Source organism: Aythya ferina (assembly GCF_964211825.1).
Source record: "Aythya ferina genome assembly, chromosome: 23".
NCBI classification, from domain to species: domain Eukaryota; kingdom Metazoa; phylum Chordata; class Aves; order Anseriformes; family Anatidae; genus Aythya; species Aythya ferina.
Genome location: NC_140321.1, coordinates 4847873 through 5118217, shown reverse-complemented (window position 1 = coordinate 5118217; position 270345 = coordinate 4847873). Strand labels below are relative to the sequence as shown.

General features: G+C 57.9%; 17 protein-coding genes and 1 long non-coding RNA gene across 39 annotated transcripts in view; 5 read left to right on the top strand and 13 right to left on the bottom strand.

Moving 5' to 3' along the window:
- The window catches only part of DNAJC7 (DnaJ heat shock protein family (Hsp40) member C7), a 19149-nt gene extending 4399 nt beyond the window's left edge, over nt 1-14750 (bottom strand). The window contains exons 1-8 of the mRNA XM_084496329.1: nt 14540-14750; nt 4675-4763; nt 4069-4193; nt 3862-3975; nt 3235-3309; nt 2098-2216; nt 1621-1774; nt 675-839 (exon numbers count right to left, since the gene is read on the bottom strand). Coding sequence (XP_084352455.1) covers nt 675-839; nt 1621-1774; nt 2098-2216; nt 3235-3309; nt 3862-3975; nt 4069-4193; nt 4675-4763; nt 14540-14622 — 924 coding nt within the window. The 5' untranslated portion in view covers nt 14623-14750. The remainder of the gene's footprint in view (nt 1-674; nt 840-1620; nt 1775-2097; nt 2217-3234; nt 3310-3861; nt 3976-4068; nt 4194-4674; nt 4764-14539) is intronic.
- Nucleotides 13677-17649, top strand: NKIRAS2 (NFKB inhibitor interacting Ras like 2). 5 transcript variants are annotated; one of them, XM_084496333.1, is made up of 4 exons: nt 13677-13984; nt 15305-15421; nt 15631-15872; nt 16432-17649. In XM_084496333.1, exons 1-4 carry the CDS (start codon nt 13765-13767, stop codon nt 16669-16671), a joined length of 819 nt encoding a protein of 272 aa, XP_084352459.1. In that variant the 5' UTR covers nt 13677-13764; the 3' UTR covers nt 16672-17649. The 5 variants fall into 5 exon arrangements, with proteins under 5 accessions (XP_084352459.1, XP_084352462.1, XP_084352461.1 ...); XM_084496336.1 differs by having other exon boundaries at nt 13841-13984; nt 15305-15425; XM_084496335.1 differs by lacking the exon at nt 13677-13984 and adding an exon at nt 14987-15085 and having other exon boundaries at nt 15305-15425.
- On the bottom strand, nt 16610-92137 carry ZNF385C (zinc finger protein 385C). Of its 3 annotated transcripts, none has more exons than XM_084496328.1 (9): nt 92086-92137; nt 67384-67623; nt 32298-32440; nt 27564-27674; nt 24797-24959; nt 23285-23599; nt 21680-21867; nt 21062-21175; nt 16610-20568 (listed from the first exon to the last, which is right to left on the bottom strand). In XM_084496328.1, the coding sequence occupies exons 1-9, from the start codon at nt 92120-92122 to the stop codon at nt 20347-20349; spliced, it is 1533 nt and encodes a 510-aa protein (XP_084352454.1). In that variant the 5' UTR covers nt 92123-92137; the 3' UTR covers nt 16610-20346. The 3 variants fall into 3 exon arrangements, with proteins under 3 accessions (XP_084352454.1, XP_084352453.1, XP_084352452.1); XM_084496327.1 differs by lacking the exon at nt 92086-92137 and adding an exon at nt 77440-77521; XM_084496326.1 differs by lacking the exon at nt 92086-92137 and adding an exon at nt 73766-74351.
- Nucleotides 37456-54115, bottom strand: LOC311422850 (uncharacterized protein C17orf113). 4 transcript variants are annotated; one of them, XM_084496319.1, is made up of 4 exons: nt 53682-54115; nt 42458-42470; nt 41841-42369; nt 37456-39744 (listed from the first exon to the last, which is right to left on the bottom strand). In XM_084496319.1, the coding sequence occupies exons 1-4, from the start codon at nt 53689-53691 to the stop codon at nt 38212-38214; spliced, it is 2085 nt and encodes a 694-aa protein (XP_084352445.1). In that variant the 5' UTR covers nt 53692-54115; the 3' UTR covers nt 37456-38211. The 4 variants fall into 4 exon arrangements, with proteins under 4 accessions (XP_084352445.1, XP_084352448.1, XP_084352447.1 ...); XM_084496322.1 differs by lacking the exon at nt 42458-42470 and having other exon boundaries at nt 53682-54114; XM_084496321.1 differs by lacking the exon at nt 53682-54115 and adding an exon at nt 45001-45295 and having other exon boundaries at nt 41841-42470.
- Nucleotides 55453-59631, top strand: LOC311422858. The gene is made up of 3 exons (XR_014685510.1): nt 55453-55784; nt 56592-56789; nt 58363-59631. It is a non-coding gene; the product is annotated as an uncharacterized lncRNA (long non-coding RNA).
- A 13289-nt stretch (nt 92138-105426) lies between the features above and the next one.
- On the bottom strand, nt 105427-110074 carry DHX58 (DExH-box helicase 58). The gene is made up of 12 exons (XM_084496670.1): nt 109766-110074; nt 109460-109661; nt 109115-109305; nt 108850-108966; nt 108462-108588; nt 108192-108374; nt 107841-108097; nt 107511-107660; nt 107107-107268; nt 106616-106806; nt 106298-106394; nt 105427-106037 (listed from the first exon to the last, which is right to left on the bottom strand). Exons 1-12 carry the CDS (start codon nt 109931-109933, stop codon nt 105855-105857), a joined length of 2028 nt encoding a protein of 675 aa, XP_084352796.1. The 5' UTR covers nt 109934-110074; the 3' UTR covers nt 105427-105854.
- Nucleotides 110075-110474: 400 nt separating this feature from the next.
- On the bottom strand, nt 110475-118625 carry KAT2A (lysine acetyltransferase 2A). The gene is made up of 18 exons (XM_084496259.1): nt 118033-118625; nt 116430-116553; nt 116180-116325; nt 115878-115967; nt 115251-115432; nt 114874-115065; nt 114664-114770; nt 114418-114525; nt 114167-114303; nt 113806-114014; nt 113577-113703; nt 113258-113368; nt 113020-113163; nt 112537-112651; nt 112386-112422; nt 112198-112261; nt 111916-112000; nt 110475-111674 (listed from the first exon to the last, which is right to left on the bottom strand). The coding sequence occupies exons 1-18, from the start codon at nt 118303-118305 to the stop codon at nt 111481-111483; spliced, it is 2445 nt and encodes an 814-aa protein (XP_084352385.1). The 5' UTR covers nt 118306-118625; the 3' UTR covers nt 110475-111480.
- Nucleotides 118626-119256: 631 nt separating this feature from the next.
- On the bottom strand, nt 119257-120188 carry LOC311422839 (heat shock protein 30C-like). The gene is given in 2 exon segments (XM_084496307.1): nt 119257-120147; nt 120150-120188. Coding segments are annotated over 2 exon segments (762 nt in total). The 5' UTR covers nt 120174-120188; the 3' UTR covers nt 119257-119409.
- Nucleotides 120189-120782: 594 nt separating this feature from the next.
- Nucleotides 120783-121828, top strand: HSPB9 (heat shock protein family B (small) member 9). Its single transcript, XM_084496312.1, has one exon. It carries the CDS (start codon nt 121098-121100, stop codon nt 121674-121676), a length of 579 nt encoding a protein of 192 aa, XP_084352438.1. The 5' UTR covers nt 120783-121097; the 3' UTR covers nt 121677-121828.
- Nucleotides 121829-124244: 2416 nt separating this feature from the next.
- Nucleotides 124245-135772, bottom strand: RAB5C (RAB5C, member RAS oncogene family). The gene is made up of 6 exons (XM_084496310.1): nt 135683-135772; nt 127762-128008; nt 126577-126728; nt 126144-126266; nt 125371-125464; nt 124245-124963 (listed from the first exon to the last, which is right to left on the bottom strand). Exons 2-6 carry the CDS (start codon nt 127925-127927, stop codon nt 124848-124850), a joined length of 651 nt encoding a protein of 216 aa, XP_084352436.1. The 5' UTR covers nt 127928-128008; nt 135683-135772; the 3' UTR covers nt 124245-124847.
- On the bottom strand, nt 133166-145778 carry KCNH4 (potassium voltage-gated channel subfamily H member 4; the record flags this gene model as incomplete). The annotated part of the gene is made up of 15 exons (XM_084496102.1): nt 145665-145778; nt 143296-143529; nt 143057-143188; nt 142746-142873; nt 141812-142055; nt 141511-141668; nt 140594-140801; nt 140249-140443; nt 139904-140103; nt 139316-139565; nt 139003-139217; nt 138101-138363; nt 137916-138016; nt 137759-137835; nt 133166-133324 (listed from the first exon to the last, which is right to left on the bottom strand). Exons 1-15 carry the CDS (start codon nt 145738-145740, stop codon nt 133166-133168), a joined length of 2640 nt encoding a protein of 879 aa, XP_084352228.1. The 5' UTR covers nt 145741-145778.
- An 855-nt stretch (nt 145779-146633) lies between these two features.
- On the bottom strand, nt 146634-165024 carry LOC311422840 (inactive phospholipase C-like protein 2; the record flags this gene model as incomplete). 2 transcript variants are annotated; one of them, XM_084496309.1, is made up of 12 exons in its annotated part: nt 164689-165024; nt 164426-164556; nt 163758-164334; nt 163339-163528; nt 163187-163258; nt 162943-163076; nt 162744-162832; nt 152086-154575; nt 151772-151975; nt 151171-151246; nt 149263-149372; nt 146634-147026 (listed from the first exon to the last, which is right to left on the bottom strand). In XM_084496309.1, exons 1-12 carry the CDS (start codon nt 164951-164953, stop codon nt 146634-146636), a joined length of 4731 nt encoding a protein of 1576 aa, XP_084352435.1. In that variant the 5' UTR covers nt 164954-165024. The 2 variants fall into 2 exon arrangements, with proteins under 2 accessions (XP_084352435.1, XP_084352434.1); XM_084496308.1 differs by lacking the exons at nt 149263-149372; nt 151171-151246; nt 151772-151975; ... (6 more) ...; nt 164426-164556; nt 164689-165024 and adding an exon at nt 147567-148849.
- A 626-nt stretch (nt 165025-165650) lies between these two features.
- LOC311422822 (signal transducer and activator of transcription 5B) lies at nt 165651-182177 on the bottom strand. 4 transcript variants are annotated; one of them, XM_084496273.1, is made up of 20 exons: nt 182059-182075; nt 173738-173835; nt 171896-172033; nt 171566-171722; nt 171372-171461; nt 170771-170945; nt 170561-170691; nt 170333-170484; nt 170094-170249; nt 169808-169987; nt 169616-169703; nt 169251-169373; nt 169023-169115; nt 168661-168867; nt 168127-168221; nt 167917-168047; nt 167457-167627; nt 167206-167257; nt 166774-166881; nt 165651-166670 (listed from the first exon to the last, which is right to left on the bottom strand). In XM_084496273.1, exons 3-20 carry the CDS (start codon nt 172021-172023, stop codon nt 166544-166546), a joined length of 2364 nt encoding a protein of 787 aa, XP_084352399.1. In that variant the 5' UTR covers nt 172024-172033; nt 173738-173835; nt 182059-182075; the 3' UTR covers nt 165651-166543. The 4 variants fall into 4 exon arrangements, with proteins under 4 accessions (XP_084352399.1, XP_084352398.1, XP_084352401.1 ...); XM_084496272.1 differs by lacking the exon at nt 173738-173835 and having other exon boundaries at nt 182059-182177; XM_084496275.1 differs by lacking the exon at nt 173738-173835 and having other exon boundaries at nt 167472-167627; nt 182059-182177.
- Nucleotides 182178-185065: 2888 nt separating this feature from the next.
- Nucleotides 185066-191216, bottom strand: LOC311422832 (uncharacterized protein). Its single transcript, XM_084496297.1, has 2 exons — nt 187791-191216; nt 185066-185332 (listed from the first exon to the last, which is right to left on the bottom strand). The coding sequence occupies exon 1, from the start codon at nt 190169-190171 to the stop codon at nt 188843-188845; it is 1329 nt and encodes a 442-aa protein (XP_084352423.1). The 5' UTR covers nt 190172-191216; the 3' UTR covers nt 185066-185332; nt 187791-188842.
- Nucleotides 191217-191446: 230 nt separating this feature from the next.
- Nucleotides 191447-206228, bottom strand: STAT3 (signal transducer and activator of transcription 3). Of its 2 annotated transcripts, none has more exons than XM_084496276.1 (24): nt 206093-206228; nt 201016-201162; nt 200359-200503; nt 200117-200215; nt 199786-199881; nt 199621-199702; nt 199102-199196; nt 198756-198907; nt 198089-198247; nt 197869-197961; nt 197202-197261; nt 196904-196933; nt 196672-196765; nt 196539-196586; nt 196173-196256; nt 195836-195934; nt 195511-195646; nt 195210-195262; nt 195023-195117; nt 194607-194746; nt 194095-194310; nt 193735-193777; nt 193323-193435; nt 191447-193206 (listed from the first exon to the last, which is right to left on the bottom strand). In XM_084496276.1, exons 2-24 carry the CDS (start codon nt 201141-201143, stop codon nt 193151-193153), a joined length of 2316 nt encoding a protein of 771 aa, XP_084352402.1. In that variant the 5' UTR covers nt 201144-201162; nt 206093-206228; the 3' UTR covers nt 191447-193150. The 2 variants fall into 2 exon arrangements, with proteins under 2 accessions (XP_084352402.1, XP_084352403.1); XM_084496277.1 differs by having other exon boundaries at nt 194098-194310.
- Nucleotides 206229-206763: 535 nt separating this feature from the next.
- Nucleotides 206764-224562, bottom strand: CAVIN1 (caveolae associated protein 1). The gene is made up of 2 exons (XM_084496302.1): nt 223956-224562; nt 206764-209570 (listed from the first exon to the last, which is right to left on the bottom strand). The coding sequence occupies exons 1-2, from the start codon at nt 224373-224375 to the stop codon at nt 208905-208907; spliced, it is 1086 nt and encodes a 361-aa protein (XP_084352428.1). The 5' UTR covers nt 224376-224562; the 3' UTR covers nt 206764-208904.
- Nucleotides 224563-228178: 3616 nt separating this feature from the next.
- On the top strand, nt 228179-258807 carry ATP6V0A1 (ATPase H+ transporting V0 subunit a1). Of its 7 annotated transcripts, none has more exons than XM_084496234.1 (23): nt 228179-228291; nt 228485-228617; nt 228814-228892; nt 229216-229313; nt 229800-229928; nt 234620-234702; nt 235513-235639; nt 236961-237043; nt 237688-237781; nt 239111-239323; nt 239972-240122; nt 240328-240467; nt 241236-241393; nt 241848-241938; nt 242767-242885; nt 243198-243414; nt 244038-244145; nt 244873-244947; nt 247390-247497; nt 248122-248139; nt 249996-250113; nt 250566-250737; nt 256921-258807. In XM_084496234.1, the coding sequence occupies exons 2-23, from the start codon at nt 228501-228503 to the stop codon at nt 257012-257014; spliced, it is 2592 nt and encodes an 863-aa protein (XP_084352360.1). In that variant the 5' UTR covers nt 228179-228291; nt 228485-228500; the 3' UTR covers nt 257015-258807. The 7 variants fall into 7 exon arrangements, with proteins under 7 accessions (XP_084352360.1, XP_084352358.1, XP_084352363.1 ...); XM_084496232.1 differs by having other exon boundaries at nt 234599-234702; XM_084496237.1 differs by lacking the exon at nt 244873-244947.
- Nucleotides 258808-264022: 5215 nt separating this feature from the next.
- The window catches only part of PDK2 (pyruvate dehydrogenase kinase 2), a 7020-nt gene continuing 697 nt past the window's right edge, over nt 264023-270345 (top strand). The window contains exons 1-10 of one of the 2 annotated variants that reach the window (XM_084496301.1): nt 264023-264178; nt 265416-265557; nt 266941-267012; nt 267228-267412; nt 268288-268377; nt 268697-268774; nt 268879-268955; nt 269039-269137; nt 269234-269341; nt 270204-270317. In XM_084496301.1, coding sequence (XP_084352427.1) covers nt 264061-264178; nt 265416-265557; nt 266941-267012; nt 267228-267412; nt 268288-268377; nt 268697-268774; nt 268879-268955; nt 269039-269137; nt 269234-269341; nt 270204-270317 — 1083 coding nt within the window. In that variant the 5' untranslated portion in view covers nt 264023-264060. Of the gene's footprint in view, nt 264179-265415; nt 265558-266940; nt 267013-267227; nt 267413-268287; nt 268378-268696; nt 268775-268878; nt 268956-269038; nt 269138-269233; nt 269357-270203; nt 270318-270345 lie in introns of both variants that reach the window. The other variant, XM_084496300.1, reaches the window with a different exon arrangement.

Sequence of the window (270345 nt, the reverse complement as noted above, 5' to 3'; positions counted from 1 at the left end):
ATTGTTTTCAGACACAGCCACATAAAGCATCCATTAAAGCAGCCTCTGATTTATCCCACTTCCTAGGTTTGAAAACAGCCCATCTCTTGACCAAGTATGGGTGTTGAAAAGCCCCACTGATCAAAGAGGGGCATCAACACAGAGACAGCTGAGGAGGAAACATGCCTAGAGGAAAAGCATGATGGAAATCTGAAGCACTGTCAAGCAAATGCTTCGCTGGAGAGTGCATTACCAAAATACAACAGCAACTCCAACAAAGGTGTAAAATTTTAAGTTACGTCAGATTGTTTTAGATCAAAAAATGAAGCAAGACACGATCTACAAAAAGAACCAACAACCCTCATTACCAGGGAGGAAACAAATAAGGATGCCTTTACGCTGATTAAGATAAGGCCACACTACATTCCTCTACTCCCTCCCACTCTGTGGGAGTATTTGCCCAAGTATTTGAGTTTTGTTTCTTCAGGAGTCAACTTCTTTGGCTGTTTGGAACAGATCCAATTGTTGTGCAAGCACAAAAACCTGAAATATTGCCTATAGCACTAAAGGATCCAGCTGCCCCTGGAGCCAGAGAAGCATATGCTTTCCAAAAGAAGTGATGTGGTATTTATAAACTACGTGGTGAGGAATACAACCCGAGATCAAATGCTACCTGCCAGGTGATGATTTCTTACCTTTGAATTAACTGTCCCCCGGTTGCAGTAGAGTTTGGCATTTGTTTTTATGTTATTTGGATCTATTCCTAGTGCTTCTGTATACAGTTCATATGCTAGTTTGTAGTTTCCTTCTTTAAATGCTTTATTCCCGTCTTCTTTCTTTGCTTTAAGTGCTTTGGCATTCTGAAAGAAAATACATCCCGGATAAGGACGGTAGGTCAATGGTTCATGGAATATGAAACACCTTATTTTGCTGGGTAAGGGTCTTCAAACATAATTGTTCTAATTTGGTTTCAGACAACATAGCAGGATACAGAAGTCACAGACTTGCTACAGCAGCTGAAATGAGATGTAAGCATTTTGCTTTTCCCAAAAGAGAAGCATTGAGGAAGAGCCAGTGCCAGTTACAGGCATTCTCTACATGAACAAAGTTTGCCTAATGTTTAAGATGAGAACATGCCAGTGAAATAATTTATGTATTTAAAAACAATAGGAGCAGGACCTCACCTTTTGACAGCTTATACAACTAAATAAATCTTTCAAAACTTGATTAAAGAACTACAACAGTATAGAAAGGAGGGAAGGAACTTCCTGAAAGAAACAGTGTTTAAATACAGTCAGCCTGTAGGCACTAAATTAAATCTGTCTCAGAAGTTGTTGGAACTGATAGACCTAGCTTTATTGCCCCTTGATCAGATACAGAAGCAAAAAAGAATGAAAGGAAAGCAGTCTTCAGAGAATCACAGTATCACAGCCTTCTGAGAAAGAGCTTCCAGCAGCTCACAGTTATACCTAAAGCAGCCCTTTCAGGAAGGACTTGACTCACTATTTGCTACTGGAGATCTGGGGAATGATTATTTTGAGGTACGAAGAAGGGATTGCTTCAGCAGAAGCAAGTGTTTGGTTTAAAGAAAAAAAAAAACGCAGTAATTTTGCAGTCCCGACCTCAATGCTCACAACTTACACGGCAGGCAAGACACGCTTTCTCATGATCAGGAGCCATTCTGAGTGCCTGGACAAAGAACTGCACTGCCTTCTCGATACAGTCCTCATAATAAAGGCAGAGACCACGGACATACAGAGCATCTGCATTTGTAGAGTCCATTCGTAAGATGTCACTGTAAAAAACAAACATGGTAAAAAAGTCACCCTATTGCAGTTTTCTTCTGATCTCCAAAGCATTGCTCCTCTGCTGAGATATTTAATTATTTTATCAAGTCTGTGGCAGGGTTCTTAGCTGAGCCTAAGCACAGTTTCCCAGTACAATTAACTGAACTCAGGCAAATTTCCCCATCACCATTTGCATTAAGGGATTTTATTATTATTATTATTTTTTTTTTTTTTTTAATATATATCCCCCATCCATTTCAGGTGGTGAAATATTAGTAGACAGGACATACCACCAGCTGTTACACAAGTTGTAGGCTTTAAAGATGCTCACCTTGCTACAGACTGTGCTTCTGGATAGCGACCCAGTAGTGCTAAACATTCGGCCTTGAGGATTTTGAATCGGTGACAAGCAGGAGCAAACTCCAACGCACGATCCATGCAAAATACAACCTGATGTGAGAAAAACATGAATGTGAACAAAGCAAAGATCCAAAGGCTTAGTTTGAAGGATTGCCCCATTGCCACACTTGAGATTCCATATTTGTCTTGGAACAGGAAAATAAGTGTGCAGACAACTCTTCTGCTGGATATATGTACTTCATTAAAAGTCTTCCTTATGAGCATTTTTGGTTTTGTAAGGGCTTTGTGTTTAAAGGTCTGTGGCCCCTGCTGTGTTACTACACCATAGCACTATACAGAGGATTCGAGGAACACCTGTGCAAGTTCCATCCATTTAACCCTTCTGAAACTGTGGGCCCCAAAGAAGCAGCCAAGGAAGACAATTCTGCCCCTGTTTTCTGCATCAGAAAGACATGTGGGAGGGACAGAAATTCAATAGATTGAGACAGTTTGGACTGGACAGAACACAAAAAAGTACAGTGCAAGGCCTGATCTTACACTGGTCTGACTGCAATGGGCAGGGTGATCTAATAGGTCTTTTCCATCTCTGCCTCTCTGGTGGGGACATCTGCATGAGAACAGGGTCATTGTTCCACCAAGGTTCATCTGCCTTCCCGGCCCGTGACATCACGAGGGCCCGCTGTGGGAAGCACTGTGCTCCAGACTGAGAAGCCAAAGGCTTCTGGGTGAGGAAGAGCAAGAGCAGCTCCAGAAACAAAGATCACATTTCATGTAAGCCTTCCCAGTGAAGCGAGACAGCAGAATTAAATTATTAAATGCAGTTACTGACAAAACCTGTATCAAATACTTCATGGTTCCACTCACCCTACAAAGCCTGAACCAGTCACCCTTTTTGCTTTTCGTTTGTTCAGGGCTATGAGACCATGAGCTCTGCCATTTTCACAGATACTACAGTTCATGGCCCTCCTTCAGTAGCTGAAGTATGTTGTACAGCACCTCCCATCAGGACGCAGCTAGTACTGAGCAGGGGGATTAGACGTACATCTGGCCGAACTGGCCAGGTATGATATTTTCTTAATGCTACAGGAAACAATCAAGTCAATCTTACCTTTCTGAAATCCCGTTTCTCAAAATCCACTTCAGCTATTTTTTCATATTCTAGCACGGTACTGGCATTCTTCAGCTGAAAGACAGCAGAACACAGTAAGCCTTGCAGGACAGTCACTGCCCTGTAACGCCACCAAGCACACAAGTGACCAATCCCTAAAGTGTTGTCGGAGCAAAAACTACCATGAAACAAGAATGCAGATCACAAGAATACTTTTGCCAGCATTAAAATCAGTACAAAATCATGGGACCCAACTGGTAGCCCAAGAAAACGTACACTTGTGAATGAGACACAAAAGAGGCGGCAGCCTTCTACAAGCTGCTTCATCCATTTCCATGCTCTCTTCTCACCATTCTTCCCTTAGTATGCTGGGGAAAGACTGGTTTTCTCTTTTCTTAGCAGAAAAGCATGGAGGCTATCATCCACAGAAGTAAACTATGCAACCTGTCGGTTTACTGGGAAACAGAGACTTCGATACCACCTCATTTTTTCATTACATCACCCAATCGTTACTAACCATGCCCGTGATTCCACCCTGCAAATCAGAAGCAAAAGACCTGCCAGTTCAATCCATTTCCTTTGACAGCCCCATCCCCCAGGAGTATTTCAGCTTTCAGAACCTCTTACCTCTTGCTGTGCCTGAGTATTCTTATGATCCAGTTCTAAAACTCGTTGAAAGCAGCGGCTGGCAGCCATGGCATTCCCTAAGGAAAGATGGCACTTCCCTTCCCGTAGATGGCCCTGAGAAGACAATTAAAAGGGAGTTGCAAGAGCTGTAATAGGAGGAAACAAGGGCATTCAGACGTGTACCAAATATGAATTTTTCCCACGTACCCGTACAAAGCTATCATCCAATCTGACAGACTGCTGAGCATCTCCCAGTGCTTCTCGGAATCTCCCCAACATCATGAGGGTGGCAGCTCTGTTACCGTAATAACTGGCATTGTTGGGACAGGTATCTGGAGAAAATGTAAGAGCACTGAGTGTAATGTAAGCAGCAAACTCAAAAGTCATTGTTGGATTCAAAATCCTTCCCACTTCATGACACCTGAGTGGCCTACGATGGTGCATGAGGGCTTAGAATTGCAAATCAAACTATTGCTCCTCAACTAGACACAGGATTTAACTCATACAGAGCAAAAGTTTGTGGCGTTTGGCCTGGCAGCACTGATAACCCTGCACTGGGACAGAAAGCTGGATTGTTTCTTGCTAAAAATATCTAGGGTAAAGGACAAGCAAAAAAAATCTGCAAATGACCCACATGAGCACTAACTTGCATTATCAATCTGGTGAAGTTTTGCAAGGCAATTAAAGCCAGCAAAAAGCTTCCATCCAGCATGTGCTGTTAGAAACCCTGCTGGTGTATTTGGAAATCAATAACCAGCTTTGACTTTTAGACACTATTCAGCAAAGATCATCATCATCACCAACTGCTCTCACCTATGGCTTTTGTGTAGTAGTTGTACGCTTCGTTGTAATCTTTCTTGGCGTAGTATGCGTTTCCTTGTTCCTTGAATGATTCTGCTTCTCTGAAAGGAAGTAAAACACAAGGGACAGAGCATCAGAACACATTCTGACCAAAACAAAATGATCCCCAAGCAATCTTGTTACAGCTCTTCAGCATTCCAAACACTTGTAGCTGGTTGCTGTGAGATTTACTCTGTATGCACTGCTCATGAGAAAAGAGCAAACCACATCCTTCTGGCTCTCAGATAGTTCAGCACTTGACTAGGGCCGTGAACAGGGACACGACCAACTCAGCCGAGCATTACAGATGTGCAATAGCAGTCCAACCACACCTTTGGACAACCTTCCTTCAGTCGCCTCTAGAGCTGAGCAAAAATTCAGGTGGATGTGGTTAACCAAGTAGCCTACTTGCCTAAGCGATGCATAACCTTAGTAGTCATCAAAGTCAAAAAACTGAGCGTTACCTTTCAGAAGTAGCCCCATATTGAGAAGCAGGGCCAAGAACAATTTCTACATTCAAAAGACAGCTAAATAGAGGAGAAATACGGGCACAAGTCTCAAGGAGAAGCTTGGCACTGCCTTGGCAACAGGTCCAGAAATAGTCCTCACACTCAAGAGCAAGCATTTGCAGAGATAGGACATTTAGAAACACACAACATATGGTTTAAAGCCGCATCCCTTAAACTCTTGAAAGCACAGTTTCCCCTAATGGAAATTAAACCCTTCCCTATCTTCTACCTTCATTTTAGATCAGCAGTCTGAGAGAGAACTCGTACCATGGTGTTGTGACGTTTAATTCAGTTTTCACTGAATCAAATTCAGTGATTTAATTCACTCGCTTCCCTCCTAGACTAATGTGTCAACACGACGAGACCGGCTCAAAAGCGGCATCGCCATCTCCAAGACGCAGCAGTCGCTGCTCGTGCCGTGCCTTTGAGCCTCCACTGCTGTAGCCAGAGCAACAGGCACTGTTTGTCCGCTGCCTGGAGCACTTGTACAAACAGAACTCTGTCCCCAAACATCAGGGCTAGGACTAGCTCAGGCTCCCTGCTCAGTGCCCTACCAGGGACGCAGCCGGCACATCTACGAGCCCCAGCAACCAGCGGCGAGCAGCCCAGCCAAAGTCATCCGCACGGGGCAATGCACAGATCACGAGAAGTACAGTTGAAGCTGACCATCGCAGGTCATCCTACTCCTCTTTGACGGACTGCCAGCTGATCTGAATATAGCCTTTGCTGAAGTGATGAAGCAGAGGCCAAGGAAACTAAAATAGCCGGGTGCACGGAGCGGAGTTGCGCTTGCGGGCTCAACCACGGGCGGCTTCCAGGCTGTGCCGAAATGCTTCAGCGTTTTCTTGAGGGAAGGATCCAGAAGAGAAGGTGTCTCTTTGCACCACTTATTGCGGCAAAGCTATTTACAGGGAAATCCAGGGTAAACAAATCCAAGCCAAACCAGAGAACACGGGGACAGAGCGAGGAGTCGCAGGGCTTTTTATACACAACTACTTTCATCCGATTCCAGAGCAAGCGCTGGCGCATCAACTGCTTGAGAGCAATTCTGATGCCTGAGGAGCTTTATTTTGGTATCTGGCACTACAACTCTAACAGCCAAAGGCCCAAATCAGAGCAAGTCTCCAGCCTATCAGGTGCTATAAACACGGAGATAATCTTTCCCTTTAAAATTCTAGGATTATCTGTCACACATGGTATAATGTAAGCGATGCAGGTCTTCGTTTCTGTGCCACCTTTACAAAATTCAAAATGAGATGCAGCTTCAGGCAAGTTTCAGGACAGGGCTTTGCCCAGGGGAAGCAAAGACTCATTGTTGATAAATCTTATCCTTAGGAAACCTAACAGGACAGAAGCCGACTGTCTTCACAGAAGGCTGTAGCTGCAAAGCATTCGGTGGAAAAGCAGCGGGGGGCTTACTGTGCACTGATGCCATCCCATTTCTCTGCGCTATCGTGAGCAGCCTCTATCAGTGCAAAAAATAAAGATGGAAAGGAAGGCTGCATTTTAACAAGCTGCCAAAATCAAAGACCTGAGGGTGCTGAGCAGGTCTGATAAGAGTCCACCACCGCTTTGCATTTCTATTTTGGAAGCACCTAGAGATCGGAGCGTCACGTGGGAGCTGCAGTTATCTGCTGGGAGCTGCGCTCCCTGCGAAGCTGCCAACCCAGTCTCCTCTCCAAAAGGGGGAAACGCTGCCACGGCCCCGCAGCGACCGCAGGGCACGGCTCGGAGAGGCAGCGCGGCACCAGCAACGCTCAGCGAGCCTACTAGGGAGAGAACAAAGGGAATTGTGTTGCAACAAGTTCACATGTTTTTAACCTCATTGAGGCTTGCCATTGGCCATTCCCACACAACCGCCTCATGCAAAGGGTTGTTTTCACAGAAACAGCACAGTTTTGCCAGCTGGCAGAACAATAGACACAGGGAGCTGCCACTCCGAGGGCCTGGGGGGCCAAAGCTCTGGTACGTGATGTCGGCTTTCGTTTTTAAGTTTCACTCTCAATTACACTCCCGGCACGGGCCAGACGCACCCCTCCGGTAACTCTGTTGATGTCAAACAACGGAAACGCAACGTAATCACGCTGGCATGTTTCAGTGCAGTAGGATGAGGAAGGAAGAGGGTGCCAAAGAAACGGGTCGGCACAGGGTTCGGCGGATCCTCTTGCCACGGCTCCTGAGGTCAGCAGCACGGCGCTGCACGAAGGCTGGTAGGTGATGTGCTCCTTCGTCCGGATGGAGAAGTGGCATCCCTCCTGCTCCCCTGCGGGCTGCTCTCAAGGTCTAGAAGCCATTATGGGCTTGCTGCATGGATGTGTTTCCTAATCGGTGAGGCTCATGCTTTGTATGATCAAAAATGGGTCCAAAAAAACCTTTTTTATTGACTGTTACACATCAAGCACTTCAAAATGCAGTGGAAGAAAATAATCAGCAATTCTGCTCTACCCTGGCAGTGAGAAGTTTAACCAAAAGTCTTTGTTTCTGTACTTATAAACGGGAAAGGAAATCACAGATCCCGTTTACATACCTTCACTCAGAAGCTCCTCGTTGTATGGTCTGAAGAGAAGGATGAAGGGTATTAATGGCAGAGCTCATCTCTCTGAGCCTCTGCGGTAACCTGCTTAGCCGACCAGCCCCTGATTCATAAGTCTTTCAGCAATTTTACCTGTCATGTCAGAAGGAAGCACTGCCTAAGAGCTGGAGGGCTGGCTGCCAGAACACCCCGTCTGCCAACAAACTGCTGGGAAGAGTTGGGAAAATGGGAGAAAGAAAACAGATGCACAGCAAAACCAACTCTCACAAAGCACCAGCATTATGAAATGCTGGAGAAAACATGAGAATACAATACTCACTTCTACTCTTTTTTTTTGGTCTGTTTCCCTTTTATGCCTTTATTTTAGCACAGATTGATAGACCAACAAGTCACAACACCTCAGCTACCTGTGGCAGAAAGGAAACATGCAAATATTTCTATTGCTCACATAGCTTAAAGCTTAATGATGAAAAAAGATGATGAGAGGAGAAAAAAAAATTCCTCCGCAGCACAAAGGCAAAGCCAGTTGCTAGAAATGCAGAGCTTGTGGTCTGAGATCCTAGACACAGAAGAGAAGCATCTCGCCCCAGTTGTGCTCCACTGACATAGAAAGCACACAGAAAACAGTTCTTGTTTACCACTTGCCATAACAAGAAAAAATGCAGATCTCCTGATATCACTGGTAATTGTTCCAATCCAAACAGATGCTGCAGCCTGAATGAGATCATTCTGCATCTCGCACTGATGTAGGCTGCATTCCCCACTTGCTACTTTTGAAACTGAAGAAGAATCGTGCTTTGCTAAAAATACGCCCCAGGCTGAATGGGTTGCTTTGTTCGGGGTGGGTCGTGTCTTCTCAGGGCCTCTCCACATCGAACGCCAAAGACAGGGAAGAGCCACCCCGAGGACCTCGGGAAGAAGCTGGTCTTTCATTGCTTGCGTGCACCAAGGGCTCACAGGGAGAGAACTGTGTGTTGTAACTCTCCCCCCGTGAAACAGTCAATTTTTTTTTTTTTTCCCCTTTTGTAACATTTGTCCGATTCTTCCCCCGTCACCCTGGAAGACCTGCCGTCGAGGCAGGCAGCAGCCACCCATCCCTCACGCTCCTCTGGTGCACCCAGAGGGCAGAGGGTGCCACCACCACCCTCCTGCCCCTCGCCACGCCGGCGCTCGCTGCCTGCCTGGTGGGAGAAGGAGCCGTCACAAGGCTCCCTCTATATTCCCCCTGCCCTCTGCTGAAAGCTCAGCCCCTGCTCGTTCGCAGAACAGCCGAGCTATGAGAAGCAGCCAGCCCGCGCAGCAGCGACACAATCCCACGTTTGCCTAACAACTTCTGCCTCCTCCTCAGAGCTCGCACACGCGGCCCCCACGCGAATGCCGATTGCGGCTTCCACCCCTCCTACTCCAGCTCAGAGGGAAGAACACGCAGACCTACCTTGCAAGGCACCTCGTTTTCCTAAACCACCGGGATCTGAAGAGGAAGCACCTCCCAGGTGTTAGCATAGACCCCGCTCCTACACTAATATAGGGGTACACTCACTCAAAGCCACGCCATCCAGCTAAAAATTCCCCATTTCAGCAGGCAGCACGCTCGGTACCTCTCAGCTCTCACAACCATTACTTCATCTCCTGCCTCCATTACAGAAGAGACACCAAAAAAAAAAAACACAAAGTAGGATTTAAGGAACACTATGAAATCCTATTAGAAAACTCAAGTATCTCAGGGTCACCGGGGCATTGTCCAAAACCAAGAAACCCAAAGAAATCCCAATTTTAACCGGGCCAGCTTCTGCCCCATGGACAGCCATGAGGTGCCTTGAGCCTGGCAAATCTGTCAGGCCTCAATTTCCATGGGGATGCCCCAAACCAAAAGGAACACACCTGCCTTTGCCAAGCCATCCTTGCAGAGACTTCTTCCTTAATAGCACACGGTGCCTCTATCCCGCAGTTTCCTTGTTGAAATCCAGACGAGATTCTCAGCTGTCAGATATTACTCAGCTGCTTGGGTAAAATAAGTTTGGTGATCTCAATACAGTTCACAGCAGGCAGATGTCTAGAGCTTAAAATTAGCTGTCGTATTTGCCACTGGACATATTATACTCTCCCCTCCCTTCTCTCAGGGCTCCAAAGGGAAGCTAAACACTAAGTGAGCCATGGAGATGTTCAGACAATAAATACCTCTCCGTGGGCTTTTCCAGGTTAGGTTTTCACTTTGCAGCTGGGGATTTTGAGTGAAGGGAATGTCTAATCTCATTAGTAGTGTTGGTGTTTTCTCTCTGGTGCGTGAAGGAAGATTGCAGGGGCAAAAACAGGCCCCCGAATGCAAAACAAAAAAATCACCTATAACATATCCTGTGATCATCTCCCGGGGCTGGACAAGTCTCACGCTGACCCTATTGCAGCAGAGACCAGAAGGGATATAGAGCAGAACAGCAAACCAGGCAGCGCATTTCCCTGCACATCAGCACCCCCCATTGAGCAAGGAGTGGGTTTACTACCAGCTGCGACGGATCAATGGGAATGAAGACGTTGACTCACGGCGTGTCCCAAACCAGGGAAATCTCGAGTCTGCGTGTGCTAATACCTGGGGAGAACTTGAGTCTGCGTGTAATAACCCTGTATGGATCCTGTAAAGGCTCACCAACTGAAACACAAAATAGAAAGAGCTGCCTTGGGGCCTTATATCTTCCCACAAGAGTGGCCATGAGCAAAATCATTAATAATCAATCCAAAGAGAGTACAAAAAAAGCCATGCTGTCCTCTACGCACGCCCCAGAACGTTCCCAATACCCGAGGACAAACTCGGATGAGGAAGACCGAAAGCCACAAGCACTAAAATATGCCACAAGCAGAGAGCAGGAGCGAAGAAATGAGCCAGTCCTCGCCCCGCAGCTGCGAGTGAAAACAGCCAGATGAGTCCTGAACTTTAATTACGCGGTTATGTAATGCACCTTGCGAGCAGAGCTCGGTATTAACCTACTTCATACTAATGGCTCAATCATTTCTGGCAGGGTCACACCAAAGCCTTCCTGGAAACCCACAGAAGGGTCTAGAACCAGCTAGAGATCGCTCTCTTCCACAAAGGCCTGAGTGAAGGAAGCCAGCCAGCTGTAAGAATTACACGGGAAGACGACCGCATCTACAGCATCATTCACCCAAAAAAAGGCTGTCTTGAGATAAAGAAAGGCTTGAATTGCTAGCACTGAGCATCTTCTTCAGGCTGTACGCAGCATCTACCTAATTCAAATACTCTGCAAATGTATGGGAGCCTAAGCATCGATGCAAGGAGCCTCTGCTGTTCCTCATATTATCCTAAGATCATAATTAGGCATTAGTAAAATAGGCTGGATTTACAGCCTGGGAAAGTCGAGTGCCCATTTGCAAGCAGAACAGGAATACTGGAACAGACTATTCCATCGCTGAGGCTGATCCACAAACAGAGCCCCTCCAGCCAATTCATCCCCCAAAAGTCCTGGCAGCACTCCCTGTAAAAGCACTCAAGTAAAGGCATTATTCACCAGGAGCCCGAGCAGGACGCAACCCATTTCACGTAAAATAGCAGCGGAAAGATTCGTGCTTATCATCTACACCTGACAACCTCCGGGCAACATCTGTTGGACTCACCAGTGACCCACATTTAGCCGAGGTCTGAAACCTTTTTTGACTTCTGCACCATTTACTTTGTGTGGCAAATTTCACGTTCATTGTTGTATTAAGGTTAACTATGCTTTCCTGCTGAGGCATCAACATATCTGAAGACTGCAGCAAAAGCACTGTAAAAGCAGCGGTCTGCACAGATCATTTCACAATATTTTCCAAATGGTTTGAGATACCTCTTTTTAAGAGGCTTCTGCATCCTCCAACGCTGAAGAAAGAGGAGAAAGATCCAGTCTTAAACACGGGCATCGGACAGAACCTCGAGCTGCCAGGAAGATGACAAGGAAATTCTCCCTGGCAAAACCCCAGCAACCCCCAGCTCTCAGATCCCAAGCTCTCAGATCAGCTGGGCCAAGGGAAAAGCAGCTCCCAGGGGTTAGAAACCTTTACAATTTAGAAAGAAAAGCGACTTTGGGGGGATGGACCAGCCCCTGACTGCACAACTCGGGCCCTGCCCACCAGCTGCTGCCCTGCAGAGGCAGTAAGAGCACCACTATCTAGCAGATAAAATTAATACGGTTACATCAACCCTCTTGTATAAGGACCCTCATAACTTGTGCGGCCGCAAACAATAATTATCCTGTGACCACACTCTATTCCTGTCCCTTAAACAACTTGTGAGTGAGCCATTCAGCGTGTTTACAGCTGTTTCAGTGCATTACAATCATTCTGAAATACTCCCTGCTTTTGCCAATTTCATTATCTTAATTAAGCCACAGAGAACAGAATCACGCATTCAGACAAGGGTTAGTCCTTTAAGCAAAGTATCCGTACCGTGTCACACTGTAATTCCTAAAGAGAAGTACAGAACACAGAAACCCTGGATGCTAACTTACAGCAAGTAGGGGTTTTCATTTATTTTTGCCGTTTTCTGATAGAATCTAGCACAGTCACATCATAAAGGCTGTATTATACCAGGTTCAAGAGTATGTTTGCGTGTGCCCGTGCAGCCCTTACAGAGCTCAAAGTGCTTTACAAACGTTAGGCACCTAATTAAGCCTCCAATTACTCTCCCTAATACAGCAACTATCACCCTAATTTACATTAGATCAATCGAAACAGAAGTTAAGCAACTTATGTAAGCCTGGAAGGGTCGCACAGTCAAGAGACTAACGCACAGGAGATTCCTGACCTCAAGAAAATCTGCTCTGACTGTTTAAAGCCTAAACTTTCCAACCAAATAAAAAGAGAGTAACTGCCTATAGAACGTCATCTACTCACACCTGGTTTTATGTCATTAAAAGAGAAATGATATCCCAGAACGACAAGAGAGGAAACACTGTGATAGCACCTCCAGAAGCACAGAGGGACTGCATGGTAATAACCACGGAGGGTGGTACTGGCCTTACCATGCCAAGACAACCCAAGATGACCTAGCCTGGCCCTGTTCTTCACTGCTGAAACTTCCCTTCAAGGCAGGACGAGGACCAAACGCTCATCTCCACGACCACACTTCTGCAATGAAAGTCAGGGAGGAGGAAGGAAGGGTGGTGTTAGAGGTCACCGTAAGCTGACAGTGCCTTCAGCATGACTGTTCCATTTGGATGTTTTTACCATTTCAAACATCACGTTTAATTAGCCTGGAGGAACAAATCTCACACAATCAGGGCTTTCCCAACTTTACGGGCCGTGCAATTTGTCGGTATCCTATGCACAACGCACGGGTGCCTCTTCAGCAAGATTTAATTGAACTCCTCAGAATGACATCACCAGGAAGCTCGCTCCCTCCCCGTGCTGCTCCCCAAGCCTTCAATTTCTGACAGTAAATAAGCAGCGCAAAACACCTCGGGCCATCAATACTATTTTTGAAGATTGTATTCCTCAGAGGCCACTTTCAGTTTTGTTTCTCCTTCTGATTTTATCAGCTGCATAATTTTCTGGAACAATTGCCTCACCTTCCACAGAAGGAGCTCTCTCCTTCCCAGCTCCCCGGGAGATAACAGACTGCCAGCTTTAAATGCTGCAGAACCAGCAGAGTTTCCTAGACATTGGACTTTTCCCATTTCATTGCCTGCAGTGCCTGCAACACAGCTGCTGGCAGGAACGAGATTGCTCGCTCTTGAGATGAAAATGTGCAGCCAGAAGACAGGCCGCGATTCCTATACCTGCCCCAGCCGACACCACTCCCCTGGGCACGCTGAACCAGACCGCTTCAGAAATAAACCAGCTACTGGAACTTTTAATAGTCACTTGGAGGGCCTCTTTAATCACGTTAACGTTTTCAGAGCATGACGCTGGCCTACAACTGACTTTTTCCCCCCCCCTTTCCATTATGTCCAGCAAAACAGGACAGCGTAAGAACTGCTTTAACTACCACGTAAAGATTTCAAATGTTTACAGGCCAAGGAAGTCAGGTACAACACAATGCTAAGACAACAAACACAGAAGAAGCAAAGAATGCTCAAACCTAAGGGTTTGAGGCCGCCCCTTCCACGGTTGAATCATTTCTTCCTCATCCTAGCGAAAGCTTTCTTTAGGAAATTAACCGGCGTGGCCTCAAGACAGAAAGGATGTTATCGGTATCGCAAGACACTCGAGCTGCAGTTGACTGAAGACAGGAGGACTGAAGGCTTCGCTCCAGGAGGTGCGGAGAGAGAAAAAGGCTGGTGGGGACGGGAATCCTGGTGGGGACGGGAATCCTGGTGGGGACGGAGGCCCTAGGAACTCGCACAGGACACGCAGCCGAGAGCTGCCGAGCTAACCCAGCACCTAGCAGCCAGCACAGCCCCTTGCTGCAGGTGCCACAGCTCCGGGCCCAGCGGCCACCACCTCAGAGCCCCGGCTCCGAGCCCCTGCCCCCGGCTGTGCCCTGTGTGGGACCGGGCAGGGGGGCGGGTGAAGGCAGCACCCCACTGCCCTGCTCAGCACCCGGGCTGCCCCCCGAGCACCTTGCTCAGCACCAGCCCGGGGGCCAGCCAGGAGAAGCCCTACACAGAGCCTGCACCCCCCCCTTCCTCATCTTCCTCTTCCTCATCTTCCTCCTCCTCCTCCTCTTCCTCTCGCCCCACACCCACGGAGCCCCGCACACCCCCCCCCCCCTCCCCCGTTTCCCAGAGGAAGACCCGCGGCCTTCCTCGCCATCCTGAGGAGGATGGAGGAGGAGGAGGAGGAGGATGGGGCCGGAGGGCAGCGGCCGTACCTCCTCGCCTCCTCCTCCTCGCTCTCGGGCTCGCCGGCTCCCTCGGGCGCCGCCATGATCACGTCGCACTCCGCCGCCGCCATCTTACCGCCAGGCCGGGCTGAGGAGGAGGAGGAGGAGGAGGAGGAGGAGGAGGGGAGAGAGAGAGGAGGGGGGGAGGACGGGGATGGGGACGGGAGGGGAAGGGGAGGACGGAGCCGGGCGCCGAGCCGGAACGGGCGGAGCTGGAGGCAGCCGGGGGGGGCAACGGCGGCGCCGCCGCCGCGAGGCTGAACGGGGCTGGGCTGGGAGAGAAGGGGGAATGGGGAGTGGGGGGGAACCCGGGGTGGGATGGAACCGGGGGTCTGGTGGTCGTGGAGGGAGGAGGGGGGCTCAGGATCGCTGGTCCGTGCCCCGCCGCCGCTGTTTGCTCGCTGCGGGGCTCCGCAGGGCGCGGGCTGGCCGCGGAGGGCGCTGTGGGCTGGGCTGGGCTGGGCTGGGCTGAGCTGAACCGAGCCGGGCTTGGCTCGGGGTGGCCGCGCCTCTTCCGCCGCTGCCGCCGCGCAGGTGAAGCCCCGGAGGGGCCCCGGCTGTGGGCTCGCAGGGCTGGCACCGTCCCGGTTGTGCTCCCTCAACACCACCCTCACCCCCGGGGCTGCCACTTTGGGGGGTAAAAGGGGTTGGAAATTAGCGCTGAGGCCGGGTCTCGGCCGGGGAGAGTGTCCCCCCCCCCCCCCCTTCCTCCCCTCCTGAGGCGTCGCCCGCGGTTGTTTTGTGGTTTTTCAGGGGGCTCCGGAGCGGAGCTGAGGCGGCATGGGGAAGAGCTGCAAGGTGGTGGTGTGCGGCCAGGCCTCCGTGGGGAAAACGGCCATCCTGGAGCAGCTGCTGTACGGCAACCATGTGGTGGGTGAGTGGCAGCAAGGGGCTGAAGGGGGGAAGGCCCTGACTGGGTTTGGGGTGTGGGGCAGCCCGCTGCTGCTGCCACGACCCCCAAAAACCCAGCACCAGGGCGGAAAAAAGGAGCAGCGTCCACCCCAGATCACCCATCAGGACAATTCTGTAGGCTGTGTCGTGTCCAGGGTCCCCAGGTCACCCTGGCCACCTCTTGGCAGGTTCTGAGATGATCGAGACCCAGGAGGACATTTATGTGGGCTCCATCGAGACGGACCGCGGGGTGCGCGAGCAGGTGCGCTTCTACGACACGCGGGGCCTGCGGGACGGCATGGAGCTGCCCAAGCATTGCTTCTCCTGCACAGACGGCTACGTGCTGGTCTACAGCACCGACAGCAAGGAGTCCTTCAAGCGCGTGGAGCTCCTCAAGAAGGAGATTGACAAATCCAAAGATAAGAAGGAGGTGAGCACCCGCGATCTCCCCAGGGGAAAGGGGTTGCGGAGTGGGGTCTGCTCCCTTGTTCTGTGGTTCTTGCCCAGAAAAGACTCCTTTCCCCTGGCTTGTCACAAGGTGGTGATAGGGAGTCCTGTTCTGTAAGACCCGCGGTCGTAACTGGCTGCTGTGCTGGGATGCTTTCAGGGGAGAGCTTTTGCTCTGTCACTGTGATTGTTCCAAAGCCAACGGGCAGGAGGGCTCTGTGCCGGAGCAAGTTTGTGGATCTCTTGCTGATGGCTGGGGACAGGGGTCAGCTGCTTTGTTTATTTCACAAGGAGAATCAGTCTCAAGGGCGTTTACAGAGATCTCTCTTGGCCTTCTAGACTGGGCACTTCTGCTAGCTGCTGCAGCGCTATGCCTACAATCGCTCAGTGGGGCTGGTTTGACACATAGACCCTAACAGAAGGGACATTAGCTGAAGGACATGGCCTGGCACTAAGGGTGCTGCCAAGCAGAGCCAGGCAGCACTATTCAACTCCGCATTTGTTACCTACAGGGATTCTTCTCACCCTTTTTTGTTGAACAGGTCACCATCGTGGTTTTGGGCAATAAGTGTGACCTGCAGGAGCAGCGCCGGGTAGACCATGACGCAGCCCAGCACTGGGCCAAGGGTGAGAAGGTGAAGCTGTGGGAGGTGTCTGTGGCTGACCGGCGTACGCTGATCGAGCCGTTCATCTACCTGGCCAGTAAGATGACACAGCCACAGAGCAAGTCTGCTTTTCCCCTGAGTCGCAAGAACAAGGGCGGCGGGTCTGTGGATGGCTGAGACTCGTCTTTCCCTTCCCTTCTCTCAGCACCTCCTCTCCCTCACCTCTCTCCTTCCCTTGCACGTACCTCCTGCTCAACCTGTGTGGTGTCGTGGAGCCTGCAGGAAGCCTCGTGGCACGAGGAACAGGCATCCCAGGGCTGGGGATGGTCTTTGAGGAGGAGAGAGGTGACCCATCTCCCTGCACTGAGACAAGTGCTCCTTTCACTGCCCAGGCCCTGCCAGTGTTTGAGGTGCTACAGGAAAGCCAGGATTCACTAAGTGACACTCCTCTGCTCCCAGGGCACAGGCTGGCACCTGTGGGCTGCGTGCTGCCCGAGGGGAGATGCAGCACAAGGCTGGCCAGCAGGTTGAGATCAGCTCTGCACCTGAATGCAGGCAGGCCAGAGGAAATGATTGCCCCTTTCAAGAGCAGCTCTGTCTTGTATTTACTGATACTACATAAGAAGAGCCCCTTTGTCCTCTCCCAGCTAGCTTTGTGGTGCTACAGCTTTGTCTCAGATCACCCCTTAACCTGGCCGGGCCCTCTGCTCCTCGATGTGTGGTGTAGTTAGTCCTTGGTCAAGAGGAGCCTCCTGTCCCAGCGAATGCAGTGCAGAGCAGGATGCTGTTCCTGAGGCAGGGTCAGACCTTGGCCCCGTGTCTTTTGGTGCTCACATTTTAAAACTGCAGCCCTCTTACTGAGCGTGGACTCAGTCCTGACCTGCGAGGTGCTGGGACTGCGCTTAACCTGCACACCCAGATGCTTTAGGGCTGTGGCAGCTCTCACTGCCCGTCAGTCACAGCGTTGCCTCTCCTCTCAGAACCACCACAAGACAAAGGGAAGGTGGCCCAGTCCTGCCCAGCAACATGTTTCCCTTGGCTAGTCTGGATTTAGATTAAAAAAAAAAATAATGATGAGAAAGCCCTGGCTTGTTTATACTTGTTCCTTTTATTTACTGAGTAACACAATAAAGCAATGAGATTCAATTATCAAAATATTTTCCTTTTTTTTTTTTTTCCCCAACAGTTATAGTACATCAAAAAATATACAGTGAACATTACAGGAGGGGTACTGGCCAAGTCCCTAGAGTCTGTTTATTCAATTATTATTTTTTTTTTTGAATCAAACTGTTCACATCACTCCAAGGTTATGTACAGAGGGGCACGCGTTATCGAGCGCTATGGACTATGCCCTACTACCTAGTACAGCATATGCTAAGTCAAAGGCAGTAAATGCTTTGGATAGCACAGGAGCAGGGAGGGATCTGTGGAGGTTGGAGGGGATGCGACAGAGGGAGCATGTTCTTATGCAGCTTGTTGCAGTATTATTGTTATTTAGAAGGAATGGCTTTCAAGGGTTAAAGTGCCAAGTGTAGGAGTGTATCAGGACTCCACTGGTGGAGGGGGGTGACAGGAGCAGCCGCTGCTGGCTCCAGCACAGGCTTTTTTAGAACAAAATGCAGGGGAACAACCCCACGGGGTGCCCAGCAGCTCCTGCAGGCTGGAGCGTGGCCGCAGCTGCCTGCTCCCCGTGCTCCCGAGGCTGGTGTGCGTGCAGGAAGGGAGGCGCTGCCCTTGGCTGCAGAGGAGGCCTGGAGGAGAGCACAGTGAGATGGGTAGGGGCTGGCTGGAGCTGGGGTGGCCACAGGCTTCGTGGCACCGAGATGCTGTTGGAACCACGTCCCTCCTGCCCCAGCTCCTGTCCTGGGGGACGTGGGGTCAGCTGTTGGTCCAGGACACGCGTGGGCTGTGGGACAGTGTCCCTGTCCCTGTCAGATCCACTGCTGGGAGCTTTCTGCCCTCAGCTTCTCTCCCAGCCAGGTCTCCCCCCACACCCAAGAACTCACGTCTGCCCCTGTCTTCCCATACACAATCTCCCTTCCCCTCTCCAGGTGTCCTCTTTTCCCTGGGGTGGAAGGAGATGCCCTGAGCAGATAAATCCATTCCCAGAGGCTCCTTTGCACTTCTGGCCTCTGTGGCAGGAGCACAGCAGTGGTGCTGCGGGGCAGTGCTGCTCGTGGTGGGAGCAGACGTGTCCTCCAGACGCAGGAGCGTGGCTCTGTGCCACCGGGACCCGGCGGCTGCTCCCTCCTTGCAGCAGTTCCCAAAGCTCCTGTCTGTGGAAGCAGAAGTGTTTCAGCCCCAGGAGTTTCCTGGCAGCAGGTTCCTGTTCAACCTCATCCAAGGCCTCGTCCTGAGCATTGGTGGAGCACACCGGGCAAAAATACTCCCGAAATCCACGTTGCTTATGGCCAAGGTGTCAGATAGGTGTGCTTGTGCGTGTGGATTCCCAGGTGTGCCAACCACCAGCCTCTTCCCCAAGGCTGGGCGAGCACACGGGCCTCATCCCGGGACGCAGCAGAGGTCTCTGAAGCAGCACCCAGGCTCGGGGCCGGGAAGAGATGCCGGAGGAGCCGTCTGCACAGAGCTAAGTGTTGCTTTGTTTTCTTCCTGCTCCAAACAACACTCCCGGCTGTACAGACAGCGTGAGCACCAAAGTAAAAACGCAGACAGCAAAGCACAACGAGCGAGCTGCTCCCACGGGATTGCATAGATCGGGGTGGGTTGTCACTCCAGCGTAAGGTTCGTTTGGGTTGCAACTTTTCCTGCAAGTTTTCTATTTACAGCAGCGCGCCGGGAAGCCGGGGCGCTGCGGGTACAGTTTTCGGAGCAGGTCCTCGCTGGGCCTTCTGAGCACAGTGAAAAGAGAGCATCCGAGGGAGAGCCCCACGCGCAAGCTGGCGGTGCCTGCTCCTTCATCCCTGATTGTCTGGGCTGCCGGGGACGCCTTCATTTTGGGGAGTCGTCAGAAACTCCTTGGAAGCTCCTAATGGGGACGGGGCTGGACGGCGAACGACGGTGTTACCTTTCACCGGAGAACCAAAAAAAGTGCTTTGGGGACATTCACGCAGCCTCACAGCATCTCCCCTGAGGTAGGGGCAGGGTTGTCCCCCCCGGGGGTGGGACGGAGGCAAACAGCTGGTGCTGAGCAGGCTGGACGGGGCTCGGGGCCGTTCTCCAAGCTCGGGGTCACCTCCTTCCCACCTCGGGGAGCGCAAAGCGGCTGGCTCAGCTCTCTGCTCCTCACGGGGCTGGAGCAGAGCCCGTGTCCGACCGTGTGCCCAAATTCTGTGCTTCTTGGGTTGCCTGGGCGAAAGGCGATGTGCTTTCAGAGGGAGGGGGAGCAAGCCCTGGGCTTCGCCTATTGCTCTCTGAGTAAAGTTGCGATCGCTGTGGCCAGCGCCCACCACGGCGGGGGCTCTTTGGTGTGGGACTGACGGGGCTGGCAGGGACTGACAGGACAGAGGGGTGCTCCGTACCCCCTCCCGGACCAGCCAGCTCCTCTCCTCCCAGTCTGCTAACTGGGAGGTGAAACAAGAAACCCAGCAGGGTCCTGGTGGCTCTGGCACCGTCCTTTCACCTGCATCACCCAGCCCTTGGGGTGAGGGGGGACCCTGCTGAGCACGGGGCTGGCGTGGGCAGGGGGAGCAGCGGGGCCCCGGGGGGCTGGCCGGACTCTGCCGGGGCATCTCGCTCTACCAGGAGCCAACTCGAAGCAAAAAGGAGGAGAAGCCTGGGTCGACGTCTACTACTACGGTTTCCCATCAGCCAGAAGAAGAGCGGCCTGGCCGGGCACGCTGCCCCGCGCAGCCCCCGTGGCGCAGCCGACGGACCCTGGGCGGCCGAGGGGCTCTAGTAGGGAGCGAAGACGATGGGGCCCGGCGTGGTGCGGACGTGGGCCGGCGGCGTTCGGAACAGGGCTGGTCCGAGGAGAGGGGCTTGGAAGAGGGTGGTGGCAGCGGCTGGTCTCAAGGCGAGGGGGCCAGGCACGGCGCACACGGCCGTGGTGAGCGGGCTGGGGAGGAAGCGGGTCGCCAGCGTTTTGGTGAGGTGCTTCTGCAGAGCCAGCTTGGACTGCAGGGAGGGAGAAGGAGAGAGGGTGAGGCCGCGTGCAGGATGGGACAAGCACCCCTGCATCAGTAAATGCAGCCCCCAGCCCGCTGGTTTTTGGGCTGCCAACTCCCCACCGAGCTCGACCGCGAGGCTCAAGTCTCTGCAAATGAACCTTCGGGCTCGGTTTAGCTGAACCACGCCACCCCTGCCCACCCCAAGCATCCAAACCCCACAACTGTCCCCTCCAGAAATTGTGAGACAGGTGGAAGAACCCCCAAATGCTGCAGCAGTTTCAAAAGCCGCTGCCAGGGAGCCGACAAGTTCTCCCCATGCTTTCCTTCACGTGAACAAAGCCTTGAAACTCCTCTTACCCCTACCCCTCTCCCTCCCTGAAGGAATTCAAGGAGACGAGGCTTTAAAAAATAAAAACAGATGTGCCTTATTGCAAGAGATGGCTACCACAGCAGAGGATGTTCCCGATAACCGGATGGGTAATTTGCTGGGAGACAGGTACCTTGAGAATACTCACTGCGAGGGCAGCGTTCTTCTGCAGCTTGTTGTAGGGGCTGTACTTGGGCTTGGGTGGCTTCCCGGCCAGCCTGTCTTTGTGCCTCCGGCTGCTCATGTGCTGGAAGAGGAAAAGAGCCCGAGTGATGGGCACCGACCCGGGGACCGTGTCTGGGAAGCCGCAGTCTCACCGCGGATGGGGACAAGGAGCTGCACGAGAGCCTGCCCCCCACCCAGGTGCCACCTCTGGGCTGCCCATTTATCCCACAGCTTTTGGATAGGGATGCACCCGCTGCTCCAGAGGGACCCTCTCCACTCTCAGAGCTGGGATCAGATCTCCTCCCTCTCTCCCCCCAAAACCCAAAGCCGGTTTTCTCCCCACAGCTGGGGAAAAAAAATCAGCGTGGCCAGGCCAAACACACACAGATCCCCCTTGGCTTAAGGCAGGGGAAGGATTTAAATGGGATGCATCCTATAAATCCAGGCCTTCTGAGACTCTCCCCTCCCGAGGGCATCGGGTGTTGAGAGGGGATGTGCTCCCAAGCCCCAGGTTCTTTTGCACGCCCATGCCCTGAGCCCCTGCACCTCCCAGAGGAAAAAAGCGCACGAGGCTCGGCGTTCTCACCTGTTTGAGCTGGGTCTCTGAGTTGACGTAGATCTCACACACTTGGCAGTGAAACGCCTTGTTCTGGATGTTGATGCTGCCCTTGTTGCCGATCCTCTTGGATTTGTGCCCTGCCCGGGACAGGAGCTTGCCTCGGCCTCGCCGCATCTGGGTGCTGTGACCCTCCAGCATCGACTTGTGCTTGGCGCCTGGATGGCACAGGGATGGGGACACTCAGCAAGCATCACCTTTCCAAATCACCCCAAATCACCCACAGCAGCACCCGGCATCCCCCCCAGGACCCCAGGCTCCCATAGGGATGCAGCAGCCCCTTCCCAAACCCTTCCAAGCCCTCGCGGCCAGCTGCGCTCCGCAGGCAGACCAGAATCGCTCTGCTTTCCCAGTGACATCCACCCCCCCTCCTTCCTTCCACGTGTCAGACCTTCGGAGAAATTGCTATTTTAAGCCTGATCTGGAGCTCGTCGCCCTGTCCTGGGCATTAGCACAGTCTGCAGAGCCGGGCACGCGTCGCCCTCCGTGCCGCAGCATCTGAGCTATGCCCAAGGTCAGAGCGGAGCCGGCTGCCGAGCCAGGAATAGCTCAGCGGGGTTATAAGAGGCAGGGAAGGAGGAACCCCAAATCCCACACACCTGGGAACAGGGTGCTCTGTCCTGCCCCTTGCCGGCAAGGGGCTGGGGAGGACGGGGGTGGGCAAGTAATTTAAGCCCCCGCTAATTCATTCTATTTTTTAAGGCGTTAAGCAAGGAGCCTGCGCTTAGCGCCTGCGCGACAGCCGCGGAGGAGCGCCAGGCTGCGAACGTGCCCTTTGTTTGTTTGTTCTTTTTCCCCAAATCAGCTCCTGGGCTTGTAACCAGAACCGACAGAAGCAAAAGGAGATGCTTGCAGCTAAGCCGTGTCCCGAGCCCACCCCCTTGGGGCTGGGGGTGCTGCTTCCCAGCTCCCGCTGTGCCGCGGTGGTGGCTTTCTTTAAAAACCAGGGTGCCGGGCTGGTTGATTTTAGCATCATGTACGGGGGCAGCCAGATGGAAGCTGGCACTGCAGAGACCGTGGGCACCGCTGGGAGTCACCCAGCCCACAGCTGCCACCCGGCTCCAGCCCCCCCAGGTCCCCCCAGCCAGACGGGGAGCACTGGGAGGGAAGAACTGGGGTGAGCCATCGCTGCGGGGCTCCGGCCCGTGGAGCTCACCCAATTTCCCCCAGGTGCTTCTCAAAAAGAGCAGGAGCCCCAGCACCAGGCTGCTTTGGGGGGGGATTTTCCTGGGCCTGCAAGAGGCAGCTCCAGGTTGGTATCAGCTGAGAGCCCCGAGCTGCAACAGAATACAGAGCAGCCTCCAATCACTTGATTAAATACATCTGAAAACATCTCTTAATTAGAGACACGAACAATAAGAGAGCATTTGACCTTGCTAGAACTCACCCCGTAAGCCGCAGCGTAAGTAAAACACAACTGCTCATCATCGCAAGCCACCTTAATTAACCCTTTTTAATTAAAGCACCCTTCATTAACTCACACGGCTTCCCTGCAAGCCTACGGGGCTCTGTTTCACGGCAGAAACACAGAGGGAAAGGCTCCGAGCCCATCCCTGGCACGGGCGATGCCCTTACCGGTGTTGTGAGCCTCCAGCTGGGACAGGGAGTTGACGGTCACCTTGCAGGTGGGGCAGTAGAGGTGCTGCTTGCTCTTCTTCCCCTCCTTCTCGCTCTCGGGGGCCGAGCTGATGCTGCCACCTGACTCGGCCGCCTGTGTGGCCGGGGAGGTGACACCGGTGGCATCCGAGGCACCCTCGGAGAGCTCGGAGGCCGGCGGGGAGCCCAGCGGCGCGGCGCTGCCCGACAGCTCCGCCGGAGCCTCCTCCGAGCTGGGCGGCAGCTCCAGGCTGCTGCCCTCACCATCCGGCTCCTTCAGGCCATTGCTTTGGGCTGGCGGGAGAGAAAAAGGGAGAAAAGAAAAAAAAAAAAAAAAAAAAAAAAAGGAAAAAAGGGTCAGAAGGGGGAGGTTGTCTTTTCTCAAATGGGTTTTCTGGATTTCAGAGAGCAACCCCGATGCTCAAGGCCACCTCAGGCACTGCCTGCTCCTTTTATTCCTGCTGTGGGTGGCTCTACCCAGGGCTCTCTCCCACTACAGCTTTTATCCACAGCTCAGTGTGCTCAGAGCAGAAGCCCCAAGGAGCCCGTGGCTCCGTGGGGTGCTCACTCCCACCAGGGATGTGTGAACCCATATCAGACAGCGCGCTCCAGCAAGGGCAGGGAATGCTTTTTTCCTACAGCCCTTATCTCTATTTCTAAACATCGCCCAGAGGCAACAAATCACAGGGAAAATCACCGCTCCTTTCCCTCTGGGCAGCCACAGGCTGGGGCACTACAACCCAGGGCCGGGTGCTGTATGGACACAGCAAAGCCCACTCCTGCCCCATGGGATTTTTGGGGTACTTCCCCAGGGGGGCGTTTTGGGGTGCTCCCCACCACACCAGATGCTGCAGACACATATAATTGGGAGCAGCCTCTGCTTTAATTGTCCCCATCTCAACACCAAGCCATGCTTAAGCACAGAAAACCTCAAGGAAATTCCAGCCCCGTGCTTCAGCTGCACACCACTGAGCAGGGCTCGGACACACCAGCTTTGTCCCCCTCTTCCCACAGCCAGGATGCGATCCCAAGGCTGAAGCAGAGTTGAAGCAGACATAAACCTCCTTCCACTCCTCACCACTACAGCTGGGCCACCAAATAGGCTCAAATACTCAGAAAATGGGACTTGGGCTTCCTTTGCACCTCTTCAGTGCAAAAAGCCACGAGCGATGCTGCTCCCAGCTTGTCACACCAGAGATGCTGGTGTAACACAACGGCTCGTTTACTAATTCTCATGGTGCCATTGGTGACTTGCAGCTTTACACCACCCTAATCCCACCCCAGCAGCAGCTGACCCCCGAGGGATGCTCGGGCACAAGGCTGTGCCCACAGCAGGCGGTGATTCGGGTTTTAACCGGGATCCTCACCGTGCTGCAGCCACACCAGCATGGTTCACCCAAACCCTGCCACATCACCCAGACCCACCCAGATCGTGGCAGCAGCCCCAGGGGTCACTGCTGCAGGACCCCTCCTGGAGCCCCCACCCCGTACCCGTGCTGCTGGGGTCTCCGGAGCCCTCTGGGCTGGGGACGAAGTCGGCTGCGCTGTCCCGGCTGCTGGCCCCCGCCGCTGCCTTCTGCTTGCTCTTCATGGCCTCGATGGCTTTCAGCCTCCGGGCGTGCTTGTGGCCTTTGTAGTGAGCTTCTGCCTGGTTCTGCAGGGGGGAGAAAAGGGGACAATGTCGGTGCCGAGGATGGACGGATGGATCACTCGGAGGTGATATTTTTGGCTGGGCGCAGCACAAAGCCACTTTGCTCCTCGCACGCCAATGCATTCAGGGCGAGGTATCACTTCGCTGAGACACCGCAGCATTGCAAGGCGGAGATAAGGACCCTGCTCTGATTAAATGCATCAAGGCACTTCTAAAAGGAGCCTTCAGCAAGCAAAAAAAAAAAAAAAATCACGGCTTCAGAAACACGCAGTGAATCGCCGGCTGTAAAAATAAAATTAAAAAATACCTTGGTGAGGAGGACACGTCTCCCATTGTAACCTAATGGGTGTCTAACATGCAATTTACATTCTCAGGCTCCTTTCTCCCAGAGAACGTCGAATAATGAAGTGCACATTGATGGGTTCATGCCTGCACCGAACTGATAAAAACATCCACAAAAGAAAATATCCCGAACATTTGTGTACTTAGCGGTCGGGGACAATGCAGCATTGTCACCAAAAACAACCCCAGTTTAGCAATTTGTGGAGGCTGAACCCATTGTGAATTAAGACACCGTACTGCTGAGCAGCACAGATTAATTTGCACGGCATTTTCAGGGGCCAGATGAGGCTCCCAGTGATGGGGAAGCAGCAGCATCACTTTCGGCCTCCCCCCCTCGCCGCCTCCTAAGGGCTGGGAACAGCGCAGCGCCGGCCGGGTACGTGGGAAAGAAAAAGACCCATCGGAGCGCACGCGGCTGAGCAGAGCCTCATTAGCAAACACAATCAACTCCCATCAGATAACGGGGCTTGGCCGGGGCTGAGCAGAGCCTAAGTAGGTCACGGAGCATCGCTGCCGCTGCGCACAGGAGCGGTGTGCGATGATTTGCGCCCGGACAGGGGCTGCTGCAGACGTGACCTCAGGGGGACACGGGGCAGGGATGGGGGCGGCAGCAGCGCGTGGTGGGAAAGAGCAAAGCAACCTCAGGGGTCAAAGGCTGAGACCTGGATGCAGCCACAAGGGTGGGTTGGAAGGGCACCAACCCTCCCCGCACCACGCTTCCAGCCAGGGTACGGCTTGGAGAGCACCGCCTTTCCCTTCTGCTGCTTTTCCCAAAGCTGCTTGGTTGCTGAGTGAAATAATTAAGCCTGGAAAAGCTGACTTTGGCTGGAAGAGCTGGATCTCCAGCAGGACTCTGCTGATACAGCACGGCCAGGCTGGGACCGCATCTCTCCAGGCACAGCAGCGCTGCAGAGCCAGCCTGGTGCTCCCCAGCTGCAAAAGCAGCCTCAGGAGGCTTGGTTCTCAAGCTGATGAGCAAGGGGGGCTCAGCACCATGTCACTGCTCTGGGAAGGCACAGCCGAGCACAGGGTGATGCTCCCAGGCTGGCAGCTCTATAAATAACCCCGTGCTGCTGCCTCCCCCTCTGCCCTGCACGCCACGGCGCGGAGGAGCGCATCAGCGCACCGACACCGACCTTCCAGAAGCAGTTCCCTGCTGCATGCTGCACATCCATGCAAAACGTCCCCTTGCTCAAGCGGAGCCCCCCGGGGTCTCTTCCAAGGCCAGGGGGCAGAGCAGAGCCTGGTGCCACCCCCAGCTCCGCTGTCACCCTCTGTGCAAGTCCAGGCTCAGCCCAGACAACACCAACCTCCATGGCCAAAACCTCTCTTAGCACATAACAAAGCTCCTTTCCCGGAGCTGGATGGAGAGAAAAGAGGCTGGAAGGCAGCCCCCATCTTGGGGTTTCATTGTGATTTCCCCTCCCACCCTCCCCAGGAAGGGGGAACACAGCTGCAGGTGGTTAAGCTGTAATTCAAGCAGGAAAATGCTCCCTTGGCCAGGGCGACCACCGCAGCCCCGTGGGGTTAGGGGTGCAGCCCAGCGAGGGGCTCTGAGCTGCTGGGGGTGCAGGGAAAGGGCCCCCCCCATGCTGCACTCCTGGCCCAGCTGCCTGCAAACCTCTCCTGCTGGGTGGCATTTGAATGAGAATTCCCTTTCCAGCTGTTTAATCAGTTTTCCCCACAAAAGATCAGCTGCGTGCAATTCAGTACTGCAGGGATCAATGAACGTTTCCTTCCTCCCTGCTTCAAGGTGGTTGATTTACTTAGAATAAAAGGCTGGGGGGGGTGCGTGCGTGTGTGAAAAAAAAAAACACCTGCCACATCAGAGCTCTGGGAAGCCAACGCAGGGAAGATTATATTCAGTTCCCAAGGAGCAGATATCAACTGCACGGGCTGATAAAGCAGCTTAAGCACAACCACCGAGGCCAAGGCAGCGGGGAACAGACCTGAACAAAACGATGAGGAGCGGAAAGACAAAAGAGCTGGCGTGGTGAACAGAGGGCACAGCAGCCCTGGGAGCGTTCAGGCCCATGAGCAAGGAGGAAGCATCTTCCACCACCCTGCCATGGGAAGCATCAGCCAGGGCGAGCGGAGAGGAAGGGAAAGGAGCAGCGAGGAGCTGCGTTGCTTGGTGCCTTGTCTGGGGATGTGTGGGCGAGGGGCACCCCTACCAGCCCGCTCTGCATCCCAGTGGGGCTGTGGGATGAGGACCCCGCTCGCCCACCCAAACCCATGCTCGAGGCCAGCCCCGTGCCAGCTTACCGCTGAGTTGAAGCGCAGGTGGCAGATGTTGCAGGAGATGAACTGCTTCTTCTTGAGCGGGGTGGGCACGCCGAAGGTGTGGCTGATCACCGCCTTCTGCACGGGGTCCATCTGGAAGGGGAGGAAGGCACAGGGTGGCTGGGTGGCACCGGGACCCGCGGCACGCATCCCGCGGTGCTCAGTGTTTGCTCCCGGCTTCCAGGAACGAGCCTGGGGTCTCACAGACCTCTCCTTGACCTCTCCTTATGTACATTACTTCATATAAAACCTCTCCGTGGGGTGCTCTCCATCAATTCCTTTTTATTTTTTAAGCCAGCCTTCAAAAACCACCGAATTTCTGCTGTGGTCTGGCAGAGGGGAACAGCCCCCGTCCCCACCATCTCTCTCCTCTGGGCAGCAATGGGGATATGGAGAGGAGGGGGAATGGCACCAGCCCAAGCCCTTCTCTAGCAGTGTCCCCCTCCTTCATCCCCCCCTGCTCCACTGCAGCCCCCAGTGTCGTGGATGGCAAATTATCAGCTTCTGTTTGAGCTCCCAGCTGCTGTCCTCATTATCCCAATGACCTGGGAGGTTTCTGAGTGACTTAGCAGGAGCCGAAACCACCGTAAAAGAGGGTAAAAGGAGCAACAGCCCCAAATCCTCCACGTGCATTTTGCCAGGGAGCCAAAATGTTCCTGTGCAAAGCCAAAGGTGCGAGCAGTGCCCGGGGACACCACGGCACAGAGCTCCCACAGTGCCAACGCAGGGGACAAGGGGACAGGGGTCCCACTTCTCCCCCTGGCTCTTGCCTCACAGCCACCTTCACCTGGGCTCAGTGGGGTGCTGGGACACGGCCCGGCCCCGCACAGGCATCCAGGGCAAGGGGATGAGAGTTTCTGCAGCCCCAGGCACACCGCAGGGCACCGTGCCCGTGCAAATCCACCCTGGGCTCCCCGAGCACCCATTTCACCTGCTGTAACCAAATTCTGAGGCTGACGCCTTTCAGAAACAGCCCCTGGTGTTTCAAAGGGCATGTGCACAGGGGGAGCAGGATGATCTGCAGCGAGCTTTGTCTTTCCACCAGACCGTTCATCAGGGGCAGCGCGCGGGGGGCTGCCGGCGAGGCAGAAGCACGCAGGCTGCTGACAGCCCCTGGCGCTTCTGTCCCTCCCCGATGCTCAGCGTCATTCCTCTGCCGAGGCTGCAAACTTGTTGGAAAAGCCATAATTGTTTTAAACAAAATGCATTTATTAAGGGGTATGGGGGGGGGGGGGAATAAGAATCAGCTCTTTGTTTGAACGTGGCTATAATCTATAATGCAAGTATTGTTCCCCTAGCCCGTGGCACAGGAAGATTATCTTATCTGAGTCCTGCTGTCAGTAGAGCCTTGGGTTTTCAGGCGATCGTATTTCTCTGCAAAGCTATTTGGTTGCTGAGACAGGTGCATCAGTCTTCAAGGCACATGCCTGGACAACGGAGCCATTATCAGGACCCCAGATTCCATTCCAGGAGTGAGCAGAATGGTAAAGGCGGGTGATTAATGAAGCGCCTGCACGCTGCGAGCTTTTTGCTCACTCGTGGAATAGAAATGAAGAGGCGTTCGGGGTTCGGCGGAGAACCGGAGGAACCTACGGATGGTGAAGAGGCCGCTCCACCCCGACAGCGAAGATCGCAGCGTGCAGTCCCCGTGCTGCCAGCGCCCGGCTGGCCCTCACGTGGAAGAGCAACACCCACCTTTTCCAGGGAAAGGCAAGAAAAACGGCTCTCATCTCTGCAGCAGCCTCCACCGCGCTCGATGGGAGAATTCGGTGCCTGACAGCGAAGGCTCCTCGACGCTACTTGCTCGTCTGTTAATTAGCACTAAACTGTAGCCTCTCGGGAAACTCCGCTTTCCATTTTGGATGCTTTGGATGAAGGAACCCCGTTAGCATCAATACTGGAGGAGGTTTGCTCTCTCCGCTCAAGTTTTGTTCGGTTTCCTTTTGCTGTCACGGAGCCCGGCCAGCTTTGCATTCGCTCCACGTCTGCTGGGTGGCACAAGGGGCCTCTGGGCACCCTTTTGTGTCCCCTCTGGTGGGGAGGGACGGGTGGGCACAGCCACCATGCACCAGGTGGCTTTGGGAGCAGGGTGAGGCTGGCGACCTCTCTTTCTGTAGCAGGCATCTCAATGCTGGCCATTACCTGGGTGAAATTCCTCCCCACTGACTGCTTTGCTGTGCATGCAAGCTCCCTGTGACCCCAAAACCCAGCTCCATGCCCTGGACAGCCCCACGCACCCAGCCACAGCCACTTCAGCTGCCTTCGCAGCTCTCTGGCCATCCCTGCGATCCAAAAGCCATCACAAAAAAAAGTGGGGGAAAGTCCCACTGGGGCAGCCTGGGCACACGCCAGCACCTTGCCACCTGTGTGAGCAGCACGATGTGGGCACCAGAGCTTTTTTGCATGATGCCAAACGGGGCTGACGCTCGAATGCCCCCTGAGAGCCCTCGTTCTTCCCATCAAATGAAAATACAAGCACACCATCACCGTCTCTCTCCCATATGCAGCCTCTGCTATCTCCAATAGGAAAAAGAACCACTGCGGTCCCTGCTTGCTCTCCCTGGGGACCCTGGTGCTGCAGCTTTACGTACCATCTCCCACGGATGTGGCTTTTCTCCCTGGTCTCCAGCACCTTTCACCGAGAACCCCAGGGCCCAGCTGCTGCCAGCGCTGTGGGGCAGCTCATCCAAAAGCAGAGGTGGGTTTTCGGGCACGGCATGCTCGGAGCATGAAGGTCCCAGCTTTATCGCCAATTCTTATTGACTCACGTTACTTTATTTATCCCTGGATGTTCCTACCGATATAAATAGAGATCTCGGAGCCAAACTTCCTGCCAGCCGCTGAGGTCAGCAGCGGGACGGAGCATCAGTTCGCTTTGCATCCTCTGGTGTGGTTTTGCGAGGCGCTGCTAGGTCCTGGGGGTTTGCAGCATCGCAAGAGCTACAAAGTGCCCTCTGAGCACGTAACGCGCCTTCCGTATTGCTAGGACTCTTTTTTTTTTTTTTTTTCTTTTTTTTTTTTCCCTCCTGCTGTTGTTGCTTTAAGTGAGAGCTCAGTTTTTGGAAAGGTTTTTGCTCGCTCCAGAGTAAAACATCTGCTGGGTTCATGAGAGCCTTGTGACCTGCTCCAAGTGCACAGCGTTCAGCTGCGCAGTTGCAACCAGCTCGTGCTCCATGCTGCTGCAAGGGGCGAGTGTTACCCGGCCGCCTGGGGGCAAAACCACGCCAGGTCCTGCCCAGCATCACCAGCAAGCAAAGGCCAAACCTCTGCTGCCTTCTTAAAATTCATTTATGGCAGCTCACTCGGGGAGCACAACACGGTGACCCCCTCGCTCCTGCCCCCTCTCCCACCTTGCCCCCATCACCTCTCCGGCACGAGAGCATCCCTGCAGGGCTAGAAACATGGGACTGAGGCTGAGCTCAATGCAACCAGCTGAGGATTCAGGGAGCTGGCAGGGATCAGAGCACACACGGAGCCTGGCAGGGCAGCGGCCGAGCCTGTCCCTGCACAGCCGGGCAGCTCCCATGAGTGCAGGAGTCATTTTCCAATTTATTTCTTTTTTTTTGAAGCTCTAGAAAGCACGTGCCAAGGCAGGGGCAAGCGAGCGCCAAGCAGAACAAACAACAGTGTCTGGTTCGAGTTAGCTACTGACTCCAGAGACTAAAAAAAGGAACACAGACAAAGAGCAGCAACGTTAATGGCATCAAAAAAATCCTCCTCTCCTGTGTTCCTGCTTGTTAGCACAGGGGAGAGACAGGCTAAAGCTGGGATTTCAAAAGAGCTTAAAGGAGTTAGATGTCTGAATCCCATTCAACAGCAACAGGAATCCGGCACTTAATTTCTGGGGCCGACTTTGAAGATCTCGGTGATAATTTGCACCTTCAGAGCATGTTTCATCTCAAAGCCACTTACAAAAGGCTGGCCAGGATCAGGTCCCTGTTTCAGCAGGTGGGGAGGGAGTTCAGGAAAGTCCCATTTTTAGGCTCACGAGTAAAAAAAAAAAAAAAAAACCTGACATTTACCAAAGGCAGGAGCAACCAAACCGCCTGTCCCAGATGCAGGGACCCAGATGAGGGCAGCAAACCCCCCTCAGCCCTGAGCAGGATGGATACCCCTGCCTTGGGCATCCTGCTAACCGCCAGGACACGGCCTTGTGCTGTGATGTGTGATGGGGGAGCTCTGCAAAGCGAAGTTCAACCACCTAACCCCGGTGTTTGGTCCCACTTCAGCCCTACCTCGAAGCCCCCGCTGGTAGGAGACGTCCCGCAGTGACCAGGCTCACCCCGCGCCTGCCTCTCCACACCTCCTCTCTCCTCCTTTTTTCCTCTTTATTCACTTGAAAACTAATGAACTGCTCTCCAGAGCGACTTTACCGCTATCGATTCCAGGAGCAAAACCCCATTGATCTTGGTTGCAGCAAACCACCTTTTTAATTTTGCTTTCTGAGGGCGGCGGATGGGGCGAGAGGCAGCCTTCGAGGGTTCCTTCCCGCTGCTCCCTCGCCCCACGCTGGCACCACGTTTGCTCCGAGCTACGGGCAGAGCAGGCACCGTGCGGGGGTGAAAAATAGCCCCAAAATTAAGCCAGGACTTATCTGGCTGGGTTCAAGGAACAGAAGAATGGGGAAAAAAGAGTTTTTATTTTTTCTTTTTTTTTTCTGGGGGATAGAGGAGGAAGGGGTCCGGCAGCCACAGCCCCTTGCCCACGGGGACTCACCGTGTTGAAATTGGGGAAGAGGTTGAGCGGGGACGTCCCATTGAGCCTGAAGGTCAGGAAGTGCTTGATGTCCAAGGGGGGGTGAAGGGGCCGGCCGGGAATAGGCAGCGATGCTAGGAGGGGACTGCTGTGTCCGGAGGGACCTGGGGGGAGAGAGCAGTGTTAGCACGAGTGGACCCCACTCACACACGGGGACAAGGCCACCAGGATGGTCTGGTGCTGCTCCGACCCTTTGGTGACATGTCCTACATGGGGGGCTCGGGGCATCCCTCTGTTTTTTGGGTTCAGCCCCAGCACCCTCAGGCAAAGCCCGATGCAGCCGTTTCCACATCAGAGCATTGCATGTGATGGAGTTTGAACCATCTGAAAGGCAGCAAAAATCCCTCTCCTCCCCCAAAAAATCACCCCTCTCCTGCGGGATCTCCCATGGGGGGGGCCCAAAGCAGCTGATGGAGAGGCGCGGGGAGCATCCCAGCCACAGCTGCCCCCCCAAAGCAAAACACTGAACTGAGGGCAAGGGGCAGAGAGCTGAGCAGCCCCCAGCACACCACGGCCCCGGCTTCACACTGGTGTTGAAATTTGGGCCCCTCTAAGCCTCTCAGGCACCCCAGCTCTGCCCCCCTCCTGCTATTTTGGGTGGAAACCACCCGCAATCCCCAACCGCAGCTCCGGCAGCAGAGCCGCCCACTCCCCATCCCGGCTCTGCTGCCTGCCTTGCATCTTCCCCCGCAAACCAATTGTGAGCTCCAGCGTGCGGTGTAAAAATAGCCTGCGGTTATTAATAATATTCTGTTTCAAAAGAAAACACCCGTAGGGACGAGGGAACGGCGAACAGAAGGGATCTGGAACCCAGGCATCAGTGCAAAGGCAGCGGTTTTCAATGCGGCCTGATCCATCCCCCCCCAGACACCTCCCTCTGTCCTGCACGGGCCAGGCTGGGAGCCTGCGCCCTGGGATCAAGGAGTGGGGAAGAGTTAAAAAGCCAACAAATGAAGAAAATAAAATGATAAAGGTTTCAGTATGCTGTGAGCCAAAAAACCCCATTCGCATCTCGCACGACTCCATCCGTCCTCCTTCAGCCCCTTTCAGCAGCCTGGGCCATGGACAAGGCAAATATTACTATAATAATAATAATAATAATAATAATAATAATAATAATAACAACAATAATATCTTGGTCCTTTTCCACCTCATTTTCGGGGCTTTGCTCTGCTGGAAGATGCTTGGGGTCGCAGCGCTGCCCTCAGCCCACCCCTTCACCTTACAGCCTTAGGAAAAGCAGAAAACCCATCAGGAGAAAAAAAACACAGCAGCAGCAGGGGAGAGGAGCCATCACCCACCCCACAAGCCCCCCCAAAACCCCCTGAGCCCCCCCAAATCCCCCCACACCGGCTCCTCTTCCACGTGGGCTTGGCTGGATGAGGAGCTCGCTCCCGCAGCGCATCATTGCTGCTCCCCCGCTGCGCTTTGCTTTCTGCCCCAAACCTGACCCCCCCCGGCAAAAACCAGGCTGGCGCCCAGATAAAAATCTGAAATTCAAAGTTCGGGAGATTTTTCTGAATTTCCGAACGGGGAGCCGGCCGCGCTGGCCCTGCAGGCAAAAACGACCTCTTTCTGGGAGAGCGCACACGGCCGCTCCTTCATCTGCACCGCAGCGGTCCCTGAGTCAGTCCTGACTCCGGGGGAAAAATCACATTTTGCTTCATCAGGCGTGCATTGATCGAGTTAATTCCAGAGTCGCCCAGAAGGGAAATCTGTGAAACTGCTCCAAAAAAATTAAATAAATAAAGTGATAGCAACAGCAACGAGGGAGGCAGCAAGAGCAAGCAGAAATGGGTGAACGATGCAAATAATTAACCTTCTGAGGCATGAAGCAGTATTTCTGCCTCAAATCATCGGAGACGGCAGCACCCTGCACCCGGGGACCTGGCCCCCAGGGACCCCCCTCCCCGCAGCCTGCACACGCAGCCCTGAGTGTGCCGAGGAAAGCGGTTACACAAAGGCTTTCGGGGCTGGATTGCAAAGGTTTCCACTTGCCTTTTGTCCGTGCACTTTGCAGTGATTGTGCTGGCCCTAAAACCTAAGGTATGTTACCTTCAACATGGGGAGGAACAAGAGGGCAAGCGATGCCTGTGTCCCCATTGCAGGTGGCCGAATGAATGAGTTTGGAGCTCTGCGAGCACCACGGTGCCAGCGACACCCGGGTGCAGCTGCTCAGGAGGGTGCTGGGGCAGGAGCACCCATGGGTGCTGCCCACGGACCAACTACGGACATGACGTGCTAAGCCAACCCTTGGCATCTTTGGTCCCAGTTTTGTGGGTAAATCCTTATAGGGCTGGGAATGAGGGGTAAGAGACAAAGGCTATTTGGAGAGCACGCAGAAACCCCAACCGAGATGGGACCCTGTGGTAGGAGGCAGGAGAGCCACCTTTCCTCCCCGATTTAGGTCGACCAGACTTCACAACACCCCAGTGAACAGGAAAAAGCCTTAATCAGCATAGCACATCTTTCTGCAGAGCCCCAGCGAGGTGCAGGGGCCGTGCAAGGAGAGGCCACGAGCCCGTAGCAGGCACCGGGAGGAAAAGCAGCACTCAGCTGAAAGGGAACGCGCTGCGGCTGGCACTGCTCGTGCTCCCGTGGCTAAAGGGAAAAAAATATATAAAAAATAAAAAGGAAAATAATCACGAGGCATGGGGACAAAGTCACCGTCAGCTTCAGTTTGCCTAAACCTCAGATGATCACAAAAGCATGAGCACTGGATGCAGGGAGCGGGCAGCAAGCAGCGCAGCCACAGCACTAGTGTAAGCGGGGCTCCCGGTCACATCCTGAGCTCCCAGTCCTGTCCTGAGCTCCCAGTCCCATCCCGAGCTGTCATTGGGGTGCCTGGCCGGGGGGTGACGGCGTGGTGCCCAGCCGGGGTGCTGGGGGCACTTCCCCAAGGTCGCGGGGCCGCAGCGGTTCTCGCCTTACCTTTGCTGCAGGGCAGATTCCGGCAGCAGCTGCGGGCTGTATTTTTAGGTATTAATTAGACACTCAATTATAGGGATTAGCTTTGGTGAGAGTGGCAGGGCCCCTGGGTCTGTCTAGGGTGACACGACCTTACCCGAGGGGACGGGCATGGCCACAGGCAGGGAGCAGCACCCCCGGATGCCCAACTGGCAGCTCGGGAGCAGGATCAGCCCCCTTGCTGCGGGGCTGCTGCCCGGGCACGGGGTGGTTGTAGTTTTTCCTCTCCCCCCAGGTTTGGTGGAGGAGCCCCCACCTCCTGCTGTGCTGGCTCCTTCTCGATGATGCCAAAAAGGAACGAGCCCAAGGGCTCCAGGGAGCGCTGTCAAAGCGCTGATAGAAGGAAGGCAGTGAGGGAGCCCTGCGTTTCCAGCACAGACACCACAAAATGGCTTTGCCCCCCTCCCCAGTTAGGTTTTGGGGTTAGCGATGCCGAGGACAATCAAGCTGATCTCCAACCCTGTGTGCTGCTGTGCTGAAGCTGTTCTGGTGGATTCTGGATGCCCACGGAGGCACCCCTCCAGCCAACCCACTGCAGCGCTGGGCACCCCTTTGCCACCCCTGGCTCTGCAGCAAGGACACGCTGCCCTTCCTAAAAGAGCATCCCAGGTCTGACCACACACCACATGGAGCCACAGCTTCAGCACACACTTTCCCTCTCCAGGGCTCAGCCAGCAGCAACCGAAGCCACCCCAAAACCCCACAGATGCTCTGCGAGGCACCTTCCCAGCTGCTCCGAAGCTCAGTGCATCCCCTACCCCACAAGTCAGCCAGGTCTCAGAGCATCCCCCTGGATTTAAAGACACCTTTCAGACCTTTCTTTAACCAAGCCCTTGCAGGAACGGGGCCCACTGCTCCCCGCAGAATCCCCCTGCGACCTCACTCAGCCCCTGTTCACCGCGCGGGCGCAATTCTGCAGTCGATTCCCTCCTGACCCCCCGCCGGGCTGCTGAGAGCAACTGCGGCGCTCCAACGCTACGTCTGCACGAACCTCCGAGCTTTGCCTTTGCAAGCGGCAGCGACACCGCTGCGGGTTTTTTCCTACCATCACGAGGAGCTGCCAAGGACCCGTCTCGCAAACAAACGCGGGGCTGCCTTGAGAGAGCAGCTGGCGCAGAGTCTGCACAAGACAGATGGAGACGGGAGCTGTTTATTCACACGGAAAGCCTGGCTCCCTCTTGTTCGGTAGGTGTTCTCAGCAAATTTTGGTGGTGTCTCAAATTCCTCACCCAGGGCTTTAAAGCTTTTGTCTCTGGCCAAGCGTGGACTGAATTCGCTCCGGCTATTTCCAGGAGGCTGGCTGGGAAACGCACGTGTGCGCGCTCCGTGGTGCCAAGGGCTGCAGAGATGGGAGAAGGAGCAAGACCGGGGTCGTATCTCTGCACCACGGCCACAGGACCAATTTTGGCAGAGTGCAGCAACCTCCCTGCCCTGCTCAGCACCCACAGAGCCCCCCAGAAGTGTCCCCCTTTCTCCTGGGTGTAGCGTGCTCTGGCACCGATACCAGATGCCAGCCCCAGGCAAAGGCATGGGCTGAACTTGGACCACCAGCATCATGGGCATTTGGGTCAAATCCTGCCGGACTGCACATCCAGGGGATGGTGTGAACTTACCTCGGAGCGGAGCTGAGCTGAATCCAGCAGAAAGACGCAACGCTCCCCGCATGCTGGAGCATTAAGCTGATGTGGTGCTTTGGGCTGCTGCTTTGACTTTATTGCAAATTAATATCAGTAAGAAGGATCTTTTCATCCCACTGCTGCAGAACTAAAGAAGCCATCCCTCCAAGTTAAAAAATAACAAACATTATCCCACCTAACACCCAAGGGCACGCCATGCAGCACGCTCTCCATTCCGACTCAGGTGCAAGGCTCATGCACGGGCACTGAACCGGGTGACAGAGGCGCCCATCCCACCCGTGGGGCTTGCCAAGACTTTGCTCACTTCAAGGTGAGGGAAGGGTTAAAAGAAAGAAACCAGGCTAAACGGACTCAAGTCTGTCCTGAAATAGATGTTAAAAGACTCTTTCTTTGGTTGCAAGGTTGCAAAGCACTCAGACTGCAAAGGGAGCTTCGGGACGTGATGCCATTTTGAAAAAACAAGGAATTCACTATTATTTCTTGGACCCTTGTTTATAATTTATTCTGTCATTGCAAAAAAAAAAAAAAGTCCTTTTAGATATCTTTGTACTTTAAACACTAGGAAAGTTAAGGTAGATCTTTTTCATATATATATATTTATATATATATTTATATATATATACATACACATATATACACAATGATGCATTTAAAAGTTACTATTTCCCCAGTGATTACAATACCGTTCTTTAAATCACTTGCTTCTGAAATGATCATGACTCGATGCCACTGTTAAAAATACCTTGTGCCATGTGCAAGGAATACCAACAAGACACCACCAGGCATTTCTGGGTTTGCCACAGAGCTAGAGAGATACGCTGCCCTCGCTGCATTCATTCTCGAGGCTCCAAAATAACAAAAACCAGATATTTTTGCAGAGTATTAAGTAAAAGCTGCTGGGTATTGTGCAAAGGCAATGTTACATTTGAGCTCAGGAGAAGATTTGCTTTCATCTCCCCTAAAAAAAAAAAATTAAAAACAACACCCTGGAAAGACCTCATCGCAAGGTGGAATTTCATCTGTGGTGACACCCAAGGGGAACTCCCCCAGGAGCTGAAATTCTGGCCAATTCTGACGTCTGCTTTGGGGGATGAAGGGCAGCAGTGGGGCTGGCGTGGCTTTGTGGAGCATCCCATTCCCTTCTTCCCGGCGCGGAGCCAACCATCATCATCATGGTGACTGGTGATAGGGAAGGCAGCATGGAGGAGATGCTCGGGGCTGCCGTAGGACCTGGCTCCTGCCCGCAGGGCTCTGCCTTCACCAGCCACCCCTCACTTCACCTGCGCCACGATGAAGCCGGACTCCCGCATGCTCTCGTAGTACTCGATGGCCAACGCAAAGTCAAACTCGTTGACAGCCGGCCCGTCGATGGCAATCTTCATGAGGTCGGACAGCCCCTCGTCCTTCACGCAGCGCGACCGGCCGCGCTTCAGCAGCTCCCGGCCCCGGCTGATCTTCTCAGCCAGGACCGAGCCCAACGGCAAGGCCAAGGCGATGGCCGCGAGGACGGCGAAGTCCGGGAAGAGCTCGTGCATCTCAGAGTTGCTGTAAACCAGTTTGACGCAGAGGTCCTTGAAGGACAGTTGGCTGAGGCTGAAGACGATCCGCTTGAAGAGGGGGAAATCGCTCAGGGCCCTCTCGCTCACCACCACCCGGGAGTAGGCCTGCAGGAGGAAATTCAGCTCGCTGACCCCGTAGCTGCCGATGTCCTCCAAAGACTGGGGGTAGCACTTGGGGTTGAAGATGGCCGAGAAGGAGCTGACGGCCTCCAGGACGCTGCTGGGGAACCTGTCCAGCAGATTGCCCCGCACGCTCTCCAGGTAGGTCTCCTTCAGGTGCTCAAAGTGCTTCAGGTGCACCTTGGAGCAGTTGGCCAGCTCCACGCCCTTGTAGTAGAGACGTCTCTCGCCCTCCCGGTCGTCCCGCGGGTGCTCGTTCATCTCGTTGAGGAACTCCTGGAGGTTCTGGCCGCTGGCGCTCTTCTGGGCCTGCAGGGTGGTGGCCGTGGCGGAGACAATGGGCTTCAGGATGGAGAGGTCAAAGTCCTCGATCTGGAAAAAGCGGCTGAGTTTCTGGAAGATGGGGAGGACGTCCAGGAGGATCTTGGTGAAGGCCACGAACTGGAACTTCTTGAGCTCTTCGCAGAGGCCAAGGGCCACCGGTGACCGCTCTGCCTCGCTCTCCAGCAGCAGCACCAGCGTGGGCCACGAGGAATCGATGGCTTCCACAGCCGGGAAAATAGAAGTCCAGTGGATGGCCTTGGGGCTCCCGAGGTCTATCTCGCAGAGGTCCAGGACGCTCCGCAGCTCCTGCAGGCTGTTGCTTTCTCCCCTGAAGCTGGAGTAGAGCCTGTAGACGGCGTCCACGGTGGTCTCGTACTTCTGGAGGTATTCAATGCTGACGATGCTCTGGGTGGGCAGCAGGGAGCTCCCGTGGGACAGGCAGTGCATCTCGGTGAGCAGCGGGCAGAGGGAGCTCAGCGCCGTCCCCACCCCGCTCAGCCGCTCGGCCACCAGCGAGGCGCTGTCGGCGCTGAGCCAGGTGATCTTCATGGTGGGGATGCCGAAGGAGCGCATCACCTCGCCCACCTTGCCCGCCACCGTGGAGGCCTCCCCGGCGGGCAGCTCGAAGCTCCCCAGGAAGGTGGTGGAGGTCTGCCCGTTGCAGGGGGAGACGGTGGTGGTGAACATAGCGAGGTTGCGGTGCTCCAGGACGTCCACCGTCTCGTCCACCACCAGCCCGACAAACGGCGAGGCTTTTATCCTGTGCCTGTCCTCGTTGTGCAGGACCTTGGCGATCGCTGCCTGAGCCAGTTAAGGACGCGCAGGGCAGGCGGGGAGGGAAAGAGAAATACAAATGAACTTTAAAAGCACGCGGGAGATGTGCAGCACCCCTAGCAAGACAAGCTGCAAGGCACCCACGCTCAGATCTCCCCAAAAGCAGCGCGAGGTCCCGAATCTGAGAAGCCCTTAAGCACATGCTTGGCTCCCACTGGCCACCTGCCTTCAAAGCAGAGCATTGCCCAGAGGATTCAAAGCCACTTTTGCTCATGTTTTAAGCTGCTCGCTGATTTAGGTGTAACAGCTGGGGCTCTTAAATGCAAGTGCCTACGAATTGCTCTCAAACCTGGAGTTCAGATGTTGGCAAACCCTGCTTTTGGTCCCTCAGGTTTTTAGGAGCTAGAGAAAGTCAATGAGATATTGGCACATCTGAACTACAACTTCAGACACATGCTTGAAATTGGAATGTTTTAGCACCCATTCCTGGGTAAAAATATTTTCCTAAATTTTAGCTTAAAACATGGAGCACGTCCATCGGTCACGGCTATTTGGCATGGGAGTACCAAATCCAGCTTTCTCATGGAAAGAGCCATGGAAAGCATCTCTGCAAACCTTATTTAAAGCCATGCAATGCTGCCTTGTCCCACCACTCAGCTCACAACTTGCTGGCGCTCGCTTTTCGCTCTGTTCCATCCAAGTGCGCAGCAATACCACTTAAAGTAGCCACGAGCGCTGAATCACGCTGCAAGAGCAGGTTATGTTATGGTCGTGTCCGCAGACCTCAAAAGCAATTTTGGCCTTATAATGCTGTGTGAGTTGTATATACAAGTCAACTCCCTGCTGGAAATTGCTTTCTCTTTTCTAATATGCTGCCTCCTGCTTCCTCTGGCCGCATCCCAAGCAGCGAGTTAAGGTCGGCAGCCCTGTGGGCTGAAGGCAGCCAGCTCCCTGCATCCTCCTCCCTCCCCACTTCCTCAGGGCTCCCGGGACCCTGATGGTGCCAGGAGCTCATTAAGACACCTAACCTCTGCTTCTTCAGCTGTGACTCCATCATTTCAGTGCTTTTCAAGCAAAGCAGCAATAAAACTTTGGGGCATCTCTCCCTTCTTCGCTCCATTTTATCCATTTCATGGAAATGCCGCTGGTTCAAAGGGAAAACTTTCTCTGCAAGTGCAAACGCTGTAAGTATCACTCCAGGCTGAGAAATCTAATTAGTGGATTTAGCCTATCCGCAGTGAAATAGGGTTCTTTATGTATATAAAATGCCTGGCAAACCGCCAAGCGTCACTAAAAAATTAATTTGATTTTAACAGGCATGAAGCGTTTGTAAAATTCAAAAAATACATGTATCCTCTCTAAACTCTATGGCTACTCGATTTTTCTGATCACTCAGTTTAGGGCAAAAGAGGAAAAGCCCACTGTGCTGGCGCGCTAATTGAAGTCCCGAGCTTTCATCCTTCGAGCCTGCAGCATCGACCTGCAGCGATGGGCATTGCGCTCCGGCAGCAGGAGCAGCTGCTCCCAGTCCCTGTGTGCTCTGGAGGCACACCCATGGCTCAGAGCCCCCTGCTCCCTCGATGGAGCCCATTGCTTTCTCTAGCCCCTCTGTTCTCCTGAGTTGGCACATCAGGGAACGACACCAAGAAGGTGCTGTGTTTATTATTTTTTAACGTGGAAGCACTTGCCATCAGTCTCTACTGAAAATATGGGAAAGCTGGATAATCACCTGGCTCCAGCATCCATCCAGGTGGGATCAGAGCAGCCAAGGAGGTGGCTCTGATCTTGCCTTTCCTTGCTTCCCGCAGTCCCTGCTGCAAAAATGCCTTTTTTTTTTTTTTTTTTTTTTAGCCCTGGCGAGGCAAAGCACACGCTCACCCCCAGCCCTAGCCCGTGGGATGGGAGCATGTGCCCAAGGCTCCTGTTCACACATGCAGCAGCTGAAGAAACGCCGGCGATGCTCGACACAACACAAGCTCAGGGGTGCTGCAAAGCGCGGAGCTCCCGGCACGAGCACCAAAACCTCTTTGCTGCCTGCCACGGGAGCTTCACAACACGGTCCAGCCCCAAAACAGCCACCAAACACCACGGGCAGAGAGACCCCCAGCCCACACCGTACACACCTGCATCTCCCTGACGCTGCTGGGGTGGTAGTACTCGCTGTGCTCGGAGGCAAGCAGCGCCTGGCACAGGTTGAACTTCTGCAAGTCCAGCAGAGAGGAGCACTTCTCCTCCGGGATCTCCTCCTTGGCCATCCAGTAGACAGTGGTGAGGATGGCCACCTTCGCCGGGTTCACCTCCACTTTGAGGACCGAGCGCAGCTCCGGGTGGCCGTGGACGCGGGCCTCGAAAGCCAGCTGCTCCCGGTTCACCGCCAGCGCCTGGCGGTGGGCGCCGGAGGTGACGTGCCGCAGCAGGGCATGGCGCTGGAAGTTGTCCGTGCCCACGGTAAAGGCGTTCTCCGCTTTACCGTGCTTGTTCTTCACCAGCGCCTGCCGACACTCTATGCAAAACATGAGTTTCCGCTCATAGTCAAACTCCAGCCAGGTAAATTCTTCCTTCCAGTGCTCATTGAAATAGCGCTTACACTTTTTATTGGAATTGGAAGTTTCCCCAGCTGGCTTTTTCCCTGGAGGCACCATATTGCTGTGGCTGGGAAATCAAACACTACGGTTGAACTGAAACGTGCCTTGGAGGAGCAGCCTCTACATTTAATTTAGTAAGGAAGGTCTATTACCACTTTCCTGGTTCGACTGGAGATGAAAGAGACACAAGGGGAAAGGGATTAGGGCCCTTGCAATCCTCGGTCTTTGCTATTTATTTTTTTCTTGCCTGCTATCGAGGAGCTGCGGTGACACGGCGGTGGTGGGGGTGCTCGGAGGGCAGGACCCTGAGCGCCTCTTTTGGTGTCTCCAGCAGCTCTGGGTGCCCATGGTGGGACCGGCATGCACGGCGTGGTCCTTCACCTGACCACGGGGCCGTCTGAATGCACTCCCAACCAGACCAGACCTTCATGCTGCAGCCAACGTTCGGAGGATATGGAAACTTCAACGCTGGCTTTCAACAAAACATCACAAATCAGAGTGTTTGCCCCCCCAGAGGAGAAAACACTCCATTCCCCAAACCACCAGGAAGGACCAAAGCACCTTGTTCACCTCCTCAGGCAGGCAGCATCACCCAGGCTTGCAGGGAGCCTTGTCCTGGGTGGATTTTGAGCTGAACCCAGTTGCCTTCGAGGCCAAGGAGCAACTCAAACACTTGCCCAGGGCCTGCGTGTGCACATTTTCATCCTTTCCTTGCTTGCCTTTATTTCAGGAAGCCACCAAACCTGCACAGGCTTTGGGGTCAGGTACAGACAGTGCTCCTTGCACAGCCAGTGCCACCAGCCTGGCTTGTCCCCAAGGGTGGGGGGGGCTGGCAGCCAGGACCTGTGGCCGCCTGGAGCTGGGGACAGCCAGCGAGCAGCTCTTGGATTGTCCCCAACAGTGGAGGAAGAGCCAGGACTCCCCAGCACCTACAGAAGGCTACCAAGGACCTAAGCACGTCTTTAAACCAGTTAGCTCAAGTGTTTAAGCAGCCACTTAACTCCCTGCCTGTACTTAAGCCCCACTCAGTCCAATCCTTGTATTCCTCCAGGAACAGGACTGAAAAATCAAACTGAGCCTCGATAAAGGGAGGAGGAGGAACACAGTGCAGAGCAGGGAAGGGGAAAAAAACGAAGCACAGGGGGAAAAGGAAAGAAAATGCACCTTCAGCAGCAGGTCGCCAGTGCAAGCCAGGAAATACTCAGTGTAACTCACTGAGAAACCCATGAGGGATTAGGGGTTTTTCTAAAGAACAAAACCCCCAAGGACTGGAGCCATTCCCACAGCCATCATGGAAAGCCTCAGGATTTCATGCTGGAGCAATGCTTCGACCCCCAGCACCCCCCAAACCCCCTCCCACCCACCCAGCTCTTACCCCCCCCCCAGGGTATCCAGGGCTCACAGCCACCCCAAAGCATCTCTGGCACCGCACCACTGCCCTCAGACCCTTGCCCCCTGCACCCTGCCACCCCCTGGGGGCTGCAAAACGCCCTTCATGGAGAGGGTGAGGAAGGGGCGAGCTTCCTCCCGACATAGGGAATGCAAAGCTGTCTGGGCTTGCAACAGGCATGCAGGTTCCCTTTCCTCATTAAGCCTATTGAATATAACTGCTTGTTTTGCTCCCCAGACCCAAGCCTCCCTCCTCACCGCACGCCTCTGCGGTGCGGTGCAGCCGGGAGCGCTCGGGGGGCGATCCCCAGCACCGGGCGATCGCGTGCGAAGTTGCAGCCTCGTCCTCCTCAGGCCGGTGGAAAAGCCTCACCCGCAGCCACTAAGTGCATCTGCTCTGCAGTCCGTTAATTAGGAAACTGCAAGGGCTTTTGTGAGAGCCGGAGCCAAGACCCGTCTTGCTAAATGTTTCCTCTGCGGTTGCCAGCGCCTGTCGGACGCTCCCCGGGGAACGCAGGCTCTGTCTGGGTGGGGAGCGCCCTGGTGCCTCCCCCCCCTCCGCCGTGCCTTGTGCAGGCTCCAAAACTTGGCTCGTGGGCTCGGTGCCCACCTGCCCTGAGCCCCTGGGCTGGGTGGGCACCGAGCTGGGTGCCCTGGCTGCAGCAGGGACAGGTCACGGTCCCCAGACTGTCCCCTTGCCGTGACCAACCATGTCTACACACTGCACCCAGACACTCAACCCAGCAAAATACTCATCCCTTGGACAGAAAAAAAAATAAAAAAAAAATATATACACGCACATCAGTGATGGCTCTGAGGGTGCACAGGGCCCGTGCAGCCTTGCTTGGGCAGAGCAGGGGACAGTGCAGGGGCTGCTGGCAATGCAGCCGTGTCCTGTGCATCCCGGGGCAGCCACCGTGCAGCTGGGCTGGCTCCTCTGCCCTGCTGCTGCCTGCAGGGAGATTTTAGCACAGTGTGTCCTCAGGAGCAGGTAGCGTGCTGGAGGGGGCTGAATTCAGCTGGGAAGCAGGGGTGTTAAGATTGCACCCCAGCTCCTGCATGTGCTGCTCCCTCCAGGAGCATACAGGCTGGGCAGGAGCACTGTCTGTAAGGAAGTTTGGGCAGGATTTATTTGCAAGACAAGGAGCCCCTGCTGGGACACGCACGCCCCAGGTCCCTCAGCCCTGGCCATGTCACTGAAACCGCCCGCCCGGCTCCAGGCAGAGCTTTGCCAAGTGCGAGCAGAGCCGCATGCAACTCCCCCAGCTCCCCGGCCCCGCACGCCCACCCTCCCTCTACACATACGTACCATGGAACCGCTGCCATGAGCTTTGGGGCCAGGGGGCTCGCAAACTTCCCGAGATTTTGGTTTTTATATAGGAAAAAAAAAAAAATACTAATTTAAAAAAAAAAAAAAAAAAAAAGAAGAAGAAGAAAAACAATGCAAAGACAAAAAAAAAAAATATTAAAATAAAACAATCCCCCGGATGCAGGGCGAAGCACCACACACACACACATACACCGCCCCCCCCCCCTTGCCCTGGCGGGGCTCCCCGCTCAACGCATGGGGCAGGCGCCCCGCGGGCGCTGCAGCGGCCCCGGGAACAAAGCCCTGCGGCTGCCGCCCGCGCTCACGGCAGCATGGGAGCAGCCATCTTGCTGCGAGGACTGTCTGGCTCCACCGATGCTCCCGGCAGCCAACGGCGGCAGTGGCCACTAGCGGCAGCCGGCAACGGGGAAGGCCGCGTGGCGGTGGCCGCGCTTCGGCCACGGGGACGGTGGCCACGGTGGCCGACCGATGGGCTGGGGTCCCTGAGGTGGTGGGGGAGGACTGGGGACACGCTGGTGGTGATCCCCAGGGGGGTGCTTTCCTGCAGGGTGGATGGGGGGGATGGTGGTGGGTATAGGGGTATCGGGTTTGTGGCACCCCCTGGGATGCCCCCAGGCTGGGCGCACGCAGCTGGATGCCGACCCGGGTCTGGGCACCTCCAGGATATGAGCGCTGCTTCAGCAGGCAGCTGCTGGCAAAGCAGCCCTCCAGCCCTGCCACAAGCATTGAACAAAATTTTGGGATGAGTCCGTTTACTACCATCACACTGGGGTCACCCCGAGCTGCTGCTGAGACCCCGTTACCTGCTGGTGGCCTGGAGCTGTGGGATTCGGGTTGGCACCTCCACCCCAGTGACACCCAAGAAGCACGGGGCTCCATTTGCACCAAAAATCTTTTAGCATTAAATGTGGGTGCAATTTAGAGCCTCTCACCTTCCAAAACAAATAGGATTTTCTGCCACCCTTGCTGCCCTCCAAACAAGACTCCCCAGGCCACTAAAACCCCAAAGAGCACCCACGTCCTGCAGGAGCCACCAAGGGAACCCCCCTGCCCCTGGTCCACGGTGCTCGGTGCCCACAGAGGATGCTCTCAGCCCTGACTACCTGCTGCTGGTGCAGCTGGGCCCTGATAAGCACCGCGGCCCCACGGTATGTGCCTGGATTAGGACCTGCTTTGTACCTGGCTCCACACACCAGGGAGGGGATGGCGGGCAGCCCCGGAGTAAATTCCTCTCTCTTCAGGCTTCTCGACATGTCCTGGGGCAAGAGGCTCCTTTCTGCTCTCAGGACATTCCTGCCCGGCCACCTTGGCTCAGGGTTAATGCTTACAGGAGCTGGGTGAAACCAGAGACCGGGTTTCCGGGGCTGAAAATATGCACTATTTATCCTTGTGCTAATGCAACTGAGAAAAGAGGACTTAAGGTTTTTAATCAATTTTCAGGCTGCTGCGTCCTCTCCTTTGCAGCTTCTGGGGACAAAAGTGCCGAAGTCAGCTGGGCTGTCCCGGCCAGCAGCAGGCTGATTTTCCACCCTATTTCCAGAGGGAGCAACTGGGTCTGACCCCATAGGCTGCTCCTGCCCTTTGCACCTGCGGGGGAGCCACCAGAACCTGGACCAAAAGGACGAGGATGATGATGAGGAGGAGGAAGACCAGCACCAAGCCTGATGCCCGATCAGCACCAAAACCAACCCCGGCTGCTTCCGACTGTGGCGAGCTCAAGGCAGCCACGGGAAAATAAATAAATAAAGCGGCAGCAGGGAAACAAAACCGGCTCGAGACGAGAGGCAAGGTGGAACAGGCAGGGCAGCGAAACGCCGCGGGGCAGACAACCACACGGCAGCGCTCGGCCTCCTCGCAGCGGGGGCCCCCAGCCCAATTCTCAGCACAGCCAGGAAAACTGGCAGGTCTGGGGGGGGGGCAAACAGCCCCACAGAACATCCCCCGGGATTCATCCGTGCCTGGGATGCTTTTCTCCAGACACCCGCGATGTTTTTGCTGGATTTTGTCCCCCCCAAGCTGATGGTACAAGCATCTGGTACACAGCAGCATCTGTATGGGGGGGGGGGGGGCTGAGCAGCTCCTGTCCCTCCCCAGGTCTTCGGGACCCCACAACCTACGTGATAACCATCAGTTGGGACGATGGAAAGGACCAGAGCTGCCTGCCCAGGGCACGTACCACCCACAGAGGACAGTAATTATTTTGCCCTTTAGCTTTGCGAAGGGGTATTGGGGGGGTCAGGAGTCAATCACAACATCTCCATTTACCCCCGCGCAGCAGCAGAAGCCTTGATTTGATTTAATCATCGCTATTTTTCTCCGCCGTGACATGCCTGGAGAGCTCGGTGGGCAGGTGACCTGTGTGCACGAGCGCATTTATCATCAGCATGGCACGACGGGCGGCCGCTGCCTCGTGAGCCAGTTTCCACTCGTGCCCTGCGCCTTCAAAGGTGAAACCAAAACCGAGCTGCTGCCCAGGGAGTGGGGGGGGGGCAGGCTGGGGCCAGCCCCAATCCCCACATCCTGGGGCTGCTTTTTCCCCATAGATTGCTTTTCCCATTATCACTTTTTCATCTATAAGGAGCTGAGCAGAAGAGACGGGAAAGCCAACCATATTACCCCCAAAAGATATAAAACCCCCCGAGTCCAAACCTATTTGTGAGATTTTGTTTTTCTTCTCTGCATTAAGATTTTTAACCTCATCTCCCGGCAATGACTCATGCTTTTGGAGCAGGGAAGGAGCTGCTCGTGCTCCCAAAGCCTCTAACAAAGGCGAGCTCCATCCCCTTGGGGTTCCCAAGCCCATCCAGCCCTCTGGTGCCCAGCCCCATATCTCCGCTCCCAAATCCTGCACTCCCAGACCTGAGGGGCTTCAGGGAGGGAAGCAGCACGCTGCCCCACAGGTCCCTGATCCCAGATCCCCATCCCCAGCGGGATGGCACCGGGATGAAGCTGGAGGCTGGGAGCAGTGTGAGCACGCAGAGGACGCGACGAGCGCAGCACCGCATCCCTCGGCACCCGAAGGTGGTGACAGTTCAATTTAATCTCTGCTGTGCACGGAGGAGGAAGGAAAGCTGCTGAGAAGCCTCGGTCTCGTGTAGGAGAGAGCCATCCCTCTGCGAGGGAGACTGCACTCAACGCCGTGTCAGCTCAGACAGATGGGGAAGACGCCTGCAAGCCCCGGGTTTGCTGCCTGGCCAGGCAGGGCTGCCTCCTTCTGTAGGGTCCACGCTCTTGCAGCACCGCTGCAATGAGGCTGGGGGGTCACAGGAGGAGCAAGCACCCCAGCTTAGGGCACCCCAATATTCCTCCCTGCTGTGTCCCAGCTCCCTGTGTCACTCAGACACCCTGGGCTTTGCTCATCCTCTGCTGGGGCCCTTCCAGCACCTCTTTGGGCACCCGAGCTCTGGCCTGGACTCATTCAGGTCCTTGCAGATGGGTCTGGGTGGGCTGCGGGGCCACAGAGAGCACAGGGTGCCAGGAAGGAGCAAGAAGCGCCCGGAGCTGCCACCACAGGGACCCAGGTCCCCAGCCCTCGCAGCCACCACGCGGGACACGCCGCCTCTCGCCTCCGTCCCCTTGTCACATCCTTTTGCCTGCGTGACGCGATCTGGCAGGGAATCAGCCTCGAGATAAACTCTGATGACATCCCTGTGAATGCCCCGGCACAGACAGGGCTGTTTGTCTGGGCTGTCGGGGGGGGACAGTATTTATCTGTCCCCCGCTGGTGACCCCAGCCTGGGGCTGCAGCGATCCCACTGCCCCCATCAGAGGCAGGCAGGGGTTTTGCTCACCACGGTGTGGCTGCAGAGAAGGGAAATGTCCCTGTTGGTGAGGAAAAAGAGCAGGGACAACGTGATGTCCCACACCCAGCTGCCTCCCAGTCAACGCACCGGGTCCTCAAGCGTACCTCAGCCACAGGATCCACAGCAGGAACACTGCACAATGACGTGATAAAATAGCTATAAATGAGCAAAAAAAAATAAAAGCCCTCTCATCTGAGCCCGGCTCCCTGAAGTACTCCCCTCTTCATCATCGCCTTCCTCTTCTGGGGATGGTATCAGGGGCTCTGGGTATTTCCAAAATGGAGCTCGAGTGGAAACCTGGAGCCCCAGCTTAGCTCAGCCTTTATCCTGAGCATCATTTAAATCATAAAAATTACAGCCGAGCCCGATTCATTACAGCCGGGGAGCAGCTGACAGAAATGAAAAGGGAGAAAAGACTCAAAATTGATGCTTTCTCACCGTTTCAGCAAAATAACCAATTTGGAACAAATTACGGGGCTCCCTTCTCTACCGGCCTTTTGAATTGCCTCAGAGCGAAGGCACATTTTTCATCATGTGGCATTTCCTCCATGGCAGGGATCGTTAATGATTCCTTTGAACAAAGCACCTGGGGGCAGGTGAACCCAGCTTCATCCTCACACTTCATCCCTGGCACTCTGTGAGCGGGACCAGCCCTTCCCTTGGCACTAAAGGAGAGGGACAGCAGCGGGAAGGGGAAGGGACAAGGGACGTGCTCAGGGTCACCTGCAAGCAGGTGGCACAGCCCGGAGCCAGGACAGAAAAATAGCCCATTTATACCATCCCCCCCCTCAATTTTATAAAGGTCAGAGCCCTCTGCCTCCCCCCTGCTGCTTTCTGCTTATTTCGGGGTTTTAGAGCAGCCCCGAGAACAGAGCCTGTCACGTTTGCGCTGACAGCTGCAGAAGTACATAACTCTCCACTCAGTCTGCCCTGGGGCGAGCCTGGTCATATTCAATGTTTGGAAGCAGACGCACATCTGTCATTATTTTTTAATTAGATTTTTATTTCCTACTGCTAGTATTTCATTGTAATTTCCGCCACTCCTACCCGGACCGTGCTAATATAATCACTTCGGAGAAGAGTGGGAACAGCCAGCCTACTTGTTCGAACATCCCGCTCCGCAGAAGGAAAAAAAAATCTGTTAAATACGCAGCCCCTGCAGTAATTACAAGCTTAAGGACATCAGCGGGTGCTGGAATGGGTCATCAAAGTGCCGGTGCTGGCAAAGGGCTTGTCAGCAGGCTGCTGGGAGCATCATTTGCACAGAAACTTAAAAAAAAAAATGTTGGCATCTGCTCACAATACTTGTCAGCGATCCATTGCTCAAGCAAGGTGAAGTATAATTAAGAATGGTTTTAAATCAAAAGTGATTTCTGCCCTCAGCTTGGTGATATTTCTGGCCCGTATCAGACTGGAGGTCGGGATGAGATGACTGCTCGGTCTAAAAATATTGTGGAGGGGAGGCTGCAGGAGGAATTCCAGCTCAGGCTCCCCGGTGCCTCCCCGGGATGTCGGTAATGGCTGGGAGCTTGGAACAGATGTTTTCCCCGAGACGTTTCTGAGAGCAAGCCCCCGGGAACAAGAGCAACTGCTGCATTTACAGGAAAATTCACCCAAAACAACCTTCGGAAAAGCAAAGTTCCACCGTCTGCCGGAGAGGCCCTGGAGCAGCAGGGCAGGACAGAGCACAATGCGCTCCTTGTTGTGCCAGAAGCGCACCCCGATCCCTTCCTGAGCCTGGTGGTGATGGAGACCCCAACGTGCCCTAGCTGTGATAACCCAGGCACTGAACCGGAGCCGTTCGGGGTGCAAGGCAAGGGAGCAGCTGCTGTTGCTGTCCCCTGATGCCTGCCAGCACCGTGCCCACGCGCACACGGGTAGGAAGATGATTTCCAGAGGGAGCAGGAAGCAAAGAAGTCACCATTCACCCACCGCGACTCAAAGCAACACCACAGCCCCAGTTTTACCTTGCAGCACAGGAGTGAGTCCTGAAACCTGGGGGTACAGAGCAGGGACACCCCCTAGCCAGGGTTTTATCATCCACCCCTGCAGCATCCCCCCACGGGCACCCCCACTCCCCAGGGTCCCAGCATTTCCCAGCACCTCACCCGAGCCCTTCCCAGTGCTTCCCCTCTACCTCCAACCTGGGCAAATTCCCAGCAAGCTGCTCACAAAGCCTAATTTTCAAGGCAAGACAAAACCTCCTAGAGAGCCAAGAGCCCCCCAACTCCTTTGGACCACGCTGCTCCTTATCGTAAGGGGGCTTTGTCCCTGCAGTGGTCCTGAGCTCACCAAGGCTGGGCAGCAGCTCCCAGAGCTGGGAGAACCACAGGAATTTGACAAGTGCAAATAAAAACAGGGAGTGGGAAAAGCAGGAGCGCAAAATCCTGATTTAAAACTCTGTTTGTGCACTATAACAGAGCATAAAAAAATAACGTGGCATTTATAATTTCAAATGTTAGCAGTCACCTTAGGCAGAGAGGGCACTTACAGCCTGACTGGTTACAGCTTTACAAACGTGCTGTAGAGCTGCAACGTCTTAAGAAAATAACTTTTCTTCAGTCAAAACATTGAAATTCAGGGCATTGCGAGGCCTTCACCTTTTCTTTGAAGAGGTGTTTGAAACACGAGGGGGTGAGAAGCCCTCACCCTTGCCACACGCACGCACTTCACAAGGCACAGTCCTAACCCAAGCAGCACAATCCCAGCTCAGCACAGGGCAGTGAGGCTGGGCTGATCCCTTCTCCTTGCTCTGCCATTTGAGGGGACCTGGAAACTTATTCAGGGGCTAAGGAGGAAGAAAGCATTCTGAGGAAAAATAATGTTAAATAAAGTATTCTGCTACAGCAGTGGGCACGGTCTGCGCATATATCGGTGCATGCAGACACAAACACATCTGTGTGTCTGCTGCATTTCAAAGATTAAAATTAAAGCTTTAGGGGCTTTACAACATTTCCTACATATTTGAGACAGCAAGCTTCACTTTTTGTTGTTGTTAAACCTGCTTTGCCTGAGCAGTGTTCTAGATAGATATCCCACGAACTGTTGTTACGTGTTCCAGGAACACAGGGAAAGACAGTTCACGGAGGAAGGACCATGCTTCAAGCCATTAGAAAAATTAAAGTGATCCACGCAAGACAGCTGAAGAGCAAGGCTGTAGTTAAAAAAATGACAGCACCTCGGTCAAGCCCTGTCAGATGTGCCAGTTCAATAACATCCGTGATGGCCCCGGACTTGCTGCTCTCAGAAAACCCCAGCCAGCACCAAGCACGGTGCTGGGATAAAGTATTGCAGGCATGTGTGTGCATGGATGCGTGCACACGCACACGTATGTGCACACGCATGCACACGGGAACAGCAGCAGCCACCCTGCACGGCACAAAGCCTGTTGGCACGGGCAGCAGGGAGACGCACGGCTCTGCTGGAGGCTCCTGCAAAGCCCCGTCCTTGCTCCAGCAGCGGCGCAGAAAGTTCAGGCTGATGACAATAAAAGCCCCTGAAATTCCCAGCCGTGAAGCTGTGCGTGAAATGGGTGCGAGAGCAAGCGTTACACTTCGCTCGCTGCCTCAGCTCAACTCAATGAGCCTGAGCCTGCCAAAAAAAAAAAGAAAAAAAGAAAAAAAAAAAAAAAAAAACCAACGAAAGCCACAAACACCACAGAGCCTTGCGAGCTTTTTTAACTGCTTCTCCTTCAAAGGCACTGCCTGCCACCTTCTCCCCACCCAGCCTCGTTTCACATGAAAAGCATCAAACGCTCACGGTGCGGGTGCAGCAGGCAGAACGGAGCCAGAGGATGCCCAGGAGTCAGAGCTGACCCCCAGACGCAGAGCAAGGACAAAATAAAGCCGTGTCAGCCCGCAACCCGTTTCTTCCTCTTTTTTTTTTTTTTTTTTTTTTTTTTTTTGCAGCCCTGGGAAAAATCAATAAGATGCAGTGAATCAAACTCTGCTTGAATCCCATAAGTAATTAGGATTAGCAGGCTGGGAGCTGAAGAAACAAGGCTGCATGTGTGCTTGGGCAGGGGAGGGACTGGCTTGTGGGTGTACGATACAGGGCTGAGTCGATTCAAAGAAAAAGAACAGCTTTTAAATGGCTTTTCAGGCAGGATGGAAATCGGGAACAATAGGGATCTGATTTGCTTCAAAAAAAGGAAAATCTGATGAAGGCAATTGAGTACTGCAAAACCCCGAAGGGTGCAGGACAGGGCATGGAAAAGCCCCTACAGGTGAACCAATATTTGTGCTTGATGCTGAGCCTCTTACCAGCCACCCATTCCTGAGCCCAGGCTCCTTAAATTCCACATATTTCTGTAGCTCTTTCCCAGCAGCAAATAATCCACGTCAATTTTTCACTACTGAGAGTTAAGCCTACAGCCAAAACTGCAAAAGGGAAAAAGAGACGCCCCCCTCTCCATAACCTTGGCAGAGCTACCCAGAAATCAGGAAGATTTAAATAAAAAATAATAACAATAAAGGAACAATTCATGCATTGATTGATCTCAATTTGCTCAAGTAACTCAGCAAAAGCTGGCTGCTGGCACGAACACTTGAATCCCATCCGTGCAGCCGGGAACGTGCCCAGGACGAACCCCCCCGGACCTTGCCCTGCATCCACGGGATGGACACCCGGTGCCACAGCAAACCCGGCTAAAACCCAGCCCTTGCTGTGCCGAGGGCTCCGCAAAACACACGCAAAGAAGCTTCCCTCTAAACCCTGCCCTCCGTACCGAAACGAGCAGCGACCCCGCAGCCGGCTCTCCAGTATCTACCCAGTAAAGAGGAGCGCGAAGCGATATGGACCGACCGGGATGCCAGCGGCCGGGCGCACGCGAGGGAAGGAAAGTGGCGTTTCACCCACCTAGCAGCATTTTGGATCCGGCCACTTCTCCTCCACGCTGCTGGTATCTCCCTTCCCTTGGCGTTGACTTAACGGGGCTGCATGGCTCGCCCGCAGCCGAGCGCCGCCGCGCCTGGATGGAGCCGCTGGGACCCCAAATGGAAGCGCAGCGCTCCGCTGCTCCGCGCCCCGCAGAGGTGCGAGCCGCTCTCCCACGCGTCCTGCCCAGCCTCAGCCTCTCCCAGCTGAGGTCCCGGCCCAGGGACGGGGATTAGCATGAAAATCGGGTGGGAGGGAGGTCGGAGGAACCTCGCTGCGGTGCCCCTCTCCCCGCTCCTCCTCCTCCTCCCCTTCCCTGGAGCAAAGCACAAGTGCTCTTTTCTTTTCCGAGGCTGGCGCAGAGTAAACTCCAGGGCTGCCAAAGCAAGGAAACTTGGAGCAGAGAGGAAGGAGCCGGCAACCGGCTTCAGCTACACGCCCCCAGAACCTGCCCCCTCCAAGTGCTGAGGATTTCCCCCCAATTAGGGAGGGTAATTTGGGGAAGGGGCCAGGATGCGGCTGTGCCAGATCTGTGCCGCTGGGCTGGGACCTGCTGGGGTTGACTGGGAAGGGGATTGATGGCTGCGGCAGCCCCTGGTTAGGGAGCTCCAGGGGATACCTCCCCAAAATCCCCCCCGCGAGGGGCAAGCGTGGATGGTGGGATGAGCAGAGCTCCCTAAACCCCAGGATCTCATTCTCTTGGGAAGCCAACCTCATCCTGCACGCATCCCCCACAGCAAGTCCTTGGCTGATTTCGACACAGTTTTGCCCCAAAGCAGCCCCAAGGGGGTTCAGGACTCGGGAAGGAGGTGCAAGGGCTCACCCCACACCCCCAGCTCGTTCCTTTTTCTATTAAAACCAAGGCCCCCCTCCCAGTCCACCCACCCAGCTCCGCAGGATCCCCCCCTCCCCAGCACAGCATCCCTGGCGCGGCACTTGGAGCTGCCCCTGGCCGCCAAACTCCTCATTAAACACAATTCCCCCTTAAAAGGGAAATTAAAATCAACTCCGCGTGGGTGTCAAGGCATCAGGGATGACGGGAAGGGACAGGCACCCGGGGGACGCCGGCTCTGGCTGCTGGGAGAGGGGCAGGGGCTTCCCCAGCCTCCTGTGCCGGGGGGTTCTGCGCGACCCCCCGAGATTTGCCGTCCTCCCCCTCGTTTGCATTGCAATGCCGGGGGGGAACCGAGCATCCCCGGCATCTCCACGCTTTTTGCTTTTCAGGCTGAGCTCACAGCCTCCATAGGAGAGTTTCACGACCTGATTGCACAGCGCCTTTTAAAGGGAGAACTGATTAGGAACCTGCTCGTGAAATGAGGTGAAAAAAAAAAAAAAAAAAGAAAAAGAAAAAAAAAAAAACAATCTTGTCAACCCCCGTGCAGGCTGGGGATGAAAGGAAGGGAAGAACAGGGAGGATTTAAATACTTTCCTCAAGCAGACAATTCAAAGGAGAGGGCAGAAGACTGTCTCCTTCAGGTACGAGCAGAAAGAGAACCAAGACAAACAGCAAACCACCAAAACCCGGAGGAGCTGCAGCCAGACTGGGCACTTTTGGGGTAGATTCGCACATTTTGGTGCTCCGTGGCAGCGTGCGGCCGTGCTGGGCACAGGGTATTGCTTTCAGGGTCGTTAGCAGTAAGTTTAGCCGGGCACTCGCTAATCTGGAATTGACAGCTGGGTCCGGCCCACCTGTTGCCAGCTCCCAGCGGGCTATTTAAACCTGATATTAATTTGCTTAATGTCAGCAGCAGTTTGGCGTTACCGCGAGCGAGCATTAAGCAGAGGGGAACGCGGAGGTGTAAAGACCGCGAGGACGGGGCTGACACTCAACGACCCCAGGCAAATTTGGGGCATCTCCCCCTGCTCCTGCAGGGCCCGGCTCCTCCAGCGTCAGGCATTTTGCCCAGTTTCACCAATAAATGATTTTCCTGCCCTGGCTGGCGCCGAGTCCATCCCAGCGAGGCTGGCATTGCCACAGCCAAGCAGGCGTGAAATGAAGGGGCGGGAGAGAGAGCGCAGCGTGGGACGGGTGCGGCGTTTTCTGGCCGGGCCTTTGTGGCCAGCTGGAGAAGATGCTAATTGCAGGTACTGATTACAGACCACCGCTATTAACGCCTCCTGCCCTCCCCTGCCCAGCTGCAGCTGATGGCTGGAATTCCCCCGCACCGCAGCCGCGGGTCCAGCCCGGGGCATAGCTTGCTATATTTGCTCGTGGATGCTGCACGAGTCCTCCCACCAGGTCCCGGACCTGCTTCACCCAGTGCTAGCACCCAAGGGAGCAAAGCCTGGGGCCGCTTCTACCCAAAACATCCTCTTTGGGACGGGGCTGCCCGAGGGCCTGGAACAACAGGCTCCGCAATGAGTGCAGGATGCTAAATAAAAAGTCAACGCCGTTGGGCATCAACGCGCCAGGTGCTGCGCGCACCCCCGCGGGTACCATTTTCTGACACGGGTTGTTAACGAAATTCAGGGCCCTAATGGCAGAGCATTAGGAGAAGAAAGCGGAGACAGAAGCAGATGTTTCTTTGCAAAGCCACGGGGGCTGCAGCAACCCTCTGCAGAGCTTCCAGGAATGGGGAGAGACAAGGAGCTGGGGGGCAGAAGGGGGGGAAGCGAGGGGCTGCACGTCGCAGCCTGCCCCGGCACGGCTGCCACTCCCTCCCCAGCAGGGCTCATCCCAGGGGAGGCGAATCCCAAAGGAGGATCCCCAAACAACCCCCAGCAGCTCTGCAGTGCCTGGCTTGCTCCAGCAAGTCTGCTCAAGCTGCGCCCGAAGCCCAGGCGAGCAGCGACGCAGAGGGAGAAGGAGGGGGCTCAGGAAACAGAAAAAAATAAATAAAATAAAAAAAAAAGTGAAATTAAAGAGCTGCTCTTCCACTTCTCTCCTCCCAGCACCTCCACTGCAGCCACAGCCAGCACCACGCACACACCTGCACTCCTGCTGCTCACTACCACCAGTATGCATCCCACCCATTAACCAGTCTGGCCCAGTTTGGGCACAGGTGTCCCCATGTCACTGATTTCACTGGGCTCCTTGCGAGGATGGGCACCAAGAACCAGAAGGGAGAGATCACTCTGAAACCTACTGAGGTCAGTGTTAAAATCCTCCCCAGCCAAGACACAGCCGGGATGGCCTCTCACCAATTTTTAGCCTCCAAAAGCAGCCTGGCAAATAGCACCCAGATTTGGCAAAAAGCACGTAAATAAATGAGAAAGGAGAGAGAGGGATAAAAACCAGCAGGAAGCTTCCCCCCGGGACCGACGGGGCTTCCTTGAGCCTTTTTGGCTGGCTTTGTTCTCTGAGGATTTAGGGTATAATTTGGGGGTGAAAGACGCCAGATAGGATCAGGACTGATACACCTGGAGGAGGTGTATCGGTTTTCTTCCTGCTCTGAAATTTGAGCCCCGCCATAAGCAGAACGGCTCAGGCGTGGAACAAGCGCCTGGGGTTGATGCTGGCAAGGGCAGGAAGGCAGGCGCTGACCTTCCGTGCTCCTGGCCCCCCGCTCGGGATTAAGATAACAGATTTTAAGGGCTGCCTTCCCCCTGGGGGGGTTTCACACAAAGGGGATGGGGTTTGCTGCTGGCCAAAGGTGCATGGGTTTATTTATTTATTTTTGAAACCACTTCCCTTGATCCTTTAATGAACTCATTTCATTTTAATGAATTCTTCCTGGAGATTTCTGTGTTTACTTGGGTAAGAAGAGCAAGGTGGAGCAGGGAGCCAAGCGATGCCATTCACGTGCAAGGAGAAGACGAGGGGCAGCGCAGGGCACAGGAGGCTTTACCACAATGCCAAAGGTTAACCCCAATTTTCCTTGTGGAGGCAAGGTCTGGTCTCATCATGTTATCTGGGCTCCCAACAAACACCTAGGCTTTTCTTTCCTCTTGCTTTAATCTCGCTGTTTCGGGAGCGGAGAACAATATTGCCCTTTCATTAATTCCAGCTCCTGGGAGAAATCTCAGTGATGGAAACACTCAATTAAGGGCCTTTTTTTGTAGCAGAGCAAGGCATTAAAGCATTGTTTGCCCTTCGTTTTAGCACTGATCCACCTCCAGAAAAAAAAAAAAAAAAAGAAGCTTGAAGTTAAGTATTCTCAAAATTCTCATCCTGTAAGAGCCACAAGAGCTGCTGCCCAGGTGTCACCATGGGGAACAGTCACCACGGGAAGCAGAAGCAGCACGTCCCAGGTCTGGTGACATTAAATAGGGGCTCAGTCCATTGTCACCCTCACAGGGGACAGGGCTGGATGCCCGTACAGAGCCCCAGGGGACAAGCAATGACTTGAAAACAGGAGATGGCTTGCTCAGAGCTGCAGGATTTGGTCCCCATCACCATTAATCACCCCTTTCAAAGGGAGCTGCCTGATGACAAAGGCATCCAAAACAGGGCTGCAAATAGGTGGAGAAACGGATCTCCTAAAGCCATTTAATTACTAGGAGAAGAGATGGAAATTGCACCTTTTGAGCATTTCAGAGACTGTGTCATATTTTCCCTTCGATTTAGGAGGGTGGGAGGGAGCCCCCAACCCCACTGCAGGATGACCACTGGGACGGCTCCTGCAGAGAGCCCGGGGTTGGGAACAGAGGAGAAAAACCTCAGACTTTCCACAGCCATGAGTGGTGTTAAACAAGCACATCCTCCCTAAAACCCCTTTTTCAGGTCTTTAACCACATCCCAGGACCTCAAGATGCTGCTCCTGGTGACACGGCAGCAATGAAGGAAACAGAACTATTCTTTGTAGGTTTCCTTCCAAGGAAAGTCTTCCTAATTGCAGGTGCAAACAGCCAGCCCAATTAGGCAGAAGTCTTGCTCTAACACTAATTGCATCCGAGGCACTAGGATGAGGTCAGTGCAAGGCTCATAGGGCATGCACCGTGCAGTTCTCGTGTGCTGATGCTCAGAGCTGAGCACAGTCAATCCAACAGCCATCCTAGCCATGCACGGGCACCACAATTATCATGGGGGCTGTCAGCTTTAATTAAGACATCCTCGTGCTCCAAGCAATGGAGCTAACAGTGGTCACCATCACCACTGCACCGATCAACAATGATCAAGTTGAGAAAAGCTCCAAAACGATTGATCCTTAACCACTGACCATAAACCTTAAGGAAGGCGCTCTAAAATGATCAATCCTTAGCAAAATTTGGAGCATCCTCTGAGCAACCCCAGACTGCAGCACCAGTGCCCGACCTTGCTGCCCGTGCCAGCCGAAATGCAGTGACCGGGGCCAGGTCCCCACCACGAGGACACAGAAGCCCCTCGGGGGCTCAGCTGTCACGATTTCTTCACCAGAATCTGTTTTTTTTTTTCCCTGCATAAACACGCTGCGATACAGCCTGTTAGAGGAAGGAGAGATCACCCTGGGAAAGATGACATCCAGCGTGACGAGGGGAGATCATCTCTTCATAGAAAATTTTATATTGCTTACGACTTACTGTCTGGGAACATAAAACAGTTTAACCAGCCAGCCCTAAATCACCCTGACAGCTTTACACTACCCACAAATCTCCGCTCGCACTGATCCAGCTCCATCCTACCTATCTCCCCCTTCCCTATTTTTAGGTTTTATTAGTATTATTTTTGATGTGTGCTTTCTCCACTCTTTTCTCCTGGAGCCTGACACGCGTGTGCACACACATCGAGACGGGGCAGAGAGAAGCTCCGGATGGGAAGTGCCAAGCTCCCAGCTCTGTTCCCTGGGACCCCAGACAAGGCACCCCCGGGACTGCATCACCCCCCTGCTGCTGCCCTTTGGGACTTGCACATCCCTCAGGACCCTCGTGCTGGCTGCAACATGCTCGTGCTTTGCTGTGCAGTTACCATTTTCCCCACTTAAAATAAATCCCTGGCTTCCCTCTCCCAAATCTGCTGAGCTGATGCTGCACGGGGAGCTGAAATGCTCCGTGACTGCCTGCTCCCCACTGCTCTTAATCCACTTCTAATTAAGACCACGCGTGACACATCCCTGAGAGCTAAGTGGCCATAAATCGCCATTGTCGCAATTCAATAGCGAACCAAAAGGAAGAAAATTACAGCAAAATCCAAGATTAAGGACAACCGGCTCGCAAAATAGAGCTCTTAAAAATAATGCGAGGCAATTTCCTCCTGACTTTTTGGGAAAAAAAAAAAAATCACCAGTGGCATCCTCTATACCCAGCCCTGCTAAACCTCCTCTGCCGGCTCATCCCACTGGAGCCCCGTGGGGACAGGAGTGCTGCTGCCTCCCTCAGCATCCCAAAGACCCCGCTGTGCCCCCCGGTCACAAACCCACGCTGCACAGGAGGCTGCCAGCCCTCCCACACTGACCCAGCAGCCCCCAGCAAGGAGAGCTCGCCTAAATATTTACGTCAGGTAGGAATTCAGGCTGTGAGTCATGGAGAATGCATCTTAATGTAATCCTCGAGCCTTTATCTTAGTTTATCATCTTCGGGGTTGCGACTCATCCCCAAGTCACGCACGCATCCAGCCGCTTTGGTCTCTTTTTAAGGCAAAAGCCTCCCTCGGGGGCAGCTGGAGCAGCTGCCCCAGCCCTCCTCGTGCCCCCGCTGCTGGGGGGTCTCCAACCTCCTCCCCACTCCCGAGCACCACGCGACAGCCCGCTCGCGGCTGCGCTTGCATAAGCAGAGCCTGGTAGCTTTCTCTGCATCTTTTTTTTTTTTTTTTTGGCCGAGAGTTTAAATTTTAAGAAGCTTTTTCTTTAGAAAAAAAAAAATAAACGTGTCATTTGGGAAAAAAATAAATCCGCGCAGCCTCTGATCGGAAACGAGCGTGCAGAGCGAGGGGCATGCCCCAGTGTGGCGAGCGCTGCGGCTAGAAAATCCTTCCAGCAGAAGTTAACAGCTAATCAATTCATTTTGTATTTGAAGTTCGACTCAATAAAACCAGGGATTAATTAGGAGGCAGTTATTAATCCCCAATAAGCTGAATGGCAGGGCTTTTCAGAGCAGGGGAGAGCTAATGGGGTATTTTCCAAGGATTTAAGGGTACGGTTTTCCCTAGATAGCCAGCACGAGGCTAGCCACGCTAAAAGGAGGGCTTGGAGTTGTAGGGCCTCCTGCTGCAGCCCTGTTCCACCTTTCCTAGAGCAGACACACCCTCAGAGCACTTGTAGGACATCATTTGCTCCCTACCCCAATACAACGGGGGCTGCCCCCACGTGAAGTGGCTTTTTCTGATAACGAGACCGTGGAACGGGACAGAGCTCATCCTCCAAGCTCTGGCAGCACCCCTGTGCCCTCACCAGCTCCTTGCACAGCCCTGGACCCAAGCAGAGTTTGGTGTCACCAAGAATCCCAAGGAACAGCCCCAGCAGGAGGGCAGAAATTGGAAAGCAAGTAGACAAAAGGAAAACGCACAACTACAATACCTCGCATCTTCAAGTGACCTTTGATCCCAGCAAGCATCTCCAAGATGCAAAAAGAACATGAGATTTTCCCCTCCCAGAGATCCCAGGTTATTCCAATCTGATCTGAAAAGCTATTTTTAGTCATCTTTGCACGCAGCTGAAGGGAGCAGCCGAGGCCAGCTGAGCAGGGCTCCGTATGTTTGCCCTTCACTGAATTTACAGAAGCTTAAAACATGAACCCTGCTACTGTTTTGCCACGAAACCATCGATCGGGCACGCTGGCAGACATAGCAGCTGTCAGAGCTGAATATTAAAGACCCTTTAAGGCACAGGGTGGGCACCCAGGGCTGCTGCTGCAATGTTTGGGTGATGCTGATGCCCCGCGTGAATCCACGCTCAGCTCCCAGCACCCTGCACCTTCTGGGGACAGGGAACGGGTCCCGCTTCCCATGGGCACATTGCAAGTGTTTCCAGGAGTGAATACGGCTGTTAACATGGCTAACAGGGGTTGTTATTTAGGGAGAAGGAAGGAGAAGCCTGATTAAAGCCTGGGTTTGGAGGACAGGAGCACTGAAAGCAGCCTCCAGCCACGCTGCTGCGAGCAGAGCCCGCCTTGGGTGCCACCCGGCACCACCGCCAAAAATCCTCCAAAGCACCCAGAGTAAAAAAAGTTTGGAAGGAGATTAAATAAATATCAATACAAAGAGGCTTGGGGGTAAAAGCAGGAGAGCCCTCCCACCACCAGCACTGCAGAGGTGGTGCAGCGAGCCCGAGCTGGAGGAGGAACACCAACGGGGAGCGCTCGCCTTTCCCCGCCGCTCCCGACTGTTCCTTTCGCCCTGCTATCTGTAGCTAATCCCGTCAGCTGACGTTATAATCACAGGCCCACTCGGCCGTGCCAGGCGAGCGAGCGTGTCTCAGGGGCCAGCTGTACCCTTTGTTTTCCCTGCCAAATTTCTCTGAAAAGTCCCCAAAGCGGGGAAGCAGCAAAACGACCGCAGGAATTCAGGAGAAAGACGGAGAGGCTGCTTGTACCCTCTGCAGCATCGCTGGTGCAGCTGCCAACCACGGGTGGATTCTCCCAGCAAAAATGAAAACAACCTGGCCAGGGAAGCTGGGTACCTCCGCACAAAGCCTGTCCCCTGATGCTGCCCTCGTTGCACGATGTCCTTGCACGTGGTGCTGCTGGGGAACAGAGCAATGGTGCAGGCAGGGAGGTAAAAACTTCTTGCTGCCATCAGTCCTTATCCCTTTATACCCAAACCCATCTCCAAAGGGTTCCTGAGGAATGCCATGCCCTTGCCCGCACGGGTACATCACTTTGGGAGCTGGATCTTCATCCCACTTCACCCAGCACCGTGCCCAAGGTCTGGTCAGCTCATCTTATAGCTCTTAAAAACACACTCCGAGCAGCAAATGAAGCAAAGCTTCAAGGCTTCGTTCCCAATTAGGCTCTAATCCCGCACGTTTGTGCATTGTTTAAATCAATACGTTAAATAGTATTGCAGGCAAAGCAGCACAGAGTCGCCCCGTTTAATAAAGGCAATTAAGGGATTCGACGCATAACAAAATAAAAAAAGGCACGCTAGGTTGGCACCCATTTTCTTGGTAATTAACAGCTGAAGAGATCCGATAGCAGGGAGAAGGCGGGGAGGAAATGCTCCCTGCAGCTGACCTTTGGAGATTTTGGGTGCCAGAGCAGGATGGCAGCAACAGCAGCCTGCCTGCTCAAGGTCAGACCCCCGAGCTCCCCCCTAGTGCTGCTTGCCATGCCAGGGGACTGCTTCTCCAGATGGAGTTCGGGATGGTTTTCAGGGCCCGTCTACCGACAGGATTATCCCAGTCCTGCAAAAAAAGCAGGGCTATAAACACGTCCTATTCATTCAGTGCAAAAGCTGCGGGGACCCTTCATTTGCTGGCACAGCCCAGCTTGCTTCACACCAGCAAAAACTTAAGTGACAGGCAGCCACGCCACCATTCGCTCAAAGGCACAGCACCCCCTTGACCCTGTTTGTTTTTTTTTTTTTTCTTTTTTTTTTTTCCTGCAGTGTGACGTTGTGCCAGAATGGCTCTGGGCTGGATAAACCAGCCCTCGTGCACCGTGACCTGCAGCCCTGGGTCTCCACGGAGCCTTTTGCAGGAGCAGGCTTCTCGCCAGCACACAGAACCTGCCTGCACCTTCCAAAATCCAGGGATTCACCTACCACCATGTTGTGCAACACTGAATCTCCCCCCCAAGATGACCCTGACCCCTCCACAGGCTCCATGTCCCCCCCCATCCTGACAGCCTTCCCCTCTGCTGCAGAGCCAGGGCGATGCTGCAGCTGTCACAGCGATTTCCCTGCGCATCTCCAAGCTCCCTGCCCTGCAAACGCGCACGGACAGACGTGGCAGCAGCTAATTGGGGAAACCTGAATCCTTTTGCTTCATAAGGAAGTTCTCTTAGTGCTGCGCTGCTGAAGCTGGGGGAAAAAGGCACCCAAGGGAGCTCCAAAGCAAGCTCCAGGTGGGGAAGGCACTGGGCAGCCCCCACTTTGGGTACATGGGAAGAGCTCGTGGCACGGATTGGCACCAGGGCACAGCCAGCTCCCAGTGTTTTGGCCTAACCCTGCCCACCCAGCCTTGGTGCTGAGCTTGGGAGAACAGCCCAGCACTGCCACAAAGACACATCAGAAGCTGGTTGCAGCCATTTGGGTGGAAAAAAGCACGTTTTGCTTACACGACACCCAGATCGATGAGCTCTGGCTCCCATTTGGGGGAGCACAGGAACAGCATGAGCAAACCAAGCTAACTTGGACACCCTCGAAAATCCCAGGCAGTAATTAAATCACTCTTGACCCAGTTGGATTTGAACTGGCATCTGCAACGTGAAAACACCCTTCATCTGTGGGCACCCAGTATCTAATTGCTGCCTGCGCAGCCATTCAACACGAGACAACAGAACACGATTTGCTTTGCAAGAAAATGCCTAATGAACAATAATTTGTTTTTAAGCTGGGGGTCTTCCTAGCATAGAGCTAATAAATTGTAATGATACTGATTATTGCATCTGTTTGCCAGCTAAGCTCCTCCCCAGCTCTGCTCCCTGAGCTGCGAGCAATTACAGCCTTTGCAGAAATCACTGATCACAGAAGCCGGAGGGGGAGCGGGGAAGATCTCAGTGTCTGTAAGAGCTGCCTTTGATGTAGCTGTAGATGTCAGTGCGAGACGGAGATTCCAGCTCAGAGGAATATTCTGCCTTTGTCTAACTCAATTATATCATTTAATCCAAAGCCTTTAACAACCACCCCCTTCTCCTCCCAGTGCTGCTCCGGCTCTGACACCGGCAGCCTGCCCTCTCCCCGGGCAGCAGCTCAGTGCCAGGACAGGGCAACGTCTGCTGGCACCCAGAGGTGCTGCTGGAGGGCTCCAAGGAGGGCGATGGACCTGGGTAGGACCCCCCCCAACACAGGGGTTAACCCGAGAAAACCCCCAGCTGCAAACATACTCCGAGCCCTTGATACAGCCTGGTGAAGTGTATGTGTAGGGGGGGGGTTTCCAGCACTGGTCCTCGCTGGTGCAAGGCAGAAAAAGAGCTGGATTTTGGGGATGGGTCCCTTTCCCAGTGGGGATGACACGGGGCAGGGTGGCACCAAGCACCCACGGTGCTGGTGAGTGACAGAGGGGACGCAGGCATCGCATCAGCCAGGTCCCAGCCCCAATTTGTCATTCGCAGCCACGTGCCCTCGTGGGCTCATGCTTCAGGAGGCTGGGAAAGGTTGCTGGTGACAGAGCTGGAAGTGACATTTTGAAACAACAGCGCGGGGGAGAAGGTCAGCTCCGGATGAGCAGGCTGCTCCGTGGCAAAGCCCGGTGGGGACAGGGCGGCGTGAGGAGCAGATGCTGTCTGCACCTCCCTGCACGAGCAAAAAGCAGACTTCTCGAACGCCAAAGGGAAGCGCACGCGAGGCTGACAGCACAGCAAAGCCCCAGAGGGCTGCGACTGCTGCTGGAGCCAAGGCCAAGGCCATGCAGGAGGTCAGGGAGGATGCAGACCCACGAAGAGCACACGCTGAAATTCTTTGGCTCAGTGGGAACCGCATCAATGGGCAGCCACCCATCGAGGCCACAATCAGGTCCGGCGGGGAGAATCTGGAAGCTGCAGGCTGGAATTTATGAGCCCTGTTCCCATTAAAATAGCAGGCCATATTTCCATCTGTCAGTGAACCATGATAAACAGAGCAGCTCCTTTGCATATCCCGGGCCTTGCTCAAACAAAACTACCACTGGGGAGAGCAGGGCTTGGCATACAGATGACAGCTGCCACGCTAGGAATTTATGGCTCTGGCCTGCGTGGTCTTTAGCAAGAGCAGGAGCAAGTATTTCCACGGGCTGTTCCCTTGGGGTCTGCCAAGAACAGAGCCCCCCCCCACAGCCGGGACCCCTCAAACCTCCCATGGTTTTCTGGGGCCGAGCATCCTCCTTGCCCCAGCTGCCAGCAACAGCTTTTACCCTGAAACCTGCTGTCTGCAGGTTTGTTTGCAAAAGCATTGCATGTTTATTTGCCAACACCTTGAGTGTTATTAAACAACTGCTTCCTGGCAGGAAAATCGGGCTGGACTCCCAAGTGCTTACTGCTCTTCGGAGCAGCAGCTCCTTGAGGGATATTGAGGGATGACCCCACACGAGCAGCAGAACCACAGCAGAGGCGCAGGGCGCAAGGTTCAGCCACGGGACACGATTTTACAGGAGCCCTTTCCCCATTCTCTCAACCTCCTGCTGCACTCGCACACCCTCACTCCATGTAAAGGCACCAATTAGCTTCTGAAGAGACCCCAGCTCATTAATCCGACCTGTAATTAGTGTGTAAGGAAAGGAAGGCAGTCACCTGAGCAGCCTGGGCCACCTGCCCCCAAATGGTGATGGGGACCTCGGAATGCACGAGCCCTGCCCCAGGCTCTTGGCACCGCTGGACCAGCCCCAGCTTTGTCTGGCCTCAAGGACAACTTCCTCTGGCTTAATACATGCAACACCCCTCAGATTCCATCAATCCTTACTGCAGGGGGATATTTATTGGCACATTTTGCTGCTTTTATGCAGGGAAAAAAAACCTGCAACAATCAGCTGTAGGGAGACCAGGTCAGATAACACCAACAGATGGCACAGAGGGCAAATGAGCCCTCATCCTTGCACGAGCTCTCATCCTGCACTCGAGATGTGCTGAGCCCGGTGGCACAGCACCTGCCCATGTCCCTGTGCCACAACCATGCAGCCCCTCGGCTGCCCCAGCAGTGTCACCAGTCCCTTTTTGTGCATCCCTTTTTTACCCTAGGGAAATAAATTCAAACAGCTTTAAGAAAATGTCCATCACCAAAGTTTTTGGGGAAAAAAGCAGGCAGGAAAACAGAGGCTTAGCTAGTTGGGTTCAGTGTGATGGGGATCATTTTATTTTTCTTTAAGAGAAGGTTTGTCCAGCCACCAGAAGAGATGCTCCTTCCCCGGGGTGACAGCTCATAACATGCAGCTCTGCACCTCAAAGTTGCCAACACCGAGTGGGTGCTGGACCTGTCCTCAGGGAAGGTGTTGGACTTGGACTCCACTCCGGCAAGCCATTAGTTTATAATATCTAAGTGACAAACGGGAGCTCCACCACCCAAAGAGAAAAACTGGGGGGGACTCGTGCCAGTGAGCTCCCCTGTGCACACACGTGGGAGCCATCCCCACGCAGCTTTCCCTGGGGCTGCACCAGCGATCCCCCGCCCCAAACCAGAACAGAACCATTTGCTGTGGACATCAGAGCTGTTGAGAAATCCACTCTTAACCCTCAGCACCAAAATCTAAGCAGCTTTTTGAGCGAATGGCAGCCAAACCTGGCACAGTTACAGGAGAAGTGCACAGCAGGGGGCTGCAGGAACAAGGTGGCACCTTGAAGCCAGGTGCCCCAAAGGTGCCCATCACGTCACCAACCCACTGGGAAGCCACCAGGAATCCAGAAGGCACCAACCGCTCCAGCCTCACACACAAAATTCATCCTAGAAAACCCAAGAAGATGCTCCTGATGACACAAGGCATCAGCAAGCAGCACATGGACAGGACCCACGTCTATCTGTCCATCCAGCAATGCCAATGTGGGATCTCAGACCCAAATGCCACAAAACCACTCGAGGACCGGCGGTGACAGCAGAGCCAGGAAGCCCCCGGAGCTCAGGGACACCAGCAAGTGACAGTCAAAGGCCACAGCACCACATTCCCAAACATCCCACGGGAACATCCCACAGATCTGCCACTCCGAACCCACAGGAGCAGCTGTCCCAAAGCAAGGGCAGCCTTCGGGCAACGCCGATCCAAGCTCCTACCTTGGGCCGCCGGCATCTTCCCCTTGTTGAGCTGCTTGAGGCGCTTCTGGTGGGACTTGCCGTTGTAGTGGATCTGCGCCTGCGCAGCCGAGTTGAGCTGGATGTTGCAGACCTCGCAGAGCGTGAAGGACTGCTGCTTCTTCTCCCGCTTCAGGCGCTGCTCAGGCTGGCCGCTGGCCGGCTCCACCAGCCGCAAACCGTTCTCAGGGCTGTGGGATGGGCTCAGGGGTCGCTTCATGCCTGCGGGGGGAAGGACAGAGCTGCCGTCAGGACAGACGGACCACAAGAGGGGCCAGGTGAGGTGGGGAAACCCAGTGCAGGTCGCACTCCTGCGTGGTGCACAGGCTGCCCAGATCCTGAGCTGGAAGAAGTGTTTGCATCTCTATAAGGGATTGCATTGGGTAGGATGACAAGGAGCAGCATTCCTAGGAGGAACGTGTTGGGACAGGGACTTCTGCTGAATATCTAGCACCAGCAGAAGCTCCTCATGCCAGCTAAGACCTTTCTTGTTCGCTCCCAAACAGCACTGTAGTTTATCCTTAGGCAGAGCTGGGATGAAACCAACCCAACACAGGCAAGAAATCCAGCTGGAGGGAGCTGTGCGCTGGTGTCCCACAGCCCATCTCAGCCACAGGCACTGTCCCCTCGAGCATTTTCTCACCCACATGAAGCAGGTGCCTGTCCCCGGCACATGGGGTGGATTAGCATCAGCAGCTCAAGCCCCAGCTGCACACAGGGACAGCGCAGGGAAGAGCTACCCACGGCCCCAGGGGTCAGCTGGGGACAGTCCCCACGGCCCCCTGTTGCTCCAGGGGACTGACCCTGGAGCAGGAACCACTGGGACACCCAGCACGGAGCCTGGAGGAGGCGCGAAGGTCACCCGAGTCCTGCGATCCTGTTACCGCCTGGGAGCGGGCAGCTGCCCCTTACAAGCACAGGCGGGCACGCTGCGCCAGCACCGAGCCACCCCGGGGGGCCACAAGCAGGGACAGGGGTGCTCAGGGTCCATGAGACAGACCCCAGGGTCTCATCGTGCAGCAACGTGCCTGGCACCCATGGGAAGCAGCCAGCAGGTGACCTGTGCACCCCTCGGGGATTAAAGGTGAGGAGCAGAGGTTTTGATCCACGCGATGGGCAGCCTGAAATGCTGCTGCCACCACCATGGCTTGGTGTGGCACCAGCCCGGAAAGCTTCCTCCCAGTGGCTTAAAGCTTCCTAAATTTTGCTTTTTCTTCTCCAAGGGGTCCCATTGGGATTTCAGCGCTCCAAGGAGCATCCCTGCCTCAGTACCAAGCAGCTCCTTGGAGCTCAGCAGAGAGCCCAGGTGGCCCTGAAGTCCCCTCTCATGCAGAGCACGCAATTTTGGCACAGCCACATGGCACAGCCACCCAGCCGTGGAGGAAAGCGAATGCACCAAGCAGATTTCTCTGCATTATGACCAGACAAGAGCAATTCAAGCAACCAAACCCCGACACTGGGTAAAAAAACCCCGGGGTGCGGACCCGGAGCTGAGCCGGGCGGTCCGGGCAATGCAGCTCCTGCCAGCAGCCCCACGATGGCGCAGCCGCTCTGCCTTTTTTTCACCTCTGATATGGTCAAAAATGATATAAAAACGAGCAAAGGGAGAGAGGCAGCACGCGGAGGGGCTGGGAGCTGCCGTGATGGGAGGAGAGCAGCTCACCATGCCTCCCATTGATGTGTGGCTGCGCCCCCCATCCTGCCACCCATCTTCCATGTTCACAGCCTGGAACTGAGCCCCAAACCCCACAGCCCTGCTGCAGGAGCTTGGGTCACCTCGGGTGAGCTTCTCGGACAAGAGTTTGGGTGCAAAGCTGGACCAGGACCCTGGCAGCGTGCTCCAGCTCTGCTCAGGGCAGCAGCACAGAGCAGCCACCACCCAAAGTCCTGATCCACCTAAATTACACCACGATTGGCCAAAAACGTCACCAATAATTCCTTAAACTCCTGCTTCACCAGCTAAAAATATGCTAAGCAGAGCATAAAAGGAGCTTTACATTGAAAGCAAATAAATCTAGCTCTTGGCAGAAGAATCTGGGTGCCTGAAGTCCCTGTGCAGCTGCCTGGGACCTGTGAACTCTGGATTTTCTCCCAAGCCCTTGGGATTTTTCCTGAAGGTCCAACGTCACCTTGCAATGAAAAGGAAAGAAAATATACACCCCCTGCTTTTGAGATGAGTGGAAAAAACAAAAAACAAACAAAAAAAACCACACACAACACATGGTCCAGCCCTGAAAGGCTCAAGAAGACAGGAATAATATTAAAAACAACCTAATGTGTATTTAAAAAAAAAAAAAAACACAATGCTTTTAAATGAAGCCTCCAGGACTCGGGGCCAAGCTGAGTCTCCTTGGAGCAGAGCTGCCCCATCCAACCAAACCACCTCATTTATGGATGCTCCCCAAAACCCACAGCCGTCAATAGCACCTGGAGGGACAGGGAACCCCATGGGGACCCTGGGGATGGCCCTGACCAGAGAACTCCACCAGCAGAGCAGCCCCAGAGCAGGTCTGGGAGATGATCAGCACCAGGAACGTGAAACAGGGCCTTGGGGACACAGCGGGACACTCGGGGGCAGGGGCAGGTCCTCGGGTGCTCTTGGCGCGTTGCCCTCCCTGGGTATTTATAATGCAATCACACCCAGGGATTCACAGCTAAAATTGGAATGTTATACGGACAAAGTATCCCCCAAATACCCCCCGTCTTATAAAAAGGAGCTGCTGCTGCTCTGATTAGGCCGAGGCTCCCCGGGCCGGCTCCCGTTGCAGTATTTAAAAGCCCTGCCCTAATCGCCTGCGCGCCCTTCTCATTCACTTAATTTCTCCTGGGCCTTCGGGGCCTCTTCTGCTTCTCAGGTGTCAGGACCTGAAATTTGGCAGCTGGGGGCTTGCCAGCCCCATGTGCGTGCAGGGGAACCAGCCCCTGTGACTGACAGCTCCTTTGGGGAGGATTTCTCCTTGTCAGCACAGCACCACGGGTGCTCTGGAGGCACCCAGCACCCCCCTGCAGAGCCCTACCGTGGGGCTGGGGTGCTGATAACCCCCCCACAGCCACCCCAACCCTCACGGTGCCTCCATCCTGCCTGGGTTTTTGTTCCCATGGTGGCCCCTCATGAGAAGGGGGTCGCTTTCATAGGAAGGAAACTGAGGCACGGTGACGATTGAGCCACCATGCCTCAGTTTCCCTCCTAGGAAAGCGACCCCAGAAGGGCTCTGAGCCAAACCCAGGGTCCCCACACCCCAAATCCACCACCCCAACCCTACAGGGCTGCTGGGGCAGCACTTCCAGCCTCTCCCTGGAGGACCACAAGTGGCCTCATCTTTTTTGGGGCGGCCTCCTGATGGAGGCAGGGTTCCCCAGGGACCAAGCTGCCACTCGCCCACCTCTGCCCAGCTTTAAGCTGTCCGTGGGAAGCAGAATGATCCCACGGCCACCAGCATCACCTCTGGAGGCCGGGGTGCTTCCTCCTGCCTGCATTTTACTGCCCTGTGCTCGGAGCCTCCACTCAGGGAGAGGGGCTCCTGACGGGTGCGAAACGCTCCCTGACAGATGTCCAAATCTCCCTGAAATCAAAGAAGGTCAGACCGGCTTGGGTGTCACCGCAGCAGCGGGTGCTGCCTCAAAAGGCTTCTCCTCCCCTCTGTGGGACGTTTCCAGGCTGATTCTGCACTCCTGGGGGTCACTGCGAGCCCCCAGCCCCACCAAACCCTCGTTCCTCCAAACCCTGAGCATCCCACGCACACCCAGCCACCATCTGAGCTTGCAGCTCCCCATTCTCCCAGCTCTGTGAAGTTCCCCCACCCAAATAAAAAAATATGTATTTTTTAATTTTATTATTGTTTGTGATGCAAAAAAAATATATTGATTTGGGGACAACAGCCCCCTCACCTCCCGTGAGTCACAGCGATCCCACCTCGTCCCTCCAGCCCCAGCAGAAAACTCCTCGCAGCCGCTTTTTTTTTTTATCTTAAGGTCAGTTTTATGCTCCTGTATCATAGTCCATAACCCCAGGTCTCTTCCTCTTTTTTAATAACACCATAAACACGGGCTGCAGAAGGCTGTAAAGCGGTGACAAACGTTGGGTAGGATTTAAAATCCATGCACTAAATGCCCAAAATAAGTGCTGTTTTATGGGCAGCTCAGGACTCGCCTCCCTTCCGAAGGGCATCACTGCAGGTGGAAGGGAAGTGACAGAGCAAAGCTGTGCCTGGCTGGGACGTGCAATTCCACACACCCCAGACATTTTTCAGCTGCTGACCACCCAGTTCAGCCCCACGCAGCTCATGGTCCCACCAGCAATGATTTCAGTACCCAAAAGTGAGCCCAGAAGTGTTTGCATCAGGGCAGGGCGCAGCTGGTGCTGCTCCAGGGATGCTGCATCCCTGGCACCAGTTACACTGATGCCACAACCCAAAATCATTTCAGTCCCTTGGGGACCCACAGCTGAACACCTTGGGGCTGGCTTTGCCCTGTCCTTAGGATGCTCACATAACCCAGCTACCAAGGAGCAGAAGGTTTTTAAGCATCCCCAGGCTCACCTAGGGCTCTAAGCAGAAAACATCGATGAGTGCCCCCAGTGACTGGGGCAGCTTGGAGGGCTCACCTCCCCCTCACCCAGCAAAAATAACCCAGGGTTAAAGACGTGCAGGGCACTTCTCTCACCCCAATCTCAGCTCTGGGCATTCACCTACCACCAAGCCTAATTTACAAATCAGTTCCCAACACCTTGATCTTCCTGCACGTGACAGCCAGGGGTTAAATCACCCTGCTCCGTGACCCTGCTCCCAGCAAGCTGCCACCACACCTCAGAGCGAGCCAACCCCAGATGTAGCCAACCCCTGATGTACTGATTTGGGATTTAATGATGGGTGAAATGTATGGAAATGAACGGCTGGAGCAGGCAGCGTTACATCGCTCATCCTCTGCGCCCCGTTGTGTTGGCTGCTGCCATTGACTCCCCCAGGAAAATCTCCCGTCCTTGCACCCTCAGCTGGGGGTTGCAACCTCTGTTGTCCCTCTTTGGGGGACACAGCCTGAGGACCTGCACAGCCAGTGCCAGGTTTTGAAGCAGCCCCACGCTGGGACGTGCTCCCAAACAGGAACCAAACTCATCCAAAACCAGCAATTCCCACCCAAAATCTGTAAAGCAGGGTCCGTGCTAACACATGGCGGTTAAAGAGCAGCCCCCGTCCCCCAGCAGGCAGGAGCAGGGGAATCCAAGGCAGTGCCAGGAGGCACCCGCAGCGTGCTGACACATTTACGCACCCCCAGCCTGTGGGTGAGGAGCTGGAGCCCAACTGCACCACCCACCCCTTGTGCTGGGGCCCCCTAAAACCTCCAAAATAGCTGGGTTTTAGCACACAGAACGGGCCTTGCACGCAGAAAAGCAACTACATGGGTCGAGGTAAGGTACTGAATATTTAGGCCAGGCTGAAATACTGACAAGAGCAGGGAGTCAACGGGCATTTGGCCCTTTGCCCCTGCTCTGATACTCTGAGTGGTCGAGGACTGGTCTCACCAAGCTGTCCCCAGCAGAAAGCACAGACTGGGCAGAAATTTGTGTTAATGAAACCCAATCACCTGCCCAGGTTTATCCCCAGGGGCCCCATCCAGCACCCAAGCACCCCCCACCCTGGCAGGCAGCTCCGGGCTCCTTCCTGCACTTACCGCATCCCTAAACACAACCGACCCCACACACGGCCAGAACCTCAACCCCAGTGAAATGGCATCTGCCACGGATCTGGGGCACAGCTACATCGCTGCTCTCAATACCTGTCCCATCTAGCAGTGCCAAACCAGGGCAAAATCAACCTGAAGTTTGAGTGAATTTGCTAAGAGTAAGAAACTTTGAAAAAACAACACAGTAATCTTGTTTGAGCTCACGTGATTTCATAACATTGAATCTGCTTTCTTTATCTGTTCATGAGGGCATGGAATATTGAATAAAAGCAACGGAAATAGAACAATTAGCATGAAAGTCACCACCAGCAGCTGCCACAGAACCCAGCTAACCCGCCACCCCAAGCAACTGCCTTACTGCAATGGCCCTGCTCGTATTAGCCAAGAACTGCAGAATAGCCAGAAAAACACCCTAACCCCAGCAGGGCTGAAATCACTCCATCTCATTTCTGCTTTTCTACTTAAAATCATCCCTTACAGCTCGGAGCACGCCCCCATTAAAATAGGTTTGAGTGCATGAGATCTCCAGCAGTGGGATCAGGCTTGGAGCCCCGCTGTCTCCTGCGACCTCTCCGCTCCCGGTGCAGCTTTTGCCAGCAGCACCAAGGGACTCCCAGCTGCTCCTTCAAAGCCCAGGGCAAGGCAGCGATCCCTGCTGTCCTGCCCCAGTGACACGAGCTCTTACCTGGACGAAGCTGGAGCTCGGCCGCCCGCAGTCCAGCCTCTGCCGTGTGCCTGGGCAGCGCAGCCGCCCCTACGCCGCCAGCAGAGCCTCCGACTCCTGGCTCAGGTTTCAAGGAGCACTTCGAGCGCGGTTCGATGGCCACTAAATCAGCCCTCATCAGCAGCCTCCGCACCAGGGCCCGGGTGAATATTGGGCGCTCGGTGCTTGCTTCTCAGCGAGTTTTTGCTGAAGCCCCGGGCGTCACGCGGGGGAGCCTCCTGCCAGTTGGCGCCTGCTGTGACTGTAGGAGTTACCTTGAGCCAAGAGCAGGGCGAGGGCACCTGACATCAGCTCTGCTCGTGAATGAGGAGATGGGGAAGCTTCCTCGAAGGTCAGACCTAGAAAATGCCCTGGGTGGCTTCAACAGAGAGCCTCCAGGCTTGGGAGGATGGATACGAGGGCAGCCAGCCCTAGGGACACGGGGCCCTGCCTGCTGGGAGGATGGAGATGTCCCAGCAGGGCTGCAGGGACAGCAGGAGATGCTCTGGTGTCCTGGGCTAAGATTGAGCAGCTGAGGGCAGACCACGGATTTCAGAGAGCCCTCTCCATGCCCTCTTCATGCTCAGCATTTCATAACACCAGTAAAGCCAACCCCCCCCCCCCGCCCTCCCCACAGCCCCAGCATATGTTCTGCTAATGCTGGGGCGAGGCACGTTTTGGGATAAGCACATAAACCATCGCTCCTCAAAGCGAGGATTACTTTGAGCCCAGGGCTGGCTGCTGGCACAGGGAGCGGAGCAGGTGGGGGCTCCCCCACTGACCACCCTCAAACTGCAGTCTGAGCCCCCCCTGGGGTACCCAGGCTGCCTCCCACCCCCAGACAGCTTCTGCCCCATTCCCACACGCTGAAGGGCAGCGGGACCTCCCACAGCACCACCAGCACGCAGAGGACAGCACGGTGCCCGTCCTCTCGTTTGCACATCAGCATCATTAACTCGGCGCGTTCCCTGAGTCAGCGCATCTCAAACGAGGACAGTCACAGCCCCAACCGAGGGGACACCAGGCAGGACACAGCACGGTTGGACTGCAGCAGCATCGCAGAAGCACCCACCAGCCCCAGGAAACAAAGCACTAAGAATACATCTGATCTCCTACCCAAGGGTCCTGCAATCCTGAAGCTTTGTGCTCTGCATCTGCAGCAAGCTGGATAATCAGCATCACCAGGGACAAAAAGGGACGATCAGCGGGGTAACGAGGTACCAGATGCAGCAGCAGGAGGGCAGGGAAAGCACGAGTGGATGATTCTTTTTAAAACAAATGACTTGCTCTCCATGTCCAGTGAGCACATGGCTCTTGTGAATGAGCACCTTGACTGGTTACGGGCAGGGGACCGCGGGGTTTGCCCATGCTTGCTGCAGATCACGGAGGTGACCCACCCTGTGCTTCCATCAGCAGAGAAAAAAACAGAAGCAAATGCACACTGAGAGCCTGACATTTTGCCCCCAGGGGTTTAGCTGTAACTGTTAGCACAGTGTAAGAGAGCAGCAGGAGAGGAAAGATTGTGGAGGGAGCGATTCATCATTCCGCCCGGCTGCTGCTCTCCTGGCCGAGGAATTCCTGGCACGGGACTTTCAAGATCACAAAATCCTTCAGGTTTCTTGTGACCGGCACAAAGATTGGGGTAGAGCCACGGGAACTGAGAGTCCTGCTCCCAGAGGGGCCCGCACACCACCAAGGCCACGCACACTGCGGTGGTTTTGGCACCCCAATGCCACCAGGGACATCTACACCGTAAATCATTTTCATCCTGTTCCGTTCAAGTATGTGCTTAAATCTCAGGGGCTCGATGTGTGCATGAACCCTGCTGTGCTGGGGCTGCTGTCAAAGGTCCTTCTCCAGCCCTTGCTGCGCTTCCACCCAAAATTCCCAAGCCTTAATTTAGCAGACTGACTCAGCCCTCCCAGCAGGACACCAGGGGACGGAGCAGGATGGCCAGGCAGGACCCAAGGTCCTGGTCCCCCCAGGACAACCGTGGCCCCCCAGCACCGCACCCCTGCAGGATGCCAAAACACAACAAGGGCAAAAAGCCACCTGAGGACCCAGAGCAGCAGCTCTGGGGCTTGCAGCACCACGAAGGCAGCCGGCTGCGAGCAGGAGCAGCGCAGGGCATGGATAAGCTGTGTCACGCCAGGACAGGGCTAAAACACGTGGCTCAAGCAAGCTTTGGGGAGCAGGCAGCTGTGCCACCCCCTGCACACAGGCCAGCACACCATCAATCACCTCCTGCCAAAAGAGCGATGCCCCAGTCCGGGGGGCTGGTAGACGACGGCTCCGGCTGCTCCCCGCCGCCGCCGGGCTGTTTGCCTCTTAAAATAGAGCAGGGAGTGCAACCCGATGCAGCCGCGGCGCGAGTTTTGGCTGAGCCGCTCCTCGCTGTCTCTTCCTAGTCCCTACGATTTAAATTTCTTTTTTTTTTTTTTTTTTTTTATTATTATTTTTCCAAATCCCCCCTGAAATCAAACCCAGGCACCGCTTGTGCAATAGCAGCATCTCCTCCGGGCAAGGTGCCAGCGGGCACGCAGAGCCAGGAGCCACCAGGCAGCAAGGCGCACGACACAGCTTTGGCCATGCTCAGTCCCAGGAGCCCCCTGTGTGTCCCCCCCCTACACCCTGCTCCAGGACTCGCCACCCAGCTCCTCCCTGACCCCCCAGAAGCTCGTTATCTCAAAAACCTTCAGATAAGGGCTATCCCGAGGGATGGGTCCGAGGCCACAGCGCTGCCTTGCGCCCGCTCCCTCAGGGTCCAGGAGGACGCGACTTACCACATTTGAAGGACTCGGGACGAGATTATCACATTAAACTTTAAAAGTCTCTGCTCAGGAAGAGCAGCAGCTAATGCTGCTCACTCAGCGGAGCCGAACCCAGATTGTTACAGCTATTTTTTGTGCCGGAGCCACTTAAAGAAGCAAAGCAAAGCTCAGAGGCCTCGAATTACAGCAAGCAGTGACCCACAGGCTGAGCCCGTCCTGCCAGGCTCGTGCCCCCTCTCGCCTGCACTTAGGCTGCAATGTTTTAGGGACAGAAATTGGCTTCTAGGCATGTTTGTGTATAACTGCTAACACGGGAGCTCTCCAATTTAAGTCTGAGCTCCCGCAGGCTCCTGTAACACAACCTGAATTAATTATTTCATAGTGCTAAGTAAGTGACATTTGAAATCCAGCCATTGCAGTGGTATCAAGTAAAGATATTTGCAAGGGGATCCATTTAAATCCACGCAGTGTTTTGAGTCACCCCATCAAAGTAAGCCCGGTGCGTTATTAGACCAAAAGTCACCAAACACCCAACCTTCTGGGGGCGGCTCCGGGGCACCCGTGGGGTGCTCAGCCTCATGGGGCATGCAGCAAATGAGCCCAGTGCTGCTGACCACAAGCCAGCTGTTAAAACAATATTTGTTCAGAAGTTAACAATAGCACAAGACTTTGCACTGCTTCTTCATTCTCCAGATCCTTCACGACCCTGGGTTGGGTAATTTTTAACCCCCAGGACAGGATTACACCACCAGAACCTCCCCACATCCCAGGTTTACACACACAAGAGCTTAAGCTCAAGAAGGAGCAGCACCAAACACCACAAAAGCCAAAGCAAAATCTCCCCAGAACTGACCCCCCAAAATAAAGGAGCACATCAGGACCTACCAGAGCTTCATGGCAGGGGGCAAAAGCAGACCCTATCCAAGCTGTTAATCTAGGAGCAGAGCACCCAACTTGCAAACCCCAAAGCCTCCTCCCCTGCCCTTCTTATGGCCCTGGCCAACACAACCCAGCTGGGGCTGCTGTGGTTACAGCCCCAACCCCAACCCCTGCAGCCACTGACGAGGGAAGGAGAAATCACTGAGCATCTGCCCAAAATCCAAGTTTTTTTCAAACAACACTCTTGGATATGTGCTAAAAGAGGTACCCCGGAGCTGCTGGGTTCTGGCCAATGCCCGATTTCCTTCCCCAAGTTCTTCTGTATCCTTCTGGGTAACTGCTAAAAATGAGGGTTTGTCACAACGTAAGGAAACTGCTCTCATTAACTTCCCTAAAAAAGTGCCTGGAAAGGTAAAGGCTGGGGTTTGCCATCCTGCAGCAGTCACAGAACAGAGTCCGGGCAGCAGGACCAGGCTTGATGGTGCCGAGCAGCAGTATAAAAACACGATTTTGGGGAAAATTTGCATACAATCACGTGGTTCGGTCCCATCAGCTTCAGAGGGAACTAAACACTCCCCAAGTGCTTTCCTATTGCGACTGCTCTCCCGACCCTTGTGACAACTGCCTGCCAAAAACATGAACTTCTGGAGAGAAAGGGCAAGGTGAGAAAGCCCGATTTTGGTTAAAGCAAAGCCCGAAGGGCTGCCCCACTGCTCATTTTCCTTGGCACCATCTGGCCCAGATCTGCAGTGTCGGTGATGACTCTGAAGTTTCCAAAGCTCCCAACTGCCAGGAAAAACTTGAAAAAGCCTCTTTAGCTCTCTAGATGACAAATGAAAAGAACCCCAAATTTATTGTTTTTTGTTTTTTTTTTTTTGGTTGTTCTTTTTTTTTTTTTTAGAATTTCGAGTGGGAGGAAGGAAAATGGGACGACCCATGATTTTTTAATGCCTGCGGTTGGCAGTTCCATATTTAATGTGACAGCATCCCTTTAAGAAAAACATGTTCACACACAGGAAAGAAAATAAATTGGCAAAGCAATTTGCTTTCAAGCCCGCCTGACAATTCCCCGCACAACCACTTTCCTTCAGCCTCGGTCAAGCCGCAGCGGCCAGCGCTTCACGCTGGGCAGCGTATAATCTAAGGGTTTAAGGATGCTTCGCTGGTTGACAAGCCCATCTGCTAATCCTGGAAGCGGTAATTTATCCCAGAGACAGTACAAAGAGAGAGTGGAAGAAATAATTCATTGTGTGTGAGACGGAGAGGAGACGCCTTGTCATGTTCCCAGGCTGACAGCCCCCCAACACAAACAGGGATGCTCGTTACGGAGCCTGAACCCGGCCTGATCAAAAGGGTTTCTTCATTCGGGGTAGGAAGGGAAAAAAAAAAAATTAAAAAGAGGGGAAGAAAGGCAAAGGAGAGCTAAATCAAAGTCTGTGCTTACTGTTTCTTATGAAGGAAACTTGTGAGGAATGCTTTCCGCAGGGCAATTAGTAACCGGGAGCTGAGGGGGGCTCGCTGCTGGCACCCGTGGGGCTCAGGGAGCTCTGGTCCCATGCCCGGCTGTGGTCCTGGCTCAGTGGGAGCCCCGTGGTGATTTTGGGGTGCCAGAACCCTGCAGTACCCCCTCGGTCACCATTTACCTGCGAGAACAGGCCAGGAGCACCCAGGAGCACAGGGCAATTCAACGATGGGGCTGCGTGCGGCTGCTGCTTCTAGCTAAAATTCGGGCAACCAAAAAGGGGTTAAAACTTGAAAAACCCTTCAGCAATTGCTGAAGCCAGCATCCCTCTCTGTGCTGCACATTTCTGTCTCAGGGTCGGTTGTAGGGACCACCTGAGGCCGATGTGGGCATCCAGAGGGGTTTTTTCCCATGTGGGAGCTGGCATTTAGGCAGCTCTCTCCTCCGATTCTTCTAATTAGCAGCCACCAGCCTCCATTTAATTGTGTCACAGTGCCTGAGAGCTCACCTTGCAGTCAGAAGGAGGGCATAGGGATGAGCACGGTGTGCTGGCATCGCCCCCTGCCTCTGTGGCCCCCCGTCTCCGTGCCCTGCCAGCCTCAGCCCCCCTCACGTGGGACATTTGCACCCCCGAGTCCCGACGTTACCTCTGTGCCTCCGACCGAATTTCTAGGACATCAGCCATCGGCAAATTAGGGCAGTGCAGCTGCTTCATCGTGGCCTCTTTAAAAAGCAGTTTTGCTCCAAAGGAGGCTGCAAATGGGGCTCTGCTCTCTAGCCAGGGCCAGGGACACGGAAACCTTGATTCAGGAGGCATGGGCAGGAGGAACCTCAAAACACGTAACTAAAATGCAGGCAAACAAAACCAAGCCCCTGGGCAGTGCCGCCTGGCTGCTGGACGCCCCGAATTGGTGATGCTATTTCGAGGTGCTCATCAAAACACATCCCAGAACTGATTTCAGTGCACAGGCAGGGCCAGGCAGGCTGCTCCATCACCCGAATTTCCCTCTGAGCAGGGGCCGTGTTCCTCCACCCCTGCAGCAGACGAGAGGAACACCTTCATCGCCCTGGCCTCCTGCCTCGGCTCCTCTTGGTGTTCAGCACAGACTTGTCTTCACGCTACTGGAAAGCCATCACTGACAGGCAGGGGAATGAAAGAGGACAGATGATAATTAATTGTCCACATCTTTCAGCGTCTCCTGGATATGGGCTAATGAAGTTATACATGACTCTCTGGCTAGAAGACAGAAGGAAAAGAATCGCAGAGCTGGGGTTTACTGTCAGTGATAAGCGTGGCCAGAATTACGCACGCTGCTTTGGCTTTCTTTGGTTATTTCCAAACAAATGCAGCTCCTGGAAGCCTCATTGCTCACTCCCCTGGTTCTTACAGCAGCTCTGAAAGCTGCAGGAGCCCCCTGTGGGTGCTGTGAGCATCCTTCGAGTAGGCAGAGGTCACCAGTGTCAGGAGAGAAGCGTGCGTGCCCAATTAAATGGAGAAACCTTTGCTCCGAGAGGCCCAGAAGGAAGCGCATGTCGGCTGGCAGTGCAGGTGGCAGCTCTGATATTTTGCTGGGCAGCACCATTAACGCTATTTAAGGACCTCTAGCGGGCCAGCTTTCCTGTTTAAAAGGAATTTGCAAATGGGTTCGTGAGAAGTCGCTTGTCTCCCTGCCATGGCAAACACGCGGCTGCAGGCAGCCGGCACCGAGCACGCGTAGCCTTGTGCCCTACACACCACAGCACTGCTTCTGTGGGGCGAAGAAGGCAGGGCAGGTCCATAACCTGTCACCCTGATGCCTCCAGGTATTCATTCAGTTTTGGGGTTTTCTGCAGGGCGATGGCTCCCTCCTGCACCCCGGCGCTGAGCGCAATGGGGACCCGGCTCCTCCCTGCTCCACTGTGCAGCCACCTCCCGGCACACTTCACATCACCAGCACTGGTAACGGCCTCATCACCCGATGGGGCACGATCTGGAGGGGCTGGCAGGGCTGGAAGCAGAGGTGGAGGCTCACAGGGAGCCTTGCCGCAGCGCTGGAGGCTGGCACACTCTTGCAGGGGGACATGACAGCAAGGGGACCGGGCAGAGGTGCTAGAAGGGCCACATCCCAGGACGTCAGGGTGCCAGACCAGGGTGCCATGGTGACCCCCAGCCCCGGTGCACAATCCTGGACAGAGCCATGCACGGGGATGCGAGCAGGGCTCCCTATTTCACCCCCAGCACGAGCACCCTGCTGCTGCCTGCTGCTGCTGGCCAGCTGCCTGCTGAAAGCAAGCACGGCTGGAGCAGCACCGAGATGCCCGCGGGCACGGTGATGCCCTGGTACCGACCGTGGCCACCCAGGGCCCCTGGGGATGGGGATGGAGGCGGAGGACGGAGGCCGGGCTCGGCGGAGGCTGGGCCGGGCTGTGCTGGCAGCTGGCGGGAGGTGGAGGCGGTGTTGTTATGAAAACATGCGAGGGCCGTGTCTGAAAACATTGCAAGGAGCCAGCTACATAAATAGGCCCTTTATGGCTCTTTCCTGCTCGAAGACAGGCCCTTTCACGAGCGCTTGGCTTCGGCACGGCGGGGTTACTCGGCTAAAAGGGCTCTTCGTGCGGGGTGTGTGGGGGGAGGCAGCGAGGCCGGGCGAGTTGGGGAGGCCGAGCAGCAGCAGTGGAGCAGCAGAGCCACATCAGAGCCTGCCCAGGCAGCCAGCACAGCCCCCCCGGTGCCAGCACCCACCTGCAGTGGTCCCTCTGCCTCTGCAGCTACCAATGGGACCTGAGCAATCACCTCCGTCCCCTCACCAGGACCTGAGCAATCACCTCCATCCCCTCACTGGGATGCTCCGAGACAAATCGTGCTGTGGTCCCCAGGCACCCAGACCAGAGGCTGAGCAGGGGATGGGGCTTTCTGCAGAGCCACGGCAGGGAGCGGTGCTGGGGGCCTGTTTTGCAGCCCCAACTCGTTCCTTTCGCACTATTTCCACGTCACGTGCATGAGAAAGCGGCGTGGCGAATCCAGGCTCTCCAGGCAGAATTTCTGCTGGAAGGACTCAAGCCTTTCCCCCAAGGAGCAGGAGGCTGGGACCTGCTTCCTCCACCAAACCCTGCGTGGGGCACGACAGCTCCTGTCCCCAGGGACACCCGAAAAGCAGGAGCTGCGATGCCAGGGACCGGAGAGCACCTTGGCGCAGAGCACCTGCCAGTCCGCAGCACTTCCACCGGTATTAATCAGCGGCTTTATTAGGGAGCCACCACTAATTGAGCACCTCCAGTGATCCATCTGGTGCCAGCAGCCGCGCGTGCAGCAGCAGCACTTTGTTTTTTCGGCCGCAGCAATTTAACGCGCTCACAGTTTGTGCCCCCTCAGCACCTTTGGCACCCATAGCGGTTCAGGGAAGGGGGTGACTAAAGCAGCGGGCGAGCGAGTGATCAGTGACTCAGCGGATCATTTTGCTCATCTCATGGCTTTTTTTAGCCCCCCCTGGTCAGACTTCCCATTGCAAATCCCAGCGAGGTGCAGCCACTGATCCCAACCTCTCCAGCTGTAACCTGCCCTGTGTCCTGCACCATCCCCTGGAAGCCACTGCTCCCACCTTGGCCACTTCCCTGGCTCCCCCTCGCTGGCCGTGACCTTGGAAAGGTGCCTGGGGCACAGCAGGATGATGCTGGGGACAAAAGGTGATGGAGGATGAGCGTGGAGCGATGCCGGGGCTGCTCCAGGCTCGGCTGCAAGCTGCCCGGGTGGTGCCGAGGCAGTTTTTCAAGGCAAATATTCATTTCACGTGGTCCGCCCTTGGAAAACAGGCTCCTCCAAAAGAGAGCGGAGAGCACTGCCAAAGGCTTTGCGGTGTTTTTCTTTTCCACAATCCTCCCTTTTATTTTTTATGACGGGGAGGGCAGCGGGACAGCCCCAGTCCCGGGCAGGACGGGGAGGGCAGCCCAGGAGGTCGGTGCCACGCCGGAGCTGCCCCGCGGTGACTTTTATCACGAGCGCAGCGTTAAGCTCTTGTCTTAGCAGTAACCCATGGCTGCAAACACCAGGGGCTTGAATTAGCAAGCTGCTGGAGCTGGGATTCTGCTACCAAACAGCCTCATGACAAGGGTGAGCACGGAGCAGGGACAACCTCTGGCAGCGCCCTGTGCCGCGGCGATGCCCGAGCGGAGCCATGCCCTGCGCCAGGGATTGGGCTGCTCCCTACAGCGGCTCCATTTTCACTTTCCTTTAAATGATTTCCCAGCTGCTTCCCCATTTGAACCGATAATGGGACTTCGCTATCTGTCTGGTTTCGAGGGTTGCTTGCCTTGTTCAAGCTGAAGAAAATCAATTCCCCTCTCACTCGAGGCTTTGCGAGACAGATGAACTGAAAATCTCGCCTGCCTGAGCAAAATATTTATTCAGTCTGGGAACAGATTTACTTTTGAACTTTCTATAAATACAGCCGAGGGCACCCATTTAATCCCTTACCAGAAGACCTAATTTTATTTGTTTTATGTTTTAAAAAACCTCTCGCTTTTCCAGCGCCTTGTCAGCATGTGAAAAAGGGCAGAGGAGCCAACACCCTTCTTGGCAACAGGAGAGGGACCGTGGGGTGCCCGAGCGTGGTCCCACGGTGGGACGGGGCTGGTGATGCCTGGAGGGGGGTGATCGCAGCCAAGACCTGCACCCCCCAGCTCTGCAGGGTTTGCTGCTATTTACTTATTTATTTACACCCGAGCAAAGCGGCTGCTGAGGGCTGGAGCAGGCAGAGAGAGGCCAAATCCTCCACAGAGGCTCCTTTGTCCCCTTCCCTGCTTGCTCACGGGCACACAACGCTTCCCTGTGCTCAGCTGCTTGGGAGGGACCCCCACAAGCCAGCCCCTGTCTGCGCCCCCCCTGAGCCCTGTGGCTCCGTCCTCCCCCTGCCCAGCAGGCAGCCAGGCTCAGTGGGGCAGCCCATGCCCCCCCCTGGGGGGATAACCCCATTTTTGGACCCCTCTGCTCCATCCACAGCCCATTTTGGGCTCCATGGGTGCTGCGATGGGTGATGCAGCCAGAGATGTGCCACAAGCCAGAGCCTCTCCCCCGCCACCTTCCCCCCCTTGGGATCCCAGCTCGACCCTGAGCCCCTGGTGCACGCAGCATCCCTCATCCTCCCTGCCTGCTTTTCTCGTGCTGTTTAACAGCCAGGACCACAGGGAAACCGGGCTCCTTGCAGGCAGCACGAGAAGAAAAAGCTCCTTTGGCTGGGTGGTAGGAAATTGCCTCTCGGTGCCCACCGGGGGGGGGGGAGGAAATTCTGCGGCGTGCCAACAGTTCCCAAGCGCCCGCGCCACCGCCTTCCTCACCAAAGAGAGGGTTTGGTTTGCCCAAACCTTTAGGAAGATAAATATTTGTAAGGATGACTTGAGCATCTTTTCCACTGCTAAGGAGCAGCCAAATGCAGGGAGGTGCTGCCCCACAGCTGGATGCTGGCAGCCCCCCCGGCTCCCCCTGCTCTGCTCACCAGTGCCATGCCTGCGCCGAGCACTGCAGCGAGGCACCGGGCACACAAGCACCCCGGGGTGCAGGTGGCTGCCAGCTTCCTATAAATCCTTTTAACTCATCCCCTGCCTAAATAGGAACTCATCCTGCCCTGGGAGCTCTCAGCCCAGAAACGTGTTGTACCTCATGATGGAGCATGGCAAATAATTCCCCCTCGGAGCCGGGTGTGCTCCCCTTGAGGCTGCTGTGGGGCACGATCCCGCAGCCCCAAGCTCCCCGTTCCCTCCAGAAACACCAACCCCAATTATTGCAGAGTTGCTCCCTCTCCAAATCCTCTCTGTGGTTGCCCTGCTGTCCCCACCTGGCGTGGATTCAAGCACCAGGGTCACACCAGGTCCCTGCCCCGACCCCGCCACCTCCTGCCAGGCATGCTGCTGAGAGCGAACCCATGCAGGGATGTGCCCAGCGATCAGGTTGCTCTGTATTTCCCTATAAAAAGCAGCCTGGCACATCCCTACCTTGTGGAAGGGCTCCTCCGAAGGCACAGCGTGCCGTACACCACGAGTGGCTCTCTGATTTGACACACTTATTAAATTGCTATTATGCCTGCTTGCTAATTACCTCCTCGGGAAAGCAGAGAGGACAGAAATTTGACATTGAGAGGTGAAAATCTGCAAACCTAGAAAAGCCAAGGCCAGGGAACAAGGCTGAAAACGAAGCTGCTGCCAAGGTGTCCCCCAACCTGACAGCCACGTCCCGGGGCTGAAGCAGCCCCCCTTGGACTGGGACTGGGAACAGTGACCCCAGGAGCCCCTTTGAAGCCCCCAAATCACCCCAAAGTGCTTGTCCTGCACATTGTGCCTCCCGCAGCAAAGATTAATCTGAGTGCGATTTAATCCCTAAAGTCCTTTCATAATGATGCTCAAAAATAAGCCTGCAGAGTTCCTAATACTGCGTGAAAATTTGGAGTTGGGATATTTATAGGCTTCACCCTATAAATGCGATGAAGCACAGCCAGCAGTGGGCATTGAAGGGCTTTGCTCGAGGGGGGGACCTGATGCCGAGACCCCCAGGACCATAGAGCACTTGTGCCCCCCTCCCCACTTCCAGTGCATCCTCTGGCAGCCCCTGGCTCCGTAACAAGCTCCTCTTGTCGTTTTTTTATTTTTCCTCTATAAACATTTCAGGGTTCCTCAAAAGAAACTTCAGCACAGTGAATCCTCTGTGCTGAGACGCTCACAGCAGTTCAAAGGGATGAGAAGCAGCGGCGCTCCTGACCGAAATAAACAGCGCCCGTGTGTGTGCGCTGCCCCGCGCCACGTGCTGTGCTTCGGCGGACGGGAGGGGAGCAGATGACAAACATTAATGGAAAAAAGTGATGCTTCAAATAAATAAATACATGAATATTCGGGGGCCTCGGTTTGCTGGGAGCCTCGTCAAACCCAGCTCCACCTGGGCTCAGGTTGTTTGTCTCCCAAGCAAGCAAAAAACCTTCCCGTGGGCTGCTCCCAGTTTGTTTTCCAAGAGCACGGCCCAAGGTCGTGGCACAGGGAGCATCACCAGCATCTCCTCTGGCAGGCTCGGCAGGACGAGGAGCTGCAAAGGTCCTCCAGAATCAATTCCCCTCCGTGGGTTATTTATAACCTGGTGGGGGATGAGACCTCGAGTAGGGCTGGCAAGCGTGCGGCCAAATCTCCTTGGGCATGGGACAGCCCAGGAAAGGAGAGGCTTGGGGTTAGGAGGATGCTCGTAGGGATGAAATTCCTTCCCGGAGAGGATGCCACGTCCCATCCCTGTTGTGATGCCTCTGATCTGCCTGTTTTAGTTTTAAGCATTAATTCCTAGCTGCTGTTCCTGCCACTCTTTTTTTTTTTCTTTTCATCTTTGCGACTCGCAGATGAAGTGAGGAGGGAGCAGGGGATGGTTCTGGTGATGTGCGAGGGAGCGGCACGAAGCCTTCAATTATTTCCTGCCAACACGGCTGAGTTCTCACCGAAGGTCCATACCCGTGAATTAACACCTGGGCTCGCAAGAAATACCAAAGCAGAGCCACGCAGGGAGCCAAATGCCAAAGCTCTACACCACCTCAGGTGCCAGCAATTACACACATCTGCAGAAACCCCGAGGAAGACGTCAGGTGGGGGCCACCAGGAGATGTTTGCATGCAGAGCCTTAACCCCTGGCTCCCCCCAGCATGGCGCACGGGCTGATCCCCATGAATGCACCCTAATTCCAACCAGATTTCGTGCTCCCCCGCCAGCCCCCTCGACGCTGGGCTCGTGCTGCTGCTCAGATGTGGATCAGGGGCTGCTGGAGCCGTGCCGGTGCAGAAAACCTCCGGGAAAACTTCCTGGGTGGGCAGCGGGTGCAGGGTGGCTGGGTGCTGGGAGCACCTGGAGGTGCTGAGCTGGGGCAGCAAGGGCTCAGCGCTGGAGCTCTGGGACGCACGAGCCAGATCCATCCTGTTCATGGTCAGGGCTGGCAGGTGCTGGGTAAGCTCCTCTGTGCTCTTCTCTCCTTGGAGACCAGCAGAATGTGTCGTGCCCAGCGGGCAGAGCCCAGCAAAACCCACAGGAATGCAGCCAGAGGCATCCTGGCACGGGTTTTCATCCAAACCCTGGAGAACGGAGCCACCCCAAAGGCTGCTGGCAGCAGGGCACGGTCCCCACCACAGGAGAGGCTGCTCCTGAAGAGCAATTGAAGTGCTTGGAGACCAGAAATCCCTCCGGGTGCTGGACCTCATCCACCAGGCTGAAGCTCCCGGCAGGATGAGGCCAGGACCCATCCCTAGTCCAAAATCAGCTGGCAAGGGGTGCAGGAGACCCTAAAATGAGCAACCGTGTGCTTCGTGCTGTGCCAGCAGGAGCAGCCAGCAATGGAAATCGCCCCTTCCTCGGGCAGACGCAGCGGGATGCCCGGCCACGTGCGTGTGCCATCAGCAGATAAAAGAGTCAGGATCACAAAAATCAGGGCTGCGCATTGCTCTGAAAACTTCCAGGGTTTAACACTGACAGAAGCTGCTAATTAGTCAGCCAGCCACAGGAACAAGAATTAAAACACCGCTGTTTCTTTTCAGCACAAAGCTCGTTTTTACCCTTTGGACCAAACCTTTCCCCCAGAGGCATCCCCAGGCACGGCTCTGGTCCCCCTCTGGCTGATGGCTCAGCAACCTGGCACCTGCAAGGCCAGGTCACTGATCCCACATCTCTCAAAAAAAAAAAAAAAAAAAAAAAAAAACACCCAAAAAACCTCTGGATCCTCTGCCACGTTCACAAAGCAGTGACCTGCTCCTCCACGCTCCGTGGTGCTTTTCCCAGCTCAAAGGCAGCGGAGGTCTCAAAGAGCCGGGTGGTGACAGGGGGGTGAGGGGCAGCCTCTGACCTTACACTGGCAAAAAAAAAAAATCCCAACAGCTCCTTCATCCCGCAGCCGATGCGGAGCAAGAGCCAGAGACCAGACGTCAGAGCCAGAAATACCCAAAGCACTCACAGCCCTGGCCAGGTACCGGGGCCACCGTGTCCCTGAGACCAAGCCTGGCATCCCTCTGAGATGCCCCAGCTCCTCCTCTGCCTGGGGCCAAGGTGCGAACACGGACCTTAAAAATTACACGTGGATAAAAGCATCTGCTCCGATAAGCCCAATTAAAATAAAATTGAAATTAAAGACTGGCCTCAGAGCCAGGTCAAGAAAAAACTATCTCGGTTCAATTTCTCCTGGGTCAAAGCTGCTGGCTAAAGGACCCCGATGCTTTGCCACAGGGAGCGGCACAGACCCCTGCCTCCCCGGGATCCCCCAGCTCCTCCACCCCTTCCAGGGGTTCCTGCAAAAGGGAGCAGCCCCCGTCCGCAGGCAGACAGGGGCACAGATTAGGACTTAACCTCAAACTGTTTCCCTTGCCATTTCCAAGTGATCTTCCTTATCACCTAATTAAAAATTTCCATAATTAGGCCAGGGAAAATCACAGCTTGGGAACGTTCCCATTTCAAAGAAGCCCCAAGCTGTGCCGCGGTGCTGGGTGGGAGCCCCCCCCGGAGCCCTCCCCCAGCTGAGCTGCCCCCCACTGCAGCCCAGGAGAGCTTTAACACCCCCATTTTGGGGGGGTCCCACAGCTTGCTGGGCTCTGGGGGGGCTGGGGAGCAGACCCCCAAGACATTCTGCCACCTTTACCCCGGTCCTTGCAACGCAGCGGCTCGGTGAGCCCCCCGTGACCATTGTGGGGAAAAAAAATGTTGGTTTATTGTTATTATTATTATTATTTATTTATTTATTTATTTTTTTAAAGAATGGTGTAAGCTTTGCATGGGAAGCCAAGGATCTCCCTGCACACACCCGTTAGCCACAGCTTGACTTCTGAGCTTCCCAAGGCTCCTTAAATACCCAGGTTGTCTTTTATGACTCGCAAGTAAATTATTATGGTGTTAATAAAAAATAATAAAAAAGGAGCACTTGTTACCATGCAGTCACAGTGTGAATTTCCGTGAGAGCACAGATATAATTCTTGACGGGGCCTTCTTGACGTATAAATTATGACACTATTTTGGAGGCCATCTGAGAGCATCAGACTAAGAAACTGCCTTTGCGTATCACAATATTGTTTCTAAATTGACAAGTGGACCCTCATGGGCTTTGTTATTCTGCTTTGTGCGCATTTTTGCCTTTCTCTTTTCCCTAGGAAGGATGAAGGACCCTCAGGACTGTGGACGCTGCGTTCCCAAAAGTCAGGCACCGGCCCCAAAAAGGCTGAGAAATAAGGACAAGAGTCTGTGAGGGCCGGAGCTGAGAGAGGGGCTCTCCGGTTCCCTCCTTTTGAAGCCCATCACACTTTGGAGATTGCCTGGTGCTTCCAGGACAGGTATGATTCCAAGCCTGGAAATTCAACAGCATAAAGCAACTTGATTGAGCACTTTTTGATTTAACCTAAAGTGACACAACTTGAGTTAACCTGAAATCACACAACTTGAGTTAACCCCACAGCCTTCTCCCGTGCCACTACAGCCCGGCGCATTGGGCAGATGACGCCAACCACAAATAAACAAGGCAGAGAGCAGAAACAGCCTCAAAACGGCCTGATGGCGAGCACTGCAAGAGGGAAGGGAAAGCCCCACAGCTCTGGGTGCAATGTCCCTGGGCAGCTGCTCGGGTTCCGTGGTGGTTGTGCTCTCTCCTGCCAGCACAAATAGAGCCAGCACGTCTGAGTTTGATGTCTCAGTGCTAAAAGCGAGGGGAAAAGCCAGAGAGGAGAGAAGAGGCAGAAAGATGGGAGCTGGCAAAAATAGATAAATAAATAAAATTTAAAAAATTATTTAAAAACCTTACACTTTTAATGGGACAGCATCACCTTGCACAGGCTTGTTGCAGGGTCCGATCCTCACCCGCTGCAGCTGTGAGATCAGTCCCTGCGTGTTCCAGCCAAGGGGGCGAGACCCGAGGACCAGCGAGCCAAACGCATTTTATTCTTCCACCGCCCTCCTGGTTTCTCAGCTCAGGACGCTGGCCTTTTCATCAAAGCAAAACCTCCTTCAACGGGCAACAACTTTACCAGCCCAGCCCAGGGATCGGGTCATGCAGGACGCGATGCCAGAGCTGAGCCGGGCTCGTGCACAAAGCGCCCGGCGTTAAGTCACCGCGCAGTACGAGCCAGCCACCCCGAGAGCTCGGAGCCAAGCTTTGCACATTTGCATACAGGATTATACCAGTCTCCCTTTTTTTTTTTTTTTTTTTTTTTTTTTTTTTTTTTTTTTTTTAATGCATGCAGCGGATTACAAAACAAGCAGAAAAAAAAAAAAAAATCCCAAGGCAGACATTATCACCGGCCTGATTCTGAACTCTACATATGGCGAGAGAGCTGATCGGCAGCAGAGGTCCGCTGGCAGCTACGCCGGCGCAGGGTGGCTCCTCTCGCACCCCTGTGGAGCTGTTTCAGCCAAGTGACAAATCTCACCCAGAGAAGCCGGCACTTGGCTGGATGGCTCCATTGAAAAACACCTGCAGCCACTTTAAGGAAAAAAAAAAAAAACAACTCAATGAGCATGGATTTGACTTTCAGCGGCTGCGGGAACTCCTGGCCAGGCTGGGAGTCTAGGACAGAGCCCCATTTATTTGAGGACTGGCTCATACAGCAGCACTTCCCACTGATGCTGTTTCCAGTGCCCCACAAGCCGACCCAGAGGCTTGCACAGAGCATCCAGAATCCACGCTCCGCTGCCCCAGCTAATCACAGAGATGCAGCCGATTTCTGCACCGCGCCGAGCAGCGCAAGGCCAGCTCCTGCCTGACATCACCACAGCCCTGCCGAAAACTGCTGCCAACACCAGCACAGGAGCAGGCAGCTCGAGCAGCGGAGATAGCAGAGGCAGCACTGATCCCCTTCGCTCGGGTGAAGATAACCCAGCAGCCCCATAAAGCCTCCAGGAGCCCAAAGCTGGGCCCTGGATGTGAGGTTCAAGCAAAATCATTGCCTGTATTTAAGGAGCACTTTTAAATTTTGCTCGGAAAATGAAAACCAAAACAAACCAGGCACACGCAGAGGAGAGAGAGGAGTTCAGATCCTGTGCAAGAGGCAGTTTTCCCCGCAGCACCAGCAGCTCTGCTGCTGCGCTCTCAAGGGCAGGTCGCAGGCGGGCACCTTCTCGTCGCGATGTGCTCCGAGCAGAGGAGAGCTCCCAGCCCTACCCCAGCCCGACACGACTCAGAAAAAGCTCCAGAGATAACTCACTGCTGCTTCCAGCTTGGAGTCAAATAGATCAGTAAAGGCTGAGAAGGGCACGGGCAATCTCCTGGGTGATGCTGCCACTTCTGTGCCTGAGCTCCCCGCTGCTCGGCGAGCCCATCGGGGGGCTCGTGCGCCTGCCTGGGAGGGCTGTGCCCTGCCCCAGACCGCAGCCAGCCCGAGCTGCAGCGCTCCTTACCCGGCTGGCTAACAGAAAGCCCTTTTGTAAGGCTTCAGCAAAAGTCCTTTTCTATAAAAGCCGAGTACCCCTCGTGGAGACAGCCAGCGGCTCCATTTCCAGCGCCAACCTCGCCGTGGCTCCAGCAACCCCAGCGCCGTGATGGGTGTGAGCGGGGTGCAGGTGGTGCCCACGGGCACAGCCCCACGGGCACCCACGCAAGTCGGGCCGCACACCCCGATGGCATACAGCCCCCCAGCAAGCACCGTTTGGGCCCAGATGATGCCCACGGACACAACCCCAATGCATGCCCACGCGGGTGGCACACGGCGCACCCCAAAGCATCGCCACCTCGGTAGCCACAAGCTGGGAGCTGGGGCTGCCGGGGGGCACCCAGCACCCACCTCGCACCCCCTTAGGTCCTGCTCTGGAGTGCAGGGAGAAGGGGCTGCGATCAGGGCTCCTGCAAAGTTCCTCCGAACAAGTTTCCCTCCTGTCTCCACACCTTGCCACGAGGAGGTCAGTGGCAGCGGGGGCCCTGCCGCACCCCCCCCCCCCGCACCCCTCTGCCCCTGTGCACGGCGCTGCACAGCCGGGCTCGCCCCTTAACAGCCGTCAGAGGGGGGAATCGGGGCGGAGAGGGGGGGACCGGAGCATCCCCGCCGGGGCACGGCGCTGCCTCCCCGGGGGCCGACCTCTCCCCGGCTCCTCCGCGCTTTCCCCAGCGCATCCCCCCCTCTTCCGACAACTTTGCTACGGCCACAACTATCCCGACCCCTCGACCCGGGCCGGGTCGGGCTCTCAGGACCGGCGGCTGCCCCAAAAAACCCGTTCCGTCCCCCTCCCGGTCGCCCTACCTGCCCAGCCGCCCGGCTCCGCCGCCGTTTGCAGCATCCTCCCGCCGGCTGCTCGCTCCCGGCTGGGCGAGCGCGCTCCCGGAGGAGGAGGAGGAGGAGGAGGAGGAAGAGGAGGAGGAGGAGGAAAGGGGGGGATGAAGGCAGCGTGCGCGCCGCCGCGGTCCCGTCCCCCCCCCTCCTCCTCCCTCCTCCCCTCCCACCGGCACCGTGCGCATCCCGCAGGTTTGGGGACGCAGAGATTTGGGGAGCTGGGGGCTCCCCAGCCCGGCTCTGCTGCCTCAGGTCACCCCAAGGGGCTCCCCAAAACCTTCCCGGGGGGGGGGGGCAGGAAGGTGCAGGTGGGCGCACGGAGGAGGGTGAGCCAGCAGAGCAGCGGGGAGGGCACCCAGGATTTGGGGGACAGAGGTGCCCGGTGGCCTCAGCACCACGCACACATTCAGGGCCCGATCCTGCCCGCTGAGCTTTCCCCTCCGCCTCCAGGCCGAGGCTCCCAAGTCCTGCAGATGCCAGCAGCAGAAAAACGCCCGACTCTGCACAAACTTGAAGCCCGGGGACCAGTGGATGTGGCACCGGTGGCCCCAGTGGGGCCGCAGGGTTCTGCTGGTGGCACTGCCCCAGGTGTGACCCGGAGCTGTCCCAGCGGGGACAACACCTCACGTCGTGCCCAGAGCCTCTGCAAGAGCCGGGGGAGCTCAGATGCTGGAGGAGGAGGACGGAGCTGGGCTGGAGGGGGGGCGCCCGCGGGGAGCCGCTGCCTGCTCTCGAGTCATCGCTGCTGGAGCACAAGGCACCCGCGAGGCTGAGGCTTCTTTGCTGACACGCAGCTGCCTTGTGCTAAGATCAACATTTTTGGAGAAGCGTCTGTTTTCCTCTCGCTGTCATTAATATTTCAGCGGCTCCCAGAACCTGTAAGCGGGGCCGCGCGGCGTTGACACGGGAGGGCAGGGATAAAAAAGACCCCGCTCCCCACCCCGAGGAATATTCTGTCTAGACGGCCTTACATAATCACATTTTGCCCTCCTCCAGGACGCTGCGCAGAGGATCTCAAAGCACTTCGCAAACTGCTAATTAAGCTCTGCAGCCCGGCTGTGAGGGAATTGCTCGGCCCTGCCGGGCTCCCTGGCCAAGAGCACTCTACACCAAAGCAGACGCGCTCAGGAGCTCTCAGCCCCGGGAGCTCTCACCCCTGCTGTAGCAGCGGAATTGATGCCAGGATGGAAAAGTCGGATCAGGCAACCAGGAGCTGCCGGCAGAGGGGCTGGAGGCTGCTGCTTGCAAGCTCCGGGCTCCTGCAGCAGGGCTGGAGGCTCACGGGGCCACCCCAGCTCCCCAGGAGGTGCAAATTAGGGGCAGAGACACCGAGTCCTCTCCAGCAGCTGTTTCGGGTCCTCAGGTGCTGGACCACGAGCTGGTGGCCCTGCAGGTCTTGGTTTTGCCCAGTTGGGCCAAAAATCCCTTCCTTGGCACCGGAGCCAGGGCTGGGAGCCCAAGGAAGAGCCGCGCAGCACCTCCATCTCTCCTTATGAATCACTCTGGTTTTTAAGAACCCTTTCCCCAAAGCTCGTTGCATGTTTTCGCCGTGCCATCTGATTTGTACAACGTTGGGTGTTGGTTTTTTTTCCCCTCCCTATAAATAATTACCAGCAGCCTAATGGATCTCAAACCTTGCATTACCTTGGCTGTCAGGAACTTGACAATTACGGTGTAGCCTTCCTCGCCGAGGAGCAGACAGGGCTGCAGCTCCTCCACGCTTTTTGCATCCCCGTTAACCCCTGCAGCTTCTTCCCACCTCCCACCATGGCACAAATACACAGCTGGCCATATCCCCTCTTCCAGTATCGCTCCCCACCCGTTGTCTTTTCTGCCTTCCCTCTCCCCTGGGCAGCCTTTCACACCACTCAGCCCAACGCGATATTTTCTTTGCCCTCTTTCCCATTTCCTGAGGTTTTCATAGGACGTCTAAGACGCTTTCATGCAGGGATATTCTTAATTAACCTAATCTTCCATGCCCATTGTGGCCTGTCCCTGTTGAGGATCTGAGGCAGCACCTGAATTAGGGTTTAGGGGCTGCACCCCAGTAACTCATTCGTGTGCCCTCTCAGCTGTTTCGGAGCTGCAGAGGGAAATGAATTTATTATATTTAAATAATTCTTATTGCAGTGAGGTCCGAGGGCCTGGTAGGGTGGCTCAGCTCGGACATCTGGGCTCGTATCCCTTCAGAAACCTGGGTTCCCAGGAGCAGGAGCTCCCCTGTAACCCTGCACCCCTACAGAAGGAGGGGGGGATTTGTACTGAAATGCAGCTGCAGCAGGGGGGCTACTTGGAACAAGTTTCCCACCCCCAAGGTGGGGTGGAAGCAGTTGTCCCAAGGCAGGAACCAGATCTATCAATTGCTGTTAGTGGTCCACGGGCCTGCTCCAGCTGAGATTTTGGGCACAGCTCTGACGGTCGCTCCTTTCCCCACCCCCACCGATGGGTTTTGCCAGCTGAATTCCTCACGCGAATGTTTTCCCTGGCGTTATCGTCGCAATCTGCTTTTATTTCCTACACAACCTTGCCCAGCCACATCTCACTCCCATCTCCTTCCCACGCAGCCGCAGCCTCGGCTGACTCCAAACAAACCCTGGCTTATGGCAAATAAACTTCTCTTCCCAGAAAAAATAAAAAAATAAAAAAATAAAACCAAACAAGGCACAGAGAAAAAAGGCAAGGCTTACAATCTGCACCCTAGCAAAGCTACCGAACCCCCCAGGGACATCTCGTTTCTCAAATGCAGCTCAGCTTCTCCCTGGGATGTTGTTTGTTCCTCATCGCCCTCGGGCCGCTTGGTTTGCTGCAGATCGTCCTGAAATTGAAGACAAACCTCTAAACAAAAGGCAAGGTCGTCTCCGGCTGCGCCACACAAAAATGTTGTGGGACAGATTAGGAGGAGACGGCGCTTCCAACCCCTCCGACTCGCTGCATTTACCCACAAAGTTTCTCCCCATCCCCTCGTGCTCATTTCTTTAGGCAGCATTGGGCATCCAAAAAGAGAAATTAGTCCACAAAGAGAAGTTGTTGCAAGCCAGCATGGGCCTGAACAATGCAAGAGGCAGCTCCTTTTCTGGGCAGCACTGTGCAAAGCCACCAACATCGGCCTGAGCTTACTGCTCCCAGATGTTCCTCTGATTCCAGCTTCTCTCCCCAGCTCACCCTTTATGCTGGGAACAGGCACGTGTCCGAGCTCAAAGGGCTCCTTTCCTCGTGTTTATGGACTTGGGCAATCCCCGGGCAGCGAGGGGCTGCCACTGCCTGGGGACACCGCGGGGACACGGGGCAGGGGCGATGGAGGAGCTGGATGCAGTCCTGGCCACGATGCTTTTCGAAGAATTTCCAAATTTCCACAGGGACTGGTGGGCAGAGGAGGGGATGGGGAACCCAAAACAGGTCCCACAAACCCAACTCAGAGCCCTAGTCCTGGGAGGGCCCCGTCCCAGCACCGCTTTCCAGGAACCCTCCCTGGCTCCTCGGCCACGGCACTGAGCTGTGCCAAGCTGCTCCCGCAGCTGCTGCGGCCGTTCAGCAGCTGTTAAGCCTATAATTGCTCATTGAGTCATAAATATATATATATATTTTTTGGTGAGAGAAGCACTGTCAGGGAATTAAAATCTTTGCAAAAGCCCATAAAGATTTCATTAATGTTTCAAATCCAGATCAATGAATCTTCCCAGCCTGGAGAAAGGGGAGGGGATAGGGAGATGGGTCTGGAAGACGATCTTCTCTAGCCAGAACTGGTTAAAGACAACTTTGCCGGGCTGCAGGGTATCTGTCAAAGCTCCCACGGTGTCCCCAGGGTGGCCCACGCTGGGTGACATCGTGGTGGGGACACAGGTGGGAGGGCAGGGGCTGCTCCAGCACCACTTGGAAATGTGATGAAGCCAATAAGACGGAGTGAGCGCGCCCGTGCCAGCAGCACCTCGGCTCTCCTGCCAGCGCTGTGCCCATCAGCCCAATTAGCAAATTACCTGGCTCTTGATAGAGGCAGTGATTGGAGTGGAAATCAGCCTGGAAAAGGGGGCCCTGCCCTGCCCTTCCCACATCCCCTCTGTGGGAGGGCACCGGCCCCCAGGCGCACACCTGCCCTTGGGTTTGGGGGAAACCAAAGTCCTCAGGACCAAGGCTTTAATTCTGTGCAAGTTGCTCTAAAAAAATAAAAAGTAATAACAACAATAATAAAAAAAATCACATTTCCATTTGCAGACCCTTGTACATGAGCAATTACCTTGTTAACCAAATCTCAGTGCCCTGTGGCAAGGTGCTGCCGTTAGCACAGCAGCAAGCACCCTGGGGTGCGTGGGTTGGAGACCACCAAGGGCTGCACCAGCACCTTCCTGCTGCATTTAGGGACAGGGTGAGAGGGCTGAGACATCCCTGCCTGTGTCCTGAGCCCTGCCAACACCTTGCCTCTGTGGTGACCATCTCCCTCCTGCCACTGCGCTCTGGGGACAGCAGGACTTGGTTCAACTGTGAGCAAAAGAGGACGAGAAGCAAACCTTGGAGCCACCTCAGATGGTTCCAAAGCGCACGAGCAGAGCCAGCTCTCCCAGAATTAAACCAGGGCTACCCTGAGGCCACGGGGGCTTTGTCCCAGGACCTGGCTCCTGGTTTTGCAGAGCAAGAGCACGCAGCAGGACCTGGCACAGAGGCTGGCACAGCAGCCCAGAGGCTGCCCCACGGCAGGGATGCTCCAAGCCCCACAGCGGGGACAGAAGCCAGCCAGGGGGTCCAGCACGTGCCCTCCTCTCCTCCAGCAGCAGCTGGAAGGAGCAGGGGGCATCGAATGGCTTCAAAACCAAGCACCGGGGCCAAGCGAGCCCCTCTCGTGTTTACAGGGTTGCCCAGGCACCGCTCGCTCCCGCGGCCGCCTCCGCTCCGTCCCGTGCGCCGGCTATTTTTGGTGCCGAGCCTTCTCTGCTGACAGTTTTATTAGCTTTGTGAAACATCCATGCAGGAGAAGAGCTGCTCCAAGCCTCTGCTTCACAGCAACACGGTAACAGGCTTGGCGAGGAAAGGCTCAAGGACCTCCGAGCGCAGCAGTGGGGAGCAGCTGGTGGAGCAATGGGCCAGCTGATTTCTAGAAATTAAGAATATTTGGGGCAATAGGGCCCCTCCAGCCCCTACCCAGACACCCAGAGCCATGGTGCTGCTGGCAGTGGAGCCCACGTCCAGACCCTGGTGGTTGCACGCCAGGACCCTACATAAAAACCCTGGTGGTTGCACCCCAGGACCCCGCATCCAAACCCTGGTGTTTTCACCCCAGAACCCTGCATCCATTCCTCATTCCCAGCTGCTCACCCAAGCATCCTGGTGCAAATGCCACGTCCTGACGTCCTCTCCCAGCCACGGAGCTGCCCCCGAACCTGTGCCCGGCCAGGAAAGGCTCTGGCAGCTCAGCCCCAGCAGAGGGCTGTTAGCGCATGGCAGTTGTTCTTCCCTTCCCGCTGTAACTTTTAATTAAAAACTACAAAAGGCAAGATAACTAGTCCCTCTGCATAATTGCAGGGAGCAAGTTTTATTGTATAGAAAAGCAGGTTTAAATTTTTAATAGACTTATTTTTAAGTTGGAGCAACACTTTGAAGGGAGCTGTGAGCCCTGGTAACATTATCAAAGGCGAGGAGAGGAACAGAGAGGGGTTTATTACATGTTCCCAATAAAAACTGTTATTTTAGGGGAGTTTTGTGCTTCTTCCTAATGAGAGATGAATTGCAGCAGCTTCATTTGCTGTAGGAGGAAAATTAAACCCAAACTGATAAGAGGCCCAGCCTCTAGCTTCTGACTTACCTCCCAATTATAAACGAAAGCTCGCAGGCATTCCAGAGATGGGACTTGATGTCTACATTAATTATAAATAAATTATCTACACTTACTGTTTAAATGAAATTCCAGATAAAGCTTTATATTTAGAAGAGCGTCACCACATAAATATTTATGCCAGGACTCCGGGGCTGCTTGGGTGCGATGCGGGGAGCCCCGGCTGGGCAGGAGCAGGGCAGGACCCAGCTCCGCACCCACATTTGGCTTCAAACCCCCAAAATTTCCAGGTAGGAGGGCTGGGGCAGCAGGATATGCATCAGGGCTGGGACATCCAGGTGCTGGGAGCACCCACTGCATGCACATATTTGGGGCTGAAGATGCCAAAAGATTTCCCTGGTCCTCCAAGCCCCGAGACCCAGCGGCTGCATCTTGGTGCTTCCCAGCGGGGAGCACCACATGTTGGGGCACCAGGGGCAGGGAGAGCAAGGCTCACCCCCAAAAAAGCCCCAAAGGGCAGGAGGCAGCACCCACACTGTGGGGAGAGCAGCACCAGACCCCACAGGACCTTGGCACCAGCACCATGACCCCGGTGGCCTCATCTTGAGCATGGGCTTGGTGCCAGCAGCATCGGTGGCCCCACGCAGGTCTCTGGCTGGTGGGTCATCACGGATCTCCCAGGAACAGCCAGGTGAACAAGGCAGGGGCAGATCCAGTGGGAAAATTACCTGGGTTTGATGCTGGGGGACACAGCTGCCCCCCCAATCCCTCCGTGCCACCGGAGCAGCGTGCGCCTGCCCCCTCCTGAAGGTTACTCCTGCCTCCAGGGCTCAGAAAACATCACCGAGGCCAGCTCTGCTCCAGCAATAGCAACAGCCACCTCCCTCCTGAATAAGCCTAGTTCTCATTTTCCCTGTCAGCAGCCCTCCCCCCGGGGACAGCAGCCTTTAAAGCAGGTCCCCGCAGGGTGGGGAGCCTCCAAACGGCCTCACCAGGCTGCGGGGGCTCAGCTGCGCCCGGCTCTGCTGCCAGGGAGGTGCCAGGAGCCCCAGCTGGGGCTCGGCGCTACTGGTTTGTACTGGGGGAAACTGAGGCACGGAGCTGCCCAGGGACAGCGGCAGTACAGGGGCTGCTACCCAGGTGTGTTTGTGGCCCCCATGTCTCCAAAGCGGTGCCAAAGCAAGAGGCAACCTCAGCAATTTTCATCCCCCCCAGCTGTGGGGACAGGGCGTTATCCACCCCATAGCGTTTTTCCCAGCTTTGCCTCAGTCATTACAGAAAGTTTCACAGCTCGCACAGGTTTGCCATTTAGCCTGGGTTTAATAGGAGAGGTTTTTTACACTTTAATACAGCTGGAGTAGAGAAAAAAAAAATAATAATAAAGAGTGAGAAATTTGACAGGCCCGTGGTGCAGAGAAACAGTAAAAGAGAAGTAAATAAAAGCTGATTGAAATGGCTCAGCCCTCATGGCAGAAGGGAGGGAAGGATGGCAGGGGAGCTCTGTCCCCTCCTGTGCTTTGCTGCCAGCCCCTCCGTGTCCTCTGCTTGCTCTGCCTCTGGTTGCCAGCCCGAAAAGGGGGCACAGGGAGCCAGAACCCGCAGCGGGTGCCGGGTGGTGTGCTTGAAACCAAACGAGTGGCACGTGGGGCTGTCAACCCTCCTGCATCACCGGTCACAGGATTCCTGGTCCCAACCTGACCGTGCTGGAGGGGATGTGGGGCTGTGATGCCATGGGGCTGAGCATCCACGAGCCAGGGGCAGGCAGCCCTGAACAAAAGGGGCAGATTTGGGGTGGCCACAGATGCCAGCCCGCAGCCACCACGGTGGGACATGGTGGCACAAAAGCAAGCCCTGAAGCTTTCCGATGCCTCTTTAGGACCAAAGAGCACCTCCTGCCCGCTGGGCTCAGCTCTCTGCAGCCTCACGAGTGACCTGGAAAAAATGTGTGCGAAAGCCCCGACTGCAACAGATCCCTCCAGCCCCTCCTGCTGCCGCTGGTCCCAGCACCCTGCGTCCCCGGGGACATCCCCGGCTGTGCTGCTTCACCCAGCTCATCGGGCATCGGTGACCACTCGTGCAGAGCATCCCGGCCATGGCAGGGTATGGCGACCACGCAGAGCACCCTGGCCACACCAGCATGTCCCAGTCACACCAGTGTGTGCCCGCATGGGCCGGCAGCGAGGTTTCGGCATCGCAGCGCCCGGGAGGTGCAGCGGGGTCACCTTGGGTATCACAGCGCTGCACAGCCCTCGCCCTGCAAGGGGAGCGGTATCTCATTTCTTCCTCAATTAGCTGCTGATTAGCAGTGTCCCAGGGCCCCTTTCCAGGCTGCGTTTAATGCGCCATTAATAATTAATTTCTCAGATAGCAGGAATGCAGCGCGGGGTTAGGGCTTTGTGACTAATAACTGCCGGAGCAGCCCTCGTCTCCAAGGGACGAATGAAGGGAACAAAAAATAAAGAGAAAGAATCAAAGGTAATACGTTTTGTGGCCTTTAATCAAACACTGCATAAAGACTTTGATTACTCAGGTGAAGAACACGGGGGCATGTGTGCGCTTGGTGGCCGCAGGCGGCTCGGCTCCCACGCCTCGCTGACACCACCGCGGTCGCCAGCATCATCCTGCCCCCGTCCCTGTCCCCATCCTCGTCCCTACACCTTCCCCTGGGGCAGGGAGAGAAATGGGGGCACCTGGAGGAAAAGCTCAGTGGCCGCCAAAGCAAAGCAGGAGCAGGGATGCGCTGCGCCACCTCTGGGTGCTGCGTGATTTGGGGTCCTGCAGCCAGGATGGGTGCCCCACCTGGGAAAAATCCGCGAGGTTGTGCTGGCTCAGGCAGATGCAAAACACATCAGAGGGGTCGGTGTGTGACACCGGGGGGCCCAGCAGAGCTGCCCCCATGGGTGCGAGGAGCAAGGAACGTGCTGGAGCAGGGACAGCTGCCGAGCAGATGCGCAGGGGTGGCCCCAGCAGAGCCAGCCCCGCTCTCAGCACCTCCCGGCTGCCAGGGATCCCCCTGATTTACAGCAGGAACCTGGGGCTTACAGGGACCCGGGTTCTTCTGGGCTGGGGGGAGCTTTTTTTTTTTTTTTTTTTTTTTTTTTTTTTTTTTCTTTTTCCTTCAAACTATAAGCAAGGAATGTGGCAACTCACCCCCTCCCCCCCCACAGCCACCCAGTGCAGTCACCCAGCTCCCAGAGCAAGAAACCAAATTCAGCAGAACAAGAGAGAGAGAGAAAAAAAAGGAGGATCTGGGGTCAACATTTAATTACGTAAAGCTGATTTACATCAGCTGATGACGAGGATCGGTACACCAAATATTCCTGTTGCATCCCCATTCCTTTGCTGGGTGGATCCCAGGCTGGTTTGCTGGTCCCTGAGCTGAGTGCACTCCCTGGGGGCTTTTGCAGGGCTCACCAGGACAGGGCTCTGCTGGCTGGGCAGCTCCAGGCTCTTGAGACGGGGCTGTCCCTGCTGCCAGCACGGATCCGACCCTGAAAAGGGGACGGGGAGAGGGGGAAAAAAACGGCGTCAGCCTTGCCGTGCAGCGAGAAAGAGCGCATCTTGTTGACAGCTGCACATTAAGCGTGACGGGTTCCTGACAGATCCAATTATAAAGCCCGGTCTCAGCAGAATCACAGCCCCGATATTTGGTGCATGAAATTTCGTTTGGGAATCTTTCAATATTTCAGCTTCGTGGCCCTGGTCCTCTCCCGAGCCCCAGGCCGTGCAGACTCTGGCATTTGTCCCTAGCCTTCACCCCCACCCCGTGCTGCTGCATCCCCTCCGTTCCTGGTCTGCTGATGCCCAAACCAAACGAGAGGAGTCACAGCACAGCCGGGTATGTACGAGCAGGGACCTGGCTGCCCTGAAAATACTTCTTCCATGAAGGCAACCGAGGAGATTTAGGCCAAAAGGGACACGGGGCTCTGAAGCAGGCTGGAGCCCCGGTGGTGCTGTGGTCCCAGGAGCCGTCAGGTCTGCGCTGAGCGCAGGGCTGGAGCTGCATTGGTTCTTTTTATCAAACACATGCCCTGGATGAGAGGGTTTTTGTTATTATTGTTATTTAAATAGCAGCTGAGAGGGCAGCGCTGTGCCCCGGTGCTGGCCGTGGATGCTGCAGTCGCAGGTGGGGAGGAAACTTGGGATAAAAGCTGCCAAGTTTGCAGCGTCAAGATCTGAGCTGCGTCATTTTCCCCTGGCTCTGAGATCTGGGAGCTGCTGGGAAGACAGATTTTTCTCCTGCACCTGCAAAGCTGTTTCATCCTCTGCTGGCCACAGCTGAGCCCGGGCATGCAGGAACAGCAGGGAGAAAATCGCTGGTGCTCGCTCGGCCGCATCCCTCACGGAGCTGGGAGCCTCCCCTCGCCAGCCTCAGCTCTCGTGGCCTCCTTGGGGAGCCTCTGACTTGCCCAGGGGACCAGGAGCTGGCCCCGTGTCCCCACAGCACCTTGGGCACACATCCCCTGTGCCACCGGCACTGCTGGCCCCACCCGTCCCCATGCCAGGGAGCTTCTGTAGGGTGAGCAGACCCGCAGCGGTTGTATTTCCTGCATCCCCACTTGGGGCGGCAGGGAAATTGTTTGATGCTAATCCCCTTGTTTAATCCAGCAGCAACCTGACATGAGAACAGTCACGATTAATTCCCGGTGGGGAATCATCAGAGGTGCAGCAGGCGGTCGCGGAGCGAGACGAGGAGGCTCCTGCACGCGCTGGGAGAGGAGAGGGGAGATAAGAGCAGCGTGAGGAGAAGAGGGTTGGTTTTGGGGATCGAGTTGCTCAATGATAAGCAGTTTTCACCAGGCTGGAATTCCCCTTGTTACGGAAAGGGACGCTTCAGCTGTCCCATGAAAGGTCACCTCTGTGTGCCCAGGCTCCAGCTGAGACACCATGAGGTTAAGATGTGCCCGGGAAGCAAATTCAGCCCCTTTGCCCTCTGCTGTCACCAGACCGCTCCTGCTGCTGCCCCAGACCTCATCCACTTGGGGTGGGATGCAGCAGCCCCCCCCCGTCACGTCCCCATCCCTGAGCATCACCTGCAGAGGGGCACCCAGGGCTGCTGCTGCTGCAGCCGCTCTGCACCCTCCCTGCTGGAGACCTGCCCCTAATTCTGAGTTTCAATTTGCCTGACTTTAACTTCAAGCCCTCGGTTCTTATTATTCCTCTCTCTGCAAAGTTAAAGAGTCCTTTAATACCTGGCACTTTTCTCCCTGGGAAGGTGCTCGCGCCCTGTAATCAAGTCACATCTCAGGCTACTTTTCGGTAAGCTAAACAGATTGAGCTCTAAGGCTCTGTTAAATACCCAGCCTCGGGAAGGGCCAATCTGAGAAGCTTCCAGGCAGAGCGGAGCAGAGATTTTTTTTTATTTTTTTCCAGCTGGCGCATTGAAAGGTGAATTGCTGCCTTCTGATGTACTGACGATAAATGAAATGGGCTGTATAAAAATAAATCATTGTGCTGCCCTGGCTCTGGGGAGGTCGGTGAGCGCACGGCTGCAGGAGGCAGGGGGATGCTGGCACAAGAGGAACTGGGTGCTCCTGGGGCTGGGAGCACTGCCCATGCCCAGCCCTCACCTGCAGGAAGCTCACCTGCAAAGGAGAGGGTAAAAATACCCTTTTGTGGCGCTTTTAGCAGCAGAAGTTGCTGCAGCAGCTGTTTGCTCTGGGTCTAATGGTGCCTGACTCCGCTTACAGGCAGGGAGTTATGACGGCCGGGAACGTAAGTGCATCGGGGAGCTGAGATAAGCAAAGATGCTCCGAGCCACAGGCTTAAATCCAGAGGTTATTGGCGGGGGACGTGTTGGCACACAAGGACTGGCCCAGCAGCCCTCGCTAATGCCTGGTTATCGACAAGGCAATTGGAGTGATGAAGTGGGGCTCTCGCCTTGTTTTAATCACAGGACAAGCTGGCCTGGGGCTGCGCGAGGAGGTGAGAGCAGAGGGTCCTGCGGGCTAGGGGGGGACAAGTGGCACGAAGCGAAGACACGCAGGGGGCTGGCTGGGGCTGGGGACGTGCTCGGGCAGCCCCATGGCACATGGACGTGGTCAGACAGGGACTTCCAGCCTCTCCATGTCCCCAGGACTCTCAGGCCAGTGCAGCAGCACGCTCTAGACCCGATCGATGCGGGAGTGACCCCAGCTGCTGATCGGAGGGGAGAAGCCAGCGTCTCCTCCCCAAGATGAGGATGCAGGGACGGAGACGCAGCCCCCGAGGTGGCATTACCAGGGCATCCAGGTGGGCTGGGCATGGGGCAGAGCTGCTGAGGGAGAAACCTGCAGAAATCAGCTCCGAAGGATGCCAGCTCTGAAGGACACCAGCCAAGGTCACAGCAGCAGGCGCTGCGGCTCGGCTGCTCCCTGCCACCGGGCACAAGGTGCCTGAGCTCCCAGGAGGGAGAAGCCAAAGGGGGCTGGTGGTAAACAGGGCTGGGAGGAGAGGGCAGAGGCTGGGTGTGGGTCCACGAGGTAGCTGTAAAACCCACGGAGCCCCACACAGCAATGCTCTCCTTGCCCTGTATCCCACGGGGTCGGGTGCGCCCCTAAAGATGGGCAGGTTTGGATCAGCGTTGCAGGAGGTTTGGGGGAGCAAAGGGGGTAAGGAGACAGCCGGAGCCATCCAGGCTGGAGGGAGGGCGTCGTGCCCAGTGCTGCAGGCCCCCAGCGGGTTAATTCCCAGCCTGCATTCTCCAAACCCAAATCAGGGCAATTTGAGCTTCGCCAAATGATCCGGGGGCCCCGCAGGAGGGCTCTTGCTTGGGGAGAGGTAGGAGAGGCCATGGCGGCCCACGGAGAGCTGCAAATAACTCAAACGGCCTCATTACCTACTTTCTGATGAGCAGGAGTTGGCTTGCGTGCTCCCCCCGGGGCTACCTCCACCTGGAACTGGGCTGTGCCCCCGCGCGGGGGGAGCTCCCCATTTGCTCGTGTCCCACCCCCCCACTCGGGACCCTGGAGGCGCACGGCGAGGTCCACGCGTGGCAGCCCCGCTCCGTGTCCCCACGACCCCTGAGCCCCAGCATCGCCCCCCCCCCCCAGGGGCCGAGCACCGGCACCGGGCTCTGGCTTCCCTCTAGCGACCGGCGGGGGGAGAGCAGGGACGGGAGCCCCTGGCCAGGACCAGGATTGAGCCAGGCACCCCCTCCTTGTGCTGGGTACCCCATTTCAGCCCTCCGCCTTTTTTTTTTTTAATTTCTGCACAAGGGGAGATGCCCCTGCGGCTCCAGGATGTGTTTCTGCGGGGCTGAGCCGTGCCGGAGGGGTCGCAGCTCGCCCTGCTCTGCTCCCCCCCGGGGTAGGCGAGGTGCTGGGGGCTGCTCGGAGGGGGGCGGCTGCTGCAGCCCCACGCAAACTGCTCCCCAAGCAGGGGGGCTGCTGGTGGGGACCCTGGCAGCTGGGTGATGCTGTGGTCCAGCTCCCCGCAACGTCCCAGAGCCGTCCCATCGAGTTCTGCCGAGGGCAGGAGGTGCAAAGATGTACGCAGTCCCCAGCCGGGGCTACCCGCATCCGACCCACCTGCATGCAGCGAGTTTGCACGATGAATGAGAACGCACAGCGTCGCCTTCGTGCCCAGCACGAACACACGTTTTTAATGCGGGATGGTCGAGTTCAGAAAGCAGAGAAATGCTGGGCTGCATCTCAGCCCCGTGGCAGAAGCCTGGGTCCCTAAGCAGGGTCCTGCACCGGCTGCGGGGACAGGAGCGGCTGGCCGGCGGGCACCAAGGGCTCGGGAGCTTTTCCATCCCCGTGCCTTGTCCCTCAGCACCACCCTGCAGCCGCTCCCCTGGGATCATACCCTGAGATGGGTGCAGCGAAGCCTTCTCCCCCCGCAGCTCTAGGAAGGGTTGTGCTGCAGCAGCTCAGGCTGGAAAGGGAAAAAGGAGCAAGCGCAGCTGCCCGTCTGCCTGGACCCGGGGGGATTGCCCCATGGCGAGGGAGGTAGGAAGGGTCCCCGTGGTCTGGGAGTAGTCCTGGGCGAGCTGGCTCTAGAAGGACTCGTCCTCCTGGGTGCTGGAGCAGTACTCCACGTAGTCAAACTCCTTGACGGGGAACGTCACGCTGCTCCACTTCTTGTACCTCCTCTTCTCAGCCGGGGTCTCCACCACAAAGTTTTTGATGCAGAGGATGGGCAGCTTGACGTGCTGGTAGATCATCTCCATTCCCCACTCCTGCGTGGACAGGGAGGGGACGGTCACCACCGTGTGGTGCAGCGGCCCAGGCTGCAGGGCTGGGTGCTGGAGGCAGCTCCCTCCTCCCAGGGCACGACCCAGGGCACCGCTACCCGCACCCATGCCCCCATGCCCCATACACGTGGCACAAACAGGCACGTGCTGAAAGGCAGCCCCAATTCCTTGGCCAGGAGCTGATGCATGAGGCGAATGGCACAGCCTAGGGGCGAGCAGGGGGGGATTTCTGTGGCCCGGCTCACCTGCCTGCACCCGCTGCACATGACGCGGCACCCAGGCTCCCAGTCCTTGAACGTCCGCGGGAAGCTTATTTTCCCCAGCGAGACCGTGTAGTAGCGCCTGCAAGGTAAAGGGCCAAAAAAACACCCTGAGGAGGACGGTCCAGGGGACAAAACACCATCAGCACTTCTGCTCGCATGGTCACGCAGCCCCACGGAGCCCCTGTGACCTCTCCGGAGCAACGTCCCCAGGCTGCTGCCACCCCTGCCCGTCCTGCGCAGAGAGCGCGGTGGCTCATGTGGGTGACAGCCGAGAGCTGGCCTCTGCCCGCTGGCTCCGACCTGAAGTTGGGGTTGATGTTCACGTGGTGCATGCCCTCCACGGTGCGGATGTCGCTGCCGCAGCACACGGCCACGTTGCAGTTGACGCAGTAGAAGTAAACGTCGTCCGGGTCGTGCAGCTGCCGCCTCTCGCTGATCTTGGCTTCTTTCACTTGCCAGCTGATGACGGCGTTTTGCTGCAGCTCCGCGATCTGCAAAGAGGGCAGGGGAGGCGAGACGAGGGGGAGGATGAGGTCAGCACGGGGTAACAGGCAGGGGCAGACCGCAGAGGCAGCAGGAGACGTGGTCACGGAAGGATGCGCTGTCCTGGAGAGCGTGAGCCGCACAGCGGGACAGACCCGCACACGCTGCCCCGGTGCAGCTCGTGCCACCCCTTCCCAGAAGCTGGTGCCGCCCCAAGGGGAGAGCAGGCAGCCAAAAGCAGGGTGCAGAGAGGGCTGTGCCCATCAGCAGCCAGGGGAAGGAGCTGTTTGTCCCTCTGCTGTGCTCACCTTCAGGCGGTACTCGTGCTCGGGCATGGCCTGCACCTCCCGGATGGCCCTCTCCATGAGCTCCACCAGGTTCTCGTTGAGCTGCTCCCGGGAGACCTCCCTGCTGTTGGCTTTGGCCAGCACAGAGTAAACGCTGTTCTCGGCACGGGCACGGCCCCGGGCCTGTAACAGAAGGGACAAACACCGCAGTCAGCGTTTGCGCTCGTGCTGCAGGTCCCACAGGGCACGGCACGCTCCTCCCGTGCCGCTGCACCTCTGCAAGGCTCTGCCTGGGGTCAGGTCCATCCCCAGGGAGCTGCCAGCAGATGTACAGGGTGTAATAGGGTCCCCACGTGCCCCCTGGGTGGCTTTGGGGTATCCCAGCAGGGACCAGGCAGGGCGGCTGGAGGGAGCCTGGGTGCTACCTGCACCATAGCGATCTCGTTGGTCATCAGCCCGTAGCGCACCACGATGTTGCACTTGGGGATGTCCAGGCCCTCCTCGGCCACGCTGGTGGAGAAGAGCAGGTTGAGGTCTCCTTTGCGGAACTGCCTGATCACGTCCTGCTGCTCGTTCTGCGGGGACAAAGGGGGGAAATGCTCCTGGAGCGGGGGCCGTGTAGGGTTCTGAGCCCCTTGCGGCACCCCCAAAATGAGCCGGACCCCATCCAGCACCTTCCTATCATCAGGGCTGCAGCAAGGCTCCCGCCCCAGAGCAGTAGCACGGTGGGTTTGGGCACCTCCCAATCCCCTCACCTGCGTCATGTGCCTGGTCTGGTTGCTGTAGCCGGCCCCGGTGAGGACAGCCGCCCTGATGTGCTGCCCGCTCAGCGCGGTCGCATCCTGCAGCCAGCTGAGCAGGCTGTGGGCGCTCTGCCGGGTCTTGGTGAAGACGATGCCCCGAGAAGAGCCCTGGGGCTGGAAGTTCTCCCGCAGGATCTCCTCCAGCTTGCTCAGCCGAGGGTTCTCGTAGAGCTGGCACCCAGTGAGCGCCAGCAGGCTCGCCCTGTTCTCTGCGCAGGCAAACGGGGCGTGAGGGGTGCTCCATGCCCCCAAAACCAGCCCGCGCCCACCCTGCTGCACCCCCCGGGGCCCTTCTTCTTTTACCCTCAAAGGTGGTGGCCAGGAAGTGCTCGGTGGGGTCCTTCATGTCCCTCTCCATGGCGTAGAACTGCTGCAGGTGCTGGAAGGCGTCGATCATGCGCACCGTGTCGTTGATCAGCAAGGCGTCGTTGTACTTGCGCAGGTGCAGCGCGCACGCCCGCGTCTTGCGGCAAAACCTCTCAGCCGCTAGCGAGGGAACAGGGACCAGGGTGGTGACACCCGGCCCCCGCCAGCCCCATGCACCCCCGGCATCCCCCGCCACCGCATACTCACCTCTCTTCTCCAGCTCCACCACCTGCTGCTCGTAGGTCTGCGTGCCGAAGTCCTGGGGCAGCCCCGTCGTCCCCATGTGCTGCTGGATCTGTGCCATGATCTTCTTCAGCCGCTGGCCGAAGGGGTCCTGGGAGTGGAGAGGGGCTCAGGACCCAGGGGGCTGGGGGCATTGCTCTGGGGGTGCAGCTGGGAGGGTTGGGGTTTGGGGTGGTTTGCATGGCAGGACTGGGATGGTGATGGGATCCCCTGCACTAGTTTGCTGATTCCTTCAATCAGCCTGAGTTGGGTGGAAAGAGGGACTCCAGGAGCCCCCCAAGCATCCAAGGAGGACCCCCCCAGCTCAGCAGGGCCTGGGGGCAATGCTGTGGGCTCAGCCTGCTGCCCTCACCAATGCTCTCTCCTCGCACACATCGTACTGCTTCCTGGGCTGGGGCACTTGTCTCTGCAGGTTCTGCGCGTGCTCCTGCGCCGACGTGATCACCTCGGTGTCCAGGTTGGCGCAAATCTGAAAGGGGACAGCCCCAAAACCCAACCCTGAGCCCCAGCAGCCCAGAACGGTGCCGGGTGCTCGCTGGCACCCAGCACCACCACCACGCACCCCACTGAACCCCACCAAACCCCACCGAGCCCCAGGCTGGGGGCGCAGCACCCACCTGCAGGATGTGCTCCACGGCCCCCTCAAAGGACGTTTTCCCCCCGGTGCCGGGGGACGCCGTCAGGCCCAGGATCTGCGGCAGGTCCCGCTGCCCGCCCAGCTTGCGCTGGAGGTAATTCAGCATGATCTTGTTGTAGACGGCCTCCTTGTGCGTGTGGTGGCACTCGTCGATCACCAGCAGGGAGAAATCTGCACCGGGGCAAGGGAGGAGAGCGGGGTGAGCAGCGCAGGACGTGCCGGGGGGGGTCCCAGTAATGTGGAGGTCCCAGCCAGGGGGAGATGTCCCAGCCAGGGGGGTGTCCCAGCCATAGGGGGGTCCCAGCCATGGGGGTCCCGTGCCCACCCGTCAGCTCCACGCGCGTGTCCTCCTCCCGGCTCAGCAGGGCGTTGTGCAGGATCTGGGCCGTGCAGATGACGACGTCGCTGCGCTTCACCACCTGGCTGAAGAAGCACTTGTGGCTGCTGTCCCCGCTGATGGCCGTCACCCTGAAGGTGCCCTGCAGGACGTGGAACTCCTCCTTGGCGTGCTGCTCCACCAGGTGCACCTACACACACACCGACCCCGTCAGCTCCGAGCCGGGACCACCGGCGCTTTACCCTCCTACCCCGTTACCTCCCAGGGTAGGGGGAACGGGGACCTTGGGGCCACCTTGTTGACCAGCACGGCCACCCTGCCGTCCTGGCGGCTCTCCAGGTGCTTCAAGCAGACGTAGACGGCGGCACGGGTCTTGCCAGCCCCCGTGGGCAGCCAGATGATGCTGTTGCGGCCACGCAGGGCTGGGGCCACGGCTTCGTGCTGGTACCCGCGCAGCTCCATGGGTGACACCGGTAGGAAACGAAACCCCAGGGAGATGCCTCTTGGTCACGATGTCGGGCTGGGACGCACGGCTGAGTGGGTTTGGGGTGAAGGGAGCCGAGCCAAACCCAGCTGTGCCGTGCCAAGCTGCCAGCTCGCACCGATCCCAATCCCCGTCCCCGCCTCAGTCGGGAACAGAAACCGAAAGCAGGAGGAGCTGCTGCAGACGCAGCTTTTCCCGGCTCCCAGCCCAGCCACGCCTCCCAGTCCAGCCCAGTGCACCCCCACCCATCTATCTCCACCCCCCCAGTTCAAACCAGCGCCCCCCCAGCCCCTCCATACCCCCCACTTGAGCCTGGTGCACCCCCAGCCCCCTGCACCCTCCCCTTCCCCCCCGTGCACCTCCCACCCCCGTGCCCCAAAATCCACATCCACGCTCCCCCAGTTCATCCCAGTGCCCCCCCATCACAGCACCCAGGGGCTCTGGAGCTCTCCCCCCCCCCCTCCTCCTCTGAGGTTTGGGGGGGCCCAGTGCAGGGCCAGACACAAGGGGGCAGCTGGGTGTGCACAAGTACATTTATTAAAAAAAATAAACAAAAAACACAACAACAACCCAAATAATAATAATAAAAAAAAAGTCACATGGAATGGGTGGACGGGAAGGGCTGGACAGGGTCTGGTCCCCCCCCAGCAAGGCCAGTAAGGCCCCAGAGCGGGACCAGTACCCCCCCCCCCCCATGAAGGACAGCCACGGGCAATAAGGCAGCAGGCGACCAAGCAGGGGATAAATTAATGCTACGCCCCAGCCCTGCTCCCAGGGGGCAAATGGGGACAAAGAGGGGGGGCGAGGAAGGGATGCGAGCAAGAGCCAGCCCCCCAGCCCCGTGCTGAAGCTGGCTCAGAGCCGGGGCAGAGCAAGGGGGAGCAGGAACCAGGATGGGACCCCCCCGAGCATCCCCAGGAAGGCGAGGGGGAGGTGGTGCAGAGCCCCTGCCCCGAGGGAAGAGCTGATGGAGAGGCAGCAGGAGCAGGGACCCCCCCTCGCCGAGCCCAGGAGCGGGGTCTCTGCCCCACAGAGGGCTGGGGGGGGGGGTCCTGCCATACATTCAAGAGGGGCAGGCGCTGCCTGTGCGTGGACAGGAGCAGGAGGCGAGGTCCCTGCAGAAACCCAAAGCATTGGGGGGGGGCCTGCCCTGGCACCAGGATGCAGAGGGGGGGCCCTGGCACCAGGACGCAGAGGGGGGGGCCCTGCCCTGGCACTGAGACACAGGAGGCAGAAGGCACAGCCCCAGGGGAGAGGCAGCAAGGCAGCTCTGCTCCGACCCCCCCCAGCCCCTCAACACTCCCCCAGGAGTAGGGGGGCTGCCAGGACAGGGATAAACCCCGGACCCCCCCAGGGGGAGCACCCTGAACCCCCCCAGGCTGTTCAGCAGCAGCAAACCCTGCTCAGAGGGGGGGGGTTCCCTCTCTCCTCTCCTTGGGGAGAGGGCATCCCTGCCCCTCCCCAGCTGCAGGCAAGGACCTGGGGGGGAGATCTGGCAGCCCCAGGAGTCCAGGCCCACCCCCCTCTACTTGTCGATGAGCCCCCCCTCCTTGAGCTTGAAGTAGAAGAACTTCTCCAGGGTGTTGGCACACTTGCAGTAGTCGCTGTCGGGGGGGTTGTACTCGCGGCAGTTGGTGATGATGCGCTGCAGGTCGGCGATGAACAGCTTCTTGGTGACGTAGTAGCGGTTCTTCAGGCGCTCCGTCATCGTCTTCAGGTCTGGGGGAAAGGGTCAGGACCCCCCCCCCAGCACAGCCCCGTGCCCACCACCCAGCGGGATCCCCTCGGGTGGCCAAGCCAGACACACGCAGGGGTCCCCAAGGGGTCCCCCCAAGGGGTCCCTCTCTCTTCTACCTCACTCCATGGATGTCCCAGCACCCCAACAGCAACCCCCCCTCCCCACCATGCCCCCCCCAGGCTTGGGACCACTGCAGCCCCCCCTTGGACCCCTGGCACCCACCGATGGGGAAGCGGATGATTTCGTAGTAGTCCGGCGCCTCCGACTTCTTCACCGGCTCCATGAAGGGCCACGCGCTGGGGTGGGTCTGGGGAGGGGGCAGAGGTTACCACGGGGGGGTCAGCACCCTCCTGCCCCAGCACCCAGGGGTCCTGCTCCCCAAATAACCCACCCACAACCCAGGCAGAGCCAGGAGCTGTGCTGGGCTCACACCCTTCCTTCCCCCCCCTCCCCAAGGGGATGGGGATGGGGTGAAGGGCGCCGCAGTGCGCCCCCGCTGCCCACCTTGATCTGGGCCAGGAGGTTCTTGAGGGTGTTGTAGAGCTGGTCTGGGTCCTTCAGCTCTTTGCTGCAGGACAGAGCAGGGCCATCAGCACAGAGCAGGAGCCATCGGCACAGAGCCCATCAGCCTGGGGCTGCAGGGGACACGAACCAGGAGCCCCCCCAGCACCGCCGCTTGCGGCACCACTCACCCTTTCTCCTTCCCCAGAGGTTTCCAGCCCGTTTCTCCTGGAAGAACAAGGCTCAGCATCACCCCAAAGCCCTGCCCTCAGCCGTTTGAGGTCAGGATGGGGCCCTGCCCCCCCCCCCCGAGGACCCTCCATCCAGCAGCACTGGACTCACGGATGCCGGGGACGCTCTCGATGGGGATCTGCCGCACGCCCTCCTTGAAGCAGGTGAGCCCTGGGTACACCTTGCGGATCTGCGCCTGCTTCCTCTCGATCAGCTTCTTGATGATCTGCAGTGGGAAAGGGGGGAAAAACATCAGCGGGCACCGCAGGATGCTCCAGGTGTCCCCGTCCCCCCTACCCAAGATCCAAGGAACAAGGCTGCGCCCTCCTCCTGCCCAGGGCCAGCCCCTGCCCCTGGAAGTCCCAAAGAAATCCCCAAAGTGACCCTATTGCTGCTCAGCAAACCCATTTCCAGGGAAGACGCCACCCTTTGGGGACCCCAAACGGGGAGATGATGGGGTTATTCAAGGGATGGCTCCCATCCAGCCCCACCTTGCGGTCCCCATCACCGCCCTCTTGGGGTCCCCATCCCCTTGGGTTTGGGATGGGTCAGAGCCAGCAGAGCCCGGCAGCCCCCCCCCAAAAAAAGCAGCACCTCCTTCTGCTTCTTGATGATGTGGGACAGCTCGGTGTAGGGGATGCGGGGGTTCAGCTCGCACTCCATCAGCGTCGCCCCCTCGTAGTCCTTGATGTAGCCCAGGTAGCGGCTCTTGGGGACCTTGATGTCCTTGGAGAAGCCCTGGGGGGGTGAGGGGGGATTAGGGGGGTGGGAGGGGGCTCGCAGGCAGGGGAACGAGGCCGAGGGGGGAGCCCCAGCAGGGGAAGGAGCCCACCTGCTTCTTGAAGTAGCCGATGGCGTACTCGTCGGCGTAGGTGAGGAAGTAGAGGATGTTGTGCTTGATGTGGTACTCCTTCAGGTGGTTCATCAGGTGCGTCCCGTAGCCCTGGGGGAGCCTCTGTGAGACGGGGGGGGCCCCCCCAAGGCACCCCCACACACTCCCCAAGGCCCCCTCCCCAAAGGGTGCCAGGACCCCTCCGCCACGCATGGCAAAGGCAACGCCTGCAGGGCACCCACTCCCACCCCAGCACTGGCACCCCCCGGGACTGGCACAGCACCATCCTGCCCCCCCCAAAGCCCCCCCCGGAGCCCACCTTCACTTGCTCGTTGGACGTCACGGCGCAGAAGACGATCTCGGTGAAGCCCTGGGTGGGGAACATGCGGAAGCAGATCCCCCCGATCACTCGCCCGTCCTTGATGAGAGCCAGAGTCTTGTGCTTCCTAGGGGGGGGTTGCAAAGCCCAGGGTGAGACGGGGAGACCCCAAAACCAGCCCCCAATTGTCACGGGTGTCATCGCCACCCCCCCCCAGCCAGCCACCCACGGGTCAAAGACGAGGCGGGTGATGTACTCCTTGGGCATGCGGGGCAGCTGGTGGGAGAAGACGTTCTGCAGGCCCACCAGCCACATCAGGATCTTCTTGTTGGACTTCTGCGACAGCGAGTTGCCGATGACGTGGAACTCGATGATGCCGCGCCGCTCCTCCAGCCGCGCCGTCTCGTCCCGCGCCGCGTTGGCCGACAGCAGGCTGGTCTGCGGGGCAAGGAGGGGGGGAGCAGCTCTGACCCCCCTCCGTCTTCTTCCAGGGGCTCGGGTGGCACGGGGACCTCGGAGCCCACCCACGGCACCCCAAGTGCCGGCTGCGCCCCCCCGTAGCGCCGTCCCGGTGCTCCCCAGCGCCGTACCTCGGGGCCCAGCATGGCAGCGGGGTCGGTGATGGTCAGCATGACCTCGTTCACCAGCTCCATGGGGATGTCGCCCATCACGCGGATCCTCTTGGCGTCCTCCAGCGTTAGGCTCTCCGGCAGCTTCCGCTTCTCCCCTGGGGACCGGGGGCAGCACCTCAGGCACCGGGACCCCAAGGAGCCCCACCGGGATCAAGGAGCCCCCCCAGGACCCCCGAGGAGGGTCCCTCTCCTCCCTAAACTGGCCCTACCTGGCATGGGTTCTGGCGTGCCGGTGTCCATGCTGGCCGCAGAGCTGCTGGTACTGAGCTTCTTGCTGAAGAGCGGCGTGGTGGGCACGGCCACGGTGCTGACGGCAGCTGGAGGAGGGACAAACACCCACCATGGGACACCCACGATGGACTGGAAGCGCCTCATCCACACTGGGCAGCATCCCAGCCATCTCCCGACCCCACTCCTTCACCCCCCGAGCCCCAGGGAGCTGTTCCCTGAGGTACCTGGGCGCGACACCAGCTGGGCACCCTCAGCAGCCGGCACGGTGAAATCTGCCTCCCAGATGGGCGAATTCTCGCCGTAAATCTCCTCCTCCAGCATGGACAGGAACCTGGCGGGGAGCCACGCATCAGGCAGGAGCAGGAGCTGGATGCCCGCAGCCCCGGGGAGCTGGGCACAGCCTCACCGACGGCGCCCCCGCCTCGGGCACCTACTTGGGGAAGTGGGTGAGGATCAGCGTCCGCTTCTCCGGCACCAGCTTGTCCTTCTCCACCCGGAACTTCTCCAGCAGCTGCCGGCGGGTGACGGTGAAGATGGACTTGAGGAGGCTGCGCCCGAAGACGTGAGTGGTCTCGTAGCGGGGGAGGCTGTCGCAGCTCTGCGGCACGTGGCAGTAGCACAGCCACCTGGGGGAAAGGAGAGCTTCAGCATCCCTCCTGGGACAGCTGCACGAACCCTCCTCGGGAAGCAGAGACCCACGGGGCTCATGGGCCACGTTATTTGGGAGCACAACATCTGGATTCCAGTTCCAGGAGAGCTGGGGAGAGGCAGATGATGCGAGGTGTCCCCCCTGCCTGCCTCCATCCCTCACCTCGTGTAGTTGACCTTGTAGGTGGCCACGTCGTCGTTCTGCGAGCGCTGCCGGAACTGGGACGGCGTCTCCAGCTTCCAGTAGTTGAGGCAGAGCAGGAACATCTTGGAGAGCTCGTACATGGTCTGCCGCTCCTTGGGGGGCAGGTGGCTGAACTTGTACTGCACGAAGTTCAGGACTCCCTGGGGGAGGGAAAAGGGGGTGGTGGATGGGCACTGGGGGGGGGTACAAACCACAGGGAGCACTGGAGAGCTCAGGGCTGGGGCAGCCACTCCCAGGCACTTGCAAATTTGGAGAAAAAGGGAGAAAAAGCAGGAGCAGGGTGGGCCATCGCTGGCCATCACCGCGCCGCTGCTCAGCGCGCCCGACCCCAGGCACCCCAGCCCTCTCCAAGTTGCCCACTCTTAGGGTCAGAGAGGAGAGCTGGAGCCCGAGTTTGCACCACGAAGCAAAAAGCCCCGCTGTTTGCACAACCAGGGGCCAAGCCGGGTGCTGAAAACCACAGGGCAGGCTGGGGAAAGGAACAGCAGCCCCTCGGTGCTGCCCACCACAGAGGGTGCAAGCGCCGGGACCGCCGAGAGCAGCGCGGGATGAGGACAAGGCACCGGCACAGCTCGCGAGCCTCACCTGCTCGATGTTGGGTTTCTCAAAAGGGGGGCTCCCCAGCGACCCCTCGACCACCGGCTGGCTCATCTGCAGGATGCACTTCCTGAGGAGCTGCAAAAAGCCCGTGAGGCCTCATCACTTGTTTAACGCACCCTGAAAATCCCCGTCCCAGGAGAACCCAACGCGGGGCAGCGCATGGGGAACGAGGCGGGTTTATGGGGTGGATGCGGGGCTGGTGGGACACATCACAGCCCCAGATTTTAAAAAAAAAAGTCCCAGGAGGTCAGAAGAGAGGGTAGGCAGCCGGCCAGCCCCCGACGCACCTTGAACAGGTAGAAGTAGACCTGCTTGGTGTCCGTGTCCTCCTCCTTGTGCACCGACATGAAGAGGTTCTCCACGTCCACCACCATGCCCAGCAGCCGGTTGATCTCCTCCTCCGAGACGTTCTCCAGGTGGGACACGTGGTCGGCTGCAGCGAGGAGAGCACTGAGGTGAGACCCCCCCCCCCCCATAATGGTCCCGGGGGGGGGTCCCGGGGATGTCCTGGGGGTTAGGGGCAGGGTTTGGGGTTACCCAGCGCGTGGCTGCAGCTGCGGCAGGGCTCGCTCAGGTTGGTCACCGGTTGCTGCAGGTCCATGCGGGGGGCCGTGGGGGGGTTGGGGTTCTTCCAGCCGTTGCACTTGCAGGCATCGTTGGCCTGGGATGAGGGACGGGGAGGGCATCGTGCAGCAGCCCCACGTGCTGCCCCATGCCAGGGCTGCTGCCTTTGGGGGCTGAGAAGGTTCCCTTCCCACCCCGAAGCACCCATCCCGCCCCAAACATCCTCACCGCCCCCCCATCTGCACCCCCAGGATCCTGCACAGCTCGGCTCCCCCATCCTGCACCCCCCGCCCGGCTCAGCACCCTACTCCTGCGCCCCTTATTGATGCACAGCCCCGTACGCCCTCCTGCATGGCTCAGCACCCTACTCCTGCACCCCCCGCCCATGCACAGCCCCACACCCCATCCTGCTCAGCACCCTGCTCCTGCACCCCCCCGCCTGGCTCAGCATCCCGTTCCTGCACCCCCTACCCATACGCAGTCCACACTCCATCCTGCCCAGCTCAGCACCCCATTCCTACACCCCTAACCCATGCCCAGCCCCACACCCCCTCCTGCTCTGCTCAGCATCCTGTTCCTGCACCCTCTGCCCATGCACAGCTCAGCACCCTACTCCTACCCAGCTCAGCACCCTGCTCCTGCACCCCCTGCCCATACACAGCTCTGCACCCCATCCAGCATGGCTCAGCACCCTGCTCCTTCATCCCCTGCATGGCTCAGCATCCGATTCCCGCATCCCTTACCCATGCACAGCCCCACACCCCTCCTGCTCAGCACCCTGCTCCTGTCCAGATCACCACCCTGCCCCTGCACCCCCATGCAGCTCAGCACCCCGTTCCTGCACCCTTTACCCATGCACAACCCCACACCCCCTCCTGCTCTGCTCAGCACCCCATTCCTACATGCCTAATCCATGCACAGCCCCACATCCCTTCCTGCTCAGCACCCTGCTCCTGCACCCCCTGCCCGTGCACAGCCCCACACTCCATCCTGCCCAGCTCAGCACCCTGTTCCTGCACCCCTTACCCATGCACAACCCTGCACCCCCTCCTGCTCTGCTCAGCATCCCATTCCTGCCCCTCCTGCCCATGCACAGCCCCACACCCCATCCTGCTCGGCACCCTGCTCCTGCACCCCCTGCCTGGCTCAGCATCCTGTTCCTGCACCCCCTGCCCGTGCACAGCCCCACACTCCATCCTGCCCAGCTCAGCACCCTGTTCCTGCACCCCTTACCCATGCACAACCCTGCACCCCCTCCTGTTCTGCTCAGCATCCTGTTCCTGCACCCCCTGCCCATGCACAGCTCAGCACCCCCTCCTGCTCAGCACCCTGCTCCTTCATCCCCTGCCTGGCTCAGCATCCCATTCCTACACCCCTAACCCATGCACAGCCCCACACCCCCTCCTGCTCAGCACCCTGCCCAGCTCAGCACCCCGTCCCTGCACCCTTTACCCATGCACAACCCCGCACCCCCCCCGCTCTGCCCAGCACCCTGCTCCCCCCCGACTCAGCACCCGTGTCCCTCACCCCTCACCCCCCCCTTCACCCCCTTTACCCCCCACACCCCTGCTCGCACCTTGCACGCCGAGAACACCCCCAGCTTCTCCAGCTTCTTGCCGCGGGGGAAGCCGCGCACCTGCGCCTTGCGCTGGCTCGCCCGCTGCTGCTGGCTGAGCCCGGGCCGGGCCGGATCGCTGGAACCCGGTCCCCCCCCCGACACCGTCGTCGCCGCTGCCGCACCGGGAGCTCCGCCGCTACCGCTCCCGGGTCCCCCGCTCGGTGCCGCCGCCGCCGCCGCTCCGGGACCCGGGGGGGGTCTCCCGGGTTGCGCGGCCTCCGGCTCCGCCATGCCGAGCCCGGCGTGCGCTCCGACAGCACTGCGCCTGCGCGCCGGGCACGCCGGGACCGGTAGTCCGGGAGAGGAACGGGGGCGGCCCCCGGGGGAACCCCCCGGGGATCCCGGGGAGGCGGCGCCGGGGCTCCGCTGCCCCACCCGGGGGGGTTGCGGGCTCCGTGTCCCCCGTGTCCCAGCCCCCGAGGAGCGGAGCCGGGTCCCAGCGCGGTCCCATAGTCACCGGGGGAGGGGCTCCGGTTACCGGTTACGGGCCCGGTAACGCGGGGCCGCCCCCGGGGTGGGCACCGAGCGAGGGGAGCTCCGGGCACGGGGCTGGGGACGGTGCCCCCGGGGCCGCGGTGAGCGCCCCGCGCTGCGCTGCCAAATATGGAGTGTGGTCACGCCCATCTCCCCGCCCACTTCGCCTAATATGGAGCGATGACACGCCCTTCTTGGCCATATATGGGTGAGGCCCCGCCTCTCGCCTACAGAGCAGGTGAGGCCACGCCTACCTGTCGCGCCACGCCCCCTACACCGAATATGGGGTGTGACCCCGCCCCGTTCCCGCGGTGTACAGGAGAGGGACCGCCCCTTTGCCCATATATGGAAAGACACGCGCGGATTTCAGTAGGGGGCGTGGCTTGGCGGCCGGAGGGTTCGCGCCAAGCCCGGCGGCGCCTGGAAGGTGCCAGCAATAGCGCGGGGGGGGGGCACGGGGCATGGCTCGGGTGCCACGGCCCCAAACCCAAAATCCCAGGGCTGCGTCCCCTCAGGGTGCTGGGGCACCCAAGGGTGCTGCCGCCTGGGCTGCAGGGGGGGCTGCTGGGGGCCAAACGGGGGACGGAGCCCCCCCAGCCGTCCTCCTCCACCAAGGGGAAGGGGGGACACGGCTGTGCCCCCGGCTGCTAAGTGGGGAGCACAGCGAGGTAGGGGTCAGGCAGTTCAGCAACTCACAAGCCACGTGTGTAAAAGTCACAAATATTTATTAAATATCAAAAAAATCCACGCGCTTTGGCCAAAGACACCCCCCCACGACCCATGTTGGGCCGGCACTGCCCCGCTCTGCGGCCGGCGGCTGCCCCAGCAGCCGGGCTCAGCCCGGCCCCGTGGCGCTCCCCATCACGCCTTGGCCCTCTCGGTTCCGTCTTCGGCGCCGGCCGCCTGCTGTGCTACTGCCGGTGGCATCTGGATGGGCACGTTCCTCTCGGGGGCAGCCGGCAGGGCCAGCCGGGGGGCTTCAATGCGGAGTTGCCCCTCCTTGGACAGGGAGCAGCTCAGGGCTTCGGCGTCCACCTCCTCGGGCACGTCCCACTCGCGCTTCAGCACCTCGTACTTGTAGGAGAAGGAGCCCTTCTCGTCCGTGCTCTGCGTCTCCTTCTGCCCCACCAGCACCACCTTCCTGCCCACCACCTTCACCGACAGCTGCTCGGGGGCAAAGTCCTTCACGTCCTGGCAGACGGAGAAACCCTCCCCGGAGCCCTGGGTCAGGGCAGCGCTGGTGCTTGGGGCTCGCTCGGCGGTGATGCTGGCGCGGCCGGGGCTGCTCCCGCTGCTCAGGAGCTGCTCGAAGCTGCTCATGAACTGCCGAGCCCTCTCCATCTCCATCCGTATTTCTCTCTCCAGCTCAGCGAAGAGGGTGTCTGGATGCGGCCAGAGGGTGCGGATGGGTCCCAGCCATGGGAAAAGGGACCCAGAGGTTGGAGGCATGAAGTGCAGGCGGCAAAGCATCTCTGCTGCTGGTGCTGTGCTGCGTCTGGAGCTCTGTGCGGAGGCTGGAGCGGTGCTGGGCTGGGGCTGGGACGCGTGGGTTTTATCCTCGCCTCCCCAGGGGTGTGCCCCTTCCAGAACGCTCTCTCTCTCCCCACGCACCCTCCCGGAGCCATCGCCTATTTTTGAGCGGCTGATTAGCCGGCAGCCGAAATAGCAGCGCCTGCTTCTGGGGACGAGTCACCCGCCCCAAATAGGGCACTGCGGTCACCGCCGGGGGCTCAGGTTTCTGCAGAGCCACCGTGATGCAGCACACGGGACCGCTGGTCCCGGGGACTTGGGGGGGGGGGCAACAAAGCCCTCCCCGTGGCCCCGTGCTACAGCACGAGTTATGTTGTGCTCGCTTCAGCAAGCGGGACGGTCCCACCCCCTACGGCTACGTGTCCCTGCGTCACTGCTGCCAGGCACCTCTCGCACTTTCCAGCCCCCCCCCGTGCTGGGGACACCCGTACCAGCCCCCCAACACGGTGCCCGTGTACCCTGCCTGCCTGGGGGGGGGGTCTTGTGGCTTGTTTTGATGTCACCTGGGGGTCCCGGGGTGGGCAACTCCCACCCCATGCATAGGATATGGGGTTGCGGGGGGTCCTGTGAGTGGGGTGGGGGGCAGAAAACGCAGGGAATGGGCCATGGTGAGGGGAGGGAGAGGCAGCGAGGAGAGGAGCCCAGCCCTATTCCCTGCCTGGGAACCAGAAAGGCCACAGATTTTTGGCAGGGGTGGCTCAGGCATCTCGTTTGGAGGCTGAGGTGATGCTGCTAATTATAATCCAGGAGAGCAGCGCGGCAACAGTAAGGGCGAAGGTATGCTGGCCATGAGGTAAGAGGCGCCTCTCCTCTGCGATGAGTAACAAGAATGAGCTGGAACGGGCCAGAAAGAGCTCTGCTCTTCTCCCGAGGGATGACGCCATGCAAGGGACGAGGCCACTCCTCCCGGGCAGGGAAATAAAAGCTGCAGGCGGCGGAGCCGGGGCATAGCGCTCCCAGCCTCCAGAAGAGGAAAGAGCCCGAGAGCAGCAGCAGCAGAAGCAGCACCAGCAGCAGCGATGCTTTGCCGAATGCACCTCGCTCCCTTCGCCTCCAGCTCCCTGGCCACCCGGCTGGGCACGGTGAAGACCCTCTGGCCGCACGCCGAGACCATCTTCAGCGAGCTGCAGCAGGAGATGGAGAAAGCTCGGCAGTTCATGAGCAGCTTCGAGCAGCTCCTGAGCAGCCAAGGCCCCATCGCCGCCGAGCGAGCCCCGAGCGCCAGCGCGGTCGCCACCCAGGGCTCCGGGGAGGGTTTCTCCATCTGCCAGGACGTGAAGAACTTTGCCCCCGAGGAGCTGTCGGTGAAGGTGGTGGGCAGGAAGGTGGTGCTGGTGGGGCAGAAGGAGACGCAGAACGTCGACGAGAAGGGCTCCTTCTCCTACAAGTACGAGGTGCTGAAGCGCGAGTGGGACGTGCCCGAGGAGGTGGACGCCGAAGCCCTGAGCTGCTCCCTGTCCAAGGAGGGGCAGCTCCGCATCGAAGCCCCTCGACTGGCCCTGCCGGCTGCCCCGGAGAGGAACGTGCCCATCCAGGTCAGCCCCGCAGCCCCACAGCCCGGAGCAGCCCCTGAGGATGCCAGCAAAACCCAGGCGTGATGGGACCGGACCCGATGGCCCGCACGGGGACCAGAGGAGCCAGCAGCAAGCGTCGGGTTCTAGCCCGGACAAGCTCCATCAGCACTGATGTCATGTTTTTCACTATACTGGAATGTTGCTTTTGTACCCAATAAAAATACTTTTGCATAGAATATGGTTGTTGTGCTTTTTTTGGGGGGGGATGACTGGTGGGGAGGCGAGGCGCTGGGCTCAGCTCTCAGTGGATACAGAGAGGGAAAAGCCCCTCTGCTCCTTGGTGCCTCAGGGGATGTCGTGGTTTAACCACGAAAATAGGGTTGACAGCAGACCTCAGGGGAAGGGATCTGCCAGCACCACGCAGCTCAGGATGGGGGAAATCAGCCCTGTTCTCCTGTACAGCCAGGGAGCTGCCTTCACCCCCTGCCCACGCTGCTGCCAGCACCTCCACCAGCTCCGCAGCCCTCACACCCCTGAATAATGCCACTAAATAGGAAGGTGACCGTGCTGGAGGACCTATTTAGGAACAGGCTGTCCCCATTACAGCCAGTTTTCCCCCAGGCAGCTTGGCAAGGGGCTGCTGGAGATGTCTCTGGGATGCCAGCAGCAGGGAGGGTGAAGCACGGCGTGCCACCACCACGGGACTCGTGGCCAGGCCCGGGCAGGCAGCAGGCGTGCAGGCAGGCACATCTGTTTGTGCCAAGGCTGCTCGGAGCTCAGACAGCCCTTCCCCATGGCAGCACAGTGCCAGGGGCACAGCCCCTGCCCCAAATCCCAGCCCGTTACAGCCAAACCACACAGGCTGGGGCAGCAGCAAGCCCCTTGGGGCACCGCAGGCTCCTTTGGGGAGGTGGGAGCCCCAGAGGCAAGGAAGGAGCCAGAAATGAAGCCCCATCAACCAGCAAGGCTCGTGCAAGGAGCCAGCAGATGGCAACACCACCTTGCTTTGTGTTCACAGAACTGTTGGAGGTGGGAGCAGGGAAGCTCCTGCCCGACAGGTCCTGCTCTGGGGGAATCCACGGGTACTGAAAGCGATGGGATCTCAGACAACCCCAAGGGTCCTGAGCTCCTCCAGCAGGTGAGCAGCCAGGCTCCAGCGCAGGGGATGGAAACGAGCAGCACCCCATGCAACAGGCGAGGGTCCCGTTTGTGGTTTTTGGAGCCCACACACCAGCAGCCCTCAGCTCTAGCCAAGCATTAGGAACCCGGTCACTGCGCTGCTCCAGACCTTTCCCCATCCCGCAGCTGTGGGGCTGCAATCTCACACCCAAGAAGCTTTTAAGGAAAACCAGCAAGAGCAGAGCGTGCCAAGACCTTGGACGCAGGACGAAGCCCCCAGGAGCTGTGGTTGTTGGCACAGAAGATTTGCAGCTACCCAGCAGAGCTCTCAGCCCCAAGGCTGCAAGCCAAGGGCAGGTCCTGCCCAGGGCCATCAGCTGGCTGCAGCTGTGCTTCCTCAGAGCTTCTGCTGCACGCACACACCCACTGACAGCAGCAGCAGGCTCAAGCACAGGCACAGCACAACCTTTGTGCTCCCACAAGCACCTGGCCCAGCCAGCCAAGCAGAGCTGCGAGGGGCAGGTCTGGTTGTCCGAACTGCCTCTGCTGATCTCCCCTGGCTTGAAGGATCTTCAAGTCCACCCAGCAGCACCAGGACCGAGCATCTTCCAATGCCCCCATTCTCTACAGAGAGAGACACTCGCCCACACTGAGCCCAAGCTTGTCCCTTGCCCAGGTATGATGTAAGCTCTGAATTCCTCTCCCAGCCTCGTGCTGCCGTCACCCTCACAGCATTAGGTGATGAACAGCTCTCACTGTTCACCTGAAGCTTCCTCATACACTGCTGCCCAGAGCACCACAAGCACCCTGAACCACCTCCATCCTCCTTGTTAGCAGCAAAGACCTCTCTGCACCTCCATGCAGGCCTCAGAAGCTGGAAATGAGGGCTTGAAGAAAAAGTTTGGACTTGAAGAAAGCAGCACATGCCTCCCCAGGCAGGGGAGGAAGGCCACACGTCCCTTACAGAGCTGTGCCTGGCTGCAGAGCTGGGGGGCAGGCACCCCAGCCCACCTCAGCCTCCAGCAGAGATGTTCTGGTCCACTCCCCTCCTGGCTCGGTCAAGAAACACGAACATTGTTGATCGTGGTAGGTTTATAAAAATTTTCTTTTAATCACACGAAACTGAAGTTTGTGGTGAAGACTAGGTTGACAGTTCCTCTTAAATACCAGGATGCATAAGACATTGCATTAGGCACTAGGCAGCAGCCAACATCAGTTAGAGTCTGGCAACAGAAGCCGTTTTAATACCTCCCTTCGTGCTGTGTGGAATTACAGGCAATACAGAGCTCCCACTGACAGGTTAGCTGGGGTTTCCCCCACCCCACCCCTGTACATCGGTAAACCATGTGCATTCACACCAGAGTAGGGTTAACATTAGTGGCATCACAACCATCAAAAAAAAAAAAAAAAGACGAGTTTTCTATACAAGATCTTTGCAAAAAAGTTGCAACAGGATTAGTGCATTACGACAGAACCAGAGATAGAAAAGAGTTGGCATGCTAGAGTCCAACACAAATAAAGACAACAGGCAGCTAGTTGTATGTACTATATTGACAAGATACTGATTGGTTACATGAAGAAACATACAATACAAAATACAGAAGAAACCAGTTTTGCTTCCCTCTGCCCCACCCCAAAATACTCATAATTGATTTGGTCAATAGGTGGCCGAAGAGCCAGAGTTTGTCTCTATAATGCTACAGTTTAGTGGTTGTTCTAGGCATATCGTACTGGTATTAGCCTCAGCTTTTACACGTGGGTAATTTGAACCAAGGTTGTCTAGTCTCAATATCCCTTTTGTTTCCCATAGTGAACTACAGTACTGTGGGACCTGGGTGCTGCTGGCCCTCACCCGTGGGAAGGGATGAGCTGGCTGGGCAGACACCAGGTCGTGCATCCACCACCACCAGGAAGAGGGAAGAGAAGTTCATATATTAAAAAAGTGACTTAAGACTTAGAATTTAATTAGTATTTGTACAGAAAGGTGCAGGTGGAAGAACTCCCCTCCAGCCTATGATCAGAAAGGGATGGAGAAATCACAGCAGCCACCAGCAGCGGCCGCTCTACGGTAAGTGCGATTGTTAGCATGGATTCCAGTCACGTCCTTCAAGGGCCCCGGCGGGTGGGATGGGCTGCTCAATTGCTGCAGCACTGGCTCCTGCTGGGCTGACTGCTCTCCTGAAGGTCCACCACCCGATTCCTGCCCGGACCACCCGGAGCATTCTGGGGTTCGTTTTTTGGCAGTTTCTTGGCTAGAAAGAAGCAAGACATTAGTAGGCTCCTCTATAGAGTGATCTCCTCCCCTCTGTAGAGCACAAGCTGGGCTCAGCCTGCTTTGGCCCAAGCCTTTGCCTCTTAAGAAGTCTGGGACTGGACACTGCTGGCAGCACAAGCACATAAAACAAACCCACTTTTAGTTTTAGCTGTCAGTTCTGTTCCATCCTTATTCACCAGACAAACAGAGGGCAAATAGAGCTCACAGGGCAAAGGCTCCAAGCACTCGGGACTGCCTGAGTGACCATAGATGAAACTTTAGCCAACTGGACACGTCCTCCAGTAAGAGCCTCCAGAACCTGGCTGATCCAGGAGCTCCCGTGGTTGCCAGGGGGCTGCTGGTGCTCAGAGCCACCCCAAACATCTTCTCCACACAAACTGTTACCTATTGCCATGAAGATTTCATTCACATTCATCGCTGTCTTCGCCGACGTCTCCATGAACAGCAAGCTGTTGTCATCTGCATATGTTTGTGCATCCTAGAAACAATCACAGAGGAGTGATAAAGGCATCCTGCCAGGAGGAGGCCCGAGCAGGCCTCACACGCTTCACTTCTTGGCAAACTGAACGCTGAAGGCAGCCTCTGCCCTAAGCCACACATTCCCACCCCAGCCCCGAGCCCTGCCTGCCCAGGACAGCTGGAAGACGCACACCAAGGACCAGCCAGCATGGCTGGCATCCCCCCAAAAGGGGGGGGGGGGGCACAGCAGCACAGGCTGCGTGTGGACACAGCATGTCTCGAGCAACAAAGCACCTTGTGCTTTGGTTGTGCAGTGGTCTGGGAGATAGCTCTGCCTTAGTCTGAGCTAAGAGCTCGAGTGATGACTAGAAAACAAGCTTCAGGTGTATTTTAGGTAAGGGACACTATTTCATCTGGTGCTGTCTTCAGCAATGTGTAAGTAAGGCAGCAGCGGGGACTGAAAACACAAGCTTGTGCTACAGGCTCTCATAACTTATTGTAATTGTTAACAACAAGAGCTATGAGAGCAAGAGAAGGCAAGCTGGAATTCCCTTCCAGGGACATCCTTGGGGTTCTTAGCATGAATCTCCAACTTCATCACATCCCAAAGCAATTTGGACATAGACACCAAACCCCCAGATGATGCAAAGCTGCTTTCGGGACCACTCAGGGAGCAACTGAACCAGGTTCCCACTTACCTGGAAGTCCACGGCTCTCTTGGTAGCAAGGTCTGCCTTGTTTCCTGCTAGTGCAATTACAATGTTGGGGCTAGCCTGCCTCTGCAACTCTTTCACCCAGTTCTTGGCTCGTACAAATGTGTCCTGGAAGCAAACAGGAGGCAGTCAGGAAGGGCAGCCTCTTATTAATGCTCCGTGGAGATATGTTTAGAACAAGCCTTTCCTGTAAGGAGCATTCTGCCTCTACAGCACTTTGTAGCAGGATCCTTTATCAGCTCAGACAGCCTTGGTCAGAACCGAGGAAGAGGCTGCTGGTTTTCAAGAAACCCAGAAACCTGCAGGCTAGCATTGCCAGGGACCCTACACCCAACACCCCCAGGGGGCCAAGAAGCATCAGGTACAGATGTAGACGCCTCATCCCACCAAACAGGCAGGGCCCTGGTGCAGTACTCACTGTGTTAGTGATGTCGTAGACAACAATGGCTGCCTGGGCACCTCGGTAGTACATGGGTGCCAGGCTGTGATACCGTTCCTGCCCCGCCGTATCCCAGATCTCAAACTTCACCGTTGTGTCATCCAGACAGACCGTCTGCGTTAGGAAGGCAGCTGAAAGAGAAGAGCTGTGTTTGCCTCACCTCCAGCTGGAGAGCCCCTGCAGTGAGAGCCAGCAGCTCAGGGCACTTCTGCTTTTGCACAGGAGCTGGCAGAAGCCCCAGGTGGGCCAGCGCAGTGCCTCTCGCCGTGGAAGTTGCAGCTCTGCTGAATTATCAAGCTACTCACACACAGAAACCCAAGAGCCATCAAGCAGCCAGCAGGAAGGAGGCTCCGAGAGCCCAGCAAGCAGCAGCCAGCTGAGCAGCACTGCTCCTCCTTCCCCAGCAGCCAGCACTCAGTGCTACTCCAACACCCCCAGGATTAGCTTTGGAGAGCACCCCCCACCAAAGCAGGGAAGTCAGCCCAGTTACACCACGCTCCCCAGTTCAGAAACTGGTCATTTTCTAGTTCCAGTAAGCATAACACCACACTGTCATTGCAGTTGTAGCACAACCAGGCTCAGACACAGAGCCTGTACAACAGCAGGCTGCCCACATGGCCCTCCACAGAGCTTTAAGCCCTGCCTGCCCATAAACTCTACTTTTAGCCCTACTTACCCCCTGCATGGGTTACTACAGACCGAGCCTTCTCATTGCACACCTCCTCACATCACTGCCCAGGGAGCTGGGTGCTGCCTGACCTTTCACTGGTGACACCACGCTAATGATTTTAAGCTGAAGAACCCTAAAAGACCCGAAAGAGCTGTGGAATTACAGTATCAGGCTAGAAACCACCCTGAGAACCCAGCTCCTCATCTGAAAACATAATTAAAGGGCTATAAACCAAGTTGAAGGCCTCGGTTCTAATTAGGAATAGGAATTCAAGTACTGGCAGTAAAGATACCTCAGAGGCAGAGCACTCGTGGTTGCCATAGCACTATTCTCTAACACAGATCTTCACACTACCAAATTGCAGACCAAGAGTTAAAAGTTGATAGCTCCTTGACTATTTATAGTCAAAAACCAGACTGAAGTAGCCATTAATACTCCTGATACCCCTGGGGGCCAGCATCTTGTAAGCACAGCCACTTGGAGCGGGCACTCACCTCCAATCGTGCTCTCCTGGTACTCGTGGAACTGCCCCTTCACGAAGCGCAGGACGAGGCTGGATTTCCCCACTGCTGACTCTCCTAAGAGAACGAGTTTGAACTGGCAGATTTTGTTCCCGGCGGCTGGTCCATTCGGTCGAGCAGCTCCACCTCGACCTGCCATTGTGGTCTAAGTGCAGGAGTGCCAAGAGTTAGGGGGGTGGCTGCAGGTCGGGCGCTGGATCCACCTGGAGGCAGGTTGCAACTGGAAGAGGAGGTCAGAGTTAGCGACACGCTCGGGGACCAGCCCTGCCAGGTCCAGAGGGTGGTTTTGACCTGCTGCCACCATCAGCACGGGCAGCTGCTGGCTCTTTCCCCCTGTGGAAGGTTATCTGGTAGTTTCCATCCATCAGCAGTGCCTGCAGCAGGATCTGAAGTTGTCTGAAGCCCTCAGAGATGGTAACACAGCCCTTCCTCCCCTCTGTGTGATGTTCCACACACACCTTGCTAGGGCGAGGCAAGCAGCAATCAGCCAGGATGCCAGGCAGCTTATTAGAGCTCTGTCTGTTAAAAGAATTACTCAGTTCACAGGAGACCTTTAGCAGCTGACCTTTAACTCCTTCCTCCTCTCCCAGGTTCACAAGATCGCAGCTCCACAGCACCACAGAGCTGTTCAGAAGCTCCACGGACACCGTAACGGGAAGCAGAGCTGGCTGCCAGCCCCGCAGAGCACAGGACAGTCAAAATTTCTACATTCAGCGTTGCTCAAAGGCCCTTACTATTAACTTAAAGCCTGTAGCTATTAAACACTGCCTCCGAGGGCAGTCCTAAGGCAGCCTCGAGGATGCCTGCCCTGAGGGGCTGTGACAGCAGCCTGCTCCGGGCACAGGCTGCGCTCACAGACAGAAAGCAGCTGCTCCCATCACTGCTGCGGACGGGTCCTTATCACCAAACGCTGTCTAGACAGCGTTATCAGGGTGCAGGGGCAACACCTACACGCGGTGCAGCGGCCCCAAGGCTCCGGTGCTGTGCAGGAGCACGGCAGCACCGCAAGCAGCAGGCAGGCTGGTGTGCAGCCAGCTCAGCTCCGGGCGTTTCAGTGCTGCCAGCTGGGATCTGCCTGCAGCTGAGGACAGGAATACTCCGGGAGCGCAGGGCGACAGGGATCCAGGCAGATTTCCTGTACCCATCACTACTCCCACTTCCTGTCATTGACAAAATGCTGCAACCGACTGCATCTGCTCCGGATCACCGCCTTCCTTCAGCTCCCGGAGCAAGCTTCTTGTCAAAGACAACTGCAAAAAAAAAAAAAAAAAGCCCCCAAAAAGATAATTCCTCCTCTCATCAAGCTCTGAGCACATCCCCAAGGAAACACTTTCTATGCCTAGAGCAAATTTAGCCAGCAAACACCCGATTCCTGTGAACAGGAAACTTAAAGCACGTTGAACTGGGGCTGAACTGGAAGTGGCTCCGCAACCCAGGCTGACCAGGAGCAGACACCGAGTCCCAAATGCCTGCTCTCAGAGCAAACCCCACTGGGCTGTGACTGCCAAGAGGCTGCCTGAGCCGTCTCGAGTTTCAGCTCGGTCCCACGGTTCGACAGGCAGCCTCGAGCCAGCAAGTTCAGCCCAAGAGCTCACCCGAGAGCTCACCCAGCTCCACAGCTTCCAAACAGGAGCAGCGCAGAATGCTGCGCCTCACGGAGACATTCAACACGAAGCTGCTTTGATCAGGAAGCAAGCCAGAAGCCTGCAGCTGCACCAGTCCCATCCAAGGAAGCGAGCAGATGGGAAAGAAACCTCCAGGAGCAGCTTTGGGCACGGCAAGATGTTTGGGAGGCTGAGCCACGAAGCCACTGACTGGAGCAACCCGTCCAGCCCTGTGGTTGAGGCAGTGAAGGCACACATCACCGAGCATCAGGACATCCAGCAACACTTTCGAGTGCAATAAATGCAAAAACCTCCAAAATTTGAGCCCTGCAGACAGATCTGGAGCACCCCGAGTCAGATTTCACTCACTGCCCATGAAGTGGGAAGGAATGAACGCGTTCCCCTCGCAAGGTGAGCGATGGATTGAAAGCCACCACCTGGCACCCTGCTTGCAGCAGCAGTGCCAAGAAGCAAGCGTGCCCAGGAGAGGACGGGGTTCATCTGCATCACCCGGTGCTCGCTGGAGGATGAGGAGCTGCCAGACCTACCTGCAGCTTCAGGAAGAGTCCAACCACGTGTGCCTGCGTGGCTGTGGCAGCCCATCAGCACATTTGCTTTTCTAAACGCTTTTTTATTGCCCCATTTGTCTGAGAAGTGCCATTAGGCTCTGGTATAAAAGGATTACCATAATGAAAAGGGTCATTAAGCGCAGAGCAGTTCATTAGGAGCAGCAAGGAGCCCGGCTCCTGATAAACCAGGCACGCCAGGAGCACCCCTGGCAGGCGGCAGCTGGCGGTACCAGTGCGCCCAGTGGCACCAGTGCGCCCAGTAGGGCTGGGAGGCGCTGGCCAAGCAGCTGAGAGCTGGGGCCCTGCGAGGAACCCACCCTCTTGTCCACGGGAGGCCAAATGTGTTTGGACAGGATGGGAAAGCCTGATAGGAAGCCAAAATGAGCAGCGCCGTGTCCTGCTGGATGGTGAGGAAGCAGCGGGGGCCAGGAGCTGCTTGAGGAGCACCCAGGGGTGAGGGCACAGCAGAAGCCCTCTGCCTGCACCCACCCGAGGAGGTTCCTGCCTCCTGCAGCTCCTCCTCAGCCCCACAGAAAGAAACATCAAAAAAAAAAAAAAAGGCCACAGAGGAACAGTTTTTGCTCGTTTAACCTTGCGCTCGCTCCCCAGGGCAGCCTGTCAGCAGGTAGGGGAGCTCCGTCACCGTTTGGACTCAGCCCACAGCACCCAGAGCCACCTAAACCTGCCTTGGCCAAGCCCTGACCTCCCAAAACATGACAGAAAGGATTCCCGGAGCAAAAGAGGGCAAGGAGCCTGCTGAAATCCCCAGGTCTTGGCAATTTCAGGCCTGCCTGCACAATCGTGTGGCTTCGTGCCCCCTGAGAAGCTGCCAGATCATCGGGATGCATTCAGGGGACCCTGAGGGTCTCAGGCTAGGGTCTCACGAGCAGCCTGAGCATCCCAGCACCTCCTCTGATGCCCACAACACCCCAAATCACGGGCTGAGCAGACCAAAACCACCGCAGCAAGGCTCCAACAGCACCAGCGAGCTGCAGCCCACGAGGCCAGGACAAGGCGGGCGCGATGCTCACGGAGCCAGGACTCACAGGTAGCTGTCCTCCAAGCTTGTTTCTTGTGGCTGATGAAGCTGAGCAGCTTGAACACCACCAGATCCTGCAGGGGAAGGAAGGTGCTGCGGTTCCCCTGCCCCACCAGCCCCCAAATCCGTACAGAAGCGCTGAGCTTCCTCCAGCAAGCTCCTGGAGCAGCCGGGATGCTTTAAAAGCAGAGAGAGGTCTCCGTACCCAGTGCTGTCCAGCAACCAGGAGCCCCAGGGTCGCAGTTTCTGCTCCTCAGTGCCCCTCAGGATCTGCTGCGAGGGCTTGGAGGCTCCCGTGAGCACTGAATTCAGGATTTGGCCGCCCTGAACAAGAAGGTTCCCAGCCCACCCCAGAGCAGGAGCATCGTCCAGGTGTCAGGATGTTCAAGATCAGCACAGGACTTCACCTCACCAGCCCCTCACCACAACCCCAGGCTCTGCAGGGCAATTACAATCACACCCCTCATTAACACCCGCACCAGCATCACTCCGCAAGGCTCTCCAGCACAGGAAAGCTGCAAGTTTTAGGCACCAGGAGGCCCAGAACCTGTTTTTTTTGCCACCTTCACCCAGCAGCGAAGGCTGCTCGGAGAGGCAGCGCCGTTGAGAGGCCGCTCTGAAGGATCCAGTTACCCACTTCACCAGGGATTTGTTGGCTCCGACTCAAAGTACTCGAGACAAAAGCCCCAGTGAAATATTTCTCTGGTTAAACAGCTGATGGCAGTACACGAATTCCTTGGCAGAGGGAGCCCTGAGGGTACCGGGCGCTTTTTTGCTTCACCTGCCCCCAAAGGAGCAGCCAGCTCTGCCAGCAGGAGCCTCCTGCCCCCACTGCAGGGCCACTTTAGGGGCCCAGATCCACAGGCTGCAGCCCTAAAAACTTAAATCCAGGCCCAAACCAGCCTAGACAGCGACAGCAGAGCCATTCCCACAGCTCCTCTGCAGCCTCTCACCTGAGCACCCCAAAGACTGGGGCACGTTTGTGTCAGTCTGGAGGTAATTGGGGTTTGTGCAGGAGAATTTGAAGCATTTTTGTTGCTCTCTGCAGCCCCAAACAGGCACAGTAAGCCTGTGACAGCAGCTCCTCTCCCTGAAGACCCAGCTTCAGCATCGGGGATCCCAAAGCTGCAGCCCTGCCACCTCTGAAGCCCCATTGCAGCCTCACAGGCAAGAAGCCATCAGCAGCTCTGGGCCTGGCTCCCTGGCCTTGGGTTTTTTTGATCATTAAAAGCTTCCCAGGCGAGCTGCCCTTCCTCCAAGGGGCCCTCTGCCCCCAGCAGCAGCCAGTCACCGTCTCAGCTCCAGCTGAGCAAACTTCAGCTGCGACTCTCACCTTAAAGCCACCTCAAACACCTTTTGTAGCCCCAGCCAGGCAATGAAGCTGCTCCAGACAAATATTAACCCTAAATCCCTCCATCCCCGAGCCCGCAGCACTGCCAGGCAGTTAATCCCTGCAGCACCAGAGCCTGGGGGTGCTCAAATCCCACACCTGCGGTCCCTCAGCCTCCTTGGAGACGGTTTAACCCCTTCCAAAAGGCGCTCTCAGCTGAAATAATTCTTCACCAAGGGTTCCTGAAGACACCTAAGGAGGCGAGGAGTCACTCCACCCGCTGGTGCTCCCCTCCAGCTGCGGGTTTTGATGCTCCCTGGTGAATTAGGGCCAGCGGGGAGAGCTGTCACCACGCGGGCACAGGCACTGCAGGGAAGTTCCCTGCCTAATTCAGCGGGGTTTGAGCTCTGCAGGAGGACACAACTAAGTGTTTTAGGGCTGCAGCTCACCAGAGGAACCACATGCATGAGTAAACTCGGAGCAGCACGATGGAGGAGCCAGGAGCACAAAGCCCCCGGTCCTGCTTCAGCCAAGCTCCTCTCAGGCCAGCTGCGGGGCCAAGGCGCTCGAGAGATGCCCTAAAGGGAGCAGATGAGAGGTGGCAGCATCCTACCAAGCAGAAGTTACAGGACACCACTCCTGGAGGAGTTTTGCGTCCCCTTTCACCTCACAGAAGCTTCTCCCTGGCTGTAGGGGGTGAATCCTCCACGCCCCAGCCACCAGAACACCCCGTGTGCCCCCCATCGCCTCCCTCCCGCAGCTCCTGCCTGCTTCCCTTTATCCCTGACACCACCAGAACCCAGCCCGGCCCCACAGGAGCTGACGTGCTGCAGTTTTAGGTGCCCACGAGCACAGCCTGGATCAGCACGAAGCAGAACCCAGCATTTTTAATCCTCCAGGCGAGGCTCTCCCTACCTCCCGTGCTCAGCGTGGCCTCAAAAGGCTCGGCTCGAATTTGACCACGGGTCCAGGAAAACAAACCTGCAGACAGCACCTGCTCCACAAACGAGACAAGGAGCTCGTTAACGCGGCCCAGAACGGCCATCCTCACTGCAACACGGCCCGTGACCTTCATGCTATCTCCTCCAGACTGCGCGGGCATCTCCTGCCTCCAGCAGTTCCTTTTTTTTGGAGCGCCACCAAAGAAAAGCAAACACGAGAAGCGGGGTTTTCTTATCTGTTTGTGTCGGGCTGCTCCAGCAGCTCGGTCCCGTGCTCCGGGGGGGGAAGAGAAGCCTTCGTTTTGGGGTTAGACCGAGCGTTTTTTGTCCCCCGCTGTCACTTCCAGCGAGGCCTGCTGCTCCCGGTGAGCAGCTGGGACGTTTCCGTGGTGTTTCTCCGACGTCTCCACCGGAGTTGCACAAGAGGACTTCAAACTCCGTGTCCCACGGGGAGGGAAGGGCTGACGCTGCCGTTTCTGCCTTCTGCCCTCTTTTAGGCACGCTGACCCAAACGCTCCAGGCTACACCCGCTCTGCTAGAAGCGTTTCCATCTCATTTCCCATCTCGTTTCCTGCCCCCAGCCCTTCCAGGAGGATGCCACCAGCACCCAGCAGGCTCCAGGCAGCACCGGGGCAGGGCTGGGGGGCAGCTCGAGGGCTGGGCCCCCTTCAGATGCACCAGAACTGGACGGGAAGGAGCTCGTTATAGCCCCCACACCACTCCTCACCCCGAGGTTCAGCCACGGGGCGAGAACACCGCTCGGTTTTGCTCCAGCAAACCCAAACCCAGCTCTGCTCGCAGTAAGATCACACAATGTTGTGTTCCCCTACATCCCTGTGTAGGATTTCGCTGCATTCACAGCCAGGCGTGGAGCTGGCTGTCTCCTTGCTGCTCCCTAACCCCAATCCCTCTCCAGAATCCCCTTTTACCTTCCTCCCTCACCTCACAGCCCAAGTCCCTGACCCTAAACAGGGACAGCACCAGAACCAGCCCACAGCACCTCAGAGGGAAGCACACAGCGCCTCGTGGCAGCCTGCTCCCACCAAAGCTCCTCGCCCTTCTCCACCGTTCCCCTTCTCAACCAGCAGAACCAACAAATGGACCCACAAACCACTTAGAGTCAAAGCAGGAGCGAGCATCAGGGGGATATTCCAGGAGAGCTCGCTCAGCACGGCACGCCGAGCCCGTGTGAATCAGAAATCCCTCCCTTTGTCTCACCAAGCTGCGCGGTTCCACCTTGAGATCACTCTCAGGAGCTGTCACACCACAAGCAGAGCAGCTGAGACGTTTGGGGACCCACCACACGTAAGACTAAGAGGAGGAGATGGGAGTTGTGCCCTTAAAAGAGCCCCCCCAGTGCCCCTCTTCCCTCTAATTCCTTCATGTTCGGGAGCCATCGAGGTCAGGGCTGCAACAGCCACACGAAGCAACAAGTTGGGGGGAACGGGGACCAGGGGAGCATCAGGTTTGTCCCCTGGGCAGGGCACAGAGGAGCTGGCATCAAGGGGGCAGAGTATGGGGCTCCCCCAGCATCGCCGGGGATAACTCGAGCAGCACCCAGGGGACCTCAGCAGCCCCCTGCTCCCCCCTGCACCCACTCGGTCAGCCTCAGAGGGTCTCAGAGAATCAGGAAGGAACCATTAGGGCTGGAAAAGCCCCCCCAAAAGCCTCTGGTCCTGCTATCCCCCTGCTACCAACGTCCCCTACTAAATCACATCCCCAAGCACTACATCCAACCTTTTATCCCACAGCAGGAGAGGCCTCGCGGGGGGCAGGTGGGGAGCAGCCTGGCCACGGCCCCCCACCTGAAGATGGGCTGGGACTCCCTCCAGGGACCCCACAAATGGCCCCACACCTGAGGGGGGGGGCTGGGATCCCCTCCAGGGCCCCCCCACCCCAATCCCTTCCCAGGGAACCCACGCAGCTTCCTGACAAGCGCTGCCCCCCCCCCCCCCCCCCCCAGGAGCCCCCAGCCCCGGGGTGAAGGCTCAGCCTTCACGGGGCCCCGCTCAGGACCCTCCCGGCCCCACCTCAGCACCACCTCCCCCTCCCCAGCCCCCAACCCCCCCGGAACCGCCCCAATCACGGCAAAAACCCCAATTACCGACAGCCGGCACCGGGGGCACCGAGCGCAGATCCCCCCCGGGCGGGATAAAACCCCCCAGGCCCAACCCCCAGCCCCAGCCCCGCTCCCCCCCCCTCAGCCCCTTCCAGGCCCAGCGGCGCCCCCCGAGCCCCGGTGCCCCCCCCCCCCCCGCTGGGCCCACCGGGAACCGGGCCCGTGTGAGGCAGCCGCGGCCCGGAGCGGAGCCGGGGAGCGGCCCGGGGTTATCGGGGCCGGGCAGGAGCCCCCCCGGAGCCTTCCCCCCCCGCCCCTCCTCCAGGCCCGTCCCGGCCCCGCCGCCACTCACCGCCCGCAGCGCCGCTCCCCGCCGCGGCTGCGTCTCGCAGGCCCCGGCCCTCACTTCCGCCTTTACCCGTTCCGCTTCCGGATCCGCCCACCCCTTCCGCTCACGGCTTTATTCTATTGGACTACCCGGTTGTCAATCATCACCGCCACTCCCTCCCCGCTGGGTCACCGCCCACCTCCCCGCCTAGCCGGGCGCGCCCCTGTCACGGGAGTGCGGGCGGCGTGACGTCACGGCTCGGCCCTCGCGGGGGGTGATGGGAGTTGTAGTCCGAGGGCGGGGAGGGGGTTCCCCAGTAAAGGAGGGGCGGGGGGGGGGCAGGGCCTGGCTCAGGGGAGACCCCGCTGTAGGGGGGACCCCGGTACGTGGGGGGGGGCCCAAATGGGAATCCCATTTTGTGGGGGGGACCCCATTTTGTTGGGGGGGATCCCGGTTTGGGGGGCGAACCCCGATTTGGGGGGACCCCAGTTTTTGGGGTATCCTGGTGCATAGGGGACCCCAGTGCATTGAGGGGGGGGGCAGTTGCCCCCCCCCCGCCGAGCTGTGCCCCCCCCCAAACCTTGGGGGGGCTGTGGTCGCAGCAAAGTTGTAAAAATATTAAAAATAAAGCTTTTTATTTCCCGTTTCTGTCTGCTTTTTAGTGTTTTTCTTTCTTTTTTTTTTTTTTTTTTTTTTGAGGTGGGGGGCACGGGTAGGAGAGGTCATGCCCGGGGTGGGGGGAGCACCCTCGGGGGACAAAAAAATAAGGGGCAGAAACCACAGAGGGGGGGACAACGCACAGCTGCCTTCCTTTTTGGGGGGGGTCCCAGCCCGGAGACCCTCCCCGGAGAGCTGGGGGGGGGGTCCTTGACCACCCAACCCCCCCCCACGGCAGAAGCCCCCCGGGGGCTCCCCAGGCAGCACCGGGCACGGGAGGGATGCGCGGCCCCGGGGGGGGGGGGGAGGCTTGGAGGGGTTCGTGGGGGGGGGCGGATTATTTTTTTTTTTTTAAAAAAGCCCCCGTGGGTAAAAAAAGTATCAAAAGCGGTATCAAAATCCCTGCTGTGGATTTGATGGGGGGGGGGTAAGGCTGGGGGGGTCGGGACCGGCCGCCCCCCGACCCGCGGGGGCGGCCTCCGGGGGGGGTCAACGGGAGCTGGAGGAGCTGGAGAGGGGCTGGGGGCGAGCTGGGGGCCCCCCCCCGGCCGAGCAACCGGGGAAGGAACGGGCGCAGCGGGGCTGGGGGGCGGCGGGGGGGGACGGGCACGGCCCCTCCGTGCCCGGCCTGGGGGGGCCGGGGGGGGCGGAGGAGGCGTGGACCGAGCGGGAGGGGAAGGGTTGGGGCCGGGGGCTGGAGGAGGGGGAGCCCCGGGAGGGGGGGGGCAGCGGGGAGGGGCGGGGGGCGGTGGGCAGCCGGGGGGGGCAGCCGGGGGGGAGGCTCTGGAGCAGCTTCAGCATCCGCTGCAGCTCGTGGACGAGGTGGGCGAGCTCCTGGGTGAGGCGGCTGACCTGGGGGGGGGGACAGAAATATATAAAAGAAAAGAAAAGAAAAGAAAAGAAAAGAAAAGAAAAGAAAAGAAAAGAAAAGAAAAGAAAAGAAAAGAAAAGAAAAGAAAAGAAAAGAAAAGAAAAGAAAAGAAAAGAAAAGAAAAGAAAAGAAAAGAAAAGAAAAACAAGAGAAAAGAAAAGAAAACAAAATAAAAAGAAAAATGAAAATAAATACAAATACAAATAAAATAAAATATTAAAATTGAAATAAATTTAAAGAATAAAAATTAAACGTAAAAATGAGGAAATGAAATAAATAAAAAATAAAAATAAAAATTGAAACTAAAAAGTGAAAAATGAAATTTAAAAATAAAAATTAGGGAATTAAAAATAAAAATTAAAAAAATAATAATAAAAATAAAGATTAAAAAATAAAAAATAATAAAAAAAGAAGGATAAGCATTAAAAATAGTAAATAAGAAATAAAAAATAAATATTGGGGAAAAAATAAAAAAATAAAAATTAAACATGAAAATAAAAAATAATTAAAAAAAATTACGAATCCAAAATAAAATTCCCCCCCCCCTCCCCGCAGCCCCGGTCCCTCCGCACCTCGGCGCTGAGCCTCAGGACGCTCCCCTTCGCCTCCTCCGCCTCCGCCGCCAGCACCGGGCCTCCCTCCCCGCACCCTGCCGGGAAAACACCGCAGGTCACTGGGGACCCCCCCGTGGAACCCCCCCCCAAAACCCCGCTCTCCCCCGTTCTGTACCTGGCGGGGGGGAGCCCCTCGGTGCGCTGCGTGGCGGGGGGGCCGTGGTGAAGTTTTGGGCTTCCCAGGGTCCCCCGGCGTCCTCGATCCCGTCCACCACTCTGGGGTGGGGAAGGGCTGAAGATGGGTCCTCGCCCCCCCCCCATTTTGCCCCCCTCCACCCTCCCGAGACCCCCCGGCCTTACCTGGGGCCGAGCTCGGGGGGTTCGGGGGCGTGCAGGGAGGGGATGAGGAGCTTGGGGGGCTTCTTGGCCCTGCTGCCCCCCACCCCTGGGAGCTGCACCGAGGGGGTCCCCGGCCCCCCCCGGCGTGCAGGGCTGCTCCTGGGGGGGGACAGAAGCGGGCGGTGGGCGGTGGGCGAGCGCTGGAAGACCTCATCCTGCCCTTCCCCATCCTCCAGGATGGAGGGAAGGGGCTTCTCCGGGCTGCCACCGCTGTCCGGGTGAGGCTGCGGGTACAGGGGGGGGGATGTCAGCAGCCCCCTCGACCCCAAAATCTCTGCCTGACCCCCCCCTCCTTCAGCGGGGCCCCTGGTATGTGGGGAGCAGCCACCAGCGGCCCCCGTGCCCTGAACGTGCCCACCTTGGTGCGCAGCCCCCCCTTCCCAATTCCCCCCCCCGGCCTTTTTACACCTATTTACGCCTCTCTCAAGCTCCGGGTGAGGCCGTTTAGGATTTAGGGAGCCCCCTCCCTGCCTGTAAAGGTCCTGGGGGCGGTGGGTGCCCCCCCGGGGAGGACCCCGGCTGCTCCGTGCCAGCGGTGCGGAGCTATTTCTGCAGCACAACGCCCCCCCCGCAGCCCCCAGCGTGCTGGGGAGGGGGCGCACGCCCTGGCTGCCTTCCCTGGGGGGTCCCCAAATCCTTTAGAGCCCCGTTCCCAAGCCTCCTGCGCTGTGAACGCTTTTGCCTGCAACCTCCATGGGTTGCATGGAGCTGATAGAAGCCGGAACGTACGTGCACGGCTCGGGGGGGGGCAGACCCAAAGCCCCCTCCCCAGCCCCGGAGCCTCGGGACCACGGAGCGGATAAATCCCCGGCGCTGGGGACGCGAGGTCGGGAAGGGGCCTGGGAGGGAGGCCACGCACCCACCTCCACCTCGCCGCCCTCCCGCAGGTTGAAGGTCAGGTCCCGGCGGATGTCGGCCGTGAACTTGGCGGCGTACTCGGGGTAGAGCCGCAGCACCTCGCGCAGCCCCCCCAGCCCTACGTGCTGCAGGTCGCAGTAGGTCAGCGCCTTCACGTCCGCCTTGCTCTTCATCACCCGCTCCTCGCCGGGCAGCTCGGCGCCGATCAAATCCCCCTTGCCTGTAGGACAAGGGTGGGCTATGGGCTATAGGGTGAGCCCCCACCTCGTGCGAGCGGCACGAGGTGCTCCGGGAGGACTCGGGGGGGGCAACCCTCACCCAGGATGGCCAGGACCACGTTGTCCTTCAGCACCTCGAGGGAGCCGGAGCAGACGAAGTAGTTGGCCTGCAGCGCGTCGCCCTGGCGCAGCAGGTACTCGCCGGGGGCGCAGAACGAGGTCTTGATGTGCAGCGAGAGGGAGCGCAGGCAGCCCCGGCTGGCCGTCTGGAAGACGGGCAGCTGCAGGATGTCCTTGTTCAGGTGCATGGCCACGTCGGCACGCAGCTCGTCGGGGAAGTCGTGCAGCAGCTGGAAGGAGAGGAGCCGACGTGCAAGTGGTGCCCGGAGCTGCCGGAGGGCTTCCAGCCCTGGCACGATGGAGCACCTCGCCGCTCAGCAGCTCTGGGTGGTAAATCCAGCCCAGCTCCGGATGATTTAAGGCTGCCTCTGCTCTATCTGCACGTCCCCGCTCCCCGTGCTGCCAGGAACCTGCCCCAGTCCCGGCTCTGAGCCCTCCAGCAGCAGGGCACGGACACAAGCACACGTGCACGCTTGCACGCACCCCCCCTCCATCACCCCCATCTTCGTGAGCAGGGTGGGGGGCAGCGAGGAGGCTGCTCCAACCCTGCCCAAACCCTCCTACCGACCTCGTTGGCGTCGATGCCGTTGTTCACCGACCAGGTGGTCTGGAAGTACTCCAGCATCCTCTGCTTGAGCTGCTGGGGCAGGCGGTGGACGCGGATGAAGTCCTTGAGGTCCTTCATGCGGGTGTGGTAGAGCGAGCGGCGGGAGTACATGCGCTGGATGATGGCCGTGACGTTGCCGAAGACGACGGCATGCATCAGCGCTGGGGGCCAGGAGGGCAGCATCAGACCCGGGGAAGGACCGGGCACCCAGGTGGCCAAAGCGTGCCAAAAAGGGGCTTCTCCCCCAACCCCACCACCTTTTTCCGCCACGGTGCCCTGCCCGGGGTCCCCGCGTCCCCGCCTCACCCCCGATGAGCATGGTGCAGATGGAGAAGATTTTCTCGGCGTCGGTGTTGGCGCAGACGTTGCCGAAGCCCACGCTGGTCAGGCTGCTGAGGGTGAAGTAGAGGGAGGCGATGTAGGCGCTGCGGATGGAGGGGCCCCCCACCGAGCTGTTGATGTAGGGAGCCTCCAGCCTCTTGCCCAGCTCGTGCAGCCAGCCTGCCAAGCACAGCCGGGGGTCAGCGCCGGTGCTCGGCACGGCCCCCGTCCCCTCCCCGATCTCCCGATCTTGCTTCGTGGTCGGGAGCCACCCAAAAATGCTGCACGCCCCCCCCCAATGCCACCGTCAGCGGGGACCCCGGCACTCACCGATGTCCCAGGTGAGCGGGTCGTTGCTCTCCATCTCCGTGCGGCCGATGACGTACCAGACGCAGGCCATCCAGTGGGCCAGCAGGGCGAACATGGAGGTGAGCAGCGTCAGCACCATGGCGCTGTACTGCGAGTAGCGCTCCAGCTTCTGCAGCAGCCGCAGCAGCCGCAGCAGCCGCACCGTCTTCAGCAGGTGAACCAGCGAGGTCTGGGGAGCAGGGCACCGGGGTGAACCCAGCGGTAGGGTCAGGGAGGGGACCCCCAGCGGCCTCCCCCTCCGAGGTAGGGACCCTTCACCACCCGCCACGGCTACGGGACAGGCTGGGCAGCGCTCCCTCCCCGAGCATGGATGAGGTGGATCCTCGAGAAATGGATCCTTGAGGATCCTGGACAAAGAGCCAGACGCCCTGGCTTGGGCTGGGTCGGATGCGCAGCGGTGCTGAGCTCCCCCGGGCACTCCCACCGTGCCCAAATCTCTTTCTCTGTCCTTGTGTCTCTTCCCAGCACCGCACCAGGAGGAGCCCAGGGAGATGGGACCAGGCAGGGGCACGGGGCAGGAGCTGAGCCATAGCAGGTGCTGGGCTCAGACCCTGCCGGGACAGGGACGATGGAGAAAATCCCTGGGCAGCTCAGCTCGGCTGCCTTCAGCCCAGCGGATCCCTCCAGACGGCTGCAGCCTCAGTTCCTTGGCAGCATTTTTAGGCAACTGCTGCTTGTGCCCTCGCACCATGGCCTCGTCTCTCAGGGCACCGCTCCCTGCCCTGCCCAGCTGCACCCCAGGCTTGGCTGAGGTCATTTTCCTTTTTCAGGAGGCTTCCCCCAAGAGCTGTGGTCTCCGTTTTTCCCCCACTCCCCGAGCTGGCTCCCAGGCAGACCCGGGAGCAGCAGGTTCCTCCCACAGGACCCCTGGCGCTCACCACGGTGACGTTGAAGACGTAGAGCAGGTCGAAGGGCAGGGCAGCGATCAGGTCGACGAAGAACCAGGTGGCCACGTAGTGGATGCAGATGGAGCGGGGCTCGTACACCACCTGGCCCGAGTGGCTCACGTACGTCGTCCGGAAATTCAGGGCGATATCTGCCCCGGGGAGAGCAAAACAGCCCTGAGCACCCCGCTACGGCCGGGGCAGCCAGGCTGGGGGGACGGGGACCGACCCCGGTCCCATCCGGGAGCATCCTCGTGCCCCCATGGGTGCTCAGCCCCGTGCTGAGCATCCCTACCCAGGATGAAGAGCATCTCCACCGCGATGTCGCTGACGATGGTGCTGCGGGCGGCCGAGGGGCTGTCCTCCGTGCCGGTGAAGCAGACGTTGTAGGGGACGGTGACGGCCACGTAGAAGGTGGCCAGGAGGATCAGCCAGTCCCACAGGGCCTTGAAGACGCTGCAGTGGAGCAGGATGAAGCGGGCCTTCTGCACCGAGGCCACTTTGTACTCGGGGACGGACGGCTTGCTCTCAAACACGTTCTGGGGGAGCAAACGGCGGCGGTGGCACGGGGACGGCCCTGCGCTGCAGCCCCCATCCCCCTGGTTCCTGTGGGTCTGGGGTGCCCCCAGCTGACCGCCCCAATGCCACGGTGCAGGCTGCACAGAGGTCACCCACAAAGGCAGGCACAGAGCACCCGCTTACAGCCCATTAATTAATTAATGTTGTGCTAATGCCATTAGCAGGAATCCACCGGCAGCGCCAGCAGCTGCCCAGAACGCTCTCAGGTGCAGATGAGGTTGGGGGCAGAGCCACCAGCACCCTCTGCATGGGCAGCGATAGCTTTGGTGCCCTCCCAACCCCATCCTCTGAGGCTCAGCCTCTCCTGACCGTGCCGTGGGGACCCCGTGCCAGAGCCCCACAGCCCCAGGAGAGGCTGGAACGGGGATGGTGCCGCGGGGACACCGCTGCTCCTGGTAACGGCGCTCCCCTGGGGCAAGCATGGCCCTGCTGGAGCCTGAGCAGCTGGGTTTCGAGACAACTGATCCATGAGAAGAGGAGGAGCTGCCAAAAGCTGCCAAAAGCTCTGCTTGTCCCACGGCACCACCGTCAGGACCTGCTGCAGCCTCAGGGCTGAGGGCGTTTCGGTGCCTCGAGGGGCAGCGGGGTGCATGGCACGGGGAGAGCCTCCTGGGGGGAGCGGGCTGTGCTCGCAGCCCCCGGCTCCTTACCCGGTTGATTTTCATCTCGCTGCGGTCGTGCCGGGCGAACTGGGTGCTGAGCCGGTGCAGCACCGTGCGGCCCTGCCGCCGCGCCGCCCGCAGGTGCGAGCTCCTGGGCTTCTTGCTCCTCTGCTTCTCTGCAACGACGAGACGTTGTCCTGGAGCAACAGAGGGGAGCTGGGGACCCCTCCTCGCGTGGGTGGCACCACCGAGCCGGGACACAAAACCAGGCTGGGGCTGGGAACCCCTTCTCCACGTGCCCCCTGCACGCGCTGCTGGTGCTCCCTGCTCCCCGTCCCCATCCCACAGCCACGGCTCACCCTCCTTCTTGTCGCCCGGGTGGCTCTTGCCCCGGCTCTCCGTGATATCCTTGAAGGAGAAGAGGAAGAGCACCACCTCCCCCTTCTCATTCCTGATGGGCATGATGTCCAGCAGGCACCAGAACGCCGCTCCTGGGCGGGAGAGAGGAGAGGAGAGGGAAGGCAGGAGAGCCCCTGCGCTGCCCGGCACGGGGCCGAGCCCCACCAGGAGCCTCCCACAGGTCCCCAGCGCCACTCACCACCCTTCTTGTAGAAGCAGACCTCGGTCTGGCACTCCTGCTTGCTCTCCAGCACCTTCTCGACGCGCTGCAGGACGGCCTCGCTGGTGTTGGCCCCGCAGAGGAAGCGGCAGCTGCACTTCTGCTGCATCACCTCGGTGCGGGCGAAGCCGGTCAGCTCGCAGAAGCCGTCGGAGCAGTAGACGATGGGGAAGCCGCGGCGGAGCTGAGCGTTGGCCAGGATGAAGTTGCTGTCTGAAAGGAGACACGGCGACCCCTGAGGGCTCGGGGCTGCACGCATGGGCCCTGCAGCCCAAGGGGGAGCACAGAAATCCCACTCCATCCATGGGTCCATGTGGAAAGAGGAGCTGGGTCTCCATCCTGCCCGCAGACCCTGCTCCATCTGTACCAGGGGACCCACGGCCACCGGGGAGGCTTGCCCCGTGCCCCCCTGCTCACCCTGTGGGCTAGCAGAGCCGTGGAGGACCGTGCCCCATGCTGTGAACTGGGGCTGATCCCTTATCCAAGCCAGGGGACCCCAAGGACAAGCTCATCCCCCTGCCCTGCCACCCCCAGGATCTGGAGGTCCCCGCTGGGCTGGAAGGGGAAAGACCCCGACACAGCTCCTGGCTCCGTGAGCAACGCCACCAAGCCCCGAGTCGGGGCTAAGCCAGGGCAAGAGGTGCAGGGGAAACGCAAAACCCTCGTGTCACAGCACCCCGGAGCTCGCAGCCTCCCTGGAGGCATCACCCAGGAAAGCTTTTACCAGCCCTGGGCCAGGCGGGGGCTCTGCCAGCAGGGCCACGGGCTCAGTGCCAGCTGGGCAGATGGTTTTGTGCTTTAGCCCCAGGAAGGGTGTGCAAGGGTGGCAAGGAAGCGGGGGTGCCAGGACCCCGCAGCCTGGGCTGGGAGCTGCACACAGCTCTGGTGTTATTCCCCACGACCCAGGATTAGCTTGGAGAAGCAAAAATAGCTGGGAGCTGTGACTAAGGCCAGATTTTGGCTCTGGGGAGCCAGGATTACCGCGGTGTCCAGGGTGTGGTATTAGAAAAAGGGGGGGGGGAGAAAAAAAGAAAAGGGGCTGGCATGGCTTGCATTTGGGATTGGCTTTGTGGTGAAGGGGGGCACAGCCCCTGCGGCAGCAGCCAGCTCCCCTGGATGAGGGGTCCAGCATCTGCGTGGGAGAGGCAGGGTTAATTCTCACCACGTATCGCCGTGGCTAAAGCCCCTCTCCATGGCAGATAAAGCCGATAAGAGACGCATCAAACCCGCAAAGCCGGCCGCTATTTAAAAGTGCCCGTCGGAAGCAGGGTGCCGTCAGGATGCAGGATGAAAGCAGGATGCTCTCAGCCACCCTCGGTGTAACCCCCTGGTGTCGGCACACCCCAGGCTCCGAGCATCACCTTCATCCCTCCCAGCACCACAAGGGACCCAGGTGATTTGGGGAGGCCCAGGTGATTTGGGGGAGGCCCAGGTGAATTTGGGGAGGCGTGAGGTCAGCGCCAAACACAACCCCATCCCCGGGTGGCTGCGTGGTGCTGCCGGAAGCTGGCACGTGGCACCCCCGCATAATCCCCTCTCCAACGTGCCAGGGCTTTAATCCCTGCTGGCCCCAGCACGGGGGCACGGACACGGGGAGGAGCCCAGCCCCCAGGGATGCTCCAGCACCTCCAGCTGTGGGAAGTGGCCCCAAAACCGGCACCGTTGGGCCCCCGTCCCACACACAGCTACCAGTGCCCACCTTTTCCAGGGCTGTAGCTCCAAGCACACAGGACGCTGTGCTCCCTCGTGGTGGGCAGGGCCCTGCTCAGCACCTGAGCTCCAGCAGCAAGGAACCGGTGCCCAGCACGGAGCTGGCTGGGGCAACCCCGGGGTCCCCAAAGGCCATGCTGGTGGCTGCAGCGCAGTGTGCCATGAGTGTGACAAGCACGCGCTGTGCCACCGAGCCATCCCCTGGCACCAGGACCCAGCTCCGGGGGCTGCTCAGGGCAGCACCCAGCCCCTCGCTCCCCTCCCCGGACTGCTCCAGGCCCGGTGCTGACCGTGCTGGGGGTGCCCGGGTGGGGTCTCTCCCCCCGGGGACCCCCGTGCGTCCCGGACCCCTCCCGGTGCGCCGAGCACCGCCGGCCGCGCCTCTGTCCCTGGTGCTGAGCGGGACCGGGACCCTCCAGAAGCACCGGCAGCGGGGCACGGGACCCTCCAGGTCACCTCGGGGGCTTCACGGCGCCGGAGAACCGAAGCCGTCCGGGGGATGGAGAGCGCGGAGAGTCGCGTCCCGATGCGCTCCGGGGGGCTCCGGTGCCCCGGGCGCCCCCCGCCGCTTCCCAAACGCCTGCCGCTGCCCGCGCCCCCCCCCCCCTCCCCGTCGCCGTCCCGAGGCGCAGCCCTACGTGTGCCATCGAAGCGGGTGGCGATGGTGTCCAGGAAGGTGTTCTGCGGAGCCAGCAACCCCTTCATCACCGGCATGGTCCCGCCGGGCCGCCCGCCCGGGGCTGCGCCTACGGGACCGGGCACCGCCGCCGCCGTCCCGGGGCCCCTCCGCGGGTTCGGCCCCAAAGCCGCCGGTTAATCCCGGCTCGGCTCGGCCCGGCCCGGTCCAGCCTGCCCCGGGGCTCCCGCTCCGCCCCCCCCGCTCCGCCCCGGGCTCTGCGCGCCGCCGGCACCGGGAGGGGCTTCGGCACCGGCAGGCACCGGCGGCACCGGGAGCCGCTCGGTAAAGCCCTGCTCGGTCCCGGGAGGTACCGGGAACCGATGCACCGGGACCTCCTCGGTACCGGGAACCGATGCACCGGGACCTTCCCGGTACCAGTCCACCCGGCACCAGGGGACACCGGTCCCTGCTCGGTCCCGGGACCCGGTGCACCGGGACCTGCTCGGTCCAGGCTCTTTGGAAGGGGCAGGATCCGACCCCCCCGTCCTTGGCACCGCAGCCCCGGGACGGGACCAGCAGCAGGACGCCAGCCCCGCTCCTGCCACAGCCCCCTGGAGAGCCCAGGGGCTGCAGCGCCTTGGCGACCCCCCCGAGGGGGGGAACCCAGCGGGGACAGCCCCCTGCCGGAGCCCTCCCCAGGACCCTGCTGGGGGTGGGGGAGCTGGGAGCGTGCAGGCACCCCATGCACCCACCCCGCTGCCTGCCCCAGGCAGAGATGTGCCCCCGGCCCCCCCCCCAGAGACAAGACAGAGCCGGGCAACCTCAGGCTACCATTTATTGGAAAAGGCCGGCGGTGCCTGCGGCGCCCTGAGCAGGCTTGGCCAGGGCCCCAAGGAGGTATTTAAAAGTGCTATTTACACCGAGCGCCGGGGCAGCGTGCGTCCCCCCCAGGGAACCCCTCTCTGCCCCCACAGCCCCCCCACCCAGCTCAGTAAAAGCTCTTCGCAGCTCCCCGGCTCTTGGTCACCTCCTTCCCAGCTTGTCCCTGGCACTCCCTGGGGCTGGCAGCGGTGCCCCTCAGCGCCGGCGTGGGCTGAGCAGCGGTGCCGGGGTGCTCCCCGCGCTTGCCCATGGTGAGGATGCCGGCGGCGTGGTTGCCGGAGCCGTGCAGCAGGCGGTAGAGGCGGCTCTGGAAGGCCGGTGGGATGCTCTTCCTCTTGCCCAACGTGAGGATGCCGGCGGCGTGGTTGCCCATGCCGTGCAGGAGGTCGTAGATGCGGCACGAGCAGGTTTTCTGCCGGCAGCACTCGGGCAGGTTCTGGCGGGCGGCGGCCAAGGAGCAGAGCAGGAGCAGGAGCAGGAGGCAGGCGGCTCTCTGGAGCTGCCAGGTAACGGCTGGCATCGGCGCAGGGCACCCGCAGAGCCAGCCGGGGCTGCTGCTGTGCCCCCCCCGGGCTGCCAGCACCCTGCTGGTGGCTCAGCTCCCCTCTGCCCCGCTTGCTGCAGGGGCTCAGCCCCGTTCCCGCAGCACCACCCTTCAGCGCCCCACGGCACGGCCACCACCGCACCCCTGGGCACAAAGGGGACCCCAGTGCTCCTCACTTCCCCACCCCAGCCCCCAAATCCACAGCCTCCAGCAGGAGCCATGGGTATCTTCCCCGTGCCACTTACCCCTCTCCGGCACACGGCAGCCCCAGGAGCACCCTCCCCTCATCACCGAGAGCCACAGGATGAGCACCCACGCTTGGCTGACGCTGGAGCAGCGCGCAGCACGCACCCAGCTCCCTCCCGAGGAGCCCGTGCGGGGTTGAGCCTCCCCCCCAGCTGCTCCTTGTCAGGTTTGGGGAGCCCCCGGGAGCCCCAAGGAACTGGCCCAGCCCTTGTACACCCCGAGACCCCAGCCCCACAGCGCCGGCCCCACCTTGGCGTTCGGCACCTCCATCCTTCCCGGCGTCTTCAGGTGGCCAAGCAGCACTGGGGCATGTCCTGCCAGGGCCGAGGAGCGCAGCTGCCCTGAGCCGTGCACCCTACAGCGGGGCTTTATAGGGGCTGCCCCCCCCCGGCCCCCAACCCCCGGCACAATAGCATTGCCAAAAATACCAGCGGGAGCAGCGGGGCTGGTGTCTGGGAGACGCGCACCCTTTGTGGCCGGTAGCTCGGAGACGGGCCAGGCCTTTCCCCTCATTTGTGGCTCTGCATTATGAGGGTGCAGCGCGGGGCTGGGGTGCGCGGCACTAATGAGGCCGTAATTACCCGAGGGACCCGCGGCCGGGCCGGCACAAAGCAGCCTGAAGGTCAGCACCGGGGGAAGCGCCGACAACAGGTCCGGTCCCGGTGGCCCCAATTAGGCTAATTACTGCCCCGAACAAAGGGGTACCAGGCAGCCGCGTGGCTCAGTGACGTGCGGGGCTGGTGCCCCCTGAACCCGGCTGGTGCCGGTGGAAGGAGGTGGCCCCCATCCCACTTCCACCCCCCCGTCCTCCTTGGTGACCCCATCCCCGGCGTGGAGAGGGAGCGGAGGGCACGGCGTGGGTCTGGCACACTTTATAAACGCTCCGCAGCCCCGGTCCGACCCCAGACCAACCCCACACTCACCGCCCGCGCCTGGGGCGTGCTCGCCCTTGGGGACAAACCCAGGGCAATTTCCCTGATGCCATAGGACACGTCTGCTGGCAGCTCCGCTCTGCAGCGGCCCCTGCGAGCTGTTCCCCAGGTGCCTGCCCAGCCCCTCTGCACAGCGGGGGGGACACGGGGACACCGGGGAGGGGAGGGGACCCCCTGGAAGCAAATCCTGCAGCCCTGAGATCAGGACCCCGCACCTGGGGAGGCTTTTTACAAGAGGGGGATCGGGCACAGCAGGCTGGGGGTGCATGCACACGGCCAGCGGGGTGCCAGCAGCCCCCGACGGCCCCGCAGCACGGTGCCTGCTCTGGAAGCAGATGGGGGAGATGGATGAGATCCCAGGAGCTTGGTGGGGGGGGATAGGTGGGAGTAGGGACCCCCCCCAACTCCCTGCCGTGCCCAGAGCTGGTCCCCAAGCGGGCACACTGCTGTGCCAACCCCGCTGCACCCTGCCCATTTTCATCCCCGTCCCAAAACGAGCCACGGGCAGGCTGGGGCTCTCCGGTCCTGGTCCCCACAAGCGGGGGCTGCTCCATCGGGAGCCCCCCCATAACCCCAGGCCGGGGGTCAGCAGGACGCCGGGGTCAGCAGGACGCCGTGTCGCCGCCTCCTTCTGCCTCGGGGATGGGTTCCAGCGGGGGGGCGCGCAGCCGGGAGGCCTCGGGCGAGGCTGAGCCGTTCCTGCCGATGCCGCAGGACTGCCCGGCGTTGTGGATCTGCCAGAGGTTGTCCAGCGCCTCCGCCTTGGCGTGCTTCAGGAGGTCGGCCTGGCCCTGCCACGGGGGAGAGGGCGTCAGGGGAGGTGGCGGCGGGCGCGCGGGGTCCCCTCGTGCCACCTCCAGCCCCCGTTTGTGCCCCAAAGCCACGGGTCCACGAGGGGGCAGAGGGGAATTGCTGGGTCCAGGCGCATCCCCCCGGTGCCGGTGCCCACGTTCTTGGCACAGGGGTGGTGAGGGATGGTGGTGGGGATGGCCACGGTGCCGCCCCCCCCTCACCTTCAGGACGGTGATGTTCCAGGCGAAGCTCTCCAGCGCCTTCTGCAGCTTCCGACCCCGCAGCCCCTCCTTGGCCTCGATGCGGTGCAGCTCCTTGTGGAAGTCCATGCCTGGGCACGGGGCACACGAGGGGGGGGACACGCTCAGGACCACGGGATACAGGGACAGCCACCACCCGCGAGGGATGGGGACCGGCTGCCTTTCTCCTGTGGCCTCCTGGGCTCCCCAGCTGGCCACCACGGGTGGTCTCGGCAGCCCCGAGCCCCCTCCATTTGGGGAATGGGATCCCAGCACAGCCCCCACCACCCTCAGCGGGTTTGGATCCCAGGGGACGTGGGGTCTGGACGTTCAGCAGTTACCCCAGGGGGCAGATACACGGCTCCTGCATACTGCAGCCCACCTGGGGGGGCACAGAGCGGGGACACCACCCCCCCCCCTCACCCCGTGCCGTAGCGCAGGCCCCCGCGCCGTGCACCGCGTGATGTCCTCGTGAGCGGGTGCTATATTTACCCCTCCCTGACGCAGCACCGGCTCCCGGCCCACACGAGGGCTCCCACACACTCCTGCTCGCCCCCGTGCTGTCAATCAGCTCGCCCCCAACCCCGCACCCCCAGCCCTGCCACCAGCACCCCCAGATCCCCCCCCCCCCCCGGTACCCAAAACCGTGCCGGCACCACCGAGGCTCATCCGCAGCGCAGCCAGGGGGGGTGAAAGCAGGGAGCAGCGCCCAGGAACGGGGGTGAGGGTGGCTGCCCCCCAACGTGGGGGGGTCGGCAGCGGCAGCAGCACACCCCAAAGACCCCTGCCCTCGTGCAGGACAGGGGGCACGGGGGCAATGTCCACCCCCAGCAGCCCAACGGAGGGGCTCCCGCGGCCAAAGCGGTGCCGGCGGGCACAGAGCCCACCCGCAGCCCCCCCAGCCTCCCTCTCTGGCGCTCCCCCCCCCCGTCGCTGGCAGCGGCAGCGGAGCCGAAAGCCAAATGCTCGGCGAGGTTTCCGGGCTGCCGAGCCGCCAAGGAACAAACAGGGCTGCTGGCAGCGAGGCTGGCACCCGCTGGGGGTGGCAGAGCGGGGCCCCCTCCTTCCTCCCCGGCCCCTCCAGCTCCTGGCAGCTCTCCCAGCCCCGCGGGGTGCCCACAAGAAGCAGCGGGGGCCGGCAGAACCCCGTGCACCCCGCAAGCATCCAAGGATGCCCCTACAGCACACGGGGTCCCGGTGCACCTTACTGGGAGCACGGGGACGTGCTGGGAGAGGGGCTGGGGTCCTGGGCAGCTGCGGGTGCAGGGGGCAGGATGGGACGGGGGGGGGGGGGGACCGGGGCAGGCTGCCAGCAGCACCTGCCTGTGTGGGTTCAGCCATGTGTCTTTGAAGTCATAACATTCAGTTGCCACTTCTACCGTCAGCCCCAGTCTGTTATTTCTGATGCTAATTATATTCCGGCGTTTGGCAGCTAATGACTCTTCTCCGCTTCCTCATCAGCCTCCTCCGCTCCGCTCGCTCCCTCCCCGCCCTGCCCGCGCAGCCCCTGCAGCCCCCCCGTCCCCAGCAGCGCTCCCGCAGCCCCTGCAGCTTCCCACTCCCTGCCCTCTCTCCTTGCAGCGCATCCAGGACGTGGGAAAATCACAAAACTGCCCCCCTCCCGATGGAAATCTCCCCCCACAGCAGCCGGGTGCTGACCTCCATCTGCAGCACGCACCCCCCCAGGGCACCCCCACGTGCACTCCTTGCCCCCCGCCACGCACGGCAGCGTGCTTGGCGCTCCCCATGCACGGATCCGGAGCCTGGTGCTGGATTGCTCCGATCCCTGCGGGGACACCCATCACCAGGGGGCTCGGAGGCATGTCCCCCCCCCATTCCTGGCACCCTTGGGACGTGTTCCAGCTCTGGGGTCACCCCCCCAGCACCCACCTGCCTGCTGCGCCTGGATGAGCTTGCTGTGCACCGCGTCGGCCGACTCGATCAGCGTCCGGCTGGTCTGGATCATCTGGGGACAAGAGGGGCAGCGCGAGGTGCTGAGCACCCCCCCAGCACCCCACATCCCACCCCACACACCCTGCCTGCGGAGCAAATGGGGAGAAAAAAGGGGGTGGGAGGGGGGCTGGCTGGGGGTCCCCCTGGCACGGCGCAGCCAGGTGCGGAGCGGCCAGCGCCTGGCGGGCGGCCAGGTCCCCCTGCAACACAAAGGAAGGAAGCGGCTCCGGGCTGTGGCTCTTAATGGGATTCCTCCCCCCCTGGGCGGCCCCGCAGGATGCCCCGCGAGCCAGATGGGGTCTGCGGGGTCCCAGGTTTGTGGGGTCCCAGGTTTGTGGGGTCTCAGGTCTGCGGGGTCCCTCAGGGCATCTCCCAGCCGGTCCCCCCCTGCCCTGCGATGGATCCAGTGACTTTGGGGGGACCCCATCCCGGGGCCGCCCCATGCGCACAGCTGTGGGCGAGGCAGGATGGTGCTACTGGTGCTACTGGTGCTGCTGGTGCCATCGGCCCTGCGGAGCGTCCCCGCGCCCCTGCTTACCGTCTCGTAGGCGGTGAGGACCTTGCGCAGCAGGTCGGGGATGGGGCCCTGCGCCTCCATGGCGGGGTACTGCTCCGCCAGGTTGAGGGTGACGCTGGGCGCGCTGTCGCTGTGCAGCAGCCACGCCGCCACCGTCAGGATGCACTGCTTCATGTTGGCGGCGGGCGTCAGGCCGCACAGCTCCTTGAAGGAGACCAAGGCGTTCTGCGGGCAGAGACCGGCGGTAAGGGATCGGGAGCACCCCCGGGAACCCCTCCCAGCCCTGCACCGGCCTCCTCCCCAAAAACCCGCCGTGCCCCTACCGGCTCCGGTACCTGCACGTTCTCCCGCAGGTCGGTGGCCTCCCGCAGGGGCTGGGTGGCCGTCCGGAAGACCTCATCGATGGCCTTGATGCCGGTGGCCTTGGTGGAGGTGTACTCCCGCACCCGGCGGCCCCGGCGCCCCGCCAGCCCCCGGCGGTGCCCCTTGCCCCCGCCGCGGCGGTCGGTGATGGCCACGTGCACGAAAAGGGTGGCGTGGGGCAAGGGCTCCCCGGCCAGAGACTGGAGGGGGACGTGGCGGTACCCGGGCTGCAGGCACTCGAAGGGGATGGTGTACTGGGCGATGAACTCGTCCCCGATGTAGTCGTCGTCCAGCACGACGAAGCGCAGCACGGCCAGCTCAGGGAGGTTGATCTGGAACTCCAGGCTCTCGTCGAAGACGGGGTTGTCCCCGCTCTGCAGGGCCGTCTTGGTGCGGTGCTCGGCACAGTCGGCCGGGATGCCGTGGATCTCGGCGCAGACGTAGGGCTCCACCACCTCCCCCTTAGCCCCCGAGCCCTTGGGCTTGGGCAGGTTCTGCCCGCTGATGACTTTGAGGTGCAGGAGCTGGGCGGGCACCCCGGGCAAGGAGTCCTTGGCGTTGGCACTGAAGTAGGAGACCTCCTCCCGCATGATGGCGGGGCGCAGGACGTAGCCGCAAGCCCCGTTCTGCCGGAACCAGCCCGCGTTCAGGTCCATCATGAGCCCCGGCGTCTGGTAGTTCATGGCCACCATCTGGCAGCCGCACTTCCAGAAGTCCTGCGGGTTCATGTTGCTGGCATCGATGCGCATGGGGCTGGGGTAGACGCGGGAGAGGAACCGCTTGTTGTAGCTCACCAGCTCCGCCGGGCACTCGTTGGCGAAGCGGCCGGCCTCCACCTCGCTGAAGGAGCACATCTCCCAGTAGCGCTGCCCGCGCCGCGAGCTCTCGAAGTCCTGGAAGGGGACGGCCTGGCAGAGGCTCACCAGCTCCGACAGCTCCCGGCTGAGCCGCGCTCGCCGCGGGCCCCCTCCCTCCGCCACCTCCCGGTCCTCCTGGCCCAGCCTCCGCGCCAGCTCCCAGCCTTCCTCCTCATCCGACACCTCCCCTTCGCTGTCCTCGCAGCCGGCCGGCAGCTTCTTGCCCTTGATGAGGATGCGGCCCTTGAGCTGCTCCGGGGAGGGCAGGTAGGAGGCGGCGGGGTCGGGGGGCTCCAGGTAGAGCTTCTCGCCAAGCGTCTTGCGCAGGCACTGGGCGGCCAGGCGCTGCTGGGCGGCCGAGCAGCGCACCACCAGGCAGAGGATGAGGGGGTAGGCGGAGGCGGTGAAGGCGTGCTGGTCGATCAGCCCCACCACGGTGCGGAAGGGCACGCAGGAGGCCCCCGAGGGGCTGGTGTAGACCACGGGCTCGCCGTCGGGGCCGTCCCACAGCACCAGCTCGATGCTGCGGCAGCCCAGCCCCAGGGCGCTGATGTAGCCGCTGATGTCCGAGCGGCCCCAGAAGTTGTCCTCCAGCAGGCAGGCGCTGTGGGCAGAGCTGATGTAGTAGTGCGAGAGGGGCTGAGCCATGTCCTGGCACACCTTGCGGTGCTGCGGGTCGAAGATGGAGCAGTCGGAGGAGAGCAGGTAGCGGGTGAAGCCGTCGATGGCCAGGTAGCCCTTCTCCCGGCCCTCCTTGGAGGGCTCGTACTTGCTGACGATCTCCAGGCACTTCTCCTCCGTCACCCCCTCCATGCCCTGCTCCACCTCCAGGAACATCAGCAGGTCCTTGAGGCCCAGGTACTCCTTGTTGCTGGAGAACTGCACCAGCAGGAAGAAGATCTCGGGGCGGGTGCAGAGCTCGCAGTACGCCTCCACGAAGAGGTCGCAGGCCACCTCCGCGCCGGGGCGCTCGCTGGCTTTCTGCAGCTCCTTGAACTTCAGCTCGATGGTGGACACCTTCATGCCCGGGTTGAGCGCCTTGATGAGCTGCACGGCCCGGGCCACGGGGATGCGGCCGGACTTCTCCAGGTCGGCGAGGTCGAAGACGGAGGAGATCCAGGAGGTCCGCAGGCTGGGGTGGCCGGTGCCTGGTGCCTCGGGCGTGTGCTTCCCGTAGGACACCAGGTACCGCAGCCCCATCACCCAGGCGCTCACCACGTCGGCCGAGCTGGCCACCAAGTCCAGGGACTCGTAGTTGTCTCCGTAGATGATGGAGAAGGCACACTCATCGGGGAACTGGTCGGAGAGGCCGTTGCTGCGCAGGATGGGGGTCTTCTTGCCCACCCGCACCTCTTTCACCGACTTGATCTCAATCTTGGCCTTCTCCGAGTCCTTCTTGGAGGGCTCCCAGCGCACGGAGCGCATGTCGGCGTCCAGCACGAAGAAGCGGCTGTACATGCGGGAGTTGGAGCGCACCTTCTTCAGCTCGCAGCCCTCCAGCATGAAGGAGATGCAGGCGGCCGTGCTGTTGATCTTCCGGTCGTTGGGCATGGTGCTGAAGGACACTGTCTTCTTCTTCTGCATGGGGCGCTGCCGGGAGCCGTCCTGCCAAGGGGGAGAAGGGGGCAGAGCCATCAGAGCCACGCACCGTGCGCCCACCCGTCCCCCCTGGGCTCCCCATCCCAGCTCTGATGCGCAGTGAGGAGCCTGGGGATGCCCCCACGTCGTGCAAAGCCCAGCCTGGCCCCACTGGAACCTCTCCCCCCTCCATCCCAAAGGCCGGGAGCTGGCTCCAGCCGGGGCCTCCCCCACTGCCGGGCTTATTTTAACTCCGTGTTCCTTCCTTCCTTCCTTCCTGCTCCCGGCCGTGAGCCGGATCCTTCCCCACTGCTCGCTCACCCCCCAGGGCACGGCCGTGCACAGGCATGGTCCCCATCGTCATGGGGTCTGGGGACACCGGAGGGGAAACGGCCTCATGGAAGGACCCCCCCCCGTGCCCACACCAGCCCCACACCCACAGAGGGGCACAGCCACGGCCCCCCCTGCACCCTCGGGACACCAACAGGGGGAAAAAAGGCTCCCCCGAGGCGGGGAAGGGGAGACCCTGTTACCAAAGGGGTCGGAGGAGGCGGGGGATAGGGGGAACAGCAGGGCTGGGAGCATATTATGGGTTGGATTTCATTAAGTAGTGCAGCAGGGAGGAGGTTTAATCCACTTCTTCAAGATTATGGTGAGTCACCTCTAATCTGGTGGTGCCTCCGGCACATGCAGGCTCTTCCCAGCTGCCAGGGCTTGGGGACTGTGGGGTGTCCCCTCCGGCACCCTGAGAGCTTTCACACCTCCAAGGCGCAGCTGTCGCAGCCTGGGCTAAGAGCCCAGGCACACATTTCGTGGTGTTTCACCTCAAAAGGTCTGGATTTACCCTGGTGGGGACAAGCAGCAGCCAGGGGCAGTCACACAGGCAGCCAGCTCCAGCCACGGGTGCACAGGGCGCAGCACCCCAGGGGAAAGGGGCGAAGGGAAGGGGAAACCAGCTCTAGCCCCCAGCCCCATTTTAGAGCTGGCTGGATGCTGCTGGGTCAGACGGAAACACCGCACCGGCCACATCGAGGGACCCAGCCCAGCCTCTGCAGGACGGGGAGATGGGCGCAGGGCAGGGCTCAGGTTGGAGATCCCCCTGGCACGGTCACCCCAGGGCCGAGCCGCCGTGCCGGGTGCGGAGGGTTCAGCAGCAGCCCCGTGGGTACGGACCCGGCGGCCGAGCCATCTGCACCGCCACCACGACGCTTCCTGCGAGCAGCAATCTGAGCGCGCCACTGCCTCGCGGCACCAGACCCGGCCCCGCGCCCGCCCCGCTGGCGGGGTGACCGCTGGCAGCGGGCAGCACGGGGCAGGACCCGCACCCGCACCCCTCCGTGCCCGCACCCCACCCCGGTGCGCACCCCACCCCTGCAGCGGGCCCCAGAGCAGAAAACAGGAAATCCATCCGGAAAGGAAACGCGGGGCGGGGGGCCTGCTCGCACCCAGCGGCCGCCGGGACCTGCCTCCAGCTGTGCCGGAGCCTGCCCTCGCCCACCGCAGGCAGCCGAATCCACCCCTCCCTCCAGCACCGGCTCCTCTCCCACGGCCGGCGAGCCCTCGGCGCGCGCCGCAGTGCCCGAGCATCTCCCGGTGCCTCCTGCGGTTGAACGCGTTCGCACCTCGCCCCTGCAGCCCGCTGGGTTCAGGCAGAGGGAGAGAAAAGCCGCTGCTCGCAGGCAGCCCCTTGTGCTGGCGTGCTCCAGGCTGGCTGCCCCGGGGACGCTCGGCGAGGCGCGGGTGCGAGCGGCGCAGGCAGAGCTCCCCAAGGTGCTAAGTAGGTCAGGAACAGAGGCAGGAGAACGCGGCGCCTGGAGTCGGGAGAGTCCCTGCCGCTGCCCACGGGGAGCACGGAGGGTCCCGGCTGCAGGGCACAGCTCTGGAGAGGGGCACGGTGCACGTTGTGCTGCCGCTCACATCGCGCCCGCGCAGCCCAGCTCGGCAGAGGGGCGCTGCCAAACCCCACGCCGCCGGCGATGCTGCCCACCATGCCCACCATGCCTGTGCCAACGCCAACACCGAGTGCTGGCAGCCGGCTGGGCACAGACGGCGCGTCCTAACCCCGCTCCCTGCACCCTGCCCAGCTCGGCGGCGCGTGCTCAGCGCCACTTTGGCCAATTACCCCCCCGTGATTAGTGCCCTGGCGAGCACGGCAGCCCTAATCCCAGCCGCCGCGTGACCCCGCTCGTTACCCAGCCCACGGGGATGCGCCCATCGGGCCACGGATCTGCCGTGCTGCCCCTCCCTTCCCGGTATCCCCGGGGGGTTCTCCATGGGCGCAGCGGCTTCTGATGGCAGGAGGTAGAGAAACCGAAAGCCTCTGGGGCTGAGGTGCCTTGGAAGGAGCTTTGCTGCCCGGCGGAGGGGATCAGGACACTTTGTCCCCATGGGGCTGTTCCCACGTCCCGTGCCCCACTTGTCCCACCAGCTGCCCCAGTCCCGGGGGCAAAGCTGGGATGTGGGCAGGCAGCAGCGGAGCGGAGGCAGCGGGAGGCCAGGCACAGCCAGGGCTTTTCTACAGTCGTTTGTTCCCTGCCAAGAAGACAGAGAGTGACACATCCACTCCCTGCGGCACCAGCTGCCGCTACCCAGCGAGGGGCTGCTGGAGCCCGGGCCCCGTGCGGAGGCACCGGCTCTGTTCCTGGGGCTCGGGCAGGAAGGGGATGGCCCCACTCATGGGGGGCAGGACAGCAGGATGCTGGGGAAGGGCCACATCCTGCGGCGGGGAGGGACAGACCCGGTACCCCCCCACCCCCAAGGCCTCCTTCCAGCATCCTCCCTACTCACCAGCCCCCCAAACTCTTCTGCTTCCAGCCTGGAGAAGAAAGCAGGGAACAGGTCCTCAAGCCAGGACGCAGGGACAGCAGCCTCCCCGCTCGCCATCCCGCACGAAACCGCTCTCTGCAGTCCCATCGCTGCACGGGGCCAGCTCCAGCACCACCCTGTACTGGTCCCGAGCTCCCCCAGCCCCAGCACAGCCGCTGATTCTACTTTCAGATTCACTCCTCCAGCCTTTTCTGGAAATCCCATAAAATAACAGAGCCTGCAGCTCTTCCCACATGTGCTTCCACTTAGTCAGCAGTCGGTCTCTACCCGTCCCGCTGCCCCACAGCCCACAATCTGTGCCCGTGGTCCAAGCTGGGGGCACAGAGGCCCCCCCCCAGCCCTGATGGGCACAGCGGGGGGACGGCTGCGACGCCGGGGCAGAGCCCCACAGCATGGGAACAGCCTCAGCACCCCCCAGGGATTTGGGGCCAAACAGCTGCTCCCCGAGGTCCTGCCAAGCACAGCCCCTTGGGGGCAAGGACACGGGGTTCTGTGGGAACCCAGACCTCCTGGGGGGCCCCTGGGACCCTTCTCGATGCCACCACCCTCTCGCCAGCTGCTGTGCAGAGCCCTGGATGGGGTTTTGGGGAGGCAGCAGCTCCCTGCTGACCATCCCCATGAGCTGGGGCAGAGCCAAGGCTTTGGGGTCCCTGCTGCTAACGGGACTGGAGGAGGACAGGCTGTCCCCTGTCCCCGCTGAGGGATGCAGGAGCCTCCCTGGGGACACGAGCAGGACTGCTGCGTCCAAATGGGAGCAGCAGAGGAGGGCGAGGAGCTGGTGCCCACGCGGTCCCCCGGGCAGCGCGCCCACCTCACTGTCCCCACAGCCTCACCCGATGGAGGGGCTCAGCCCAGTTGGGGTCCAGGGGAACTCAGGGCTGTGGGATCCAGCACCACGGAGAGATAGGGACCTGCAGCAGGGAAAGATCAAGCCCAGAGGGTCTCAGAGATGTGCAGTGAACCAGAAGAGGCTGGGGGACACCGTCCCACGTTGGCATCCTCCACCACCAGCACCCTCAACCACCGGCACTTGCTCTGTGCCACCCGACCTTCCCCTAAGGCCAAATCCTGCGGTGATGCACAGCGGGGATGGGGGGAGGCACCCAGCGGAGAGGCAGGCGAAGGGGAGCAGCAGCCCTGCCACGTTTGCCTCCAGCCTGCACAGCGCCCTGCAGCCTGCAGTGGAGGCAGAGCCTGGGCTGCAGGGGGGGGACAGGAGACCCCACGAGGTCCCCAAACAAACCGGGCACACACAGCACACCGGCACGGGCTTTTATGGCTGAGGGAACCCAGGGAGGTCCCCTCGGCATCCCGGTGTGGGGCACAGCCCGGCCACCCCGCAGCGGTTTGCAGCAGGAGCCCCGCCAGGGGTAGGGGGTCCCCAAAGGCACCCGCCGCCCCCCGCCCAGGTCTCTGGGGCACGAGGCCAGGGCTGGGCGGGCAGCAGGGGAACAGCCCCCACGCGGGGTATTAATAGTACCGGAGCTCTACCGGCTTAAAATAGGCTGCCAGGAGTGGGGAGGCGGGTCCCGGGCGGACGCGACCTATTGTGTCAGCGAGCAACGCCGACGTAAGCACAATTAGGGGGGCTGATTTAGAAAAAACACACACGTGACCCCCTGCCCACCGGCATGGGGGGGTCCAGAGACACCCCCCCCAGACCCACAGCACCCTTGGTCCAACCGTGGCTCGGCTCTCGGGAGGTCACAGGAGCTGGGCCCAAGGCTCAGCGCAAGGGAACGCAGGAAGATGCTCAGGAGCAGGCAGCACCCATGGGTGCCCCCACGCAGGAGGGGGTGATGCTGCGATGCGATGCCCATCGCAGGGGCAGCGTGGCCGTGCAGGGAGCCCACGGGGGGGCTGGGGGGGGCAACGTGGGGGCGATTCCCAGCCGGGCACAGAGGACAGGCCTGGCCTGGGGAGCGCACAAAGGGGTTTGCCCTTGGGGGACCCAGGCTGCCGGCAGGGCGAGGGGACGCGGTGCCAGCGCCGGTGGGAGCAGCACCCAGCACTGCACCAGCACCCAACCGGGCGGCATCCCCGGCCCTAAGCACCCACCAGCCGGGGGGAACCGGGGGCAGCAGCTCCCCGCCACCGCCCCTGGACCCCCAGGGATGGTGTGGGGGCGCTCCGAGGGCACCGGGGGCTGCGGGAACCGGCGCAAAACCGGCTCCGGGGAACCTCCGCTCGCTCCGGCCGGGCTGGGCTCCGAAACACCGAGCCCCGCGCAGGTGCCGGCGGGTGCCCGGGGTTGGGGGCGAGCAACCGGGGCATCACCCGGGGTAGTGCGGGGAGGGGGGGGTGGGGAGGTGAACCGGGAGGAACCGGGAGGAACCGGGAGGGCTCGGGGCAGGGCGCGGGCTCTCACCTTCATGATGCTGGCGCGGGGCGCGGCGGGCGCGGGGCTCCGCTCCACCGAGTCCTCGCGGCTGCTGCTGCCCGAGCCCGAACCGGGGCTGCCGCCACCGCCACCGCCGCCGCCGCCGCCGCCGCTTCGGGGCCCGTTGGGCAGCGGCACGGCGGGGCGGGGCGAGCCCGGCGGCGGGGCGCCCCGGGGCCCCTCCGCCATCCCCGCCGCACCAGGGCAGCGGCCGCCGCGGGGCCCCGGGCGCCCCGGTGCCTGCGCCCGCCGCCGCCGCCGCCGCCGCTGCTGCTGCTGCGGGCTCGGTGGCGGAGCTGGAGGGAGGCGGGGACGGGCCGGGGCCGGGGCCGGAGGCGGAGACGGAGACGGCGCGGTTCCCCCCCCCTCCTCCTCTTCCTCCTCCTCCTCCTCCTCCTCTTCGTCCTGCCCGCCCCGGGCTGCAGCGGCGCACGGTGGAGAGCGGGGCCGGGCACCGGGCACCGGCACCCCCAGGGCCTCCGCCCAGCGCTGCAGCGCATGGGCTTGGTGGCCGCCCCAAAGCGCCGGGCCCCCGGCCAAGGCTGCACCCGGCAGCTTGGTCCTAAATGAGCCTGCAAGCTGGTACCCAAAGCCAGCCCCGTACCCAAAGCCACCCTGGCATCCTGCAGCCTGGCGCCCAAACCCAGCCCGAATCTTGCAGCCTGGTGCTCAAATCGTCTTGCATCCTGCAGCCTGATACCTGAATCCTTGCACCCTGGCATCCTGCAGCCCAGTGCCCAAACCCTGCCCTGTCCCCAAACCCAGCCCGAATCTTGCAGCCTGGTGCTCGGACCGACCTTGCACCCTGCAGCAGGGTACCTGAAAGGAGCTTGCAGCCTGGCGCCCTGCAGCCTGGCGCCCAAACCCAGCCTGCAACTTGCAGCCTGCTGCTCAGATTGATCTTGCACCCTGCAGCCTGGCACCCAAACCCAGCCCACACCCTGCAGCCTGGGGCTCCGATCGACCTCGCGCCCTGCAGCCTGGCACCTGAAACAACCTCACACCCTGCAGCTCGGTGCAATGCCCACCCCAGCACCTTGCCCGTCCGAGCAGGGGGGCTTGAGGCTTTGCTGCAGGGCACAGCAGGGCCCCCAGGAAGGGCTGAGGGCGTGCACAGCACAGGCAGAGGGATGAGCAGCGCCGCGGGGCTCCCCAGGCTGTGTGCTGCTCTCTGCCAGCACCGGGGAGCCAGGAGCACCCCAGAGACCTGCCAGAGCCCAGCTTCACCCCTCTGGCCTTTATCCTGCACCCACCAACCCTGCTTTCCACCAAGCTCTGCCAGCACCAGGCGCACCTGATGCACGCCGGCCCAGCACCAGTGTCCCTGCTAGGGCAGCAACCCCAAACCCTCCCCGGCCACGCCATTTCTCCCCTGCTTGCAACAGGAATTCTGCTCCAGGCTTTTCTTCCAGCAGGGGATGGGAGGGAAGGAGCCTTTGCATGATTCTCCTCCCTGGCAGGGAGGCTTTGGCTGCACCATGGGGGATGCTTCATGCCTGCCTTGTTTAAGACAATGTCTTCTGCCAGAGGCCCTGCTCGCCCCCACCCCGGTAACAGCTGCCTGCACAGCAGGCTCCCTAAGCACCACGGCTCAGAAGCCCTTAAAATAAACCTTAGCGAGCAGGAGAAAGGACCAGTCCCCGCCACGTGTCCCCACCAGACACTCCCAGAGCCCCAGGACAGACGCTGAACTGGTTAAATATTCATGGCTGACCCTTCCCCAGGACCGAGAGCAAACAACGGCAACTTCTCCTCAAAGCGGATGGTCGGGGTTGTCATCAAGAATCTCTTAACGAGGATTAAAAACGTACTATAAAAAAAAAATCAATTCCAGAGCTCTGCCCTTTGTTTATGTTTGAGAGATAATCCTCCTTTATTTTGCTTCTGTTCTTTAAAAAAACATTAAAAAAGCCCTCGCTGGAGCTGATTGTTCCCGAAGCAGCGGACAGGGCTGGAGCCAGGCGGAGGGGCTCCTGCTGCCACCGCGTGCCCTGCCTGGGACATCCATGCCAGGGGACAAAATGCCACCGGGCCCCGGGGCTCCCCAGCTCCTGGGGAGGTTTCTGCTCTCACCCCTGTGCTGCCCACGGGCTGTGAGCACCGAGGTGGCCCTCGGGAAAGGCACGGACACCTGCCCCTCTGAGGGCCAAGCCTGGCACATCCAGAAAGCCCCCGGGGATGCCCACCCACGCCCACGGTCCCCTTCTGTGCTCCCAAAAAGTCCGGAGAAGGGCCAGCAGCGGGCTCCAGAGGTGTGGCAGTGGGCACCGGGTTGAGTTTGCCACCTCCATCCGCTCCGCTCAGCCAAACCCCGCGGGGCTGGGTGCCCTCGCCCCCGCTAGGGATGCGCCCTGGCCCCGATCCCTCCCCGGCGGGCGCACACCAAGCAAACCCCAGTGGTGAGCGGGCTGCCCTTAGGAGATAACGGTGCCCTGGATGACGGCCAGCAGCCGCTCCTCCCGCAGGACCCTGGGCATGGGGACGGGGGAGCCCAGGGCCTCCCGCAGCTGGGCGAAAGCCCCGGCCCCCACCAGGTGCAGGCGCAGGGGCCCGATGCTGCCCTTGAAGCGGAACGATTTATAGACGGGGAAATCCTCCTGCAGGCAGTGGTCCAGCTGCAGAGAGACAGGGAGGAGGAGGCCCTCACAGGTCCTAAAACCGTTTTCCCTACAGAGCAGCTGCCACCCTCCCCGTAACACCCTGACCCCCCAGACCTCCCCGCTCCAGGGAAGCAGCCCCTTTGCCAAAAGCCCTCGTGCACAACCGTGCCCGTGCACTCCTCCCCTGCATGCAGCAGCCCCACGGGCACTGCCTGCAGCCTCCTGCAGCCAGCACGGCTCAGCAAAGCTGTTCCCGAGGTGCCCAGGCTGCCGGCGAGCACTGCCACCGCGTGGCTGCGGGGCTGGCAGGGGGCAGGCAGGCAGCAGGCAGCAGGATCTGCAACCGCCTGCAGCCAGCAGAGCCCCCAAAACCCCGAGCCCCCCCTTACCTTGTAGCGCTGCCCCTCCGACAGGTCCCTCAGGCCCCGCAGCTCCACGAACACCTCGTAATGGGGGGCGCAGACCCCCGAGGAGGCGCCTGCAGCAGTGCCACGAGCACGTTAAAGCCACCCACAGCCCCCAGCCCGGCTTGGGTGGTGCTGGCAACATTTCGGGGTGACTGATGGGGCATTTTTGGGGGTGACTCACCCAGCAGGGAGCTCTCCACGCAGACATAGTCGATCAGGCGAGCACCCGGCCACATGCCCACGGCGCGGCACAGGCTCTGGCAGAAGCGCTCCTCGGGGATGCTCTCGCCCCGCACGCTCAGCACTTGGTTCTCCCTGCCAGTTTGGGCACGGGTGGGTGCGCCGTGCCGGGGGTGCCACCAGCACTTGCCCCACACAGAGACACCCCCCCCCCGGTGAGGGATGCGGAGCTGGGGTGTCCTCACCTGTGCACGGGTTCCACCACGGGACACTGCTTGTTGAAGCCGGCCACCCTCAGCACCTCTCCGGCACGGCACCTGCGCAGGCACGGGGAGTGTGAGGCTGGTGGGGGGTGGCACAGGGCGTGCAGCCCCCTCCCGGAGCATGGCAGCAGCACCTGTACTCCCCGGGCCGGGCGGTCAGGACCAGCCTGTACTCCCGTCCCTCCCAGAGCTCGCCCAGCAGCACCGTCCTCTGCTCCTCCTCATCCTCAGCCGGGCAGGGCAGGAACTCGCAGAAAGCCCAGTTGGGGCACAGCAAGAAGCGGGGCTCTGGCTCCTCCGGCCACAGGTTGACACCGAGAAGGGCTGGAGACAGGGTGGCACTGGTCAGTGTGACCCCCCCAGACCCCCTCCCTTCTCACCCCCTCCAAGAAGAGAGCAGAGCACGGCTTTTTTTGGAGAGCTGAGAGATCTCTGCGGGGCGGGATGCTGCACGCAGCGAGGCACCCACCCCTGCCGGGCTTTGCGCTGCCGCACGACAGAGGTCCCCAAACCCACGTCCCCACGGGGACAGCCCTGCTCGGGCCGCACTCACCTCCTGCCGCCCGGTAGAAGGGGCAGTACAACGGCAGCCCCTTGCACTCGGCCTGGCGCAGGGCGTCGAGGTAGAGCCGCTCCCCGCCGTGCGCCGTCCCCACCACCACCACCTGCAGCCGCGGCCACAGGCGCTGCGCGATGCCCTCGAAGCCCCGGGCGCACTCAGCCCGCAGCTCGGCCGCCCGGGCGGCGTCAGGGACCAGCAGCTCCTGCAGCCGGCCCCGCAAATCCTCGGGCAGCCCATTTTGGGGGCTCAACCTGCCCAACGCCAGGTCCTGGGCCAGCTCGGGCCAGCCAGAGCGCAGGGTCGCCAGCGCATCGTGCAGCTCGGAGGCCAGCCCGGCCTCCAGCACCCGCAGGGAGCGCGCCCGCAGGGCGAAAAGCAGCTGCACCCGCAGGGCTGCCGTCCTCGAAGGCAAAGCCCCCGCCTCGGGGGGCGAGCAGTACAGGGTGGGCAGGGGCCAACCCGCCGGGGCGCGGGGGCGAGCGGGTGCCCAGCTGAGCAGCGCGGTGCTGCGGGGGGCCAGAGCCTGCGGGAAGGCGGCGTGGAGGGCGTCCAGGTAGAGCAGGGACCCCTGCGTGGGGAAGAGAGGTGAGGGATGCAGGGTGCTGGGCACCGTTCTGGGGGGGGCCACACTCCCCTCGACAGCCCGGCTGCCCCCCTACCTGCAGCGGGGGCTCGCAGCTCCAGCAGCCCCGGAGCAAAGCCCAGAGGCTCAGCGGTGCCACCGCGTCCCCCTGCTCCCCATCAGCGCAGCCCCCCGTTAGGGGGTGACGCTCCCGAAAATCATCCGACCCTGCGAACAGACGGGGCGGGCTGAGACGCGCATCCCACAGACCCCCCCCCAGAACCCCAAAACCCCAAAACCTCAACTCCCCACTGCTTCTTAACCCCTCCCGGCCCACCGCAGCCCCCCCCCCGGGCTCACCCTGTGCCGTGCCGGGGGGCAGCAGCCCCCGGAGCCTCCGCTCCTGGCTGTGGCGCACGTCGGTGCCCAGCACCTCCAGGCGGCGCCGGTGCCACCGCGCGGCGCGGCGGAGCGCGGCCAGGAGCAGGCGGGGGGGTAACGGGGGGGGCCCGGGCAGCACCGCGCACACGGCCACGGCCACCGCCAGCAACAACCCGGTAGCCACCGGCAGAAGCAACCCGGGGGCCACCGGCAGCAGCATCCCGGGGGCCGTCGCCAACAGCATCCCGAGGGCGCAGCGCAACCGGAGACCCCCCCCAAAACCCAGCACCGCGCCGCCGCCGCCCCCGGGACACCCGCCCCTTGTCGCTGTCCTTTCCCCCCCCCCCCCTTCCAACCCCGTATCGGACCCGTTAGCACCGGGTCTGCCCCCCCCCCAACCCCCCCCCGGTGTTTTCCGTCTCCGGCAGAAATGACGGGCAATGAGCGCGACCGGGCCCGCCCGCTGAGTTTGTCCCCCCCCCCTCGGGGAAATGACCACAGGGCGGCTCCGCCTCCGCGTTAAATGACGGGGTTTATTTCCTTTTGTTTTCTCCTTTCTACAAATTTAAAAAAAAAAAAAAAAGACACAGCCCCGGCCCCAGCCTCCCTCTCCAGTCCCCCCCCCCCTCCCCACGGGCCAACGCAGGCAGAGAAATAAATCGCGGCAAAAAAAACAAGAGCGAGCCCCTCCCGCCCTCCAAACCCCGGCAGGAGGCGGCTCCTTTGCTTTAAAAAAATAATAAAATAGTGCCATTTGTTTTGCTTTTTCCCTGGGAAAACGCCCCCAGGCCCCCCCATACGCTCACCTGGGAGAGCATCACCTGCTGCCCGACCCCCTGGGGTGCAGACGAAGGGCTCCTTCCCCCCCCCCACCCCCAAACCCCCAAATTTATTAGGGCGGGGGGCTGCGCCCTCCCCAAGACACACGTGAAACGCAGGGCTTTTGTGTTACAAAAATATTCCGTGCTTTATTTACTCTGTGGTAGAAAAATAACATCGCCAGGCAACCAGAGTTTCGGGGACACGGATGGGACGAGGCTGGGGTGGGGGGGGGAACGGAGGGCTCCCATCCTGCCCCCCCCCACCCCACCCCGTGCCCGTCCCTGCCGCCCTCGCTCCGGTTCCCCTCCCGCTCTGCCCCCCCCCTCGCTGCGCTGGTGCTGGAGAGGCCAGAGGGGGACACGGCGGGGCTGGGAGCTGGAGGGGGGGGGGGGCTCCCGAAATCCTTGGGGGGCCAAAGGAGGAGATGAGGTCCAGGAGGGGACCCCCGATGGCGCAGAGCACCAGCACGGGCTATATCCCCCCCCCTCCCGCCCCATGCTCCCCCCCCCCCTCCCTTGGGGAACAGAGTCAAGGAGCTGAAAACACCAAGGCGCACACGTACATTCCTGGTGACGACTGCAGAAAAGCAAATCCAGGCCCCCCCCCCGGCCCCCCCGCCCCGAGCAACCCCACTTTTTTTTTTTTGGGGGGGGGGGGCACAGGACAAGGCTACGGGAAGCGGGGCAGCTCCTGGGGGGGCCGGTGCTCACAGAAGCAGAAAGCCAAAGCTGGGCCTTTTTGAAAAGGAACATTGGGGGGGGTGGGTTGGAGGGGGGGGGGGAACATGCGACAAATCCGCTGCCTTTTATACAAGGGCATAAACACCAAAAAGAGCCGGACACCACCCTGCGTTTCTGGACAGCACAGAGCAAATCTCTGGGGGCGAGACCCCCCCCCAACATCGCCGCCTGACCCCCCCCACCCCAGCTGGGCACAGAGACACAAACACAGCACAGTCCCCGCAGCGCCGGGGTTTGGGGGGGGGCTGGCATGGGGCCGGGACGCCCAGGGGTCACGACTGGGCGTGGGGGATCCACTGACTGTCCATGGGGCGCCGCAGCAGCTCCTCCACGTGCCTGGCCACGTCCATGGTGTCGTCGAGGTCGAAGTCGCCCTCGGGGTCCAGCACGGCGTCGGGGCTGCGGGAGGCACGGGGGGGGGGGAGGGGGTGAAGTTTGGGGTTAGGGACAGGTTGCTGGAAGTTGGGGGGGGGGACACACAGACGAGGGACCCAATACCTACTTCTGGGCATACATGTTGTAATGGGGCTGGGAGCAGACGGCGGGCGAAGGAGCCTGGTCCATGTAGGTGGCCCCCCCGGGGGCAGCGTCGCCTGATGCGCTGACAAACCTGCGGGGACGAGGTGGCACGGGCTGGGACGCGGGTACGTCCCAGGAAATTCACCCACCTCCCCGCAGGGACCCAGACCCCAAACCCTATCCCGGTCCCCATAAAGAGCAGCGACCAACAAGGTCCCAACCCCGCTGGCTGGGGGGGAATTTGGTCTTTTTTGGGGGCACAGCAGCCCCCAGAAAGCCCCTTTGCTTGGCCACGGGCACCGTGCTCTCCTCGCCCCCCAGCGCTGACCCCTAGGGTTGGGGGGGGCTGGGATGCAAAGCCCCCGAGCTGGCTCCCCAGGGATGATCCCGCGGGACCGTGCAGCCTCGTACTTACTCTGGCACTACTTGCTTGATCTGTGGCTTCACGTACCCATCCACGGCTTTAGCTAGAGCAAAAAAAAACAAAAAAAAGGCAGCGCTGAGGCTTGGAGCAGGAGGCGGGTGCTGGGGGCTCACGGCACGGCGAGCTGCAGGGCACCCCCCCGGGCTGGATGCGGCCCCGGGCAGGGGGTGCCGGCGAGCCCAGGCTCCCCCCCGGTAGGATGCAGAGAGAGGGATGCGTGAGGGGTGAAGGGGCAGCGCTACCTGGCGTGGACTCACAGAGAACCGGCGTGTAGTACTTGGAGAAGACCTCGTCCTTGGGCCGGTCGGGGAACACGTAGATGAGGTAACTGAGGTCCCCGAGGCGGTCGGCCAGGGAGCGGATGGAGAAATCCCTGGTGGTGAAAGGCATCAGGTTCCAGAACATCCTCTCAGCTGGAAAACAAGAGCGAGGACCGCGATGACGCCCGGGGCTCGCCGTGACTGCGAAACCAGCCCAGAAAATCCCAGGTTCCTGCGTTTTATCCTTCCTACAGCATTTAGGGACGAGGCGGGAGCTCAAGGGACCTGGGGGCAGCTGTGCCCGGCGGTGACGGTGCTGGCACCGAGGGGACACGCAGAAGGTGCCGAAGGAACACCACGAGCCCCACGGACGGGGACGCATCGGTGCCCAAATTGGGAAAGCCAAGCACGGGGTGGGGGAAAAATCGAGGGCTGCGCTCACCGGAGTCGAACTTCCACGCGATGGTGATGCCGCCGATCTCCGAGTCGCTGAAGCGCAGGAGGAAGGTGCCGTCGGGCTTGTTGATGAGCAGGTCGTGCGCCTGCTGCTTGTTGACGAAGCCCAGAATGGCCCTAGGCACAGCGAGGGCGTCAGGGCGGGCGGGGGGGGGGCACGGGGTGGCACGCACAGGGTGGAGGGGAAGGCTCTTACCCGTCGTTCCAGTGCGGCTTCAAGTGCTTCTTCAGCACCTCCATCACGCCGTCGAACCACTGCCAGAAGGTGTAATTCCTCCCGGGCAGGTTTTCCTGGTGAAATGCCCAGAAAATGAGCGCTCTTGTCTCCAGACACACAGCTGCTGTCAGACAGCACGAGCCCACACGGAGACCTGGCCCATGGCACGGAGGCTAACGCTGCAAAGCCAGGCACCAGCTGGTGCCTTGTAGCAGCGCCCAGCCCCACGGCACAGCCCCGGGGGAACCCCAGCAATGCCTCCCCGAGGGCTCAGAGCACGGCTCCAGCCCCCCATAACCTTCCAAGCACGGCAGGCAAAGCCTCTGCCCCGCTGCAGCTGGCTCCTGTTTGGCTTTTGCACCGCTCTGACAAAACCCTGGGAGGAACATGCCCCATCCCATCCCTCGGCACAAGCGCTGGCACCGTGGGCGTAGCAAAGCCTCGGTCCTGGCGCACGGCAGCACCCCGGGGCTCCCCGTACCCCCCTCCCCCGGCACCGAGCCGCCCCCTCACCCGGTTGAACTGGGACCAGGACACCGTGGTGCTGCTGTAATCCTCCAGGTGGGTGCTGGTGCTGTTGAAGAGCTTCTGCGCCAGGAACACCAAGTTCTCCTTCGTCAGCCCGCGGCTGCTCTGCACCTCCGCCTTGAACTTCATGTTGAGCGCCTCGCAGAGCTGCGGCCACTGCACCTTGTCGGGCACCGCGAAGGGGACGCGGCCCTGGGGGGGGGGACAGGACACGGCACAGGGTCAGCACGGAGCGCTGCCCCCCTGCCATCACCCAGCCCCACCAGGCGAGCCCTGCTCCCTCTCACAGCCCCCCAGGGGGGATACGGAGCCCCTCCGGTCCCCTCTCCACGGGTGGTGGCACTCACAGGCTCCGCAAAGGCGTTGTCCCAGAGCACGGTGGCCGTGGCGTTGTTGTCCTGGCTGCCGTGCACGATCACCACCACGGGCAGGGACAGCGTCTGCCGGGAGGGAGGACAGCGGGACGGGGCTGAGATGGGAAGGGACGTGGGGCACCGCGGCCGCCCCATGGCCCCAGCCCAGCTCCACAGAATGGGCACGGTGCCCCGCAGCTCGCCGGGGGTTGGTGGCTTTACCTTCACCTGGAAGACCAGCTCGTTGCCACCGACGCTGAACTGGGACTCGAAGAGGATGGTGAACTTCTCCTCCGTCACCGACTCAGCGCCGCGGCGGTCCGAGCGCTTGATCCGCTTCAGGGACTGCAGGGACACGAGGGGTGAGCACGGGGGGGACAGCTGGGGACAGTTGGGGACACAGGGGGACAAGGGACAGCTGGGGACACGAGGGGTGAGCACACGGAAGGAGAGCTGGGGACACGACCTGCGAACACGGCAGGGATGGCAACGCAAAGGGTGACCACAGGGGGACACGGCACGGATGGGGACACGAGGGGACAGGGGACGGGGTGAGCGTTGGGACAGGGGGACGGGGGGGCTCTCACCATGTTGCGGAAGTGGGCGCTGAGCGTGCCGGTGGCCTGGTGATACTCCATCACGCAGCAGTTGTTGAGGATCTCCCCGCTGCTCTCACTGCGTGGGAACACACAGGGTCAGGGGGACCACCAGGACGGGGGGGCAGCCCCCCCCCGGGGTCCTGCTGCAGTGTGTCCCCCCCCACCACCCCAGGGCATTACTTGCGGGTGCTCTCGTTCTTCAGCAGGGCCTTGGCTTGCTGCTCGCTGATGATGGTGGCCTTCACCTGGGGGGGGTTCATGTGCACGTTCAGCTTCCCCCCCACCAGGAGCCGCACGGTGGCCGCGAACTTGGTCTGCGTCTTCAGCACCTGGGGGGGCTGCTTCTCGATGATGAAGGTGCTGGGGGGGCACGGGGGTCAGGGGCAGGCGGGCACAGAAGCCCAAGGCCCCCAGGCGGCCCCCCTAAACCCCCCCCCCCCCGAGCCCACGTGGAGGCTGCCTCTACCTGGTGACCAGGGCAGAGATGATGTCGGTGATGGTGCCGTTCAGCTCCGACAGCATCTCCTCCACGGGGCCGGGGATGGGCAGCTGCTGGCACAAGTGCTCGGCCCGGCGGATCTGCTGCCGGTTCTGCCAGATGATCTCCGCCAGCTTCTCGCACCTTGGGAGGGAGGCAGCGAGGCTCAGCACCCGCCGTGCGGGGCCTCAGCACCCCCCCCCTGCTTCTCCCCCCGGCGCACCCACCAGGTCTGCAACACGTCCAGGGTGCCCTCGGGGGGACCCCCGTTCCCCGCCAGCTGCTGCCGGCGCTTCCACTGGATCAGCTCGTCGTCCAGGATGGTCGTTTGCTGCTTGCGCAGCAGCTGCAGCGTCTTCTGGTGCTTCTCGGCCAGCTCCTGCGAGGCGGCACGGTGTCACGGGGAGCGGGGACGGCGGCACAGCCGGCGTGGGGGACGCTCCCCCGGCACTCACCACGCGGTACTGCTGTAGTGTCTGGGCCTCCCGGTGCAGCCAAGCCTCCAGCGACGCCTTCTTCTGCTGCAGCGTCGTCTCCCGCGACAGGCGCTCCTGGGGACCCAGCTGGGAGAGCTGGGAGAACTGGGCTGGGGGACGGGGCGCAGCGTCAGGGCCAGCGCCGCCGGCGCCCGGGTCCCCGCGTCCCTTCCCCGTCCCCAAATCCACCTTGGAGGCGCATGTTCTCCTGGTACTGGATGATGAAGTACTCCTGCGTCTGCTGCAGCTTCTTGAGCTCGTTCTCCGAGTCCTGCGTGATGAGCCGCAGCTCCTCGAAGGTCTGGTTGATCTGCAGGTGCTTCTGCGACATGGCATCCACGAGGGAGCCGGCCGGAGAGGGGCTCTGCACAGGCACCACGAGCACTCAGCATGGGTTGGGAGACCCTCCCCAACCCACCTGGGTGCTGGGGGGCAATGGGGACCCTCCCCAACCCACCTGGGTGCTGGGGGGCAATGGGGACCCTCCCCGCCCTTCCTGGGAGCTGGGGGGCAATGGGGACCCTCCCCAATACACCTGGGTGCTGAGGGGCAATGGGGACACTCCCCAACCCACCTGGGAGCAGGGGGGCAGTGGGGACCCTCCCCACCCTTCCTGGGTGCTGGGGGGCAGTGGGGACCCTCCCCACCCCACCTGTGTGCTGGGCACCCCCTGCCTCAGGGCTGCTCCCACAGCCCAGGTGACGGAGACCCCCAGCACGCCCCCACCCCACAGGACCCACATCCTTCCCCCCCCCCCCACCAAATGCTGATGCCCTCAGCCCCCACTCACGTTGTTCGCCTCCCGCACCAGCCTCTGCTCGTGGTAGAGGATGTGCCGGATGCAGCGCACCAGCTCCATGGGGCAACGGTCGTACGTGTTCTGCAGGGGAGACGCAAATTGAGCCAGGCGTGGGGCAAGGACCCCCCCCCCCCCCACCACCACCTTTGGCCCCCAACCGCCGCATCTCCCCCGTCCCCACTCGCCTGCAGCTGCGTGGCGTAGTGCCCCAGCTTGATCTTCAGCAGGAAGCCGTCTTCACCCACTTGGTGATCCGCCTTCTTCTGCAGCTCCTGGATCAGCCCCTCCAGCAGCTGCGTCGCCTTCACGTTCTCCTGGGGGTTGTCGAGGTCGATGGAGTCCCTTGAGAGGAGGGGGGGGGGACACAAAGGGACACAGAGCGATGGCATCAGGACAGCCCGGCCCCATGGGGGGAGCTCGGCACAGCGGGGACCCCCCGGCACGGACGCTGCCGAGGCTGGTGGCGGGGTGGGGGGCAGCAGGATCTGCAGGGACGGGTGCCCCCCCCGACCTACCATGCCTGGCTCTCGATCCACTGCGACAGGTAGTGCCGCACCTCGATGGGGAAGTGCTGCCCGTAGAGAGCCTGCATCTGCCGCAGGGCTTCGCCCTGGAGCTGCTGCGCCTGGATCCACACCGCCATGGCTCACCACCTGCCGGGGACACGCAGAGGGTGGGCATCACGCGGGGGGCGCCAGGCACTGAGCACCCCCCAAATTTGCAGGAGCTTCTCAGCTTCTCCGGCACCAAGCGCTGCCGGTGTCACCGCCAGGGAACAGGGGGACCCCGGCTGCGTGCCACCCACTGTTTTCTAGGGACAGCCCTCGGAGAGCTCTGCTGCCAAAGCTCTGCTGCCTCGGCCACGCCACGCAGCCGTGGTTTCCCTTTGCAGCGCCTTGGGCGCGCGGCCAGGGAAGTGAGGAGGGATGGAGGGGCTGGAGAGGAGCCCCAGCGGCCAGGAGCAGCCCCCATGGTCACACAGCAGCACAGCCGCCCACCCTGTGCCCCAGCGCCGCAGCGTGGGGCTCTACCAAGCGCCTTTTGGGGTGGCCCTGGCATCCCCACTGCCCCTCGGGTCAGCACGGGGCAGCCACACACACAGCAGAGGCAGCAGGGAGACGGCACCTCTGAAAAGCCAGAGCTTTCCTCCACACCCTACCCCATGCACAGGAAGAGGAACAATAACCCAGTTGGCTATAAATGATTTTTTCCCCTATAAAAAGCAAGGAACATTTCCACATTCACGGAAAAGGCGCCGAGTTCCAAACCCTTCTGGTAAGGAGGACCTGGGGGAGGCAATAAAAACCGAAAGCGATGAGGGGCAGGGGAAGGGGGGAGGCCAACAGCAGGATGCCTACGGGCAGTCAGCAATTGCGAGCGATTGATAAGAGGCACCGATGGAAAACGCTGCTGCTGGCAGAGCTGCAGGGAACGCCAGGAGCATTTTTTTCACTGCACTAGGAACGGATGAAACCCCGGGAGCAGCCCGAGCCCACCGCAGGGGCATCGGCACGGACGAAACCCAAAGAAACGCTGCTCCTCCTATCCAAAGGGGGTGATGCATTCCCAGCGCACAGCAGCAGAACGCTTCCTATTCCACTTCAGCGGGTTGTTAAGCAACAAGTATTCCTCTGCCGCTGCGGTCAGCTCGCCATCAGGGCGGACAAAAGGCTGCGGCCTTGGAGCAGGAGCTGTGAATGTTGCTGCTGGGAACGGCCGGGTGCAAACCGAGCCAGCGGCACGCCAGTGCTGATGAGGGGAGAAGGACGGCGGGGACAGCCCCAAAAAGCACTCGAGACGGGCTCCGACACACTCCCTATGTCCAAAAAGCATCACCAATGCATCCGTGGGCACATTTTGGTCTCCTGTGCTTCACCTCCAGACTGGCAAACCTCCCCGGGGAGCCGCAGGGTGCCCGCAGCCAGCCCCCGCCGTCACGAGGGGACCTTCCCCACCACGAGAGCCAGCCACGGCCTCAGCACGATCCCAAAAGGCCCAGCAAGCCCCACAAAGGGCATCCCCACCCCGCAGAGCATCCCGAGCCCGCAGCGTGGCCACACAGCGGCCGAGGTGCCGCGCTTTGCCAGCAGCCCCACGCTCCTGCATCCCCCGGGCAGAGCCGAGAGCAATCGGTGCCTCGGCCGGACCCAGGACCAGCACCGTCCCCCCCGAGCAGCACCCGGGGCCAGCTGCAGCACCCGGCCACATGCACGTTCCAACGATTGCAAGGGACGGGTAATTGCAGTGGTTTGAAGCTGCTTTGCATGTACTTAGTGCTGGCAGCGAGCTGTAATCCCACCCATTACCGCAGCTCGGTTAACCAGCAGCAGCTCAACAAGCCACAGCGACTCGCTCACCGGTGACTTAGCGCCTGCCAGGCTGCGCGCACGGCGGCTGGACAAGGGTCGGGGTCGGGGACGGCAGCCCCCGAGGGGACAGCTCGGGCAGGGGATGCCTGTGGAGAGAAGGATGGGAGACGTGGACGATGCTTCAGTGTCCAGCGGCCCCGCTGCCCAATCGGCGTTGCCAAAGCGGCTGCAAAATGGGTGAAATTCACCTAAAAGAGGTTTCCCGGCGGGATAAAGGTGGTGACATGGGGAGGAACGCACGGAAGGGTGTGGGATTGCGGGTGGCCAAGGGACACTTGCAGGGCCGGGTTATGGCCAAAGCCCCTCTTGGCAGCTCCGGAGCCTCCCAGACTTAACAGCGGGCCGGCAGCCAGCTCCTGATCGCGTGCTGCAGGAAAACCCGAGCCCAGGGGCGAGCAGACAAAAGGAGGGAAATGTCTCACAGGGCGAGGCTGGCGGCGGCACGTTCCCATGCACAGCGAGCACGGCAAAGCCCCGCCGCGGGCAGCTCTGGCCCCAGGGCTTGCACCTAGGGGCTGCTGCTGCCCCAGCGAGCCATGGGGTGCTGATGGGATGCTCGTGGTGCAGAGCTGCGGGATGCTCACGGGGCGCTCATGGCACAGCCGTGGGATGCTCACGGGATGCTCATGGCACACAGCCATGGGATGCTCATGGCACAGCCGTGGGACGCTCGTAGGGCACTTATGGCACAGCCATGGGGTGCTCGGGACACCCAGCCATGGGATTCTCGCAGGACACTGGTGGCACAGAGCTGTAGGATGCTCACGGCACTGCCATGGGATGCTCATGGGGCGCTCGTGGCACAGTCATGGGATGCTCGGGGCACCCAGCCATGGGCTGTGGGATGCTCATGGCACAGCCATGGGATGCTCGTGGGGCACTCGTGGCACAGCCATGGCGCACTCCTGACACTCAGCTCACACCCCAGACTCATCCCCTGCCCTCACCCCAACACCTCCACCGAATGCAGCCCCAGCTCCCTTCCCTCTCCCTGCAGAGCCAGCTAAAGCCCTGGGGGGGCCCCCCCAAAGGGCTCTGGCTACACCCCCCCAGCACGCCAGCCCCGTGCAGCCCCTCTGCCGCCGTGGCTCCCGCGCTGCCCTTTGCCTGGCGCTCCCCCGGCCCCGCAGAGGGGGGGTTCTGGGTGCAGCTTCCTTCCCGGCGGGGAGCGCGGGGCCCCACCAGCGGCGCCGGCTCCGTCCCGCCGGCACGTAGCAGCCCTGCGCCCGCCGCAGTAAACACAGGGACACGTGGTTTCTCGGCACCTCCGGGAGCCCACGATCGCTTCCAGGTCAGAGCCGGCCTCGCTGGCGGCCGCAGGGCCGGACCCTGAGCTCCCCGCAGGGTTGGTGCCGCTTTGGGGGTGTCTCCGGTCCTGCCCCGGGGGCATCACGCCTGCCCCCGCCGGGTGGGAACCCGCATCCCCCCCGAGAAGGGCAGCCCCGTGCTGGCTCCCCGCCGGGGCAGGATGCGGCCCCCAGCCAAGCCCTGGGAATGGTAACGCTGGCAGCCAGCAGTGGCTGCTCGGCACATGGATGGGCTCCAGGACCCCCCCAGCCCCCTTTCAGACACCCGCTCATCCCCTGCACACCACACGTGTGCCTGGGGGATGCACGGAGCCCCTTGGGGCGGCCCCTCTCAGCTCAGCCCCCCCGGGGCTGCCCCAGCTCAGCCCCCTCGCCTCGCACGTGGCTGCTGCGCACCACGTCCTGCCCTGCCCAGAGGCACAAAGGGCTCGGCACGCACCCAAAAGGGCCCAGAGCCCACAGGCAGCCGTGCCACAGCCTCCCCACACACAAATTTGGGGTGTTGGATGAGCCCCCGGGTATGGTTCCTGGTTTCTCCACGGCACCGGACCGGCAGCAGCAGCTGGGTGCCCGTCCCGTGGCCGTACTCACCGGGGTCAGCGCTGCTTTGCCCGCTGCGGCCCCCCTACCCGGGGGGCAGCCCAGCCACGGCTCAGGGCAGGCGCTGCCGGCGCAGCCGGGCTCCCGTTGCGGCCGTTTCGCAGGCTGCGAGCTACAGGAAGGAGCCGAGAGCAGCTATTTCCTTCCAAAATGTCAGCTGCCTGCGCAGTCGGGCAGCGCCGGGCTCCGGCAGCTTCCTCCGCTGCCGCCTGCATGGTGCGGCCGGGGGCACGGGGCCGGCGCCCCCTGCTCCTTAACCCCACAGCAGGGCACGGCCTCTCCCCGTGGGGCTGAATCCCCCCCCGGTGCCCCCACACCCAGAGGGCAGCCGGGGAAGGACCCGGAGGACTGAGGTGGGAGGGATGCGGGAGGGATGGAGGGCTTGGACTCACCTGCGCCCCACGGCTCCGCTCGCGGCGCACGGCACCGGGGCAAAGCCCCTGGAGAGCAGCCCCCGGGCTCCCCCCCGCCTGCTCCGAGCTCCCCAGCGAGCTGTGGAGGGCAGCCGGCGCTGGAATTGGCGCGGCTCGCCCCTTCTACGCCTGCATGTGGTTTCCAGCTTTCGGTCGAGAGGTGGAGGCAGCGCCGGGCGCAGGAGGCGAGCTCCTTCTAGAAGCGCGGCGCCCTGATGGCTCCTGGTGGCCTCGTGCACCAGAGCGGCGGCGGCCGAGGGCTCGGCCCTGGCAGCATCGAGGGAGGCAGCGGGGTCGGTGCCCTGCCCGCCTCGAGCCTGCAGCCCCCTCTGGAAAGCGTCCGTGCTGGGGCAGGGGAACTGGGGGCTCACGGACGAGGCATCGGCGGCTCTGAAAATTCAATATTTCCTCCCCGGGGCAGGGCCGAGGGCTCTGGGCTCTCCCATCCGGCAGCGGCCCCGTGGGCCGGCGGCTTTGGGAGCCAAAATGGAGAACTTGAGCTCCGACAGGAACAAGGAAACCCCAAACACGGCCTGACGCTGTCCAGGGGGAGAAGCTGGCCGCGCACGTAGGTGGCAGCGTCCCACGTCCCCTGCGCAGCCTCAGCATGGGCAGGGAGCAGCGCTGCCACCCAAAAACCCGCTGCCGGTGACTCAGGGTGGCAGCAGGGACTGCCTTCAGGTGACACTACGCCGAGCCACCGGCGTCGGGTTTGATTTTGCCCTCTGGCATTTGCAGCCTTGGGGAACGCGTGGCTCCCCTCTGCAGATTTTCCCTCGCGACCACAAAGGGCCAGAAACCTGCGTAATAACAAAACCACCGAAATACCCAACGAAATCCCAGCGAAATCCCTCAAATCCAGGGGCCGAGAGACAACAGCTCCCGCCTGCTGCAGGAGCAGCCCCCCGCTGCCCCCCCTGGCTCACCCCAACCCCGCACGTCTGACCGAGCAGGGCATTTTCCCCGACACACCGAGCCCCCAGCCCTGCCCTACACCTCGGGAAGGCAGCGGCTGGGGATGCAGCACCCGTCGGACATGGTGCCAGCCCCTGCTGGCACGGAGGGGACCACCTGGGACCCGTGTCCCCCCCCACCCTGCACCCACACGCCGCTAATTCCTGCTCAGACCCAGCACAAGCCCCGGAGGGCTGGGCTGATCGGCAGGCTGCGAGGATTAAGCTCATCGCAGCATCGAATTAGTCCCGATTTGGGGCTGGAGACACAATTTCATTTTATCTGCCATGCCTCAGCGAGCGCGCACAATCGGGCTAAGCCAGTTACCTGCCAAGTGGGATTTGCAGCGCGGAGCCCAAACGGGGCAGTGCAAGCACTCGCGGCCCCGCTGCATCCCAGGGGGGGACACGTGCAGGAGCCACCGCCGGGGGACCCGCAGGGACCCCCCCTCTGCCTCCCCCAGGGGTCCCGGCACAGCTGGCAGCACCTGGGCTCCCTGGGGTGCAGACAAGCAGCCAATTTGCGTGCCCAGTCAGGAGGAAAACTGCCTGCTGGCGATGCATGCATGCCGAGGCTTCCCGCCCTGCTGCGGCACACCAGGCAGGCACTTTAGGGTATTTTCGGGGAGTTTTTAGGAGCTGAGGTGCAGGTGCCACAACGCAGCCCCGCAGGGAGGTGCTCTGGGAGCGGGGCAGCAGGAGGAGGGGGCATGCAAACACCCAGGGAAGCCGGGAGCAGAGGGAACTCGTCAGAATGGGAACAAAAAGCCAAAACACGGATGTTTGAGGCAACAAAATCCCATTCCTAACAGCACCCCGGGGTCCCTCGCACGATGGCAGCGGGGCTCAGCGTTTGCCTTCACGCTCCCAGTGCCCGGCGCACGCCCCAGCCACCCCGCGGAGCAGCACCGTGGGGATGTGACCCCACAACCACAGGGATCAAAAACCAGCTGGGTCCTGTCCGTGCCGTGCTGTGGCTCCTGCTGGGGGTGTGGGCAGGGCAGCGTGACCCCCCCGGCAGCGTTCAGGAGGCAAAGCACAGCCCAGGAGCTGGAGCCGGAGGCGCTCCGTGGGACGGCAGCGCCTGCTCTGCCCGCGGGAGCAGCACCCAGGGGCACCACGACCCCGAATTCAGCGGTGACACTGGCCACAAGAGCGCGGGCTGCGCCGTGAATCCCCCTCCTAAACATTTCTAAGAGGCCTTGGTGACGAATGGGTTTATAAAAGGAGCGTGCCGGGGCCGAGGCAGCTGTGCCGTCGAGCCCCAAAGCGCCAGGGCTGCGCCTGAACAACAAGCAGGCCAGGGATCATTTTACAGCTGTGTTTGAGCCCGGGTGAGGGGCTGCGATGTGCCACAAGCGAGACCTGCCTCTTTTCCCTGTAAAAGCTTTGCAGACAGACGAACACAAAGCCACACAGGGGCACTCAGCCGCCGGGGCTGCGCAGGCGCTCCCAGCCCCGGCCGAGCACCAGCCTTTTCCCCAATTCCCTCCCCAGGCAGAGCCCTGCCGGAGCCCGGCCTTTACGTAGCGCAACGAGGAGAAGACGCGAGGTCACGGCGAGAAACGGAGAGATTGCAAAACTCACCAGTGAGCACTTCAGACCGGGGAGCAGCGTCGTGACCATGTCACCGATCGGCTGCGGCATCCCAGGCGGCCGCGCATCGCTCCCGGGCTGCGTGGATGGAGAGCGCGCCCCGGGGCGAGAAGCACACCCTGCTGCAGGCAGCCGGCACTCCCGGCCCCTCTGGTGCAGCTAGATGGGTGGATTCTGCTTTATCAGCAACTCGGCTCACCCCTATCGGCCAGGAAGCCGTGTTCACATGTGTGCCTCCCCCTCGACATTTCCCAACGCGGCAGGGAGAAGCAGTTCACGGCAAACGTACCTTTTATCAGCCAGCAGATGTTGCTAGAAACTGTTGCTGCATGTAAAATACGGGGCATGCCCGGCACGGCTTGGATCCCTGCACCGGACACGCGGTGCCAGGGTGAACACCCCCGCCCCCCTTCCTCCCGGGATCAAAACACTTGGGGGTTGCAAAATAGACACCCCCATGAAAGGAAAGGCACGCCACAGAAACATTACAGCTGTCCAGGCTGCTCCTCCTGGAGCATGCTGGAGCCCTGGGGCAGGCTGAGCCCAGCCAGCAGCCGGCACAGCCTCTGGGGCCAGAGCCCAGCCCTGACCCCCAGCCTGGCCGGGGGGGGAGCCAGGAGGGGCACCGGCACCCCCAGGAGCCCCTCGAGCAAGGGGACGGTGCCCCTGCAATGCAGGCACCCCCACTCCACCTTCCTGCCGTGCCCGGGGACTGCTGCGAGGCCCCTCGAAGGCTTACAGTAATTCCTTGCAGAGCAAAAAGTCATTTCCCAGCTGACGGGGCCGCTTTACTGTACGCAGCACGGCACAGTCACCGCTCACCGCCCGGCCGCCCACGCGGGGCAGGAGTACAAGGAGCAGGGATTTTTTCGCGAGCAGGGTATCTGGGTTTTGCTATCACTCGAGAGTTGAGCTGGGAAACCCCACGGCGAGGACCTCACAGCCTGTTTGGAGTCAGCACTTCCCCTGCGGCGCGAGGGGAAGGTCCCTGCAGCGGCTCCGTGTCACTCACGGCGCAGAGCATCCCCCGTGGGGCCACATCCCACCCCGAGGCACCGGCGTCGTGCTGCAGAGGGACAAAACAGGCGCACTGAAGCCGGTGACACAGCTCCCGAGACAGCTGCCAGGGAGCCAGGCACCCCCCGAGGGACCACAGCAGAGGAAAAGCCACAAAACGCAGCGCTGGTGACAGCAGCCCATCGCTCCCTGCTTCGCTTCCAGCGTGGGGACCCCCAGGGTCAGGCTGTTGACGCCTCTCGGTCTCAGCGGGAGCTCCTCCTCCCACATTGTGCAGCACAGCACAACCAGTCGCCTCCCCAGTGCTGGGGGCAAGCCCCGAGCTGCAGGAATGGTTGCAGAGCCCACGGTGAGGGTCTCCATCCTCGTGGCAAGCACTCGGGAGCCAAAACAAGTCAGGCTGGGATCCTGCCAGCTTTGGGAGCCCCGGAGATTGCTGCAGCTCCCCCATGGGTGCGTGAAGCAGATACCCCTAAAACCTTCACCTCCTGACCCCAGAGCAAGGCACCGGGCCCCAAGCACCTTTCCAGCACCTCCAGGTAAGGATTGCTGTGCCAGGCTGCTTCCCCAGTCCCCACGGCACAGGCCAGGCTCTCCAACCACCCCGTGCCAGATGCCCCGTGCAGGAGCCAGCACCAGGGCTTGCACAGCTCCATGCTGCAGCCACGAGCTCTGCTGGAGGTGCAGGGCTAACAGGGGGGCCAGGGGTGTCCTGCTGCACCAGCACGGCCCACAGCGTGCTGCTGGCGAGAAGCACGCATGCTCACATCCTCTGGGCTTCCCAAGGACGTCGCCAAAGAGCTGATGGCGTGTTGGGGTTTAACCCACCTTCCCCCCGAGCACGGGGGCCGGGCAGCACCGTGGCTCTGCTCCAGTCGCCATCCTCCAAAAGCCCCAGGTGCTCCACAGGCTCCTGGGGACTTTCTGAGCCGTGTCCTGCCACGGGTGAGCCCTGCTGCCCCGTGCCATGCTTTGGTTGTGCCATGCCACAGCACGGCCCATCGATGAGAGCCAAGAGCCGCGGGCAAATTGCCGGGGGTCACCTCCCCTCCCCAAGCCACGGGGCTCTCCTGAGCAAGGTGGGGCACGCGGGGCTCCGACCGCAAGCTCTCAGGAGCCAACGGCCTCAGCTCCGCGCTGCCATCGGAGGTGTTACCGCCGTCAGCAGATCAGGCGGAGGTGCCTGAGCTGGGCCGTGCCCCCGGGGACGAGCCCTCAGCCAGGGCTGGGTGCTGGCACCCAGGGGGGCCCTGCAGCGTGGCCAGGAGCACCCGGAGAGCCTTGCCTGGCACGGGCCCGCCGGCTGGCCGGACCCATGCGGGGCCCTGACAGCTCCTATATCCTATCTGACAGGTGGCTCTCACTCCCAAGGGGTTGTAATTAGCCCTGCTGCTAACGCCGGCCGGCAAACGAGTTGGGTGAAAGGCCACCGGGCGCTGCACGCCAGGGCGCTCTCACCGCTCCCATCTTGGACGAGGGATTTATTTTCCATCCCGCTGAGGCTCTGCCCAGCGGCACAACGCCGCGCTCCCGAGCACCAGCGAGCAGGAGGGGGCTGCCCTGCGCCCCCCCCCCCCACGCCCGGAGGGGCGCCAGGCTCTCCAGGGTACTGCACAAGCAACCTCCCCAAACATTATTTGAGCACTTTTCGAGTTTCCTCCCTTGGGGCAGAGCCACTGACAAGTGGCCCCTTCCCACACCACCGCGTCCTCGGTGGCTCCAGCCCTGTAGACGCCGCCCCCCCCCCGGTCCCGTGTGCCCCCTCCCGGTCCCCTTTCCCCCCCCCAATTCCGTGTCCCCCCCCGGGTCCGGGATGCGCCGTGACCCCCGCCGGGCTCCGCGCAAAGTCCGCGCCCCCCGCGGGGGCGTGCGCCCAGCCCGGCCCGCACCTGCCGGGCTCCGGGGGGCGCCGGAGGCACCCGGGGGGGACCGGGGAAGGCGGGGGCCAGGCGCTGCCGCCGCCGGGGCTCTCGGTCCCGGTTCGCCGTCGAAAGAAGCGAGGCCAAGGGCCCTGCGCCGGGCCCCGCCGCGAAGTTGCGTTTGGCCGCCGCGAGTTACGAAACAGCCAAAATATTTACCAAAAGGAGGGGGGAGAGAAAAAAATGTTAAAAAAAAAAAAAAAAAAGCAAAAACCAAAAAACTAAATTTAAAAAAAAAAAGAAAGAAAGAAACCAAACGGCACCGAAACCCCCGACGGCGCCTTGGCACGGCCGCAGGTGCCCCCCGCATCGCCCCCGGGGCCCCGGGAGCGCGGCGGCGCTGCACGGCACGGCACGGCCCGGCTCGGCACGGCTCGGCCCGGCCGCCCCCCGCGCCCTGTTTACGGCCGCGGAAAGCGAAAGCGGGCCCGGCACGGCACGGCTCGGCACGGCTCGGCACGGCTCGGCACGGCCCCGTTCGGGGGCCCCGCGCTCAGCCCCTACCTGCGGCCGCGGCGGCGGCTGCGGCTCCGCTGGCTCCGGCGGCTCCCGGCGCTCGGCTCCGCCGCCGCTCTGCCCCCTCCGGCCGCCGCCGCCGCCGCCGCCGCTGCCTGCGCCGCCCCCCCCCGCCGCCGCCCGGCCCGGCCCGGCCCCGCTCGGCCCCGCTCGGCCCGCCCCCGCCGCCCGGCACCGCCCCGCCCGGCACCGCCGCCCCCCCCACCCCCGGCACCGGGCACCGGGCTCCAGAATGGGGATTGGGAACCGGCACCGGGCACTGGGTACTGGGAACCAGCACTGGGTATTGGTACTGGTACTAGGTTTGGGCAACGGGCACTGGGTGTTGGTACTGGTACCAGTTTTGGGCACCAGGCACTGGGCACCAGCACCGGGCATCGGTACCGGTACCGGGTTTGGACACCAGGCACTGGGTATTGGCACTGGCACCAGTATCGGTACTGGTACCGGGTTTGGGCACTGGGTGCCAGCATGGGGACTGGGAACCAGGTGTTGGTACCGGTACTGGGCACCGGCCCCAGGCATCAGCACCAGTATCAGGTTCAGGTACTGGGCACTGGGTGTTGCCACTGGCACTGGGCACCTGCATCTGGGCATCGGTATCAGCAGTACTGGTACCAGGCACTGGGGACGAGCAGCTGTACTGGGCACTGGCACTGGTACCGGGTACTGGCACTGGGCACTGGCACTGGTACCCGGCACTGGCACCAGGCTCCGAGTGTTGGCAGCAGCACCGGGTGCTGGCACCAACACTGGGCACCAGCACCGACACCGGCACCAGGACCAGCTCCAGCACAGCCCCAGGAACTGGGCATTGGCACCGGCACCAAAGGAGCTGCAAGCTTTAGTCCTCGCTACAGGGGGAGAAAAAAACAGCTCCAGGAATTGGCACGGGGTACAAGGGGAGCCCCAAATAGTACTGGGCGTTGGTGCTGGGCAGGGGGGTGTCCAAAATGGTACCGAGCATGGGCTCCAGCCTGCACCAGCACTGGGATCTGGCAGCGTGCACGGGATCCTTCTACCGGGGGATCTGCTCCAACACCAGCACCTAACGGGGGAGCCCCCAGCAGCACCAGGCACCGGTCTCCAGCATCCCCCTCGCCGCCAAAGAGCCCCTCGGGCTCTTTGCCCCTCCACCAGTGCCAGCCAGCCCCTCCGCGCTGCATCCTGCTGGTTTTGGGGCTGTGGCGGAGCTGGGGACGCTGCCTTTAGCCCCAAGAAGGGTTTCTGCCTGGTTTCTTTGTGCTCCGCTGCCTGCAGGCCTGGGCTGCTTCCTGCTCACACGGAGCCTCTCCCCAGCAGGTCTCCTTCGGGGCTGGGGAGGCCGTGGCAGGGTTTGCACGCGAGAAAGGAAATCGCTGCTCAGATGCAGGATGAGTAACTCCAGCACCCCAAATCCCACTGGCTATGCAGACTTCCTTATTTCTGGTAAATCAGCGACGAGCACGTGAGGGCTGCCCCATGCCAGGAGCGTGGTGGGGTTGGGGCTGCTTGGGCAGCAGGGAAAGCTGAGGTTGCGCCAGCCCAAGGAGCTCCGGGGTGACTGAAGCAACCCAAAAGGCAGCACTGGTGGGGACAGCACCGTCCCCAAGTGCCACCACAGCTGCAGGTCCCATCAGAGCACGGCCAGGTTCGGGCAGTGGCTGAGGCTGGAGCTGCTGCAGGACCAGAGGCCGGCCCTGCACGGCAGCACCTGCAGGGTTTCTCAGCACCCACTCTGCCAGGACACGGTGCCTGGTGTCCCCTCCTCGCTGCTGCAGTACTTTGTGATTGCACTGGGCCCACCACATGAAATGAGCTCACCCACCCCGCCGGGATGGCCGTGCCCTCTCCTGCTGCAAATCCCCAGGCTGGCACCATGAGGACCACGGGCACGGCCGGAGGGGGTCAGCTTGGCTCCGCACCACGGCCGGCAGCGGGTCCCCAACCCTGCCACAACCTCTTGCACCAGCGGGACAAAGAGGATGGGAGCAAGGGCAGGGGAAAATGGGGCACCCAGGGCAATGGGACACCCAAAGGCAAGAAGCCACCCAGGGCAATGGGGCACCCAAGGGTGATGGGGCACCCCGGCAGCAGGGCAGGCTGCTGCGCGGCACAGCGGTGGCGGGGCAGGAAGCAATACGTGCCGTGCTCATTTCTGCTTGAGCGCTCTCGCCAGCCTCATGGGATCTCCTGGGCTTTCACTTTCATTACCGGTTAATCTTCTGCGGCCTGAAAAAAACTCTGGAGGGAACTTCAGCGGGGCGCACAGGGCTGCGCCCGGCCGGCACCGCGCCGGCCACAGCAGGGAAGCCAGGAGAAAACGGCTCTGCTCTCCTTGCTGCGGTGGTGGGAGTGCTGGGGCAGGATCGTTACCAGCCTGCTTAATGAGCCAGCAATTGCAAATCGCTCTGCAATCGTGTAGGAGCATGGCCCCATGTTCTCACCCCTGCGTTTTTATTTTTTGTCTGTTGCTTTTGTGTTTTAAGTCTTTCTCTTGCTTTCCAGTGGGAGCTGGAACCCAGTGGGATGCTCTGGACTCTCTTGTCCTGCAGCCACAGCTTTGGTGAGCCAAGGAACAGCTTTGCCCTGGCCTCCACAGCCTCCAGGCCCTGTGGCTGGGTTTTGCTGCCCATGCTGACACCCCCAGCCGCAGCCCATCTCCAGTCCCAACTCGCAGCATCCAAAATATCCAAAAAATAAACATCTGCGGAGCGAGCAGGCACCACCCCAACACCTGCTCCATCCAAAACCAGCTGCAAAATGTTGCTTTGCAGCTCATTTTCCCCTGCAATGGTACTCTGGGTACGCTGGGGAAGCACCTCCTGCACCCGGGGCTGACACATCGCTGCTGAGCTGCTGCCAGCCAGCCCTGGCCGCCTTCCCCAGCACTCCCACTGTGATCCAGACATCGTGGGGAGGTGAGCCGGGAGCCCGGTGAGCCACAGATAGACTTTTTTTTCCACTAAGACAAAGGAAAAGAGAAGAAATCAGAAGGCTTGCTCTCCCTGCCCTCTCTGCCTTTACTAGGAAAGCTCCCACTCCACGAGTTGCATCACACGGCCAAACGGCTTTCACAATCCCCGGCCTATGAAACCTCCCAGCGCAGTCAGCCAGGCACTGGCTGCTCTGGCCGAGAAAATCAAGGTCGCCGGCACCACCAGCGAGGGACGGGCCCTGGGGCAGCGGCTCCTGGTGCTCAGGAAGGGCACGAGGCACATGGAAAGGCCGGGAGATGAACACAAACCTTTGTGTGTTCGCTCTCCTCTGACTTCTTCCACCCCTTTTTAGTAGGGAAAAAAAAAAAAGGAAGAAATTAATGATGGGAATGAAAGCGGAGTTCCTCTATCCTGAAAGGGCAATGGAATCAAATCACATGAAAGCAAATCCCAGGGAAAACTCTGAGCTGGCTGGCGAAAAAGTTCCAGGAGGGAAATTTTCCTTTCTGGAGGGAGGACAGGACCGGGCACACCGCGCATTGCGAGAGGGCGGCCCCAGCCTGGCCCTGCAGCTGCGCTGGGGGAGGCTCTCCAGGATCCATCCTGGCAGGACGAATCCTGCAAACAGCAGGGGAAGCTCCTGGGGTGTGAGGCCAGCCCTCGGCTCCCACCTCTGCCATTTAGGGCTGGAAGCCAAGCAGGGAGACCCCGTGGACGAGAGAGGTAGCACTGGGGTCAAGCTTCGGCATCCCCAATGGTGCAGCGGCACAGCGGCACCTCGGAGAGGGCTGGAGGGGTCATATCCAGCCCACCCCATGCAGCAAAACACCCGGCTCCTCTCACAACGGCCCTCGGGAAGCCTCAAAAAGCATCTGGAAGGTAAACGGTGTCCAGGCTGAGCTGTGGCCGAGCGCTTTGTCATCTCAGATGAGCTCAACAGGATGCCGGGTGATGCTGCGCATTGAGGGGAGAGAGGGAGCACGGGGCTTCGTAATTGATTTCCTAGAAAATTGCCTCTCCTGCCTCCTCTGTTTGGAGCATGAGCGTGAGGAGCACAAGCGCAGCGGCCTTCTCCTCTAAGTGGCATCTCGAGGGTCTTAATTATTTTTCAGGACTGGAAGCATTTATTTAGGCAGCTGCTGGAGAGGTCCCAAGGGGGCCGGCTGCTGCCCTTCCCTCTCTTCCCCAAAAGCCCTCCCAGCACATCTTGTAAGCGAGGCTCCTCTGCAGCCCTCGGTGCCACTCGTGGGATGTGCACGGCACAGGGCTTCATGTTCTGAAGCACAAAGCCCATCAAACGGGGCAGCTGCAGGCTGAGCCCCTGCTCAGCACCCTGGTGCTCATCAGGAGGATTCGCCCAGAAGCGCGGCCTCGCCTCCGCCTGGGCTCCCACCCGGTCCCAGATAGACAAGTCCAGAAAAATACACTGTGATAATCCAGCCTGGGTAACGAAAAACAGATGAATCCCCAAATTAGTCACAGCTTCATGCTTTCCCACTCCAACATCCTTGGTTTAAAATGCTCGGCGAAGACGCAGCCGCGGGGAGGCTGCGCTGGCACTGTGGGGTCCCGCTGCCGCCGGCACAGCGCCCGGGTGCTGCTGCTCTGGGTGCTGCTGCTTCGGGTGCTGCTGCTTTGGGTGCTGCTGCTTTGGGTGCTGCTGCCCTGGCTGCACCCACCTGCAGGCAGGACCCCGCAGTGGGGCTGAACCCTGCGGTGCCCCACGAGCCCCAAGCATTTCCCACCCCGTGTGGGTTTCCCGGCACTGGAACCTCTTGGTCCTGTCCCCATGCCCCAGCCCTGAGTCACAGCTGATTCCTCCCAGCCCCCTGCACCAAGCAACAGGACCCGGGGACCCGGTGCCACCGATTGCCAGCAGCCCCCTCCTCGCCGTTTCTCCCCGTGCACCCACCCTGCTCACAACGGACCCCAAAGCTCTCTGCATGCTGCGCTCGGGGTCTGCCTGACCCCGCTGCAGCGCCGGGGGCCACTCTGGCGGGCGAAGCCTGCGGGTTGCTCTCATTTTTTTCGGGCCTCCTCACGCACACACACACTTGGGAAGGGGCCATTTCCTGCAGCGCCGACTTAGTCATTCTTTGAGGTTCTTCCCACCCAGCCCGTGCCAGCCGCTCTCAGCAGCGATTTCCCCGCCGCGGAGCACGGGGGAGCCGGGCACGTCCACGGCCCTGGGGAGGGACAGGGAATGGGCTCAGCAGGGCACGGAGGATGGGGATGAACCCGAATGGGGCAGCGAGGGCACCAGGAGCTGCTGCTGGCTTCACCCTGCTGGCTTGGACTCTTTGCTGCTCCAACCCCGGCTGTGCAGGAGGAAGATGCCGGAGGACAGCATGTCCCGGGCACAGAACAGCTCTCAGGCCTCCAGATTTAACTAAATTGGGCCATAAATCACCCTCTGGGGAGCGGGGGGGTACACTCAGTGCTGCCAAAGATGGGGTAGCCGCTAGGCGCAGCCTGGTGGCCCAGGGCATGGCCGTCCCCAGGGACCAGAGCCTGACGCCGCGGGGTCGGTGCTGGGAGCCGCCTGGGTTTATTTCTGCTGTGGCCTCTCCAGGAGCCACATCCTGCCAGCCACCACGGCCGGGAGACATGCAGGAAGATCTGCTTGGAGGCAAAACCCTGCGGGTGGACAGAGGATGGAGGCCATGAGCTGCTGGTGGAGAGCAGGGGATGGAGCTGGGAGCACGGAGCTGCCGTGCGGGGAGGAGAGCGGGGGGCACCGCCTGGTGCAGCGCCGCAGGCTGGGCCCTGGGGTGCCTCGGAGGAGCTGCTGCAATGGAATACCTGGAAGGGCATTTGGCCCGAGGGGGAATTTCCACAGGAAACCTCTGCTTTCATCCTCCCAGATATGGCTGAAAGCAACCCTAGCGAACTCCTGGGCTCAGCAGCCAGGAAGCGTTGAAGCCCGGGCAGGAGCTCTTTGTTCCCTCACATCGTTCATCCAGCTGGGGAAAAAAAACAAAACAAAACAAAACCAAACAACAAACAGCCAGCTTTCTGCTCACAGAAAAACACAGAGAAACAACAGGCAGCACGGGGGCCGCAACGCCACCAGGAGCCCTCCACCAGCCCCATAAATGCTGCTGCACTCAGGGGTCCCGTTCAGCACCCCCGGCCCAGCCGGCACCGAGGGCAGGAGCATCTGGCTGGGGGTGTCGGGAGCGGGGGCTCAGCGGGAGCGCTCGGCCCCCACCTCGCCCCGGTGCCGCCGCGCATCCCCGCGCTCCCCAGGTTGCCACAGAAACGGCTCCGGCTCGGCCGGCTCCTGCCGTAAACACGCCACCGCCACGGGTCAGCCCGGTTCAGCACCGCCAACCCAGCCCACGGCGAGGCCTCGTGGAGCTGGGGGTGCCCGGTGTGGGGTGCACCCGGTGTGGGGTGCACCCAGTGCGGGATGCACCCGGGCTGAGCATGGTTGCGCTCAGGCCAGGCTGCAGGAACGGGAACCGGGGCCAAGGCGGAAGCAAGAAAAGCAGCAAAAAGCAGGAACCCGAAAGCAAGAGCAGCCCCGAGTCCCCGTCCTCCCCCCTCCCTGGGGACCCAGCGCTGCCCCTGCAGTGGCTGAATCTGGAAGGAGCAGCGCGGGGACAAGCCGAGGTCCCGCTCACCCTCGTGGCGCAGCGGGATGGGGATGGGGGCACAGCCCACGGGACCGGCACCTGCACTGGAGGGGGGCACGGTGAGAGCCCAGGGTGGGCGAAGCTCTAGGAGCAGCTCAGGGGTCCCCCATGCTCAGGGAGCAGCTCACAGCCCCCTCACCCCACGGACGGGCGCGCAGAGGGACGGCCACATGCGGTGGCACTCGGGGACCGCGCTGCGCCCGGCTCTGACCTCTGTCACAGCTGGCAGCGGGCGCCGCCGCCGACGAGACCTTGCTTGGCTCTGCTCTGCTGCGTATTAAAGTTTGAGCGTGATGCAATGTTTGCCTGTTGCTTTAGGAGGCTGAGGAGGCAGGGATGGCGCTTGGCTCGGGCAGCCGGGGCTCGTGCTCGGCAGCTCAGCACAAAGCCGCCCTTGTGCCTCGAGCTGGCGGCGAGGAGGGAGCTCGGACGGGCGGCCCCCTGCCCACTCCAGGTTTCCCCTCGATGGGCGACAGAGAAAAAGGATGGAGGAGACGGCAGAGCCTCTCCCCCTTCGCAGGGCAGCAGGTACGGAGCGTTTTGCTCATGCAGAAACCTCGCCGAGCTCGGCAGGGCTGCAGGCTCCGGGACGGGCACAGGCAGCGCAAGCTTTGGCGAGGGGGGCACAGGAGGATGGGGGGAGCTGGGGCCGAGCACTGAGCTGTGCACAGAGCCAGGGGCAAGTGTCCCTGTGTCCCTTGGGCACACGGCGACCCATGCCAGGGAGGAGCAAGGTGCCCAGGGGAGCTGCTCCTCAACCTCCAGCTGCTCCTCAGCCCGCTGGAGGTGCCCCGGGCTTTGCAATCCGAACCTGAAGCATTTTGGAAACCCCAACGGCACCCCAGGGGTACGGGGACGGGGTCCTCTAGGAGGCCGGCTCCATCGGCCGGAGGAGCAGGAACCCTGCTGGGGCAGGTGCCCCGGGGCCGGGCTGGGCGAGGGGCAGGCTTGTGGTTTTCCTGCCTCATTGGAGCCGCCGGGGTCATTGCAACAGCAGTCAGGGAGCGGAGGCGCACGGCCCAGAGGCCCTGCACGTGCCCTTCTGCTCGCTCCGGGCTCATGCAGGAGCTGGGCACCCCCGGGCAGTGCTGCAGAGGGCACGGCAGGGCCGGCGCTGGCACCCCAAAACAGCCCCCAGCCTCCTCCAGCCCAGTACGGGGTGGGCACAGAAACCCTTTGGGGTGCAGGGAGGGGATGCAGCGTCCCCCTAAAAACAGCCCTATCGCCCCGATGTCTCCACCACGCGGTGCTACCCGCAAGTTTGAGCTTGTAAAAAACAGCCTGGGGATGGCCAAGAGCACGGGGACAGGCAGTGATGGCACTGCAAGAGCACCCCAAATCCCGGTCCCCACCCCCCAGCACGACAGGGACCTCCTGGAGCACGGCGGAGGCTCGGCTCCAGCCGGGACCCCGTGGGAGCTGCCGGCCCCGCTGTGCCCACGGCCGCTTGCTGCAGGGCTGCCCTGGCAGGTGGCCGCCCGTCCCCACGGGGCCACCCCTGTCCCTGTCACGCGAGCGTCTGCAGCCCAAGCAGCTTATCCGCATTTGGAAACCCCTAATCCCTCGTTCGACCCAGACGCCATCCTCGTTCCCACCCCGCTGCGTGGCCAGGGGCCGGAGGGGAGCAAAGCCGCTCCAGTGACCTCAATTCGGAGCCACAAACAACCCCACACCCTACAGCCCGCCCCAACGCTCCCAGGGGACAGAGCCTATCCCCGCCCAAACCCCCGGGGTGGTTTCGGGGAGCAGGCTGACCCTAAGGTGAAAAGAGCCCCCTCCAAGCTGAGGTTTGCCGGGTGCTCCCCAAAACCCAAGCCCTGGGGTTGCAGCAAGCCCTGCCAGACCCCAAATCTCACATTTCACGGTGGCTCTGTGCTGCCACGGCCCCGTCCTGCGTCTCTCTTGGGGTCCAGCCCCATGGCAGAGCAGGTTGAGGCAGGGATGCAGCGGGGCGTGTGGGCACACGGAGATAAGGGAGCTCTTATCTGCTGCGCGGTGGGAGGGGACGCCGCGTTCCTGACCCCCCAACGGTTGGGGCGAGCCCGGGGTTTGCATATCAGGGAGAAAATTCCCTCTTCTGGGGTTTTCCGCCCCATCTGGCAGCTGGGAACAGAGGGGCTGGGTGGTGCAATCCCATATGGGCCAGCTGGGCTGCATCGGGTGCCAGGAACGGGCTCTGGGACCCCAAAGCAGGGGGCTGCGCGGTGACACGAAGGGACAAGGGGGTCCCCAGAGGCGCACGGTGGGGTTCATGTCTGCCCCCAAGTTTGGAGCAGGATGCTGCGGGGGGCTGGCAGCTCCAGGGCCCCTCCAGCACCTCAAGGGAGCACAGGGCAGAGGGGATCGGGGGATTTGAGCGTGACCTGCATGAAAATCCCCTGCTAATCCTGCCCCGACGGAGCACTAATCTCTCCCTCTCGGCCCCACATCCATCCCGCTGCTGCCTCCACCCTCCTGCTCTGCAGGGGACATGGACGGAGATGCAGCAGCTTTGGGGTAAAGCCCTACAGGAGACTGGGGGGGCTCAGCCCAGTCCTACAAAGCCCTGGCCCCATAAATTCCCCCCCTGAGGGCTGCAGCTCCCCGGCGCAGGAGCGCTCGCTGCAGGCTCCGGCACCTCCCCACGAGAGGGCAGGGCAGGCCCACGCTGCAGCCCTGCAGGGCCCCAATGCAGCCACCTTGGGCTAAAAACCCTGCAAAAAGGGGCAGGGGGGGGGCCCCACAACCTCATCCCTCCACCCGCAGCCTCCCCGCCAGCGCTGCGCCCACCCTGGGAAGCGCCCCAAGGCCCGCGGGTTCCCAGCTGCACGGGAGAGGAGGTCGCTTCAGAGCCTTTTATTTTGGAGAAAGTTCAAGCCTGTAGATACAGCAATACAATATACAAAAAAATAAAATTTTTTACAGTATTGAAAGTTGCCCGGGGCTGCGGTGACTGCGCCAGCAACGGGGACAAGCGACCGGCATCCCCCGCGTCCCCTCTGAGCACCCACCGACTCCAAAGGGCCCCCGTCCTGGCCCCAAGGGTGGCCACGACCGACCCCGCAGCCCTCTTTCCCCTTTCCCAGGGTGCAGTACGGATCCTGCCCTGCCCACGACGCTGCTGTCTGGCTCCCTGCCTGATCCTGACCAGCGCAGCCCCAGCAGAATGGGGTAGAAAAGCTGGAGCCGTGCCCCAAAGCCACCAGAGCCCCCCCAGCCCCACAGCGTGGCCATGGGTACCGCCAGGTGGGCATCTCTCCCCCTACAGAACCAAGACCTGCACACCCCCTCGTGCTGCCCCCAGTAAGACATCTCTGCTGGTACCAGCACCTCTGGGTCCCACCGCTCTGCCCCAAAGTGCACGCACCCCCCCTGTGCCACCCCACAGCCCCCGGTACCGCAAGGGGCTCCCAGCTGCTCTCTGGGGGGGGTCAGCAGCTCTCAATCTGCTTCTCCCCCCTCTTTCCTTGCCCCCCAGGCAAGGGGCTGAAACAAAAAGCCTGGGTGGGAAGGGCAGGAGGGCTGCCCCGGGTTGGGGGGGCACGGAGCAGCTTCTCCAACCCCCCCCCTTCATCCACCCCGCTCCCTTCCACCCTCGCCCCCTCCTAGCCCCACAGCCACAGCCGACCCCAGCCCGAGCACCTCACAAAGCCCCCGAGGAGCTGCAAGCCCCCTGCCCCAGCCACCACGAGCAGTTTTAGAGGGGAAAGGGCCGAGCCCGGCCACCCAGCCCCGGTCCCAAAAGGGACCCGAGATGCAACCGCTGCGCACTCAGGGGCACGCACCGGTGCCGGGACGCTTCGCCCCCCTACCCCAGGGGGCTCTGCCCAGCAGGGAAAACAGCCGTGCCCGGGGCTGCTGCGTCTCACAGCATCTTTCTGCCCGCAGCAGGAGGGCAGCAGCAAGCACGGGGAGCTACCGAAGCTCCCTGCTCCCAGCAGAGCCCCCGAGGACGGGGATGGAAAACTGGGCTCAGCGCGGAGCCGCTCGCGGGTGCTGGCGGCCACGAGCAGGGGGGCAGAGGGAGGCGCAGAGGTGAGCCCCCTCTGCCAGCTCCTGGGGGGCTTTCGGGGGACCTGTTGGAAACCGCTGACCCCCCTGGAGGAGGTTTGGGCTGGTTGGTGCCCTCTCGGCCCCCCAGAGGAGAAATCCAGGCTCGTGCGATGGCCGCGGGCGGTTGGAGAGCAGCGTTCAAGGGCAGGGGCTGCGGAAGCGTTTGTAAGAACCGAGGCTGCGATCGGAGGCTAAGAGGCACTTGAATGAGCAAAACAAGGTTAAAAAAAAAAAAAAAAACATTACGGAAGGAAATAGAAAAAGGTTTGACCCCCCCTCCTCGTCCCCCCCCCCTCCCACCAGAGAGACAACCAGCACCACCGCCGAGAGGTGGGGGTTCGGGTGGGTCACAGGAGGAGTCGGTGGCAGGGATCACAGCCCCCAGCTCCTCCCGAGAACAGGCCCAGAGAGGACGAGACCTAACGGGGTGAGACTGGGGGACGGTGGGGGCAGCCCGAGCCGGGGGGGGTCCCACGAGCACGGGGCAGCGCGTCACATCGGTGAAGAAGCGCACTCCGGGGTCAGCTCCATGTCGAAGGTCAGCGACTCTGGGGGAAGCAAGGGGAAAGGGGGGTGGGTTATGGGGGGCACATCCTGATCCCTCGAGGCTCCAGCCACCACCAGGTTGCCCCCCCCAGGGTGCTGTGTGCCCCCTCAGGCTCACCGAACTGGCCGCCCGCGTTGGCCTCGGCTCCCTCGCTGCTGTTACCGAACTGCATGAGCGAGTCCAGGGTGCGCGGGGACATGGGCAGGTCGATGGTGTTGCTGAAGGAGGTGCTGGCAGAAGGAGGGGAAAGCAAAGAAACCACCCGAGTCAGGGCATGGCCGGAGCTCTCCGACACCCCCCTGCCCTCCCCCGGAGGGCCCCAGGGCGCAGGGCAGTGCTGGGAGCTCTCAGGGAGGAAAGGGGCCCCCGGAGGGGGAGAACGGGCTCCAGGAGCCTGGCTCAGCACCGCTGCCTCTCCCCCTTCCCGGGCAGGGAGCCCCAAGGCACCCGGGGAAAGCAGCTGTGAGAATGAACCCCCCCCCCAGCCCAGCACACAAATGCGTTTAGAGACACCCCCGGGAACACTTACGGGGTGACACAGATGAACTTGGTCTTTAGATAGGGAGCAGCACCTGCAGGGGAGAGAGCGGCCTCGTCACCAGCTGCTGGAGGAACAGCTCCTGTCCCCAAGAGGGGCACAGCCCTGGGGACAACCCCTGCTCAGTCCCGGACCCTCCCCAGACCCCACAGGACCCCCAGACCCTCCCCAGACCCCGCAGGGCCCCCAGACCCTCCCCAGACCCCGCAGGGCCCCCAGACCCTCCCCAAACCACCACAGCATCTCCCTGCTGGAGCGGGCTCCTCCACCACGGTGCCGTCCCTGCAGCCACCCCGCGACCCGTCCCAAAAAGCAGGCGGGCACCACGCCGGGCCGCAGAAAGTCAACGACTACCTGAGTCGGTGGCTTCCGAGTGCTCCTGGCTCTCGGAGCGGCAGTACTTCCCAAAAGCCTCCTCCTTGGGGATGTCGGGGTACAGGTACACCAGGGGGGACACCAGGATGTTGGTGGCGTCCATGATCTTGTAGCCCATGATGATCTCGGCGAACGACATGCTGTTCAGCTGCTGCTTGGTGTAAGGCTCCACGGACTGGATCTGGGTTTTCCCTGTACAAGGAGGCTTCAGACACGGGGCAGGACACCTCGGGAGAAGGCAGGGATTTTCCCCGAACACCCCAGGGATGGGACGGAGCAGCCTGGGGAGGCACCCGGCAGGGGCAGGACAGACCCACGGGGTGGTTTCAGCACCACGGGAAACCACAGGGGCACCCAGGAGGCAAAAACCAGCCAAAAAAAAGCCACCCAGGCTCAAATAATTAACCAAGGAAAAGGCCTAGCAGGACGAGGAGAAGGGAAAAGGTCTCATCAGGGGGTCCCGAGCCCCATTTGGAGGGGCGACGTACCGCTGATGTCCTTCTCCACCCAGGTGAAGGTGATGCCGCCCTCCTTGCTGCTCTCGCTGAACCGCAGCAGGAAGGTGCCCGGGGGCTTGGTGCTGAGGATGGCTCGCTCCCGCTCCTTGCTGATGAAGCCCATGATGTACCTGGGGGCAGGGAGCAACGTGGGGGGGGTTCAGGGCACCGGGGAAGCAGCCCCAGGGCTCGAACCCTGCCGGTTCCCTGCACAGGCAGCAGCCCCCAGCAGAGCCACTGACGTTTAGGGGATGGTTTGGGGATTTTTGCCCTGAAGCAGCCGACAGGGCTCGGGCAGAAAATGCAGCCCAGGAAAAGCAGCCTGCCCCTCAACCCCCCCCTCAATTCGGACAGGACTCGGGGGTCCCCAGCTGAAGGCGAGCGGATTGATGCTGGCGGAGGCTCACCCCTCGTTCCACAGCGCCAGGATGTATTTCTTCACCAAGTCGATGATGTTGTCCAGCCAGACCCAAAACGAGAAGCCTTTGCCAGCCATGTTCTCCTGGGGGAAGAGAGCGGAGAGGCTGGGAGGACAGCTCGGGGGGGGAGAGCGGCCAAGCACGGGGGTTGGGGGGGGGGAAGAGGGAATCGCACCTTGCAGAACTTGGCCCAGGTGATCTGACAGCCCGAGTAATTCACACCTGGCCCTGGCAGAGAAGAGGAGCATCAATTTTTGGGTGCCACTCCCCAAATTACCACCTCCAGACGGCAACCAAAAGCTTTACGGCGTTTCGGGGGGGATACCAAGCAGCTAAAAGCGACAGCTTCCTTCCCAGCCACCCAAATCTTGCTACTGCACTGCATTTTTTTGTTTGTTTTTTTTTTGTTTGTTTGTTTGTTTTGTTTTTTTTTGTTTTTTTTTTTTTACAGGCAGGGAGCAGGCAGGAGGGGTTACCGAGCAGTTTTTCTGCCAGCGTCGTCAGCTGCTCGATGCTGAGGCCTCGCTTGGTGGTGGAGGAGAACTGCCAGCTCAGCACCTCCGCCACCTGGTCCCACGTCCCGATGGGGGGCTTGGTGAAGAAGTTGACGTTCTGCGGGAGGAAAAACGCAGCCCCTGAGCAGGACGAGGGGGCAGGAGCAGGGCCAGGTCCCGAGCCAGCCCCGCTGATGGGGCTGAGCCATTTTTTCTGCATTTTTTCTGCCTGCCGGGCAGGATGCTGCAGCCTGAAGCGAGCCCTGCTCCTCTGGCAGCCTCCCCCCGGGGGGGGGCTGAGCCCTACCTTGGGGTTGTTGGTCAGCATGTTGTACCACAGGATGGACGCCCAGGCGTTGGGCATCTGGCAGATGTTGGAGATGACCACCACGGGCAGCGAGTGGGTCTGCAGAGAGGAGACACGGCCACGGGGCTGGGACGTCTCACCGAGCCACAACTTGAGCTCCGTGCTCCATCCCAGCCAGCTCCCCCAGCCCAGAGACATCCAGCAGAAGGGGGCACAGCTCCGGGGAGCCCACGGGCTGCGGATCTGCCTCCTGGGCTTCATTTCTGAGAGGGTTGAGGGTGCCCCGAGCTGTTCCTTCTGCGACTGGGGAACCGGGCGGCTAAACCCCAGGGCTCACCTCCAGGTCGATCTTCAGCCCCTGGTGATACACCTCTGTCTCGAAGGTGATGAGGTGCAGCTCCTCGGTCACGATCAGCGAGGCCTGGGGGGGAGGAGGACACGCTGAGCCCACGGGAGACGCCTGCCCTCAGCCCGAGGCACGGTGCTGAGGGGGGTCCGGGTGGGCAGGGCTGGGCTGGCAGCTGCCAACGTGCCAAAAGGTGCCAAGACACCCCCCTGGGGCAATCCCTGCTCAACTCTGTGCCTAACCACTCCTCAGGGAAGGAGATGCAGCGATGGCTACGGCTGCCCTGAGCCCTGAGCCAGCAAAGGGCTCTCCTTGCCAGGACCCTCCCCAAAAAAAAAACACCCCCAAACAACTTACATCGCAGTTGGCTCTGCCTCCGTTCCCGCATCGCTGCTCCCGCAGGGTCTGCAGAGGGAAGGGAGAGGCTGCAGCATCACCACGAGGGCGCACGGCCCCAGGAGGAGCCCCCCCGGGGGCTCGAGGCACCTACCAGGTGCTTGAACTCCGCCGAGAGGCTGCCGTTGTTGGACTCCTCCATGTTCATGACCTTGGTGTTCGTCCCCAGGATGTTAAACTTCCGCGACCTCAAAAGAGGAAAAAAAAATAAAAAATAAACGGCGTGGCCGGCGGCCCCCACGGGGCGAACGCGCGGGAGGACGTTCGCCGAGGTTAAAAGCAGAAGTAAGAAAGAAAGAAAAGAAAAGAGAAACCATCGTGCTTACCCCCGGAGTGCTGCGACATCACCAGAGTCCCTAGGAAAGGGAAGAGAGAGATGCGGTCACGGCCACGGCCTCCCCACACTGGTGGGGGGGTCGGCGGCACGGCATCGAGTCCCACGACCCCCCCAGGCTGTCCCCACAACCCGGGAGTGGATCTCGGGGACCCACGGCCACCCTGCGCCTTCCCCAGGGGTCACGCCGGCCCGAAGTGCAGGGACGGGGCTTGAGCCGGGGGCAGCAGGAACACGTCCGACCCCAAAAGCTCTACCCAGCGCTTCCAGGGGCAGAGCACGGGACTCACTTGTCGATGCAGACTTTGATCTTCAGCTGGTAATTCAGCTCGGGGAACTTCACCAACAACCTGCGGAGCGAGCAGGGTGTGAGCAGCAACATCCAGAACCCGGCAGGACACGGCACTGCCCGGCTCCTCCGGCACCCCAAACCCCTCTGCACCCAGGGCTGTGGCACGTCACCCCGACACCCGTCCCCAAGAGGGGCTGCTGCTCCCCTAAGCCCCCCAAGGGGGGGTTGTTCTGGCTGCTGGCTGCCCAGAGCAGGCAGATTTTGCCCCGAGCAAACACCACCTGTGCTGCTGCGTGGCTGCCTCGTGCCAAAGAGGGGCACAAAGGGGTGGAGAAGAAGCTCCAGGGGCTCCCTGCAGAGGGACGCAGGCCAGACGAGAGGCATCAGGCCAGGGACAATGTGCTGACACCTCCCACCGGCCACCCCCGCAGCGGGATTTACCAGAACCCTGCCTGCCTCCAGGAACACGGCACAGCCCCGGCCAGCAGCCTCGCTCCCTGCCCAAAATCAGCCAGGCTGTGCTCCAGCTCCAGCAGGACCAGCCTGCGGGGAGCCCTTCCCTCCCGGGGCTGCGTCTGCAGCAGCATCCCCTGGAAGAGAGCCCCCAAATTCCCCCCCCTGCACGGCTCCCGTCCCCCTCCTGCGGCACGCAGCCGGCGACCAACCTGACTTTGGTGGTGAACTGCACGCCGGTTTTGATGACCAGGGGCCGGTCGGGATGCATGGGCATGCAGGGCTGCCTCTCCACCACGAACGCGCTGCAGGAGACGACAAGAAGCACCAGCAAAGCTCAGCACCCTCCCGGCACACCCGGTGCTCGCCCCTCAACGCGTTGCCCAAAATTGAGGAGCTGCCCCTGGTTCCCCCCCCTCCAGCCCCCGGCACCTTTTCATCAGGTTCCTGAAGAGCTCCACGATGCGCTCCTCCAGCATGGGTCGGTGCTGGACGATGGGGTCGCCCTTGTAGGACACTTTCTGTTGCAGCTCTTCCAGCTTCTTGATCTGCTGCCGGGTCTGTAGCTGCGATTCGGCAAGAGAGGTTATCCTAGGGGAGCGGGAAGAACCAGCGTTAGCTCCGGCTGCTGAGCCCTGCACAGCCCCAGCCCGCAGAGCCCTGCACCCCTGCGTGGTCCCAGCCTGCAGAGCCCTGCACGGCCCCAACCTAGAGCCCCAATTCTTCCTTTGCTTGTTCAAGAGAGGCTGCTCACCGTACCGAAGCAGCAGAGAGCACAACCTGCCCGCAGCTCCCAGCTCAGGGCATTATTTTTGGCTGGGCAGCATGAAAAAAACCCTGCCCGCACCCAGCTCTGCGGGGCACAGCAGCCGAGGGCTCACAAACGGCAGTGCTGGGCTGGGAACTTCTTACACCTTACACCCCACGAGCCTGGGGCTCACGAGTCCAGCACCACCACGACCACCGAGCAGGGATCGGTGACCTGCAGGCATCGGTGACCACTTTGCCAGGACACCGGCAGAGGCAGAGCTCATTTCCAGCTGGGTTTTCGACCGCTGCCTCCCTGGGGACCTCCACGAGCCCCGGGCAGCTCTCTTACCAGTTCTCCAGCCGGTCTAAGCAGATATTTGGTGGGCCGCCGATGCAAGCGATTTGCTGCCGTCTCTTCCAGTCCGCCAGCTCCTCGTCTGCCAGCATCTTCTGCACGTACTCCATGGCCGACAGCAGGCCAGCCAGCTCGCTCACTATCCCCTGCCAAAAAGGGAAGCAGACCTTCAGTTCCCTCGGACATCCTCCAAAACCTGCAGGTTTCACCCTCCCCACAAACGAAGTGGCCCAAGGCTGCATTTCCAGGGCTGCTCCAGGCACCAACGCCAGCCCCACGCCCCCCAATAAAAGCATTTCTGTGCCCCGGGGGGATCTGGGGGGTCAGGGGCAGGCCGTACCCTTCGCATCTGGTCCAGCGCGGTGAGCATCTGTTCCAGCTGCTGCATCTTCTGCCGTGTCACCGACTGGTTGTTCCCGTTCAGATCCTGCATGTCTGCGCAGAGAGGAGGCAAAGCTTCAGCCGAGCACGCTCCTCCTGCCCTCCCGAAGGTCACACAAAGAAAAAAGACTCCACGGTTGGCAGCGGAGGAGCAGGCACTCAGAAAGGTGGCGGTGTTTTAGCAGCCGTCTCCTGCTGCCAGCGCTGCCTCCGGGCACCTGGCTGGCGTTCCTGCCCAGCCAGCAGCCCTCCCACCTCCAAACACCATTTTCCCTTGGGGGGCAGAGCTCTGCTTCAGCTCCCCCAGAGGCTAAATCAGGGGCAGGAACAAAACCCAAGCTCTCTCCAATTAACACGCAAATGCCCAGAGAGTAAAATGCCCTCAAGCCTGGAGAGGGCTGGAATGAATGTGCCCCCCAGCGAGGTTCCTTGCAGGAACGCATTTTGGCTTTGCCAGATGCTAACGAGCTGCCATTACCCCCTTGGCTTTTCAAAGTCTTGTAGTTAAAATCAAAGTCATCCTGGAGATTCTCCACCACTTTCATCTTCTGCTCCAGATCCTGCAGGGCGAGAGGCAGGAATTTGCTCCAAGCACTCAGTCCTGGGGGTGGGGAGAGGAGGCGGCTCCGGGCAGCACGCTTACCTGCACCCTCTTCCTCACATCCTGCAGGTGCTGCTCCAGCATCTGCTGCTTTTCTGTCACCACGGCTGCTGTCGGATGCGTCGCCTGTCCCCCTTGCTGCGGAGGGGACAAGGAGGGCGTTAGAAAGGGGCCGTGACCTGGTGCGAGGGGGTTCTGTGGGCGTGAAAACCTTCCCTGCACTAATAAAAGCCAGGGGCAGAGCGGCCAGGAGGCATCCTGGAGAGCTCAGGGTCAGCTGCCCTTCCCTGCAGCTCGCCCATCCCTCTGCACTACCCCTGCTGAAGTGGGGTGGGCGGCAGGTGGGGGCCCCAGGGCACCCCGAGCCCCTTACCTGGGCCGCGGTGGCAGCCGTCTGCAGGAGCCGGGACTCTTCCCAGAGGCAGCGAGCCACGATGCGAGCTATTTCCATCGGCTTCTCCAAGTATCTGCTCTGTAAACCGTTCAAATCCTCAAGGTCAGCCTCCAAAACGCAGCTCCCAGCGTCCCAGCACGCTCCCGAAGAGCTTTGCGAGCTGTGCCCAGGAAGCCGCTGGATATCAACGAAGTGGGGGGGTCTCTGGGTCTCTGCCTCACCTGCAGGAACTGCTTGATGCGCCGCAGGTTGTGCTGGTACAGGACGTTGGACTCCTGCAGGAAGCGGCTGTACTGCTGGTCGATCTCCCCCAGCAGGTTGTGGAACACCAGCGTGGCGTGGGACTCCTTGTTGGCGGCGTACGCCCTGCACGGGGGGGGGAGAACGGAGAGTCCTGGAGCCCAGGGGCAGGAGCAGGGCAGCACTCGCTGTCCCCCCCGTGGTTTAACACCCCTAAACTACACCGGGACGACAGCCAGAGCAGGCTCAGCACCAACACGTGGAGCCAAGCGACCGCTCCTGAGTGCTGGAGGCGCTCCAGATTCGCGCACGGATCTGCACCAGCTCTGCACCGGTCCCCCCAGGGGGATGTGGGAGCTGCTGCTCCATTTCATCCCTCATTCACACCAAAGGGCGACGGAAAGCAGCCCTGGGGGGGGACAGCCCTGCTTCGGACGTCCCCCAGCTTGAGCTCTGATGCCTTGCACACAGAACCCCGCTGCTCCCTTTCATGCCACGGGCATCTCGGGGAGGAAAAGCAGCCCAGCCACGCCAAGAGGAGCTGGCAGAGCTCCCCGAGGGCTCCTCGGCACCCACCAGCCCCCGAGGCGGGCGTCCCAAGCACCCTCCACACGTCAGAGCCGTCGGCGGTGCCTTACCAGTCCTGGCTCTCAATCCACGGGGCCAGGAACTGCCGCAGCTCCATGGGGAAGCTGTCGCTGTAGAGCTGGTGGAGCTGCTCCAGGTAGCGCGTGTCGAGCTGCTGCAGCTGGTTCCACTGCGCCATCCTGGCCGGCTCCGGAGACCTGGGGGGGGTGCAGGGGGTGGGTCGGTCAGCACGGCCCCCCCTCAGCCTGCAGGAAACCCTCCCGGCACGGCCCCGAGCTCAAAGAGATGGTTGGGACCCGCCGCGAGCCCAAAGGGCTGGGCAGGGGGCTCTGGGGTGCCCCAAACACGAGCAGGAGGGGGCTGCCTGCCTGCCCTCAGCACCCGATGCTCAGCACAAAGCATCGGGCACCTGGAGGGGCTCAGGCACTGCACACAGCCCCCGGCCATCACCCAGGGAGCGCAGGTCGCACACCGGGGCAGAATGGGGAAGTTGGAGGTTCGGCATCGCAGCGTGGGGAGCCCAGGCTCTCTTCTCCAGGGAGCCGGAGCTGCCAGCCCCGATGCCCACCTCCTCCTCCCCCCACCAAGCCCCGGGGGTCCAGCCCCGATGCCCCCCTCCTCGTCCCCACCGAGCCCCGGGGACCGAGCACCCCCGGCTCCGGGTGCAGGCGCCGCTGTCGTCACCAGCGCAGGGCCCTGCGTCGAGAGGAGGCGGAACCACAGACCCAAACCACAGCGCCAGCGAGGGCATAATGCGCAAAAAAATGCGTGTTTGGGGGGCGGGGGGGTGGGGAAGCCCTGCTCACACCAGCAGTGTTTGTGTGCCGGGTCCCGTTCCCACAGGGAAAACGCAGCAGGGCACCAGGCTGCTCGGCACGCAGCAGCACCGCGCCAGCTCCGAGGTCTTGGCGTGAAATCCAGCCGAAAACGAGCAGCCGACGCAGGTCCTGCTGCTGCTGGCGAGCTGGAGGAAGCCCAGGGCCTGCCCCCCCTGCGTCTGCACCCCGTGCCAAGGAGATCGACCCGAAATAGCTGAGGTCGGAGCAGCCGGCCCCGTGCGCAGAGCTGCGCCCCCGCCTCTCCCACTCGGTTTCGGGGCCGTGCAAACCCGGAGGACTTCTACAAACCCGGGCAGGCCCAGGGCCTTGTCTGCGTTTCCTCACCAAAAAAAAAAAAATTAAAAAAAAATCAACAAAACAACCAAAAACCATTTCCCCAAACGCTGCCTTCGGCCAAACTTCCTCCTAGAGAGGCAGCAAAGCTCTCCTACCTTCTCGCCGGGGGGAAGAGGAAGGGTGTCGGGCATGGAGGTGGGCAGCGAGCGGCGCGGGGCTGGGACCCGGTGCCAGACCCTGGCACCCGCCCTCCGGCCGTCCTGCGCCTGCTCCGGCGGGGCAGGGAAAGAGCCCGCAGAGCTTACAGTAAGCACGGAAGGCGGGGACTGCCGGGAAGCCACAGAAACGAGGAAGGAGCAATTCTCCAGCCCGCTGCTGCTCGATGGAAAGCCGAGCGAACCCCAGGAAGCGCCGAGCTCTCCGCCGGGCAAGGCGCTTCCCCGCGGAAAGCCGCTCGGTTTTCCGCACCAGCCCAGCCCGGCGAGCGACACGTCAGCTGGCAGGAGGCCGAGGGGCCGTGCCGCAGCCCAGGAAGCCACCGCCAGCCTTCCCCGAGGGGCAGAGAGGCAGCCGAAGGGACCAGGGACAAGAGGAGCTGTGGCCACGGTGCTGCCGTCGTGCCCGGGGAGGACACGGGAGCGAAGCCCCATCCTGAAAAGCTCCCGGCTCCAGGATGGGCTGGGAACAGGAGGAGGCAAAGCAGCCAGCCCCGGGGGCGCTGCCGGGTGGGTTTTTATTAGGAAATAAAGAAATAAGTGGAGCCTGAACGCGGCGCCCCCCTAGCTTACCCCCTGTAAGCTCTGGGCACGTGGCCGTGCGCGCTCGTGCACATTTCTGGCAGCACGAGGGACACGAGGGACACGAGGGACGCTGCCCGCACCCGCAGCTCCGGGCCACCACGTCTCCTCCCAGCCCACAGCAGCTGCTAATTGAGCCGGGCTCAATTATCAGCCTCTCCAAGGGGCTCCGATCGCCGTCAGCTGAAATCGATGCCAGCTTTTTGGGCTGCGCACCGCCTTTCCCTATTTATTGTATTTTTTTTTTTTTTAACGTGTGCGTGGTTTTTGTAAGAAAAAGGGGCAAAATCGTCCCGGGCTGAGACACGGGGAGAGGGCAGGCACCTGACAGGGAGCTAAACCGGTGTCTGCACCTCCTGGCCGGCAGCAGCAGCAGCGGCACTGGCAGGACGTTGCACCACGGGGCTGTGTTCAAGGCTCAAGCCCACGTGAACAACGCCTGGGCTCGGTGCAGCAACAGGCAGGAGAGGGGAGACGGGGGCAGGAGCCTGGGGGAGAGAGGAGCAAATCCAGCCTGCTGAGCTCCTCCACGCTCAGGGCACGACCCGGCTCTATTTAACGGGGCCTTCGCAGCCAAAAAAAAAAAGCAGATTTGGGGGTTTTGCATCACAGCTGCTTGCCGGGCACGGCAGCAAAGCCCCCGTTTCGCAGCTCTTGGCTCATCGTTTCCCTGCCTGCAGCAGCTCGGGGAGCTCGCAGCCCCGTCGGATCAGCACTGCCACTACAGCACGAGGCCCAGGGGCGCTGCTCCTGCTGCAGGTGGGAAATAAAACAAAAATAAATAAATAAATCCACAGCCAGGCCCAGCTGGGAACCCGCAGCCCACCCGCACCCGGCGCCTCCTGCTCCAGCAGATATCCCCCGGGGAAGCCCTGACCTGGCACCATGGGGCTGTATTCCGGCCCCAAAACACCCAGGACCAAAACCCCAAAGCAGAGCCCTTGGGGGCAGCGGGGGGAGCACAGGCACAGGGCGATCCCTGCCGAAACAGAAGCTGCATGCGGGGAGAGGCGAGCGGCTCGGCCCCGGCCGAGGGAGCGGAGGAAGTTCCTGCAGGGCGAGGGAAGCGGCCACGGGGGGGATTTGGGGCCATGGGGGGGATTTGGGGTCACGGGGGAGGATTTGGGGCAGCAGCAGCCGAGGCCGGGAGCTGTGCTCGTGGGCAGCCCCCCGGGACTCGCTCTCAGCCCGTCCTCGCTCAGAGGGGTCGAGGAGCAGGGGCAGGAGGTGGCGTTGGGTTTTTCCAGCCCCAGAGGCTGAGCCAAACCCCCCCCCAGGTGCTGCTGCGGGAAGAGAGGGCCGGGAACAGGCTCGGGATGAGGTTTGGGGTCACAGCGAGCAGGCGGGGGCTGATCCGAGGGTCTGGGGATGCGGAGGGGCTGGGAACGTCGGGGAGCAGCCGATGGCCTCCCAAAAGGGAGCCCCCCCCCCTTTGGGGCAGCACCCACCTCCAGCCCACGGGGCAGCGGCTGAGGAAAAGGGGCTCCAGGACCCCTCCTCGCTGCCCGGCCGGGCGGCGTTACCAAAAACACCACCTTTTTGGCCCAAAACCTGCCGCAGGATCCCGTCTCCAGCCCGGCCCCGGCAGCGGGAAGCCCCCCCGGGGGAGGATTTTTGCTTTGGGACCGTCCCCGGGACCCCCCCCCCCGTTATTTCCAGGGGTCCCGGGGGCAGCGTGAGCGGGGAGGAGACCCCAAAAAACAGGGGGGCAGCGGCGACCGGCCCCATCCACCCCTCCAGGTCCCAAAGGAGCAGCGGTGGCCGAGGAGGGGGGGGGGTGAAAAACCCACCCCAAGCAGCTAAAAAAAAAAAACAATAAACGCTAAAAACTAATTAACGAAGCAGCCGTTAATTAGCTTTTAGCGGGCAGCCAAGGGCTGGTTTTGGGAAGGATTTGGAGTCAAAATTTGGAGTATTTTCCTCGGCTCTGCTCCGCCAGCGGGGGGGCTTTGGGAGGGGGTGGATTTGGGGAAGGGGGCAGCAGCAGCGGGCAGGGGGGGCTCGGGGCAGGCTCGCGGCCCCCGCAGCCGTCCCCAGCCGCTCGGGGCCGTGACCCCCGGGGGGATTTCGGGGTGCAGAGCGGGGCCCGGTGCTCCGACACCGGCAGCAGCACCCATGGGTGCTGGGGGGGCCCTTCCGGGAGCCCACCCAGGGCAACCCAGCCTCTGAGGGGGGGGGTCACAGGCCCAGGACCCCCCCCCCCATCGCTCCCCGTTCCTGCTCCCTGCGGGTTCTCCACGCTGACCTCCTCCTCCTCCTCCTCCTCCTCCTCCTCCTCCTCCTCTTCCTCATCTTCCTCCTCCTCCCGGGATGGGCAGCGCTGGCCGAGGCCGTGCGGAGCTGCCCCGGGGGCAGCAGGCGGCCGCCCCGCTCCGGTCCCCGCTCCCCACGGGGCCGGACACCGGGACAAAACCCGGTCTGGGGTCGAAGCCCCCCGGTGGGGGACGCCCAAGGACCCCCGGTGTTGGGGGGGGGGGGACACAGCCGCAGCCCCCCCCCCCCGAGGCCACGGAGCCGTTTTCTTACCCCAAACCCAAGGAGCGGCCGCGGGACCCTCGGCTCGGCACCGGGACAGCCCCGGGGGTCGCCTCCTCCGGTGCCCACCCCCCTCCCCCTCCGGTAACCCCCCCGCCCCCCGGTGACCCCCCCTCTCCGGTAACCCGGGCACCATGAAGCCGGGGGTGGTGGCCGCTCCCCGGTGCTGTCCCGCTGTGCCCGGTGTTGTCCCGACCCGAGCAACGCCGTGGGGCCCCGGTAAGTCCCGGTAAGTCCCGGTCGGTGCCTACGGGGGAGCCCCCCCCGGGATCTGCCCCGTTCTTACCGGATCCCCCCCTAACGGGGCTGTCAGAGCGGGGCGCCGCGTTACCACCCCCGGGCACCGCAGGGCGATAACGGGGAATGGGGCAACCGGGGGACAACCGGGAGGGGGGGGGGCAGCCGGCACCGGGCGGGTGGCAGAGCCCCGGTAACACCGGGACAGCGCCCGGGGGTGCTCGGCAGCGCGGGGACCTCGCCCCGGAGGGGGCCGGCACCGGGGAGCGGCACCGGAGCCGCGGTCCCGGTACCCCCCGGTGACCTCCGGTAACCCCTGGTGACCTCCCGGTGACCCCCCCAGAGCCCGGTACCCTCCCGGTGACCCCCAGTAACCCCCGGTGACCCCCGGTGACCCCCGGTTCCGCCCCCCCGGTGCTGCCCCCCCCCCGCCCCGCACTCACCGTGGGGCCCGGCCGGGGCGTGGCGGCGGCTCCCGGTGCCGGCGACGATCGCGGCTCCGCTCCCGGCCCCGAGTGACGCCACCGGAGCCGCCGCCCGCCCGGCCCCGCCCCCTCCCGGCAACGTCACGCCCCTCCCAGCCAATAGCAGCGCGCGGCCCCGCGAGGGACGGGCGGCGGCGAGCCAATCAGCGCCGTCTTCTCCGCGGTGACGTCACGGAGGGGAGGGGGGCTGCCCCGCGGCGGCTGTTCCCGGCTCTGCGCCGCCTCCCGCCTTGGGGTGGCGCTGGGAGGTGAAGGGAGGGAGGAGCGGGGGGGGGAGAGGAGGGTGCCGGGAACGGCCGTGCGGGAAACCCGGCTGAGTTCCGGGCAGCGCCGTGACGTCAGCGCGCGGCCCGCGGCCGCCGCCACCGCCTCTTAAAGGGGCCGCGCCCTCACCGGGGGGAACCCTGGGGGGCCCACAGCGACCCCGCCCGGGGCACCGGGGCAGCACCGGGGTGGGAGAGCCACGAAGCCACGGGGCCTGCGGGGGGGAACCGAGCCTTGACGAGGCTTGGCTGCCCTGCCCGGGCTCCCCCGGGGTCTTTCGGTGGTCATGGGGGGTTCCCGGTGCCCCCCGGTGGGACGGGAGCCCCCCGGTCCGGTTGCGCTAGAGCGAGGCGGGAGGCTGGGGCTCGTAGAAAAGAGCTTTATTAGCGGGGCTGCTCGCCGGGAGGCAGCCGGAGGAAGCGGTTAGAGGCTGCAGCAGCCCCCCTGGGCGAGGGGGGGGCACGCGTTAAAAAAAATAATAATAAAAGTGTTGAAAAAATAACCAAAAACGCAAGAATTGGGGCTTTGGGGAGAGGAGTGTGGGGGTGGTGAACTGCCCGTGGTGGGCACAGCGGGAGCAGCGGCACGCGGGGCTGCCCGTCCTGGTCCCCGGGATGGGGATGATGTGGGACGGGGAGCCGGGGGGGTTGTAGGGCCAGGAGCTGGTTGGGTTGTAGGGCTGAGAGCCAGGTGGTCTGCGGGGTCCGGAACCGGTTGGGTTGTAGGGCCTGGAGGTGGTTGGTTTGTAGGACCGGGAGCCTGTGGATTTGTAGGACCGGGAGCCAGTTGGTTTGTAGGGCCCGGAGCCCGTTGATTTGTAGGACCGAGACCCAGTTGATCTGTAGGACCAGGAGCCGGTTGGTTTGTAGGGCCCGGAGACTGTTGCTTTGCTCCCACTGCCACGGGGAAACCTTCACCTCGCAGCCCCCATTCAGCCCACGCACCTTGGCCCCTGCCCGCAGCCGCCCCCCAGCCCCGCATCCCGGGGGTCTCCCGGGGCAGACACCTCGTCCCCTCGGGGCAGCAGGGCAGGACCCCCCCCTGGGGCTGGGGGCACCGGACAAGAAGAGGGGAAACGATGCGGAGAGGAAAAGCAAGTTTATCTATTTAGTGGGGCCAGCGGCAGCCGTCCCCGCTGCACGGGGAGGGGGGGAGCGGGCCGGGAAGGAAGGTGCTGAGCCCGGGGTGCTGAGCACAGCCCCGCACATCCCTCCCCTGCCTGCCGGGAGCAGCCCCGGTGTGTCTGCAGCTCCCCGGGGGCGAAGCTGCCGAAGGCGAGCGGCCTCCTGCCCTCCCCGTGGCTCCTGCGGGGCCGGGGCGATGCCGTGGTGCTGGCTGCGTGTGTGAGAGCCGGAGCGTGGCAGCCCCGGGGGGAACCGGGGCCGTGCCCGCGAGCTGCGGGGTGCAATGCGAGCGCTGCCGTGCTACAGGGGACGGAGCGAAGCCGGCGGTGGGGAAGCAGGAAACGGGGAGGGAATGAGCCTGAGCCCTGCCGGGACCCCTGGAGGAAGCAGGGGCTGAGAAATCCTCGAGGTGTCGGGGCTGCTCCCTGATGGTCGAGGCGCTGGCACACCCCAAACGCCTTCTGGCAACAAATTGCAGCCGCTGCTGGGATCTCCAGCACCACCGCCTGCCTTCGCCCTCTCCCCAGCCAGCCAGCAGGCACCTCGCTGCCTGCTGGCACCAAAAAAGAGGGGTACATCACCCCAGCTCTGCGTGCTCCCTGCCTCGGGGAGGGTTTTGGCAGGCAGCCCGTTACCCCAAGCACGGGAGCGTGCGCCCACCCTGCCTCTGCGAGGGCAGCGCTGCATGGAGCAGCAGCAGGAGGGGTCTGGGGGACGTGGTGGCAGCCGGGCTTCGTGGTGAGCCTGTCCCGGCACCGCCACGGGAGGGGAGAGCAGAGCAGACCCGCATGCGTGCCACGGGGCTCACACAGCTTCGCCCTCGCTCTGCAAACCCCCAGGATTTGCTCGGGTCTCCCCTCCTGCAGCGCGGAGCCGTGCTGCCCCCAGAGGTGGCCGCTCAGCCTGGTGGGGGGCGCTGGGGTGCGGTGGGCTGGGCAGGGTGCTTGGCACGAAGCTTTCTTGACACCAGGGCTTTGCTCTCAGAGGCACTTGGGTTTTCCAGGTGTACAGCCGTTGTTATCTTGGTTTTAGCACTCTCTCCAGCTGGGCTGGGTCCCCGTCGCTCAGGGCTCGTCTTCAGGGCCGGTGGCTGGAAGGCTCTCACGCAGGCCTGTGGCAGGAATGGTCTCCGAGGGTGATTTGACGTGTGTAAGAAAAAAAAAAAACAAAAAACAGTCCCATGTTCCTAGTGTTCCTGTGTGCTAAAACTAAAATATAAAATACACCTCGTCCTAGCAGGCAGGGGATTGGCGTCGGCTCTGCGGGGTAGTAAAGAGGCATGGTGTACACATCCCCCGGGGCACCGGGGCGGAGAGATCTCAGAAGGTGACTGGTTCCGTGGTCAGCCGTCCGTCCGCAACCCTTCCGCGCTGCCGCGGGTGCTACTCACTGTCACTCTTGTCCACCAGTACCGCGTCGGACTCCTCGGTGATCTCCAGCAGCGTGTGCATCTCGGGGCTCTCCCCACGCATCAGATCCGAGTTTTCTCCCTCCTCTCCGCCGACCTCCACCAGCTCCGTGGCTTTGACTTCCACCTCGCCCTCTCGTATCTTCTTGACGTGGAAAGTGAAGGGCGGCACTTTGTAGACGGCCGTCTTGGACCTGGCGTAGATGGTGTGGTCGGGGGTGAAGGACTTCCGCAGCTTGTCCCGAGAGGTCTTCATCTTCTCTCTCCTCTCGTTAGTCACAATCTTGGTGCCCAGTTTGTTCATCCTCTTCTCCAGGTTGTGGCGGGTCTTCTCCAAGTTGTGGCGGGTCTTCTCCAGGTTTTCCTTGGTCTTTAGCTTAGTCTTCTCCATCTTCTCCTTTGAGAAGGCCTTCTTAAAGTCATCCACTCTCTTCATGCCGCTCCTTTTGATGCGCTCTGCCCTTGACTCTTCGATAATCTCCTCGATCTCCACCTCCTCATCCGAGGAGAGCTGGATGTGATCCTCCTCCGCGTGGTCCTCGCCAGCCAGCACCTCCTCACCCTCGCCTTCCTTCTCTTGCTTCTCACCCTCCTTCAGGGACTTGCTGATGCTCAGCTTCGATGGGAGCTTCACTTCATCCTGCAAGACACAGAGCGGAGCCAGTGAGACACGCACCCAGCCTCGCCAGCCCCCGCCGCGCTCCGTGGTGCTGCCGAGCACAGCGACAACTCACGGCCGAGCAAACCCAGGCAGCCTCCGACCCGGGCTCATCCTCTCCATCACCTGATAAATGACTCTAAAGAGGATCAGCTCTGTCCCACTGCATCTTACGGCTCTGCTGTATTCCAGCTCCCGTACACCTCTCTGCGCACGCAGGGCTGCTTCCAAACCCATCACTCACCCCAGCTGGGCGAGAGGAGGCAGGCGAGCACCGGGACTGGAGACGTTTCCCTTCCTCCTCTGCCCCTGCCACAGCCCCGTCCCTGCAGCTTCATCCTCATCCCAGAGCCCCTGAGTCCAACAGGCTCCGGCTGCTGCTCGGATCCCCACACGCAGAGGCTGCTCTGCCCATGGCCCACGCCACAGGACAGGGGCATGGGGAGGACGAGGCAGCAGGACAAGCCATGGAGAATCCCTAACCCTGCAAACAGCAGGGCAAAACCAGAGCCTCCCAGTTCCTTCCCGCTGCACGCCATCCCTCTCCCTTGCAAGAAGCAAGAGGGACAGCCCAGGAATCCTGGCTGCTCACCCCGAAAGCTGCACAAACCTGCAGGCAGGGCAGGGCAGAGCTGCCCTGCAAGGCACACGCTGCTGCTGCTGCTGCGGCTCTGGGGCTGCATCTTCCCCCCCGCCCCAAGGCTCCTGCAGCAAAAGAGGGATGGAGACGGGCAGCAGGAGCCTGGGAGGAACTGCCAGGCATTGTTTGTAGCCCTGCAGCTCACAGCTCAGCGTGCCGGAGCACAGCACACCTCTGCTGTGCACCTAAGAAGCTCCCAGCAATGACACTCGTGCGTGGGAGCAGAGACCGGGAGCTGGAGCCATCGAAGCACTGGGAAGCTGTCACGGAAAGCTCCCAAACCCAGGGCTCCTGCCTCATTCCTGCCTTTCCAGCCCTGATCTCTTGGCTGGGACCCCTCCAGGGTGAAGGACGTGAGCTGTGTCTGCCCGGTGGGCATACAGGCTGCAGCCACAGCTCTTACACAAGCTGCTGAAGCATCCTCAGCCCCTCTGCCACGTTGTGCTCCCCTGCGCCTTCCCCTCCCCATCAACCCAAACCCTTCCCGCAGCTCATCTTCTCCTCCCAGTTCTCCCAGTGCCCATCCCAGTGCAGTGCTGGGCTGCAGGTGGCAGCACAATCCAGCCCCGGGCACGTCGCCCAGCCTGGCCTCGACCCCTGGGTCTGCGCTCAGCCTTTCCCAAGGCCTGCAGGGATCCAGATGTGGGGCTGGGCCATCCCCCGGGACGGAGCCTGCAGCCCTGTTTTTCCCATTTCAGCACTGGGGAGGTCGGTCGGGGCTCTGTCTGAGCCTGGATCCAACGGAGGCAGAAGCAACAGGTCCTGAGGCTCAGCGGGGTTACGCGGTCTCTGCTGGGGACAGGAGGCAAATTCATTCAGCTTCTCCGCTCCCCTGGGTCAGCCAAGTCCGTGATCCCCGTGGCAGAGGACAAGCGTGTGCCCAGGAGAGGCACTCGGGCCAGGAGAGGGGCACAGGTCTGGGGTGGGATTGGTTTTCATCCGAGCAGCACATAGCGTGCGGCCCTGCCGCAATGAATCACCTCGGTGTTCCCAGCGCAGGCTGGAAATAGCCCCTCACTGTACAAAGCCTCGCAGCTGCGGGGCTGCAGCCCGCGGCCCACAAATTTATTGCCCGAGTTGTTTTAACCTACGGAGCTGGGAGGGCCAGGCGGGGAGCAGTGAGCCGAGCGCTGCCAGAAAGCCAGCAGCAAGGAGGCACGGCCTGCCCTCACCCCCAGCGTGCACGGAGAGGAGTCGGCGGGGTTGAGATCGGGAGAAAACTCAGCGGGGCTGAGATCTGGAGAGGACTCCGATGGATTGAGAGCTGGAGAAGACGACGGGAAAGCAGGACACCCAGGTGCCACTCGGCTCTGGAGGGGACAGGGGGCCCAGCACAACACCGGCTGTGGCCACTGCACCGCAAGCCAACGAGCCACGCAGATGTCAAGGGCGAGGACATGCCGGTCATCACACATCAAAACAGCCCCTGGGGGCAGGTCCCAGACCTGTTTCTGTGCAGGTTTCTTCAGTGCTGTCTCTGCGCCAGCCCGGCGGGCCTGCGGTGGCTGGGGACGTCGCGACCCCTCGTGCGGTGCCAGAAGGGACAGCGTGTTCGCACGCCACGCCAATGGAATGCGAACGTCGGATGTTTTCGGTTGTTTTCTCATTCTTCCCCCAAGAACAGCGCTGCTCCTTGGGCAAGCAGGTCTAGAAATGAGAGGGGATCTGAGGACAAGTGTGTGAACGGTGACAAGTCAGCGCCACGGAGCAGCTGGCTCAGCGAAGGCGAGCGGGGTCGCAGTGTCCGTGGTCAGAGTGCGACGCCTGGGGTCCCGTTCCTGGATTTGATTTGAACAGAAAGCTGCAGTGGACAAGGCTCTTCACCCCCCGAAACCTCGGCTCAGGTCTCAGCTGCTTTCTGGAGGTTAAGGTGACGCAGCCAACATGTGTTTTCTCCATTTGGTTCGCCGCTCCAGGAGAAAACAATGCCCATGCTCTCCAGAGAGCCGGGTCAGGCCGGAGTAAATTCCCACCGCTAGGAAGCAGGGACCACGTCCTCCACAACAACACCTGCTGGAGCAATCCCCGAGACTCGCGCAGCCCCTGGCCCCACGGAGCCAAGAACATCAGGAACTCCAGCACTTCCTTCCCTCCGTGTCAACACAATGAGCCAGAACAAAGGCATCCCCTGCTCCCCCTGGCACGACTGTCACTGGAAATGGGCCATATCCTGCGCGCTGCGATGCCTATCGGCCCCTTGTTAACTCCAGAGCATGTGCGTCCAAAAAGAAACACCAGCACAAAGCCCCCACGCCTGCCACGTAAGATAACCGCCTTCCTTGGTGTTGGGACCATCCAATTTTGTCTTCTCACTGATTTTTTTCCAATGAATGGGTTGCAGAGGCAGCTGTGATGTCCCTCCCGACATCCACCTCAAGTTGCTCCCCTCGTGGCCTTGGCGGTTCCCCCTGGGCAGCCTCACTCCGGAGCTGGGGTGAAGGTGCCGCTCTCGGCAGCCCATCCCATTGCACTCTGAGAAGAGCAGCTGCCTAATTCCCTAATTTGACCCTAATTCCCCCAGACCGTACCCATTTACAGCCCAGAGGCGCTGCGGACTCAGCCTCCGCACCTCTCTCGGGGCACCCTCCTGCTCAGTCTCCGCACAGCTCTCTCCGTAAGGAGGATCCCACACCCCAACCCCAACCCCAGGCCGTTTCCTAGAGCTCACCTCCAGCTGTGTTTGGGGAACCCTTTGCAATTCTCCCCCGTTCCCTTTCCAGCAGGGCCTGAAAATGAAGCCAGGGTTGCCAGGGGGCACCGTGCCCACTGCAGGGCCTTCAGGCCAGCTTGAGGGCTCAGGACAGCACCTCTCTTTTTTATGATTTCTGGTACAATTCCTACATTTCTTCCCCTTTCTCTTCTTCTACCTGACCTGGTAGATAGCCAGCTGGAGGACAGCTACTGGATTCTCAGCAGCGTTTCGTTTGGGTCGCTTTCCCGACTTGACATCCCCCTGCTCCACGCCGTGACAGCAGCGAGGGACAATGGGGATCTGCAGGAACAATCAGGAACCATCCCGGGTCCATGGGTGGCTGCCGCGCAAATCCCTGCTCAGGGCAAGGCTCTGTGCTGCGTGCGCTTTGCTGCGCTCATGACCCATCCAGACGAGCCACATTTTTAACAGCAGGCATTCCAACCGCTCTATTTTTACTGGGAAAACGCTGACCCTTGAAGTGGGCGAGCCCAAAGCCCTGGCTCTTGGCATCCCTGCGTGGTGGGGTGTTCGAACGCCCCCTCCCCATCGCCAGATGCAAACCAACCATGGTCTCTGAGGCAGCCTGAGGCCAGCTGGCACAAGGACAGCGGGTAAACAAGATTTCGCAGCAGATTTTTCTCCCGAGACAACAGAAATCTTCCCGCTCTGTGCACGCAGCACGGGTACGCCCAGCACCGTGCGCCTGTGCATGTGCTGAACCGAGCACCGAGCTCCTTCCAACCCGACGTGCTCCATGGAAAGGTTCAGCTCCGGCTCCGGTTTACCCGTTCCACTTTACTTGTCCCCCTTTACAGCCTGCCACCCCAAATCTGACACGTGTGGCTGCACTGTCCCTATGGCACGGAGCTCCCCGGGGAAGCAGCTCGCTTCGGGACGCTCCCTGCCCGCTCGCACAGCCCGTGGGACCGGCAGCCTGCCCGCCTGGAGACCCGGGGGCACCCAGGAGGGGCTCGTGCACCGACCCCAGCTGGCTGCCAGCTGGCAGGGGGCTGAAGCGCTCCGTGTTGGTTCTGCTTCAAGCAGTTCAAAGCTGCTCGATCTCCGCTCTGCTCCGCTAAGTGGGCTTTTTGATCTGACTCGGTTTTGGAGCCCCGAGTTCCCTCGCAGTGAGTCAGCCGCCGGCCCGTTCGGGCCCTGCACATTCCTCCTGGTTGCCACAACACAAGTAAACACTGCCCTTGTCACCCGCGGGGCAATGAGACACAAAGCTGAGCTGTATTCCCAGCCCTGCAGAGCTCCTGAAGGGCTGCGGAATCGCCAACAGACCTGGGGAATGCTCCCGAAGCTCCTGAAGGGGCCCTGGATTGCTGTTGGATAGAGGCTCGTTTTATCAGCATGTAAAAAAATAATAAAAAAAAAAAAAGAGCCCCAGCACTCCCAGCCGGTCCGATCTCCAGTTTGGAGGTTTAATGGAAGGACTGAGGCATTTTTCACACGCGCATGCTAATCACATCTGCAACTCATTTCGTTCAGCTATTTTTACACAACTGCAAGAGCACACGGGGTTGGGTTTGGTCGACATGCAGCTGGAACATGCAGAACACGACCCGCTCGCATCCCCCCCATCCTCCTGTGACCAAAAGGGGCCGATCCTGGCTGGCGGTGGCTGAGCCTGAGCTTCCTGCACCCCCTGCGCCCTTCCCCTGCCCACCCAGGGCAGGGCAGACAAGCTGTGGCCCGGGGGAGGCTGCGGGAGGAATTACAAGCATCTGGGCAGAAGGCAGCCTTCCAGGTCAGGCTGAGCCCTGCCAGAGAAGGACAAGTTGTGCGCTCCCACAGCCGCACGACCTGCATCCTCTGAGGATGCTCTGCTGGGCTGACCTGCCACCAGCATCCAGGGAAGGGGGATTGAGGGATTTCTGCATATCAGCAATGCCTGATGGCCACCTAGGAGAGCTCGGGGACCTAAAGATGCCCTGCGTGGAAGAGAGGAAGGCTGGGCTTTCTTCTTTCGGCACCTTGCTTGGCAAAGGCTTTTACGTGGGAGACAATTGCGTTCAGACTCCTGTTGTATCACTAAAGATAACTGCAGGGTTTTGTTTGCTTCTCAGTTTAGATATCTTGTCTTGAAAAGGAAAAGTTTTCACTGGCAGCTTCTGCCAGATCCCCAGATTGCTGCGCTGAGTTCACCTTTGCCTGGCTCCCTTTCTGGTCCTTTCCCCTACAACGCAGTGGCCGTACAACCCAGCCCTCCGACAGGACAGCGTGTCACACAACAGTGAGAAACACAAAATTTCACCCCCAGTGCAGGCAGCTGGACATTGAGATGTTCTCTCCAGCAGCCACACAACAAAAAGAAGCACAGCAGGGCACTGCACCACCACCAGCCGACTCCAAACCATTTCACAAACACCCATAAAAAACCTTACAGCGAGTCTGAGGAGGTCGGTATGATCAGGTCTGGATTTCAGAGGGAGAAACCAAGGCTCAGAAAACGGGAAGGATTTGCCCAGCCCCTGCACGACTAACGGGGCCAACAGCACCTGGCTGCCAGTCCTCTGTGCAAGCCGTCCGGCAGTGCCTCCCTCCCTGACGGCAGAGGTAGCATGAGAAAAGTCCTGTAATGCCTGAGAGAAAAAGACAGCTCCTCAGCTCCCGTCCTAACACTGGCAGCAGCATGCAGCGAACAGCGAGCGGATTAGTCGACAAGCAGAGGCACTTCTGGCAGCTGCAAGGATCAGCCTTGCGGGTCTACAGGCTTGCAGCAGCCTCAGCTAGGCGGGGAAGGCGAAAGCGCTGGAATTAGCAGCTTGCAGAGGTTCAGGAGAGGTTCAAAACAATCTTCAGGGGTTCTCCTCCGAGGCCCTAAGACTGCTGCCTCCTCCCATGTCTTCTGCTGGGCTGGGCCACGGCACTTTGGGCAGCGCGGGCGGAGGGAAGAGTTCCTGGAGAGGGCTCAGAGGGCAGTCCCTGGCGCAGGCTCGCAGGGTACGCTCTGCATCTTCGCGGGCTGAGGTGAGGAAAACGGCATTTCAATGGCCGGTGGAAAGGAACCACAGTGGAAAAACTTACTGTCTCCCCGCTGGCCGATCTGGTTAGGAATATTGCCAACAAACGTAACCCTGTTAGTGTAAGCGCAGGCAGAAAGGAAAGGCACGGCGGGATTTAGCAAAGGGAGAAGGCAGGCAGCAAAATGTGACAGAAAAGACAGTCAGCAAAGATTTATGAGAAGAGTATCTTCCTCTACCTCACAACAAGCCCTAGGAAACGCAGAATCCCTGCTGTGATTTCGCACGAATTGTGTGATTAAATGCTGCTTTCAGGTCAGATTCTGGTCTTTTTTCACACTGCTGTTTAGAGTGGTTTGAGGTAAGTTATGCTGGCGACATCCCCACTTTGTTGGGGTGTAGCCAAAACCAGAGTGTGTTTCGATGTGTGAGATTCTGAAAAGACAGAGGCTGTAAAAGCCTGTAGCTGTTAACTCAAACACACGGGCTGGAGAGATGGAAAAAGCCGTGTGTGCTTCCAGAATCATCCACCCGGCTTTGTCAGAGCACTGACAATGCCCTGAACCAACTGGACAATGCCCAGCAGCTCAGCCAGCTCCGCTCAGCGACGCAGCAAACACGCTCCCCGCAACATCGGAACCTCTCTCGTTTGCTAAACACATCCTGGGGACAGCGGGTGGCCACTCAGCAGACCTAGGAGTAGCTGGCATGTGAAATAAACCCCTCCAAAATGCAACGAGCTTGGCTTTGACTCTTACGTTCCAAAAGTCGGATGGATTTTATCTCCAATAGTGTCACAAGAGATCCAGAAAAAGAGAAGCTTTGAATCATTTGCAAGAAGACAACTGAGCGCTGCAGTGAGAAGTTACCAGGACGATGCTGCTGAGACCAAGGAAAAGCTCTAAAATATGAGGGGAAACAGCAAAATAGGTTGAGATTAGATAAGTGTTAAAGGGACAAACTAGTTCCTTCTCAAGCAGCATCCCCCTGACTGGCAGAAGCCGTTCTACCCTCTGTAATTCTGGGCATTGTGCAATCTTTCTGGCACCGTTTTCGAGCGAGCATCTCTAGTTACGCTGTGTCCTAGAAGTTATCTCTTAAAAGGCCGTATCTTCTTCATTAGCTGGTGAGAGCGAGCAGCTTGGTACAGGCGCTGGAGCAAGCTCAAACTTGATGGTGAAGAGCCAGGGAGGAACGGTGCAGGGAGTCCTCGCTGCGAAGGAGGCTGTGTTTGGAAAAAATGCTTTTGCCTAACAGTGAGTCAGAAGAAAGGCAGGTCTGTAGGAAACAGCCAAATAAATAGACTGCGGAGAGAAAAGGCTTTTTTTTTTTTTCCTCCCTGTCAGAAGAAAAACGTTTTGATTCTATTATCAGTCTGTTTGCACAACTGGCTCCTCCCGGATAAACCTGTCCCAGCTGATTAATAACTCCAGACCTATTTCTGAACAGCAAACCAATAAAGATGGGGCTTGCCTTGCAGATGATAGGCAGATGGATCGGTGCTGATACTGACATTTGCATCCTCACGTGCCAGGTACAGACTAAACATCCTGAGACTTTTTGTTCCAAATATCTGATTTTCCCTAACTGACACGGAGCATCTTTGTCTCTGGTCTTTGTCTTATCTCGCAGCTGGACAGCGCTGGGCAGGATTCCTCAGATACTTCATAACTTGTAGAAAATCTTCCAGAACTAAGAGGACAACGTTATCCTAAACAGGAAAAAGAAGGCTGAGCGTGTTGCCTCAAAGCCTAGGAGGCAGTACCATGCTTTATGCCAGTCACAGATGCATCAGAGTGGAAACTGCATCCATCTCTACTCACTGCTTGGTTACAAACAGCATTTTGTGCTTCTGACCAGTGCAGCAGAGCAAGAAGCAGCTTCCACGAAGACGCAGGAAAAACCCACAATGAGCTTTTTGGAAAAATGGCTCTCTTGGAGCTTAGCCTCTCGCTCCTTGCACCCGCAGAGCCCTGCAGAAAGGAGCGTGCCCTGCCTGGAGCTGGGCTGGAGCGAGCGCGCTCTGACTCAGCCACGAGCAGCTCAGAGCCTGTCTGTGAGTAATGCTGGAGGACGCAGGGGAAGCTTGCCAACTAGCACGTCGTGCTTACTCCAAAGCATGAGAGCAACTAAAATGGGAGAAAGGGAGATAATATGCGGGAACACTGCTTCGTGCATGATGCTTGCATCCCTTCCAGTGTCCTGCAGGGCCCGTTGCACCAAGCAGCCTCCACCACCAACTGGTCGGACTCCCTTCCAGAGAGGGGCGCAGGCTGAGCACAGGCCGGCTTCTTGAACCCTTTTGACTTCTAATCCCAGACCTGCAAACTGGGTTACACGTGGCCTCGATGGGTTGATTTGTGTCTGCTAAACACTCTCATCTAGCTTATGACTGGGAAAATGAACTGCGATCTCACTGGAAATGAGCACACCGGCCACCTTGCCCAGTGAGCACTGCGGGCAAATTCTGCTCTGGGTTATTCTGCTGAGTGCAGCGGCCCTGCTGGCATCACAGACACAGTGACAAATGCTCAGGTCCACTGCTGGAAGGCACAAGAGACGCCTGCGAGAGGAATATGTGATTAGAAGGAATATTACCTTTGGTTTTATTTTTATGAGCCACTGAAAATCAAATCTAACCCTATCTCAACTGGCCGAGAAACCTCTGGCCCTTTGCTCTGAGATGATTTATTGCTGCACAGCTCAGTGTGTGACTGTAGTGCTGAAAGGGTTTCAGCAAAACAAACAGCCCTGGCACTAGCTGCTTATAAATAATACCTGAGTGATGAAATATTAATGAGGTTGATTCCGAGCTGCAACAGAGGAACCCATGATCCAGAGCTGTCTTTTGGTAGAAAGACTGACAATTTGCACTGAGGAGAACCCTGGAAATGAGAGCCATTAACATCTTGAAATCCTTCAGAGGCACAGTCTCCTCTGAACTATTATCATGGGACTCTTATAATTCAGCAACACACAGAGAATATGCAGGCATCGTTGCCCATCAGGATGCCAACACGGTGCCCTTACCATGGAGAGAGAACACAGCTGAATTCGGGGCTGCAGCCCAAAGGAAATGACTGGAACAATATTTCCCCCCTTCCCCTCGGCTGGCATTTTTTCACCTCTCATTTTGCTGCTTCTGTGGCCAAAAGCAGAACAAAAGTGAAGATACAACAGCTTTCTGGGCTGATATTCGCACAGCAAAGATGCCGGTAGTTGGGCAAACTGCACTGAATCCAAGCTCTGTCAGGCACACGGGCTGTTATTTGGGACAGCAGATCACTCTGGTTATCACAAACCGTCTGCTGTCCTTAGCCTCATACGGTTTTCATTTCGGAACAACTAATTTGAAACAAAACCGTGGCTGGGGGCAGCCGAAATGCTGCTGAGGATGGGGAGAAAAGCAGCAGCCCCGGGGAAGTTGGGTGCAGCTGCTGCAGAGGCAGGAGCTGCCTGTGCTGCCGTGGCTCTCCTCACCAAACCCCAAGCCCCACGCTCTGCTTTGGGGATCGTAGCCCCCAAAAAGCTCAGATCTGGCTTCCGAATCCTCCACAGCAAGGCGTGGGTTTGAAATTCATCCCTCCTCCCTGGGATCCTACTGCTGCCGTCCGTATAAGGCCCACAGGAGGCACAAAAAGCCAAGCTGTGCTATTTATACCTCCCCGTGCAGCCCTACCTACCCCGCTCATTGTGCCGCCGGCGGTCACTTTCGGCCCTGCTGCAGCAACCACCCGGCCCTTCCCCGGGAAACTCTGCTCCTTGTGGGGCTCCGAGGAGCTGCTGGGTTCAAACAATGAGCAGAGAAGTCCTGCAGGAGCTTCCGACCCTGCGAAACCATCCGGAATTGCTATTTCATATAAACGAAGCTGTACATCAGGAGCCAGACTCTCCCTAGAGCTCAGCTCCCACATAAGCCTCAAAATAAAGGACCGGCACATTTCAGAAACTCAACACCTAATGCGTGTGCCGAGGGCTGCAAGCAGTCAGACGTCTGGCTGTAAGAAAAGCAGGCCCTTGACATTTACAGGAATAGGTTTAATTGTCAAAAAAAAAAAACATTTGGAGGAAAAATCCCGTGCTTACATAACTGCTGACACGTGCTGCTCGTCAGATGAATGAGGCACAGCCTGGTTTGAGCGCACGGCTTTGTGCCTTAGGCTCCCATTATTTCACTGTGAACTGCAGTAACCAGCCCAGTTTCTTCTGTCTAAACCCAGGATATTTGGGATGAAGTCACTCCGTTTTGTTTTCATTAGCAGCCACTCTAACCGGATTTGATACTTTGGTGTCCCAGTTTCTCTGCAAGGCAGGAGCCTGGGACAGGAGGCACAAAAGGAGTCCTGAGGAGCTCTGTACGTGCTGCTAACAAACACACGCAGTCATCCGACAGCAAACGTTTTAGGAAGGAAAGTCCTGATTCTGATAAGAATGCTGAACTTCTGTTCACATGAGTGTTGTCACCTTTTTTCAGTAGCCTCATTTTCAGAACCAGAAGATGTGGCAACTTGGAGGAGTTTTGTTTTTGTTTTTTTTTTCCAGTTTCATTCTCAAGGATCTAATTGCCCAAGCTAAGTCCGTAGGAAAAGTCTTACCTCGGCAGAGATCAGAGCAGCCCCTGACAAAACCAGGCCAGAGTGTATTTCAGAAAACAGGCAAAGGCGAGTGTGCCTCCATCTGTCGCTGCAGGCGATGTCTGTAACCGTTCTGTTTAATGCCTGGCATTAAACATTCTGTTTAAGGCCTTAGCAGGCCCCCACGGACGGGATTTTCAGTACTGTACTTTTTGCCCCAAAGTCTGAAACGAACGCAGACGCGCTTTAGGCTCATCTCCACAGGTCAAGCCAAACACAATTTGATTTTCACTTCTTCCTAAGCTAACAGCTAGCAAAATCTAACGCTTGCATACAGTTTGACCTCTTCTCTCAAGGTGCCAAAAGGTCTTATTTGCACTCCTGAAATAGTCCCTTCCATAGCTGCTGGAGACTCAGCATTCATCGCTGAGAGAAGAACCAAAAATCTATAACCTGGAAAGAGCTGATTTGTCTGTAACACCTTTTATTTCTTCAGACCTTAGAATCGTGCAATATTAGATCTGTTTAGAGCATGACGACTGTTCTGCTCAGCTACCTTGCTTGAAAATAGCCGTTGCTGTTTTTATGTAATATCTGATGTCTCGAGTTTGTCTCGTTGTCCAAAAGAGAAGACTAATAAATCTTTGCATTTTTATCCACAGCAACTGACAATGCAATTACACATGGAAGTTAATCACAGCTTTCCAAAGACATTTTTTTTAAGTTAGAAAGTAGTAATAACGTTGTTCCCCATGACAGAACTGATTAAATTACATAACTTAAACCTTGAAAGGTGGTTGGATCTTAAGAAGCGAAACGCTGAATTAGACAAAAGTTATTTTGTACTTTGGCAGTTTCTTTGTTTTTATGATAGACACGGTTAAGAAAAAAATGCAATTTCCACATTTAAAACCCCAGGGTGCAGCCCACTGCAAAGCGTTGGTTTTATAATACTGTTAATACACTGCAAATATTTCATTATTAAGACTGAAACACAGGAGGATATTAGTAAATGGGTAATCTGGGCATAATCAGTAAGGCTTCTTGCAACAAACAGCATCGTCTGATATCAGTAAAGCAGCACAACGTCATCCTTGGTTTGATAAATGCCTCTACGATGTATACACAAAAACTACCACGTCTATCCTTGTCGAGTTTTGCTATTTAAATGCACTAGAATAATCTGTTCTGCATAATTCCAGACAAAGTACCACTCTTGTCATTGATATGCCTAGAATTACTGGCAGTAATAAAATGTACAGATGAATAAATCAATACACAAAATTGTAACCTGTTGTTTTGGCAAATCCCTGCAATTCCCAGTCAGCCTGTGTTAGAAATTTCTGAAGACTGGCATCTCCATAACCACAGTAAGATGCAAACTCTACAAACGCTGTTGTCCCAGGAAAAAAACAAGGTAGGATAAATCTCCCCAAAGCCTAAAACAAAACTTCCCAAATCCTCCCAAATGTTTAACTTCCATAGAATAGAAGGTTTCCACCAGTAAGAGCGACTCTTACATCCAACAGATGATTTTTCCTTACACTGAGCCACACCGTCTGGGTTTCCATACAATGAAAATCTCGTAGTGACCTTTTTATGGAGTTCAATCTGCAGATTAATGCAGCTATGAAAAATAAATCAGTTTTCTATATGAGAAATAATCACTGTAGCTCTGAGACAGGCTGTAGACTGATGTAGTTTAGGAATATTTTCCTAAATTCTGTGTTTCTGTTGTATGCAGAGAGCAGTTACACTGCAGAGGACTGCAAGAACACATCACAATCGCTGAGGGGATTCCCTGTGGTCCTAATCCTGCAATCAAAATACTCGGTGCATGGGTCTGCCTTTGTCACAGCAACGCAGCACAAGAGTACTCTAGATAACAGCATTTGTTACTCAGTCACATTAATATTCTTATTGCCTAGCTCTTTCTAGTATTCACACATCAAAAACCCATCGTGGATTTTATTATAAAATCCCTGCTGCAGTTCCCCCTCATCTGATTCCCTCAGAAGTTGTTCTGGCCTCATTGCATCAGTGTCAGTTTTGCCCCTGGTTTCCTTTAGAAGCTGTTTTTTGGTTTTTGTTTTTTTAAATTCGAAGACAAATTTTACTCGACATTGATGAGCAACTCCAAACCAAAACGAACAGCTCACAAAATGACGATCTGCCAATATTTAGGATGCTTCCAAAGGACCCAGGAGCTTGCCAACTTCCTACCTATTTCCATAACCACAAGGAATGTTTTGTTTAAACAATTCCCTTCACTCTTCTCATTTTGTAACGTTTGTGGCTTCTGCAGGACATTTAGAGTTCTATCGTATTTTTCCACGGTTAGGTCCATCTTCCCAAAAAAGCCTTTAAAGAGCTTGCAATAAATAAAGCTAGTTAGGTTGCCCGCAGGATCTGAATATGCTCGCGTGTTTCAGCCTTTCAGGCACGATGAAACTACAAATGCTTAAGCTCTGATTCAGCGAGTTACACAGGCCCCACACTTGTTAGATTCCTGAGCCTATTATGATCAGCTCTCCCTTCAAACACTGTAGTGAGAAATGTTTTCCATTTTTTTTTCTGGTTTTCTTCTCTCTCTTCCCGGGATCAGCACCAGACACTTCTCTATTTGTCCCTGTCGCTGTCTAGTACTAACCCTGAGGCTTCTAGCTGAACCATTAACTATTTCACTCACTTTTCTTTCATGACCAATATGAGAATTTGCTCTGACAAGGATGACTAACTTCAAACAGGAAAGGAGAGAAACATATTCCTCCTTCTCCTCTTGTTTAATATTAAAGGAAAAATCCAACCCTTAACACGGGGGATGAACATGAAGCAAATTAAAGCTGTTACAGTAATTAGACAATAAGGGGACTCCAGACGTGCAGGTTACAGTAACGAGAACATGGAAATAGTTCAAACACAATGGCAAAGGCAGACCCAAGAACTAATGAGCTCATGCAATTGTTCTGTATTTTCTCTAATGGCTCTGTCCTAGCCAGTGAGATTAACCCCGGTGCCGGGGTTACTCTGTCTTGTTGTTATGAAATGCATGTCCCAAATCTGAAATATTACCGCTCTCCACGTAGCACTACACACGTTGCCCCTCAGTAGAAAACACGTTAGTGGACAGATTTACCACAGACCCCCCCCTGAACCCAGTGCATTCCTGCTTTTTGTTCGTTTGTTTGTTTGTTTGTTTTCAGTTAAGCAGCAAATCGGGTTATTTTGACACTCCTAGTCCCTTGCAAGAAGTGCTTAGGACCGTTCTCGCTGCTTTCATTAAAATTCCTGTTAAATGCAGCAACTCTGTCTTAGGACACACAGACGGCACTGAAACATGAATGGGAGCTATTTCAGACCCACCTCCCTTTGGAACAGCAGCCAGTCAGGGGAACTGGGGCGAGTAGTGGACCGTGCAGTGTGTCAGAGCCATCGGGAATGAAAACACCCACTGCCAGAACATAAAGAAGGCACGGAATAGCTCCTTACCTGGTAGATCATGACTTTGAAATTCCTGCGTTTCAAGAGCTCCGCTTCGTTGGCCTCCAGCTTCTTTATCTGCCCAGCTTGCTTCTCCAGGTTCTGCCGAACCGTCTTCACGTTGACGCTCACCTTGCGCACTTTTTCCAGCATCTTGTTCACGGTGTTACTGGTGGTGGTGTGCGCCTTCGTCAGCTTGGTTAGCTCTCCTTGGATGCTGGTCACTGCGCTATCCATCTCTTGCTGTCTCTCCTCCAACTGGGTTTGGGTCAGCTGGATCTGATCCACTGCCCCGATGATCTTGTCCAGAAGGGTCAGCACCATCACACCGTTGATCTGGTCTGATTTGATGGGTTCTTCGGGCGTTTGCTCCTCCGAGGCCTCGGAAGCGGTTGGTGGTTCGATGATCTGCAAAGTAGTATCCTCCATGATCGCTCGGCTAGCACAGCCCGGGGACGCTGTCACTGCAGGGAGAGAGAGGAGGGAAAACTAAACCCGAGTCTCAGCTAAACTCTGTGCTGGGAGACACGCCAGAAATGGAGAGCACAGTGTGCGGAGGTCTGTGCTGAAATTCAAATGGCACAGCTCTGCAAAGCTGTCCAGTGAAACTGCCCTGCAAAATTTTCCAGGCTTGCAGGTCATTGGCTGACTCCACCTCGGCTATATAAAAGGAGCCCGCTGCCAAATGCCTGATGACCCACCCTTTCTGAAATGATTAAAATAGTTGGAGGGGAGGCGATGGCTTTGCATGCAAACACAGGCACGGCTCAGCAAGGAATGCAAAGCTCTGGAACTCAAAAACCTCTTCTTTACCCTTAGTCTAGAGGCATGATAAGCAATGGGAGGAAAAAACAAAAAGCTTGAGCAAACGGCTCGGGAAGCTGCTGAAAAGAAAGAAACACCACAGCTGTATATGTTAAAGGAAGGCTGGGTTAAACAACTGCACGCGTTCAAGTTCAGCTGGAGAATTCAGATCTTTTGCCAACAGTTAGCATTTTTTCCAGGATTTTGAGAGCCTGATTTTCAACACTCTGTAAAAAAGCTGTAATTTGGATTGAGTAGTTACGGCACATAACTCCTGGGTCATAAAAACGCACGCTCCAGTGTGTGTGAATATAACAGCAGGAGTGCCCCTGGTGCAGGCAGAGTGCACCACAACTCCGAGCAGATTTAACGCAAAAGGAGTAAGAATAATTCACTCCTGAAGTGCAGCAGCTGGCCGCTCCTGCCTCAGAGCTGCGATCTCAGCTCTGCAACCCTCAGTCATCGACAAATCTAGTCACCAGCCCTAAATGCAGGGCACGCTCCAGCGTATGCCATACAAAAATTTACCTGTAAGTGCTCAAATACATCGTGCTACACAGGGCTTTATTGGTTGAACAAACAAACCAACAAAAACAAAGCAAAACTAAACAAAACAATCTATTTATTTCATAAATTAATAGAGCACAGAACGCTTTGGAAAACAAAGAGAAGGAATAACCCTTATTTTACTGACTTTTAACCTCGGGGCTGGCACAAGGTATGTTCTAGACTCTGACACAGCATAAGTTTACAGCTGGTGGGACCAGCATTGCCTGGGGACAACGGGGCAAGGAGACACTCGGGAGGAGCTCCTGGTGTCCACAACCCACTAAGACCAAGCACGGGATCACGAAGAAGGAAACCCCATGTCTTGGGAGCGACCCTGGGTGGGATCACATCGCTGCTCTTGTGTTGGCTCAGCCAAGGGAACACGGCCACCCCTGGCTGGACTCAGCTGCTGCCCAGGGCAGCAGAAACCCTCCCAGGCTCCGAGGGATCTCAGAAGGGCTGCAGGCACACTGGCAAGGCTGCAGTTTCCCTCTTGCCTTGACAACACATCCTGCCTTGGGTTGGGGTCCAGCCCGCCCTTGCCTTTTGCCCCAGGCTGGCAAATAAAACAAATGCCCGACAATTTTTGTCCTTTCCAGGCTCACAGCCTCCCCTGACCAGCGCTGGAAGGAGTCCTCAATTCCAGGCATACAAGCTGGGGAACCCACTATGCACAACCAGATGTATAGGGACATTGTTTCGTGAGGAATGCTCGCTGCACTCAGCACTTTCCGTGCCCCCGTGCTCTCTGTCGTGTGACAGCTTGCTTTTTAAGGCCGTTGTACCCACACCACGCCGTTGATCTAGGCTGGGTTTTAGTAAGCTGTACTGTGCTGCCTCCACTATGAAATTATGTCACGCATTAAAAATAGCTTGCTTGTCTACACCCTGTTTTTTCCTGGAGGGACCTTTTTTTTCCTGAGCGTTTATTTCCAGTGTTTGGTGCTGATGAGTCAGTTCCATGTAAAAAAACACCCCCCCTGCCAGAGCGTGTTATTTCTCACCGGGGATCTCTCTTCAGAGTGGATTCCCACAGCTGTCTGCTGGGAAGTTCCACGGGCAGGCCGGGACCACACCGCTCTCTTCCCAGCTCTGCCCTGTGTGACTTCGGTGCAATCGCCGTGCCTCAGTTTCCCCAGCTGGGAATAAAAGCACCAGCACCAGACCGAGCGCATCCATCTAGACAGAGAAAGAGAAACGGTCGGAGCAGGAATTTGGTTTCGGTCTTGATGCTCGGTGGAACACACCAAGAGCCACATTCTGTGCTCCCTGAGCACGCAGCAGTCACACCCCACGCTGAAACGCGATGAGTAATTTTCTATCTTAAGCCTAATTTCATTTCAGCCATTTTCTGCAGTGAAGACATACCGGGAAGAGCCAACAGGTGGCAAACTGCAGCCTTCCCTTCAGAGCCTCGCACTGCCTCGATCCCAAAGGGCAAGTGAAATGTCTCAACCTCTTGTAGCACGAACACTGTCTTGGTGCTCTCACTGCACAGACACAGTTTGAGCCTTGGATCTTCCATGCCTAGGCTGTGCCACAGGTGCTCAGATATCCCAGAAATATCTCAGATCATTTGAACATCCCAGCAATTTCGTGGCACCACTGTGGACTCTCTATATAGGCAGGGGACAGACAGTCCTAACAAAACTTAGAGTAACTCGGGTTCAAAGCAAAGCTGCCAGATGTACGCAGGACAACAAAGGAAAGCAAAGCGCAGCATCTGCTTCCACAGCAGCCTGTGGAAGTTCCTGTGACTAGAGGAAACTGCTCAGCTCGCTGACTGCAGAAATAGCAAGACCCAGCTGCCCAGGGCCTGCAGGAACAAGAAATACCCACAGCTTGCAGCGGAGCTCTGTATGAAACATTCTCCAATTTGTATCTTTAGCTTAAGTGCAGAGGAAATGGCTGGACAGAGAAGAGAATGTATCCTCTCTGTCCTCCAAAGAAGAAAATGCACATGGAAGCGTGGTGGATTTTAACTTCAGACAAACTCCTCTGTGATTTCTGGCTTCCTTCCCCATGAACCGTGTTTCCAGTAACCGCCTGCTGTAGGAAACCCCTGACAGGCCGCAAGGTCTCTGGCATTTCACTGGGTTTCTGTGTCACAGGGCTGGAACCCGCGGGTCAGCCTCCAGGCTCCCAGAGGGAACCCCCTGCCCAGCAGGACGTGCTCCTTCAGCACCTGGATCTGGCTCAGACGAGCTCTGGGTTTTGCTCATTTTCTCCTTTTTTTTTTAACCCCGTAACTCCAGCTAAATAATGCCTGTTCCAGGGCAGCCCAACTGGGTGGACTGGGAGGCTGCAGGGGCTGGGTACGGGCGCGTGAAGAGAGCACAGAGTGTGTGGGAAGGGCTGGAAGGGCACTGGGGGGTCGTGGGGGGGGGGCTGAGGGAGGGGAATTTGGGGGGAGCGCCTCAAGGGGGCTCTGGGGGGGGAGGTCCTCGGGAGGGGCTCTGAGGAGGGGGAGTTCGGGGGGGGGGCTCAGGGGGACTCTGGGGGGGGCCCTGGGGGTTCTGAGAGGGGGGCTCTGAGGGTCTGGAATTTGGGGGGGGGGCTCTGAGGGAGGGAAGCTCTGGGGACAGGGGTCCCTGGGGTGGTTCTGAGGGGGGGGCTCTGAGGAAGGGGGAATTTTTTGGGGTGGCTCTGAGGGGGAGGCTTCGGGGGGGGGGCTCTGAGGGAGGGGGGCTCAGGGGGGCTCTGAAGGACTGGAAATTGGGGGGGGGGGCTTTGACGGAGAGGATCTTCGGGGGGGGAAGATCTGAGAAGGGGGCTTCTGAGGGGGGGGGCTAGGGGAGGGGGTTCTGAGGGGGGGGCTCTGAGGGGGGGGCGCTCAGCCCCCAGGCCCCTCCTTCCCTCCAGCCCCATGTCGTCACTTCCGCTGCGGCAGCGGCGCCGTGCGTCGTTGCTAGGAGACGTGCGCGGTGACGTCAGGGGCGGGCGCCGCGGTCGATCAGCTGGTGGCGGAGCTGCGGGGCCGCGGCGGCGGCAGGTACCGGGGCCTTACCGGGGCCTACCGGGGCCTACCGGGGCCTACCGCGGCCTGGCGAGGCTTACCGAGGCCTACCGGGTCTTACCGGGGCCGGGGCTCGCCCCCCGCAGCCGCCACCGGTGCCGTGAGGGGGCTGGCTGCGGCCTGTCAGCCCCCCCGCCCCCTCCTCCCTTCTCCCCGTTTATCCCCTCAGGGACCCCGGCGGCGCCATGGGGGAGCTGTTCCGCAGCGAGGAGATGACCCTGGCGCAGCTCTTCCTGCAGTCCGAGGCCGCCTACTGCTGTGTCAGCGAGCTGGGCGAGCTGGGGAAGGTGCAGTTCCGCGACGTGAGTAGCTGCTGCCGCCGGGAAGCCTCCTGGAGCCACTCAAGGGCGGCCCCGGCACCCCCCGGCCCGGTGCCGCCCTTAAAAAGGCCCCGGGGGACTCCCCCCCAGTGCCCCTTGGCTTCCCCTTGGCGCTGCTCCTCTCGTGGGCACCTTTGTGCTTGGGTATCGCTGAGGAAATGTGTCTCTGTTTTGGCAGCTGAACCCGGACGTGAACGTGTTCCAACGTAAATTCGTTAACGAAGTCAGGAGGTGCGAAGAAATGGACCGCAAGCTGAGTACGTGTCACTGGGTTTTGATGTGCCCATAACTCTGGGGCTTTTACAGGAAGAAATTAACGCGGGTTAAACCTGCAGCACCCTGTTAAAAGGCAAAGTGCAGAGCAGAGGAGTGAAGGCTGCCTTCCTTCTGCTTAGCAGCCCATCAGACTGCTTCCAAGGATTCATTTCCTTGTTGAAAGATAACTCTAACCACATTAGATCATGTTGGAATAGGAGGTGAAAGGGTACGTGGCTATTAATCAGCCTAGGCGTGGGTTAGCATGGTGAGATTTGGCATTGAAGTATCTCTTCATTTAACATTAACAGTGCTATCTCTTCAGGGTTCGTTGAGAAGGAGATTAAAAAGGCAAATATTCCTATCATGGACACTGGTGAAAACCCAGAGGTGCCTTTTCCACGTGACATGATTGACTTGGAGGTAATGATGCGTCTTAAGACTCAAATAGTGTTTGATAATAGGTGACATTAGCTCCACTGATAGATACAGAGTGAATTTCACGGTACAGATGTCCCCAGGGGTCACTTGAGATGCTAGCTATGCTGGTTCACAGCAGTTTGATTTTGATTCACAAGCACTGTTTTGCTTGCAAATTTGTCCAAATATGATGAGAAGGGAAAGCTTGTATTTTGGCTCACTTGAACAGGTGAAATTCCTCCAAAATTGTTGGGCTTGCATGATTTGTGTTGGGTCTGCGTTGCAGTCATTAAGGGTTTCTAATGATTTGAAGATCAATATATAAGTCCTGTCTAAAATAGAGTGGCTGAGAATGAAGTGTTTCAAGTTGCCTGAAGAGAATGTTTGGAGATAGTGTCTTTATTTGTATGCAAACTGCATGTAAATTATTTTGATAGGCTTAACAGCACACATTTATATAATTGTGTTGTTTTTTTCTCCATCTTGCAGGCAAACTTTGAGAAAATTGAAAATGAGCTTAAAGAAATCAACACAAACCAGGAAGCCCTGAAGAGAAACTTCTTGGAGCTGACAGAGTTAAAATTTATACTGCGTAAAACTCAGCAATTTTTTGATGAGGTCAGAATACCGGGAGTGGGGTTAGCACTTGGGTAGCAGGTTTTTCCTCTCACAAATTACCATTGTTACTCTCAAATATATTTTCAGTTGCTGTTTCAGACAGCAAGGTCATTCTTCTGCTTTATTTATGAAAGCTTCTCAAATGATTTTCCGTTTTTCATGCAGTACACATAGCTGCCCATGGTTTGCCTCTTACGATGTCTTTTTTTTTTTTTTAACTTAAGCAACGGTTTCACTAAAAACTGTTGACAATAAATAAGGTACTAGTAGTTCTTAAAGAACATCAACAGACCCAAAATGTTGTGCTACAGTGAGCACTTTCTTCACTGGATAAGTTTTATTTATTTATTTTGTTGAGTCTTTGATCAAACCCCCAAAATTTTCAGAGGTAAGTACAAGAGCAAAAACAACACTTAAAATAGCCAGTGTTTTGTCAAATAAGACCCAGTCTGGAAACTGGTACCTGTTTCTTTTTCTGATGTCATTCACCATACAGTGGCATAAAGTCCAAATGAGAGAAGAGTTAATGCTTCATCCTAAAGGTTAAATATTTCAGAGTCTGGAGAGTTTTCTTAAAGAGCTCTTGTATGTTTTTTGGAATGGTAAGGGTATGGTTTTTGCTGAGCACATGTTCAGTTTCCTCTAATCAAGTATTTTCTTGAAGACTTCTTAATGGACATGGCTTCTAGTACTTATAAAAGCTGTGGTCAAGTGGAGCTGGGCTCCTGCAATTTTCAGTTTATCTAACGGTTCTTTTTTTTGGCACAGGATGCTGCCTGTTCAGGCATTAAGGTTGTTCCCGTGCCAACATAAGCCTTAGCTGCTGCTAACATAGATACTGCTGATATGATCAGTTGATTGGTCATGGGGTTGGTTTCAGTACAAAAAGACTCATCTTTGAGTGTTGAATGTCCACTTAGAAGCTGCTGAGAGTCTCTTTGGACTAGCAGCATTAACATGATAATCTATGACCTAGCTACATTAAGTAGCTAATTAGCTTGCCTGTTCTAGCTGAATATTGACTAAAATAAAGTACAGCTAGTGCTGTGCGCTTTCTTCATTAATTGTTGTTATCTGGTGAGAGCAACCTTCTGCTTTTCTTCAAGTACAGTGTGAACATGCGAAATTGGAAGATAAAGTTAATTTTCTACTGAAACAATCCATGTCAGGGCACCCCCAGAAGGAGTCCTCGTGTCAGGCTTCAGTGAACGGGCCAGAGAAGGTTTAGATGCATTTCTGCTCCCGTTTGATAACTGTTCTCTGTAATAATAAATATGACACGCTGCTATATGTAAAAGCAAACTGAACAGTTCGTGTGTGAAGTTCAGTGCAAGATAAGTGTCAAAACCAGGTCTCACTTCACACTGCAAGCAGCTAACGGCTCTGCCTGAGAGATCCTGGCTAGCCCAGGACTTGTGAGCCTCGCACAGTCCTACCCTGAAGTACTGAATGCTTCATTTTGTCATGCTGTCATCTGCACAGTACCTTCAACACTTGAAGACCTTAATAACTTGTAATTAAGATTTTGCTGTTCATAGTAGTGAGTTGCACAAGAAATGGCTTACTCCTCACTCTTATATTTGGCATTTGCTCTGCTGCCTGGAGTTCCTGCACTGGGGGAGGGGAGGGTGAAATTCTTTAGTTCTTTTTATGACCATTCTAGTCGCAGTAGCCATTTCTTGTTTCAACGCACCATGTTGATGATTATGCTCCTTTTCTCAGTCTTCTTGTCTTTGCTTATGAAGAGCAGTAAGAGCTGGAGAGATTTTTCTGAAAGTTTTGCCATAAGCATCCTAGAGTGTGAGCGTAAAAGAAGACTGGAAAAGTAATGGTTAATGGCATGCAGTCCCCTGTCTTTCTTCCCTCTAACTCTCCTCACCATCTGCTTTTTTTCTGTTTATTTTGCATCTGTCATTTCTGTCTGGGCTCTGGGTTAATAGCTTAGATGGTAAAATGAATCCTTTTTAGTTCTTGTGAAAACCAGTGTTCGTTCTGATCGTGGACTGGAAGGGGCTTGAATTGTATGGTGCTATGGGGAGCAATCCAGGGCCAGCACAGAGCAGAGCCTTAATCAAGAGCAAGGGAAATTAAACTTTTTCCAGGCCTTGAGATTAAGGTGCTGATTTGGGTGAACAATGAGCAGTTTTAAAAAATGTTTGATAACAAAAGGGGCATGTTCTAATTACTGACGTGTGAATGCTTGCGTTTTTCTAAACCTGAATGACCTGATGTTGCAAAAAAAAAAAAAAAAAAAAAAAGACAACAAACAACTTCACAATAATTTTATGATGTTATACTAACTACTAGGGAAAACACTTATTCAAAGTAGATTTTCTAGAGTCTTGTCTTTCTGCATTGTAAATGAACAGCACTTTCATTCCCTTAGTCTTTTTTTTTTATTTCTATTAAATTTTCTAACACTGCACACATCCTTCCAGAGCTGAGCTGATGTTCCTACGCCATTTCCTTTCTAGAAAGGGCGTGATCATAAAATTAAAGTGATTGAGAGATGAATTTAAAGAACATGCTGTTGTTATTATTTTTACACAAATAATTTTTCTGTATTGAATTCTAATTCTTTGTTAGTAAAATGAGTCTAGCTAGATTTTTTTCTAAGGTGTTTTGTAATTTCAGCTCCTCTAAGTGGGGCTTTTTGTTTTACATGGTGTCCCAAACAAAGGACACACAGCCCCAAGAGAGTCAGGGGTACCATCAAACACTTGTAAGAGCTACTCTCTCAAGTGAGGTGGATCCAAAGTTTTCATGTGCTAACCTTTTTATGTTTTATATGCTAAAATGTGGTGATTAGAAGCTGTGCTTCAACTACTCTAACGTTTGCCTCGTAAAAATTATCAGAAAGAATCTTGCTTCCTGATAAATGCAATACAAGCCTCTTAAAACTTTAATGGTCTTGTTGTTTTTCAACATCTTGAATCTTAAATAATCACTGGCGTGTTTGGTGTGTATGTTTTGTTTTGGGGTACCAAACTTGTTTTGCTGTGTTCTCTGTGAAACAAAATTTTGATTCTGTTCACTTGATATTGCAACAAGTTGGCTTAAGGTGGAAAGGACCAGAACTTGTTGTCTTTCCAAAGTAAATTAAAGGCCCCCTTATTTTGGTAGCATCTATAAGCTAAGACAAATGTGTGGACAAAAAAATTGAGCTGGATTTGATGTCAGCCTTGCAAAAAAAAAAATCCTTCCTATAGGAAACACTTTCATTTGGCATGCAAGTAAAATGGTGCAGAGTTGTCACTAAAAATATCATGCAACCATGGTGAGAATAAAGAAATCATGGCTGGGTTGTTACACTTGCCATTTACTTTTGCAAGGCTGCGTTGCTTGCGTGCATGCATTTTAAATGTTGTGCAGTCAAACTCTACCTTCCAATGTATTGTAGCAAGTTCCCCGACAGCACAGTGGGGAAGGCCTCCTGTGTACCACAGAGGGTAGAATTTGGCCCTTTGCTTCTGCTAAAGAGCTCTGTCAATCTCTTTGTTTCATTATATAAGCTGCAGAGGTAGAAATAACTGACACTGGGTTGTGAATGAAGTATGAGGATGGTGCCCAAGAGGATGTCATTTGAGCATCCTTCCTGACTCAAATTGCTGATGCTTACAAGCTGTATTCCCAAGAATTTCAGTCTGCAAATCAGTTGCAGTGAAGGACTGTATAAGCTGCTTCATGTTTTAATGCCTAGCTAGTCAGAAATTAAGTAACCTTGTCAGACAGCCTTAAGCAATACATCGTATGCAACTGGCAAGAATAAACAGTGAATAGGAGAATAAATGCAGAATAAATGGATTTAAGCAGCAAGTATGCCCTTAAGCTGGAAGTACTGTGGTTTTCCTGGAGGGAGAGCTTCTTTTACAGTCAGTAAAGAGAATTCATATCCATTCCTTCTGGATTTTGTTGCTTATTCTGACCGTATCCATGCTGATGTAGCAAAGTAACATGGAATTAATCAAACCGTTGTCACCTAATTCCAAGAGGAGTAAGGTATTGCTTTGTCTTTGAAGTATGGCAGAAGCCCGATGTAGAGGATGTGCAGGTCTCACAGAGCTGGGCTGTAGGGTTACAATCTTGTGAAGTTATAAGGTCAGTTAAACTGTCTGTGGAAGACTTAACCTGCACAGCACTCTTCTGTCTGTGCACCAGAGTATTTTACATGTGTAATTTCACAGGCACCTCTTAGAAATGCATTCTGCATCTTTATTAATATGCAGAAAATGCACAAATAGGGCAGGAGTGAATCAGCCTCTGCTTTCACTCTATTTTCCATTTAAGATCTAGGGGAAGATATGAGTAAGGTGTGTCCCAGTTTTGTGCTGTTAAAAATGGTTCTTGGGAACATCACTTGTATTTAAAACTGGATAAATTTCTTGGAATTCTGCCTTTCTTCAGACTTATATATCCCACAGCCCCTCTGTTCTGTTGCAGCAAACTTTGGGCTATTCTTATGTGGGAGCTTTGAGCCATTCCACTTTCCCTCTTGTTTTTTTCCTCCTTGTGTGATTCTCGCTGTCTTTTCTATCATTTGGTTCCTCTTTCCGCTGTTTTATGTTCTTTCTTTTTTTTCTTTTCTTGTCTCCCCCAACTATCTCCTGGTTCCTCGTTCCCTGCATGCCACTAACTAGTTTCATTAGATATTAATTGATTTGTGAATTCAGGCTGAATTGCATCATCAGCAGATGGCGGATCCAGACCTGTTGGAGGAATCCTCTTCACTCCTGGAGCCAAGCGAGATGGGAAGAGGTGCCCCGCTACGGCTTGGGTAATGGCAGTTTGTGCTTTTGTCTGTCTTGCGTTAGGGTTGCTGGCTTATGTTTATCATTTATATGGAGTCCGTGGTGATTTGAGCACAATTGTTGCAGAACTGGCACTTGAAGCAGCTCAAAGCTGATCTAAATCTAGCTGTTGGTTTCCATTCTTGTCCCATGCGCATCAACTTTCCAGTTCACATTTGTGCTTTGCACGTTTCTCTCTACACACAAAAAAATGTACTAGTTTATTCTTTATAAATCTGTTCTGTTTGCTTTTTCAGACACCGAGCTCTCTCAACTTTGTTGAAACCAGTAACTGTGAGCACCTAATGCTCTGAAAAATCTGTATAGTTCTGTATCTTCTGTACTAACTGCTTCCAGGCTGTATCCATACGTGTGTAATTCTTTGTCTGGATGTAGGCATTTGAGTCAGTGAGGTCTCCTGAAGCATCTGCCTAGAACATAGTCAGTGGTAGCCTTGACTGCTAAATGCTTGGTGTGTAACGTACCATGAGCCTGTTGAAACAAACAGTAGCAGGTATAGAAACTGTATGTCTAAATACATTCTTCTTCTCCTTTTTTTTTTTTGGTAGACAATTTTCTGTTAAAAGTCTTAGCTTTTGGTATAGTGCCATTGTTTTTGTTGTAGTTTTATCTCTGTGTATGTAGAGAATTTTCGTTTTGTGTAAGGAACTTGTTTCAAAGCAAGGTTTTTGTTGTTTTCAATCTGATGCTAAACTCCAGCTGGTGTCAGTGCTTTGGGTGCTGGGCTGTGTTTTCTTGTAGGTGCAGAGCTCACGCTCGTACTGTCCCCTCTGCAGGTTTGTGGCTGGTGTGATCAACCGCGAGCGAATCCCCATGTTTGAACGCATGCTGTGGCGAGTGTGCCGAGGGAACGTGTTCCTGCGTCAGGCAGAGATTGAAAACCCCCTGGAGGATCCTGTAACGGTAAAGGAAACCATCATTTACAGCAGCAAATCTCAGATTCATGAAAGGATCTGCTGTATAGATCTAAGCCTGTATCCTTCCGTGAGCTCCATGCAGGCAAACATTGGAGTTGCATCTCTTCACAGTACCTGTGTGCAGCGCCTGAGGCTCTAAAGGCCAATATTTTTCTGCTCTTTTTTTAAAAAAAAAAAAAAAAGTGAGATGGGTAACGGATGCTGTCAAAAGGGGAAATACAACTCTGAATTTGGACTGCAGCAGGGCATAGCTGCTTCTCTGGCAAAAATGTGCAAACACAACTCCGTCGTGCAGTTCTGAATAAGAGTTAAACCTCCTTGAAAGAGAGGCTTCTGTGGACATCAGCGTGACACCAGTAGCTCACTTAGTCTGAGCTTGAACCTTTCACTTTTTCTTAATTTGTTACCCAGAAATCTAAATGTCCACTTGAGAATTTTTGGCTTTATTATGAATATAAACAGTAAATGTTGTGATTGGGCCTGGTTTTACGTACGATGTCCTCTTTGCTCAAGTCAGTGGACAACGCCCAAGTTTTTGGAACTGCTGATCTTAACGTGTGAAAAGAAGGGCTGTATGTAAGCTGCACTGGAACAAAAAAATAGCCATGTTGAAAGGCAGTGACTGCTTCTTTCTCAGAAGGCTGACTTGTTCTCTTGTCCCACCAGCCGCTGGTAGTTGACCTGTTGAATTATCTGTCAACATGGAGACACTTTGTTCTTATTGTGCAACACTTCCTTAAACTGAGGTTACACCTAATGTAATTATTCTTGAAACATTATGGTAAGGTTTCCTAAGTAAGGTAGAACAATAACTTATCAACAAATGCAGGAAAGGGGAACTAGCTACCAGCATGAAAACAGCTGTACAAAGAATGTGCTGTTGGCCTCCCCTGAGAATCAAAGTTGCTAAATTCCATCGTACTTTAATTCACTCTTCAGCTTTTTGTTTGATTCTGTAGGCGGGCTGCCTTCAGTTAGTGATGATATATATATTTAATTGCATCTCTGTTCTTATGATAATTTTTCTCAGATCTTCATGTCTATTGTTTGCCATAGAATAGGTAATAGGATGATCTAGAATTTTACTTCAGTAAACATGAGTCCAGCATTAGTGTCCTATACTGTGTCTAAGGAAAGTGCTTTTCTTATGACTGAGTGCAGAGGTGCATTCTTGACTTGCTATGCAAATATGAACCCTATATGTGCAGGCTTCAGCAAAGAGAAAGTAGAACTCTGTTGTAATTTGCTGTAATGCTGATTTCTGCAGACAGCTGGGCTATTACAACACACCCTTTCTTCTTTTCTAGGGGGATTATGTGCACAAGTCTGTGTTCATCATCTTTTTCCAAGGTGACCAGTTAAAGAACAGAGTCAAGAAGATATGTGAAGGGTATGCAAGTTACTTGAAAGTCTTACAGCTAGGCAACTCACTTGAGCATTTGAAATACACTGAAGTAGCTTAATGTCTGTAGTTTTCAGCTACTAGTTTCATGATGACTGTAGTTTGGCAGCAAATAAATCCTCCAGTAACCAGGTGAATCATGTTTTACAGTCAAACTGGCTACTCCCTAAGCCTATAATGCTCAACATAGGTGATTGCTTTTTGTTTGAGAATACCTTAAACAGCAAAGTAAATGTTGAATTCAGACCTGTCGGGATGTCAGCAGGCAGTATTGTCACGGGGGAGACCAACAATAACTACATCTGGCAGCTGCTGCATTGGCGTGATAACAGCACCCTGACCTGGGCTGGCTAATCAACTGCACAACAGTGCCTTTGAAATGCCGTCAATGCAGGGAACAGAGGAATTTCTTCTGCTTCACTTTTTTCTAAACGTTTAGCTTCTGTTTTGGCCTTAAACAAACTTCTGCACCCATTTGATTTAGCAACTGAAACTGCTTGGCAGGTTTGCTGAACAGAAACTGCTTTAAAGGTGCTTCTTGCTTTATTTCTGTGTTCAGTCTCAGCCATCTGTTTCCCTGACTGGTTTATTCCTTCCATATTTGTTACTAAGGAGACTTGCATGTATTTCAGATTCCGTGCCTCCCTCTACCCATGTCCAGAAACACCACAGGAGCGGAAGGAAATGGCTTCTGGTGTCAATACCAGAATTGATGATCTTCAGATGGTAAAACAAATTGGGTCAATGCTTTTTTGTTTGTTAATTGATAGTTGGATTACTCTCTGGATCCTATTAAAAGAGGAGAAATGTTGGCCCTATTAGGTCACCATATTTTCAGCGGAGGCTAGCTTGAGACCAACAGCTCAGCAGTGCATGAAAGGTGTTCGGAGGCTTTCTGTTCTGCTGTTTTGTTTTTCAGCACTTAGGGTGGTGAGGTGGTTTGAACTTTCCAGAGGGCTGAGTAGTTAATTATATACATGTAAAAACAGTGTTAATATAGAGCTGTATGCCAGGGAGCAGAAAAGAATATTCATGTGTAAGAAGATACCATGCTTCCAATTCTGAAAATATGCTTGTGTAATTGTCTGTTTCATCTGCAAGAACTTAGTTAAAATAAATTCAGACTTAGTATTGTTATCTCAACTTGGAAGTAGTTTTAACTTAGCTATTTTTCCTGCCTGTCTTCCTATTTTCATGTTGTGTTGTCCTGAAGAGTTTCTGCCTTGGAGCTAAGCTCTTGTGCAGCAGCCTGAATGTTGATAAAAAGCAATGAGCACACAAAACTGCTGGGTGCCAGCTCCGAAATATTTGATGCTTGCTTCAAGGAAGAAAGGCAGTATGTCATAATGCAGAAAAATGTAAGGGATCCAAGATGAAAATAAGGAACAAGTTCAGGAGCTAGAAGAAGAAATTAATTTGACCACCTTATCTTATACAGAACCTCTCTCAAGCTGGAAGTTGTGTGGTGCAGCTGTTTCATAATTCTAAAGAATGCAGAAGCAATTTGACTGTCAGAATGCAAAGCTGCATGTGATAGCTGTGCCCCGTGTCCTCACTTTCCCTTGAGTATCAGACTTTCCAGGCTGGGAGTCTGACTTGGCCTGAGTTAGACTTGTTCCAGTTGGAAAACACCCTTAGTAGAAAACACTTTCTCCTTTCCATTTTTTTTAAAGTCTGTTGTAGTGTTTTTCTGTTTTTTAAGGCAGTGTACACCTCACTTGTAGAACTCCTCTCTGCTCTTTTAACCTGGGTGGAGGAAAAAAATTTTGTGATCACAAAACGGTTCATTGTTTGAAGTAACCACTGACTTGGAGTTGGAGGAGGAAAGTATTCAAAGGCTATACCTGGAAGGAAGCCCTAAAATCTGCTAGCAGAACATATTAATATGGAGAGTAAAGTATATACTGCAGACATGTGGCAGTCTTGTGCATGGGATGGGGGTCAGGGCTCAGGCATCCGTTCTCTGGTGGGTAAGCCCTACTTCACTGCACTTCTGTGTGCTGCAGGTTTTGGCTACTGATCTTGCCTCATTTTTGTCCCGCTTCTCTATGAAAGGTGCTGAACCAAACAGAGGATCATCGCCAAAGGGTTCTGCAGGCAGCTGCTAAAAATATCCGTGTCTGGTTCATCAAAGTACGCAAGATGAAGGCCATCTACCATACCCTGAACCTGTGCAATATCGATGTGACACAGAAGTGCTTGATTGCTGAAGTCTGGTGTCCTGTTGCTGACCTCGATTCTATCCAGTTTGCTCTCAGGAGAGGCACTGTGAGTATCTGCTGCACTGCTCCTATCTGCTTCTGTTCAGGCAAACTATCAGCTGTCAGCAAGCGCAACATGGATTAATTGATTTTTCTGGAAACCATCCCTTTGGGCTGTTTGAGTCAGTCCTCACAGAGGACAGCTTATTTAACATGCAGGAGTCATGGCTTATAGCTATAATGCTGTGTACCTTATAAATACACTGTGTAAGCCTTGAAGTTCAGGAAAATGCTGTGATCAGGTGTTTTTCTGTGTTGGAGCTGATTGGTTAGCAGAACTGTGCGTTGTAGTCCTGCTGTTTTTATATACAGTGCAGCTTCCTGAAGGGAGCTATCCAGGACATTAGCAAGCTTGCCTTCTGCTCAGGTAGATAATGAAAAGTCAGGTGTCTTTTCATTTGCTGTTTTATAAAATAATGAAATAAAATGCTCCTCCATACTAACAGTGTTTCTCCTCCTGAAATATGAAGTGGAGAGCAGAGGAATCTTGGCAGCCTTCTTCAGCTGCTCAAGTATACTTCTTCATTACACAAGCGGGCTATAAAAATGCAAGCTTGCAGTTTAACAAATACTAACAAGAAAGTAATGTTTTACTCTCTCCTCCCTTACTCTGAGGATGTTTTCTAGTCCTGATTTTTTATTTTTTTAAAAACAGGAGCACAGTGGATCCACTGTCCCATCCATTTTAAATAGGATGCAAACTAATCAGACCCCACCAACATACAACAAAACTAACAAGTTTACTTGTGGCTTTCAAAACATTGTTGATGCTTATGGCATTGGAACTTATCGGGAAATAAATCCAGGTAAATCCATACTTATAAATGTAACTTCTTTTAGTTGTAGCGTTTCTCAGTGTTGACTGTCCTGTGTGAAAATTTCTATTGGTGAACTTAACTCCGGTCAGAAGCAGGGAACATCCCGGGGAATTGTATTGCATGTAAATTGTACTGTAGTGAGGCTGGGCTTACTCAGATGCAGTGCATTAGGAGTGTCATTCTTCTCCTACAGCACCGTACACAATCATTACCTTCCCGTTTCTGTTTGCTGTGATGTTTGGAGATTTTGGCCATGGAATCCTGATGACTCTGATTGCTGTCTGGATGGTGTTCAGGGAAAGTCGTATTCTGTCACAGAAAAGTGACAATGAGGTAAAGAGACGTGGCATGCTCGGCTTTGCATCTAAAGCAGAGTTGCAACTTGATTTACTTGCATCTTCCCCCTCTTCAATTGAAAATACCTGTTACTCCTTGCATTTGAAATTTGTGAAGCACGCAAGCAGACTGACAAGTCTGTAGACCACAGACTGAGTAGCATCATCCTGTGATTTTCCTTTCAGATGACTGGAGGAAATTATTCCTTTCAGATGTTTAAAGGAAATTGTTTATCAAGTGCAGCTGGACAGCTAAGCAGTTGTAAATGGATCACCCCAGAACCTGGTTGGGTTATAAAGGGATTCAGTCACTGGAAAATTCCTGGTGTCTGTGTGCACCCAAGCACGTGTATCTACACGATTCTTCCTTTTACTGGTCTAGGCTTAGGCTGACAGGAATCAAATCAGAGTGCAGGTGCATTGACAGAGCATGGAGAAAGCTGGACTGGGGTCAGCACTGCTTAGTTCCAAAGCAATGCTGCCAGCTGGGGGTTTGCATCACTGGGTGGAGTGCAATTTGTCCTCTTCAGCTAATTCCAGATTCTTTACACGCAGTCACACCACCAACTTATCCTGTGTTTGGGTTCTGTTCTTGCAGCGTTACCTCTTGCACCCTTAATCCCCGCCACATGGGAATAAAGACTCTGATTTTAGTCCATATGGCCAGTGTTGCTTGTTCTGCAACTGACTGATGTTACTGCTTTGTCCGTATGAGAGACTTCCCTTGTTCTCATGGACCTTCTTTTCTCTTTTTTTTTTATGTCAGATGTTCAACACTGTTTTTAGCGGCCGATACATCATTCTACTGATGGGACTGTTCTCCACTTACACGGGCCTCATCTATAACGACTGCTTCTCCAAGTCTCTTAATATGTTCGGCTCATCATGGAGCGTTCGGCCGATGTTCACAAAAGGCAATTGGTCGTGAGTAAACAGTTGGTAATTACATAACTAACAAGTGATAGTGTCAAGTAGGTGACATTATCCATCATCCTCCCATGTCAGGAAAGCAAAAAATTCTGAACTCAGGCTTGAGTAGAATTGGAAGAGAGTGTGTAAATGTAATGCCCAATGAGTTTCAAACCAGCTTGTTTTCAGAGAATTAATACAGAAGCACTTTAACACTGTTCTTCTCATAGATTCACTAGATTCAGGCAAGATTCCTGTCTCCTGAATCTTTTTTCCTTGTGGCACTGAATAACAAGTCAGAAAAAAGATTTGTTACTCATTTGGCAAATCTCTAGGGCCACATGGGAACCTTAAAGTTCTCTCAATTTGATCTATTTCTTGCTCTCACAAGGGAAGAATGCTATTACTTTTATAAAGAGGTCAGCATTGCTTGTGCTAATGTTTATATAATCTACTTATACCCAAACAGAGATGCTCTGCTGGAGACTACTCCTCTGCTTCAGCTGAACCCTGCTATTCCAGGGGTGTTTGGTGGTCCGTATCCCTTTGGCATTGACCCAGTAAGAGCCCTTCCTTTCTATGCTGTCCTTTATGAACATCTTGTGTAAACAGAAAAGTGTCTGTCCAGTTCACTGTGAAAGATTTCCCCCTCCCAGCTATTCCATTAGCAGTCCTTATCAGTGTTGGAAACAGTCCTGAATGATGAAAATGTTCCTAAGAGGCGCTAAATGGAGGATAGAAAGACTTGGGGCCACAAAAGACTTTTTTCTCATCCTTTCTAACCTACAGCTTTTTAATCAAATCTGGCATGAGACATAGAAATCATTTTACGAAATTACTTTTTCTTTTTTTCCACTTTGGAAAAAGTTAGTTATCTGTCTTTCCAATCAGTCTTGGAAATGTAAGTTTCTGAGTAATCCTGACATTTTGTAGCTGCTTATATCAATAGCACTGCTCCTTGTACTTAGAATATTTGACAAAAATATTGTGTGTTCCACATCAAAGAGGAAGTGCAGAAAATCAGAACTTCAATGTGTAATTGCTCATTGAAATGGATAAACATTTTTTTTTTTTCCTGTCAAGGTAATAGCCTCTGTACTCTTTTCCTGCAACTTTTGCCTCCCATAAGAATAAGCAAGGCTTGATTCCTGCTCTGATAGTGGGATCAGTTGCTTTAAGTACTCTTATCAGGAAGATTGTCTGCTTGTTTCCTGAATAGGTATCTGCATGACAAACATCTTTGTTAAAAACCAAACAAATAGAACCTTTCCCTTAGAGCCTGATACTTTCTGGATGGTTAATACTGTTTAGCTTAGAGAGAACACTTTCATTCTTCTCTGTTTTCCTTTTACTCAGTGCTTGGCTGACTTAATGGTGTTTTTTCACAGATCTGGAATATCGCCAGCAATAAGCTGGCCTTCCTCAATTCATTTAAGATGAAAATGTCTGTGATTCTTGGCATTATCCACATGCTCTTTGGTGTCACGCTGAGTCTTCTCAACCACATGTAAGTGCTTTGTTCTGCTTTCTTGATGGGGGAGGGAGGAAAACTTCTCCGGGTATAATGTGTGTATCTGTTTAAGATGCAGGAGTCTATCAGACTTCAACTGAAAGGTATAATACAGTTATTTCTGTGTACATATCACCATGCATGTTAAGTAGCTAACTGTGTTAAGTCCTAACTATTATAGAAGTGTGTAGCCTCTGCAGTTTTGTTCCAGAGGTGCTTTTCCCCTTCTCTTAAAAAAATTTTGCCCTACACATGCCTAATGTGAACTAAATATAATTTCAAACTCTCCTTTTTTCTTTTTTTCTGTAGATATTTTAAGAAGCCACTGAACATATACCTTGGATTTATTCCAGAAATTATTTTCATGTCCTCACTGTTTGGATACCTTGTTATTCTCATTTTCTACAAATGGACAGCCTACGATGCTCACACATCAAAGGATGCACCAAGCCTTTTAATACATTTTATCAATATGTTTCTGTTCTCCTATGGCGATACCAGTAACAAGATGCTTTACAAAGGGCAGGTGCGTGCTCTTGCTAGAATAGTAAGATCATGGATGATTCATGATATTAATCTTTCTAATATAACCTTATACTAATTGTAAAATCAGGCATTAAACAGTTTCTCTCTGAGAGAGAAGAAATGTAGCATCATTTCCAAAGCCTGACACTATGTAATCTTGAAGAAAGAAGGAATAATTCCTTTGCAGAGAATTTATATCAGACTGAACATAAGTCAGCTGTGCCCCAGCATATCTGGATCCAGATTAATAGTGAAAAGTCATTAGAAATATTGCCCTGCATCTGCAGTGCGGTGCCTTGAAGCTTAGCTAAGGTGCTAATGCGATTTCCCCACAGCACTCGGATATCTGCCAAGTTGTCATTCCCTGCAGAATCCTTTGTCTTTTTCCCGAATCTAAACCACTATCAGTGTACACAGCACGTGTACAGTCAGGCAAGTTGCAGTCAGTTATCAAGTACAGCTCATGTTGCTGTTCCTGGGGGGGGAGAGAGAGTGTGTGAAGCATCCACATGCTCTGGGAATTCAGTCGTTCAGTGTCATGTGAGACCTCTTGAAAGGTTTGGGTTGGTTTTTTTTTTGAGTGTGGACTGCCACTAAATCATCTGAGACTTGTTTCTGTTGCAGCAAGGGCTCCAGTGTTTCCTCGTGGTGGTGGCGTTACTGTGCGTGCCGTGGATGCTGGTAGCTAAACCTCTGGTCCTTCGCCATCAGTATTTAAGGAGAAAGCACTTGGTGGGTGACTACCTTGTATATTTTCAATACGAGAACTTATTACGGTTGAAAAGCTTTGTTCTCCACCTGGATACATGAGTTCATGCTCCCCTGTGACCTGTAAAGCCTCTTTGCATATTCCTAGTCAGAGAGGCCGCTGGGTTTTACTGCAGATGAGGTATTGCCTGCCTGCTTAGCAGATCTGGATCCAGCATCAAGTCAACCTTTAAAAACCCTACCTGTTGGTAATGACAAAAGCAATATGACTGCTTTGAGCATTGTCAGCTGGTTTGGGAACAGTTTTATTGGTTGCTGGATGCATTTCTGTGCTTTTGCTAGGGTGACAGTTTAAAAACAAAGTAAACTTCATGGCTGACAAACTTAATGGCCATAATTCTTAAAGCATTTCAGATGGTTAAAAGTAACGGTGATTGCAGAACTCTGTTTTTTTCACTTTTACATGAGAGGTTATCTCCTGGGGTACTCTGTAGGTTTCCACCTGTGCTGTAAAGTATCTTTATATAAAATGCAGGGACCTGGCACGTGTGCACTGGGGATACTTGAAATTTTCCCTGCATGTATGGCAGACAGCTTTTAGGATGTTAAGTTGAGTCAAAGATCAGTTCAGTTAAAGACACTCCCTCTCCCTTCTCTGACCATCTTTCATCCTCCCATGTCCCCTCCATTCGTCTCCCTTTCTCTTTTTGTTTTCTTCCTCCTCCCTTTCTTTTCTTCCATTCACTATCAGGAAGGGCAGCCCGTGGAGGCCCAAGTCAGCACAGTCCCGAACGAGCAGGCACTAGAGGCAGCAGCGGCTGCAACAGTGAGTGGATTTAAAAAATCACGTGATGGATTTATATCTAATTATCAAGAGAGCATGGAATGTATCTGAATTTCATAAGTGAATGACAACTGCACCTTTAGGGTGAAAGACACTTTGTCTTGGACACTTTGTCTTGGAAAGAGCAAAGTTCAGCATAACTGATACATTCTGGAAGAACTCCCAGGCTGGTGGACAATAGTTCCATATGCACAGAATGCAGAGACGCTTTGCAGGAGTGCTGCTGAAATCAAAACCTGCAGAGCAGCACAAGAATACCTTGCTACCACATCCCCCCAGGTTAAGTTCCCCTTTTTTCCTTTTCTTGCATATTTGTTTAAGCTAGATTAGGATTCTTCTCAGTGAAGCGTTTTTGTTTGCATTGTGTGTTCCCAAACATCGTGTTTATGTGACGGCCTCCCAGCAAGTTCATACCAATACTTACTGGATTTTTAACATCTGTGCCCTTGCAGACACTTGGACTTGAAAACTACCATAAAATGGTTAAGCAGAAATAAGCACTTATTTCTGCTTATTTGTGTCCAAACCTATAGCCAACCCTTCCATGTGAAAGCTTTCTGGTGGAACGAAGATTGCAGCAGCTCCTAGAACTTCTATCTCTTTCTCTGTACTGCATATTCCAAATTGGTTTTAGTTATGAATGCTGCCTGTCTAACTAGGAAGCTTAAATCTCACGAACAGTGAAACAAATTGTGTGCTTTATGTGCTAAAGATGCTTTGAGGATAACTTCTTAGCTGTTGGCCTATGTTTCAATCATGAAATTTTCAGTAGCTTCACAGAAACGTCAGAAATAACAATAGATTTTTTGTGCATAATCCATCCCACATACTGAGTGCCTCTTAGTAAAAGAAGCTGTGAGTGAAGATCTCTGGGTGAGGTGTGGCTGGAGTATAAAGGAAATGGTTGGAGCTGTGTTTAGTTTGGACTCTACGGAGAACAGATGCAAGTTGGGTGTGAGGGAAAAGCTGCAAAAGTACAAATTCTTCCAGCCTAGGAGTATAGAAATGGAGTGCTGATACTATTCAACAGTAACTTAAAGTGTTAACAAAGATGCTGAAAACTCAAAGCATTGCCTTACATATTCTAACTTTTTTCATCTTATTTCTATTTTCAAAGCAAAAACAGCTACCTAATTTGTCTTTGGAAACAACTTGACAAAATCTTTAATTCGTGCCTGGTAGTTTTAGCAAATTTATAATCTGGCATAAAGTAAAAGTAGGCTTCTAAGAACAAATTGGTTGAAAGAGCACTGAGAGACTGTTCTGCTCGTACATGTATGCCAGAGCAATGAGCTGTGAAAGCCACGGAATCTTAAGCCTCCTCGGTTTGTGTTGTCATCCCTAAACTTCTAAAGTATTAATGTTGCTAGTTAGCCTGTTTACATTCCGTGTTACAAATGACCCTGGTACAGTCCGAAAGCTGAACGCAGGGCTTTTATTTCCATTTGTGGCATTTCAGCCCACCTCTTTAGGTGGGCCAGGCTCAGAGGTCTTCATGTACAGTCCCTCAGATCAGACACGAGCGTTTTCTGTCTTTGGAACATCTGGAAGGAAGTAGAAATCCTGCTTTACAGTGCCCGTAGCTGCTTGCTGAAGAGAAATCCAAAACTAGAGATCTGCAAGTTAGACCTTCATTGTCTAATACGCATTTACAACACATCAAAGCTCTGCTTGAGGTCACTGTCAGATGTTGAACAGTTCTCTGCGTCCTTTCTTGGTGGTGGTGGTGAGACAGCATGGAGGAGGAAGCCTGCCGTAACTGTGCAATGAGTGCAGTCATCAAGTGATCCTATCAGAGGAAAGTTTCAACTTGCTTTGTGGATTATTCTTTCCTATTCAGAGAGCAGTAGATTTATGAGCGTCAGACGCTGAGTGTCAGAACCAATGCCTATAAAAGGAACTGCTTGCACAACACCGAATTTCCAAGTAAGGGAACGTCTGATTTCCCACGTGTGTCGGGATGCCTGGCACTGGTGGGGAGCGAGTGTGTGTGTGCACAGATCTGTGTCAGTCAGTCCTGCTCTGAGGTGCCACTGTGCGACTTGTTTCACTTCCAGCAGTGGTGCTTCAGTCCTTCTGAGTGCTTGTTCAACAGCTGCTGGGCAAAACGTTGGTCTGTTGCACATCAGTTATAGCAAATGTTCTTGTGAGAGACGTGGCATTTATTGGGATTGCAATTATTTTAGAGAAATGTATCAAGTATTCATGCAGGAAGACTCTTTTTTTTGTCCCCCAACCCTAGCAGGAATCAGCATCTTTCCCATCCAAGCTGGGAAACAGAATTGTACAGCTGGTTTAACCCGGGCCTTAATGTCTTGTCTTCTTCTGTGAGCTACTGCTGCTGCACTTGGAGTCGTAAGAAGCACCCACTCTTGTAATAAAGCACCAACAACGCTTTGTTCTTTCTTTTTCTGCATGTATTAGGGGACACACAACTTTGGTGGGATCCGGGTGGGCAATGGACCAACTGAGGAGGATGCTGAGATCATTCAACATGACCAGCTATCTACCCACTCTGAGGAGGGGGAAGAGGTAAGAACCTGGCCAGCCTCTGTCTGAGGGCAATGAAGTTGGTAGCAGAATGTGCTAGCTTTTTGGACTACATTTACTGATTTCCAAGCTGTTTAAATAGCAACATTTTCAGTAAAGTGTTTTCATAGCAGTAAAGTACCACGGACCATCTTTTGGTCATTCCCAGGAGTTCTGGAAAAAAAAAAAAAAAAGCAGCATAATTTGCAGATAAAGGGAAAAGTGGCTTTGTTTGTCCTCCTTACAAGGAACCATCATCTTAGAGGCTACACAGAGCTGCAGAGTGCTCCCAGATGGTATATTCAGCTTGTCTCTGGCTGAAGTGCAGTGCATTTGTGCTGCTTGCCAAAGGCCAAGGGCTGTGTTTGCAATAGTGAGATCTCAGTTTATGTTCATTTTGACTGGTGGGGGTTACTTTAGCTGCTTTGCCTTACTTCTGATAGAGGAGAAAAAGGAGACAGTCTCTTAATTTGGGAGTTTTTTGACTCCTCTTAACAGTTCTCCAGCTTCCATAGTGCATGTAGTGTGTAACTGCTTTACTGGGTCATGCTTAGGAGGGAATTATTGAATGTGCTCGTGATTAATGTGATTGAGACACCTCACTAAATGTAAACTTGTGTTTTCAAGCCTACAGAGGATGAGGTGGTAAGACTACAGCCAGCTTTGCATTCATGTGTATCTGGAATGTTTCCCATTGGCATAAACCACACACCGAATTAAACATGTTATGTCATGGCATCTTCTCTTCCAAAAGATCTAGCTGTTTACGTATTACAGGCCATTTTTAATTCTTCATACAACATCATACCCATTAACAGACCTTTAATTACGTCATCTATTTAGCTTGTGTCTTATCCCCTGTCTGCAGATCTTCTCTTAGTTTACCTGAAAAGCCGCTGAGCCAGAGGTCTGAAACGGAAAAGATTTTGCTTCTAAAGTTTAAGTCTCGTTTGCCTTATGTTGTGTCGTTGGTAACTCTGCACTGCAACAAACACCATCTTGAAATGTTTTTTCCCAAACTGACTTTAATTTTAAGGATGATATCAGTTGTTGCCAGTGAGTAAATACAGCAAAAGCAGTCTGGTTTCATACAGCTCAACAACTAACCCAGCCAGGATCTTGCTGTAGAAGAGAGGCTCTGTTTTGAGAAACTGCTCATTCATAAACACTTGTAACAAGAATGAGTATTAAAGAAGTGGTTTTTAGGAACTCTCATGCTGAATTGATTGTAGGTTTCAGGCTATCAGGTAACCGCTTATTTATTTTACAAAATAAAAGCATAAATGCCATGAAATTAGAGTAGCTTTGCAACAACGAGGTCATAAATTACGCTAAAAGTGGTTCTGTTATGTGGAAAGTGGTCCTATTATGTCTGGGTCCATGTGGAATTGGTGGGGTGGAGGGGATCAGCACGCTGCTGTACTGTTAACTCTGTATATCCGGAACCCTGTGAAAAATGTGTAGAACTGCCAATACCCTGCCAAAGCAATCCTGCTGATTCTTCTGCTCCTTAGCATAGTGGTGACTCTCTCCATAGCAGTGACTCCAGCAGTTGCATGTGGCTGTAAATTGTCACTGTTTAAATATTTGTCACGTTCCACTTATTGCACACTGACGTGCCATCTGTGCTGGGAGGTGGTACTGTTTGCTAGGGCAGTCTTTATTAAAGAACTTCGCAGTTCACGTTCTGTGGAGAAGAAATTAGGCTTTTGACAGCTAATTTAGCTTTGTTGTTTGAAATATTTCTTGCTCTGGATGTACCAAGGGAGAAATAAGAATATAAATAGCTTGCTCTGCATGCCTAGAACACTAGTCACTCGATGTCTTTAAAGTATCATGTTGACTTAACTTAAATATGAGCAGTTTCTGAAGCATGGATTAAATCCAGAATGTAGGGAATGCTTTCCCAAGCTGCACAGTAAAAAACTGCCCTTCATGGCAGATTTTCTTGAGTTCTTTATTTATTATAAAAAAAAAAAAAAAGACTTTGCCAAAGAATTGTGCACACGTGACTTTTTCTAGACTGTTTTGTGCCCCCTTTTTGCTTTCAAAGAGGGAAAGTTCCCATCTTGTAAAATGTTTTTGTTGATCCTGTAGCAAAGGTACATGCACAGTATCGACTTGGAATCCTGTCTCCTTTTTTGTAGAAATCCGTGCAGTTTACCAGTGAATTCGTATGAATACCATATTGTTGCTGAACAGTCTTTTCCTGGCAAAGTCCATGGCTGAATTTACAGCGTCTTGCTTTCATATGATAGAGCATGAAAGCAGTAATACTCAAGCAGTGAGCTATTACTCTGCAAAACCTACTAAGACAAGAGAATTCATTTTTAATTTATAAAACTGACATGCTAAACCAGGAGAAGACAGTATCAGTGTCTAACTTCAAACACGCTGTCCTTGGTAATAGCACCAGGTAGTGTGCTCATTTTCCCCAGCCAGCCACTCTCTCATGCTTCCAAGTCTTGCAGCTTTGGTAATTTTCTGTGTTTGCTTTGCAGTTCGACTTTGCCGACACAGTGGTGTACCAGGCAATCCACACCATTGAGTATTGCTTGGGGTGCATCTCAAACACCGCGTCCTACTTGAGACTCTGGGCTCTCAGCTTAGCCCACGCACGTGAGTACTCTTTTTCTGGAGCAGAAGGTTGGATCAGTGTCACAATCAACCTGGACCAAAGACAGGAATGCAAGCAACTTTCCCCAGAGCTCTCTCCAGCAGTGTCAAGCACTGCTGCTTTAGGACAGAGCTGTGTGTGTGTGTTAGATGGTGATGATCAAGTCTAAACACCAATATCTGCTTGCGTAGCGCTCTGCTAGAAGTTGTCAGGGATGGATGGAAATTAAAACCCTGAATAAAGCAAAAATCAGCTGTGCAGGTGGTCTGCCCTGCACTGCTTGCAACAGCTGGGGGCAACATCCTGGTTTACTTGCCTGCAAAAACTGTTGTTCCTCTGAATTTGCCCACCTTGTCATGATGGGAATTTGCTTGACTTCATTTTTTTGCTATATAAATAAACCGTGACCTTGTTGAATGCTCTGAAAGTCCTCTCCTCTCCCTTCTCCTGGCAGAGCTCTCGGAGGTGCTCTGGACCATGGTGATCCACGTTGGCCTCAGTGTGAGGAGTCTGGGTGGAAGCTTCGGCCTTTTCTTCATATTTGCTGCTTTTGCTACCTTGACAGTAGCAATTCTCCTGGTCATGGAGGGCCTGTCTGCTTTTCTCCATGCTCTTCGCTTGCACTGGTGAGTTACAGGAATGCTCAGAAACCGCAGAGCTCTTTGTGGTAAGGAAATTGATGTCACCTGGACTACCTGGAAAAATACCATCTTCCAGCAGATTGAGTTGGCTGTTACACAGTAAAACTAAAGCTATAAAATGAGGGTAATAGTGGATAAGACTGAGTTGAGATCAGTAATGTTCAGAAGTGCTAGAGTACCATGGATCTTATCTAAACATCTAATCGCCCTATAGCAGATGTGCTCTGGCAGCAGAAAGCCTTTAATAGGACCAGGGATTTTCACTCTCGTTTCTAGTAATACACTTCTTTCCTGATTGTATGCATAAACTTAGAAATTATGGGGAATAACTGATCTGCAATTAAAAATAAATCAGAGTGAAGCTTTGTGAGCAATAGGATTGGAAGGTTGTGCTTGATGGATGAGTGTGCTTTTGGCTTTCAGAAGGATTTTTTGTTCTGTCCTTTGCTCTGTCGCTTGGTCCCAGTGTTTGTTTTCCTTGATGTGCTGCGATAGCTGCTGATTGCAGTTCCCTTCACATCTGGTCTGCTCTTTGAGGAAAGCTTTGTGCCATTGGACTGTTTGAATAGGATGTGTGAAGTGACAGGCAGTAAAATAACAAATCAGTGCATCTGGGCTGCAGATATTTACAGGGATGCTACCCTGTAAATATCACTACTAATAGATTTTTTTTTAATGTGGTAATCTGTTCTAAATAGACTTTTCTTTAGCGTATTTTGCTGACTTACAGGGAAGCAAAATCTAGGACTAGAAGCTCAAAGATCAGCTCAAATTGAGCTCTTTTGTCTTTAAAATCTCTCGGCCGTGAACTGTTGTGTGCACGTGGTATTGTAGCTGTAGCTCAGCGTGGTGCATGTGACTTTGCTCATCTTCCTGAGACCTTACATAGAACAAAGGGCAGCTTTGTCTGTCTGCATTTTGGGGTGCTGTGGAGTATGAGGAATATTTCTTACTGCTGTTGTTTATTTACTAATGCTTCCTTAGTCTCTTTTGCGTGATTCTTAAGTTCCTCTTTATGCAGCCAGCCAGCAAACAAGAAGGAATTAGTCAAGTGCTCATCACTTTCTCTGCACCCAAGTATGGAAAGTGTTCAAGAGCTTTCTCTAATCCGTGTTTAAGAGCACCTTTTGTTCCACTTCAGATTCCCTGTTTGGCATGCCAGTAGAATCAAAAGAGCAGCATGGGGATGGGTTGTGCTCTCTGCTGAGGTTCTCTTCAGGCTAAAGTGTAGACGAGTGAGTCTGTGCCTCTTCTCTGGAGAGTTCTGGTTGCTGCCACCTCTTATGGTCATTTCTCTCCTGGTAGTTTGAAAGTGAAGTCACATGAAGTTCACAAGGAGAATTCTATTTTGCTTAGGTGGGAGAAAAAGGCTGTTCTGAGCACTTTTTAAAAATAGTCTCATAAGTGGAAAAGGAAGCCAGTGCCTTTTAGAAACAAACAAGCAGAAGTCTCTTTGCACTCTTCCCCATCTCCTGGGGAATGAAAACTTTGTCCCCTTGTGTTCTCCGTTGACAAGTGTGCTTCAGTGCACACTGAAATGTTGTGGTGTGCCTGGGCTCTGTAGCTCAAGTGAGTTGGGTTTCTCCCAGGAGTTCAGAGGTGTCTCCATCTTGTGCTGAGGGAGCCTCTCGTGGGGGGGCTGCTCCTGCAAATGGCTGCTGGATGGTGCTTCTGTTTTTCCTGGCATCCAGCCTAGAAATCATCATACCAGTCACTTGAGATCTTCTTGTTGACTGGCTGGTGTTTCCTCATCCTCACACTGCTGTCACTGTATGCACGGTTGCATCAGTGTGAAGAGGGAGCTCTGCACACCCAGCTCGACATTAGTGCTAACAGCACAGAGCAACCAGCACTCTGACTCTGCGTGGTGTTCCTGATCTTCAGTGGCTTGTGAGTTAGTGGATTTTCAAAATCTTGCTTGTCTGGACTGCAGTGCTTTGTGGCACGCTTCTGAATAACAGTACGTGAACGGCTCTGAATGCCTCTTCTTTTTCACTCTAGTTAAGCAAGCATGTTTTTCTGCAGATACTTATCATGTGATGATAATCACAGACCACACTTAGGGATACTGCTGACAGAGCACCTGAAACAAGGGTGAACTAGAGTTTACAGCTCAGCAGAGAGGTGGCTTTTCACATTACCAAGCTGTTTCTCAAGTATGATTAAAATATGGTCTAGAAATGTTTAAAGGGAAGATGCGTGTCACTGAAATGGCAGGCAAAGAGAAAAATCCAGCTGAGCAATAGCAGTAGGCACGTGGATCACGGGTGCCATGCAGAGCAATGCCAGGCACCTGCTGGAGAACTGCAGGAGTGAGGTTCTAAATTGGGATATTTGCCCTGAACATATATTTCAAACTTCTATGAGAATGTAAATAAAAGTTTTTATGAAAAATCTGCTCAAGCTTAGGGTCTAAAAAGCATCAATTTCACACTGCAGGTGACATGCTGGAATTATTTTGGGTTTGTTGGGTTTTCATTATCACAATGGAAAGGAAGGCACCTGCAGTTGTTCAAAACAACATGCTGTTCACATTCCTTTTTGCTTCTGAACGTGGAATCAGTATGTTTCCAGTGGTAGGTGTTTCCTTTTCAGAGAGCGGGGGGTGGAGGATCAAATGCAGCTGTCCTGGGAAGAGCAGATCATATTTTGTGGCTCTGGGAGAAGAGTCACCTATCTGGAATTCTGAAGGTGTGGGTGGCTCAGCCTTCCTGGAAGGGAGGAGTCATTCAGTGGGAAGAACAGATTCTTCCATGAGCTCTGCCCCTCAGTCCCAAATGAGGAGGATTTGCTGCGTGCTTTTTCAGAAAGCGAGCATTTTTTCTGCAGGCTGGGTTTTTCTGAAGTGTTTTGAGGCGGAGGAAAGCACTCACAGTGCTGCCAAGATCGCAGTCTCCTTTATCAGAGGTCTGCTGGAACTCAGTAGCTGTCTGAGCTACGCCCCATGCCATGTGGTTAATTCCTTGCATTGTAACATCCCAGTTCTGAAATACAAAATGTGTTTGCTTTGCGGTGATGGAGCTTGACATCTCTGTTTACGTTATTGTACCTCACTTCTTTATAAGCCGGTCAGCAGTTCTAATGAAAGCAAACATAGACTTTGCCCAAAAAGAGACTATTGTATCTGGATGCAGAGCCAGCTCACAGCACTAGCAGTTGATGCAGAAATGTTGTTTTGGTGGAGCTGCCTGTTTAAAGCAAGGTTTTAGGCTTGGTTTAGAGCTGGAAGCTCTTTTCCTTAGAATATATCCCGAGAGCAGGCCATTGCTGAAAAGAATGGATAGCAGCAGGCATAATGCAGAGCAAATCAGGTTAATTCAGAGCAGCAAAGAGTGGAGGTTGTGCTGCTCTGCAGGAGGCAGGTAAGTGATAAAAGATGACTGTGATGTGGAGGCTCAGTTCCAGGGTTGGGAGTTTTTACCCTTGCCAATGCCACGGCCAAACCATTGTCCAGGCTTGGCTCTAATCACCCCAGTTCGTGTCTCAGCTCCCACACCTCAGCCCACGTCCATCAGCATGGAGAGAGTGGTTCCCAGTCACATGTGAGTATGGGTTTGGCAAACACGGAGGACTGTCTGCTGGTACTAAGGGTTGGAGACTGGTTTCTCCTTCCTGAGTGCATGAGCAGCTTCTCTGGGAGGTGTGTGCACTTTGCCATGTACTTGAGACAGATATAAATGTGATTTTTCTTTGCCATGCGTTGCCTGAGCCGTTTGCCACAGGTTCATGGACATTCAGAGGATGAGCTGAGTTCCTTGGAGGCAGCGAAACAGATCCCAAGCATTCCTCCTGGTCGCACGACGTTAGGTGCAGCTGCAGGTGGGAAGCTCACACAAAGCCCGTGTTGTTCCAAAGGCTGTGGGGCTGCCCAGTGCCACCAAAATAGGTTTCAAACACAAGCGTGTCCAGCCTCAACCAACCGGGTGGAGTAAATAAAAAGCAGCAGTTCTGTGGTGCCTTGCAGATGGCTGTGCTCAGCTGTAAGCTGAGAAGAGAGGCAGGCCCTGCCCTGCCCTGGCATTGCTCCTGGCCTGCAGCCACCGAGGGGGAGTGCTGCTTTCGGAGAGGCGTGGGCGTGCTGGAGCTGCATCCCACTTGCAATCCAGCCAGCGGACGTGGGAGTAGTAAAGCCCAGCTCCCCACCCACTCGCCAGAAATGTATTTCTTTTCCTTCATAAAGGTCATAAGCCAGGGTATGTCTGTAGTGTGACCATCGCAGCGCGGTACTGCTCTAAAAGGCCATCTGCCCCATGCGTAGGATGGAATGATCCCGCAGCATGTGAAGCTGCTGTCCTTCTGGGGAAAGAGAGGCTACAGCCACCTCTGCACAAACACCCTGCTGGCTTTGCACCCGCAAGGTGCACTGCAGGCTGCCCTCGGAGTCGCTGCCAGCTCAGGCATCGACGTGTTCCTTAAGGATATAAATACCAAGCAGGAATTTGCACTTGAGCTAACTGAAAGTTAGGTTTCCTGTTCAACAGATGTCTCTGCAGTTGCTTCCCGACGGGACGGGGAGCTGCCTGGTTTTCCAAACAGTTTGGTTATTCTGTGACCAGCGGGTTGGAAAATCCCTGCAACTTCAGCCCGGCAAACACTTAACTATTACTACAAAAAGAAAAAAAAGCTGAAAAGAGGGTTTTCTTGAATGCAAACAACCAGAAAGCTTTTTTCTGGTCTGTTTATTTACTTTGCACTGCTGTCTAGTAAATTCTTCTGCAGAACTTGATCACTGAGAGACAGTACAAAGTGTAGCAGTAAAGCTAGCGTGCATGAGAGTGTGAGTGACCCTGGGAACAGCAATTTCTAATGTCTGAGAAGGACCTTGGGTTCTGGGCATTACTCTGTAGACAATTGCAGGAAAAACACACAGTTCAAGCTGTGGAATGTGGTTAAACTTTTTCACTGGTTTTCTAACCTTACAACAGCCTCTCCTTGAGCTTCGGGTATCCAGTTGTGGCCAGTTGTAACTGAGTCTGTCCAAAAGGAGCTTTTGGGTGTCAGGGCCAGCTGGAACAGTTAATCATCGGGGTTAAAATTTCATTTACAGTGGGTTCTGTGTGAGTCAGATACCCAACCGGCTGCCTCTTATTTCCCTTTGCTTACAGAACAGCCACTTAGTCACAGGATACTTATGGAGATTATCAGGGTTCCTGAAAAACTGGAGCGTGTTGGCAAGGAGCCCTTCCTCCCCCACGGAAAATCCTGTTCATCCTAGGGATTCCTCTGCAGGGAACTCTCTGCTTATCGGCATGAACAGGCAGCAGAACATATGAGCAAAAAGCTCTTTTTATGAGTTTCACTCCTGACTCCTGAGCTCTGGTGAGAAACCGCTTTTTGCCAGCTGCAGCACCATCAGCTTTGGACTTTGCCATGGTTCTCAAACTTGGAAAAAATAATTAGAGTGAGATTTTTCTGCATTTATTCTGCTAGAATAGCTGTACAATCTGCTGCCGCTTGATTCCTGCAGAGACTTAAGTTTTTTAGTGGGCCACGCAGTGGAAAGTGTTGCTCATGAGGCTCCTTGAAACACTGTGCTTGTTTTTATTGTGAATCATGGGATTATTTTTTTTTCTCTCCCTATTTAGCTGTTGCTGACCATTGGACAGTTCTCGAGCATAATGCTTTTTTTAAACTGAGTTTATTAGGGGAAGCAGGCAAACAAGGCGAAGTTAATGTTCAGCTTCAGGCAGCAGGCACATCTCTAGCTCGGGAGAAGGAGTCATGTGGGCAAAAACCAAATATGCTTAAGTAAATAAACAGAAGCAACCGATGGAGGAAGTCAGAGCGCAGCACCGTGCGACTGAGCTTTGTTGTGGTGAAAATGTGAACTTCAGTAACATGGTCTTATAGGTAACGTGATCTTATAGGAAATGCTGGGTGCTTTTAGGTGCTTCTAAGTGACACCACGGTTCAGGAGTTCTTATTTTTGTTGCCCTTATTGCCTGTGGTGCTGGGATCAGTACCTTGACAGTTTTCCTCTGCTCCAGAAACGTCAAACAAACTGGGTTTTGTGCCAGCAGCTGAGCTACATCATAATCCTACTTCTTCCTCTTTAAAGGCTTCTTTTTATGGTCCATAAACAGCTCCTTTTTAATGGAGTTCCTGCTAATCTCCAGCTCTTGTGAGAGACCTGCCTTTGTAATGAGTGCTCGCTCTGTTCTCTTGCAGGATTGAGTTCCAGAACAAGTTCTACACTGGCACTGGGTTCAAGTTCCTCCCCTTCTCGTTCGATACCATCCGCGAAGGGAAGTTTGACGATTAGAGATCCCTCTGCTCCAGCAGTGTTACCCACCTGTGATCTATGCCTAGTACTGTCCCGTGTGTCTGAGTTGCATGTACTCCTCCCCTAGTGAAAATAACTTATTGCAGCAGCCTCGAGTGTTATCGTGGAATTTCCAAGCCGAGAGCTTTGGCATTCTCGGGTACTGAGTGACACTGGATCAAAGAAACTGCTCCTTCCTTAAGTTTACTGCTGAAGATATGAAGTGCATGAAGTGTCGGTGTGGTGTGTAATAGTGTCCTTCTCGTGTTGTGAGCTTCCTGGCAGGCTTATCAGGGCAGCATGAGAAAAACGCAGCTACAGCTGAGTGGGCATAAAGGCACACGGGGAAGAAAAGGCAACTTCAGCTCGCGTAAAGCTTGCTGCTCAGGAAAAGAGATTTTTACAGGGAGCTTTGCATGTGGATCTGCGTGTCTCTGCCTCTGATTTTATGAGCAATGGGCAGTTCAGGGTGTGCTTCTCCTACCTCCAGTGCTTCCACATGTGCAATGTTTTTTAATCTGGCAAAAACAACCTCTTACCCTTTGAGATTCAGCTCTTCTCTGACCTCTGGACAAGGCTTGAGGTGCTGGGATGAAGGGGCGCAGCTCAAGGGGCCTCAGCTAAGTGTGGGGTGGTTCTCTTTGTGCCCTAGAGATGGAGAAACACCTGGCCTTTGCCTGGCTTGTCCTTGGGGAAAAAAAAAAAAAAAAGCCAGTTTCTCTCCTTCATGGAGAGAAGATGCTCCTTTAACCAAGCATCTGCATGCTCAAATATCCCAGGTAAAGCCCTGTGCCTGGTTCTGCTGCTTATTTCTGGAGTCTGGTGAGCACAGGGACTTTGCTGCTAGCCCAGGCCTGTGTGCAGGTGCCTTGGGGCCAGCCTGCACAGCTCAGCCTAAAAACATGACTGGAAAGATGGACAGAGAGAGACTGGGTGTTTTTGGGACAGACGTGGGGTACATTGGGAAGTGCTCTGGTGTTCCTTACAGGTACCACGTGTCCCTAGTGCGCGGGGCTGCCTGTGCACCTCGTGGACATGGTCCAGCTGTAAGATACCTACACGTGCCAGTTGGACTGTCGTGGCTGTCTCATTTAAAAACAAAGCCCCGAGGCTGCAAAGGCCTCAGAGGTGCTGGCCCATCCAGCTGACCCCTTGTGCATGACGGCAGCGGGAGCAGCTTTTGCAGGAGCAGAGGTCCCGGTGCCTACGCCGTTGTGGCAAGGGTACGCTCACAGTCTAAGAGGGCCATTAAGGGAGAAGAGAGGCTGAGTCTTCCCCCAAAGGGTCTTCCCCCCCAAAAAAAGTCTCCGTGGCAGTGGATTCTCTGCCGTATTTCCCCACTGCAGCCGTTGCTTTTTCTCCTGTGCAAGGTGAGCTCTGTTTTGCCCTCCTCACCGTGACGTAGCTGTAGGAGCAGTGAGCTGTGTGTGTGTCTGTGTCATGTGTGAACCTGTTGTTAATTGTCGCAGTGGATCTGGAGTATTTATGTATGGACAGCGTAGAACAGTAACAAGAATCATCGTAACCTGGATCTGAAGCAGAAATGCCATGCAGCTGGGGGAAAAAGGGGAAAGGTGTGTGTGCACTTGGTGCAGATGGTGTCACGCGTGCGTGCGGAGCTGCACTTCGTCACCTTCTGGGCCACTGCTGTGTTTACAGGCAGACCTTGCTGTATGTTTACAAGGGTGTTTGCAGAAAGACAACATCAAAATGCAGCTGGAGCAGCGACCGCAGTCCTGCCCAGGTGGAACGTGTTGCTGATGGTCACTATAAATTAAACTAACTGCACTACCTCTGGTGTGGCCTCTCCTTCTTTCCTCCCCCTGATGCTGGGGAGGCTTCGGGGGAGAGCGGGGCCCTTAAAAACCTTCCTGCTCTGCGTTTTTCTGTCACCTTGGCGGCCGCTAAGAGGAGAGGGGATGAGAGAGCAGGCCTGTAAAATGAGAGCAGCGTGCCCGTGCCTCTGCTGGAATGTCTCCGTGCTTACAGCCCCACTGCCCAGCCTGAACCCAGGCCAGCTGGGGCACAGCAGGGCTGCCTCGGCTGCTCCCTGCGAGAAGCACACACGCAGGAATTACAAACTAAACCTTGATTAAACCCAGTTTTTGTGGCTGCCCTTTCCACGGGGCTGAGGCAAACAGAGCCCCCCGGGCCGTGTTTACTCAGGCCTTTCCTGCAGGCTTGGAGCTGCCTGCGGGTTTTTTTTTCCAAATGCGCAGGAGGAGCGGAAGGGAGGTTGCCGTGGGCTTTGGGGTTGATTGTGTTTTCCAAGCTGCTCCAGCTTTGCTGTGCTTCCGTCTCCTAACGTATTGGTCGAGGAGCGGGGTTGGGCAGCCTGAATTTGGCCGTGTCCCTGGAGCTGGAGGCTCCTGCCCCACGCAGGGACGTGGTTCCCCCGCTGCTCTGGGTGCCAGCTGTGGCCAGGGGCTGCTCTCCCCTTTCACCCCTTCTCCTGCTCCCTTGCACCACTCCCCCAGCGAGCTCTTGGTGCGCAATCCAAATATTTCTGCCCGTTTCCATAGCTCTGCTGGGCTCCTTTCAGGGCTGGCAGCGGAGGGGAGGCTGCGGGGAGCCCTGGCCTCATTTCGGAGGAGCCCCGAGCTCGCCCTCCTCCAGCCGCGGGGGTCGGGGCTGTCCCTCGAGCCAGGCACTGCCCTGGGCAATGCCCCCGGGGGGGTGAGGTGGGTGCCCTCCCACAGCCCCCCCGAGGGAGATGGGTGCCCCAGGAGGGTGCCCCGCACCATCTCCCAGCACGGGTTCCCCTTTGTGCTCCTGGGGGGGGGCTCAGCTCTGTGCTTCTCCCCCGGGGATCCCTGCAGAGGGGGGGTCCAGGAGCGCCGGGGCTGCCTTTGCTCGCCGTTTCCATTCCGGGGGGGGCTACGCTGGAGCCCCCTCCACTTCCACCGATGGAGACCAAGCCCAGGGCCGTGGCCCCGTCTCCTCCCCGGGCAGGGCAGCGGGGGCGGCCCCGGTTCCCCTCCCGGCGGCTCCGGGGCTCGGGGGTGGGGCTCGGGCCGCTTCTTCCCCCCGTTCCGCCGCCGCTGCCCGGTCTCGCAGTGCCCTCTGCAGGCTGGAGCTGCCCCTGCTCGGGACCGGGACCCCCCCCCCCTTAACCCCTGGCCGCCGGTGCCGGTCCCGGTGCCTCCCCCGAGGCTGTGCCCAGCAGCGCAGCAAGCGAAGCCCCGAGCCCCCCACCCCGAGCCCCCTCCTCGGGGCCATCCTACGGCAAAGAAGCTCCAAGCAGCCGCAGGCTGAGCCCCCCGGGACCCTCTCCTTGGACTCCTCCGGTTTGGGGCTACGGCACTGCCCTCACCGGGACCCCGGTTCTGGGTTCCCAGTCAAGCCCCGCTGCCCGTACCCCGTGTCCGAGCTGCTGCTGCCCGGTGGCACGGCCACGCTCAGCTCAGCACCTCCTGGGCCACTTCCCGGGGCGCTGGCACCGGTTTCTCCCCCGGTTCGGCCTCCCCGGACTGCAGGCAGGGGCATCACAGCGTGCAGGAGGCCACCAGCACCAGCTCCTCGTCTCCTTCGGGGCCAACCGGGGGCTTGGTGTCCCCCTCCACCGGCTCCACAGCACAGCCTGAACCTCATGGAGCCCTGGGGACGTGCTGGTTTGGGACCCCAGGGATGTCACCAGCACGATGTGGCTTCCCCCAACCCGTCCCCAAGAGCTCAGCCCAGTGCCCATGGAGGATGCAGGCGACCGCGGTGCTCCCCAGCAGGGTCGGGGTGTGCGGATGCCCCTTACCACGTGTCGGTGATGGGCTCATGGCTGAGGACCCCTGGAGCTGCAAGGAGCAAGGGGGGAGCTCAGAGGGGTCCAGCGCAGCAGAGCCCGGTGCAGGATTGGCCCCATCGTGGTGCTTACCCACGTACTCCGGCGTGCCCAGGATCTCCCACACCTCCTGCACCGCATCCACCCGCCGCGAGAGCCCAAAGTCCACGATGTGGATGTCACCCGGGGGGCTGCTGAGGGTCTGCAGGATGTTCTGGGGCTGATGGGCAGAGGACGGCATCAGCGTGGTCCTGCTCCCACCCCTGCCTGCAGCCCCCAGCCCCGGGCCGGTACCTTGGGGTTGAGGTGGGCGACGCCGTGGTGGTGCAGGAAGGCCACGCCGCTCAGGATCTGCCGCAGCAGGCGCACAACGTCCTTCTTGGTGAAGGCTTCGTCCTCCTTGGCCACGCGTTGCTGGAAGATCTCCCCGCTGGCGGTGCTGGGAGCGGAGCCACGCGGTGAGCGGCCGGCGGAGCGGGCAAGGACCCCACGCAGCCACCGCTGGGGGTGAGCAGGGACCCCTCAGCCCCGGGTCCAGCATCACCGCTCGGGGCGACGGAGCGGGGCATCGCATCCAAAAATCAGAGGCTGCTCCCCACGGGGACCCCGCTGCCCACGCAGGACCCGGCGCTGTGGGAGAAGCAACCCAGGAGCCACCCCATGTCCCCTAGGGGCCCCCACAGCAGCTCAGAGGTGCCAGTCCTCGCAGCCACAAGTGTCGCGAGCCAGAAGGCCTCAGCTGCGGGGCTGCCTGGGGGGCTCAGCCTCCATCTCCGCCACCAGAAAGCACAGACCCGGCTCCGTCAGCCTGGCAGAAACCACAGGGCTGAGCGAGGCGCTGCAGGACCCCCAGCCCCTGCCTCTCACCTGCCACAGGAAGCGCAGGCGGACCCAAAATGACAATTCCACAGCTGCTGGCCCCAAAATTTCAGCATCGGTGCGAGCAGCGTGGAGGCCTCAAGGGTTTTGGGGAGGTCAGGGTGTGCAGGGGTGCGTGGAGGCGCGCTGCCGGTCGCAGCTCGAGCACGCGGCGCTGCCAGGAGCTGGGCACCGGGCAGGAAGGGACCCAGCTGCCTGCAGGTCCCTGGGGGGCACTGGGGACCCCAGGACCCCTGCTGCGGGCAGAGCCCCGGCACACTCGGTGCCCCCAGTTGTAGGGCTGGGAGCTGTCCCCGTCCCCGCAGAAATGGGGAACCGGGGGTGGATTCTCAGAAGAGCAGAGGCGATGCTGACCGAGGCCCCGCAGGTGGTGACGACACCGCAGGCTCTTGGCAAACGCTTCCTGCCCTGGTGGGAACCGCTGCGGCCACCCGGGGGGGTGCCAGCCAAGGGGTCCCCCCCGCCCCATGCCTCTCCAGCAGCCCCGCAGCCCCCAGGCTGGCTCACAGCCCTTCCACCCTCAGGGCTGGGGCTGAGCGAGGCACCTGGGAGGGTGCAGGGGGGGGCAGCACGCACAGGATGCCGGGCCCTTTGCTGCCCCTTTGCAGGACAAACCCCCCAGCCCCAAATCCTGGGTACCCAGAGCAGGCATAGGGAGAGCCCCGGGGCTGCACCTCGGCCCCTTCCTGCTCCCAGCTGAACCCCGAGCCCAGCTCCTGCCAGTCCAGGCTGCCAGGACCCTGCAGCATCCCTGGGGTACCTGAGCCCCCTGCACCCTGCTGCGTCCCCCCTGCACCCCTGCTGCAATTCTGCTGTGTCTCCCCCTGCACCCTGCTGCGTCTGAGCCCCCTGCAGCGTCCCCCTTAAAAGACAGATTTAAAATAGGGCCCCAGAAAATGCCTACAAAGCCCCTTTCTCCCATCAAAAATTGCCCCCAAAGGAAGCCTTTGGGTACAACCCTAATCCTAACCCTAAGCCTAAACCTAAACCCAAACCCTAACACTAACCCTAACAATAAGACTAACCCTAACCCTAACCCCAACCCTAACCCCAACCCTAACCCTAACCCTAATGACCCTAACCCTAACCCTAACCCTAACCCTAATGACCCTAACCCTAACCCCAACCCTAACCCCAACCCTAACCCTAACCCTAATGACCCTAACCCTAACCCAAACCCAAACCCTAGAACCTAACCCTAACCCTAAACCCTAACCCTAACCCTAAACCCAAACCCTAACCCTAACCCTAAACCCTGCTTCTTCTCCCTTTCCAAACAACCCTAAATGTAACTGTAACCAGAACACTGAGCCGAACCCTAAGTAGGACCCTAGAAAGCACATATGGCTTCACTTTCTTCCATCAAAAAATGCTCCCAACGGAAGCCTTTGGGTACACCTTGTGGTGTAAGTGGGTACTGGAGGTAGGACCGGAGCACACCTCCAGCCCAAATGCTGCCCGCCCCCAGGGCGGAGCCCCGTCTCCCTGAGATACGCTTGGAGTCACTGCAGCTGCTCCTAAAAGATATATAAGATAAAATATCATATAAAATATATTGTAAAATATAAAATATAATGTAAAATATAATGTAATATAGAATAGAATATAAATTGGCTCAAGGGAGACGGGATGGTAGGGAAGATCCCATCGGCATCCCATCCCATCCCCCTTGGTTGGGGTTATTGGGGGGCTTCCCTCGGCTGGGGTTATTGGGGGGGCTCCCCTTGGTTGGGGTCATTGGTGGGAACTCCCCCAGTTGGGATTATTGGGGGGGACTCCTCCAGCTGGGATTACTGGGGGGACTCCCGTCGGCTGGGGTTATGGGGGGGGGTCCCTCGGCTGGGATTATTGGGGGGGCTCCTCTTTGTTTGGGGTTATTGGGGGGGGGGGGGCTCCCCTTGGTTGGGGTTACTGGGGGGGGCTTCTCCCGGCTGGGGTTATGGGGGGGGGCTCCCCATGGTTGGGGTCTTTGGGGGGGGCTCCCCTTGGCTGGGATTATTGGGGGGCTCCCCCTGGTTGGGGTTATCGGGGGGGGGGGCTCAGAGCGCCGCCCAGGCCATCGCGCTACACTCCGGCACCCAAGGGGTTAAATCCGGCCCGGCTCCGGCCGCGAAGGGGTTAACGAGTTTGGGGGGAGGGGCGTGGCCAGAGGGGCGTGGCGCGCCTAACCCCGCGGGGGGGGGGAGGGGCGAAGAGGGGGGGCGGGTCCGGCGGGCTCTGATTGGCGGCGGGCGGGCCGTGACCGGTGGGCGTGGCTAAGGGGGCGTGGCGCGGGAAAGGGGCGGGCGCGGGCGCGGGAGCTGGGGCGCGGGGGCGCGGCGGCGGCGGGGCCGGGGGCCGGGGGCCGGGGGCTGGGGGGCGGCGGCGGGCGGCGGGGTGGGGGGGGGGCACCATGAGGCTGCTGCGGTGCCTGCGGAAGCGGGCGGCCCTGGCGGGGGTGCCCACCTACATCGAGCACTTCAGCAAGTTCTCGCCCTCGCCGCTCTCCATGAAGCAGTTCCTGGACTTCGGTAAATAACACCCCCCCCCCCCGCGGGTGCTGCCCCCCCCCCCCCTATTTTGCCCCCCCCTCGGTGTACCCCCAGACCGGGTGGTGGTGGAGACCCCCTCGGCAATAGCTGGTTCTGTTCTGCCCCCCCCCGGTAAACAGCCGGTGTCCCGCCACCCCCCCATGTAGTAACCGCCCCCCCCCACTTAGTTACCGCCCCCTCCCCTAATTTACCGCCCCCCCCCCCCCCCCTCCCGAGGAGCACCCCACTAGGGTAGGAGATAGCCTGGCCTTGGGGGGGGGGGCTGCCCCTAAGGAGGGTCCCCCCCCCGTAGTGTTAGGGTACGGGGAAACGCCCCCCCCCCGCCGCCTCCGGTGCTAGGGTGTCCGGTTGTTATTTTGGGGGGGGGTCCCCTGCGTGCACCCTCATCTAGGATAGTAAGACCCCCCCCCTTGGAAAATACCCCACAGGTAAAAAGCTGGGCTAGCAAAACGCTGTCCTGCTTCGGGGGGGGGGGCGTCTTGCCCCCTCTGACCCCCCCCCCAAATCCCCTTTAGTTAACCCCCCCCACTATTCCAGCCCTGTCCTGCCCCCCCCGGGTACATACCAGGCCCTGGGGTCCCCCTCCCACCATCCCTGGCTCCCCAGGGGATGCCATCGCCCCCCCCCCCCGTGATGCTCCCCAGGGTGCCCCCACCTGTCTCTGCGTCTCTGTCACCCCCCGCCCCCCCCCGCGTGGTTAATGTCAGGGCTATATTTATTTACGTCCCCCCCCTCTTCATCCCTGCTGGTGGCTGCACCCTGGGGTCCCCTGATGCTGTTTTGTGGCCCCCCCCCCAGGTCCTCCTGGGCTTCCCCCCTTTATGGCCCCCCCCTTTATCCCCAGGATGTGCCCCCCCCCCCCCTTTATAGCCCCCTCCATGCCCCCACCAGGCTCTGTGCCACCCCCCGGTTGGGGACACGGCCACCTGGGGACCCCAGCGCCACCCCTGGGCGAACCCTCCCAGGCATGGGACGAGGGCGCTTCCAGCCCCAGCCCGCTCCATACTGGTCATACTGGTCCATACTGGTTGCCCAGCCTGCCGAGCCCAGCCCCGTCCCAGTGCCCTCAACCCCTTTAGGGTCTAAAATCAGGGACCTGCCGCGGTTCCTGCTGGCGGAGGGGATGAAGCCCACCTTGGGGGGCTTGGAGGGAGTTGGGAGGGGGGGTCCAACGGGGTTCACCCACCCCCCCCCCGTGCCCCCCACCCCCCCCCAGGGTCCAGCAATGCCTGCGAGAAGACCTCCTTCGCCTTCCTGCGGCAGGAGCTGCCCGTGCGCCTCTCCAACATCATGAAGGAGATCAACCTCCTGCCCGACCGCGTCCTGCGCACCCCCTCCGTGCAGCTGGTGCAGAGCTGGTGAGCGGGGACACCCCCGGGGGCGGGGGGACGCCACCACCCCTGCCACCCCATTGTCACCACCCCCCCATGCTGCTACCCGGCCCCCCTGGGGTCGTGGGGATGTCCCCTGGGTGCCAGCGTGGGTCGTGCCGCTGCCAGCATGGGTCCCACTGCTGTCGCCGTGGGTCCCACCGTTGTCACTGAGGTCCCACCGTTGTCACCGAGGTCACACCGTTGTCACCGAGGTCCTGCCATTGTCAGCACGGGTCCCACTGCTGTCACCCTGAGGGATCCCACCGCTGTCACCTGCCTGGGTGCCACCCCACGGGTCCTACTGTTGTCACCGTGGGTCCTGCCATTGTCCCCACGGGTCCTACTATTGTCCCCATGGGTCCCACCACTGTCCCCTATCTCCCGCCACTGTCCCCACAGGTCCTACTAATGTCCCTACAGGTCCCACCATTGTCCCTGAGCTCCCACCATTGTCACCCCAGCTCCCACCACTGTCACTGAGGTCCCACTGCTGTCACCCAGAGGGATCCCGGTGCCACCACCTGCCTGGGTGCCACCGTGGGTCCCACCGTTGTCACCATGGGTCCCACCATGGGTCCCGCTATTGTCCCCAAGCTCCCACCGCTGTCCCCCCAAGGGTGACCCCACCGCCACCACCTGCCTGTGTGCCCCCACTGGTGCCGCTGCCACCGCCGCTCCTGCCACCAGCTCTCGTCCCCAGCAGATCCAGAGGGCGCTGCTGGGGGGCGGGGGGGGGCAGGGGGGTGGCACGGGGATGAGGACAAGGCACGGGTGGCACCCAGCCCTTTGGTGGCACAGGCTGCCGGCCAGCTTGGGGACACGTCACCTGCTGCCAGCACAGGGCCGGGGGGGGGTCCCCAGCCCCTCCGCAACCCCTCCTGCCCCCTGAAGGGGCCAAGCCAGCCCTGGTGGCCGGGGGGGGGCACGGAGGGGTGTCCCTGGGGGTGCGGGGGACAGGCTCTGGGTGTCCCTTTAAGGGCCACGTCCCCCTGCCAGCTGGTGGCAGCTTGAACCTTCTCCCAGCGCGGCCACGTGATGGGCTGTTTGCTGGTGGCGTCCCCGTGCCAGCCCTGCGAGATTTGGGACCGGGGGGGGGGGTGGCAGGATCAGGCCCGGCCCCTCTCCCAAAGCACATGAACTGGGGGGCGGGGGGCACATCGCTGGGACCCCCACACCCACCCTCTGTGTCCCCACCGTCCCCAGGGCCACCGTGCTATGGGGCAAGCATGTGTCCCCCCCCTGCCCCCCTCTAGGGTGGCTTCATGGGGCAGCGCTCGCTCCGGGGGGGTGCTGAGCCCCTCGCCCTGCAGTGGGGACCCCCGGTGCCCCCAGTTTCTGGGGGGGGGGGGTGACCGGTTCCTTCCCCAGGTACGTGCAGAGCCTGCTGGACATCATGGAGTTCCACGACAGGGACCCCGAGGACCAGGCCACGCTGGGGCAGTAAGTGCAGAGGGGGGGGGTGACAACCCCAGTGTGTCCCCCCCCCCTTGTCACCTCTGGCACAGCCGCCACCGGATTCCACGTCGGGTTTTCCCCGATGCCTCCGATCCCTGGGAAAACCCGGAGTGGATCAGAGCCGTGCCGGGACCGGGTGTCCCCCCACCCCCCCCATAGCCTTGTGTGTGTCCCCCCCCCCCCCTCCATGTCCCCGGCAGGTTCACCGACGCCCTGGTGACCATCCGCAACCGGCACAACGACGTGGTGCCCACCATGGCGCAGGGCGTCATCGAGTACAAGGACGCCTACGGGGACGACCCGGTGTCCAACCAGAACATCCAGTACTTCCTCGACCGCTTCTACCTGAGCCGCATCTCCATCCGCATGCTCATCAACCAGCACAGTGAGGGTCCCCCCAGGTCCCCAATGTCACCACCGGGTCCCCACCGCCACCCCCCGGGGTCCCCTCGGTGACCCCGAGCGCCGCCGGTGTCACCCCGCATTGAGCGTCCCATCAGCGGTCCCGAGCATCATCGGTCCTAAGTGTCCTGCTCATGCCCACGTTGTCCCCATCAGCTCTGGGTGTCCCAGTCCCATCTGGGGCACCCTGTCACCCCTGGGTGTCCCCTCTTGTCCCCGGTGTCCCCCATGCCCCAAGTGTCCCCACCAGCTCCATGCACCCTGCTTGTGTCCTCAGCATCACTTTGTCCCTGGTGTCCCCAGCAGTCCTGAGCATCCTGCTCCTGTCCCCTGCTCCTGACCCCATCAGCTCTGGGTGTCCCTGTCCCATCTGGGGCACCCTGCCAGCCCTGGGTGTCCCCTGTCACCCCTGGGTGTCCCCTTTTGTCCCCGGTGTCCCCCCTGCCCCGAGCGTCCCCATGAGCCCTGTGTGCCCTGCTTGTGTCCTCAGCATCACCTTGTCCCCACCAGCCCCAGGTGTCCCCCATCATCCCCAAATGTCCCCCATTGTCCCCAGGTGTCCCCATCATCCCCAATGTCCCCCACTGTCCCCAGGTGTCCCCGTTGTCCCCAGGTGTCCCCACCAGCCCCAGGTGTCCCCATCATCCCCAGTGCTTGTGCACCTTGGCTGCCCCACGTCCCTGTCCCCTGCGTGCCCACCCTGCCCCTGCGCCCACCCCTGTCCCCACGTCACCCACCACAAGGGACCCTAAACCCAGCCTTGGGCACAGCTGGGGGTGGGGGGGCACCAATCTGGGGGTCTTTGTGGGGTTATTTGGGGGTCCCCAGCGCTAACACCCCCCCCCTGCACCTCCCCAGCGCTGCTCTTTGACGGCAGCACCAACCCGGCGCACCCCAAGCACATCGGGAGCATCGACCCCCACTGCAGCGTGGCCAACGTGGTGAGAGGTCTGTGGGGCCGGGGGGGGGTCGGCTCCCACCCCGCCGGGGGGGGCACGGCGTCAGGGAGGGGATTTGGGGGGGGGGGGTTCAGTCCTTTAAGGTCCCCCCGATCTTCTCCTTTCTCCGGGAGCTTTTAATCCGGGAGCCACCCGTGTCACGAGCTGGGCAAGGCTCAGCCAAGGGGTGCCTGGGTGTTTTGGGGTCACCCCGGCGGCTTGTGGGGTCTCTAAAACTGTAAAATATTTTGGGGTGTGGGGAAAAGGGGGGGGTCCCAAAGCCTTGGTGCCAAGCACGTTGACCCTTCCTCCTCGCTCCCCACCCACAGACGCCTACAACATGGCCAAGCTGCTGTGCGACAAGTACTACATGGCCTCGCCCGACCTGGAGATCGAGGAGGTGAACGGTGAGGCCGGGGGGGGGGTCCCCGCTATGGGGTCGGGGTCGGGGGAGGATTTTGGGAGGCTCGTTTGGGGCTGGGGAGGCCACTGACGGCGCTGTGCCCCGCAGCGAGCAGCCCCCAGCAGCCCATCAGCATCGTCTACGTCCCCTCGCATCTCTACCACATGCTCTTCGAGCTCTTCAAGGTAACGCCGTGAGGACCCCAATGATTATTTTTTTTTGGGGGGGGCGCATTTTATGGGGTCCCTAAACCGCCTCGCCCCCCCAGAACGCCATGCGAGCCACCGTGGAGAGCCACGAGAACAGCCCGCGGCTACCGGCCATCAGGGTGATGGTGGCCCTGGGCCAGGAGGACCTCTCCATCAAGGTGCGTCACCGACCCCCCCCGGGGGACACGGGGGGGGCATCTGCCACCCCCTGCCACCCCCTGCCACCCCCTGTCACCCCCTGTCACCCCCTGTAGATGAGTGACCGGGGTATGGGTGTCCCCCTGCGCAAGATCGAGCGGCTCTTCAGCTACATGTACTCCACGGCTCCGACCCCACAGCTGGGCACCGGGGGGGCCCCCCTGGTAGGTGCCCCCCTGGTACGTGACACGGGATCCCGGGGCGGTGCTGGGAGGGGGTTTGGGGGGGGTTTGGGGGGGTTTGGGGGTGTTTGGGGGGGGTTTGGGGACGTTTGGGGGTGGCGTGGGGTTGTTTGGGGGTGCTTGGAGGTGGCACGGGGGCGTTTGGGGGCACTTGAGGGGTGGTGGGAGGAGTTTGGGGGGGGACATTTGGGGTGGTGGGGGGGGTTGGGGTGGTGTGGGGGAGTTTGGGGGTGGCATGGGGACGTTTTGGGGTGGCATGGGGACATTTGGGGGTGACATGGGGATGTTTGGGGTTGCTCGGAGGTGGCACGGGGGCATTTGGGGACACTTGGGGGGTATGGGAAGAAGTTTGGGGGTGGTATGGGGGGGCTTGGGGTTGGTGTGGGGTCACGTAGGGGTGCTCGGGGTTAGCACAGGGACATTTTGGGGTGGAAAGGGCAGGTTTAGGGTGGCAGGGGGGCGCTTTGGGGAGCTTGGCTATAACACAGGGATATTTGGGGGTGGCATGAGGATATTTGGGGGTGGCATAGTGAGGTTTGGGCTGGCGTGGGGACGTTTTGGGGTGCCTGGAGGAGCATGGGGACACTTTGGGGTGCTTGGGGGTGACATGGGGACACTTTGGGGTGCCTGGAATGGCACGGGGACGTTTGGGGTTGCTTGGGGGTGCCATGGGAGACACCTGGGGTTGGCACGGGGATGTTTTTGGTTGGCACGGGGATGCCCGGCGGTGCCACCTGAGGGTGCGCGCGGTGCCACTCGGGGTGGCGTGGGGAGGCGTGGGGGCTCCCTGGGGTGCCGACTCCATAACCCCCAAACCCCATAACCCCCAACCCCCAACCCCCAGGCCGGTTTTGGCTACGGGCTGCCCATCTCCCGCCTCTACGCCAAGTACTTCCAGGGGGACCTGCAGCTCTTCTCCATGGAGGGCTTCGGCACCGACGCCGTCATCTACCTAAAGGTGGGGGGGTCCTTCCCCGTCCCCTTAT

What these genes read in the sequence shown, in the direction of transcription:
- DHX58 (XM_084496670.1), bottom strand. Translation starts at nt 109,933, where the DNA reads ATGGAGCTGCGCGGGTACCAGCACGAAGCCGTGGCCCCAGCCCTGCGT. An exon ending in TGGCCGTGCTGGTCAACAAG is followed by an intron (nt 109,662 to 109,765) that starts GTGGCCCCAAGG and finishes GTGTGTGTGTAG; the next exon opens with GTGCACCTGGTGGAGCAGCA. An exon ending in TGTGCGAGGAGAGAGCATTG is followed by an intron (nt 108,589 to 108,849) that starts GTGAGGGCAGCA and finishes CTCCACTCCCAG; the next exon opens with GACCCCTTCGGCCAGCGGCT.
- CAVIN1 (XM_084496302.1), bottom strand. Translation starts at nt 224,375, where the DNA reads ATGGAGGATACTACTTTGCAGATCATCGAACCACCAACCGCTTCCGAG. An exon ending in TCAAAGTCATGATCTACCAG is followed by an intron (nt 209,571 to 223,955) that starts GTAAGGAGCTAT and finishes TGTGTCTTGCAG; the next exon opens with GATGAAGTGAAGCTCCCATC.
- ZNF385C (XM_084496326.1), bottom strand. Translation starts at nt 73,922, where the DNA reads ATGAGGGCTGATTTAGTGGCCATCGAACCGCGCTCGAAGTGCTCCTTG. An exon ending in CGAGCTCCAGCTTCGTCCAG is followed by an intron (nt 67,624 to 73,765) that starts GTAAGAGCTCGT and finishes TTCCCCCCGCAG; the next exon opens with GCATGAAGCGACCCCTGAGC. An exon ending in TCGCAGTGAGTATTCTCAAG is followed by an intron (nt 20,569 to 21,061) that starts GTACCTGTCTCC and finishes CCCTCCCTGCAG; the next exon opens with TCCAAGCTGGCTCTGCAGAA.
- LOC311422832 (XM_084496297.1), bottom strand. Translation starts at nt 190,171, where the DNA reads ATGCGGATAAGCTGCTTGGGCTGCAGACGCTCGCGTGACAGGGACAGG.
- LOC311422850 (XM_084496319.1), bottom strand. An exon ending in GCAGCGTCAGGGAGATGCAG is followed by an intron (nt 39,745 to 41,840) that starts GTGTGTACGGTG and finishes TAACTGGCTCAG; the next exon opens with GCAGCGATCGCCAAGGTCCT.
- ATP6V0A1 (XM_084496232.1), top strand. Translation starts at nt 228,501, where the DNA reads ATGGGGGAGCTGTTCCGCAGCGAGGAGATGACCCTGGCGCAGCTCTTC. An exon ending in CTGAGTCTTCTCAACCACAT is followed by an intron (nt 242,886 to 243,197) that starts GTAAGTGCTTTG and finishes TTTTTTCTGTAG; the next exon opens with ATATTTTAAGAAGCCACTGA. An exon ending in AGGCAGCAGCGGCTGCAACA is followed by an intron (nt 244,948 to 247,389) that starts GTGAGTGGATTT and finishes TGCATGTATTAG; the next exon opens with GGGACACACAACTTTGGTGG.
- RAB5C (XM_084496310.1), bottom strand. Translation starts at nt 127,927, where the DNA reads ATGGCAGGTCGAGGTGGAGCTGCTCGACCGAATGGACCAGCCGCCGGG. An exon ending in AGAGAGCCGTGGACTTCCAG is followed by an intron (nt 125,465 to 126,143) that starts GTAAGTGGGAAC and finishes GATTGTTTCTAG; the next exon opens with GATGCACAAACATATGCAGA. An exon ending in TGAAATCTTCATGGCAATAG is followed by an intron (nt 124,964 to 125,370) that starts GTAACAGTTTGT and finishes GCTTCTTTCTAG; the next exon opens with CCAAGAAACTGCCAAAAAAC.
- LOC311422822 (XM_084496272.1), bottom strand. Translation starts at nt 172,023, where the DNA reads ATGGCGGTGTGGATCCAGGCGCAGCAGCTCCAGGGCGAAGCCCTGCGG. An exon ending in AGCTGGTCTTCCAGGTGAAG is followed by an intron (nt 169,116 to 169,250) that starts GTAAAGCCACCA and finishes CCCTCCCGGCAG; the next exon opens with ACGCTGTCCCTGCCCGTGGT. An exon ending in TACAACATGTATGCCCAGAA is followed by an intron (nt 166,671 to 166,773) that starts GTAGGTATTGGG and finishes TGCCTCCCGCAG; the next exon opens with CCCCGACGCCGTGCTGGACC.
- KAT2A (XM_084496259.1), bottom strand. Translation starts at nt 118,305, where the DNA reads ATGGCGGAGCCGGAGGCCGCGCAACCCGGGAGACCCCCCCCGGGTCCC. An exon ending in TCATCAAGAAGCAGAAGGAG is followed by an intron (nt 112,652 to 113,019) that starts GTGCTGCTTTTT and finishes TTCCCACTGCAG; the next exon opens with ATCATCAAGAAGCTGATCGA. An exon ending in CCTCTGGGGAAGGAGAAAGG is followed by an intron (nt 112,262 to 112,385) that starts GTGAGTGGTGCC and finishes TCTGTCCTGCAG; the next exon opens with CAAAGAGCTGAAGGACCCAG.
- HSPB9 (XM_084496312.1), top strand. Translation starts at nt 121,098, where the DNA reads ATGCTTTGCCGAATGCACCTCGCTCCCTTCGCCTCCAGCTCCCTGGCC.
- NKIRAS2 (XM_084496333.1), top strand. Translation starts at nt 13,765, where the DNA reads ATGCTAAGACAACAAACACAGAAGAAGCAAAGAATGCTCAAACCTAAG. An exon ending in TGAAGGCTTCGCTCCAGGAG is followed by an intron (nt 13,985 to 15,304) that starts GTGCGGAGAGAG and finishes GTGGTTTTTCAG; the next exon opens with GGGGCTCCGGAGCGGAGCTG. An exon ending in TGCTGTACGGCAACCATGTG is followed by an intron (nt 15,422 to 15,630) that starts GTGGGTGAGTGG and finishes ACCTCTTGGCAG; the next exon opens with GTTCTGAGATGATCGAGACC.
- STAT3 (XM_084496276.1), bottom strand. Translation starts at nt 201,143, where the DNA reads ATGGCGCAGTGGAACCAGCTGCAGCAGCTCGACACGCGCTACCTGGAG. An exon ending in GCATCAAGCAGTTCCTGCAG is followed by an intron (nt 200,216 to 200,358) that starts GTGAGGCAGAGA and finishes AACGGTTTACAG; the next exon opens with AGCAGATACTTGGAGAAGCC. An exon ending in CGCTGGACCAGATGCGAAGG is followed by an intron (nt 198,908 to 199,101) that starts GTACGGCCTGCC and finishes CCTTTTTGGCAG; the next exon opens with GGGATAGTGAGCGAGCTGGC.